Source organism: Haliotis cracherodii, unplaced genomic scaffold (assembly GCF_022045235.1).
Source record: "Haliotis cracherodii isolate W230 unplaced genomic scaffold, xgHalCrac1.p SCAF_6, whole genome shotgun sequence".
NCBI classification, from domain to species: Eukaryota; Metazoa; Mollusca; class Gastropoda; order Lepetellida; family Haliotidae; genus Haliotis; species Haliotis cracherodii.
The window spans coordinates 13,975,096-14,231,513 of record NW_027266319.1 but is presented as its reverse complement, the minus strand read 5'-3'; the positions used below and the strand labels follow the sequence as shown (position 1 = coordinate 14,231,513).

General features: G+C 39.8%; 3 protein-coding genes and 1 long non-coding RNA gene across 4 annotated transcripts; 2 read left to right on the top strand and 2 right to left on the bottom strand.

The window, feature by feature from the left end:
- The first annotated feature begins 12,362 nt into the window (after positions 1–12,362).
- LOC139445269 (store-operated calcium entry regulator STIMATE-like) lies at positions 12,363–31,994 on the top strand. The gene is made up of 7 exons (XM_071226406.1): positions 12,363–12,777; positions 18,643–18,691; positions 21,357–21,452; positions 22,645–22,766; positions 23,781–23,893; positions 24,583–24,666; positions 25,672–31,994. The coding sequence occupies exons 1-7, from the start codon at positions 12,519–12,521 to the stop codon at positions 25,909–25,911; spliced, it is 963 nt and encodes a 320-aa protein (XP_071082507.1). The 5' UTR covers positions 12,363–12,518; the 3' UTR covers positions 25,912–31,994.
- A 15,722-nt stretch (positions 31,995–47,716) lies between these two features.
- Positions 47,717–60,294, bottom strand: LOC139445376 (enolase-phosphatase E1-like). The gene is made up of 3 exons (XM_071226512.1): positions 60,203–60,294; positions 51,802–52,139; positions 47,717–51,096 (listed from the first exon to the last, which is right to left on the bottom strand). The coding sequence occupies exons 2-3, from the start codon at positions 52,096–52,098 to the stop codon at positions 49,975–49,977; spliced, it is 1,419 nt and encodes a 472-aa protein (XP_071082613.1). The 5' UTR covers positions 52,099–52,139; positions 60,203–60,294; the 3' UTR covers positions 47,717–49,974.
- Positions 60,295–102,712: 42,418 nt separating this feature from the next.
- Positions 102,713–229,657, top strand: LOC139445947 (uncharacterized). Its single transcript, XM_071227196.1, has 2 exons — positions 102,713–104,405; positions 229,147–229,657. Exons 1-2 carry the CDS (start codon positions 102,713–102,715, stop codon positions 229,221–229,223), a joined length of 1,770 nt encoding a protein of 589 aa, XP_071083297.1. The 3' UTR covers positions 229,224–229,657.
- On the bottom strand, positions 192,908–194,307 carry LOC139445853 (uncharacterized). The gene is made up of 3 exons (XR_011651887.1): positions 194,205–194,307; positions 193,610–193,700; positions 192,908–193,106 (listed from the first exon to the last, which is right to left on the bottom strand). It is a non-coding gene; the product is annotated as an uncharacterized lncRNA (long non-coding RNA).
- Positions 229,658–256,418: the final 26,761 nt, after the last annotated feature.

Here is a 256,418-nt window from a genome sequence, read left to right as displayed (position 1 = left end):
ATTTACCTCTTTCATTCACGAGGGACAGAAAATCCGAAATTCCGAGTTTCGAGTAGGTTTTTGTTTGTTTGTTTGTTTGTTGTTTAACGCCGCAGTCAGCAATATCCCAGCTATATGACGGCGGTCTGGGTCTGGGCCAGACAATCCAGTGATTGACATCATGAGCTTCGATCCACACAATTGGGTTGGTTGGTTGGTTTTTTAACGCCGCACTCAGCAATATTCCAGCTATATGACAGCGGTCTGTGAATAATCGAGTCAGGACCAGACAATCCAGTGATTAATATCATGAGCATCGATCCACGCATTTGGGATCGATGATATGCATCAACCATGCCGTCACAATTGTCTGCAAAGCATTGTGATGCAATTTCATTGCAGCGATATCTACAATGTAGTTATGCTTGATCTCACCCAAGCAATATCTCTCAGTCTTGTGTGCTAAAAACCAGGTAAGGTCCTTGTTTGGTCTGCTCCGTTTCCCATGACTTGCGTTAGACACAATACAAAGTGACACTTGTGTAAGCAGAGTAAACACTTATTAGATTAAGATAGATCGTAATAATTTAGTTGGCTGCTAAATTTCGTATTTGCCAGGACTATATAACTTTTGTTGGTACGTTTAGGACGGGGCGGGGGGTGGGGGTGGGGTGGGGGTGTCATGGTGTCCCTATGATCTGAGGCGTGTATTGTATCTGATAAATATTAGTATGGAGTTATAAGGAGAAATAATACACTGATTAATCGACGATGGCATGTGCGCGCCCCAGCCTAAAATTGACACTTTCTGTCACGGTGCTCACTTAGTTACCTTTATTTCAGAAAACGCACCTTGATGTCATTATTAATAATGCCCCAATGTCTCATAACTGTTCAGAATTAGCTGGTATACGACCCTGCAGTCGTGTCAGCGATGTTACAAACCTCTATTATGTGCTGATGCCCCTGGCTATCCCCCTTCAACCAGGAACTGTCCAATCCCCAGCCCATTGTCTACACTTGATCTTTGTCCACACAACCATAATCGAGTGTCGTATATCTTCATTGAGTTATTAAACACACTTGTAACTATTTTTTATGTACTACAACTAGCCGTGCAGAGTTGCGTCCCTTGGGCACGCCAGAAACAAGCTCCTTCCCAGCGCGTGACACTTTCGTTACACTCTCGGTAACATCGCTGCCACCAGTGTTGGCACGGCCATTACAAGAATCTTGAAATTTGCCCCTTAACCCCAAATGTAGTAACGTATGTGCTTTTATTTTTGTCTTTTGGAATACAGTTATTTTTGAAAAGGTTTACGACTGACCATATTTCCCAGATGAATTTAACTTTTTGTTTGTTTGATCAGATTGGTTCGAGACTGCAGACGAACGGGAAATCACCCAAATCCCTCCTTACATTCTTACTATACCAATTACATGATAGTTAAAATGAAATAGAAATTCAAATAGACGAAGAAAGAAAATGTTTCAGTTAGTGTATGAGTATTCGGCGTCACGGCTGTCATCGATTGTTTGTAAGCATAACGGTCCCTCTGTTGCGAGTTCAACTCCAAGCATGGCTATGACCACATATGACAGTGGGGAGTTTTGACTGGTGGCAGCGATAGTATAGAGAGCTCCGCGAATGAGCTATCGCTGTGAGGAGTTTTCGCCAGAAACCTACGATTGTGAGTGAGTGAGTGAGTTGGGTTTAACGCCGCTTTTAACATTATTCCAGTGATATCGCGGCGTGTCAGCTTAATGTTGGGGGAAAGCCCAAAGCGATGCAGGTCTCAGACGTTTGCCACTTCTGTGAAACCCACGAGCACGGGTATGGTGCTGACAAACCTAGAAACATAATCGGGGCGAACCGGGATCCGAACCCACAATCATAGGTTTCTGGCGTGCCCAAGGGACGCAACTCTGCACAGCGAATCGTGGCGCCTTAGACGACTGGGCCACCCGTGCCCCTCCTACGATTGTGGGGTTCGAATCCCGGTTCGCCCCGATTATGTCGGTCTAAATGAGCATTCAAGAACATTTTAATGTAGTGTTACCTTATCATCATATTTACATGGGGGCACGGGTGGCCCAGTCGATCGTCTCGCTGTGCAGAGTTATGTCCCTTGGGCAAGCCAGAAACCCGTGGTTGGTTCGAATCACGGTTCGTCCCGATTATGTTTCTAGGTTTGTCAGCACCATACCCATGCTCGTGGGTTTCACCGTAGTGGTAAACGTCTGAGACCTGCATCACTTCGGGCTTTCCTCCCACATTAAGCTGACACGCCGTGATATAACTGGAATAGTGTTAAAAGCGGCGTTAAACTCAACTCACTCACTCATGATACGATGTCACCGTTGTGCCTATTACTGCATTCACTTGTACGTTATTTCCTGTTCCGCATCAACTAATTTTACTCGTTTGCATGTTATATATACTCTCGTTTCATTATCCACTTATACTTCTATACGAATCAGTAACTAATAATCCTGATACAATATTTAGTTTGGTTTAGTGTGTGGTTTTGAAATGATTTTCAGATACTTCCACCACGGCGTGACAGTTTCCTGTGGGAGGAAATCCCGAATAGATGCAGGTCAGATAGTTTTATTTAAACTCACCAACACAGACATGGTGCTGACAAATCCAGAAACATGATCGGTGCGAATTCGGGATTCGAACCCATGGCCATAGGGGACTCTGCACAGCGAAATGCGGCGCCTTAGACGACTGGTCCACCCCGTAGCCCCCAAATTATAGAGACACAAATACTCTATGCAGTCTAATCTTGGACTAGAAATGAATTCTCACCAAGGCCCTTTTACACAAAGTATTGGAATTGTGAGACTGACGTAGACAAAGATATCTTTGTGTATGTGTGTTGCGTGCGCGTGTTTTTGTTGTTTAACGCCGCACTCAGCAATTTTCCAGCTATATGAGCATCTATCTACGCAGTTGGGATACGATGACATGCATCAACCAAGTCAGCGAGCCTTGACCACCGATCCCGTTAGTCGCCTCTTTCAAGCGTAGTCGCCTCTTACTGCAACATGGGTTGCTGAAGACCTATTCTAACCCGGATCTTAACGGGTCGGTCTGTGAATAATCGCGTCTGGACCAGACAATCATAAGCAATGATCCACACAACTGGGTTACGATGACATGCAATCAACCAAGCCTCTGAACCTCACCACCCGATCCACTAAGTCGCCTCTTATATACGACACGCATGCATATAGTTGCTCAGGACACATTTTCCAACCCGGAATTCCCACTTTGTGAAACGGACCAAACTCGTTGGGTAGACAGCTTTTGAAAAAACAAACAGTTGAAATTGGTTTGGACATGAACATAGTGAACTTGTAGAAGCAGGGCCAAAGCTATGATGGAAGCGTTGCTGTTTGTACGACTTTAGATTCACAATGAAGACAGAGGACAGATCAATAATTCCCGTCAGTCGTGAGAGTCGGGTCTTTTATCCCTTCATCCCAGCATTCGGCGCCATCATTTCTCTGCCTCTCCCTTTCTGAACCCTCACAACACAATACCGAGAAGAGAGGGAAAGGTTTGTGACTTACCAAATGAAAAAATCAAATATTTGTTTTGTGAAAAAGGGTTGGACCCAGTATCGGCATGAACGAAAGATAATAAATACATTAAATAAACAACAACAATACATCTATCATCCAAAACTGGCTCCCAGAGGAGATATCGCTTGGATTAGATCAAGCGATTTATTAATTACCCGTTTAATAAACATACAGCTGTATTACACATTGTGTAATACCAAAACGCGTGCTTATGTACTCTCGGAACACGTTTCACGAAAAATATTGAAAGCTCTCAACATCCCTTGGCTTATTCAACGACATTGCGTGTGGAGATGATAGATCACTGAGAGGAGCTTCAGCACACTCGATGACCCCAGCAACCTTGTTGCAGGGCTGACGTCACATGGCATTGTTTCGCCAATGGATCTTGCAACAAAATTCCACAAATTACGTCATCGGGTATTGTGACGTGATTGTAAACTGTGAGTTGCAAGGCCCCGTTCCACAAGGCGATCGTGCTGTAGAGCAACGACAGTCGTTGGTCTAAGTTAAAGTATGTGAGTTGCGATAACCTTAATGCTACGATAATTGTGTGGAACGGACGCCTGAATTCTAAAGGTAGACCGTTGTATGGTATTAAATTCATACGTTTCAACTTTTGACGTGTTCGAAGTATTATTCTGTTAAACTCAATTGTATTATGCCGTGGATCGTGTAGGTGTCAGCCTATTCACACTCGACAGTATAATTCTAAAAACGTTTTGATTGGCAAGTAATAAATAGAATACTAAACTCGCTACCGTGTAAAACCAATTTTATGAAACGAGTGAATAGTTGTGGTATCTGACGAGCTTTCAGATACCACAACTATTCACTCGTTTCATAAAATTGGTATTACACGGGAGCTCGTTTAGTATTCTATATATCTACACTGTAGATATCGCTGCAATGAAATTACATCACAATGCTTTGCAGATCAATGTGACGTCACTGGTTACCATGAGGTCACAATCAAATGTCATCACTAATGGCTCTGCTACTGAAGCTATTAGCAGTACTATTTACACTGAAGACACTGCTAATTATTGTCTACAAATTGAAAAAGTTGGAAGAATGATGTTGGATGATAAATACAATCTCACCCTCGTGTCTACTGATATCAAATATATCAACACTCGTTGATAAAAGTGGCAAAAATCTCCGGCAAGCCTCGGAATTTTTCCACTTTTATCAACTCGTGTTCATATATTTGATATCAAAAGACTCTCGAGTAAGATTCTCTATATTGTCCCTGATAATTCTTTTAAAAAAATAAGTAATGTGCCTGCCACAAAAAATACACTGCAAGGTGTTTTTTCTTTCTTAAATAATCAGACTCATAGTTTTAAATATAAAAAAAGTGGTTTTGTAGCTGCAGCTAAAAACCTATCTAATCTCGATACAGGTTGATTTGATGCAAATTTCATCGAGAAAGATATAACATCTCATGAATGAATGAATGAATGAATGAGCTGTCTTACAGTCCGCTTTGATCGGTAGTGAAGTTGGAACGCGGCGTGTCAGCTTGATGATGTAGGACATCCGAGGCAATGCAGATCATGGACGTGTACCTCTGGTGAAACCCACGGGCGTAGATAGAGTGTCCGATATTAGTCTGACATCTAACTTTCTACGTTTCCATGAGATACGTTACTGTCATATTACGTCTTTCGATGACGTGGTCTTTTAGAGCAGTGTGTCGTGGACTATATAAAGTCGATCAAGCCAGGGAACACAGGAACAACATTCATTCAGACCTTGCAATTTTTTTTTGCAATTTGGTAAATAACCAATCTTTGGCAAGTCTAGATTTCTTGAAAATATAATTATGCTCCACACTGTTAAAAATAAAAATAATTTATCAGTCACACAATTACATTGTTGCAAGGCGTTTATCTTTAAAAGAAATTCAAGCTAATAGTTTCGGGTTACACAGCATATCTGATCTCCATCGCACGCACGCACGCACGCACACACACACACACACCATCTCCCAGCCCCGGCCCCTTACATGTCATGTTTATATTTTAACGGACATAAACACATAAACCGAGAAAAAATACTTTTATTTTTTATTTAAATTTAATTCTTATTATTATGCCGCGTACACAAAACAACATAGTGAGTGAGCAAGGTTGGAAATGTTACCGTGAAGGAAGGAAATAAATAAATAAATAAATAAATAAATAAATAAATAAATAAATAAATAAATAAATAAATAAATAAATAAATAAATAAATAAATAAATAAATAAATAATACATTTTATAAAATAAAAAATTCTATCAGTCTTAATATAACCTGCCGGGCAAAACAAAGCATACACTTGAAAGTTGGATTGGACCTAAACAATTTTTACATGTTATCGAAAGGTTACTGGACTTAATACAGTCGACGAACAATCCAAACTGTCCAAAACACAATTATGATACCCCTATCAAATACATGACCGTCGGATAACCATTTCATTTTGGTTTATTGCCACCATCAAACATGGGAGTGTAGGTCTTTTGCTCGGCAGGTTATAGCTCTGTGAATGAAGAAGCACACTGTGTATGTTCCGACACAGATACATCAAATAAGGTTTGTGTACAACCATGTCAATAGTCTCCAAGGTCATCACTCATACAAGCTTGGTTTTCGTTTTTCAAAAATACTTTTTTTCCGATAACGATTTAAAACGTTACTGCCTGTATGTCGGAGTATATACTTGCATCGTAATTCCGCTTCGCCCAGATAGCACTTTTGTATAGAAGTTTTGGGTATAAATACTTTTTCTATAAATAAAGACAACAACTACTGAAGGAACATGGAAGAGCAAAACACTACAAAACGTCGCTGGTTTCCGACACCAGCCGGATTAGACACCGGGTCTATTTCCGTGTATTTTCGAGTATTTCCGAGTGACCGCGGGAACTAACAAACATTATAGCTAAAATGGATAGAATTATCATTAAACCGTCCGCATGTTATCAGAAATGAATGGGCCATATTTAACTTGATAATACCCTCATACTGCTTGACGACAGGCCATTATCACCGTAAAAGGCGACTAGGCTTGTCGTAAGAGGCGACTAACGGGATCGGGTGGCCAGGTTCGCTGACTTGCTTGATGCATGCCATCGATCCCAATTGCGTGGATCAATGATCATGATATTAATCACTGGATTGCCTGGTCCAGACTCGACGATATACAGACCGCCGTCATGTAGCTGGAATATTGCTGAGTGCGGCGTTAAACAACAAACCAACCAAACAGTCGTAGTGATGTGGTTGGCAGAATGACTCTAACTGGTGGGCTGAGTGATGACGGTTCCATTTTGATGAATATTTGCTATCACCCTGTAGTTTCTCCCTAGACTGTCCGCTATATTTTAAACTAGGGTCCTGTTTTTGTTTTCTTAAATTGCGGTTGACGCGGTCGTTGGTATCTTGTAGGCAGACCCTAGCGAAGTGTTCATTCATTCAACGTTTCACACAATGTTTCCCTCTTGCTTGACACATCTTCCATGCGTTCGGCCCTCGTCGGTCACCACACCAGTGGCATATATCCCAGGTTCCCTTTCATTTCAGTGTTTATCCAAGGCACTTGTTCCTCTATACCTCTTGTAGACTCGTTAGTTAGCTTGTTGCCTTTCTGTGCATATTGGAAGACTTTTGCTTTATTGACAACATCGGACAGTTTCTTCGTGTTGTCTGATTTCAAATGTGTCTTTAGAAATTTTTTGATAGGCATTTAGAAGTTGGAGTACTAAGTAAGGATAAGAATTTATGGATGAACAACTTCTTTATTACAATTAAGAGCGACGTTTCGGTGTAGGTTCTAACACCGCAAGTCGTCACTTAATTGTAATAAAGAAGTTGTTCATCCATAAATTCTTATCCTTACTTAGTGTCTTTAAAAGTTCAGTTCTAATTTAACTGTCATGGAGACCAAGAACACACTTGTCAGGGCACATCCCACCAGCTAATTCTGCATAATCACACAAACTGCCTGCTTTCCTGACCTTGACCTCCCAATCCTGCACTGTTTCCTGTGGTAGTTGATTTGTGCCCCCAAACCTTAATCTGTCAGTCATGAGTGAGCTCCCGATTGTCCCTGTATAGAAAACCCGAAGTTTGTCCATCCATATCCATGGTTTATTACCGTCTGCTTCAGATATCTTGGGTTCAAGTGTGTATCTGATTACCTGCAATGCTGCATCTGGCCACGGACTTGTATATAGGTCCGTGATCTGGCTCAGATGATCTGAGCGATGATATTTCAAGTTGTGGTTTCTTGTAATATTCTACCTTTTCGGTATCGGAGTTCTTCCCTTAATCTCTATAATCAGTTTGAATACAACAGTCGTTGAACCTGACTTCAAAATTCTTGACATTTTCCCCGAGAGCTTCGGAAGTCCCGCCGTGCGCTTTTCCTACTTACAGTCATGGATCTCTGGTCAAAGTATTGTCAGCCCGCTTTTCGGCATTCAGAATTCTTGTGAGGTTTATCCCAGTTCTGACCAAAGGTTTCCTTACCACCAGGAAAGGACAAATCTCATGTCGTCAAATAATGTTGACACCTTTATTCAATCCAGACGAACATGCGGGTTGCCATGATCAAGATCCCGTCGGCCCCCTCGATATCCGGTCTGTCATTCAGAATTGTTCGTGTTATGCAATCTGAGTGATTCGTGGCTGATATGACATTTGAAAAACTTGACGCTTCATTTAGGGAGTGCAAGGGAGAAACATTATCTTTCGAACGAAAGGTTAATATTTTAGAATTTTGTCTGTCTATACATGTACGGGTATATATCGAAAAAATCTACGCCTGATTATAACCTCTATGGATATATGATAGGGATATAACATGACTATAAACAGAACAAGATAACACAATTTCGTGGGTCTGTTGGTGTCTTAAATCGATTTTGGTTGGAGTGCATGTGACTGTGGCTGCGAAAGTGTCTATGAGAACGAGACACTTGGAATGACAAGACATTCCAGTGATTGATATTAAGAGCAAGGATCCATGCCTTCGGAGTACGATGACACTCATCAACCAAGTCACCAAGCGACAACCCTATCCATAATTCATTTTACCAGTATAGGAAGCTGGTACCAATTCTGTTACCCAGAATCCCCACGGGAGGGAATGTCACCGACTTTTCCGGTGTGTGTTTGTTGTTTAATGTCGCACTAAGCATTATTCCAGATATATGACGGCGGTCTGTAATTAATCGAGTCTTGAATTGGGATACGATGACATACATCCACCAAGTTGCGAGCCTGACCATCCTAGTCCGTAAGTCGCGTCTTACGACAAGCACGGGTTGCTAAAGGTCAATTCTAACCCGGATTTTAGGGGTCGATTTTCCCGTGAGTCACATTGGTAGTATTCCAGTATAATCATGTCATCTGAAAGTGGGTGTAAATGTCACCTTGATACAGGTCGTATATTTTTACACCTTTGGTGAAACCAACAAGCATGATAATGGTGCTGACCAAGAATCTGGGATTCGAACCAACGACCACAACATCCTGGCACGCCCATAAGGGCTACAATCCGGTACAGAGAAACACCACGCATCATGGACTGGATGCCCGCTAAAACAGAAGCTACGTAAATTTTAATGACCGCTTCCATTTATCAGCAGCAGTAGAAACTACCAGTTTATAGTCTAGTAGTCCTTATAATGATAACGTATAATAAAACCGATAAAAATGGTAAATTTCTGCTAATCCTTATGATACCTTAACTATTGGGCAATTTGGCTAGGACAGTCGAATTCGAATCACCAGAAATGACGTCATGATAAAACATGTACTGTCGTGAAATAAACCACTCTTCGTTCTGCATTGTTATTTGCGATATAGCTTTATCAATTGCCCGTGAAGAGATCACCCGTTTAATAAACATATAGTTGTATTAGGCATTGTGTAATACCAAAACGCGTGCTTATGTACTCTCGGAACACGTTCACGAACAAATATTGAAAGCTCTCAACATCCCTTGGCTTATTCAACGACATTGCGTGTGAAGTTGATAGATCACTGAGAGGAGCTTATGCACACTCGATGACCCCAGCAACCTTGTTGCTAGGCTGGCGTCACATGGCATTGTTTCGCCAATGGATCTTGCAACAAAATTCCACAAATTACGTCATCGAGTATCATTGCGACGTGATTGTAAACTGTGAGGTGCAAGGCCCCATTCCACAAGGCGATCGTATTGTAGAGCAACGACAGTCGTTAGTCTAAGTTAAAGTATGTGAGTTGCGATAACCTTAGCGCTATGATAATTTTGTGGAACGGGCGCCTGAATTCTAAAGGTGGACCGTTGTATGGTATTAAATTCATACGTTTCAACTTTTGACGTGTTCGAAGTATTATTCTGTTAAACTCAATGTGAATTATGCCGTGGATCATGTTGGTGTCAGCCTATTCACACTCAACAGTATAATTCTAAAAACGTTAGCAACGGCAAGTAATAAATAAAATACTAAACTCGCTCTCGCGTAAAACCAATTTTATGAAACTCGTGAATAGCTTTCGCTCGTCAGATACCACAGCTATTCACTCATTTAGTAATCTATATTTATTACATACTTCCGTTGAAAGACTGAGTTGAGAAAAGTGATATTGTCATTGCAGTGAACATAACACTTGATATTTCACTGCAGTGAACATAACACTTGATATTTCACTGCAGTGAACATAACACTTGATATTTCACTGCAGTGTGAACATAACACTTGATATTTCACTGCAGTGAACATATCACTTTGACGGAAGCATCATCATACAAGAGTTACCTCCCCCTACATTGTCTCCCTTTATCGTAAATGACAAGTCCGTTCACAAACTGTTAACTGTTACGTTAGTTCCACATTGACAAGGCAAAATAATGACAGATGGTCATTCATGGAGTTACATCACCTCTTATTCTCTCGAAAATGTCTCGTTATAAACTGTTAATTTCTCATTTAACTCGCCATTCTTGTTAACTGACCAGCGTGTATTCTTTCGCTGCCAACAGCGGTCTCCTAGTTTTCGAGAATATTTTTTGTAAAATTTAATTTTGAATATAAATCATTTAGAAATGTATGACAAATAATTTTCGTGACCCTAAATATTTTTTTATACCTTTGTTTACATTTTTCAAGATTTTGCAAACACGAAACTACATATTTAGTCGCAAATACAAAGGGTAGTAAGCCTAGGTCGGGAAAATTTAGGTTTAAATTTTTTGTTAATTTGTGAGAAAACAGCACAAAAAGTATGATGAATAGGATATTTCATGTGTACCTGTGTATATCTCCTCCCCGCCTGTATTTCATCGTTAGTACTTCATGGGCATTCGCAAGGTTCATTGCTGGTCGTAGTGCATACAGGATAGGATGGAAAGAATGATTGCATGCATGCACGCACGCACGCACGCACGCACGCACGCACGCACACACCTATTCTCTTACATATAGCCAGATTAGTTTCATATCGTATACGTATATTATCATTTGACACGATGTCGTATTTTTTGTATGGTTGCATTAATATATATATTAATATATGTTATATTCGCAAGCACTTTTTCCATCATTTTATTTTCCGATGGGATGAAGAGGAAAATTCCATCATAAAATTAATATAAAACAATGGGGTGAGACGGGGTAGGGGGATGTTGAATTAGTGAATCTTTACAATGATCTATTGCGTCAATCGCGGACATATTCTAGTACGGAGTGAGTGAGTTCAGTTTGAAACATTGTCTTGATGTGGGACGTAAGGTCCGAAATAATGCAGGGCTCAGTCGATTTCCGCCACAACCATATCCCATCAAGCCTTGAACCATAATTAGGCTGTATATGGGATTCGGTGTCGGGTTCACATAAGGGGCACAACTCTGCGCTTGATTCTACAATTCTGTTGTTGTGTATATATGGTTTAAGTTCATGGCGTTAGTTAAAAACACGATATTCCTATTTAAACCTGTGTATATCTTTTGATTACCCTGAGACCCCTGTATTGCCAGTACAAACTATTTAACCAGGATTAATTCTAATCACGGACCTATATAGAAATCAGTGTTCTAACCTGGGCTGTAAATATAACATGTTTGTTTGTTTGTTGTTTAACGCTGCACTCAGCAATATTCCAGCTATATGACGGCGGTCTGTAAATAATCGAGTCTGGTCCAGACAAACCAGTGATTGACAGCATGAACATCGATCCACACAATTGGGATCGATGACATGTATCAACCAAGTCATCGAGTCTGACCACCCGATCACGTTAGTCGCATTTTACGGCAAGTATGGGTTGCTGAAGACCTATTCTACCCCGGATCTTCACGGGTAAAGAAATATAACATGTACCATAGAGGTCGAAACTTAAAACAGGCCAAACTTCTGAAATTATTGTTAGACACTGACATTTAGCGCGTATGACATCAACGTCATTACATCATAACTGCCAAATGTCAGAATAGAAATGTGCCGTAACAGTAGCAAGTTTTGTGAATAAGGTTGCTATCACCAAGCAACAACGAGCAAGCGTGCATCACGATACGGGAACTACAGTCATGGTTCAAATACTTACAATACATTTTTTGCAATGGTTGTTAATGTACGATAACTTTAACTTATAAAATATGATAATTGTAAAATTCAGTCTTATACTAGTCGCTATGAAGCGATACTGATGAAAAGACAAGTACGCGCGGATGCCATTATCGACGTGTGATTTGTCGCAGGGAAATAGCATTATTGTCACCGGAAGTGTAAAACACATCCGGTTTGTCTGCTGTCAAGAATCTGTGAACGTGTTTTGTTAATGAAGATGTTATAGATCGTTGTTCAGTTGGACGAAAATGAGCCTACCTTAATAGTGTTATTACATTTATCACCCTAAAGGTTGTGTGTGTTTCCAAGAGGTGTTTTTACAGGAAATGGAGAAACTACGATGGGTTTGGTTGACAGTTTGACAGCCGTACAAATTGACATTAGAGCAAATGCTGAAAGCATGTCGCTGACGTCGCTAGATTCAGACCAGTCACCTCACAAACATGTATATGATGTGAACGTATCATCGGATCCAGAGTCTCAACCGAAATTCCCCAGCGAAAGTGGTATCCTGCATTGTACAAATGGGGATCTGCTTGGACCGCTAGGCCTCCTTGTTCAGGGACTATTGGCTCTTCTGGCGTTCTCGTGTTTGATAGGTACGTATGTAGTTACTAGGGCTTGGATGGTTAACTCTGGTCGGGTTGGTACTGAGAAGGTCCCGGGTACCCACACGACTACTCCAACCCGTGGTTAGTCTTTTGATATATTGTTTCATGACAAAAATGATCTAGAACAATATAATTACACTACGTTGTCTACAAGTCACGAATCGTCACATTTCTTTCTGACTATTCACCCAGTCCTTTTGACGTCTATAAATTTGAATAAAGATAAATCTTCATTCAACTTCAGTGTATGTATGACCAGATCGTTTAGTATGTGCATCTATATACATTTAGTCCAGGGCTACAGTCAAGCTATTCCAAATCGGACATTTTGTACCAATCTCTTGAGACCTACAGCGGATACCTGGGTAGGGTCAGGTATTAGCGGGGGGGGGGGGGGGGGGGGGGTACCTGGGTAGTAAATTTGCACTCGTCCCAGCCCTAGTAGTTATGTTCACAATGTATTGCAGCATGATACACTTGGTAACAATTATGGTAACATGTACCCCATGACCAGTGCACTGTGTTCACAAAAGCATATTTTAAGACATGTAGAGGTTTTTGTGTTTTTGGATGTTTTTGGATGTAAATATCATGTATTAGGAAAAAACTGTGTATTTGGCGAGTCTTGGAGAACTAAATACATAGAATTTATTCTTAATACAGGATATTTAACATCCCAAAACACACAAGCATGGTAAGGTCTTTTTCATATAATGTCGTTTAATTCTTTATAAAAAAATCTGTTCTCATCTGTCGCAAACATTAACCAAACATTGCAAGTTTCCATGGAATGCGCACATTAATATTTATAACGTTAGAAGATTAGTGATTTGTCATTTGGTCAGGGACAACAGTCAATATGGTTTCAACTGAAACCTGTTTCAGCAAAATAACTATTGCCTACACATACTAAATATACTTGCCTTTCGCAGCAATCAATCAGTCCGCTAAAGTAACCGCCTTTATCAAAGGGAAGTTACTCTAGTCCTAGTCTATGAGACGTTACGTTTGTTTTGAGTCTGCCTGCCCTGTCATTACGAAGTGCAGAGTCAAATGTAACAATGTAACTGTTTTAAATTCAGGAAGAGACTTCAAGAAGCAAGAGGTCAACAAGCATAGATATGGAAACTGATCCAAATAGGGTAGTGTCCTCGCTGAATTCTTTTGCAATTTATATCTCCAAAGATGACAAAACTTGTAAAATGTCTCAGATACGTTCCAGTTAGACTCTAATTATCAGTATCTTAGTACCAGTATATTGTTTGGATAATCCTACCAATTATTCCAATGTTTTCTGCAGATTAACGATGGTTCATTCTGATTCGATCGTCGATTGACAAGGGCAATGCCATGTTTGTCTGTAAACACTAAAAGTAGGACTGACGTGGCCTTTCATTTTTGCATCTTTATCCATATACGACAAACGGGATCGGATGGTCAGGCTCGCTGACTCGCTTGATGCATGTCATCGTATCCCAATTGCGTAGATCGTTGCCCGTGGTGTCAATCTCTTGATTGTCTGGTCCAGACTCGATTATTGACAGACCGCTGTCATATAGCTGTAATATTGCTGAATGCGGCCTTAAACAACAAACAAACAAAACTTTTTCCATACATGATCCAAATGGATACCATCTTTATCCCTTGGCTTTTATCATGTTTATCCTGCCAAGAAATATGGTAATCGCCTATATCACTATCAGGTCCAGAATATCCACAGATATGCATATATCCTCGTATTAAGGGTTAGGATCCTGAAACAATTGCATTTATCGCTAAACTCTGATGTGTGATGCAACTGTTATATCACAGATAAATGAGGGGCGGTCGGGTAGCCTAGTGGTTAAAGCGTTAATTCATCACGCCGAAGACTCGGGTTCGATTCCCGACATGGGTACAATGTGTGAAGCCCATTTCTAGTGACCCCCGCCGTGATATTGCTGGAATATTGCTAAAAGCGGCGTAAAAACATACTCACTCTCTCATTCACTCACAGATAAATGAGATTAGTTTGTTATGCATCGGTTGGGGTAGCAATTATGTAGCCTTATGATTATTGTTGATAGGGATTTCCTCGTTTGAACCAAACTCATGTAGAATAATCATGATACATGTATGAAAATGTGAAAGGGACAGTGCATGTGTGCCTTGATAGTAGTTGTTAAGAGAATATACATGTTCATACAGGCTGTCATGTTTGCCATCTGTTACTTGCAGTGCATAGGATTTACATCCATTCTCTTTACAGGATAAATTACTTTGTATAAAGTGCCTCAAGATAATGACATGGATCCCTTTACCGTATCATGTATTGTCTTTGACATATTGTCAATATCATTGCACTCTTTGTTCACACGGGGGCATGGGGGGCCCAGTTGTCTAAGGTGCCACGATTTGCTGTGCAGAGTTGCGTCCCTTTGGCATGCCAGAAACCTATGTTTGTGGGTTCAAATCCCGGACCGCCCCGATTATGTTTCTAGGTTTGTCAGCAACACACCCATGCTCGTGGGTTTCACCGAAGTGGTAAACGTCTGAGACCTGCATCACTTCGGGCTTTCCTGCCACATTAAGCTGACACGCCGTGATATAACTGGAATAATGTTAAAAGCGGCATTAAACCCAACTCACTCACTTACTCACTCTCATTGGTGACAGATTACCATGATTCTTTGAGCCTGTGCAGACATATTCTTTCCTCCCAAAACATATAAAATTGTTTCACACTGCAGTGGTGACTTCTTCCACAAATCATGTGTATATTAGGGCTCTGACGATACACAACTATACCTTGCTCATGATCCAACCCGTATCACGATACTTGCATATGCTCTTATCTTCATGATCTGTGGGGCGTAAGCCATCTTTTTCATAGACAGGATCGCCAAATACCTGGCACACAAACGATTTACAGTTCGCAGTGTCGAGTATGGCGCAGTGAATGAAAATATTGACCTTTTCACTTCTCATGATCACTAGTAATTAGTTTTTGGTGTAACATTTATTAAAGAATACATTTAAGATAAGAAATGATACTTTTTACCTGGTGTGCAATTGTTATTGATACTTGTATCAAGAAGTAAAAACACAACTCGGTGTATCATCCCGCTACTAGACTGTATATAGACCAGCTTCTTCATCATCATCAAATGTCAAGTATATATTTGAATTTCAAATGTCTGTGTGCCTATAAATGTATAATATAATAATATTTTTTTTCCACTTTCAATATCCAATTTATTGAGAATTGCTATAACTAACGTCAGCTGTCACGTGAAGTTGTTTTAATCATGGCTATTTCTATGCATATATTTAAATGTTTTACATGTAAAGAAAATCAAACATCAAACCAACTGGATTAAAAATTTTTTCTAGCTTTACCAAATTGTAACCATGGTAACTTAATGTGATAAATAATTGATTAGTTAAAAGGCCTGCTCATAAACTACTGTTTATCATTATATCAAATAATCATCAGTGATAGGTTTCTTAATTCTCGTTCTTACAAATAAAATTACTATGAGCCAAAATTCTGTAGAGCTTGGATGTGAGTGAGTGAGTGAGTATGGTTTAATGCCGCTTTTAGCAATTTTCCAGCAATATCATGGTGGGGGCCACCAGAAATGGGCTTCACACATTGTACCCATGTCGGGAATCAAACACGGGTCTTCGTCATGACGAGCGAAAGCTTTAACCACTAGGCTACCCGACCACCCCAGGGCTTGGATGCTGTATCATAAATGTTTTGATAATGAGGAGCAGCTTTCTCTTTAATTTAGTTTTACACTTGAAACTTTACTGTTTGAGACCATGTACTTGATGTACTTTCTACAATGCAATATGATAAGCCGTATTCGCCTCAATAAGTGTGCTGCTCTAATAAGCACCCACAGCGATATTTGCTAATATATTGGCTAGTGAATAATTCCAAATAGCACCCCTTCCGATTGATCAATGTACACAAGACTTATTTATTCGTTTATAATACACACTCATGTACTATACGCACCTTTAATTATTGGCAATTAAATCCTGGAAAAATATATATGTTGCATATAAACATTTCAGGCTGTCAGCATAAACCACAAAATTTATGATCTTTCAACTCTGTTTTTTTTCCACCAAAATAATATTCTAATAAGAGCCCCCTGTTTCTAATTTTGAGAGCCCCCTGGGCGCTTAGGTCGAATACGGTATATATACTTCCCTACAATGCAATATGATATATATATAAATAAGCTTAATGAGTTTATGCATATGCCATATATGCAGTGTATTTTGATAGAGGGAATGTTTGAGTGAGAAGTATGTTATCTTCTGCAAAAGATCTAAGATGTACTGATAATTTGTGAAATATTCTTTTCATGTCACAGGTTTTGCCCTGGGCGAAAGCCTGTTTTGTGAAACAGGTTCATGTTTTCATAAACAGTTATAACAAATAAAACAACCATGAGCCAGTTTCTAAGTCGGCCTGTTGAGGTCCTGAAGGTTGTTTACAACATTTTATATCTATCATCATGATCATCATATCAGGGCTTCAGATTATCAGCATGTCATCGATCCCAATTGCATGGAACAATGCTCATAATATTAATCACTGGATTGTCTGGTCCAGACCCGATTTTTTTACAGACCGCCGTCATATAGCTGGAATATTGCTGAGTGTGGCGTTAAACAACAAACAAACAAACAAACAATCAGATTATCAGGGGGCCCAGGTCATTGACCCCCTGTAACCAGGAAACATAAGCCTGGCAATATATTTCTGATAACTGGATCATTATTTTCTCATTAAACAGGTTTACTAGACAGCTGGATCCATATGGAGTTATGTTAAGTACCAGTATATATTGAAATCAATATGAAGCTCTGAAGTATGTCCATAAGGTTTAAAAAAAATAAAGAACTGGTTTCAGGCAATGATTTTTGAAAATATAGTGCAGGTGGGCAGGGTTCTTTTTTTGTTTTTGCTTGTTCAAACTAGTATATAACCAAATAAACAGTTGTGTATAATCAACCAGGGAATGGAACTCCCAACATAAACAAGCATACAAACTGCTATTGCCGCCATGACCATAACACGAGATGCACAGTAAAGCAGTGTGTCAAGCTCCTTCCCAGCACGTGACACCTTCGTTACACTCTCGGTAACATCGCTGCCACCAGTGTGGGCGCCGACATTTCAAGAATCTTGAAATTTGCCCTCCAACCCCATATGTGGTTACGTTTATACTTTTGTTTATGTCTTTGGGAATGCCATCATATTTCAATTTGAAAAGGTTTACGACTGAGCATGTTTTCCAGATGAATTTACTTTGTTGTTTTGATAATCAGATTGGTTCGAGATTGCAGACTAACGGAAAATCAACCAACTTCTCACTTTCATTCTTACTATATCAATAACACGATAGTTTTAATGAAACAGAAATTCAAATTGACAAACGAAGAAAGTAATTTATCAGCGGTAAGTGTATTCAGCGTCACGACAGTCATCACTTGTTTGCAAACATAACGGTCAATCGGTTGCGAGTTCAACTCCAAGCATGGTTGTGGCCACCTATTCACAGTGGGGAGTTTTGACTGGTGGCAGCGATAGTATAGAGAGCTCCGGGAACGTACTATCGCTGTGAGGAGCTTGGCAGTGTGTGTGTAAAGGGAAGTAACTGCATGCTTTAATGGATCACATTGTTTTTATTTTTCTTGAAAATGGAAATAAAAAACAAAACGAACGGATGTTATCATTGTTATGATGATGCTGGCAGTGTCTGAGAACCAAGACTGTCATTCTTTTAGCCTAAGCTGTTGACTTCACGCAACAATTTGACATGATAATTGATATTTGATGTTTGTTTTCAGCCAAGCGATACTGCGAACCCAAACATGCAAGGCGTCCGTGGAGAATATGGTACTGTCATTTTACTCTGACATTGTGTGATTAGTGTTGTAATAATTTATTTAATCAATTATTGTGATTTTGATAATTTATTCATGCCATCTAAGGATCTTGCGAAAGTGAAAGTTGTTTTTATCTCTGGACCGGCAAATAAAGTACCTTATAAATCTTTGTTGTTGAACAAAACATTGGCGATATTCATATAAGTATATATTCATATAAGTATATTTTCGAACGAAGTCAGGTTTTCTGTCCATCAGGGTTTCCCCTGTCTATTTTTAGTGCAAGGAAATAACATTCACTTTGCTTTGAAATTAAATTTTTATTTCTAGTGACTTAGACACAAAATATTAAAAAAAGAGATACAATTGTTACTGAACTTTGTGTGAATCACGTGTTGGTCTATCTGAGTTACTTCAGATATGATGTCATGGCATTAAACCTGATGTTGAAATAATTAAATCCAGGTAACTCTCAGACAATTTTTGATTTGTTGAAAGTTAGGACTGACAAAATTTCGGGGGGGACTGGTAATTTTCAGAGTTGCCATTCAACCAAGACTGGCAGTTTCAAAAGCCAGCGGGAACACTGGGCTGCTTTAGATGTTTTTAGGAAGCATCGTTCTATTATTTGAAAATGAGCAATTCTTTGACCCAAACTGATTTTCATAGGAAATGAAGACTGTACAAACATATGGTGCGACAATTATCTTGGTTCAAGGATCAAATTTAGATTTTCTCTTGAAGTTCTTTATACTAATTTGAGCCAATCTAATGAAGTTGACGTGAACTGCACCTGTTTCATAAATGAAATTATCAAGCCAGGAAATGAAACTTTATAGCTAATATTGCTACATGTACTGTGTCATAAGGTTAATTTCTAGGGCTGTGTATTGGCCACAAAATTATGTTGCTATAAATTGCCATACAGATTTGTTTGTTGTTTAAAGCCGCACTCAGCAATATTTCAGCTATATGACGGCGTAAGCTTTTGGTGTTGTGGGTATTTTACCCATGCATTTTAAAATCATTGGGTATCAGTAATTCTATCTGTGTATTCAAATTTCTGTTACCCACTAGTTTTTACACATGTGGGTATTTAAGTTAAATATTTAAACACACTTCATCTAGTCCCTGCAAACTGTTGTCGTGTGGGTTCAAGAGCTTTATAGGACTAAAAAATACCGTGATACTTCCACAAGAAAGTGTGATGGCAAATGATCATGATGTAACTGTCATCGTGGAGTTTGGCAAGGTTGACGGAATGCCCGTTTATAATTTCAAAATAAGTTTGATCTGCTAATGAAATACGCAGGGTTACTTCACAATAGTTTGATGATACTCACAAGTTTTATTTTTGTAGTGTATCTGTAATGTTTGTTGCGTATTTGATACGCTTGAATTTTATTTAACTGCGTATTTCTGCATTTCTGATGCGTATTTTACGCAGATACGCAGCTTATCTGGAGCTCTGAATTGGGATCAATGACATGCCTCAACCAAGTCAGCAAGCCTGACCACCCGATCATGTTAGTCGCCTCTTATGACAAGCATGGGTTGGCCATACTGGTATCTGTATTGCTATGTAGTGTGAGCACAGGTGTTTGGCAATGATTGACTCTGATTGTACATGCAGATCCTGTTTCCTACATACTAAAGTATATATTATGGTGTCAAAGTTGAAATGGTCAGTAACCATGAGAGAAAAAAACACCAACTCTTTGGCAATAAATTTTGAAGGAAAACATCACTTGTGACTGAATTTCTGTGTAGATTTTTGGTTAAACAATACAAATGATAACAAACATTGCAGCTTACTAATAATACATGAAGTCCTATCAATTTCTATCCTTGTAGTTTTATGTAGAAAGCCTGGGAATACCTGGGTTAGAATAGGTCTTCAGCAACCCAAGTTTGTCGGAAGAGTCGACTAACAGGATCGGATGGTCAGGCTCGCTTACTTGGTTGATGCATGTCATTGTATCTCAATTGCATAGATTGCTCAGTCACTGAATTGTTTGGTCATTTATTGACCACCATAACATAGCTGGAATATTGCTGATTGCGTGTTGAACAACAAACAACCAAATCTAAGGTAGAAGTGTAATGGACCAAGGATTGCCAAGGTGACACTTTTGTAAAGCAACAGAGGACTTGGTATAAATGCAAGATGCTAAGGCTGGGACGGGTAACTCGGGTACCCAAGTCAGGAGGGTACTGAGTAGGACCTGGGTACCCACAGGACTACCCGAACCCGTGGTTAATCACGTGATATATTGTTTCATGACCATAATTCACTATATAACTACATGATTATACGACAGTTTTAAGTCTGTAATGTTCGCATTTCTTTATGACTATGAACACGTTCCTTCTGACTTAAATATGTTTGAACAAAGCTAAAACTTCAATGAACTTCAGTGTATGCATGACCACATCGTTTTATACGGGTATCTAAAAACATTCTGCCAGGCTACTGTCAAACTATTCCCAATCAGACATTTTGTACCTATCTCTTGACACCAACAGCGAGTACCCGGGCAGTAAATTTGGACTCATCCCAGTCAGAGTCCTACAGGGTGCTTTTGTTGAATATCTGAAAATGGCAACATTTTGTGATGTTTGTTTGAGTTGGTTGTATTTTTCTTCTGTGTGACATTTGTTTTTTCCATCTGCAGGTTTTATGACACCTCCAAACAGGGATTTGGTGCAGCTGTCCTCCACTTTGCAAACGTCTTCCTAGCAGATATGTTCCAGGATGATCCATGTACATGGTATTGAACTTTATCAAGCAGATCAACCTGTTTTACATTGTTTAATCTGAATTCCCAGTACAAGTCCCAGTGAATGTTTCTGTTATAAGGTTACAGGGTTTGAAAATATAATAAGTCTGCTTGTCTGAGAATTGTTAAGTGATTGAGTATGGTTTTACCATGTTTACTCCACTTCGGGCAATATTCCAGCAATGGGCTTCACACATTGTACCCATGTGGGGAATTGAACCCATGTCTTCAGGGTGGTAAGCAAATGCTTTAACCACTAGGCTACCCCACCGCCCCGAGAATTGTTAAGTACCACTGACATTTCTTGTGGTCTACCACTTTAATCATTAGGTAGATGGACACTCTTTAGCATCAGGAGTTTTGTGGACTATTGAAAATATTAAATAATTTCGAACCTTTCGTTGTATATATGAAGATCCAGTGTTTTGTGGTCTGGTCCAACAGGGAGGATGGGATTTCCATCCTAGCTTTGCTTTTGCTATGCACAATTGTAGGTTACAAAATTTAAAGTTGCAGTTGCAGTTGCAATATTCAAAGAATGTGTGGCAATTCATTTTGCGCAGCTCGTCACGCCAAAGACCCAGGTTCAATTCCCGACATGGGTACAGTGTGTGAAGCCCATTTCTGGTGTCCCTCGCCGTAATATAGCTGGAATATTGCTAAAAGCGGCGTAAAACCACACTCACTTTCATTTCCTTTCATTTTGCGCAGAAAATTCGATAGAAATCTACAAAGAGAACATATTTCAAGTTTTGTGAACAACAACGAGCTTGATGTTTGGTGCTTTCCTATAACCCTGAAACGTTGTTACCAAGAATAAAGAAGTTGTTATCCATAATATGTTCCATGTCTTCTTGTATGTTGGGATGCTATTAACTTCATGTCTTGTTTACAATCAAAATACTGTAAAAGGCGACTTTGCTTGTCGTAAGAGGTGTCTAACAGGAACGGGTGGTCAGGCTAGCTGACTTGGTCGATGCATGTCATCGTATCCCAATTGCGTAGATCGATGCTCATGATGTCAATCACTGGATTGTCTGGTCCAGACTTGATTATTTACAGACCACAGTCATATAGATCATAGATAGAATATTGCTGAGTGCTGCGTTAAACAACAAACAAACAATTTCGGGGAATAACCACTGTTTTGTCCAAGTTGCAATAAAATTTTCTTTTTTTCCAGGTATTTTATCAGTTTCCTTCTGGATTCAACAATTGGGATTCTCATCATCTATTTAGGTTTGAAACTCACCCAGATAATTGTCAGGAGAAACGAGCTGGCCACGTTATACTTTGGGGAATATGGTAAGATTGCGGGGCTCCACCAGCTGCTCTTAGTAGCCTGTAGCTGCTTCTGGTTATTACATAGATAATCCATATTGATATCACATTCTTTATTGATGTACACGAGAGAAACACATGGCACAAGCAGCTGACAGATGACTAATGTGCCAGCAGAGTTGTGTCCCTTTGCAGCAAGGCTCTGGACCCACTTGCACAAAGCGATCTTAGCGCTAAGAGTATCTGAGTTAAGTTTGTCATAGCGCTAAGATCGCTTTGTGCAAGTTGACCCTTGTGTTGTTTGGAGTGCCAGGTCCTTGCTATGTTTTCAAGAACTGGTGAAAAAAATACCACCCAACTCTAAATGAACATCTAGACGTATATCTGTGTTTAAACATATATTGTTTGTTGATTCTTATTTTTTGTAAAAAAAAATTCATTTTTAAGTTGTTAAAAATAAAAAAATCAGGATCTTATTTCATTGTGCTGACCAGCTTGTCATTCAGAAACTCATAGTTCATAATAGCCTTGGGACGCATTGTTCCTACTTCCTGGTGACCCCCTCCGTGGTCTAGTGGTAGAACGTCCGCCCAGAGAGCGGAAGGTACGGGGTTCGATCCCCAGCCGCGTCATACCAAAATACGTTAAAAGATGGTACTTGTTGTTAACCTGTCTGGCGCTCGGCATTAAGGGGCTAAAACAAGGACTGGTCGGCTCGGAGTCAGTATACTGTGTCTGAGTGGGGTATTCATGTTAAACTGCGGCATGGTGTCTCAGTGGGCTAGCACTATAAATGTGCATCAGTCCGGACTAGTACAAGCAGAGACACACACACACACACACACACACACACACACACACACACACACACACGTGCATGCACGTCGCTATATAACTGCAATAATCTTGGATGCAACGTTAAACCCCATTTCACCTCACCTCACCTCACCTCACCTCACCTCACCTCACCTCACCTCACCTCACCTACTTCCTGGTAGGTTGTTGTTTATTCTGCACTACATAAATGTTATGTTGCAGGTGATCCTCCCCAGTGCAATGCGTGGGTGGGGCAGTGTGGCCTGTACATCCTGGTGATGGTCGTAGAAAAGATCCTCGTCACGCTGCTCGTGCTCTTCAAGTTCTGGACAAAAGTTTGTTGCTGCCACTACAATATCTGCTATCTCACTCGGGGATAAAATCTTTGAGAAATTACAAATTAAAGATACATTATGAAGGATTTTCTCTCTAATGTGTATTTGATTGGCATATTTGTCCAATTTACAATCCCATTGTATTTCCAATATATCATCACAACGTTAGAAATTGGCACTAGTCCTGTAGTCCTTGCCAAACTGCCCAATAGTTAAGGTATCATAAGGACTAGTAGAAATTTGGCATTTTTATGGGTTTTGCTATATATCATTATAAGGACTAGTGGACCAAAACTGTTAGCTTCTACCACTGCATCATAACGGATGCAGGTGCACTGGTGGTCCAGTGTCTAAGTCATCACATTTTGGACCTGTGAAGATCTGGGATAGAATAGGTCTTCAGCAACCCATTCTTGCTATAAAAGGTGACTATGCTTGTTGTAAGAGGCGACCCACATAGACCGGGTGGTCAGGCTTGCTGACTCGGTTGATGCATGTCATCGTATCCCAATTGTGTGTCCCAATTCATCACGCCAAAGACACGGGTTCGATTCCCGACGTGGGTACAATGTGTGAAGCCCATTTCTGGTGTCCCCCGCCATGATATTGCTGGAATATTGCTAAAAGCGGCGTAAAACCATACGCACTCACTCTCACTTCATTCTGCTTAATGCTACCCTTGCTTCCAGGTAAGGGCTTTCATAATGTCCCCAATTAAAGAGCCGAAGCTGGAGCTGGTGCTGGTGATGTTCCTGGTCCCCCTGGTAGTCAACGTAAGTGTCATCCTTTAAGGTCTCGGATCTAGACAAAAATCACTTCCTCATTTCCGACCTTTTGTCAATAAATTTCAAAGGGAAACATCATTTCATTCGTGACCAACTTGTGTTATTCCGGGACAAGCCAAATAGTGACTCTTGCCCCTCTCATGGCCATTTTTGCAAAAGGGGCATACCTAAAACAACTGTCAACTTGTTGCGTAATGGTTCACATATATATCCCCATATATTATATATATTTCAGTTGCAATTTAAAGCATTTCTGGACATGCGGAATTATACATCATGATTGAGCACATTTAACTGTGTCTTGGGTACATTTTTAGATGCAAGACATATGTAAAATAAAAAATTATTTCTGAGGGATTATTTGACAAAGAACTTGAAATCATATGCGCATTCTGATTGGTTTGTCGTATTTTCGTACATAACATTCATCGATAGGGGGACGAGTCTTCTTGCAGGTTACAGAAAGGGGCGAGTGGTAACAAATGACATCATTTGTGAAGGGATTTCTGTGTAGATTTTAGGTTAGACAAGACATACAATAACAAAACTTGTCATACTTTTTGTACCCAATATACCTGACCATGTGAAAAAGTATTTCAATACCTATCGTTTAAAAAGCTTATATCAATAATTCAATATACTGATAATACATGCAGTCCTATAAATTTCTATCCTTGTAGCCTTATGTAGAAAGCCTGGGAACATGCAGGTTAGAATCGGTCTTCAGCAACACATGCTTGAGGTGACTAACGGGATCGGTTGGTCAGGCTCGCTAATTTGGTTGATGCATGTTGTTGTATCCCTAATGTGTAGATTGATGCTCATGACGTCAATCACTAGATTTTCTGGTCTTGATTATATACAGATCACCATCATAAAGCCGAAATATTGCTGAGTGACTTTAAACAAACAAACTTGAAAGTGACATCAGTCATTTGATTGATGATTATGCTTTTTTTTATACAAATCTGTTTCACTGTATTTATTTTTCAGGCTTTCATTTTCTGGATAGTGGACAACTTTTTGAAGCAGAGCATTCAGAACACCAAGCATGTGTATGTGAATAGTGACGAAACATCGGTGAAATATTTCAAAGGATCAGAACGAGTCCGCTGCTACAATCGCATAGAAAAAGCTGAAGATTTTGAGTCGGACATGTTGTTATCCACAGACGAAGATGGGGATACGAGACAGAGATCTTTGGACAGCTCTATTAGCCTACTGCCAACATGAGTCTCCCTCGTGCTGAATATAATGGAGAAGGTGTAAATTGTTGGAACGTTGGAGCAAGAAATATATTTCACTAGATTTTCAAATGAAAGATTGTTAATTTTACCCGGACTCCATTTAACAAACCCATCTATTATTGTATGAAGTCCAGATTGCAGGGATATACAGTGAGATCTTGTGATGTATATAGACATATGAATGATGACATTTGAAAATGAAATGCTGATATACACCAGTGTGTTTGCTTTGTTAGTAATGTTATGTAAGATGTAACTATGTAACTATGTAACTATTAGTAATGTTATGTAAGATCTGACATCTATGTGACTATTTTCAAAGGTTAGTGTTGCAGTGAGGTAGGGCTGGGGCGGGTAACTCAGGTACTCGTGTTGGGTGGGTACTGGGTAGGACCCGGGTACCCACAGGACTACCCGGTCCCGTGGTTAGTCATGTGATATATTGTTTAATGACAAAAATTATTTAGGACTCTATCAGTCTATGTTTAAACAAATCACTAATTATTGCAGTTCTTTCTGACTACTACGCCCATTCCTACGGACCTTTTTATGTTTGAATAAAAATAAAACGTTGGTCAACTTCAGTGTATGCATGACCTGATCATTTTATACATGTATCTAAACACATTTTGCCAGGGCTACGGTCAAACTTTTCCCAATCGGACAGTTTGTACCTACCTCTTGAGAACTACAGCGGGTACCCGGGTAGGGTCGTGTAATAGGGGGTTGGGCACCCAGGTAAATTTGTACTCCACCCACCCCTACAGTGAAGCTATAGTAAATTTATTATGAGACTTTTATTGAGACCATCAACCTTTTGTTAATTATGATAACCATACAAAAACATTCCCTTGTTCGAGAATGAAATGGTTAATTTGAGAAAAAATAATAAGTGTTCTAACCCTATGAAAATATATAGTCTGATAGGCAGTCTGATAACTACTTTTATCACAGCCTCCATGAATGCCTCCTGATAATGGTCGCTGGATGTGAGTTTATTTGTGATTCAAACATATAACCACAAAATGTTTGAAAGTGTACCATTGTACTTTCAGTTATATATCTGTATCATATTTATATCAAAGCATGCAAACTTGGTAATTACAATTCTTGTTTGAGATTAGTTTGTCAGCAATTGTTATTTCCCTTTTTGTTGCCAAAATATGTACTGCTTAAACTGGTTTGTCTTGGAAAGAGTATTTTAGTTATATATATTTAAAGTTGCTAACATTCACTCTGCAAGATGGTTTCTGTACCGTATTCGACATATTAAGTGCCCTGTTTCAAAAAGCGCCCCAAACTTATTTCTGTAAGCGATCTTTAAAACGGCCTCCTGCTACAATGGACTAAGACCGAAAATTCACATCCATATTTTCCGGCGTATATTACTAGAAACTGAGAACAAGGGGTTATAACTGCCTCGTAACTATTATCAAAAAGGCTTGATTTTCATCAGTGTTTGAACTAAGATGGTTCACTTCAGCTCGATCTCTGAAAACAAATACCGTATTCAACGTAATAAGCGCCCAGGGCGCTCTCAAAATTGGAAACAGAGTTGAAAAATATATTTCGTGGTTTATGCTGACGGCCTGAAATGTTTATGTACGACAGATATATTTTTCCAGAATTTAATTGCCCATTATTAAGTGTGCATATAACACACAAGTGCATATTATCATGATTATACACGAAAAAAATAAGTCTTGTGTACATTGATCATTCGGAAGGGGTGCCAATTGGGATTGTTCATTAGCCAATATATTAGCAAATATCGCCGTGGGAGCTTATTACGTCGAATACGTCATGACTCGTTAATTGTTTTAATAAGTGTAAATTTGTCAATTTTGTAAGCACTCAGAGCACTTATTCTGCAAATATCATATCTGATTTTCATTTTGCAGTATATAACATAATCACAGGGTGCAGAAACACCATGTCTACTATGAGGCCACATCATGTATATTTGTATTGAGTGTACCTGGTATGTAAATTTGATTTATGATACATAATTTTTGCTTTGGATTTGGGGACGGGGAGTGTGTGATAAAAGGGGATCATGTGGTATTTTAATCAATTTAAATCAAAATGTGAATTATGCCATGTGATTCATGTTTCAACTTACTATTGTAATTCAACTGCTGTGAACAAGTCATCGAAGCTTTAATATCAAAAGTAGGAAACTCCTAAAGATTATGTTGGCAGTGTTCTACATGTTCTAGGGCTGGGACGGGTAACTCGGGTACCCGGGTTGGGTGGGTACTGAGTAGGACCTGGGTACCCACAGGACAACCCTGACCTGTGGTTAGTCACATGATATATTGTTAAATTACAAAAAAAAATCGAGAACTCTATAGTTACCCTACAAGTCACAAATGTTCGCATTTCTTTCTGACTATGCACCATTCCTTCTGACTTTTCATATCTTTGAATAAAGATATAACTTGTATCATCTTCAGTGTATGCATGACCAAATTGTTTAATACATGTATCTAAATACGTTTTGCCAGTGCTATGGGAAAAAAATGCCCAATCAGACATTTTGTCCCTATCTCTTGAGACCTACAGTGGGTTACCGGGTAAGGTCGTGTAATGGGGAGGGGGGGGGTGCTCGGGTAGTAAATTCGGACTCGTCCCAGCCCTACAGTCTTCAACACGTTTCCAATACAGAAAACTGTGAAATCCACAAATCAGTTTTGTCTTCCGTGATAAAATTGCCCTCAGGGAAACACAATTCAACTTACTATTACCAGTCTCCACAGAATGCAATAACATACGATCTTTGATAGCTTATTATTTTATGATTTAGCTAGAAATTCTGCAGTGACTACTGAACTGTGTAAAGTAAACGTGTGTTCCATAAAATTCCCAAAATGGACACAGCTCATAGATAAGGCTTAAAAAAATATAAGACTATTATATTTTAGCCTTACACTGATTTCTGATAAGTTGGTATGAGTTATTTGAAGAGGCGAGACCACTTTTGCATCCATGTTTGAGTATATTTATAGAAAAGTTACTGCTTCTAATAAACATGTACATTCTTTTATCTGCATTTGTATGCTGATTTCAAAACTCTAATTGTTAGGAAACGAAACAACTGGCCTTGTAACCAACTGGCATATTGGTTAAAAGATTTCCGTGAAATTGGTCTAGCCTTTGGTCTGTGATACTAATAACATGTTTACTGGTTTTGTTTAGGAAGAAGTTAGGTAGCAACGTGTTCCCGTGTTTTGGTTAAAGGGCAAGTTCACACGGAAATGAACCATTTTTTCTTGTACTTTTTCCACATTAAAAGTGTTAACATAGAAGTGTCATAGACAAAAATATAAAAACATCATATTTAATTAACATATTTTTGGCACTAAAACGATTCATATTTTTCACATTTACCAAGTGTTCTATTTCCATAACAAAAACACCATGGCTTATGCCCCTTGCAATATGACGTCATTGGTGCCAATTGATAAACATTATGACGTCATCATGCTTTGTTAGAGCCGCTTCACGTGGACTAGGTACAGTTTTGTGATTCTAGCATCTCAGATGCCAGCCAGAATTGTGTTATGCTGAGACACCACTGCGCCGGAGTGTGTCGTAGACCATGTTGTTTTACCGCAAACTGGTCCTTGATATCTTTTGCGTTGAGAATAGACAGGGACCCAGTTGAATTGGCACCAATTACGTCATAATCTAAGGGGGATTACTCAGGCCTATTTCGCTCGTAAAACGAAGGCCTCATAACGGCATATCACTTTCACACTATTGTGAGCTTCCTACTTTCACTGTGAAAAAAAATGAGTGTATATTTTCAAACACAGAAAATAACTAATTCTAAAATTGCGTTTTGTTTAGAAAAAGAAAGAAAGTGATTTTTGCGTGTACACTTCCCCTTTAAGGAGGGTCACACCGTGTGATATGTCTTTCCTGTGATGGTTGCACAACGTCATGCTCTTGTATAGTCCTGTCTGTCCCTGCTTTCTTTTAACTTCACGAAAGAATTCCATGTTCTGAAAACAATGTACAGTGTTTGGTGATATTTATGAGGAATGAGAGGTCCAGAGATGTACAATAAATTGTAAATAGTACACCATATTATTTTTGATGAATATACAAAATGTCCCTTATTAGTCATGTGTCCATGTTGTGACTGGTATTGTATTTCGTGGAAAAATTGTTTTTGCCAGTATGCTTTCTGGGGGCCCTTTCCTATAATGTCAAATGGACAGGGACACCTTGTTTGTAACCAAATTTTGTGACAATTTCAATCTTTATAAGATCTGAAATTTTACTCTGATACGATCTGTGTGACAATCTGACAACGCATCCATAGAAAGAGACATTTCCCCAAAATGCATAATGAAGGTTGTTTCATTATATTGCGGATATTATGTACCCTCTGTCATTTCTGAGCTCCACTGCTTCTACACCCAAAAGGGAGTACCTTTTATTGAAGTCAAAATGTCCTAATCAAGGTGGTTAAGAAATGAAGCCAAATCATTTTAGAAAGCTGACATCTGTTTGGCTGAAGAATCCAGACTTCCTTCATTTTGATTTGGTGGTCAAAGGTTGCTTAGGGTTAACATGACATAACTGTTACTAGATGTCTCTTCAGATCATCTGGGGCACGGGTGGCCCAGTCGTCTAAGGTGCTGTGATTCGCTGTGCAGAGTTGCATCCTTTGGGCTATGGTTGTGGGTTCGAATCCCGGTTCGCCCCGATTATGTTTCTAGGTTTGTCAGCACCATACCCGTGCTCGTGGGTTTCACCAAAGTGGTAAACGTCTGAGACCTATATCACTTCGGGCTTTCCTCCAACATTATGCTGACACGACGCGATATAACTTGAATGCTGTGAAAAGCGGCGTTAAACCCAACTCACTCATTCACTCACTCAGATCATCACACAAAGTAAGCGTCTTAGAGTAAATATTTCAGTGAGATTGGTGTTAATTTATATGTAAAAGTCCTTACTCTTAACATGTTTTATGTGTAAAGTCCCATATTTTGGGGTGTTTTGAGGGATCCCAGCCGTTTAAGGTGCCGCAATTTGCTGTGCGGCATAGAATCCTGTGGGTTTGAATCCTGGTTCACCCTGATGTTTCTAGGTTTGTCAGCACCATGTCACTGCTCGTGGGCTTCCACCGAGGTGGTAAAGTTGAGAGACCTGCATCACTGCAAGCTATCCTCCCACATCAAGCGAACATGCCATGACGAGACTGAAATATGGTTCAAAGCGGCGTTTATCTCCAAACTCACTCTTCTTTCTTCCAGGATCATGTTCTTGTTCTTGTTCCTATGTTATGTAGGATGAGTATGATGCATACTATTAACTGTTATAATTGGCATAATAATTTGAACTCTTTTGCCTCGTGACATATAATATATTTACAATGATATGTGTCACTTGGTTTTGCTCCTAGAAACGTGTATGTTAGGCCTCCTGTTTAAGTTGGTTTGTGGATACTGATTAAAGCATTAAGGGTTGGTTGAAATAAAAAATAATATTTTAAGAAGTCATGTCAAAAGGCCATCATCTTTTCAAATTTAACCCTTTTAGATTCAATTAAATTACTTATGCAGAAAGAAAAGGAGACTGCATACAAGTCCTTGCATAAAGTAAATAAAAATGAATAAATATGAAGAATAAAACTAAGGCTTAAAAAAAGGAAAGAGTTGGTTCTCAGGCAATGTCTTTTGAAAATAAAGTGCGGGCAGGCGGTGGTATTTTTTTGGGTGCTTGTTCAAACTGGTAGGTTACCGAATACACAGTTTTGTACCATCAACCTGGGAAAGGGCCTCCCTGCCTAAACAAGCATACAAACTCCTATTGCCGCGATGACCATAACACGAGACGTGCAGTAAAGCAGTGCGCATGTAAAGGGAAGTAACTGTGTGCTATTGGACCTCATTGTTTTCAAGATTAGGATTTATATATATGTTTTAAAAATGGGAAAAAAATGAAATATGTGGCAGACTTTATGATGATGGCGGTCGCGTAGCCTAGTGGGTAAAGCGTTCGCTCGTCACACCGAAGACCCGGGTTCGATTCCCGACATGGGTACAATGTGTGAAGCCCCGACGGGATGTTGCTGGAATATTGCTAAAAGCGGCGTAAAACCATACTCACTCACTCACTCACTATGATGATGTGGGCAGCCTGAGAACCAAGACTTATTTTATTTTTTTAGCCTAAAATTGATTGTTATCCAGAGCATTATTTTACTTCCAAAATTTGTGAAATTTTATATCGATTGATCTCTGAAGTTCTGAACCAAGTGTATCAAACAATACCTAGAGGAGCTACTGACATAGTCTAGATGGACGAGAGGTGTGGATATGAAGGTACCAGAGGTGCCTTGCTCTTCTCTAAAGAGGGGGCACGGGTGGCCCAGTCGTCTAAGGCGCCATTTTCGCACTGCAGAGTTGCGTCCCTTGGGCACGCCAGAAACCTATGATTGTGGGTTCGAATCCCGCTTCGCCCCGATTATGTTTCTAGGTTTGTCAGCACCATACCCGTGCTCGTGGGTTTCACCGAAGTGGTAAACGTCTGAGACCTGCATCACTTCGGGCTTTCCTCCCACATTAAGCCGACACGCCGCGATATAACTGGAATACTGTTCAAAGCGGCGTTAAACCTAACTCACTCACTCACTCTCTAAAGAGTTCTCTGAGTATTTCAGAAATAACTGATTTCAAGAGAATATTTATCTCATTGTCTCATTGTATGTATTTTGTGAAACATTAAGCATCAAGGCACTAACCACTGTATTTTAAGGGGCATTAGTTTAGTGACGTAATTCTTAATGGCTGTCATAGTTTATGTCAATCGTGGCTGATATCTGACTATTTATTTATTCAAAAGAGGACCAAAATGTTTTTTGCTATATTTTAGAGTGATTGGTCACTTTTATTCTGTTGGTAGACACAGTTTAGGCTTGCAGTGATTTTAAGGTCAAACTGTTCATATTTGGGCATTTGTTCTCTATTTGTATATATGTCCCAGGTATGCGTGAAAATGGTGAAGACATGGATAGAATCTTTTTCTCCAATTCTCGTCCCAAGTCATGATTATAACATTAACATAAACTCACTCATCCATCACAGATTGGCAGCATTGTGGGCATGTTGGTAGAATGTTTATGCTCGATGTATTGGTGTGGCTGCATTTGACATGGGTGTTTGGTGGGCCAAACTCATGGTAACGGGGGCACAGGTGGCCCAGTTGTTTATGGCGCTGCTATTTGCTGTGCAGAGTTGCGTCCCTTAGGCATGCCAGAAACCTATGATAACAGGTTTGAATCCCAGTGTGCTCGATTAAGTTTGTAGGTTTGTCAGCACCATACCCGTACTCGTTGGTTTCACCGAAGGGGTAAATATCTGGGACTTCATCACTTTGGTCTTTCCTCCCACATTAAGCTGAGATGCCGTGATATAACTGGAATACTGTACAAATCCCTCTCTCCCTCAAGGAAACCGTTTCACAGGAAATAATTTAATATAATGTTGGCAGGTCAGTTTTGATATCTGGGGCACATCAAGTCATGTCCAACAATTTCCATATGCAATTTTGTTTTTGAAAATAATTCTTGTACAAAAACATTTTGTAAACAATATATGTTCTTGTGTTCAGCTTTCAACCTTGCTCAAGAATCTTGTTAACTCAAACTTAATTTTACATTTACAATCAGTTTTTTGTTTAAAATGATGGTCCCACAGAAGTTTTTTTTTATCACCATTGTCTCAGACATCTAACCCCATGGGGTCCCCGGTTAGAAATTGTCCCTGCACTCGATATTTGTTGTAAGAGGTAACTAAATGTATCAAGTGGTCAGACTCGGTGACTTGTTGTTCATAATATCATTCACTGGTTTGTCTGGCCAAGACTTGATTTCCAGGCCATTGACATAGCCGGAATATTGCTGAGTGCAGCCTTAAGCAACAAACAAATCTTTAGTACCAAAACTAACAGTTTGTTTGCTTTTTGTTGTTTTATGCCACACTCAGCAATATTCCAGCTATATGATGGCGGTCTGTAAATAATCGAGTCTGGACCAGACAGTCCAGTGATTGATATCATGAGCATCGATCCACGCAATTGGGATTGGATGACATGCATCAACCAAGTCATCGAGCTGACCACACGATCCCGTTAGTCGCCTCCTTCGACAAGCATAGTTGCTTTTTACGGCAAGCATGGGTTGCTGAAGACCTATTCTACCCCGGATCTTAAAACTAACAGTACCTGGGTATGCTGGTTGAACTTGATACCCAATAGGAACCTAAAGTGTCCATGCTGGTACTTGTGACTGTGTTCTTGTTTTGCCATCCTACAAACTATTACAGGTCACACTATAACTAACCTTAGTTTTTTGTTGTTGTTTTTTTATTATGAACCCATACAGAGACAGCCTGGTGCTTTGTCATCGAGGCAGAGTACAGGACTAACTGGCTTTAAAGGCGTTGTTATTATGATGAGGGTTATGTCGCTAAATGTATACACACCGCCAAAAGAAACATAACTTTAGAAACATATAGAGAAGTATGTATGTTAAGAAGAGATGTTTCCAATGTGTACCAAGTAATGACAAAACTAACAGTCAAGTGTTACCACAGTGTATTTATTCTTATCACGCTAATCCTGCACAAGACAAATGGTGCAGTCATGGATCTATGACGTCACATGTGATGCGTTCAAGAGCCTCGGTCCACACAACATAACTGTATGATCGTATGTGCATCGAACCAATATCTCTTGAATATCAGTAATTATTCACCAGCATGTATGGTATTCTCGTTTCTTTTGTCAGTGAGTATATATCTGTGTTAGTGTAAATACGCTTGTGTGACAGAGTTATGTCTATAAGTGTGAAGAATTTTGTTGTAAAATCTGCTTCTTTTTAGGAGCATGTTGGCATGTTGATGTGGATTGTATGTGAGATTGTGACATTTGCGAGACGAATGGTAATTTGTGAGTGCTTCAAAGGTCACATCGAATTGGTTACTTGTTTGATCTTTTTTTAGATGAAGTAGAAACAGTAATGATTCTGATGAACAAGTAATTAATGTATTGTGCCCTTCCCTTCAACCTCTGTGAATCAAGTGTTTTCCTGCATGTTTTATTGTTACTGTTTATTCAAATGAGAAATGTAAACTGTCGAATTTACTTAAGGTGAAAATACTGATTTGCAGATTCTTGTGAAGAAATGTTGAATTAATTGTTTTTAAATAATTCAACAAGAGAGCATGTGTTACATGTTTAATACACAGCTGAAAACTCAATGTCATTCGGGGTCACGGGTGGCCCAGTCGTCTAAGGCGCTGCGATTCGTTGTGCAGAGTAGCAGAAACCTATGATTGTGGGTTCGAATCCCGCTTCGCCCCGATTATGTTTCTAGGTTTGTCAGCACCATACCCGTGCTCGTGGGTTTCACCGAAGTGGTAAACGTCTGACACCTGCATCACTCCAGGCTTTCCTCCCACATTAAGCTGACACGCCGTGATATAACTGGAATACTGTTAAAAACGGTGTTAAACCCAACTCACTCACTCACTCAATCTCATTCAGTATTGCCCCTTAACAAGTCTGATTTCATCCTCTATGCACACAGATTGTCTGAGTTGCACAAAGCTATAGTTCATCTCAAATGAGAGTGTCACTGGTTGTAATGCAGCCCTTATAAAGACTGGTTCCAATCTCTCTTTGCACTGCAACAGCTTTTTCCAGCACTCAAAGTTTGTACCCGTTCTCAAATGTTCAATTTTAATGTGAAACTTTCAAATCATGTTTTATGAAACTGATTCCTGGATTTATTCAGAAACTATATATGAAACATATCGGAAGAATTTGGTCGAGTTGTGTTATTGAAAGAAAAACTGTGACATCAGATTCTTGTAAAAATAAACTGATGACGACACTTCTGTTCTTGGTGAGTCAGAGAAATATTATGTTGTTAGAGACTGTTTTTTTCCAGTATGTTGAGCGTGTTTCAGCGAGATGAGCATGTTGCCATTAACATGATCAGTTATAGTGTGTTTCGAACCACGTTGATCCTTATGAATAGCAACTAAAAAATTTCTTTATTCTCTTTATTACCGTATTCGATGTAATAAGCGCCCGGGGCACTGTCAAAATTAGAAATAGGGGGCTCTTATTAGCATTTTATTTTGGTGAAAAAAAAACAGAGTTGAAAGATAAATTTCGTGGTTTATGCTGACAGCCTGAAATGTTTATGTACAATAGAATTTTTCCAGAATTTCATTGCCCAAAGTTCAGGGTGCATATAACGCATGAGTTGGATTATACGCAAATAAATAAGTCTTGTGTACATTGATCAATCGGAAGGGGGGCTAATTGGGAATGTTCACTAGCCAATATATTAACAAATATCGCCATGGGCACTTATTAGTACGGGGTGCTTATTACGTCGAATACAGTAATAAAAAATATTAAAATAAACTTTGCTTGGATTGTTGATGCAGAAAGTTAATTATTCATCATTGATCATCAGTTTATTAAACTTCGGAGTAATGCTCTATTGATTTCAGAAACTAACTGTATAGGGTTACTTATTAACATTATTATTAACTATATAAGATATCCAGTTTTCATCATACAGTCTTTATTGTCAGTTATTGAAATCTCTTCTGTGTATGTTTTTGGTCAATGGACTATACGGTACAAAGACAATATATTATTTCTCTCGAATCAAGTTTGTGTGTATGTCCTAAGTTAGCCATTTTGTTTTTTGTGTTTTCAACCATATTAAAATGTCATTTTCCAGTTACATCATTGCATAATGTTATTTTGTTATTTATTCTAAACTGTCTTCAAGTTATGTTGTTTTGTTTTTTGTCGCTGAAAGAAGTCAATTCTTTCTAGGTACTAGTTTTTGTGCAAAGGTGTTTATGTGCATTTGCAATTTTGAAGCTTGAATTTTCAACAGCTTAAATTATTTTCTGTATTGTTCATAGATATTTGTTTTGTTCATTTAAATGCCAGACCGAAGTATTTTCTTGTTTCACTTTTGTTCAAAGAGAGTTGAGGAAATTAACACAAGTCAGGCCTGACCATGTTTTTCCTGATTGTTTTTGGACTCGGCATCTTGGCATCTTGAACAAGAAAACCCATAACACAATAGAACTGGTCTGCTCCGCATGTATTTGCAGTCAGAAGTCTCCTGGGTGTGAGTTACAGAGTAAGGGTATCTTAAGAATTGGATAATGCTCATTGATAAAATGTGTTCATCAGATGTTTTGCGCATATCAGAGATCAGGATAGTTGTTTTTGGATTTTTCTGTTTCCCCATTGATTCCAAGTACTAATAAAACTTATATAGCCTTCAAAATTCATGCTTGTCTGCTGGCCTGAGACTACTAAATTGTGCTGAAGGCAAGATAAAAAGCCAATGATGGTGCTCCTCATTGGCCAGAATCATTTTAGGGCTATGATTCTTAACCAGTTCTCAATGTTTCAGTTTTGCTTCAAATTGTAACTTAATAAAACTGACAGTAAATGTAAAGATGGTAAATATTTGTATCTCATTCAGACAGGACCAGCTACAAACCCTGAGGACTAGTAATATAAGTTTACTCTAGTAGTCTGGACTAGTCTTAGAAAAATAGACAAAGTTCCGAGTCTTACATGTATTGGATGAAGAAAAAAGAAAATATAACAATTATTCAATTATGGAAAGTTTAAGGATGCTATCAACATAATTTTAATTTATTATTTAATTGTTTCCTCAGTAAGCTTAATTATGTTGTTTCTTGTGTAGAAATTCATTTTAATTATGATTATAAACCATTTTGAAGGTTAGAGACCAAAGATTTCTGGGGACAGTGGGATATATTTTCTGCACAATAGTTTGCATTTAGTCATCATAGATTCCTACAAGACAAACTCAGTTTGTGGAAATCTCTCAGCATATAGCATGTATAGTTAACTTTTTCCCCTTTTATTGTGTTGCCCTTTTTATTTCTATCGTTCATCCATAAGCTCTGAAATAGTTTTACATTAATACCACTCAACTTTTGTATGGGATAATCAAATATGTTATATATTAAAATATACACTTGACATGTTATAAGTATCAATTTTGAGTATCAAGGAAAGATAGATATATCAAAATATCAATATGGGAAGTAGTTTTTATCATTCTCCTCATCACTTCTTCTGTTTGCTGTCTTTGATAGGGGCACTGGTGGCCCAGTCATCTGAGGTGCCACGATTTGCTGTGCAGAGATGTGTCCCTTGGGCACGCCAGAAACCTATGTTTGTGGGTTCGAATTTCGGTTCGCCCCCATTATTTCTAGATTTGTCAGCACCATACCCGTGCTCGTGGGTTTCACCGAAGTGGTAAACGTCTGAGACCTGCATCAGTTCCGGCTCTCCTCCCACATTAAGCTGACACGCCGTGATGTAACTGGAATACTGTTAAAGAGGCGTTAAACCCAACTCACTCATTCACTATCTTTGACGCAACAGGTATTGAAAAGTGATAAACTTATTACAATACTCAGTGAAGTTCCATAAAATGTTTCTTTTTTAGACTATATGCAGAAAAACTACTTCAGACATAGCATGTAATATGGTTCACTTACCACGTTCGACTTCAATATGTTGTAAATTCGTGGGTTTTGGGATTCACATGTTGGTATAGAGAAATAAAAATCTGTTCCAGATCTGCATAGTTATGATTCTGTATTACAGTAAACAAAGTTCAAGTGCTTCAAGTTTCGGTTGCATGTTTGTGCTCACTTGTTCAGATTCATAGGTCAAGACACCTTTTTGCATGTATGTTTTGCATATGCTTTCTCTTATAGTGAGTGAATTCTACCTGCAACCATATTTATTTGATTTATTTTGGGGCTTTTCTCCCACATTGAGCTGACTCACCCTCATATACTTGAATACTGTTCAAAGTAGTGTCAAACCCAACTCTCCCACTCCAACTTATTTCAAGTTATTTAATTCAATTGAATTTTTAAATGATAGAGACAATGTATTGATGTTTAAATCTTTCACAAACAAAAACAAGAAATAATGTTATAATGGAGTATTGAGGCATGAGAATTTGATTTACGACAGACAGCAGTTACCGGTAGATTAGTCGGGTAGTGAAAACACTGGCACGATGTTGTCAAAGAATGGTTGACATCTGCTTCATCAATGACCACCCCATGTTTGGGAGGATGCAGTTAGAATTTACAAAGGTGAAGGTTTTCTGTCCTATTATCATCATGTATATCTCATTGATACAATTACTATATTGTCTTTCTGGATACGATGTACATGGCTATCTTCAAACTGAAAAATATGTTGACAACATGTTGGCGGTGCACATGCTTTGCAAATCCTGCAATCGACCGAAATTTCGTTGCACGAATTTGATGGGACTATGCATAGACTCGTTAGTCCAGCCAAAATGTAACTCCATAATACCAGCCTATTTCGGCAAGGGTGGAAACTGGACTTTCAAAGTCAGTTAACTCGCCTGCCTCGGGAAGATGTCCGATTGGTGTCACACTGACTATAGTTTTGCAATATCGAGTAATCTTTATGCACACATTCTACATATTATCACTGATAAGTTGGTCCATCACCATAGCCAGCCTTTAAGTATAGTGCAGATCAGGTACACTGAAAAGTCTGATATCTAAGAAGGTTAGAATATGTATATTTTATGGAATACAGCTTCTAGTTCTCAGCGATGTTTCGATTTAGATTCTTACACCGATATCAAGCTTGAATTATATCCATAAAGATGTACGTTTTCTAATTTACTCACCAACTTCTAGAATGCCAGTCAAACATACAGGAAAGTTTTACATATCAGTTCAGACAACATTTTGACCCCTGTTTCCCAGTGAATATTCAGCCCAGATGAAGCAGAGCATCTCCGACTACTACCCCAGTCCGTTTCACCTTACATGGACCAACTCAAAACACTAATACCGTATTCGACGTAATAAGCGCCCAGAGCGGACTCAAAATTAGAAATAGGGGCTCTTATTAGAATATAATTTTGGTGAAAGAGTCGAAAGATCGTAAAGTTTAAGGTTTCTGCTGACAGCTGGAATTGATACTAAAGAAAAGTCTGTGCGTATTATACACGACAGATATATTCTTTCCAGTATTTAATTGCCTGTAATTAAGAGTGCATATAACACATGAGTGCGTATTATACACGAATAAATGTAAACAAATTGTGTACATTGATCAGTCGGAAGGGTGCTAATTGGGATTGTTCACTAGCCAATATATTGGCAAATATCGCCATGGGTGCTTATTACATCGAATACGGTACATGTAAATTGAACCAGATGTGAACACCTCTGAAAAGCCTGAAATTGTTCTAGCCCTCAGGATAACTATAGTTTTAGACAAACTCTCTCAGGCTAGAGCCAAGTTGCATCTGGACCCTTGCAGTCTTATTTCACAAGCTTAACAGACGACCAGGTTACAGCTTAGTATCAGTTAAGCAAGTTTGAAGTCATTCAAGCCCTCTTGGTCAGTCTTCCTTTGTGATGTATATCAATCTAACAGTAAATGTTTACAGTACGCTGAGATAATGTTTCAGTTTCATATATGACACTTATTACTGTTTAAACCTGGCCTTGGGTGCCACCATCGAGGAATCCCCTCTTTACATACCAGTATAGATAAGTACCCTGTAAGCATGCCTAGTTATACCAGATGACGGGAGCTGTGGAAGTTTGTCGGAATGTGTAGACCATGTACATCTGTATGTCATGAATATTTCTGTTATTCTACCAGCTGTTGCCACATGTTGGAACAGTGTTTATTTCATAAAGAGCATGTGATCTGGTGATTGGCAGCCCTGACAGCTAGCTATATTGCATGTCATTGATGGGATAGTTCTCATGAAGAGTTATTACAGAAGGTTTATAGTATATCCTCTAATAAGCACCAGGGCTCTGTTCCTTTGTTGGGGGCACGGGTGGCCCAGTCGTCTAAAGCGCTGCGATTCGCTGTGCAGAGTTGCGTCCCTTGGGCACGCCAGAAACCTATGATTGTGGGTTCGAATCCCGGTTCGCCCCAATTATGTTCCTAGGTTTGTCAGCACCATACCCGTGCTCGTGGGTTTCACCGAAGTGGTAAACCTCTGAGACCTGCATCACTTCAGGCTTTCCTCCCATATTAAGCTGACACGCCGTGATATAACTGGAATACTGTTAAAAGCGGCGTCAAAACCCAACTCACTCACTCACTCACTCACTGTTCCTTTGTTTGTTTGTTGTTTAACGCCGCACTCAGCAATATTCCAGCAGTGTGACGGCTGTCTGCAAATAATCAAGTCTAGACCAGATTATCGAGTGATTGACATCATGAGCATCAATCCACGCAATTGGGATACAATGACATGCATCAACCAAAATAGCGATTCATCAGTTTGCAAATTTGTTAGAAAATTGTCCCAACCATACTGCTAGGGCCCACTTGCACAAAGCAATCTTAGCACTGCGGTCATTATTATATAATAACCACCACCCTCTGACATACCCTCTGATTTAAGATAGGTGTAGTGCTGAGATTGTTTTGTGAAAGTGGGCCCTGGCTTATGCCATAAGAAACCACACACATGAAATTATCGTTACTTAGAACAGGGCTGCTGTTGTTCTTCTGAGCCATACAATATGAAATAAACCATTCAAAAATATGTTAGAAAATATAAGTGGTCATTTAACTGATAGTTTGCACTTACCCGTTTTTAGGATTTGAAAGGTTTTTAGTTTCAGATGCGTCAAAATGCCTTGTCCTTTATCTGCTGCACAATCTGTATGGGAGTGTGTTACCAACACACTACTGCAGGGCTATCTCAGCCAGCCAGCCAGCCAGCCAGCCATGCTTTCCATTTCCTTGTGATTGTATCTCCACCTAGTTCTGCCTATCACTTCTGTATTTGATGAATGAGAGAAACGTGTTGAGGTTTCCTGTGACTGAAGGCTGTCATTGTATTGAAATGTATGTTAAGAAACCTCTCAAGATTTAATTTTCATGTAAAAGCAACTGCATGAATAAAGCATTTTGCTATTAAAGCGCCTTCTTGTTATACGCCTCAGTTATCAGATTTGAAATTGACCTTAATCCCGTGTTACACTCGTAATGGTGTGCATTACGGATTACGGAGAATTTTGGGGGGATCCTCAGAATTCCGTGGATTTTGTTACATCAAGTGTCACTTTTGTTGTGTATTTCTTTACAATATTTGCAGAAACCATATTGTTGGTTCGTTTGTTGTTTAACGCCACACTCAGCAATATTCCAGTTTTATAATGGCAGTCTGTAAATAATCAAGCCTGGACCAGACAATCCAGTGATTGTGATTGATATCATGATATCAATTGGGATGGATTATATACATGAACCAAGTCGGTGTGTCTGACCACCCGATGCCGTTAGTCACTTCTTACGACAACCTTAGCTGGCTTTTACAGCAAGCATGGGTTGCTGAAGACCTATTCTACCCCGGATCTTCACGGGTCAGAAACCATTTCATCGCCCAGACACCATATGGTCCCCCCAGAACCCTGTCTAACTTTCAGTAATTATTAACATATATATATATATATATATACAATGTACTTATATATTTAAATATGGTATTGTTGCCAAATGAAACCTTTACATAAGTGAATATTCCTTTTGGTTTTAAACATGACTGCCTCTTTTATTGCTCCTGTTTCTTGGTTCAGATCCCAGATTTGCCCTGATTATGTTTCTAAGTTTGTCAGCTTGTAACACCTAAAACACGAATACAAAACCTCAATTACATCATAACCAGTAATCCTGTATTTCAGCTGTTTACACCATAAAAATCTTCAGATTTTCGACAGCAGTCCTCTTCACTGTCAATAATCCATAAAAAAATGTGCAAGCAATAGTATCATGCTACCCACACCTCATTGCTGTAAAAGGCGACTAACTGGATCGTGTGGTAACGCTCGCTGACTAGGTTGATGCATGTCATTGTATCCCAATTGTGTGGATCGATGCTTGTGATGTCAATCACAGGATTGTTTGGTCCAGACTTGATTATTTACAGATCGAGGTCATATCGCTGGAATATTGCTGAGTGCGGCTTAAAACAACGAACAAACAAACAAAATCATTGTATTAACGACTTAAGCTGTGACACCAAAAACAAGATACTCATCAATAAATGAAACATTGTTGAAAAAGAAATTTCCAACCTTCATGGACTTTCTGACCGCCACCGTGGTCTAGTGGTAGAGTGTCTGCCCGGAGAGCGGAAGGTCCGGGGTTCGATCCCCAGCCGCGTCATTCCAAAAGACGTTAAAAGATGGTACTTGTTGTTACCCTGTCTGGCGCTCGGCATTAAGGGGCTAAAACAAGGACTGGTTGGCTCGGTGTCGGTATACTGTGTCTGATTGGGGTATTCATGTTAAACTGTGGCATGGTATCTCAGTGAGCTAGCACTATATATCGGCATCAGTCCGGACTAGTACAAGCAGCCCCACACACACACAATCGTACATGCACGTCACTATATAAGTGCAATAATCTTGGACGCGACGTTAAACCCCATTTCACCTCACCTCATGGACTTTCTTGTTATGATAAGCAACTGCTAGGTGTGAACCCTTCTCTTTACAATGAAACTACAGTAAACTATGGTGATAACAAACTCAAAGGGACCACTTATGTTAGTTTGTAATAATCGTAGTTCGTTATAAGCATATATATATACATCATATATACAACAAATGGCCAGGACTAAAAAATAAGTTTGTTATCGCGGTCAGTTGTTATAAGGTGTTCGTTATAAACGTAGTTTACTGTATGTGTTGCCGCAAGAATAGCAAACCCCATCTCCCCGAGGCAAGGGAGTTAACTGACTTTAAAAGTCCAGGACCCCGTTCCTCAAAAACGGTCTTAGCGCTAAGGTGATCGTAGGTCCCATACTTTAACATAGGCTTTCGATCATCGTAGCGCTAAGATCGCTCTGAGGGATGGGGCCCAGATCCAACCCTTGCCGAATGAATTTGATTGGAATTATGGAGTTCTATTTTGGGTGGACTAACGAGTCTATGCATTGTCCAATCAAAATCCTGTTAGGATATTGACATCCGGTTCATTAACACCATGGCAACTACCGTACCGAATTCCTTCAATTGCAGGATCTGCAGAGCATGTGTACTGTCAGCTGGGCGTAGACACTTATTTTCCAAATCTTTTCCTGTTTTTAATAGATGCTCAAGTGAAGTTAAACACATTTTACCATAATAAGGCCGCACACTATTTTTCTGTTCACGGGCCTGCTGCATCTAAAAAAAACTGCCGGTCCAAGAAATATATTAAACATAAAAGTATTTATTTTTGTTAGAAATATAGTCCCTTTTATACATTAAAAGATGTTATATATAGATCCCATGTCTACATCACTTATCAAATGCAGAATGACTTTCATATATATAAATTGATGATTGACATAGTTATTTATATTAATTTTTATTTCGACCAATGACACCATCTTGACTGGTCGCCGCCATTTTGTTTGAAGTAAATACAAGTGATATGAGAGGTGGAATCTGATTGGTCAATAGCTGGTACATGGAAGGGACGTCACTCCTAATAGCCATATGTAGCGCTACGATCAAGACCAGAAATTCCAGTTCGGCAGGGGTGGACTTACAGCTGGACTTAGTTAGTTAATTCCCTTGCTTCAGGAAGATGGGGGAACCTACAAGATCAGAAGCGAGGATGAATATCTGCAACAATGTTTTTCCATCTTATTTTGGGCTTTCTTCCCACATCAAGATGACACACACTGTTCAAAGCGGCGTCAAACAAAACTCTCTCACTACCTAAAGGTGCACAAGACGAGATAACTCCATGACATGCTTTGTTATTCCTCATACATCAAGCTGACATGCCGGTATATAATTAGAATACTGTTCAAAGCAGCGTTAATCCCAACTCACTCACTCCTATAACTGAATTACTTTTCTCAGAAAGTCATGACTTCAATAATGTGACCGTCATGATGTTGACGAAATCATTAATCCTACTCTGCCCTATGTTATTGGAAAAAATCCTAAAACATTTTAATTATTTCGCATTAATTCCCATCTTATCTTCCACAATCATGTTCAGTTCTGCATCACTGGACTCCATTGATCCACCTCGAAAACATCATCTTCACAAACAGTGACAGCTTTGTAATGAGGGACATATTTGCATTTAAATTACTTCTCATTGAAAGGTGTGAACATGTATTGATCAGGAATTTGTTGTTGTGGTGACAGGTAAACACTACCTTTGGCGCAGTTGACATGCTTGATTGCTCATCTGGGTCAGTATTGACAAACCTTTCTTCCATGAGACGTTTTCATTTGTCAGAGAAATTATGTCACACTTTCCACATCATTAACTTTAAAGTTGACAAATAAATTTGGTGGTGGATCTCCATTCTACGCTTACATCTCAACTATTTCAATAATTGATATGTGATCATTGCTGATGAAATTAATAAACCAAATTATACAAACAAGGCCCAGTGATATTGCTGACAGCTCAAAAGGCATCTATTATTAACTGTTTAAAAGTTTACCCTGTTTAGAAATATATTTAGACCACCTCCGTGGTCTAGTGGTAGAGCGTCCGCCCGAAGAGCGGATGGTCCAGGGTTCAATCCCCAGCCGTGTCATACGTTAAGACGTTAAAAGACGGTACTTGTTGTTACCCTGTCTGGCGCTCGGCATTAAGGGGCTAAAACAAGGACTGGTCGGCTCGGAGTCGGTATACTGTGTCTGAGTGGGGTATTCATGTTAAACCGCGGCATGGTATCTCAGTGAGCTAGCACTATAAATTGGCATCAGTCCAGACTAGTACAAGCAGCCACACAAACACACACACGTACATGCATGCCGCTATATAAGTACAATAATCTTGGAAGCGACGTTAAACCCAATTTCCTCTCACCTCACCTTGAAATATATTTATTGATGTCAAACACTGTATCATACACGCTATTATTATATCAAACTTCCCACAATTATTTACCTGTAGAGACTGACCGCTAGAAGGATATAATAAAAGAAAGATTTTGCTCTGTCTGTGATTCAACAATTATTGACGATGAATTTGATTATCTTTAATATGAAACACTTTTACTGAATCCAGGTTACTGTACAGACCCCTTATGCTTGCCGTAAAAGGCGACGATGCTTGCCGTAAAAGGCGACTATGCTTGCCGTAAAAGGCGACGATGCTTGCCGTAAAAGGTGACGATGCTTGCCGTAAAAGGCGACAATGCTTGCCGTAAAAGGCGACTAACGGGATCGGGTGGTCAGGCTCGCTGACTTGGTTGATGCATGTCATCGATCCCAGTTGCGTGGATCGATGCTCATGATATTAATCACTGGATTGTCTGGTCCAGACTCGATTATTTACAGACTGCCGTCATATAGCTGGAATATTGCTGAGTGCGGCGTTAAACAACAAACCAACCAACCAACTTTTCTACTGTAACTGGTGTAATCTAAAAACATTTAAGTATCATATGTGTTTGTACAATATATCCATAATAAAAAGTGTCTAATTTTTTTGCTATTATCAATAATACCAGTACTTTAACAAAGCACTGTAAACTTTTATAGTTATTATAACCATGCCATTTGTTGTCATATCTACGTGTAAATATATGCTCCTGTAACTGTGATTGGTAGTGTTTGGACTATAAAATGATGATTTAATTTGTGCAGAGCTTGCTTTTTTTGTTTGTTTTTTTAACACGGCACTCAGCAATATTCCAGCTATATGACGCAGTCTGTAGGAAGTCAAGTCCGGACCAGACAATCCAGTGATTGACATCATGAGCATCGATCCACACAATTGGGATCGATGACATGCATCAACCAAGTCAGCGAGCCTGACCATCCGATCCTGTTAGTCGCCTGTTACAACAAGCATATCCGCTTTTTACGGCAAGCATGGGTTGCTGAAGATCTATTCTATCCCAGATCTGAAATGAAGTGCAATCAAATATCTCTCTCTCTCTCTCTCTCTCTCTTTCTCTCTCTCTCTCTCTCATGTGAACGCAACATTAAACCCCATTTCACCTCACCTCACCTCACCACAACAAAACCTGGTATAGCTGTACATGTTTATTCAACAAGACGTTAACAGTAAGCAGGTAATACACCATAACCAATACAGGGTTATAACTGTGACAAGGTAAATAAATTATAAATGACTTCATATCACAATTTCACTTTTCAACAATCAACAAACAGATTTTGTTACAAAACTGTATTTACACAATAGACATGGTATTTCATGGGAACTTTCCCTGCAAAATCCAAAATGGATCATTCTAACCATATGTTATCACAGATAAATCTAATGCTAAAAAGTATAAACACACAAGAAAATATTGTCGATTTACAAATAAAAGGAGAAAGTCAGAGGCCAGTCTGTCCAAACAGTGAGTATTAAAGTGATATTGTTCAACATCTAGACACCGAAACCCTGTTACCGTATTCGACGTAATAAATGTCCTGCTCTAATAAGCGCCCACTGCGATATTTGCTAATATATCGGCAAGTGAACAATCCAAATTAGCATCCCTTCCGATTGATCAATGTACACAAGACTTATATATTCGTGCATAATACGTGTGTTATATGCATCCTTAATTATGGGAAATAAAATTCTAGAAAAATACATCAGTCGTGTATAAACATTTCAGACTGTCAGCATAAACCACGAAATGTATCTTTCACTTCTGTTTTTTCCACCAAAATAACATTCTAATAAGAGCCCCCTATTTCTAATTTTGAGCTTATTACATTGAATACAGTAATTGATTTGTGTCCAGAAAATAAGAGGTGATGAGGTAAACAGCATATACATACTTCTCAACTTTTGATAGGGATATTTCTTCTCACTCCATGATACACAAAGGGTTCCAGGTATATATTTAAATAGAATGACTATCCCTGTCACAAGTTGAGTAGAAGAGTATATATATTTCAATATGAGATATAAATCCTTGTTATATGATTTCAAGTCACATCATATATATAGCAACAGGTGTCAGGATGCTGTTCTGTTTCACCAATTGACGATAAACACATCTGCGACACCAGTAGCTTATTAATCACCAGGGGGGTACGGGTGGCCGAGTCATCTAAGGTGCCGCGATTTGCTGTGCAGAGTCGCGTCCCTTGGGCACGCCAGAAACCTATGATAGTGGGTTCGAATCCCGGTTCACCCCAATTATGTTTCTAGGTTTGTCAGCACCATACCCGTGCTTGTGGGTTTCACCGAAGTGGTAAACGTCTTAGACTTGCATCACTTCGGGCTTTCCTCCCACATTAAGCTGACACGCCGCGATATGACTGGAATACTGTTAAAAGTGGCGTTAAACCCAAACCACTCACTCACTCACTCACTATTAATCACCCTTGGAACACAAACATCACAGGACTGTACTCTGTAGTTTGAATGTGTTCGTACATCTATTGTAACCATATAATCACCTACTAATACGAGCAGAGATTCCAAAAACTAGCGACAATATGGAAAGAAATCTAATGATTAGATGACTTTGCTGAAAATCGAACTCTTCAGGTTAAGAACCTTTTGTTTCTCCAAAAGTTGCTTCATTTTGTTTTTTTGGCAAAAGAGTGAAATTATTTTTCCTAAAGTTGTTTTTCAATTACTGGTTTACTTAGAGGGAAATTTCGTCATCCTACGAAGATGGAAATCTTCACAAGAGTGAGTGAGTTATTATGGTTTAACGCCGCTTTTAGCAATATTCCAGCAATATCACGGCGGGGGACACCTTAAATTTGCTTCACACATTGTACCCATGTCGGGACTCGAACCTGGGTCTTCGGCATGACAAGCGAACGCTTTAACCACTAGACTACCCGACCACCCCACTTTCACGAGAACATCTCTTGGAAGCTAAACCAGTACATGAATGATTGACCCCAACTGTATAAGTGAATTGTGTGCAGTTAATAACATATTCATTTTGTATGTTATATTTAAACTATTCTGCTATTCAGTATTCAGTAAAGTCAAACATCAAATCACATTCTTCTAAGTCTGTTTAGTTTAGGATGAATACACACCAACCTCATCAAAATCAGATCTTAGTTATCGCTACCACTAATCAAAGATCTGAGGACATCCCATTACGGGTCCGTTAGACTGACCTTTCACAAACTTTGACTGACCAATGGAATGACTGACAAGAAGTCGATATTAGCCAATCAGAAGGCAGCTTTCTTGTGCTTTACGGCACTAATTACAAATTGGCGACTACAATTCAAAACATATTTTGACAAATTCTCGATTAAAAATTTGAAACCAGAACAAAAGAACATTCTGGAATGGCTAATAGATGATCTAGATTGTATGGATTCAGTCGTTAAGCTTGTAACTATCTTTTGGGATACCCTGTGTAAAAGTTTTTGATGTTTCATGATTAAAAATCACATTCCGACTGTCATTTCCATGATCTGGTAAGCAAGGCTCTGATTGGTTGGATGAAAGGTTGTTCTAACGTGGGATGTCCTCAGATCTTTGTCTAGTGGTAGGGAGAACTAAGATCTGACTTCAATGAGATTGAATACATACAAAAGTGTGAATTTCAGCCGTGACAGAAATCATAACAAATACTGAAACAATGAGTAGATGAAACAATACTGACTTTTACTTCTGTTCCTTACAATGGTACAACAGTGGTGAGATGTAACGAAGAACTCTTCACAATACTGTCAGTCACTTCTTGATGAATGTTCCAGTCAACAGACACATCACACATCACAGACCATGGACGGTATCACAGCAATGTTCTGCTTGGCCATGACAGACAACAGAAATAGTCAGTTCAACCTTCTTCAAGAACAGAACAGTCAAGAAAGAAAGGAAATATTTTTCGGTTCATAAATAATGGAATAAATATGATAGTTCCTCCTGGAGTGTAAGCTCTTACTCACAGGATGCCCTGAATCCTTAGTAGTATCAGAAACGTTTTCATCCTGTTGTAAGGTTACATAACAGCACAGGTCCTGGACTGGGGGGCCTTTCCTTCGTTACCTTTAGCATTAACTTGTTCCTCTGCTGCCTTCAGCTTTGAGTTGGTCAATGCAAGCTCCTTGTCCAGATAGACAATTTTCTTATCTTTTTCTTCATTATCGTTTGCAAACGTGACAAGTTTTTTCTGAGTTTCCTTCATTTTCTCGCCGTTATTTTCTCCCCATTCCTCAAACTCCTTCAGTGTTTCCACTTGAGACTTCAGCTGTTGCTTCTCTTCTTGTTCCTTCTGCAGCTGTGCCTTAAGCTTCTCAATCTCCATCTCCTTCTCATCCAAGGACTTTGTCAGAGTCCCCTGTGCCTCACTAGCAGAGCTAGCGTCATGTTTAAGTTCAGCATTCTTGTCCACAAGTTCCTGGAATGCTTCTTTCTCAGCATCTGGGTTTGTCAGTGACGACTCTGTGATCTGTTCCTGGTCTTCTTTACAGTCAGCCTCCCCTGATGTTTCTACTGCAGGGGCAGATGCAGCATCTGCTACTGTTTCGGTTACAGCTGCTTCTGCTGCATCTTCTGTTGGCTTCTCTGTTATTTCAGCAACTTCGGTTGATGCTTCAGTTGCTGTGGTTTCTTCAGCTGCCTTTTCTGTAGCTTCTCCTTGACTTTCAGCTGTTGTCTCCCCTGATGACTCTTTTGTCTCTTCAGCTGCTGGTGTTTCTTCAGTCGCCTCTGTTGCAGCTGTTGACTCTTCAGTAGCAGCAGGTGTCTCTTCTGTTGTTGCTGGTGTTTCCTCAGTTGATGCTGGTGTCTCTTCTGTTGTTGCTGGTGTCTCTTCTGTTGTTGCTGGTGTTTCTTCTGTTGCAGCTGGTGTTTCTTCTGTTGCAGCTGGTGTTTCTTCTGTAACAGCAGGTGCCTCTTCTGATTTTTCTTCTGTTGCAGCTGGTACTTCGTCGGTAGCAGCTGGTGTCTCTTCCGTAACAGCAGGTGTCTCCTCTGATTTTTCTTCTGTGGTAGCTGGTGTTTCTTCTGCTTTCTCACCATCAGTACAGTCAGTGGCAGGCTCTTCTTTTGTCTCCGTGGATTCTGCAGCTGGTGTACTGTCCCCTTGGCCTGAACTCTCCTCAGCTGGTGCAGGTGCTTCCTGAAAAGCAAACAGGTCATAGACATATGAGAAAAAAAAAATATATCATTTTCTTTTCAAAACAGACACATCATTCAATAATAGGACAATGAAAATGAATAGTAAAGCAACTAAATAATGGGAACAATTCAATATTCCTCACAGTAAACATCAAACACAATGTGATTAGAAGTGAGTGAGTGAGTTGGGTTAAATGCCGCTTTTAACAGTATTCCAGTTATATCGTGGCGTGTCAGCTTAATGTGGGAGGAAAGCCCAAAGTGATGCAGGTCTCAGATGTTTACCACTTTGGTTAAACCCACGAGTATGGGTATGCTGCTGACAAACCTAGAAACATAAGCAGGGCGAACCAGGTTTCGAACCCACGATCATAGGATTCTGGCATGCCCAAGGGACGCAACTCTGCACAGCGAATCACGGGTCCTTAGATGACTGGGCCACCCGTGCCCCCAATGTGATTAGAATCAATGTGATAGTCATGGTTTACAAGGGAGATAGTCTTATGGATGTACAACTTCTTTATTACAATGAATGCAACGTTTCAGTGTAGTAACTAACACCGTTATGAAGCATGTGATGATAACAGTGTTGGTATCTACACCGGAATGTTGTATTCATTGCAAGAAAGAAGTTGTATATTCATAGAACTCTCTCCCTTGATCATCATACCAACTTGTAATGCCACTTCAAGAAGTCATTGTTTACCTCTGCTTTTGTTTCTGTGGTTTCAGCTGGCTTCTCCACTTCGTCCCCGCCTGAATCAGCTGTTTTTTCCTCTGCTGCTGCTGCTGTCTCATCATTCTGAGCCTCAGCAGTTGTCTCCCCTGTAGCTGTGTCATCAGCAGTTGTCTCCCCTGCAGCTGTGTCATCAGCAGTTGTCTCCCCTGAGGCTGTGCCATCAGTAGTTTTCTCTTCAGTCACAGGGTCGGCTGTCTTGACGTCATCACCCTCTGGGACTGCAGCAACTTGCTCAACAACAGTTTCTTCACCTTCCTTGGTCATTCTGCTTGTCTTGTGGTTGTTTTAAAAGACAAATAGAACTTCTGAAGATAAAGAATACACAACAAGACATTAGGAAAAGCAACAAAATATAAATGAAACACACAAAAAATAAAAAGTAAAACATGGAGACAGGTAAAAAAGTGAAGTGGAATATGATCTTTTATTACCTCTTTTTCTACAAGTGTTTTCACCGCTATTTTGCCTTACGCCCAATGAAATCTTGTTTTGGAGATGATCGTGATGTTTATTCTCTGACTTTGACTTTTCCTACTTGCATCATTGTCAGTAACAAATGTAAACAAAACAAACTACCGTATTTGAAGTAATAATCGCCCATGGTGCTCTCAAAATTAGAAATAGGGGGCTCTTATTAGAATGTTATTTTGGTGAAAAAAACAGAGTTGAAAGATAAATTTCGTGGTTTATGCTGACAGCCTGAAATGTTTATGTACGACAGATATATTTTTCCAGAATAAAATGCGGTACCTTAAATTACCTTCCAGACTATAAGTGGCCACCTATTTTGTTTATTGCCTCACTCTTCTGACTTTGTTTGTTTGTTGTTTAACACCCAACTCAGCAATATTCCAGCTATATGACGGTGGTCTGTAAGTAATTGAGTCTGGACAAGACAATCCAGTGATTGACATTGTGAGCAACCATCAATGTTGTTGGGTATGATGAAATGCAATCAGCAAACTCACAGTACCTGACCACTCTATCCATTTGGGACCCGTGATGATCGGGGCAGAATAGATCTTCAGCACTCTATGCTTGTTGTAACAGGCGACTTACGGGAATGGGTGGTCAGACTCACTGACTTGGTTGATGCATGTCATCACATCCCAATTGCGTGGGTCAACGCACATGACATCAATCACTGGATTGTCTGGTGCAGACTTGATTATTTACAGACCGCCGTCATATTTTATGGAATACTGCTGAGTTTAAACAACAAACAAACAAACAAACAAACAATCCATTTGGTCTCTTCTTTCGACCAGCATAGGTTGTTCAGGGGCCTGCTCTAACCCAGAATCTCCATGGGAATACAACTTGCATAGGTTACTGCAGACCAATAATTACACGAAATTCCTACAGGGCCAATAACAACATGAGTAGCTATGGAAACATTGTAGACATATAATCTTAGAGGCACTAATCTCCTAACTAGTATGTGATCATTTGTACATCTGTATTACATAAGTAGGACACCAATTGTTAGCAAACACCTGGATTGATGACGAACTGCTTTGTTTGTTTCCACAGTCACTAATTAGCCTATTTACTCAACTTTTGACCCCACCCACAACAATGGTAACCATGGCAATATCATCACTTCTCCAGAATATACGTTATACGTGTTTGTGACACTGGTTACCTTTATCAAGGCGTACAGACTTTAGCTACATGTTACCTCACTACCTGTTATGAATAATTTCACCTGAGAAATTGAATTATCAGGCCACGATAAATTAGATTTTCGTCCAAATCTTATAAATATGTGAAACAGGAGGCATTTTATTTAAAAAAATGTTTATTTTTAAACAAAGTTCAATGGATGTCATTCAAATGAAGCATAAATGTTTGGTAGGACTAGGTATATCGTGTTTTACATCAAATGAGAATCAAGGAAACACATTTTTTCCTCAAGGGTAGGTACTGGGGGACAGTAAAGAGTTGGAAATATTTCTTTTTCATTTAACCGCCTCCATGGACTAATGGACTGCCCGGACAGCCCCGGACTGCCCTGGATGCCCAGGGAGGGGAAGGGTGTGTGTTCGATCCCTGGCTGCACTGTGCCAAAAGATGTTAAAAGATGGTACTTGTTGTTACCCTGCCTGGTGCTTGGTATTTAGAGGCTGAAACAAGGACTGGTTGGCTCGGAGTCAGAATACTGTGTCTGAGTCGGGTATTCACGTTAAAATGTGACATGGCATATCAGTGGGTTGGCACTATAAAATTGGAGTAGTCCGGACGAGTACAAGCAGCCACACACATACACAGGCATGCACAAGCAACAATGTAGAACATGACGTTAAACCCCATTTCACCTAACCGCTTTCATTATCAGAACAAATCCTATAGTAAATGTTTTTCCAAACTACAGGTTCCACCCTCAATACATCTGTGACAGCCTTACAATATAAAAAGATGTATATCTGTTTTGCTGTGCTTGCTCATCAAAGTGTATAGTTTCATTGTTTTTTCCTATTCTGCTCTACATGACAGTGTTCCCGTTAACAGGTAATTACCAGTTTTTTACCGTTGTTTGATCTAAATTCTTAAGGTTTGAGTACATGTAATATTTAACATTGTCTATGTTCTGTAAATTTTTTTAAAAACAACTGAATTTACACATCAATTTAATAATTTTAAAATTATAAAACGTATCAAACATTATCAGTTTGACAGAACGCATTAAAAATTGAACCTTATCTTGAATTAAACTTGTCATTAAAAACATACAATTCTTCCCAACGACAGCAAACATCCCTTGACCTGTTAGTGATATGGGTTTGTTTGTTTATTGATTTTATGTCCTTCAAACTGAGCAATTAACTTATCCTGGAGTGGCGTTCAGTCTACATTGCAAAAAACATGTTCACTTATCATTTTACACTTTGCAAACTAAAGATTTCATTTTAGTGATCATGCCAAAAATAGAAAATCAAAGAAACAAAATTCACAAGTATATTTTCGGAAACAAATTGAATATATTATTTCATAACACACTATAGTTTGCAAAATAGCATACATAATTTTTTACTATAATAAAAGTTTACATGAATCTCTTAGGACACCAGGGGGCCCAGTCGTCTAAGGCGCCGCAATTCGCTGTGCAGAGTTGCTTCCCTTGGGCACGCCAGAAACCTATGATTATGGGTTCGAATCCCGGTTCGCCCTGATTATGTTTCTAGGTTTGTCAGCACCATACCCGTGCTCGTGGGTTTCACCGAAGATTTAAATGTCTGAGACCTGCATCACTTCGGGCTTTCCTCCCACATTAAGCTGACAAGCCGCGATATAACTGGAATACTGTTAAAAGCGGCAACTCACTCACTCTAAAGACAAAAAACAAAAATAACCCAATAACAATATTTACCTCCATAAGGTAAATCAACAATTTCAAAAATAAATGCCACTTGAAGAAGATTTTTAAAATAATCAAGTGTAACCCAACTTATCCAAATAACAACTTTCACAACACCATCCTGCAATCAAAATGCCTGTAAAAACACAAATACAATACAATACCTTCAAGTATATTACACATCTGAAATACAAAACTTCACACAAGCCCAAAAACCTGTACCTAAACTGCCAGGCAAAAGGAAATATACACTTAGAAGTTGGATGTGAAAAAAACCAAACGCTATCACTGCAAAGCTTAAGGTCCAAAACCTAACTAACATACCTGTATCAAATACATCACCATGGAATAAACGTTACATGTTTAGCCACCAGCAAACAAGGTGTATACTTCCTTTGCCCACAGTTAAGTACGTTCCCATCAGTCACTAATGTAGCTATTCCTGCTAACATATCAGTCTCCAGGGACCCGCCCTGCCCTACCTACCTGGACAAATGACAGCCTTGAAATCAATGTTCCTATTACCCACTGCCTATATAGATTACAACACAGAATTACACACTAATCCCCAGAGGGCCATGGCTACAATCATAGCTAGCAAATGCTCACTGATATTTAATCTCTATGGTTACAAATCTGTTTAAGTGGATTATGACTTACTAATCCCTCTTGGCTACACATTGTTGTTGTTTTTTATGTAGGAATTAGAGGTATAACAGTCAGTAACGAGTTTATCATCCATGTAAAGTATTGCTTGGTGTACTAGACCTCCTCCATGTTGAAGGGATATAAGGGGAAATAATTGTCTTTATGTCAGTATGACATAGAAGTTGTTGACAGTTAGGAGTTTATTTTTAATCATATCAAAATATTTACAATTTTTTAAACTGTCTTTTTTCTTCCCTCTTCTGTTTTGACCACTTTCTAAATGGCATTTAAAAAGCAGTCTTATTGGACCGTTTTTTAAATGGCAGGGTGTTTTCATTTTTTCTTCCTGTTGTGTATGTTAACTTATAAAATCAAAGATTCACATAAATAAAATTAAAGTATCAATTATACATCATCGCTTTTCACTTTTTTCATTCTGCATCTTCATAAACAACATCGGCTACTCCGCTGAATGTAAACATATTTTAGGGAATATTTTAACCCTACAACACCAAGACTCAGGAAAACAATACCTTCTTTCCTCCAGAATAATCCAATAACGTTTACCATCAGGGTCATGGTTTGGCATTGGGAAAACAATCTTAATTCACAAGGGTTTATACAAATGGGATATTCCCAGTAACTTTACCTGTGTTACTGTTGGTGAATGTCCTTCGTTGCTTGGCTAAGACGAAATGTGTTACTGAATTGGTGGCACATACAATGGAGAATTGTTTAAGTGCGCATTTGGGCCCCGGTTTTTAGGAGTGTGTTGTGTTGATATTTATGGACTGAAAATTGCAATGACTTTAAACAGACTAAAGTTGTATTTTGTTGAAAACTTCAAACATATGCCCCAAAGAGAATGGGTATTTTGTTTTCTTTGATGTTTTTGTTTTTCCATATCGGAATAACTGTTTGTTTACTGACAGCCATTGGTTTAAATATTATTGAACATTCAAGCTGCTTTGATTGTAAGATATTTGTATAGAACGACCATCCATTTTTCACTGTTAACTTTATCACTGACCTTTTCAAAAATCATCTTCCCGAGGCAAGAGAGTCAGCTGACTGTAAAAGTCGTGTTTCCACCCTTGCCGAACTAGGCTGGTATTATGGAGTTACATTTTGGCTGGACTAATGAGTCTATGCATAGTCCAATGAAAATCTTGCAACGAAATTGAAATCCGGTTCGTAAACTGTCGTGCAGATTTCAGCAGATTGCAGGATTTGAAAAGCATGTGCACCGCCAACTCGTTGTCAACAGATATTTTCCAAATCTTTTAATGTTATTTATCAATGTGCTCACGTGATTTGATGCATTTAGCGATGAAAGACCCTTTTTATCACAATATAGATAGATCTTGATTATCGATCAGATCATCCTGACTTGGCGCCCCAATTTTGTTTGAAACAAATGCAAGTGATACGAGAGTTGGAATCTGTTGGTCCATAGGATAGCCTGAGAAGGGACATAACTCGTAATAGCCACTGGTGGTGCTACGATCAAGCCCAGGAATTCCAGCCTAGTTCGGCAAGGGTGGCAATTGGACTTTCATAGTCAGTTAACTCTCATGCCTAGGGAAGATGTTCAAAAATATGAAACGTCCAAAAGTTGCAGGGTAGCTCAAATATCACTGCTTGAGAATGATGGCATATTTTTTCCAAATATTCTACATGTCTTATGCCTATGATATGAAACATGTAGACTTTCAGGATCTTCATATGAAGTATTATTATACATATTCTTAAACCACAGCCATCTATGTCACAAAAATTATTGTTACATGGTTCTATATAGGGACCATTCATTCTGTTGCTTTGATGGTAGGGTGTAATTTTAAAAGAGATATTAAAATTTGACAAAAATAAAGTCTAATTATATCAATCAAATTGAATATCAATATAGAAATATTTTACAAATGTATTATTGTTGAAATGAATTAAAAAAGAAAATCTGCAAAAAGAAACTGTTGAATATCATGACTAAAGTGGATAATAATTTGGCTCGGATGACCCAAAAGTCAACTGGATGAGCAGGGGTGATTTTTTTAGGACACTCGCTGAAAAATATTCAATTGTAAATTTGAAATAGAGCGTTGTAACAGAAGAGAAATCCAACTACTAACTTATCCACTGGCTTTTACAAATCAAATCAGGCAGTTAGAATCATGTCAGTACTGAATTAATCACATAGCTTTCAGCCATGTTGAAAAGATTATTTGATAAATCCTCTTATTATCAAACTAATCTCCTTGGGGTGATAGTAACAAGTGTTTGAGAATGTCAAGCCCACTTTAGGATCGTGTAACACATTTAAGGCAGGAAAGACACCCAATTACTTGGTTAGTCTTAAGGGAAGTAGTAGTAATAGTATTTTACAATGGAAACTGATCTCCTTAAGACTACAAACAAGCCATGGGAACCTGAAGCCAACTTAGGAACAAGAAATACACTCAAACACATAATTAATTGTGTTTCAAGTTCTTATTAATGATATTAGATTTTTTAGAAGCACACAGCTCAAACCTCTTCTCTTTTCTTGAAATTTCAAATTTGAGCCTTGCAATTTCTGTGTTCTTTATACAAGTTGTGTTGACATGTCTGGTTATCAAATATCCATTCACAATTGAACTTGTGCTACAGTTTGAGAGGGAAGGAACTTTGAGGTGTGACGTCCTACAGGACCTCACTATGCTAATAAGATCAAAATAGCTTCCCTTCTTGAAAAGTGATATGTTGTGTTTATAAAGCCATATAGACAATATGCTTGTGTTTGAGTATATATTCAATATAAGATCAAACATTAACACCAAAGAATTATGAGTCTTGTTTATATGCCGAAACAGATTCCTTTTGGCATGAAAGGCAAAATAGTGGTGAAAATTATATGAATGGATCACCAGAAATGAAAAAAAGAGTAAGCAAGGCAGCAAAGACATCCATATATGATGGATGATAATTTAAAATGTTTTATCTGAAGGAAAGATCAGATACAAAGCAATCTAAAAGAGACACTGATTATTTGTTAGTTCTAAGGAAAGTAGTATTTTCTATACAAAGGCTTTCAGGGGCACACTGATGGAATACGCATTTCTAGTAGAAAAGTTAATTATGAGGATTATTTAAAATCATACATCCAGAAAAATATTTTATGAAAGTTAAGGTATTTTTAATGTTCAGCTTTATGATCACCTCTTGATCAACAATCATTAATTTTTATGTGTGCAAACATAAAGATCAATAACTGGAAAATGTCAAGGACATCGCTCGCAACCCATTCGATCCAGAACTGTCAAACCCAGAGAACCCACTAGGAATCTGTTCAATTGTATTGTTTATGATATACTGTTGTCTTGACAGCTAATTATGTTCTAATTAATGGAGGGATGTCTATTATCCAGATGGTCAAGCTGCAAATTCAGGAAACTAATTGGAAGAGAACCACATTGGTAATAATCTGGCTGATGGTAATCTAAGATGTTATTCTAAAATCAAAGAAAGAAATCTCACAACTTCTGCAACTTATTTCTCAACATATATCCATTTCAGGTTTTAATTTTCATGTCACACAAGCTTACTTCGAAATGACTTAAATATCATTGAATATTTGAGATTTTTGTTAAGATTAAATTTTTGAATTCTTCAAAGCAAATTGACGGATAATTTAAAAATTTCAATCCTTTGAATTTGTTTCCACTGAAGAATTCTTTGATTTGATGAATACATATTACATTATTAAGCTTTTACTACTGTGTTAAGAAACATGGTTTGCTGCCAAATATAAATGAAATCAACACCGGAGAATTCCAACGGGTGCGAAAGGCGAAAAGTGAAAAAAGGTCAATGAAACTTAGTGATGAAACCAGGTGGGCCATGTTATTTTGTAATATATTTCTGAAAAACCTAAAACATGTTTAAACATCCCTTTAAACAAGTAAGTGAGTATGGTTTAACACCACGTTAGCAATATTCCAGCAATATCACGAAAGGGGACACCAGAAATGGGCTCCACACATTGTACCCACGTCGGGAATCGAACCCGGGTTTTCGGCGTGATGAGCAAAAGCTTTTTACCACCAGGCTACCCGACCAACCACCCCCCCCCCCCCCTTTAAACAAGAAGAAAACCTATTTCTATGCAAAATGGAAAATAAAATTTAGAAACTAAATACAACAAATTTACATCTGACAAAACCTATCACCCAGTATTAAATACAAGAAATTGAAGTGAAAGAACACATCCCTAGAATAAACCTGTTTAAGTATTTCTGAAACAAACACACAAGAACACTACCGACAAAGCAACAAAAAATGATTTGATTTCCGAAAACATAAAGATTGGATAGTTAGGAACAGTACCTGTACTAGGGAAATTAATCCGTTCTGATTGAAACAAAACAACAGTAAATGCACCAACTGCCTTGAACTGGACACACACAACAGCTTGACAGTTTGACTTCTGTACTGAAAACGTGCATCTCGAACAACTTATATTCCCCCACACATCACCAACAACCAACCAATCAGATGTTGTTAGGGTTGCCGACACCAGGGGTGATGCCGTGTTGATGTTTTACGTCATGATGGAAACAAAATGTGACTACACATTATTACTTAATACACTACATTGACAACGGTAATGAACAGCAGAAAAGCTAGTAGCCTTGATGAAAGAAAATGCTAGTAATACAAAGCGGTTTATTGGGGCTTATGGGAATGGCTCTGTGTTTAGCTCTGCATGGGTAAATTACAACATAAGGTTGGACAGATTTATTTCGTGTTCTGCTAATGAGTCTGACGTCAATTTAGTAAAGGTACAAAAATGACACAGCTATGACCATGATATTATGTGACAAGATGCAAGTGTTGAAACCTCTCGTCGATTTTATGACATTATTTCCATCAAAGTTTTGCGAGCTGACAAAAAACCCATCCACGCACCTTCAAGCATGGGCAGAATGTAAGAGATTAATTTTGTCATCTGTTAGTTAATAAATATATTTTACCCTCCTACATGAATTTCTTTTTATAAATCTGGTGATGAAGAAAGAATTATTTTGCTAAATATCTAATATATTTCAGCATTGACGTGACATGTAATCTCTTGCATGCTAGATTTATTGAAAGTATTTGTAATATGTGTTTTAAGACCTTAACTACAATAAACATTGTGGAATGAACTAGAATAAATAATAAAACATTTTATTGAAATGTTTTATATACTACTAAAAAAGTTAAGAACACCAATATTTTCATATGACTGTAGTTAATCTGTCATGATATTTTAAAACAATTACCCTCTAATTGACTTTAACATTTTTTTAAATAATTTGCGGCATCAGAATTATACTGTTCTATCGTCAAAATTAGGTCAAGTTGAGTATTTGGTATCGTTGGAAAGTTCAGTTCTTATCTTTACGACTGTACAAAAATTATTCTCACTTGCTTGAGAAAGCCACAATTTACAGAATTATTTTGTTCAAGCATGAAAATGACACTAATATTTAATTAATCTTAAAGTGTTATGAATTTCTTGACCAATCAAATGTCTCATTTTATATCACTTGATCAGTTTTTCCTGTGATGTCATAGGAGAGCATATAGGGTCTCCTTTATTGACTTTAATCATATATGTATCAGGTCCAAAGCCAGACAATTTTAGGTTTTATGAAAGTGTATAGATTATGTGTGTAAAGTTAAGTCTCTACAGGATGACAAATTCTAAGACTAAAATCAAATTTAATTTTGTTTTGTTCTGTAACATTTAAACACATTATATAGCAACATGCATGTACGTATGTGTGTGTGTGGCTGATTGTACTAGTCCGGACTGATGCCGATTTATAGTGCTAGCTCACTGAGATACCATGCCGCAGTTTAACATGAATGCCCCACTCAGACACAGTATATTGACCAGTCCTTGTTTTAGCCCCTTAATGCCGAGCGCCAGACAGGGTAACAACAAGCACCATCTTTTAACGTCTTTTGGTATGACACGGCCGGGGATCGAACCCTGGACCCTCCGCTCTCCGGGCAGACGCTCTACCACTAGACCACGGAGGCGGTCCCAATTCCACAAACACTGATTCATTAGCATTAGCCTACGAAGAACTTGTTATGATCATTTTGTGGAAAATTTTCAGTTTCATAGTGCTTTCCTTTTTCTGGTCTGTTTCACTAAAATCGTGTACTGCAATAGACATCTTAAAATGCAAATTACCGTATTCGACGTAATAAGCACCCAGGGCGCTCTCAAAATTAGAAATAGGGGGCTCTTATTAGAAAAAACAGAGCTGAAAGATAAATTTCATGGTTTATGCTGACGGTCTGAAATGTTTATATACGACAGATATATTTTTCCAGAATTTAATTGCCCATAATTAAGGGTACATATAACACACGAGTGCGTATTATACATGAATATATACGTCTTGTGCACATTGATCAATCGGAAGAGGTGCTAATTGGGATTGTTCACTTGCCAATATCTTAGCAAATATCGCCGTGGGTGCTTATTAGAGCGGGGCGCTTATTACGTCAGATGAAGGAGTAACCATGAGAATTGATTATAAAAAGCAAACGAACTTCTCGGCGTCTTCATATAAGGGTAACGCTATTTTCAGGGCATTATCATCTGCAGAAGCCTGAGGTCTTCCCTTAACTGCCCTCCATCATCGGGCAGTAAGTTAAATGGAAGACCTCGGGTTTCTGCAAATGATAATGCCCTGAAAATAGCGTTACTGTTATTATAGCTAAAATGGATGGAATTTGTTATCAAATAAAAGGAAACAACAATATCGGTTTTGAAACATTTACTGCAATCAACAATGGCCCATCGTCAAGCAATATGAGGGCATTATCAAATTACAGTGGCCCGCTCATTTCTGATAACATGCTGGCGGTTTAATGATAATTCTATCCTACGTGTTTGCATAAGCCCATGAAGGATTTTTGAAATGGTTGAATTCACCCATGGAACGCATTATTTATAATGTATTCCCTTAGCAGTCTGGTTTGCAATGACTGTAAATCCTTTTATGTGTCCTTAGTGTTTTAAACGTCAAATGTTCTAAAATCGAAGACAAGAAATGAAAGTTTTCATTATGATGGGAATCGAACCTGCAACCTCTCAGTTGCTTAGTTTTGTAACCCACTGTGTTCCCACTGAGCCACCAGGGCAGGTGATGAAAAGGTGTTCAATTTTACATGTCATGAATCCAGGTGGTCCATGCTGCACATCGGTTTTTTTCTGGCGCACTTTGATCAAATGTGACACACTATATTGGGTCCCTATAAGGTATCTGGATGTCTTATTTTTTCTGGTATTTCTCGCATTTAGACGGTTCAAAAGTTGGATAAAACTTGTTGGGTTGGGTCGCTTTATAAGCTGGACAAACCACTTCTTCTCACCTTCGGAACATATCCGATTTCACATCTGTTGTGAAAGTGCAAGAATGTCAGGGGCCGAGTCAACCACATGAGCCAGGCTACAAGGAGATGTGTGTGTGTGTGATGTTGACACTAATTGCCTGTACCAATCACCTAGGTGAGATACACTGGTTTTCGCATGTTTACCTGCACGACTAAGGATGGCTAATTTCATGGTAATTTACAAGAGGTCATTGATAGAAGTGATTTGAATTCACTTACCCTTACAATGAAATCACATCTGTGTATGTACACTGGAGATAATGCCTTTTCGTCAAAGAATATTTTTCAATTTATGTTTATTCGTGTGTGAAAAGTATCAAATGCACTTAAATGTTAGACATGACGCTTGGAAAATGTTTTAATGATTAAGATTTGTTTGCTTGTTTACTTGTACAAACTTGTAGTGTTCATAATTACCGTAATCGATATAATAAGCGCCCATGGCGATATTTGCTAATATATTGGCTAGTGAACAATCCAAATTGGCACCCCTTCCGACTGATAAATTTACACAAGACTTATTTATTTGTGTATACTGGTAATACACACTCGTGTTTTATATGCACCCTTAATTATGGGCAATTAAATTCTGGAAAAATATATCTGTCGCATATAAACATTTCAAGCTGTCAGCATAAACCAGGAAATGTATCTTTTAACCCAAAATAATATTCTAATAAGCGCCCCCTATTTCTAATTTTGAGAGCGCCCTTGGCGCATATTATGTCAAATACGGTATATGCTTTCAAAAACATCTAAGGCTGGGAAGAATTAGTATTAATTACTTTGGTACAAAAAGGGTGCCGTGCCTGAAATTTAAAAAATGTGACAATGCTCTTTAAGACATTCCGGGTGCACATCTGCAAGGTACCATTAAAATTAGTACAGTGAAGACAACTGCCTGAAAATGTTTGGCGCCTAATCTCAACATTAACCGAAAGAGCCTCAAGATGATGCAAGGAGTGGAGCCATCAAGATACTGACCAGAAAGACACACTCAACCTCCTAGTTTCCGAATGGGGGCATCCAGATTAGAATTGGTCCCCGGCAACTGATGCTGGTTGTAAGAGTGAGTGAGTGAGTGAGTGAGTGAGTGAGTATGGTTTTATGCCGCTTTTAGCAATATTCCAGCAATATCACGGCATGAGGGACACCACAAATGGGCTTCACACATTGTACCCATTTTGGGAATTGACAAGCGAAGCGAGCCTGACCACCCAATCCCTTTTGTCACCTCTTACGACAAGCATGGGTTGCTGACGACCTATTCTAACTTGTATCTTCTCGGGAGGAGACAAGCATGGGTTGCTGACGACCTATTCTAACTTGTATCTTCTCGGGAGGAGACAAGCATGGTTTGCTGATGACCTATTCTAACCTGGATCTTCTCCGGAGGAGACAAGCATGGGTTGCTGACGACCTATTCTAACTTGTATCTTCTCGGGAGGAGACAAGCATGCGTTGCTGAAGACCTATTCTAACCTGGATCTTCTCGGGAGGAGACAAGCATGGGTTGCTGAAGACCTATTCTAACCTGGATCTTCATAGGAGGAGACAAGCATGGGTTGCTGAAGACCAGTTCTAACCTGGATCTTCACGGGAGGATACAAGCACGGGTTGCTGATGACCTATTCTAACTTGTATCTTCTCGGGAGGAGACAAGCATGGGTTGCTGACGACCTATTCTAACTTGTATCTTCTCGGGAGGAGCACAGACTGCCTCGCCAATGTTATTTAATGCTCAATTCACTGGACCATTCTGGTCGCACCACATGGGCTACTCACATTAAGAATATTTTGTTTAAATTAGGTTTTGGATATGTATGGTTAACACAAGATGTTGGCAATGTGAAGGTATTTATTCATCTTTTTAAGCAAAGATTATTTGATAACCTTCAACAATCATGGTGTAGTTCTATCAATAGTATATCTGATACCTTTTATTACAAACATTTTAAATCCCTGTTGAATGTAGAAAAATATCTTACACTCCCCATACCAGTACATCTGAGAATATGTATGACTCGTTTCAGATGTAGCAAGTTTAAACTTGCAATTGACTTGGGGAGATACACAAATGTCCCATACACTGAACGATTATGTAAATATTGTATAGAAAATGGTATATCTTTTATTGAAGATGAATTTCATGATTTACTTGTATGTGAGCGTTATTCAGCCCTAAGAAATATGTATCTTAAACAGTATATCAAGTTTCAAACTGTAACATCTTTTACTGAAATTATTTCATCAGAAAACTTTGATGTTGTATATAACACATGTTTATATCTATATAAAGTCCAACAGCTAAGAGAAACTTAAACCGACTACTTCCTTCGCATGCGTAGTTCATGCAATCGACCATTGTCTGTATTATGGGCCTATGGCCTTCTTACTGAATAAACTGTCTGTCTGTCTGTCTGTCTGTCTGTCTGTCTATTCTAACTTGTATCTTCTCGGGAGGATACAAGCACAGGTTGCTGACGACTTATTCTAACTTGTATCTTCTCGGGAGGAGACAAGCATGGGTTGCTGAAGATCTATTCTAACCTGGATCTTCATAGGAGGATACAAGCATGGTTTGTTGAAGACCTAATCTAACCTGGATCTTCACGAATCAGGGATCTTCTCGGGAGGAGACAAGCATGGGTTGCTGAAGACCAGTTCTAACTCGGATCTTCACGGGAGGAGACAAGCATGGGTTGCTGAAGACCTATTCTAATCTGGATCTTCATAGGAGGATACAAGCATGGTTTGTTGAAGACCTAATCTAACCTGGATCTTCACGAATCAGGGATCTTCTCGGGAGGAGACAAGCATGGGTTGCTGCAGACCAGTTCTAACTCGGATCTTCACGGGAGGAGACAAGCATGGGTTGCTGAAGACCTATTCTAATCTGGATCTTCATAGGAGGATACAAGCATGGTTTGTTGAAGACCTAATCTAACCTGGATCTTCACGAATCAGGGATCTTCTCGGGAGGAGACAAGCATGGGTTGCTGAAGACCAGTTCTAACTCGGATCTTCTTGGGAGGAGACAAGCATGGGTTGCTGAAGACCTAATCTAACCTGGATCTTCTCGGGAGGAGACAAGCATGGGTTGCTGAAAACCAGTTCTAACCTGGATCTTCTGGGGAGGAGACAAGCATGGGTTGCTGAAGACCTATTCTAATCTGGATCTTCACGGGAGGAGACAAGCATGGGTTGCTGAAGACCTATTCTAACCCGGATCTTCACGGGAGGAGACAAGCATGGGTTGCTGAAGACCAGTTCTAACCTGGATCTTCACGGGAGGAGACAATCATGGGTTGTTGAAGACCAGTTCTAACCCGGATCTTATCAGGAGGAGACAAGCATGGGATGCTGAAGACCAGTTCTAACTCGGATCTTCACGGGAGGAGACAAGCATGGGTTGCTGAAGACCAGTTCTAACCTGGATCTTCACGGGAGGAGACAAGCATGGGTTGCTGAAGACCAGTTCTAACCTGGATCTTCACGGGAGGAGACAAGCATGGGTTGCTGAAGACCAGTTCTAACTCGGATCTTCACGGGAGGAGACAAACATGGGATGCTGAAGACCTATTCTAATCTGGATCTTCTCGGGAGGAGACAAGCATGGGTTGCTGAAGACCAGTTCTAACCCGGATCTTCTCGGGAGGAGACAAGCATGGGTTGCTGAAGACCAGTTCTAACCCCGATCTTCACGGGAGGAGACAAGCATGGGTTGCTGAAGACCAGTTCTAACCTGGATCTTCTCGGGAGGAGACAAGCATGGGTTGCTGAAGACCAGTTCTAACCTGGATCTTCACAAGTCAGGATGAATGTAGACATCTAGGATGAAATAATCAATTTAAAAATATCCCTGGCGTACTTTCCAAAATCAAGTTGGAACCTGCGTCTTCTCATTTATCTACATCACAACTAATAAAGATTCAAATTAAACAGGGATTCAGAAATTGAATAACAATTAAAGGTATAAAGTAAATAACTTAATGCATTATTATATGTCATCAAGACTTTCAAAGTTATCGTTTTGCAAAAACACAATTGCTTTTAGAAATTACTTGTCAATGGTTGAGAGCATCTGCGCAAGTGGGAGTCATAGCCCTTCATCCACGTCATACATCATATTTTCTTGATTGTCAAATCCAGACAGATCTAGTCAACACTGGTTTTGACTCACTTGTAGATAAAGAGAAAAAGGAAATTTGCAGTTTGTGATTTTGCAGATGATGATGATGATGATGATGATGATGATGATGATTATTATTATCATTATTATTTTAAAATGAAAAAGATATTATTATTAACAGATTAAATATAAAATGCAGCAAAGAGGGTTTGGGTAATCCTGGCACAGTTAGGTTTGTTAGGCTGATCATCAGCTCAGGGCCCTTGTCCCCTCTACACGCAGACCAAACAGCGAATCGGACTTCTCCCAGGAAGCGCTGCCTTGTCGAACTCATCCAGAACTTTTTTGAGAATGTGAAGAATCCCCAACACTGCAGCCTTCTGCATTACCCAGATTGTCAGAAGGGCTGTATTCCTGGTAGCAAACCCGGGTACTCTCCCAATGTCAGTCAACAGATCGGGAGGTACCAAACCTAAGGCACCGAGAACAATGTGGAGTCAAACAACTTGGTACTTGGGATGCAAGCCTGACATTTCTAAAGTGAGGTTTATATTCGTCATGTTTTCCTCAATCTTGTCAATCATATTAGTGTCAAAAGGGACAGAAAATTCAATGATATAAATATTTTCATTGGATTTATCAAAAAGGACAAGATCTGTTTGTTTTTTGTTGGCCTGGATACGTCTGAGGCTAGACAGGCCTATTCCAAAGAATTTTGTATTTATCATTTTCCATGACGCACTCTACATATTTTGGGTCATACCATGGATGGACCTCTATGTCAAAACCACAAGCATGGCGAAGATGGTAATAAAGTTATTGAGCCACTCCATCCTGTCACTTAAGATACTGTGTTTGTGCCGAAGCTGAGCATCCACTGACAATGTGTTGGACAGTCTCACTGAATTCATTACATAATCTACATTTCATATTTACATTTTGATGCAAAATCACACGGTTTCGAGTGGGAAGTGACTGGTCCTTCTGTATCACTTTTCAGGCCAGCCGACTTCATCCAAGTGAAGGACTCTGCAAGGTTGCTGTCCCTCTGAACACACTGCACATAAACTCGATGCAGTGGTCGTTCAGATAGCCTCTCCTTGAAAAACTGAGACTGGGCCGATTTGATATGGCACTTCGCTTGACTGACACTCTTTTCTGTACCGACCAGCAGTACAGAACACATCAACAAAATCAACACCGACACTGAGATTATGTTCCTTCGTTGTTAGTATCATTATTATTAGTAGTAGTATTATTACAAATATTCACTAATTTAGATATATCTGTAATCTCAGGGGTCATCTTTCTAAAACAATTCGGCTTGATTACTTTACTACTAGAAGTATTCTGGTGATTCAGAAATTTCACGTTGAGAAAAAGGAAAACTCACACAGAACACAAATATTCCTTCAATCGTGCTTCTGTCTGGTGAGGACGCCATGGTGCATAACATATCAAGAACAGTGTAACCAATATAATGGCATAAACGTTAGCCTGATAATGGCACTGACTTTGTATTGTGTCCACAATGCTGTAGAGTGTGATTGATCAAATCTTGAGCCATATTGATAACAAAGTGCAATGTGTCCCAGAGCTCTTTATATCATGGGGGGCACGGGTGGCCCAGTTGTCTAAGGCGCCGTGATTCGCACTGCAGAGTAGCGTCCCTTGGACACGCCAGAAACCTATGATTGTGGGTTCGAATCCCGGTTCGCCCCGATTATGTTTCTAGGTTTGTCAGCACCATACCTGTGCTCGTGGGTTTCACCGAAGTGGTAAACGTCTGAGACCTGCATCACTTCGGGCTTTCCTCCCACATTAAGCTGACATGCTGTGATATAACTGGAATACTGTTAAAAGCGGCGTTAAACCCAACTCACTCACTCACTCACTCACCCTTTGCGTCATGAACGCATCGATCCACGCAATTAGGATGCAATGACATGCATCAACCAAGTCAGCGAGTCTGACCACCCGTCCTGTTAGTCGCCTCTTACAACAAGCATAGTCGCCTTTTACGGCAAGCAAGGGTTGCTGAAGGCCTATTCTACTGCAGATCTTCCGTCACGGTCTTAGGTGCAACTGATGGTTGCATCATTATAAGATGCACTCATCTCCACCAGTTCAGCCAGTGCGAGTGTAGAACTGCACTTTTACAGGATCCCTGCACTGGAGATTACACTCAGACATGTCCACACACATCTGGTTGCTGGCTTCCCAAACAGTAAATGTACGTAGGCGGTATTTACAGGTTTACCTGCTAGGTGTGGTTTGTTTGTTGTCTTTTAAAACTTTAATAAAAATTTAGAACTTTTAAATTGAGCTTGTGATTGTTTATATTAGAGACAACATGTTATTGAGTGTTTGTGTTTATTTACTTGGTTTACAGATCTGTTGACACAAACTTTACAATTTTAGAATAAAATAACATTTGTGCGAATGGCATTTTTACCCACTGAGTCTCTTAATTAATTTCAGTATTAAAAAAATTCAAGTAAGGTGAACACTTATGAATTTTGTTTCACCTTGACCAACAACTCCTTGAAGAAGTCACATTTAAAAACGTTTTTAAAAATATTTCGCCAACTGATCTTAAGGATATGGAAAAAGTCTTTACACCAAGGGACTCTTACACAATGAGTCCGAAAGGAAAGCCCGAAGTGACGAAGGTCTCAGATATTTACACTTTTGTGAAACCCATGAACACAGGTATGGTGCTGACAAAACTAGAAACATAAGAGGGGCGAACCGGGATTCAAACCAAAGATCATAGCTTCCTTGCATGCCAAAGGGACACAACTCTACACAGTAAATTGAGGCGACTCAGACGAAGGACCAGCATTGCCTCCAGTTAGGTAACGTAGGGTTGAGCAGGATTGAAGGTCTTGTCTGGACAACTTTAGGACTGCCACATATTTTTTATAATTATTTGTGAAAGTGAGTGAGTTTGGTTTAACACTGCTTTAACACTGGATGTGACATCCTTTGGTCCAGTTGTTTGATCTTCACGCAGTGAGATGTCATATCGGAGTAAAGGATCTGATTTCTTATAAGCTTGTACAGCGTTTCAGCTGACTGTCTGACTAAGAAAAGTGACACAGGTCTTAGAACCCACAAGCATTGTATGATGCTCACAAAGAAACAACAATGGCAAATCTGGGATCAGAGCCAATGATCATAGGTTTCTGGCACACCTAAGGGACACAACTCTGCACAGGGAATAACAGCGCCTTTGACAACTTGGCCAACCAAAAAATTTAAATAATAATAATAAGAAGAAGAAGAAGAAGAAGAAGTGCATTTATAATGCACCAGATTCTATTCACCAAGTTGATGTTCACAGCTATACACTATTATAACCCTGGGCAATGTGACAGTGTGCACTCGATTTTCATTCTCAGCTCCCTGGGGAGTATACAACAGAAGCTGCCCGTGAGGCACTAGAAGGCTAAGAGCCACATTACCATCTCATCCTACCAGGTACCCACTCACTGCAGGGTGAACAGAGGCACGTGGGGCAGGACAGAAGCCCTAGAAAACTCTCAGGAGCCAAGCTGCTGAATGTGGTCACCCATGTCCACTAACCTATATCACAGCCTAGTTTCTACCCTGGACACATCAAGCCATCTTCCCGAGGCAAGCATGTCCACTAACCTATATCACAGCCTAGTTTCTACCCTTGACAAATCAAGCCACCTTCCCAAGGCAAGCATGTCCACGAATCTATATCACAGCCTAGTTTCTACCCTGGACACATCAAGCCATCTTCCCAAGGCAAGCATGTCCACTAACCTATATCACAGCCTAGTTTCTACCCTTGACACATCAAGCCATCTTCCCGAGGCAAGCATGTCCACTAACCTATATCACAGCCTAGTTTCTACCCTTGACACATCAATCCATCTTCCCAAGGCAAGCATGTCCACTAACCTATATCACAGCCTAGTTTCTACCCTTGACACATCAAGCCATCTTCCCAAGGCAAGCATGTCCACTAACCTATATCACAGCCTAGTTTCTACCCTTGACACATCAATCCATCTTCCCAAGGCAAGCATGTTTGTTTGTTTGTTTGTTTGTTTGTTGTTTAACGCCGCACTCAGCAATATTCCAGCTATATGACGGCGGTCTGTAAAATAATCGAGTCTGGACCAGACAATCCAGTGATTGATATCATGAGCATCAATCCACGCAATTGGGATCGATGGTATGTATCAACCAAGTCAGCGAGCCTGACCACCCGATCCCATTGGTCACCTTTTACGACAAGCATAGTCACCTTTTACGGCAAGTATGGTTTGCTGAAGACCTATTCTACCCCGGAATCTTCACGGGTAGGCAAGCATGTCCACTAACCTATATCACAGCCTAGTTTCTACCCTCTTCACATCAAGGCCACTTTTCTTGGCTCGACCCTGGTACCACCATGATAAATGTGATAGTCCAATTATATTTAGCACAGGAAAGTGGGCTTGATGTCAGAAAGGTAGAAACAAGACTTTGATAATAAGGCTAGTGGACGCTCTTGCCTCTTGCATAGGGAATATGCAAACTCTGCAAATATATTGTTAACAGGTGTTAACAGTTGTTAACATAATGGTTCATCAGATATCCAGTTGGGTTAATGATAAATATATGTTGACAAAATCAGCCCAACCATAGGGAAAACATAATATATTTACATAGCCTTGTGTGAAAGACAACATATAAATAAATCCAACTCGCACAACTGCATCTTCCTGAGTCAAGGGTGTCAACTGACTTTAAAGTACAGTTTCCACCCTTGCTGAACTAGGTGTCAATTATGGAGTTATATGTTGGCTGGACTAATGAGTCTATGCATACTCCAATCAAAATCCCGTAGTGAAATCGACATTCGGTTCAGAATCTACGGGTACATGTCAACTGCGTGCCGAATTCGTCGATTGCAGGATTTGCAGAGCATGTGTACCGTCAACTGGACGTTGACAGACATTTTCCAAATCTTTCCAATTTTAATCAAGGTATTCAAGTGATTTGATGAACTTCAGGAGATAAAACCAGTTTTATTACACTAAAGATCTTTATTATTGAGGAAATCATCTTGACTGGCCGCCGCCATTTTGTTTGAAGCAAGTGCAAGAAATATGAGAGGTGGAATCTGATTGGTCAGTAGGGAGGACATAGAAGGGACATAACTTGTATCATCCACTGGTGGTGCCACAATCAAGCCCAGGAATCCCCGCCTAGTTTGGCAAGGGAGAAAACTGGACTTTTAAAGTCAGTTAACTCCCTTGACTCAGGTAGATGGCAAAACTGATATTATCTTGAATTAAAATATACACACTAGCGTCATGACAACTAATTCAGTACCAATGTATTCAAAACAGATAGTACAAAGAAGTTGTATTTAATGGCAACTATAATTACTTGACTTAATCAGCTTGTACTTGCTAACCTGGAGTTTTGCAATACTATGCATACTATTAGAATGTTTATCAATAAGATAAAACCAAGTAAATCTAAACAGGCTTTGATAACTCATGCATGGACATATATCGTGTCTCATGCTGTGATATTGCTGGAATACTGCTAAAAGCTGCATAAAACCTAACTGTTTGGTAGTTGATTTGGACTCATCGCAGCCCTACTGTCAACCAGTACACTACCAGGTCCATACAGTATCCTGTAGGGCTGGGACGGGTAACTCGGGTACTCGGGTCGGGTGGGTACTGAGTAGGACCCGGGTACCCACAGGAGTGAGTGAGTGAGTGAGTTGGGTTTAACGCCGCTTTTAACAGTATTCCAGTTATATCGCGGCGTGTCAGCTTAATGTGGGAGGAAAGCCCAAAGTGATGCAGGTCTCAGATGTTTACCACTTCGGTGAAACCCACAAGCACGGGTATGGTGCTGATAAACCTAGAAACATAATCGGGGCGAACCGGGATTCGAACCCACAATCATAGGTTTCTGGCGTGCCCAAGGGACGCAACTCTGCACAGCGAATTGCGGCGCCTTAGACAACTGGGCCACCCATGACCCCGTACCCACAGGACTACCCGGACATGATATATTATATTGTGATATATTGTTAATGACAAAAATTATCTAGGCCTATGTTTAAACAAATCACTTATTATCACAGTTCTTTCTGACTACTACGCCCATTCCTTCGGACCTTTTTACGTTTGAATAAAAATAAAACATCAGTCAACTTCAGTGTATGCATGACGAGATCATTTTATACGTGTATCTAAACACATTTTGCCAGGGCTACGGTCACACTTTTCCAAATCGGACAGTTTGTACCTACCTCTTGAGAACTACAGCGGGTACCCGGGTAGGGTCGGGTAATAGGGGGTTGGGCACCCAGGTAAATTTGTACTCTTCCCAGCCAACTATTAAGTGTTGCAGTGAGGTAGGGCTGGGACAGGTAACTCAGGTACTCGGGTAGGTTGGGTACTGAGTAGGACCCGGGCACTCACAGGACTACCCGGACCCGTGGTTAGTCATGTGATATATTGTTTAGTGATTAAAAATATCTAGAACTCTATGGTTACAGTACAAGTCACTAATGTTCGCATTTCTTTCTGACTAAGCACCATTGCTTCTGACCGTTATATTTCAGTAAAAATAACACTTTAGTCAACTTCAGTCAACTTCAGTGTATGCATGACCAGATTGTTTCATACATATATTTAAATACATTTTACAAGGGCTGCGCTCAAACTGTTTCCAATCGGACATTTTGTACCACATTCTTGAAACCTGTTGCAGGTACCCGAGTAAGGTCGGGTAATCGGGGTGTGGGTACCCAGGTCGTAAATTCGGACCCGTCCCAGCCCTAGAATCCTGATACAAGCGTAGCTTGCAGGAAACTTGCAAAGGAAGAGAACACAAAAAGAACATTTACGTGATATTTGTTTGTTGTTTAATGCTGCACTCAGCAATATTCCAGCTATATGATAGCGGTCCGTAAATAATCCAGTCTAGACCAGGCAATCCGGTGATTGACGTCATGAGCAATGAGCAATTGGGATACGATGACATTCATCAACCAAGTCAGCGAGCCCGTGACAGCAAGGAACAAATCCTGGTGAAATCTCAACCTCTGGACCACCAGGTAAAACGTTTGATGTCAAATATAAAACTTAATTCCTTATTTTTTAGACATACATCCTCATAAACATAATTGAAAGATAAATTTTGTGGTTTATGCTGACAGCCTGAAATGTTTATGTACGACAGATATATTTTTCTAGAATTTAATTGCCCATACTTAAGGGTGCATATAACAAACGAGTGCGTATTGTACGCGAATAAATAAGTCTGGTGAACATTGATCAATCGAATGGGGTGCTAATTGGGATTGTTCACTAGCCAATATATCAGCAAATACCGCCGTGGGCACTTATTAGAGCGGGGCGCTTATTACGTCGAATACGGTAGTTGAAAATCAAATCTGCCATTCTATATTATGCACTGCACCAGTGAGTCGTACCACTTGTGACAACATAAGTTGATTATAAATACCTCAATAAATACTGGATCTATTTAATGACAAATCCTTACAGTATATGAATAAACATGGGATCTGTGAAACTGGTTCAGAGTTTTTTCCTTAGTTACTTAGGTAAATTGATTTTTTTCTGAATGAAAACTTGCAGGGCCACTCCTCTCCACCCTTAAACTTAGGGAATTAAGATATTTATTACTTTTGAACTGGTCCCTAATCTAAACAAGACTACTTGTTCAGACTCAAGCAGGTTTAGTTATAACAGACTCCACTGTAGGTTCAAATCATGAACAAAACATAATATAAGCTGTCATATGTGGAAAAATTCAGTTGAATATCATTATCTTTTTAATATATCAAAGCAGTTTCAGACAAAACATTTTATCACACCTCTATGTCAGAATGATGTGATCTGATTGGTCCACATGATCTTGATAAATTGAACAGGAGTTTTCTATCAATTTTGAATTTGTTTGAATTCTTTTACAATGTCATATTAAAACACGTCGTAAGATAAATTCGTTCGAGCAGGATCTCGAGGGGGTTTTATGCGTCCCTTGTTAGGTTTTATACGACTTATAGATTTATATCTCAATCAAGAGGTAAATCCTTCAATCACTAACAAGTTGAAGTTTTGGTTGAATATGGAAATAGTCATGCAATCACTAATGTCTAAATATCAAACCATTGTGATTTGATTGTTTGTTTGTTTGTTGCCGCACTCAGCAATATTCCAGCTATATGATGGCGGTCTGTAAATAATCGAGTCTGAACCAGACAATCCAGTGATTGACATCATGAGCATCGTTGGTTGGTTGGTTGGTTTGTTAAACGCCGCACTCAGCAATATTACAGCTATATAACGGCGGTCTGTAAATAATCGAGTCTGGACCAGACAGTCCAGTGATTGACATCATGAGCATCGATCAACGTAATTGGGATCGATCAACCAAGTCAGCGAGCCTGACCATCCGATCCTGTTAGTAGCCTTTTACGACAAGCATAGTCGCTTTTTACAGCAAGTATGGGTTGCTGAAGACCTATTCTACCCCGGAATCTTCACGTGTCATCATGAGCATCGATCCACACAATTGGGATACAATGAAATGCATCAAGCAAGTCAGCGAGCCAGGTTTGACCACCCGATCCCATTAGTCGCTTCTTACGACAAGCATAGTCGCCTTTTATGGCAAGCATAGTCGCCTTTAACGACAAGCATAGTCGCCTTTTACAGCAAGCATAGTCGCCTTTTACGACAAGCATAGTCACCTTTTACAGCAAGCATAGTTGCCTTTTACAGCAAGCATAGTCGCCTTATACGACAAGCATGGTCGCCTTTTACGGCAAGCATTGGTGGCCCACATACCCCGCATCTTCACAGGTCTAAACCATGAATTATGATGTCACAATATTGTTGTTGTTGTAGATTCTGAGTCAGTAGTTAACCGGCCATTCTGAACATGCATTAAAACAAATAAGACTAACATAACTATCGGTCATCATGTGAAATATATTGGGGAATTATATATCAACTATAACATGGTTTAAGTCAGAGAAATCCCCTGAATCTGTTGATTCTTGATGTAGAATAATTCTACCACTTCAGTCTCATTGATAATAATTCAGGAATCAACAGATTCATGACCTCTCCACAGAAAAGTGTCCTGACCTCGAGATTGTACCCAATCCCATTCACATCTTATTTTCTTTTCATTCTTTCTTTTTGAAAAAAATGTGTTTAAAGCATTTCTCCATTATGTCTCCATTATGTAATTCTTCAGCAACCCATACTTGCCATAAAAGGCAAGCATGCTTGTCGTAAAAGGCGACTATGCTTGTCATAAGAGGCGACTAACGGGACCTTGCTGACCTTTTGCAATTTATCGCATTTGTGTGGACCTATGCTCATGGTGTCAATCACTTGATTGTCTGGTCCAGACTTGATTATTTACAGACCGCCGTCATATAGATGTAATATTGCTTAGTGCAGCGTTTATCAACAATCAAACAATCAAACAAACAAACTTAATTCACTGTACAGCGAGATGAAGTGATGTGTTTTAACCAGTAAGTCATCTAGCAGCCGCATCAATGCCATGTATAAATACCTACTGCCTCATACGTATGATGTGTCATGTTGTCGTGAATCTATTCTTAACATGTTGACATTTCTACATTGATGATTGCACAACATCTTCAAACATCATTGTAATGTTCAGTATATTTGCAGACACAGTCCTTATTCAGTCCAGCTCATATTTCTTTGTGGCTTAACATTTAGCTTCATACTGTGCGGTATTCAAATTTAAACCATTATGACGTCATGCTATTGTTGCACAAGTTGATTCTGAGCCAGGAATTCACTTGCCAACAACATTTGTTTGTTTGTTTGTTGTTTAATTCTGCACTCAGCAATATTCCAGCTATATGACATCAGTTTGTAAATAATTGAGTCTGGACCAGGCAATGATTGACATCATGAGCATCAAACCATGCAATTGGGATACAATGACATACATCTACCAAGTCAGCGAGCCTGACCACCTGATCCCGTTAGTCGCCTCTTACGACAACCATGGCAAGCATGGGTTGCTGAAGACCTATTCTACTCGGATCTTCACAGGTCTGGATGGTCATGTAAAGTTATGTTTTAGTTTGTGGAGCTTATTAAGATTACTTACAGACTGGTCAGTTGGTAAGGGGGTGTTCCACTTTCCACCCTTGCCGAACTAGAATGGAATTCCTGGGTTCGCCTGTAGCGCAGCCAGTGGCTATTACGAGTTATGTCCCTTCTATGTCCCTCCTATGTCCGCCTATGGCCCTCCTATTGACCAATCAGATTCCAATTCTGATATCACTTGCATCTGTTTCAAACAAAATGGTGGCACCCAGTAAAGACGATCTAATCAATAATCAAGATTTATATTGTAATAAATCGAGGCTAACCTCTAGAAGTACATCAAATCATGTGAGAACCTTGATTAAAAACATGAAATGATTTGGAATTTATCTGTTGAAGCAAAGTTGATTGTAAACGTCAATTGCAATTCCTGCAATCGACCGAAATCTGCGTGGCAGTTTACGAACCAGATGTTGATTTCATTAAGTGATCTTGATTGGACTATGCTTAGGTTTGTTAGTCCAGCCAAAATATAACTCCATATGAAACTGGACTTTTATAGTCAGTTAACTCTCTTGCCTCAAGCAGATGAAATCAGACTGCATTAAGCACCAGAGCAACTAGTTTATGTTTAAGTAGGTTGACCATCAACCATGCAGGGCCAAGTCCCTCAAAACAATCTTAGCGCTTCATCAATCGTAAGCCTATGTTGACCTACGTGAGTTACGATCATCTTAGCGCTAAGATCACTTTGTAGAACCGGCTGAGGACAAGAGGATCTAGTCTATGTTTAAGTATGATTTCCTGAAACCATCAGCGTCTCGTTCCACAAATAGACTATGGCTATAAGCTATGACAATTATGAGCCAATATTAAAGTATAGGAGTCATGATCATCTTAGCGCTATGACGATCTTAGCACGTTGTTGAAGAGGGCCTAGTCAAGCACTGTTACTTCCAGGGTCGGTTCCACAATGCAATCTTAGGGCTACGACTGTCTTAAGTCAATGTCAGAGAAAAGGAAGTGGGATCGTTTTAACCGCTTAGGTCACTTTGTGGAACATGGCCTTGACCTTCATTGGTTGGCTCTTACGACAAGCATGGGGTACTTGGGACCTAGTTTGACACGCAATGCCCATGGGGGAGTGTTGTGCATGCTAGGTATGTTTACATTGTAAGTGCGCCAATGCACACGTGCAGTGACGTCACTTTAGGTGTGACGTCATTATGTTGTTGTAACCTGGGCAGCTGTGTGAGGCAGTGCCAGTTCTCCATTAAACAGTGATTGAGCCAACTGCGATTTTGTTATGTACTGAAGATGTGATGTTCCTCCAATGTGCGGGTCGGACAAATAACATAATACATACACAATAGTGGCGACGAGGATAAAACTTTCTATACGTGATTACATTCAGTGCTTTTCCATAATGGCAGGCGTCATTGGAGATGTTGGACAGTTCGATGAAAGTTTAGAAGATTGGATGTCATATTCTGAAAGAGTGAGTTTATATTTCGATGCCTAATGACACTCCAAATGAACGAAGAGTTTCCGGGTTTCTTTCCATGATTGGTGCAAAAACTTACAATGTTCTCAAATCGTTGGTTTCTCCTGATTTGCCTCGTACACGTACTTTGCAACAATTATTCACTGTTTTACGTGATCATTATATGCCTAGACCAAGTGTTATTGCTGAAAGATACAGATTTCACAAGAGAATGCAGACCAAAAACGAAACTGTTTCACAATATGTTGTTGTTTTGAAAGGACTGGCTAGATTTTGTGACTTTGGCGCTACACTGAATGAACGTTTAAGAGATCAATTAGTTCTTGGACTGAAAAGTGTAAATGTACAAAGGAAATTGCTTGCAGAATTAGAATTGACACTAGAACGTGCAGTTTCAATTGCAAATTCAATGGAATTAGCTGCGAAAGATTCAGAAGAATTGTGCCGCAACGGATTACCGAAGGATTAATCACAGTCAGAGGTGTTTTCTTTCAACAACAGAAGATCTAATGCAAGGTATGAACGTTATTGTTATAGATGTGGAAAGCCTTCGCATTTAGCTGATACTTGTAATTTCAAAGATACAGTTTGCTCATTCTGTCAAAAGAAAGGCCATATTCAGGAGGTATGCAAAGCGAAGAAATGGAGTCAAACGTCAGATCAAAGTTCAACATCCGGGTTTTGTCAAACAGGAAGTGCTAGCTCCAGCAATGTAAACAGAAACGGTAGGCGTCAAACTTTTTGTGTAAATGCTATCAATGAAGAATTTTGTTCAACCCATGAATATGAAGATGACATTCTAGATGATTTAGGTGACTGTCTAAATCATTTGCTCGCTATTCACGGTGCTGCAGATGTCATATGGGTGACAGTGAATGTAAATGGACAGATCTAAAGATGGAGTTAGATACTGGCTCAAGAAGTTCTATCATTAATGAAGGCGTTTACAGACAGAACTTTTCAGAATGCAGCTTACAAGAATCGCCAATCCCAATGAGAACATACACAGGTGAGCTTGTCACAAATCTTGGTATCATACATGTTGACGTTCGTGATGGTGAAAGAGTAAACCAGTTACCACTACATGTCGTGCATGGAAAAGGTCCTCCGTTACTGGGGAGGGCGTGGTTACCATACGTAAATATTGACTGGAAATCATTAGGAAATAATGTCAACATGTGTCACAAAATGTCAAGTGAAGATCAACTCAGTGAAATGTTTGTGAAATACTGTGATGTATTTTCTGATGGACTGGGTACAATTAATGGAATCAAAGCCCATTTAGAAGTGAAAGATGGCATGTCTCCTAAATACATGAAAGCTAGGCCTGTTCCTTATGCACTTCAAGAATGGAGAAAAATGGCGTGATTATCAAAGTAGAACATTCTGAGTTGGCTACACCAATAGTTCCAGTGGTCAAACCTGACAAATCTGTCAGAATATGCGGCGATTTCAAATCTACTGTAAACCCAGCTTTAAATGTGAACCAGTATCCACAAAACAAGATTGAAGACATGTTCGCTCAACTTGCCGGAGGTCAGAAATTCTCAAAGATTGATCTTGCTCATGCTTATCAACAAATGGAGGTGGATGAAGACTCACAGAAACTACTCACCATCAATACTCCAAAAGGACTCTACAGGTACACAAGACTTGCTTTCGGCATTGCTTCAGCTCCTGCAATTTTTCAAGCTACAATGGACCAAATTCTTCAAGGTTTGCAGAAAGTATTATGTCATCAAGATGATATTCTAGTGACCGGTTCAAATGATGAAGAACACTTACAGAACTTAGATGCAGTTTTGTCAAGATTAAAACAATTTGGCTTGAGAGTAAAACAAATTGAGTGTAAATTCTTGGTAGACTCAGTCAAGTATCTCGGTCATGTTATTGACAAAGAAGGACTTCATACTTCAGAAGATAAGGTGAAAGCTATCATCAGTGCTCCAAGACCTGAAAATGTGACACAACTACGTTCCTTTCTCGGTGGAGTCAACTACTATGGCAGATTCATCCAGAACCTTTCTACAATCGTTCACCCGTTAAACGAACTGTTGCAGAAAGACAAGAAATGGCTATGGTCAATTGAATGTGAGAAATCTTTCAAAATGTCTAAAGCAAAAATTGCAAGTTCCGATGTGTTGTGTCATTATGATCCATTGTTGCCAATAACATTGGCATGTGATGCATCCTCCTATGGCGTGGGTGCTGTGTTGTCTCATGTGATGAGTGATGGTACTGAACGACCGATTGCATTTGCTTCAAGAACACTGAACAAGGCTGAAAGGGGATATTCACAAATTGACAGAGTAGCCCTAGCGATTATATTTGGTGTGAAAAGATTTCATCAGCATGTGTATGGTAGGCATTTCACTCTCATGACAGATCATCGACCTCTCACTGCCCTGTTTGGTGAGGGACGGTCAGTACCATCATTAGTTGCTGGTCGTCTACAGAGATGGGCATTGATTCTCAGTGCATATGATTACAAAATTCAGTACAAATCTTCCTCTGCCAATGCAAATGCTGATGTGTTGTCTCGTTTACCTCTACCTGATACTACGAAATGTGTGAGTGATGATGTAGATTTGTTCTATGCAAGTCAGTTTGAACATCTGCCTATTACAGCAGGTGATGTGAGAAATGAGACAACGCGAGATCCTGTTCTTTCACAAGTGTACATGGCAGTGATGAACGGTTGGGATAAAGATCACAGTGAGAACAAAATAATGAAACCATTTCTCTCAAGAAGATATGAGCTTTCCATTCAATTAGGATGCATTGTATGGGGAATGAGAGTAGTGATTCCTTCTAAACTCAGAAACAGTGTTCTAAATGAGTTACATGGTGGTCATTTTGGAATGGTGAAAATGAAATCAGTTGCTAGAAGTTATGTGTGGTGGCCTGGAGTAGATGCTGATATTGAAATTACTGCAAGAATGTGTATTACATGCCAGAATCTTCAAAATGATCCAACAAAAGCTCCTGTTCATCATTGGTCATGGCCATCAAAACCATGGTGTCGCATTCATTTGGACTTTGCTGGTCCTTTCATGGGTCACATGTACCTCATTGTTGTAGATTCTCATTCCAAATGGTTAGAGGTGATTGTTATGAATTCAACTACTGCTGATGCGACAGTGAAAGTGATGAGAGGTTTGTTCGCGAAATATGGATTACCACTGCAAGTTGTTACAGATAATGGTCCACAATTTGTGTCAAATGAGTTTGAAACATTCTTGAGAAGTAATGGTGTAAAACACATCTTATCTGCTCCATATCATCCTGCTACAAACGGACTTGCTGAGAGAGCTGTTCAATCCTTCAAACAAGCTATGAAATCAACTAGAGGGGATGATGCAACATTACAGAAGAAGATTGATAGGTTTCTGCTAGCCTATCGTTCTAGTCCCCATTGCACAACTCAAGAAACTCCAGCAAAACTTTTTCTTGGAAGAGAACTAAGATGTAGACTTGACTTAATCAAGCCTAATCATGCTGATGTTGTTGCTACAAAACAGTCTTCTTCATTGTGTCAACCTGGCGACACAAGACAGCTAAATGACAATGATAAGGTGTGGGTGCGTGAGTACAACAAAGAAGACAAATGGACTGCTGGCAAGGTGATGACAAAATGTGGTGAAAGACATTATGATGTTGACATTGGCAATAGAACTGTCAAGCGTCATATTGATCAATTAAGGTGTAGAGATGCAACTAGTAACCATGGTAACGAGAACATGATTGTTCAAAGTGACTGTAGTGCAGGGACTGTAGAAAGTCTCAGGGTCAACAAAGGCGACCCTATCGTAATACCTAGTGCATCACAGCAATGTGATGAACACCAGTGTGAAGACAGTGAGGTGACAATTGCAAATGTACCAGCAAAACAAACCGTGAGACGTTCAGAAAGAGTGAGAAAACCTCCCGATAGACTAACCTTGTGAGAACACAATGTAGAAACTGACAGTTTTTGACAATTAAGTCATTGAATAAAGTATTCAGCAATGTGTAGCAGATATCATATATATATATGAGTTTATCATTTGTGGTTGAAAGTTGTGGTTGAAAGTTGTAACACTGTTAAATTATAACTTTAGAAAATAGCTCATAGTACTGTGTTCTGAATATTGTAAATGTATTGGTTAGAGAAGTAGAAAGTAATTTCTTTTAAGGGGGAGAAATGTTGTGCATGCTAGGTATGTTTAAATTGTAAGTGCGCCAATGCGCACGTGCAGTGACGTCACTTTAGGTGTGACGTCATTATGTTGTTGTAACCTAGGCAGCTGAGTAAGGCAGTGCCAGTTCTCCAGTAAACAGTGATTGAGCCAACTGCGATTTTGTTATGTACTGAAGATGTGATGTTCCTCCAATGTGCGGGTCAGACAAATAACATAATACATACACAACAGTGAGTACCCTTGCGGTACAGACATTACAACTCTCTGAAGCATGAGGTATACGGAAACCATGAACACTGGTGTGAGATCTGTATCACCTGATACCAGTGTTTGCAATGTCAGGTGGCAGAGATAGTATCTCACCGCAGTGAGCGCAGGCATGAGGCTATTAAGTGGTTGATAGTATCGGTACCTATTGTCTGGAACAATACAACAATTATGTCATTAAGATTAACAATTGTTGGAGCATGTAGCAAGCAGGGGCCACTGATAACATGCCTGATGATATGTACTTGGAGAAATATTTCATACAAAAGGCATTTGTTTATATTTGAAGGGCGACTTTGTTAAAGGATTCAAAGCACGGTTTCAACATTGTATCCTCTGTCGAGAAGACCACTGACATCAGCTGTATGACTGATCTCATGTTGAAGATGGCTAAATAATGATAATAATAATTACAATAATAATAATAATAATGAAAAAATCTCTCCCTTTTAACACAAATGTGATTGACAAGATTCAGGAAAAACATGGCAAATATGCAGACCTTGCTTTCGAAATGTCACGCATGCATCCCACGTACCAAGTTGTCTGACTCCCCATTGTTCTCGGTGCCTTAGGTTTGGTACCTCCCAATCTGTTGACTGACATCGGGAGAGTACCCGGGTTTGCTACCAGGAATACAGCCCTTCTGACAATCTGGGTAACGCAGAAGGCTGCAGTGTTGGGGAGTCTTCACACTCTCCGAAAAGTTCTGGGTGGGTTTTGGGGCGGTTGGGTAGCCTGGTGGTTAAAGCGTTCACTCATCACGCCGAAGACCCGGGCTCTATTCCTGACATGGGTAAAATGTGTGCAGCCCATTTCTGGTGTCACCTGCCTTGATATTGCAAAAAGCGGCGTAAAACCATACTCACTCACTCACTCTGTGTGGGTTTGACTAGGCAGCGCTTCCAGGGAAACGTCCCATTCGCTGTCTGGGCTGCGTGTAGAGGGGACAAGGGTCCTGAGCTGATGATGAGCCTAACTAGCCTGACTGTGCCAGGATCACCTAAACGTTCTTTGCTGAATTTTTTATTTTAATCTACACATAATAATAAATAATAACAATAATAATGCTTTCCCAGATTGTAGAGATGTGTGTAGGGGCAAGAAGGAGAGGTGAGGTGTAGAGATACATTGTAAATTTTTCTTAGAATTCCACTAACCTTGAGCTGATTTTGGACAAAAGACCAAGTAAAGTTTGGATGGGTTGATGGTTGGTTGGTTTGTTGTTTAACGCCACACTCAGCAATATTCCAGCTATATGACAGCGGTCTGTAAATAATCGAGTTTGGACCAGACAATCCAGTGATTGACATCATGATCATCGATCCACACAATTGGGTCAGTGAGTCTGACCACCCGATTCCGTTAGTTGCCTCTTACGGCAAGCATGGATTGCTGAAGGCCAATTCTACCCCAGATCTTCAGGGGTCGGATGGGTTGATGAGTTGACAGTAATATATGATTATCAATGCTTGTGTTGCAAACATTTTAAAATATATATGAAGACAATTCTTTCCAATCGAGATGTAAGATATGACAAACACGTAAAGTGAATTTGACTAAAACGATTGAAACTAACCCTCAATTCAGCCAGTCAAGGCAGATAACTCAACAAGGGAGATAACTCAAAAGAACTGTTAATGGAAGTGAGGTTATACTTTAAAAAGGATGTCTCAACATTCATCACCCCACATCCAATACATTCAGTAATTTTATCAAATATTAATCTAGTACATCAGTTATGTATTGTTTACCACATACTAACAGTGTGTTAAAATTCTTTCCTAACACAGCATTCTGATTTCAGCAACTTAAGGAGAAAAATTGTCTTTTCCCACTCCAACACACATATACAAACTACTACAACGCTGTATTCCATCAGTTATTTTAAGTACCGTAAACAGACTTGTCCTCGACAACACGCACATGTACCTAGAACAACGTAATGCATCAAAGTTATTATTAGTAAACAGACGACTCCTAACAACACGCAGCACTTTAACGCTAGGCCACAGCATTGCGCGTCTCCAGTTGATTGAAGAGCCATCTAGAATCACAGCTACACATTGTGTCGGTGTGTATCAATAATGTATGGGAATCGGTAACAAATGCGCAAATATACTCACTTTTTTCCGCCGTTCGACAAGTTGAGCCTGCTGCCTCTAGTCGACCGGCGCTACAATCAACAGGTAGATTAGCCTGAGTGACATATGTCTTGAATTACCTTGAATTGCATTGCATGCCTGACGATGCCATGACACGCTAACGTTCTCCGCAATACTAACTTTCATTTATGGGTAACTGTGACATGGACGTCAGGTGTATAACTTTCAGGTCGACATTAATGTGTAAATAGATTTTAGTTGAATTTTAAACTAATAGTCGGATAAAAAAAATATTTGGATGGTTTGGGGTGATAAATCATAACACTGACTGAGAATGTGTTTTTTATATATTGACTAAACGGGGGTTGTTTGATTCTCATATGGATTATTAATTCATGAACGAGGTGGGGTGAAGTTTAATGGGGTTTTACGTCGCGTTCAAGGTTATTGCACTTATAAAGGGGCGGTCGGGTAGCCTAGTGGTTAAAGCGTTCGCTCGTGACGCCGAAGACCTGGGTTCGATTCCCGACATGGGTACAATGTGTGAAGCCCATTTCTAGTGTCCCCCGTCGTGATAGAGCTGGAATATTGCTAAAAGCGGCGTAAACCCATACTCACTCACTCACTATTGCACTTATGTAGCGACGTGCATGTGCGCACTCGTTTTGGTTGTGTACACAAGTCCGTTTCTATAGTACTAGCCCACTGAGATACTACGCCGCAGTTTAACATGGATGCCCAACTCAGACACAGTATACTGACGAGCCGACCAGTCCTTGTTTTAGCCCCTTAATGCCGAGCGCCAGACAGGGTAACAACAAGAACCACCTTTCAACGTCTTTTAGTATGACGCGGCCAGGGATCGAACCACCGACCTTCCGATCTCTGGGGCAGACGCTCTTTCCACTAGACCACAGATGCGGTCAATTCATGAACGAAAATCTGTTGTGTTATTGTTTAACAATAAATTCATATACAAAATATTTGAGTACATTTGATACTTGCGTTAAAAAACATAATTTCACATTTTACTTGTTAAATGGTCATTAAAAAGATAATTGCGAAACTTCAAGACTATTAGAAAGCCTGCTTAAAACTTTAATCTTTTTCTGTAATCAAAGAAACAGTGTCTGCCATACTTTTGTTTTTCAAGAAAATCAACGAACGTTTATTATTATTCCAGGCAAATAAAACACTATGAACCTTAAAATATTTGACATTTTCCCTCAATGATATGTCTAAATGTATAGGGTACTACATATAGAATAACTAAATGCTTAATTAAAAAGCGGTACATAAGACGAAGCTGTATAAATAAAAGTAAAGCAAATTGAAAGAACGATCTGAGGATAATTTAGAATCAGTAAAGAAAACGTTGATATAAGGGAAAATTTCACGGCTATATCAATCAGATTAATACACGTAGTAAATAATTTGCTGAGGAATACACAACTTCAATTATTAAGAAAACCTCTCTAGGGTACATATATGTTCAATTTTTCTAAGAATCCTGACAATACAAATGTTTTCACAATTCCAAATTGCTCGCAGTTTTAAACGTACCGGGCGTTTTCATGCCACTCGGTATATTTTACGAGCGTTTCCGCGAATAATGCTCCCCAATACAATTAAAGAGATGTCTCGACTTTTTATCATGTCAAATCATGCCATGAAGATCGATATGTTTTGAAATAAGGTTTGACGACTTACAGTGTATGTTCCATAAACATGCATACAACCAATATTTATCTGACATTAAGATAAGATTCAGACCATCATTTGGTGCGCCTCATCTCACAGAGAAATTTACGACCCACTGCCTCAATCTCTAAAGCAGGGCCGGATTCCTTTGAACGCAACACATGTGTCTGCTTGTGAGTTTATTCCGAAAGTTGTGACGGAGACATGCACTTTGTATATATAGTACTCTTCCTCCTCATTTCTTCGGATTAACTTCAATATTGATTTGCCACAGCAAACCTAATATTATACAATGAAACGCTCTTATTCTTTACTCGGAATACGCCCACACATGTCTACATCATACTGTATGTTTTATTATAGCTAAAATCGATAGAATTATCAGTAAACCGCCCGCATGTTATCATCAGCGGGCCACTGTAACTTGATAATGCCCTCATATGGCTTGACGACGGGCCATTATCACTCCCGTTGTTAGGTGACGTCATAGGGTAGGCATAGGTGACGTCAATAGTGACGTCATCTGGTTTGTTCTATGACGTTTCCATATTTGTAAAAGTGGGTCAGTGACATTCTTGTTGATTGCAGTAAATGTTTCAAAACCGATATTGTTGTTTCTTTTTATTTGATACAAAATTCCATCCATTTTAGCTATAATGACGGTAACGCTATTTTTCAGGGCATTATCATTTGCAGAAGCCCTCGGTCTTTTCAACTGCCCTCCTTCGTCGGGCAGTTAATGGAAGACCTCGGGCTTCTGCAAATGATAATGCCCTGAAAAATAGCGTTACCCTTATATTGTTAACCGCCCCGATCAATGATCATGGAGTAAAGCCTTATACTTCGTGTACGTTTACACTGCTTACATAAGAAGCACCTGATATCATAGCATCAGTTTGTGCATGACAGTTCATGACTAACTCCTTGCTTGCCTTGACTGTCCAATTGAATTTGTGTTTCAAAGATATGTCTTTCGTCTTTACGAGAGATTTGGCCTGAACGGTGTGTCAGAATGTTTAAATCCGGCCTTTGAAACAATGCTGATTATTCAGTCTAGACAAATTTAAAGACATTTGAGACTCGTTCCACAAAGTATTACAAGAACGTTGACTGGCGAAAGTCTAAGATAAAGTGTGGGTGATGGCATTCGTCTGGCACGAAGGTCGTTTTGATGAACGAGGCGTGAGGTTATGAATACTTACGCATCACGAAGGAACGCTTTTTCAAGTTATCAGTGAATTTATGTAATCTGAAGAACATTAGTTGAATTGCTATCCACGGCAACACGAGAAATAGACAAACAATATGACCAGCAGCAACGGTAACACCAGGGCCCACTTGCACAAAGCGATCTTAGCGCCACAACTATTGTAAGCCTATGTTAAAGTATGGGAGTATCTTAGCGCTAAGATCGCTTTGTGCAAGTGCGCCCTGGAGTGTCAGTGCTTGTTCGAAGTGTAGTAGCCGAAGGGACAACGGCTCTAGTGGAGGTAACTGCAGCAATGGTAGTGGTGATAGAGTATCAGTGTTTGTACGAAGTGTAGTAGCAGAAGGGACAACGGCAGTAGTGGAGGTAGCTGAAGCAATGGTAGTGGCGATAGAGTATCAGTGTTTGTACGAAGTGTAGTAGCCGAAGGGACAGCGGCAGTAGTGGAGGTAGCTGAAGCAATGGTAGTGGCGATAGAGTATCAGTGTTTGTACGAAGTGTAGTAGCAGAAGGGACAACGGCAGTAGTGGAGGCAGCTGAAGCAATGGTAGTGACGATAGAGTATCAGTGCTTGTACGAAGTGTAGTAGCCGAAGGGACAACGGCTCTAGTGGAGGTAACTGCAGCAATGGTAGTGGCGATAGAGTATCAGTGTTTGTACGAAGTGTAGTAGCAGAAGGGACAACGGCAGTAGTGGAGGCAGCTGAAGCAATGGTAGTGGCGATAGAGTATCAGTGTTTGTACGAAGTGTAGTAGCAGAAGGGACAACGGCAGTAGTGGAGGCAGCTGAAGCAATGGTAGTGGCGATAGAGTATCAGTGCTTGTACGAAGTGTAGTAGCAGAAGGGACAACGGCAGTAGTGGAGGCAGCTGAAGCAATGGTAGTGGCGATAGAGTATCAGTGTTTGTACGAAGTGTAGTAGCAGAAGGGACAACGGCAGTAGTGGAGGCAGCTGAAGCAATGGTAGTGGCGATAGAGTATCAGTGTTTGTACGAAGTGTAGTAGCAGAAGGGACAACGGCAGTAGTGGAGGCAGCTGCAGCAATGGTAGTGGCGATAGAGTGTCAGTGCTTGTACGAAGTGTAGTAGCAGAAGGGACAACGGCAGTAGTGGATGTAGCTGTAGCAATGGTAGTGGCGATAGAGTGTCAGTGCTTGTACGAAATGTAGTAGCAGAAGGGACAACGGCTCTAGTGGAGGTAACTGAGCCAATGGTAGCGGCGATAGAGTATCAGTGTTTGTACGAAGTGTAGTAGCAGAAGGGACAACGGCAGTAGTGGAGGCAGCTGAAGCAATGGTAGTGGCGATAGAGTGTCAGTGCTTGTACGAAGTGTAGTAGCAGAAGGGACAACGGCAGTAGTGGAGGCAGCTGTAGCAATGGTAGCGGCGATAGAGTGTAAGTGCTTGTACGAAGTGTAGTAGCAGAAGGGTCAACGGCAGTAGTGGAGGCAGCTGAAGCAATGGTAGCGGCGATAGAGTGTCAGTGTTTGTACGAAGTGTAGTAGCAGAAGGGACAGCGGCAGTAGTGGAGGCAGCTGAAGCAATGGTAGTGGCGATAGAGTGTAAGTGCTTGTACGAAGTGTAGTAGCAGAAGGGACAACGGCAGTAGTGGAGGCAGCTGAAGCAATGGTAGTGGCGATAGAGTATCAGTGTTTGTACGAAGTGTAGTAGCCGAAGGGACAACGGCAGTAGTGGAGGCAGCTGAAGCAATGGTAGCGGCGATAGAGTGTAAGTGCTTGTACGAAGTGTAGTAGCAGAAGGGACAACGGCAGTAGTGGAGGCAGCTGAAGCAATGGTAGTGGCGATAGAGTATCAGTGTTTGTACGAAGTGTAGTAGCAGAAGGGACAGCGGCAGTAGTGGAGGCAGCTGAAGCAATGGTAGCGGCGATAGAGTGTCAGTGCTTGTACGAAGTGTAGTAGCAGAAGGGACAATGGCAGTAGTGGAGGCAGCTTAAGCAATGGTAGCGGCGATAGAGTATCAGTGTTTGTACGAAGTGTAGTAGCAGAAGGGACAGCGGCAGTAGTGGAGGCAGCTGAAGCAATGGTAATGGCGATAGAGTATCAGTGTTTGTACGAAGTGTAGTAGCAGAAGGGACAACGGCAGTAGTGGAGGCAGCTGCAGCAATGGCAGTGGCGATAGAGTATCAGTGTTTGTACGAAGTGTAGTAGCCGAAGGGACAACGGCAGTAGTGGAGGCAGCTGAAGCAATGGTAGCGGCGATAGAGTGTAAGTGCTTGTACGAAGTGTAGCAGCAGAAGGGACAACGGCAGTAGTGGAGGCAGCTGAAGCAATGGTAGTGGCGATAGAGTGTCAGTGCTTGTCCGAAGTGTAGTAGCAGAAGGGACAGCGGCAGTAGTGGAGGTAGCTGTAGCAATGGTAGTGGCGATAGAGTGACAGTGCTTGTACGAAGTGTAGTAGCAGAAGGGACAGCGGCAGTAGTGGAGGCAGCTGAAGCAATGGTAGTGGCGATAGAGTGTCAGTGCTTGTACGAAGTGTAGTAGCAGAAGGGACAACGGCAGTAGTGGAGGTAGCTGAAGCAATGGTAGTGGCGATAGAGTATCAGTGTTTGTACGAAGTGTAGTAGCCGAAGGGACAGCGGCAGTAGTGGAGGTAGCTGAAGCAATGGTAGTGGCGATAGAGTATCAGTGTTTGTACGAAGTGTAGTAGCCGAAGGGACAGCGGCAGTAGTGGAGGTAGCTGAAGCAATGGTAGTGGCGATAGAGTATCAGTGTTTGTACGAAGTGTAGTAGCAGAAGGGACAACGGCAGTAGTGGAGGCAGCTGAAGCAATGGTAGTGACGATAGAGTATCAGTGCTTGTACGAAGTGTAGTAGCCGAAGGGACAACGGCTCTAGTGGAGGTAACTGCAGCAATGGTAGTGGCGATAGAGTATCAGTGTTTGTACGAAGTGTAGTAGCAGAAGGGACAACGGCAGTAGTGGAGGCAGCTGAAGCAATGGTAGTGGCGATAGAGTATCAGTGTTTGTACGAAGTGTAGTAGCAGAAGGGACAACGGCAGTAGTGGAGGCAGCTGAAGCAATGGTAGTGGCGATAGAGTATCAGTGCTTGTACGAAGTGTAGTAGCAGAAGGGACAACGGCAGTAGTGGAGGCAGCTGAAGCAATGGTAGTGGCGATAGAGTATCAGTGTTTGTACGAAGTGTAGTAGCAGAAGGGACAACGGCAGTAGTGGAGGCAGCTGAAGCAATGGTAGTGGCGATAGAGTATCAGTGTTTGTACGAAGTGTAGTAGCAGAAGGGACAACGGCAGTAGTGGAGGCAGCTGCAGCAATGGTAGTGGCGATAGAGTGTCAGTGCTTGTACGAAGTGTAGTAGCAGAAGGGACAACGGCAGTAGTGGATGTAGCTGTAGCAATGGTAGTGGCGATAGAGTGTCAGTGCTTGTACGAAATGTAGTAGCAGAAGGGACAACGGCTCTAGTGGAGGTAACTGAGCCAATGGTAGCGGCGATAGAGTATCAGTGTTTGTACGAAGTGTAGTAGCAGAAGGGACAACGGCAGTAGTGGAGGCAGCTGAAGCAATGGTAGTGGCGATAGAGTGTCAGTGCTTGTACGAAGTGTAGTAGCAGAAGGGACAACGGCAGTAGTGGAGGCAGCTGTAGCAATGGTAGCGGCGATAGAGTGTAAGTGCTTGTACGAAGTGTAGTAGCAGAAGGGTCAACGGCAGTAGTGGAGGCAGCTGAAGCAATGGTAGCGGCGATAGAGTGTCAGTGTTTGTACGAAGTGTAGTAGCAGAAGGGACAGCGGCAGTAGTGGAGGCAGCTGAAGCAATGGTAGTGGCGATAGAGTGTAAGTGCTTGTACGAAGTGTAGTAGCAGAAGGGACAACGGCAGTAGTGGAGGCAGCTGAAGCAATGGTAGTGGCGATAGAGTATCAGTGTTTGTACGAAGTGTAGTAGCCGAAGGGACAACGGCAGTAGTGGAGGCAGCTGAAGCAATGGTAGCGGCGATAGAGTGTAAGTGCTTGTACGAAGTGTAGTAGCAGAAGGGACAACGGCAGTAGTGGAGGCAGCTGAAGCAATGGTAGTGGCGATAGAGTATCAGTGTTTGTACGAAGTGTAGTAGCAGAAGGGACAGCGGCAGTAGTGGAGGCAGCTGAAGCAATGGTAGCGGCGATAGAGTGTCAGTGCTTGTACGAAGTGTAGTAGCAGAAGGGACAATGGCAGTAGTGGAGGCAGCTTAAGCAATGGTAGCGGCGATAGAGTATCAGTGTTTGTACGAAGTGTAGTAGCAGAAGGGACAGCGGCAGTAGTGGAGGCAGCTGAAGCAATGGTAATGGCGATAGAGTATCAGTGTTTGTACGAAGTGTAGTAGCAGAAGGGACAACGGCAGTAGTGGAGGCAGCTGCAGCAATGGCAGTGGCGATAGAGTATCAGTGTTTGTACGAAGTGTAGTAGCCGAAGGGACAACGGCAGTAGTGGAGGCAGCTGAAGCAATGGTAGCGGCGATAGAGTGTAAGTGCTTGTACGAAGTGTAGCAGCAGAAGGGACAACGGCAGTAGTGGAGGCAGCTGAAGCAATGGTAGTGGCGATAGAGTGTCAGTGCTTGTCCGAAGTGTAGTAGCAGAAGGGACAGCGGCAGTAGTGGAGGTAGCTGTAGCAATGGTAGTGGCGATAGAGTGACAGTGCTTGTACGAAGTGTAGTAGCAGAAGGGACAGCGGCAGTAGTGGAGGCAGCTGAAGCAATGGTAGTGGCGATAGAGTGTCAGTGCTTGTCCGAAGTGTAGTAGCAGAAGGGACAGCGGCAGTAGTGGAGGCAGCTGAAGCAATGGTAGTGGCGATAGAGTGTCAGTGCTTGTACGAAGTGTAGTAGCAGAAGGGACAACGGCAGTAGTGGAGGCAGCTGCAGCAATGGTAGTGGCGATAATACGCATAGCTGCAGCAACCATTGTGGTAGTAGCAGACGGCAGTGATGCTTCGACGAGGAGAGCTATATCAGGAGGCAGGGAGACTCAAGTTTACAAAAGAAACAGTGGAATATCAACGAACGTTCTGGTAGCATCCAGTTAAGTAGCAAGGCTTACAACAAACATGATGGTGGCATTTAACGGAGTAGCCACTTTGACAACAAACACGATGGCGGCACTCAATGGAGTAGCCACTTTGACAATAGGCATGATGGCGGCACTCAATGGAGTAGCCACTTTGACAACAGACATGATTGCGGCACTCAATGGAGTAGCCACTTTGACAACAAACATGATTGCGGCACTCAATGGAGTAGCCACTTTGACAACAAACACGATGGCGGCACTCAATGGAGAAGCCACTTTGACAACAAATACGATGGCGGCACTCAGTGGAGTAGCCACTTTGACAACAAACATCACAGACATTCAGTGGACTAGCCACTTTTAAAACAAACATAATAGCGACATTCAATGGAGTAGCCACTTTAATATACAAACCTTTCAGGAGTTGCCAAACTTGTAGCAGCTACTTTGACAACGGAAAAGTGCAGTAGGCGACATTGGAGTAGCTTCTTTTACAACGAAAACCGGAGACCATTTCGGTGAAGCCCATGTAACAACGAATCTGTAGCATCCCTTTTAGTGGAAGGCTACATAACAACGCTCACCAGCAACACATTTTGGTGTAGACAGAGTAACAACGCAAACTAGCTGCCCTTTTGGGGTAGCCAAATAACAACGATAACTGTATACAGACGTTTTGGGGTAGCCAAAGAAGCAACGCTAGCTGTATACAGACGTTTTGGGGTAGCCAAATAACAACGCTAGCTGTATACAGACCTTTTGGGGTAGCCAAATAACAACGATAACTGTATACAGACCTTTTGGTGTAGCCAAATAACAACGCTAGCTGTATACAGACCTTTTGGGGTAGCCAAATAACAACGATAACTGTATACAGACCTTTTGGGGTAGCCAAATAACAACGCTAGCTGTATACAGACCTTTTGGGGTAGCCAAATAACAACGCTAACTGTATACAGACGTTTTGGGGTAGCCAGAGTAACAACGCAGCCCTTTTGGGGTAGCCAAAGAAGCAACGCTAGCTGTATACAGACCTCTTGGGGTAGCCAAAGAAGCAACGCTAGCTGTATACAGACCTTTCGGGGTAGCCAAAGAAGCAACGCTAGCTGTATACAGACCTTTCGGGGTAGCCAAAGAAGCAACGCTAGCTGTATACAGACCTTTCGGGGTAGCCAGAGTAGCAACGCTAGCTGTATACAGACCTTTCGGGGTAGCCAAATTAGCAACGCTAGCTGTATACAGACATTTTGAGGTACCCAAAGTACTAACGCTAACTGAAGCAGCCCTGCACTGTGCTTGTGTACGTAGACCCAAGTGCACAATCAATTCCTGCAGTGACCTTACTTGTGAGATTGTCCCTCTGAGGATAGAACATTAATAAAACCTTGAAATGAATCACAAATGCCACATTAATTGTGCGAACAAGTAGACTGGTTGTCGAGCGATTCGCCCCTTGTCTACATAAAACGATATGTCTTGTCCTTGAGAGTGATCTCAAAAGTAACTGTAGAGATGGTGGTACGCCAAACTGACCGTGTGTCTACCATGTGTGCTTCAGCATCACCGACAACATCGGTAGCAGCTGTAGTAACAATAGCTGCAGCAGTAGTAGTAGTTGTTGGGTTGGGTTGGTTTTAACGCCGCTTTTAACAGTATTCCAGTTATAACAGAGCGTGTCAGCATAATGTGGGAGGAAAGCCCGAAGTGATGCAGGTCTCAAGCGTTTACCACTTCGGTGACACCCACGTGCACGGGTATGGTGCTGACAAACCTAGAAACATAATCGGGGCGAACCGGGATTCAAACCCACAATCATAGGTTTCTGGCGTGCCCAAGGGACGCAACTCTGCACAGCGAATCGCGGCGCCTTAGACGACTGGGCCACCCGTGCCCCCGGTAGTAGTAGTAGTAGTAGTAGTAGTAGTGGTAGTAGTAGTAGTAGTAGTAGTAGTAGCAGCAGTCGTAGTAGTAACACCAGCAACGACTGCAGTTACAGTGCGGGCAGCTGTAATATTTTTTTGTTTATTTGTTGTTTAACGCCGCACTCAGCAATATTCTTGTTACATGACGCCGGTCTGTAAACAATCAAATCTGAACCAGGCAATCCAGTGATTAACATCATGCTCATCGATCCACGCAATTGGAATACGATGACATGCATCAACCAAGTCAGCGAGCCTGACCACCCGATCCCGTTACTCGCCTCTAACGACAAACATTGTCGCCTTTTAAGGCAAGCATGGGTTGCTGAAGACCTATTCTACCCCGGATCTTCACAGGTCGGCAGCTGCAATGGCAGCAGTGATAGAAGAATCATTACCAGTGGTAATGAAAGCAACATCACAAACGTGTTGACAATAATAGAACTAGTTGCAGTACGACAACATGAAAAAAAACATTAGTCGAGCCAGCTGCAGCAACAGGAAATAGAAGCAACATCACTTGTAGCGATAGCAACATCACTTTTTTCGTCGCACTAACAAACAGTTGCAGTTGCAGCAGTCGCTACAGTAGTAGCAACATCACTTGCAGCGGTAACAACGTCAACTTAGTGGTTTTTGTAGCAACATTTCTCGTAGCGTTAGCAACATTAACAGCATCGCCTGTATCGTTAGTAGCATCACTTAAGCGAAAGCAATGACACAAACAGTTGTGGCAGCCCTTGGGGCGTCTGCAGTCATAAGTCAAACAAGCAGCAACAAAACCAGAAACAATGTTTATAGTAAAATACACCACTTTCTTTAACAGCCTTTACCAAGACAATGCTGCCTTTTTTTTACTCTAGTAGAAGTACAAAAAACAATAGCGGTGGCAGCAGCAACAACAGCAGTGGTCGCAGCAGCAAGAACAAGAACAGCAGTTGTAACCATAGCAACAACAGCAGCAGTATCAATGCACTGGTTTAGTTATATCAGTAAGGAAGCTTTGGCTATAAATTGCTTGTTCAGTGTAAAAGAAAACGGAAAAAAATGGATGAAACAGATTTTATTTCAGTTTTTGTGATGACGGTTCAACACCCACTCACACTGTGTCGACCGTGAAGGTGGCTTTACTGGCGTCGCAACGGAGATTAGCTTGGTCACGTTGTGAAGAAGATGCAGAACTTGAGAAGAATATAAGAAAAGAACAAGAAGACAAGATGGCTTATAGCTGCAGAAATTCTGTACCAACTTTCTGATGTTACATTTTTATGATTAATCAGCACAATTTAAACTGGATAACTGGATAGTAACTGGATACACGTTCTCTTGATGCCACTGAGCAGAAATAAGGCGCCAACAAATTGATTATTTCTTAATTTTTCAGATGATTGAGGATACAGAGCACCAAATGTTTGTTTCGTAGATGGTCGATGAGTTGGGTTTTAACACTACTTTGGACAGTATTTCAGTAGTATCACATGGCATCAGATAGATTTGGGACTAAAGCCCAAAGCAATGTAGGTTGCGGACGTTTCACCTTGGGGAAACCAACGAGCAGGTGATGACAAACCGAAAATCATAACGGGGCGAATCTTGGATTCGAAACCCCGGTGTAAGGATTCTGACAGGCGTAAGGGAGGCAACTCGACAAAGCTAATTGCTGCGCCTTTGTCCATCCATGCCACCACATCAACAGATGAAATGTTAAGGAATTATTTTTATATTTTTGCCCCAAGCCTCGGCAGATACGTTAGCATTATTCCCACGCACCAGTTTGCCCGTTTTTTAAAAGGCGAGATTCATGATAAAATTATGATTAAATATTGTATCATGTAGAAGAAAACCAGTAAAGAATAAAAACTCCGAAAATTATAATATGTTATTATATTTTCCCTGTGTGGTACATATTGAAGACAATTAAGTTTTTTATGCTTTTTTTTTTTTTAACTCTTCAGCAGGACTACCATTACACTTGTAAGTCTGCACAAATCAGGTTAGTCGTTAGGAAAATAGAACCGGGTTTTTTGTGCAAGACAGGAGAACGAAATTGCCCATTTGGCAACCCAAGCTTCCACAGAGACCCCGTTCTTCAAAGCGTTACAACTGTCGTATGCTTTACCATAGATTGTTGTAGCGCCGTTAAAGGCGCTTTGTGAAAGATGTCCCAGATCCCTAGCTGAGCTCCAGGGTTAAAGTAACACGGGCAGACTATTTTAGTTTTGGTTTAAAAAACTATGTTCTAAAAAAAATACAGGGAAAGAAAAACATGTTCACTGGACATGTTGGACGTTCTGAAAAGAAATTTGACATACCTAACAAATTATCCAGCTCCTCCTTTCACAGAAAGTATATTGTCTTAAGTTTGTTTGTTTGTTGTTTAACGTCGCGCTCGGCAATGTTCCAGCTATATGACGGCGGTCTGTAAATGATTGAGTCTAAAACAGACAATCCAGTGATTGATATCATGAGCATCGATCAGCGCAATTGGGATACGGTGACATGCATTACCCGTTCTCGTTAGTCGCCTCTTACGACAAGCATAGTCGCCTTTTACGGCAAGCATGGGTTGCAAAGGACCTATTCTAACGAGGATCTTCACGGGTTTATATATTGTCTTAAAGGTGAGATGAGGCGGAATGGGGTTAAACGTCGTGTTCAAGATTATTGCACTTATATAGCGACGTACATGCACGCGCGCGCGGGTGTGTGTGTGTGTGTGTGTGTGTGTGTGTGTGGCGTGCGTGCGTGCGTGTGCTTCTCATCCGGATTAATGTCGATTTTTTAGTACTAGCCCACTGAGATACCATGCCGCAGTTTAACATGAATATTCCACTCAGACACATTGTTATCCCTTTAATGCCGAGCGCCAGGCAGGGTAATAACAAGAACCATCTTTTAACGGTATGACGCGGCCGGTGATCGAACCCCCGACCTTCCGCTCCACCACCAGACCCCTGAGGTGGTCACGTGTGTCGTAAATCTCTGACTGGGAAAACAATATGTCTTAAACAATAACAATAATAACAATAAGATTGAGGAAAATCATGGCAATTATGCGGACCTCGCTTTCGAAATGTCACCCTTGCATTCAAAGTACCAAGTTTGATTATAATAATAATGTACATGACAAAAAAAGTCACCATTGTTGTGTTTCATTACACCCGATTGCCGGGAAAGGGTAATACCGAATTCGAAATATAATACAGCGCAGGGCCTGATGGTATTCGAAGCCGGTTTTGGAAACTGTTCCCATGTGTCCAAACACCATTGCTTCACTGTTTAAATTCTCTTGTGGATATAGGCCTTGGTTGTGCAAAGGTCGAACAATACTTTTCCCAAATAAGGGTGATTTGACTGACCCTAAAAACGTCCGCCCTATTACTTGTCTGAATACACAGAACAAAATATTCACAGGGTGTCATACAGATCTTGCGTCATCATACTGGGAGTGCGCTTCCAATGACAGTATCTACATGGAGCAGAAAGGAGCCAGAAAGGAGCCAGAAAGGGATCCTAGGGTTGTAAGGATCAATTGCTCGTTCGGAGAATGTTCCTTGAGGAGGCTAAAACTTACCACCGTAACCTCTCAATGTGTTGGAAAGACTACAGAACAGCTTGTGATTCTGTACCTCACGAATGGATTTTGAAGTCACTGGAATGTATTGACCACCTCGAGCGGTTACTTGTTTTACTGAAGTCTTTAATGAATTGCTGGTCAACTCAACTTGAGATGTTCTTGCAGGGGCAGGTGCTGACTTCGGAACTATTTTTATTTGAAGAGGAATATTTCAGGGCGATTCTTTTAGTCCTTTGCTTTTCTGTGAGTCACTAAACCGTTTAAGCTTTTTGCTCAGCAAAGAGGAAGGTTATCATCCTGGGCCTCCTCGGCACAGACCCCTAACCCTTACCCACCTCCTTTACATGGATGACCTTGAACGTATTGCCAGTGGAGATTCCACGCTAAAAAACAGATGCTCATTGTCGAGTCCTTTTCTAATGATATTGGCATGTCCTTTGGGCTGGTCAAATGCAACATTCTTGATCTGAAACGAGGCATCTAGAATGAGGAGGATCGGTCAGTTCACATGGGGGCGGAGTTAGTGACCATCTCGTGGAAGGTCAGGCCTATACGAAATTAGGGAAGCAGGTTAGGGACAAGCTCCAGAATGCCCATATTAAGGGAAACGTTCGGGCAGAGTACAAATGTAGACTAAGGAAAATCTGGAGTTCAGAGATGAATGCTCGCAATAAAGTTAAAGCCACAAATACGTATTCTGTACCCGTCATTTCGTATTCTTTTGGTGTTGTTGATTGGACGAAACAAGAAATTGAGGGTCTTGCTACCTTAATACGAAAAATCATGTCAGACAATAGATCCCACCCCCCTCGCTCTTCCCTTAATAGATAATACTTATCATGGTTGGTTTGGTTGGTTTGTTGTTTAACGCCGCACTCAGCAATATTCGAGCTATATGACATCGGTCTGTAAAATAATCGAGTCTGGACCAGACAATCCAGTGATTAATATCATGAGCATCGATCCACGCACATGGGATCGGTGACATGCATCAACCAAGTCAGCGAGTCTGACCACCCGATCCCGTTAGTCGCCTCTGACGACAAGCATAGTCGCCTTTTACGGCAAGCATGGGTTGCTGAAGACCTATTTTACCCCGGAATCTTCAAACATAATGGGAGGGCGTGGTTTGATTAACGTGGAGGCTCTTCATGAAAAATTGTTTTGTGCACTTTTGCTCACATCTATTTGTCTGATGATCCTCCTGTGGAGCATGTCAAGACTCATGATGAAGACAAGGCATTTCATAGTTTTCTAAAACAAGCCAAGGATGTGGGACATAATCTCAATGTCAATGTTGATTTTGTTGATGGTTCTGTACTGCTGGACGGTACAGAAATGAGTGTCAACCAAGCGAAGTGCAATATCAAATCGGCCCAGGCTCAGTTATTTTCAAGGAGTGGCCATCTGAACAACCACTGCATCGAGTTTATGTGCAGTGTGTTGAGAGGGTCAACATATGGTATTTTTTATATGATAAATGCAAAATTCTTTGGAATATGCCCGTATACAGCCTCAGGCCTATCCAGGCCAACAAACCTGATCTTGTCCTTTTTGATACGTCCAATGAAATACTTTACATCAACTAGTTTTCTGTCACTTTTGACACTATTATATAAATGTGATTGACAAGATTCGGGAAAAAACATGGCAACTATGCGGACCTCACTTTCGAAATTCCACCTTGCATCCAAAGTACCAAGTCGTCCGATTCACCATTGTTCTTGGTTCATTTGTTGACGGACATTGGGAGAGTACCGGGGTTTGCTACCAGGAATACAGCCCTTCTGACAATCTGGGTAATGCAGATGGCTGCAGTGTTGGGGAGTCTTCACATTCTCAGAAAAGTTCTGGGTTGGTTCGACTCTACAGCGCTTCCTCGGAGACGTCACATTTACTGTCTGGGCTGCGTGTAGAGGGGGTAAGGGCCCTGAGCTGATGATGAACCTAATAAGCCTGACTGCCAGGATCACCCAAACCTTCTTAACATTTATTCATTTTAATCTGTCCTAAAATATGCTCAAAAGCGCTACAATGGAAGTAAACACAACACATGATATTTTCCGGTGCTGGTGATCGTGGTTCGCCGTGAACTCACTTATCACCAGACTGCATTCATATATACAGACTACGAACATGTCTAGATAAGGTAATTGAAAGAAAAGAGGTCAGCTTTCCGTTTTTCTTTTTCTGTAAACTCAAATGTTATTGAAGTATGTCATCCAACGGTTAATTATTATAAAAGAATAATGCAGAACCAATGTCTCAGTGTCTAGGCAGGGCAGACCTTGCAGTGTAGAGCGCCTTTAAGGCATTCGTGTAAACGTTATATATACATAATATAGACCCGTGGGATTTCGGGGTTGAATATATTGTTTGGTACCCGTCTACCTAGGCTGGTCGTAAGAGGCGACTAAATACACCGAGTGGTCAGGCTTTGTGACTTGGTTGATTGCGTTTTGCCGCATCCCAATAGTGTTGATGATCGATGTCCACGTCTGTCCCTTGATTGTAGTTTCCAGCTTATTTACCGACCGCCGTCATATGGCTGGAATGTTGCTGAGTGCGGCGTTCCCCAACAAACGAACAGACACAACATAATCAACCGATCATAACTTTCAATAACATGTAAACCTGTCGAGAAGCCCACAAATGTATTAAAGATTATTCTGGAATGTTTAAGACTGAATGATGCGTGTGTATAAACACGAACCATTTTCATCCGTTAAACATTTTATGGCACCGTCGGTCAAGAGTCTTAAGGGGGCACGGGTGGCCCAGTCGTCTAAGGCGCCGCGATTCGCTGTGCAGAGTTGCGTCCCTTGGACATGCCAGAAACTTATGATTGTGGGTTCGAATCCCGGTTCGCCTCAATTATGTTTCTAGGTTTGTCAGCACCATACCCGGGCTCGTGGGTTTCACCGAAGTGGTAAACGTCTAAAACCTGCATCACTTCGGGCTTTCTTCCCACATTAAGCTGACACGCTGCGATATGACTGGAATAATGTTAAAAGCGGCGTTAAACCCAACTCACTCACTCAAATGTCTAAAGCCGCTGCGTGGATCATGTTTTTTAAATGCAAAAAGTCAAATGTAGACACGTCTATTGCACCCAGACGGGAAAGGGCGGTTAAGGATAAATGCCTAAACTTTTTTGCAATGTTATCTTTAACCTGTTGGTCTGGTTGTGTTGAGAAAACGTACTTCTGAACCCGCCAGTTTCTCAATACTACTTCATAACACTGCACTAAAAAGGGATAGGTCGTATCCGTCATATCCACTTATAGTTTTCGCAAGTCTGAATCAGTGTCATACACCATTTACCATAGACATTCCGTTCTTTACATAACGAGTGAAATAAGCTTCCCCGAACTCCCCTTAACACAAAATCCATAGGCTGCATAGAAACAGCTGTCTCTCTGCATTAGGTTGAGACCCAACGTCGTCGTTTCCCTTTGTTGAAATCGAATCTTCCATAATTATTATTAAGAAGAAGTAGCAGATTTAAAAGAGTGGTCTACGGCGTTTGAGTCTTGAAATTCTAAATCAGAGATGCAGAGTTGAGAATCAATCCTCAGCATTCAGTTGGTCGTCATTCGTGGTTAGGAAAGTAGTGCGCTTGTCAACGAATCGATATGTCTGTATCTACCGATGGCTAAGCGTCGGCTGCTAGCCGCGGTGTATCAAACCTTCCCCATCCTGCCTTGGTTGGGGTTGTGGAATGGGATGCCGCCCGAGCAAGCATGCCTCAAGTAAAATCCGAGCGGCAGAGGCAATGGGAGGTGGATTTGGAGCCCATTTCGGTTCGGGGAAGTTTACCAGAAGAGTGCGACCAGGCGGGTTTCCAACCCAGGTGAAAAATTCTACATCACTGGCTGCCTGTCATCCGTCAACGGAGTTCAGTGACTTTTCTACAACAACTGCGACTTATAATTCCCCCGGGTACAAGACATCTAAAATAACTGTGAGGCTGTCAAGCGATGGATCAACTTTGGAAATTGAAAAGTGTGAAATCGAGCCCGAGGTTGTCATACAGCGTTCGGAAAGTGCGCCAATTTTACCATCCGCGGATGCTTCTCAAGAGCTGACAACGACAAGCTTCCAACAGATTGTATGCGCCGATGTGGCGCCAGTACCTTATCAGTTTAGATCGGAGAAAAATGAATATAATGACAATCATTCCTTACTGTGCTCAGAATTTCACACCAGAATTATTTCTTCAGAACTGCGTGACAATCGAACGACACCTATACGTGCACCAAAAGCCACCATAGACGAACTGGATGATTTTTCGATTACACTTCCGAAAGCAACTTTAGCTGTCCAAGAGGAGACCTATTTATTATCATCAACCACTTCGTATGAAAAAGGGAGTACCGAAAGCCATTCTTCTCCAGGCTCTTGTCGCCATGGCAAAATAGATAAGTCTTCATCTGAGAAACAAGATGTCCAGTTAAGGAATACCGTTGATAATACTGAATTATTGGGCAAAGTGGGTGAAAATCAGTCTGATTGTATTGGCCATCATTTAAATTGCATTGCAAGGACAGAAAGTGATGAAGTGCTATGTATAGGAGTGGGCTGCAAATCTACTTCATGTTCATGTAATAAAGTTCACTTGAAAGATTCGGTGTCACCGTCTGCAGGAGCAAGTGGAATTTCAGGCAGATCTCATATTGAAAGTGTTCAGCGAAAGCTTGCCTTTTGTTCCTATTCTCACACGACAGATGAGTCGTGGGACCGAGGCATCTTTGGATTGGGAAACTTTACCGAAACTCATGTACATACCAAAGAACATTCAAGAGATGGGAGCGAGATTGACATTTATGGAGACGATTTATCATCCCCCATTGACAAGACAGGCGAGCTACCGCAAATCAGGCATCAAACATACGCCGTCCGTGCCAGCAGTCTTGCGATAGTTGAACCTGGAGATATCATCAAAGCCAAGCATAATCACACTGTCAGTGATAAAACCAGAAACCCGACACAGTCCTGTTCCTCTTGTCAGACTCAAAGATGGGTTCCTGATATCACTGGTGCCAATTTTTACCCACATAAGAGATCTGGGGAAGGAAGAAACTTGATTAAATCTGTGACAAACGAGATTACCCTTTCAGTTCCATGTATAAGTCACTGCCCACATGGTTATAAAGAAAATGTAAATATGGTGACTACGGAGAATTCTGTAGTGGAGGAATGTACTACTGATGGTTTTGATGAAACTGGAAACTGTGTTTGTACGTTGGAAGTGCCCCACACACCTAGAGTGACCACAAGTGATTGTTCTTTGACATGCAAGGAAGGCATTCCTGTTGTCATGGAAACTGAATTGAAAGCTGAAGAAGTTGAGGAGACAGATGATGTTGTTTCAGATTGCGACATTGCGTACGTGCACAGGGATTTTATCAATGGTAAGAATTGTCTCTGAAACTGTTAAGACTCTCATAAAAATTAGTTCCTTGCGTCCTTTGATGATATTCAAAGGACAGTCATTAGCATCGTCTGGGACACAATTGTTATAGCAATAGGAGACGGACAGAAACAGTTGGCTGCCCTGTGAACAGGCAATTCTGATCACAGTTCTCTAGAAAACATTAGTAATGCTTCACATACCATGCATTTCCCCAAAGAGTGATTACTTCCCGTACGAATATAAAGCTTCCCTGGTGAATATTTTTTGTAGTTCTGTGCTGATGAATGTCTCCAGACAGACCTACAGCACTGATATTTGTGTACAATTAGGGACTTTCAACAAAATATAACTGGTAACTCATGTATAGCTGAATAAGAGACTCTCTTGACGGAGGGTACTTACAGTCTATAGTCTGCCCGGTGTAAGTGGATGGGTTGGAGGTGTAAGTCTTGTTCACTTTCAGTCAGTTATTTGGGTTGGAAGCGTGAATCTACCTAATTTTCCATTTTCTATACAGCCTTGAAGTGGAAGTTGGTTAATTTTCTGTTGGCAGTGTTGGTAGGAAGTGACAGTCTAGTGAATATTTTGTCAACTTTGTATTGGAAATGAGAGTCTGTTAACATTCTGTTGGCTGTTGGTTGGAAGTGTGAGTTGGTTAATTTTCCATTTACAATTTGAATTGGAAGGTAATCCTTATTAATTTCTGTTGTCTCTAAATTGAAAGCGTTAGTCTGGCGAATTTTCTATTTAATATATTGTTTGAAAGCATGACTATGACTTTCTGAGGATTATGTTTCCAATAAGGATTAATGGGGTGGTGCACGTGCAGATCCGGGGTAGAATAGGTCTTCAGCAACCCATGCTTGCCATTTAAGGCGACTATGCCTGTCCTAAGAGGCAACTAACGGGATTGGATGGTCAGGCTCGCTGACTTGGTTGATGCATGCCCTCGATCCTTATTGCATGGATCGATGCTCATGTTGTTGATCATTGGATTGTCTTGTATAGACTTGATTACTTTCAGACTGCCGTCATAAAGCTGGAATATTGCTGAGTGTGGCGTTAAACAACAAACAAACAAAAAATGGGATGGTAGGGTAGACTACTTGTTAAAGCATTATTTCATCATGAATAAGGCTCAGGTTTGATTCTCCAGATTGGTAAAATGTGTGATTCCCATTTCTGATGTACGCCATTGTAATATTGCTAAAAAGGGGGTAAAAACCTAACATCCTCACTGACTGTTCAACGATCCGAGTTTTAATTGTGAGTCTGTTTAACTTTCTGTTGACAAAGTGATAAGGTAGGAAGCTTGGTTCTGGTTAATTTTCTCTTGGGCATTTGTGCTCTGCATGGCATGTCCACTTGTCTGGTGAGTGGAAGATAATTAAAGTCTACATAGTTTTTTCTATGTGTCAGACCACCTCTGTGGTATAGTGGTAGAATGTCTGCCTGGAGAGCACCAGGTTTGGGGTTTGATCCCTGGCCGTGTCATACCAAAAGATGTTAAAAGATGATATGGATGCTCGTCACTATATAAGTGCAATAATCTTGGACGAAACGTTAAACCCCATTTCAACTTACCTCACCTATGAAGACAATATTGTTCTGGCACAGAATTCACAAGACAAGATAGATGAGATTTCTGGTAGTTTGGAGACTGACATACATCTTATCAGTATTAATAAGCAGAGATTCAAACATGTCAAATTTCATTGCAGGCAACTGAATTGAAAGTCACCATATTGTGTGAAGTAGTATTATAGGTTTATGAAAACTGTTTCAGTTTTATTATATAAAAATCTGATTAATTGTTTTTTTTATCTTCATTTCCAACAGTTTAGTATGATATTGTGTAAAGATACTGTTTTATGCCTGAATCAAATCAAAGAATATTTTTATAATGGGTAATCAGGCAAGACAATAACAAAGATATTTCAGAAGTTTTTGTGAAAAAACCCCACAAATCTGAATAATTTTCCAAATGTGCAATATTAGGTTTGCCATTCAGTGTTTCAGCTGACTTTTTAGGGGGTCCTGATTTTAAGTAGACACCATAAATACAACTTTTCAGTTTAAATTGTCCATATTTGATGTTTGAGGTCAACACCTACATGATCTGTTAAAATTCAAACATTTTGAATATTACCTGTCATGAAATGTATGATGTGAGTCAATATTAATCTGTTGACCAAAAACTATTTTATTCCACAAAGGTCTGGAATTTTTTGTTTCGATATTTTTAGTTGACGCTACAGAAATACATAGCAACTGTATGGATGTAAATAGCACCAACACCAGCAGTCCAATCATATTTAAATGTCTTTGTGAAAAAAACAGTTTTGATATAATGCTCTCAGTGACTGTTTTATAACAAACTCTTTGTTAAGGTGGATCAATATCGATGAAACTTATGATTAAAATTTTCAATTCAGAAATGGAAAACGTCAGATATATGATTCATTTTGTATTGGTAATAATGTCTCCATATACAACCGTCCCACAGCATGCCGATATGGTTGCGTTTTGATGAGATTGAAAGTACTTATTTTTGTGTGTGAGTTGTGCTATATTTAAGTCCTTTGATGTCAGCAAAAGCTGCAATTAGAATGCTAGCTTTTCAGTGATTTAGTAAAAAATGTACGATGGTTAAAAGGTTTGGTGTCAATGCATTTTGTGGAAATAACAGGTTGTCAATCAAGATGACCGTTGACAGAATTTCAGGATAAGTGACCATTTAATGACTGTCAGAATTTTATGGAACTTACATAAGTCGACATTACACGTTGGAAAAAAAATGTTATAAATATGTGATGTCTTTCTGATTATGTAGTGTTTGTTTGCTTTTAACTTTTATAAGATGTGCAGCTCAATGAAATATAATGAAATAAATGTTTGTTAATTGTGATCTCAGTTTTTGAAAGTTGTCAGTTTTTAATCTATAAGCGTGGTAAGGGCATACACTTTGTATTCAAATGTGGCATAGGGCACTCATGAAGCGTATTAGGTATGCCTTTTGGAACAAAATGTGCCAACTAGATGAATCAGATGACCCATCTTCAAACTCAGTGAATGTATTTCACGAAGGCTAAATAATTAGCAGTTTGCCTCTGTCGATCCTTTTCACTGAGATTGATAATACTTTCATGTTCTGACTCAAGGGGGGTGGGGGGGCACGGGTGGCCCAGTCGTCTAAGGCGCCGTGATTAGCTGTGCAGAGTTGCGTCCCTCGGGCACGCCAGAAGCCTATTATTGGTGTTTGAATCCCGGTTCGCCACGATTATGTTTCTAGGTTTGTCAGCACCATACCCATGCTCGTGGGTTTCACCGAAGTGGTAAACATCTGAGACCTGCATTACTTCGGGCTTTCCTCCCACATTAAGCTGACACACCGCGATTTTAACTGGAATGCTGTTAAAAGCGGCGATAAACCCAACTCACTCACTCACTCAGACTAAAGGGGGTAGCTTAGCCAGGTAGAACAAGAGACGACAAGTATTCACGTGAACATCATATGTATAAGTAGCTAACAAGTAAATACGACAATGGTGATTATACATAGACTTCCCAGGGAAAGAGTACGTTCCTAGGAAGACTAGAGCAAGTCTGTGAACACTTCTTTTGGAATACCAATGGTTTGGGCAAGTTCACCAATCTACGCAAGGATAGCTTGTGTGAACCAACCATATGGTATTAACATTTGTATAACGGTAATGTGAGGTTTCAAACTATTTGGAACCTTAAGCTTTGCAAATTGGATGAGAATCAACTATACGTTGATTCTGACTAGCAATTGATATCTATTGTTTTAGACAAATAGCCCTGAATAATTAGGGGTCTGCCTAGGCTTACTTAATACAGAGGTAATAAAGTGGTGTAGACAATGTAATATTAGCCTGTTTTTATAGTTATTTATGATTAAGGGTTGTTTACTTTGGGCCCGTAAGACCCTGATTACAGTAGAGATAATTATTTGAAATGGGTTTTTTTCTGTAACAAAGTATATAAGGTTGGTAATTTGGAAGATTGCAATGATATTCTATTGTTAATTATTTTTTATTTAGTATTTTTTATAAGTTACCACCATTAAAGAATTCCCCACATGGTATTTGGTATTGGTGAGCATAAGTGCAAAATGTAGGTTCATTTTCCTTGCCCATTATAATAACTTTTTTTATTTCTACATTTCATAAAAACACTCACTCACTCACTCACTTAAAAAAAAGACTTTTGAAGACTTTTGAAGACTTTTGCGGTCTTTTAACACCTAGACGTTGCTAATCTCTAGGGTCAATACCTTCCTGGAGAGAACAACTGTTTTCTCACTGGGTGCCAGCGTCTCCTGCTCTGTCATTGATCGTTATCGATCATTAACAATTAAATGTTAGGCTTTCAATAACTTGTCTGTCTTCTGTTCACAAATTTCAACGCAACATAATCCTTACATGAACTAATTGTAAAGTGTAATTAGTCCAGTTTTCATCTGTAGACATTTTTGCTGTTGCTCTGATGGCTTAGTTTGAATTGCATTCACAAGTTATATAATGATTGCTCAGTGTATGACATGGTTGAAATCATTCGTAGCTTTTGTGTTGTCTGCTAGAAATCATTAGCCACGTTGAATAGCCATGTTTGTTTGCACCAGTGGGATACTTTTCGGTCATTGGCTGTTTTGGGGTTTTGTTATTTTTTATTTGTCTTTTTATTGTTGTGACTCCTATTGAACTAGATCTGTAGGACATTTCAAATACTGTTTTACAGAATGATTTTACAATGAATGACAGACAGCTGTTGAAGTTGTCTTTGCACGGAGTTAGGACCTGTTGCTTGACAGGAGTCGGTCGGGTTTATGGAACGTGTGAGTGATGGGTTTATTGTCATGGTAACGGTATCTTCATCCTATCCAGGTGTGTGTGATGCTGTCAGGTGTTTGAGGGATCTTGAATGTGATTTACTACTTCTGTGAAACTTCTGGGATGCTGGGTTGCAGGTTGGTTCATTTTGTAGGACAGTGATTGTCGTCCAAAATGTCCAAGAGGTACTTTTCAAATGTGGCAATGATATAGAAGAATATCCTTTCAAGAATGTTGATAAAATCCTGATGATGTCAGGATGTCGTTTGTCTCAAACATAATCACTGGGTATACTGATCAACAAACCAAAGATCATAAATAGTTAGGTGAGTGAGTATGGTTTTACGTTTCTTTTAGCAATATTCATGCAATATCACGGCGGGGGACACCAGAAATGGGCTTCACACTTTGTACCCAAGTCGGGAATCAAACCTTGGTCTTCGGCATAAATGGTTAGGTGTTTCGAAAACAAGATGGTGGCCCCAAAGACATTTCTGCCCTTTTTTTTTTCTGAAATCCGTATTCAATGTTACTCTGAAAAGAAGTATACATATTTCAGAGGCTAGGGATGAGGGATGATATACGGAAAAATCTTCAGAGATGTAGAAATGCGTTCTAAACCAAATAGTAAACTTTGACCTCCAGAACTTACATATTAGATGGCTGATAAGAGATGGAACGATGAGCAGGTGTTGTAACCTCTGCTAGTTTGGGAGCAAGCTGGAAATGATTGTACTTTGTATTCAGTAAGTAAATAGATTATCTTTTGTAAAGGACACAATTTTCACATCTCATCTCATTCACCTTTGAAGATCCGGGTTAGAAAAGGTCTTCAGAAACCCATGCTTGCCGTAAAAGGCGACTATGCTTGTCGTAAGAGGCGACGAACGGGATCGGGTGGTCAGGCTCACTGACATGGTTGATGCATGTCATCGATCCCAATTGCGTGGATCGGTGCTCATGATGTCAATCACTGGATTGTCCGGTCCAGACTCGATTATTTATAGACCCCTGTCATGTAGTTGGAATAATGCTGAGTGCAGCGTTAAACAACAAACAAAAAAGAACATTCACCATTTGGCTGAAATAACTCTGATGCGACTTAAATTTTAACTCACACACTGGCCTTTTATGAATGAATACTACAATGATGTCAGTGTACTTTTAATATGTTCCATTTTGTGTTCATTTATATGAAACATTGTTGTAAATGGTTAACACATACAGTTGTTATGGTTATTAATACTATACCAATATGTAACAGTGTGCAACAATTTCATTTGCTATTAGTTTAACTGCCTAATTTTCAAAACCTACATGTACTTTGAGAGGTGCACACCCCTGCACCCCCCTCTGTATCCGCCCATGCATGTCATAGTATCCCAATTAAGTAGATCGATGCTCATGATGTCAATCAATGGATCAGTCAGGTCCAGACTCGATTATTTACAGATCGCTGTCATATAGCTGGAATATTGAGTGGGGCGTTAAACAAACAAACAAACAAACAAACAAAGCAGGACTTGCACCATCCCTTGAGCATTGTTTGCATGCTATTCCAAAAATTAGAAAAAAACAAATATTATTTGATTAAGACTGTAGGAGATTCTTTGAAAGAAATGGTTTTACGATACCCTTGCAGGGGGCTATAATTAAAGAATTGCTGATAGTTTCTTGCCAATCCTTCCACCAATGGTACTATATATCACTGCTCCACGCTTCGAATCACATTCCATGTTTTCAAGTCAAAATTTTGAATCAGCTCCAGGTGCACATGAAGGAAGATTGTGTTTCCATTCAAAAAGATCGGATGTTTTTTGGTTTTTTTTGCAAGTATTACAAAAGGAAATAATATTCTGTTCAAACAGATTTAAAAAATGTAGAAGGAATCTTTCAAATTGAAATTTCCATTACCAGACCCAGCATGTCGCTACCATTTGCAGTGCATGTTTTATTGCATGTTGCCTAAGTGAAGACTACTTCCTCCATAAGAAGAAGATGTTAGTTCTGTCAACGTGGTCCATTCTGTGCTTTTACCTCCTCATTACAAATTGTCAAAGGGGACTGATCAAAGGTTACATAATCAATACTTGTAATTGAAGGCCGCCTAAACACCAGACTTGCTCCAACAGTGGTTACAGTAGCATGGTTTGGTGTGGTGATGCTTCCACAGGCTCACATGGCGAGGTTTCAAAGGGAAGAAACTGGGACTCGAGTGACAACAATAGCTAATGCTTCCTAGAACACTTCAAAGCTGCTTTGAGAAAGTCAATGCTGTCCGACCTCTTGATGTAGATACTCTCTGTCTGTGATTTGAAAAAGATGAGCTAACTCCTTGTCTGTTAGTTATTTTCAGATTTCCAAGCCCTAAATGGTGGAAGACTCTTTTTTTTTTCAAAATAGAGTCCGTCACATTCATGCCTTTAGATTCAAGGGGCTGCCTCCGTAGTCTAGTGGAGAGGAAGGCTGGTGGTTTGATCAACCGGGCCATGTATACCAAAGACGTTAAAAGATGGTACTTGTTGTTTACTCTGCCTGGGGCTCGGCATTAAGGGGCTAAAACAACGACTGGATGGCTTGGCCTCTGTATACTGTGTCTGAGTAGGTTTTCCATGTTAAACTGTGGCATGGAATCTCAGCGGGCTAGCACTCCGAAACCAGCATTAGTCTAGTACAAACAGCCTCACACACATGTGCAAGCACGTCCCTTTATGAGTGTGATAATATTGAACCCATCGTTAAATGCCATGTTACAATTTAGTCAGACTATGTGAGTGTATGTCTGCTGGAGTCGTGTTGCACGAACATAGTTATTCAGCTTTGTTGTGTTGGGAATATTCAATATACCTTTTAGTTCAATTTTCCTGTTTACTTTTGAAAGGATCTTTGGTTTGAGCAAAATCAATGGATTTTTAATTAAAGTTGATGTATATGTTGTGTTCATTATATTGTCAATGAAATGCCTGCATGTATGGCTAACATAGACATGCTGTTACATATTGCTATTTTAGGGTTCTGAGTGAGTGAGGTGGGTCGAAAGCCGATTTTGGTTGGTTCACACAAGCTATCCTTGCGTAGATTAGTGAACTTGCCCAAACCATTGGTATTCCAAAAGAAGTGTTCACAGACTTGCTTTAGTCTTCCTAGGAACTAGCTCTTTCCCTGGGCAGTCTATGTATAATCACCATTGTCGTATTTACTTGTTAGCTATTTATACATATGATGTTCACGTGAATACTTGTCGTCTCTTGTTCTACCTGGCTAAGCTACCCCCTTTAGTCTGAGTGAGTGAGTGAGTTGGGTTTAACGCCGCTTTTAACAGTATTCCAGTCATATTGCGGTGTGTCAGCTTAATGTGGGAGGAAACCCTTAAGTGATGCAGGTCTCAGACATTTACCACTTCGGTGAAACCCACGTCTGAGTGAATGAGTTGGGTTTAACACTGCTTTTAACAGTATTCTAGTTATATCATGACGTGTCAGCTTAATGGGGGAGGAAAGCCCAAAGTGTTGCAGGCCTCAGACGTTTACCACTTAGGTGAAAACCCACGAGCACGGGTATGGTGCTGACAAACCTAGAAACATAATTGGAGCGAACCGGGATTCGAACCCACAATCATAGGTTTCTGGCGTGCCCAAGGGACGCAACTTTGCACAGCAAATCGCGGCACCTTAGACGACTGGGCCACCTTTGTCCCTTTAGGGTTGTGAATGCTGTGTCAACATTAGCCAAACAATCTCAACATAAACAGATGATGATTCTGTTTTCTTGAACACTTATGGACATAAAAGATGAATGAGATTTGTTTGTTGTTTGACGCCACAGTCAGCAATACTCGAGCTACATGATGACAGTCTGTAAATAATCGATTCTGGACCAGACAATCCTGTGACTGACACTATGAGCGTCTTTTTAAGCAATTGGGATATTATGACATGCATCAACCAAATCCGCGAACCTGACCATCTGACCCTTAAGTCGCCTCTTACAACCATACCTGACTCTTACGGCCAACATGGGTTGCTGAAGACCTATTCCACCCTTGATTTTCACAGGAGAGGCGAACAAGAGAAAAGCAGTTCCTTGAAATCCACATTCTTGTAAACGAACATATTTTGTTCATAAACATTCAAAGAAATTGTCTCACTCTGCAGTATTCCAGCTATAGGATAGTGGTCGGTAAATAATTGAACCTGGACCAGACAATCCAGTGCTTGACATCGTGAGAATCGATCCTCTCATATAACAATGCCTTCAATGTTGTTAGGCTCACTTCCAGGAATATGGTTAGTCAGATAATTGGAGCTCAACATTATTTTTACGCTTGACTCTCCAAACCGAAAAGCAATGATTATACAATCTGTCATGTGACAGAGATCAAGGATGCTCAGCCAATCACCCGCCGGGAATCTTATTTTCTGTGGACGTTTTCCCTTGTGTAATCACCAAATTGATTCTGCATCTTGACTACCCAGTCAGTAGGAACAAATTGTCCTCCCCTTAAACTAGAAGAGCAAGACACGACCATGGCTCCAGTCGTATAGACTCCGATGGTAAAGGGTTATCGCTTCCTGGATAATGTGCCCGTTTTAGAGAAATTGCTCTGAAAAGTGCTCTAATGTTTTCTTATGATAATGGTATATGCAGATGCACTTCAGATTGTATCAATGATGGGATATAAAATACTACGAGAGACAAACGGCGTGAAACAGTGAACTGATCGAGGTAGTGATGCCCCTTTTTATGCATTGCATTCTTAGAGGTTTCCACCAAATTGAAATTAAGTAGGGTTTGTGTTTGGTTGACATGGAGATGGTTTGTGACATCAGTAGGTTCAGTGGTCAGTTTTGGGTTGCCATGGAGACTGCCTATAACAGTAGTTCAGTGATGAGTGTTAATAGATTAATTACTCTTTCTTTCATAATTGACCCAAGCAGCAATGTCACCAGTAATTGCTTTGACTTTTGTGTGCCATCTCAGATACAACTGGAACATATTGTTGCATAAGGATTTCCCTGCCCCTATCTTATTACAGGCAGATGTTAGTGTGGATGTCTCTTAGTACAGGCAGATCTTAGTGTGGATTTCTCTGCCCCTATCTTAGTACAGGCAGATCTTAGTGTAGATTTCTCTTAGTACGGGCAGATCTTAGTGTGGATTTCTCTGTCACTATCTTCGTAAAGGAAGATCTTAGTGTGGATTTCTCTGCCCCTATCTTAGTATGGGCTGATCTTGTGTGGATTTCTCTTAGTACGGGCAGATATTAGTGTGGATTTCTCTTAGTACGGGCAGATCTTAGCGTGGATTTCTCTGTCCCTATCTTAGTGTGGATTTCTCTGTCCCTATCTTAGGACAGGCAGATCTTAGTGTGGATTTCTCTGTGCCTATCTTCATACAGGAAGAACTTAGTGTGGATTTCTCTTAGTACAGGCAGATCTTAGTGTGGATTTCTCTGTCCCTATCTTCATACAGGCAGATCTTAGTGTAGATTTCTCTGTCCCTATCTTAGTATGGGCTGACCTTATGTGGATTTCTCTTAGTACAGGCAGATCTTAGTGTGGATTTCTCTGTCCCTATCTTACTACGGGCAGATCTTAGTGTGGATTTCTCTGTCCCTATCTTACTACGGGCAGATCTTAGTGTGGATTTCTCTGTCCCTATCTTAGTACAGGCAGATCTTAGTGTGGATTTCTCTGCCCCTATCTTAGTACAGGCAGATATTAGTGTGGATTTCTCTTAGTACGGGCAGATCTTAGTGTGGATTTCTCTGTCCCTATCTTAGTACAGGCAGATATTAGTGTGGATTTCTCTGTGCCTATCTTAGTATGGGCAGATCTTAGTGTGGATTTCTCTGTCCCTTTCTTCATACAGGAAGATCTTAGTGTGGATTTCTCTGCGCCTATCTTAGTATGGGCAGATATAATGTGGATTTCTCTGTCCCTATCTTAGTGTGGATTTCTCTGCTCTTATCTTAGTACAGGAAGATGTTAGTGTGGATTTCTCTGCCCTTATCTTAGTACAGGAGGATCTTAGTGTTGATTTTTCTGCACCTATATTGGTAAGGGCAGATCTTAGCAAGTTGTGTTGTTTGCCATTTTAACAATATCATGACAGGGAACACCAGAAAATAGGCTTCACACGATTTACCCATGTCTGGAATCAAACCTGGGCCTTTGGTTTCACGAGCGAACACTTCAAACACAAGGCTGACCAATGCCTTTCTTAACAATAAGCAATAGCAGCATGTAAAACAATAAGCCCTCTACTTTCACTCACATTAGAAATCCTATTATAAACATCGTAGATCTACAAATACCAATCATCTGATAACAGCAATTTAAATGACCACATTCTGTCATTAGAAGAAAATATCAATGGCGACAGTATTTATCTGTGTTAATCAAGAGATCAATAAGTGTCATACTATTACTGTTTATCATTCTCTGAACCCTTAATGTTTTACTGGGTCAACAACTCGATGACCCTTGAGTTGTATTCTGTATGCTTGCGTAGCCTTAATACACAATATTAATGTATAGTTTCTTTAGCTTATTGACATCATGACCCAGAATAAAGTCCCATGCTACATCATGCAAGTTAACACTTTTTTGATAACAAAAAGGGGAAAAAATGTAAAAACAGACCAAACTGAATTTCTACACAGAGTTAAGGGAATTGAATTGCCGCGGAGGCAAGAGTGAGTGAGTGAGTGAGTCTGGTTTAACGCCACTTTTAACAGTATTCCAATTATATCACGGGGTGTCAGCTTAATGTGGGAGGAAAGGCCGAAGTAATGCAGGTCTCAGACGTTTACCACTTCGGTGAAACCCACGAGCACGGGTATGGTGCTGACGAACCTAGAAACATAATCGGGGCGAACTGGGATTCGAACCCACAATCATAGGTTTCAGGCGTGCCTAAGGGACGCGACTCTGCACAGCGAATCGCGGCGCCTTAGACGACTGGGCCACCCGTGCCCCCACGTAGGCAAGAGGCCACTCTGACTGTACATAATGAGGATTCCTTGAAAGTGTTAAAAAATTATTACCATATATACAACTGACGTATGATTCCACAGGCTGAAATGCATTTTGTTAAAAATAGATATGTTAGCACCAGATCATGAAGCATTCCACTGTGTATTGTACATTTTCTATGATTTACATCATGACTAAAAATACTAAAAATCAGTATTTAAGTCCGTTACTCTATAGCCACTAGCCTGAAGCCTGTGTCTAGTAATATCTTGTTCAGTCTAGTCAACTAAGCTAATAATCGTCCATGTACTAGCGCCAAAATATCCTGAAAGTGGTGTTAAGAGCTATCTTTGGGCCAGTAGACTCAAAAAGTTTTTGGCAAAGACTGGTATAGAAAACAAAGTTAAAGACATTTTTTTTTTGAGTGGAATTTGTTTCAGTACAATCTAATATTTCAGTGAACTTTTAATATATTTTTTTGGTAATTTTCTGGTTGATGGAATTTGAAACATATGCAATTTTCCAGTGCGGTATTTACCCATAGGGACACGGGTTAGATTGTATACTGTCAAAATAAATGGTAAAAATCAATTCTTCATTTCCACATCAGGGCTTGTTTGCAGTCAGTTAGGTTTCTCTCCACAGGATGTCAAATTGATTTGCAAAGTTTTGCCAAGAAAATAACCAAGAAGTCGATGGTGGATAATAGTTTTCAAATACACATGTCACTTCCCATTATTCAGGGCTAAGTTTGTAAAGAAAATCATATTCATGATTTGTAATTGACTAAGAGTATTTTCGTCAAGTTGACATTTCAGTGTGAGTGTAAAACTGGAAAAAGAAAGAAGTTTTTATGTACTTTCAACTTTTTAAAGAAATATTTGCACGTATGTGTTTTTTTTTGGCTGTTGCATCTTTACAGAGGTTCCTGAATGAAGTATTGGATTTGCAACAAAGTCACCTCACACGGAAAGGTTCATCAGTTTTATGCATTTATCAATGGGAGGCTGACCTACGAAAAATTGGATCCATTTCAGAAATCACAATTTTATACGTGTGATTTTTTTTTAGGATGAAATAAATATTGATTGTTTTCGGGCCCATTTCTTCGTCATTGGAATGTTGAAATAAAGTAATCATTTATGCAATCTCAAAATTGAATTCACTTAACCTAAGAAAAGTTACTGAATAAATCAGGAGTTACTTCCCTTTGAAATGTTAATAACTGGTAAAATATCCCGTGATACATATATATAACTGAAACTGATATGGATCAAACAATATATTGATGAATATTTTGCGTCATGTTCCAGCATAAATTTTGAGTGTTTCAAATGAAATTGTGCGATGTAGGTGGGTGGTAACATAAGGATTGATATACAGTGCATAAATTAGGAAAAAGCATTCAGTGTTTTCTATGTAATGTTGGGTTTTCTGTTGATTTAACCACACAAATTTGATTGTTAAATTTATTATGGTTTAATTTACCACCCCAAAATTTATTGTTACACATAGTTTGAATACTGTTGTGCATTTTGTAGGCTAATTCTAAAAAGTGTACATACTGTTGTTTGAAAATGTCTACTGACAATGATTGAAATGAAAATACTTTTCCAGCAAAGTTAGATTCCGAAGTGATGTCAGAAAATCATTTGTTTCTATGTGAGAAGACCCGTGACGATCCGGGGTAGAATAGGTCTTCAGCTTAAAATGCAACTATGCTTGTCTTAAGAGGTGACTAACGGAATCGGGTGGTCAGGCCTGCTGACTTGGTTGTAGCATCCCAGTTACGTTGGTCGATGCTCATGATATCAATCACTGGATTGACTGGTCCAGACTCGATTATTTACAGACCGCCATCATATAGCTGGAATATTGCTGAGTGCGGCGTTAAATACCAAACCAAACCAAACCAATGTGAGGTTGTTGTTTTGATTTGAAGTCTTTGATTGACCAGTCAGAATCAAACATTTTCGACATTCATGGTAGCACGAATGAATTTTTTCACTATTCATTAAACCATGAACCTTGCAAACTATTTGTATTTGACCTGGCTTGAAACCCGATTGATCTGACAGCTGTGACCTTAGTATGTGATATTCCATCCATAATTATCCATGGTGTATCATATCTCTATTATGCTGACGCCTCGAGTGTTGAAACACCCCATCGGTCCACCTCAAGAGTGATATGGACTTTCAACTTGAAAGTCTGTATCACTCTTGGGGTAGGCCGCTTACCAACTAAAAACCGAGATTCGCTCCACTCATATCTCAATCGAATCGTCCAACCTCTGCAAGTTCTGCACGCCAGGGTTGTTACGAAGAATAACGACCAGCCTAAACAATGTACAATGTGGTGTAAATTATAATAAACACCCTGGGGCCATTTCCATCAATACCTTTGTTTTGTTTGTTTTGATGTTGTTCAATGCCACATTTAGCAATATTCCAGCTACATGATGGCAGTCTGTAAATAATCGATTTGACAAAACAATCCAGTGATTGATGTCATATGAGCATCAATCCATGCATTTGGGATACGATGACATGCATCAACCAAGTCTGACCACCCATTCCCGTAATCGCCTTTTACGACAAGCACTGTTGCTAAAGGCCTATTCTAACCCTGATCTTCACGGGGTATGATCTGAATGATATGATGCTAAAAATAACCAACCAATGAAATAGTTCTCATGAGTGAGAGAAGTTTTTTGTCAAGTTACTGACGGCAGGGATGAAGATAACATTCTTCCGAAAAAAAGTTTTGGTGGCAAATGGGTCCAGGGTTTTTATCATTAAAAAATGGAGATGTAATACCCTTGATAATAGAGGATATCTCATCTTCTGCATCATTCACATGGTGTATTCAGACATATCAGATTATGGTATGGGGGCCTGCATTTGCATGTAATAGTCACTCAAACCTGTTTGACGGTGATAGGTCTTGTAGAATTGAAGACCATGTGTGTGAGAGCGAGTTGGATATTATGTCACTATGAACAGCAGCATTCCAATTATTTCCCAGCATTTCAGCTTGATGTGGGAGGAAAGTGGAATGCTGTAGATCTTTGACTTTTACTACTTTGCAGAAACAATCAAGCATGGCGTCGTATGATCATGACAAATCTTAATTGCAGCAAACCTGGGATTTGAGTGAGTGAGTTTGGTTTTACGCCGCTTTTAGCAATATTCCAGCAATATCATGGCGGGGGACACCAGAAATGGGCTTCACACATTGTACCCATGTCGGGAATTGAACCCGGGTCTTTGGCGTGACGAGCGAACGCTTTAACCACTAGGCTACCCGACCGCCCCACCTGGGATTTGAACCAAAGATCATAGGATTCTGGCATGCCTAAGGGCCACAACTCCGCACAGTAAAATCAGCACCTTAGATGGATGGGCCATTGTCCTGCCTTAAAACAGATGGAACTGAGTTCATTGCCCTGTAGTGCTGCCCTGTACAGAGTGCTGGTGACACAATACTAGGGCCACAGTACTAGTATAGTACAGCCACACCCTGCACCGAGACTGGACCTGCCGCTTGGTCATTATTATAATAAGTAGTAATAACTCAAATAACCCTAACCAAGCAATTTCAAAATAAATTTGAAACATTGTTTCATAAAACTGCTAACAACATGTGTTTTTTGTGTTTGTTTTTTTCATTTATGATATTCCAGGGAATATTAAAAAGATCTTGTATTGTTACAATATTTTTTACATAGCCATCGAAACAGGGACTTACTCCAGTATACCTTGCCAGTGACCGAGCTATTGTTTAAACCTGATTTTTTATGGTGCCTGGTTTCTTCTCTCATGAAAGACAAGGAAAGATGCCATTATCATGATTTTCTGTTTCAAACCAATGTCGTAAAACATGGCTGTTTCTTCAATCTAAAAAAATTCCTGAAGAACAGCATGAAGATGTACAAGATGAAAGGAAGTGATCAAGGTCAATCAAGTCCCCTGTGTCAAAGGGGAGGTCGGGTAGCCTAGTGGTTTCAAGAATTTGCTTGTCATGCCAAAGACCCGGGTTTGATTCTCGACATGGGTGTCACGTATTGAATCAACCACAAACATAAATGAAGTTGTAATTAAGATTTATTCCCTCCCTTAAGTTAATTTTAAAACCCAATAACAATATTTAAATACAAACTAATTCCAAATTAACTAACACAACTAACTAAACTAGCTGGTGTAATTGTTACACCAATTAACTCCCCAGCTATCACCTGTACCCAGTCACGCTTCCATGACCCTAACCTGTTCCCATAGTATTACCTGACAATATCTAAAAACAACCCGTTAAGCTTAATATACTAATGTAACCATACCATAAAACATCTATCTGAAGTACTGACATATAATTAATATATACAAGATTATCTGTGATCTTGACAATGGGTACAAAGTGTGAAGCCCATATCTGGTGTCCCCCACCGTGATATTGCTGGAATATTGCTAAGAGCGGTGTAAAACCACACTCACTCACTCACTCACTCACTCACTCACCCACCCACCCACCCACCCACTCACCCACCCACCCTTATGTCAAAAGTATTATTTCACAATATGGAAATCATGCTTCATGGTATTGCAGTATGAAAGTAACTTCATGCCTGGCAGATTCAGCAAAATAAAACCGGTGTCAAATACATTGACCGTGCCTTCGTTGCCGATAAAGTTCACTAAAACAGTTATTTTGGGGGATAAATTCTTGCAGGAGTTCACGAAGGAAAAACATTCAAACCCTTACCTTTCATGTTTATGCCAACAGGTTTTATTGATTTCTACTTGAGAAAATAATAATTTCCATATTTGTCGATAAATTTCTCAAGCATGTTGGATTTCAGCAAGATTCATTATATTTATTAAGTAAGTCTATTATCTGAAATGTGTAAGAACAAAATCGAAAATGACCTCCTACGCCCAGAGAGATTATAAGGTGAAAGGTTAATCTCTGGTTATTAAAAAAAGCGTCATATCGTTGGATATGAAAAACAATATTCTGTGTTATTGACTATTTCTTGTCTCAGGCTTGTAATTTCTTAAGAGATGTAGAATGATGAAATTGATCCTCTCGTCAATCATAATGATTGATCCTGTCAATTCCAACATTGAAACTGAAATGTTTTGGTTGGAAGATATGCAGGAGAGTGGTGCAGGTTTCATGGAGGAATTTGGAATCAATTTTGAAAGGATTTTAAATTGGCTGTTCTGAAATGATGTATGGCGAGTTAAAAAGAGGGAGAGTACTATCAAAACTAGATGATGGCTTTCACCTCATAGAGGCCTCTTGTCTTTTAATAATTTTTTAGTCCATTGAATTATCTAGTGAGGGTTTGAGTGACAGTTTGATGTTGTTTATCTGTATTAGCATTTAGACGGTTTTCTTATAAAAGTAGGATGCTGGTTAGTTAACCTTGAGGTTAAATTGTTTTATCATCCCAAACTGGCCTCGACAGGAGCTATCGCTTGGGTGAGTGAAGTCAAGTGATCTATTTTTGGAGATATCGCTGCAGTGAAATTGCATCACAATGCTTTAAAGAACATTGTGATGTCATTGGTTACCATGATGACACAATCAAATGACATCACTTTGATTGATGAAACTGATGAAGCTGGAACTGATGTTGGTTAGCTGTACTTTTCCAGGCACTGCTTATAACTGTTTAAAAACTGAAAAAAATTGGAAGAATGATGTTCAATGATAAATAGAATGTCACCCTTTGGTCTTTGGATCTCAAATATATCAACATTCCTTGATGTAACATTGTGTCAGTATATCTGATATTAATAGACACTCGGGTGAGATTCTTTAATACCTGTTATGCTGAAACATATAGGTGTTGATTTCCCTTATTGTGACACTTCTGCTGTATTGAAAGTTTATTTGTTGGTTGGTTGGTTGGTTGTTTAAATGTCGCACTCAGCAATATTCCAGTTATATGACGGCGGTCTGTAAATAATCGAGTCTGGACCAGACGATCCAGTGATTGATATCATGAGCATCAATCCACGGATTTGGGATACGATGACATGCATCAACCAGGTCAACAAGCCTGACCACCCGATCGCGTTAGTCGCCTTTTACGACAAACATAGTCGGCTTTTTACTGCAAGAATGGGTTGCTAAAGACCTATTCTATCCCAGATCTTCACAGGTGTGTATTGAAAGCCTTGCTCATTCACTAAATACTCATTTATTTTCTAAGAGATCTGTGTTTTCTTCATTCTGCTGTAGTGTTGTTTGATGCCAGACTATCAGTATTCCAGCTATATGACAGACCAGTAAATAACTAAGTCTGGACAAGACAAACCAGTGATTGATATTAGGAGCAACTTTCCACACCATTAGAGGATGATGAAATACAACCAAGTCACAGAGTCTGACGACCTGATAAATCTCTTACAACCAACATAAGTTGTCAGGAACCATCAATCCCTCGAATCACAATGAGGTTTTGGCTTTCTCAGAACTATATTCAGGGTTTATTTTACATTTACTAAATGTCAGTGTTTAGTAATATCTGTGCTTAGTAACTATATATGCACAAGGCTTGAAAACGCCTTTATTTTAAATGCTATTATTCCGTGTTGAAAGTTTATATAATTCTTTCAATACTCAAAGAAATTTGTGTAGCAACTATATAATTATCATATATATTGAATGGTAGCAAAATGTCAGACATTTATATTTTATCAATAGCATGTAATCACATTACGACCATACATAAACACATCTCAGCTCCTGGCAACTTCATTCGATCAGTTTCATCGAAATTCCAACTCGTTTTGTAAAGCTTGTGTTTATTTTATGTTCTGACAATGTGGAATCACTCGAAGCCTGTGCGTAACAACACACATTCTCTTTGCCAGTATTGACACCAATTACCTATACATGCCACACAACTGGGAGATAAGGATTGTTTGGACTTATTGAATTTACATCTTCACTGACAGGTCTCAGGTAATGCCAATGTGTTTTATACAGCCCTTGAGTAAAAACAAACATGTAAAACACCTTATTAACCCACAATTAACACCTTGTGTAAATAGATACAGTGGAGGCTGCCTAAGTAAAGACTGCCTCCATGGTCGATTGGATAGATAAGCCACACATGTGTGCCATGTTGTGCATGCATGTTGCTATAGAGGTGCAATAATCTTGAACTTGGAGTTAAATCTCACCTCACCTCACAGCACAGCACAGCACAGCACCTCAGGTGGTCGGGTAGCTTAGTGGTTAAAGCGTTCGCTCATTACGCTGAAGACCCAAGTTCGATTCCAGACATGGGTACAATGTGTGATGTCTCAGATATTGCTGGAATATTGCTTAAAGTGGCGTAAAAACATACTGTCTCACCTCACCTGGGAGCACGGGTAATTCAGTCATGTAAGGCACCTCAATTTGTAGTGTAGAGTTGCATCCCTTGCCAGAAACGGATTATCGTAGAATTCCATTTCGACCTGATTATATTTCTAGGATTATCAGCACCATATCAGTGTTCGATTTTACCAAGTTGTTAACGTCTTTGGGCCTTTCTCTCACATCATGCTGACATGCTGTGATATAACTGGAATACTGTTCAAAGCAGTGTTAAACCAAAATCAATCACCTTACCTCACCTCACCTCACCCATTGCCTCACCTCACCTCACCCACAACCTCACCTATCACCCCACCTCGCACCTCAAACCTCACCCATTGCCTCACACCTCACCTCACCCATCGCCCAACCTCACCCATAACCTCACTCATCACCTCACACCTCACCTCACCCCTCACCCCTCACCCATAACCTCACTCATCATCTCACACCTCACCTCACCCATCACCACCCTCACCCATAACCTCACTCATCATCTCACACCTCACCTCACCCATCACCACCCTCACCCATAACCTCACTCATCATCTCACACCTCACCTCACCCATCACCCCACCTCACCCATAACCTCACACATCACCTCACACCTCACCTCACCCCTCACCCATCACCCAACCCCAAACCTCACTCATTACCTCACCTCACCCATCACCCTATCACCCCCTCACCCGTCACCCAACCTCAGACCTCACCCATTACCTCACCTCACTCATCACCCCACCTCACCCATAACCTCACTCATCACCTCCCCTGTCACCTCACACTTATCCATCACTTTACCCAATGCCTCACACCTCACCCATCACCCCCCTCACCCGTCACCCAACCTCAGACCTCACCTCACACCTCACCTCACCCATCACCCCACCTCACCCATAACCTCACTCATCATCTCACACCTCACCCATCACCCCCATCGCCCGTCACCCAACCTCAGACCTCACCTCACACCTCACCTCACCCATCACCCCCCTCACCCGTCACCCAATGCCTCACACCTCACCCCTCACCTCACCCATCACATCACCTCAACTCACAGAATGTATGCATGACTAAACTTATTATGAGTTATAACTAAAGGTCTTTCTTTGGTGACGGTGAAATTCTTGATAATCTATCATTACGTATGTTCAGGTAAGTAAAATTGCTTAAGTAAAAATATTTGAACAAGTAATGGTTTTTTTCTTGGTCCTATAGTACCTTTCAGCTGAGAGACCCACTAAGCAAAAATTAATTGCTACAAAAATCATATGTTAGAAAAGTTGATGCTTGCCTACAATCATTTAGGCGACATTTAAAAAAAAAATTGTTGTATCGATGTACCACTCTTTCAAAGTCTGAAAGTTAAAAAATGAAATACAAATTACTCCTTTTTTTATTACCGCCAATCTTTACTTTAAAAAATGCCTAAAGTTAAAAAAAATAATGATATTTTGTTTCTTCGAGTGTAAAGTAAAGGAAAGTCACTCTGATATTTCTTGCTGAGATTTTTCTCTAATACCATCAAAGCTTTTAGTTCAAAGTGGTTTCCACAGTATAATCAGTACCCTTTTTTACAGGAAAAAATGCTCTGTCCGTATAAAAAAAGATCTATATTGCAGCACCAACCCATCATTGTGGGGTTCACCGAAATTGGTGAATGTGTAAGATTCGTGTCACATTGATAGAACTGAAATATTGTTCAATGAGTGTTGAGCCAACTTGCTCATTCCTTCACTCCACGAGTGATTGGCACAGCTTGATGTTAGATTCTGCCTCTGTCACGTATCCATATGTAGTGTGATGTAATCTGCAGTTAAATTGTCAACCATTGTATCTTGTATCTGAAAAGTGATACCATTTTGGACATTTTGTCTGTAAAGAGATACTTTCTATTGCATAAAGTTGAATTTTTGCTGATCTTTAATTCATGGTTATCAATTAGCTGTCGTGTATGGAGAGTGAAAGCAACATATTTCATGACAGTGTGCTGCTGATAAACAGTGAGGTGAGTTGGGGTTTAATGTTGCATCCAAGATTATTTCACTTGTATAGTGATATGCGTGCGTGTGTGCGTGCGTGATGCCGATTTATAGTGCAAGCTCACTGAGATCTTTAATGATTTTAAGACCATTTTAATGGCCTTAGAGAGCATGTATTCTGAAAAATATATTTGTCAAAAATTACAAGAAAAGATAAAACACATACCTTGTTACTGTATTCAGTTCAAAGTAATCCATGTCCATCATATATAACAAAACATTGAACAAGATTTGTTGCCAAATAGTCACTTCCAAAGAGACTCAATTAATAAGTGATTCACAGTTTTGATTCACATAACCATGCTAACGCTTTCACTCTATTTAAAGCACATTTATCAAGACATTGCAATCGCGATAAATCGAAAGAGAAAAGCGTTTCTAAATATTTTTATCTACATTTTATATGAATTCGTGAGAATTTCCCAACCTTGCTTGTGAGCGTGACATAGGTGCATGAGAGTTGACAGGTATGGAAATGAAGCCCTGGGTGGTATGAAGTCAATGTTAAAGTCTGGTAGTAACTGTCATCTTAGCGCAAAGATGGCTTGTGAAATGAAGCCCTTGGTGCTATGAAGTCAATGTTAAAGTATGATAGTTCCTGTCATCTTAGCGCAAAGATGGCTTGTGAAATGAAGCCGTGGGTGCTATGAAGTCAATGTTAAAGTCTGGTAGTTACTGTCATCTTAGCGCAAAGATGGCTTGTGAAATGAAGACCTGGGTGCTATGAAGTCAATGTTCAAGTCTGGTAGTTACTGTCATCTTAGCGCAAAGATGGCTTGTGAAATGAAGCCCTGGGTGCTATGAAGTCAATGTTAAAGTATGATAGTTACTGTCATCTTAGCGCAAAGATGGCTTGTGAAATGAAGCACAGGGTGCAATGAAGTCAATGTTAAAGTATGATAGTTCCTGTCATCTTAGCGCTAAGATGGCTTTGTGGAGCAGGCCCCTGGTCACTTTATGTTCCAAAGCAGTTCAAAAGTTTGGAATCGGAAAAATCTAAATTCATAAAGTTTGGGTGTGTGGGGTTAGCAAGTTCCCCATCCTACAAAATCCATTTTCCAGGGGCTTTACAGTTTAATACAATAAGTCATACTCTACCAGTCATATTTTCACTCTGAAAATGAACAGCAGCACTGTCGTTGGTGAAGCAAGACGACAAACAAGCTCGGTCGTGCCAGATCAATAATCTTTGTGTGTGTTCGTGTTGCTACACAATTTGTTGTACTGTATGGTGATAACACATGTTGTACTGTATGGTGATAACACATGTTGTACTGTATGGTGATAACACGTGTTGTACTGTATGGTGATAACACGTGTTGTACTGTATGGTGATAACACGTGTTGTACTGTATGGTGATAACACGTGTTGTACTGTATGGTGATAACACTTGTTGTACTGTATGGTGATAACACGTGTTGTACTGTATGGTGATAACACGTGTTGTACTATATGGTGATAACACGTGTTGTACTGTATGGTTATAACACGTGTTGTACTGTATGGTGATAACACGTGTTGTACTATATGGTGATAACACGTGTTGTACTGTATGGTTATAACACGTGTTGTACTGTATGGAGATAACACTGAAGTAATGGTACTATGATTGCATATATGCTTTCTGAAAATGTTCACAATTAGGTTTGAAGCAGGGGTCCGGAAACCGTCATATGCGCCGGACATGTCCGATTGGGAATCTCAAATGTCCGTTTTAAAATATTGCTTACCGGACATTTTAAAAAGTATTGTCCGGACATTCTTAAATTTTGACCGGACATGATCAACAGTTAGGACTGAGCAGTTTCTGTCTGCAGTTGCAACACAATGAAGATTAACTACACAGACAAGCTTTGTTTGTTTTGATTGCTGTAAATACATCGTACCTACATGATAGTCCAATCGGTCAATCACTGTAATAGGCAATAAACTGAGTTGACACTGATTAATCGAGGATTAATTACTGAGAACATCTTGTTAATTTGAGTGAAAGGTGTTTACTACTGTACATTAATACCTTGCATCATCGATGTACCTCATTATCCTCACAATGCTGCGATACGAAACCTCAGACAAGAAGCGAAAGCGTGACAACAGCCAGTCGACCGATGCAGATCAGTCGAGCGAACTGCCAAACCCTCAAAGTCTGGACGATCATTTTGTAAGTCGTGGCTAACGACTTTCACTTGGTTGACATACAATGAGGATTTGCAGATTTTATTGTTTTCAGTAGCTAGTCGTATATTGAATCTTGATTGACCGCCATTTTGCTTTCTCGGACGATCGATATCCAATTTTTTTATGGTCAATAATTAAGTACAGATGAAAAAAGTATTCAAATAACTATTGCTATCAACGATATTTTAGTATTTGTGATTAAATTATCTGTCTTGTTTTTAAAAAAATCTTTAGTTTAAAAAAAAACTTTTCCCGTGAGGTCACGTGATAACCAAATATGGGATAATAGTCTCGATCCAAATGTTACAACGCGTACACTTGAGCAGACTCATGAATATAACTCATGAATATTAATTAGACCGTTCACTACGTTAACAGATCGTTATTATAACAGAAACAAACGTATGTTTTCCATGTAAATCTAAAATGATATTATTTGTTATTAATTTTCCGGTGAATTAAACAATTGGTTAAATTGAAACAATTCATAATTCATCATATTATGAATACGTAAACTTGTAATGTGTGTGAAAAGTCGTACTGAAATACGCTATTTGAAGGGGGCGTGGCCTAAATGCAAATGTCCGATTGGGATTTTAAATTTTCCGGACCCCTGGTTTGAAGTGTAGGTTTTGTCTTAAAAATTGTGAATGAAATGTTTCGTTTGAAATTGATCTATTGAACAGTTCTCCAGTCTAATTAGAAATTGTGGAAAATATGTCAAAAATTTTGTTTAAAGGGTTATCAAAATGAAGTAAACATATCGTACAATGTTGAAAACTATCAATGCTACTCTTATATATATATATGCATTTAGATTTGTTGTAAATAAAGTGCACAGTATACAGTTATACACATTACCGTATTTGACCCAATAAGCGCCCAGGACACTTAAGATAAAAACAGAAGGGGTGGGCGCTTATTGGGACCAATTCAGAGTCAAATTGGCGTAAATTCATCAGTAAGCCTTAAGTCACAAATATCTAAAATAAACAGAGTAGTCATGCCCCGCTTATACGGACTTCAAATATCCGGAAACCTCGTTTCCCGGACGATTTTAAATTAAAACAAAATAATTACTATATAAATTTCTGGAACCGGGGGCGGGGGGCGCTTATTGGGTCGAATAAGGTAACCCAGATGTACCTATTTTTCACAAAGTGTGATTTACATATTAGGATTTGAAAACAAAGTAGACACAATTTATGGGCTGTAAAGGCGATGTTTCGGAATGGATCCTTATACTGTTGTCAAGCAAAACAGGATCTATACCAAAACGTCGCCTTTGCAGTAATTAAAGAAGTTGTTATAAATAAATTGTGTCTACTTTGTCATCCGTCAACTTCTGAGTAATGCCTGTCAAACAATAGAATTTTATAATTCCCTAGTTTTAAAGAAATACATTACATTCAGACCCCATACATCCTTCAAGCGGAGAGTTGAATTATTCATAGAAGTCTGTACTTGTAATGTATGAATTTTCCCTGAAGTCACAGATGGGGTGAATTCATTTTGACAGGAATGAAAAAATATGACATGACGTGGGCAATATAGATTAAGTATTTCCATAATGTGCAACTTTGTACCAAACAGTGCCAAACTAGTTTTCAAGAATTGGCATTGACAGATAATGGCTCGATCTGAACCTGAATTTAAGGCCAGGCGCTTTATATTTTTCGGATTACGGACTGCCGACTCAAATTTTTGAGAGAAAAAAAAAATCAGATTTCAGTTATTTTTTCCCCTGCCGATAGCCGCTTAGTCAGTTATTTATACTGTTGTAAACTAGTAAAGAGATACATAATTGATCTTTGTTGATCTCGAAGCCGAACATGAATAGCCTCCCTTGACAATTGCCTCTGTTGTAAGTGGTAGAATTTTTATTGTTACAAGGGGCTTTATTGTCACAAATGGCAGCTTTTTGAGCACAGAATATGTTCATAAAGCATGCCAGAGGAATTCTGCATTAAAAAAAATGCATCTGGCTTATTTTCTTTTTGCTTTTCCTTCCACCAACCCTGGACTTTGGGCCGAAAAATCCATAATCCTAAAAAAAGCCTAAAAGCCAGGCCTAAACAGCCAGAATGCATTCCTGTACATGGTTTTCTATTTCCAAATGAAGCGTCCAATGCCGCCACCAATTACCATTATGGTCAATGATCTGCTGGGTCATACGATGGTAACTAATTTGTCATATTGACCGTCTTAAAAGAGAATTAAGATGCAGCACAATAGTGTTATTCTTTCCAAGAATTCCCTTGACCCACAGTGCTAATCCTCCTCTGTGCTTCTCTGAGTCAATGTTTGCTATCACAAGTAAAAGCTTTGTCCAAACAAGAATTTACCAATTTGCCTCCTCTGTGTTTGGCTGAGATGTGGAGTCAATAACTAGAAGGATGAGACTGTAGCTAAGATGTAGTGATGTAGTGATGCTGAGACTTCCTGGAGTATTTAATCCTTGCTGCCTTAGCCTAATAGGGTTCAGATTTAGCAAGTCAGGAGAGACATGCAGTTAATGAAAGTATCAGTGACTCAAGACGTACGTCTCATGCTTTCACAAGGTGGTCGGTATTTTCAATAACATTAACCCAGAACTGACTTTTCCTGAGCTTGGCTCTGAAAGGGGCAGGTCATCTTGACTTGATCTTAATCAGACATGCTGTGAGTTAAATGTACAAAATACAAACAAAAAACGAGTGTACTTGCACAAAAGAGAAGTAAAAATATTTTTAAATGGACACCACTTTTCTTTGATTATTTGTTTATGAATAATTAGTACCAGTAATAATATTTGTAATCAGACTGATTATATAAAGACCCAATTATTTTAGACAGCTATGCGATTTGTGTCTATACCAAAATGGATGTGAAAATAAGAACTTTAAACATGGGTTTTTGTGTATATATAAATATGTGATGACATACCATTTTTTAATGTAATGAGGTGACATAAGTAATTTATTTTAAATTTCATGTCATGTTGCATAAGGTAGCTTTCACATTCTGGCAATAGTCTAACTTTTGACAACATTGTAAGTACCATATTCGACGTAATAAGCGCCCCGCTCTAATAAGCGCCCACAGCGGTATTTGCTAATATATTGGCTAGTGAACAATCCCAATTAGCACCCCTTCCGATTGATCAATGTTCACAAGACTTATTTATTCGCGTACAATACGCACTTGTGTGTTATATGCACCCTTAATTATGGGGAATTTAATTCTAGAAAAATATATCTGCCGTAAATAAACATATCAGGCTGTCAGCATAAACCACGAAATTTATCTTTCAACTCTGTTTTTTTTTCACCAAAATAATATTCTAATAAGAGCCCCCTATTTCTACTTTTGAGAGCGCCCTGGGCGCTTATTACATCCAATACGGTATATGTTTCAGGGCAAAATAAAATGAAATCCTATGGGATGAAGGATGTGTTTTTGTTTGGTTCATTGCATGTGACACAGCTTCAAATACTGATTAATGCTGCTTAGGGCGTGCCCAGTCACCAAGTGTTGCGCTGGACTGTCTATACACTGTATTGCCTTTGGTAGATGCTGACCACCTCTGCGGTCTAGTGGATAGAGTGTCTGCCCCGAGAGTGGAAGGTAGTTGGTTGATCCCTGGCTGCGTCATACCAAAATATATTAAAATATGGCACTTTTTGTTGCCCTGCCTGGTGCTCTGCACAAGGGATAAAACAAGGACTGTTTAGGTTGGAGTTGGCATACTGTGTCTGGGTGGGGAATCCATGTTAAACTGCAACATCCTATCTCAATGGGCTAGGACTATAAAACAGGCATTAGTACCATTAGAACCAGACTGGTAGAAACACATGCACGCGCACGCACGCACGCACGCACGCACGCACGCACACGCACGTACACATGCTGTTTGCTATATAAGTGCAATAATCTTGAATGTGACCGCAAGCTAAACCATATTTCACCTCACCTCACCTCACCTCACCTCACCTCACCTCACCTCACCTCACCTCACCTCACCTCACCTCACCTGTTAGATGCAGGACCTCCAACAGACCAGACTGAACGTCTCTAGTACATGGTGGATGTACTGCATCTGTGAATTAATTCTCCCCATTTACAAACCATATAATTAATGGTCCCTGACTTACAGTGAAGAAATAGAGGCTGGGTTGATCTCTACTACAGGTCGGGTCACTTATATACACCAGTAAATAAATTATCCCCAAACATAAGATAGCTTTGCAATAAATGAGATGTGGTTTATTTCACGATAAAACATTGTTCTAGCATGACATCATTGCTGGAGATTTGAACAAATGCTCTCAGCTTTATGATGTCATAAATTGGGCGACATTATTTTCGAGAGGAAAGTCTCTAGTGAGTTGTTCCCAATAGATGTGACTGGGCAACAAAGATAAACATGTTATGGCTGAACGATCATATCCAAATTTGGAGAGATATGACAATCGGTATTGGGAGAAAAGGTACAGATAATCGGCATGAGAATTGTGAGAAAGAGATGGAAATACCAAAATTAAAATCCTTGTTTTATAAAGTGAACTTGTCTGACATTGCCGAGGTCAGATTGTATTCAGGGAGTCATCATTAAGATACAGCGTTAGAAATTGGCACTAGTCCTGTAGTCCTTGCCAAACATCCCAATAGTTAAGGTATCATAAGGACCGGTAGAAATTTGCCATTTTCAAGGGTTTTGCTATATGTTATCATCATAAGGACTAGTGGACTAAAACTGTTAATTTCTACCGCTGTTATATATTTTTAAATCCTGTCCATTTTTTTAACATCCTAACAGAGACTGTACATAATATTGATATCTCATATGAGAAATAAACAACTTGTGTTCGTTGTTTATCATACAATAAAACACTGCAGGGAATTAAAATGTGATTTCTTAGTGTAACTCCTAGCACCAGGAATATATTTTAGCCGTGTCCATCGGCACTAAAATTCATCAGATTACCTCTGATATTGCAATGGTTTAATTAGGCAACAAAGAAACAGTTACTTTTTTATGCAAAATGTGTAAGTGGCGGGAGCAGGATGTGCTTACTCTTTTTGTGAACACTTGGTGTCATTACCGATGTTCAGCGATCCATTCATATAATTTTCATCACAAATTCGCCTTTTACACCCATAGGAATCTGTTTCGGCAGATAATTGAGACTGATTATATCTGCCGTCAACATTTTATATTTCGTGTAAGAGCGAAACGATCAACGCAAGAAGTCTTGAAAAATCATGTCTGGCAAAACTTCAGCCATAAATAACGTCATCTAGTATTGCGTGACGATTATATTCTCTCATCCTGTATCTAAATGATCATTTACAGAAGATCAGCATGATATAGGATTCCATGATATTACAGAAATAATATGCACAGAGGGGAAAGGGTTCATTTGGATTTCACTTCACTCGTGAGATGCATCATTTGTCAACTGATGTTGCCTGCGTGGGAAACTGATTGTGTTTGCTGTGGGGATTGACACTCACATGGATTGATTCCGTTGTTGTGTAACAAATTATGGCTTGTAATCTGTCAGGATCCATCACTACTATCCGAGTCTGTAACCTCATCACCAGAGAGGTAGAACCTTAAAGCTTCCAATGCCCTCATGATTTTGTCATTATAAATCCGTTTCGGAACTGTGCTGCATAACTGACTATTGCTAATGAGAAAATGGCTTTCAAACTGTTCTTATAGGCGAATGAGGCTAAATCAATCTGTCTGGACTGTCGAAATGTTGACAAAAATTAGGAAAGAAATTGTGAAAAGATCATCTAACTCACAAGTATGTTCTACAGTAATTGCATGGTTGAATGCTTTTGTGGAATCTCGGAAAACATCACAACAACCAAATCTAATATTTATTTATCAGATAAGCATCCAATATCCCATCAAAGCTCTGCTGATATCATATTATGTTTGAAGTTTAGTTAAAAGGCGTAAAGCGTTTTCTTTGTGTCATCAAATGTATGTTTTGTAGGATAAATGCTTTCCATAATCATTGATATGTATATATTTGCTGAAATTACTGATGCAGGTGCATGATGCTAACATTTTATGCTATGACGAGAATCTGTAGGTTCAAGAAGTCTTAATGGTTGATGAAGAACCAATGCAGGCGGAAATGCATAAATTTAAATGTTGTAAACATTTCATCGATCAGTGTACATGCAATTTGAAAGTAGATTTAGAACGTTCTATATTTTACCAAACAGTTTTAATTTGATAGTTTAGCAAGAGATGGTATCTGTTTTGTCAGATTTTACTAATGTGTGAGATTGGTTTTATGTGCATCTATAGCTGATGATTAATGTCGCAAATTTTTATCCAGCTGAACCAAGATGTCTTTGTGTCTACTTACAATCAAATAGATGAAAGCCACTAGTCTCCACTCATCCCTTCAGTAGGACCAGATGCAGGACCTGTATGTTTGATGAAAGCCATAAGTCTCCACTGATCCCTTCAGTAGGACAAGATGTAGGACCTGTATGTTTGATGAAAGCCATAAGTCTCCACTGATCCCTTCAGTAGGACAAGATGTAGGACTTGTATGTTTGATGAAAGCCACTAGTCTCCACTGATCCCTTCAGTAGGACAAGATGTAGGACTTGTATGTTTGATAAAAGCCACTAGTCTCCACTGATCCCTTCAGTAGGACAAGATGCAGGACTTGTATGTTTGATAAAAGCCATAAGTCTCCACTCATCCCTTCAGTAGGACAAGATGTAGGACTTGTATGTTTGATAAAAGCCGCTAGTCTCCACTGATCCCTTCAGTAGGACAAGATGTAGGACCTGTATGTTTGATAAAAGCCATAAGTCTCCACTCATCCCTTCAGTAGGACAAGATGTAGGACTTGTATGTTTGATGAAAGCCATAAGTCTCCACTGATCCCTTCAGTAGGACAAGATGTAGGACTTGTATGTTTGATAAAAGCCATAAGTCTCCACTGATCCCTTCAGTAGGACAAGATGCAGGACTTGTATGTTTGATGAAAGCCACTAGTCTCCACTGATCCCTTCAGTAGGACAAGATGTAGGACTTGTATGTTTGATAAAAGCCACTAGTCTCCACTGATCCCTTCAGTAGGACAAGATGTAGGACTTGTATGTTTGATGAAAGCCACTAGTCTCCACTGATCCCTTCAGTAGGACAAGATGTAGGACTTGTATGTTTGATGAAAGCCATAAGTCTCCACTCATCCCTTCAGTAGGACAAGATGTAGGACTTGTATGTTTGATAAAAGCCGCTAGTCTCCACTGATCCCTTCAGTAGGACAAGATGTAGGACTTGTATGTTTGATAAAAGCCATAAGTCTCCACTCATCCCTTCAGTAGGACAAGATGTAGGACTTGTATGTTTGATAAAAGCCATAAGTCTCCACTCATCCCTTCAGTAGGACAAGATGCAGGACTTGTATGTTTGATGAAAGCCACTAGTCTCCACTGATCCCTTCAGTAGGACAAGATGTAGGACCTGTATGTTTGATAAAAGCCATAAGTCTCCACTCATCCCTTCAGTAGGACAAGATGTAGGACTTGTATGTTTGATGAAAGCCATAAGTCTCCACTGATCCCTTCAGTAGGACAAGATGTAGGACTTGTATGTTTGATAAAAGCCATAAGTCTCCACTGATCCCTTCAGTAGGACAAGATGTAGGACTTGTATGTTTGATGAAAGCCACTAGTCTCCACTGATCCCTTCAGTAGGACAAGATGTAGGACTTGTATGATTGATGAAAGCCACTAGTCTCCACTGATCCCTTCAGTAGGACAAGATGTAGGACTTGTATGTTTGATGAAAGCCACTAGTCTCCACTGATCCCTTCAGTAGGACAAGATGTAGGACTTGTATGTTTGATAAAAGCCACTAGTCTCCACTGATCACTTCAGTAGGACAAGATGCAGGACTTGTATGTTTGATGAAAGCCACTAGTCTCCACTGATCCCTTCAGTAGGACAAGCTGCAGGACTTGTATGTTTGATGAAAGCATTTCAACCTGATGTCACAATAAGATTTGAATGACATTCCAATAGTGCATAATAACAGGCATATTTTTTAATGTACCTGAAAATGTGTCTGTCACCAGTTGTGATTGTGTGCAGTGAGTAACTTTTACCCTTTACACGTATGTTAAGAATATACATGTGGGATTTACCATATTCGTCGCAAAATGCGCCCTGGGCCCTCTCAAAATTAGAAATAGGGGCTCTTATTAGAATATTATTTTGGTGCAAAAGAAAACAGAGTTGAAAGATCGTAAATTTTGTGGTTTATGCTGACAGTCGGAAATGTTTATATATACGAAAGATATATTTTTCCAGAATTTCATTGCCCATAATTAAGGGTGCATTATACACACGAGTATGTATTATACACGAATAAATAAGTCTTGTGTTCAGTCGGAAGGGGTGCTAATTGGGATTGTTCATAAGCCAATATATTAGCAATTATCGCCGTGGGCGCTTATTAGAGCGGGGCACTTATTACGTCAAATACGATAAATAACATATTTTAAGATGACCATATATCTATAGTGATGTAGTAATGATCGTGTCTTATGTCCAGACAAATATCGCAGCAAAGGTATCAGACATTTCAACATATTAGTAGCAATTTGAAGATGATACTGCTACTCTTATTATGAGGATGGGACTGTGGTACCCCACAAAAAGTATTTTTCAGGACGTTTATCCCTGCTAATTTTAACCAAAGAAGTGGGATTCAAACCATATCTGTTGTATACTGGCACAGCTAGGGGGTATAACTCTGCACCGTGAATTGTTACACTTCAGAGTGACGTACCCCCTACAATGTATTAGTGAGTGAGTATGGTTTTACGATGCTGTCAGCACTATTCCAGCAATATAACGGCGGGTGACTCCGGAAATGTGCTTCAAAGTTCCAGCAGTACCACTGCGGGCGACTCCATAAATATGCTTCAAAATTCCAGCAATATCCCGGCAGGGAACTCCAGGAATGAGCTTCACTCGTTGTACACTCTGTGTTACAGTTGACCACTTTATCCACTAGGCTACCTCACTGTCCATACCAGGTATAAACCCAGCCTGTAAATGGGCACTGTTGATCATTCTCCCTTAATTTAGGCCATCTCCGTGGTCTAATGGTAGAGCGTCCGCCCGGAGAGCGGAAGGTCCGGGGTTCGATCCCCGACCGCGTCATACCAAAAGACGTTAAAAGATGGTACTTGTTGTTACCCTGTCTGGCGCTTGGCATTAAGGGGCTAAAACAAGGACTGGTCGGCTCAGAGTCAGTATACTGTGTCTTAGTGGGGTATTCATGTTAAACTGCAGCATGATATCTCAGTGTGCTAGCACTATAAATCGGCATCAGTCCGGACTAGTACACAGCCACACACACACATACACGTGCATACAAGTCGCTATATAAGTGCAATAGTCTTGGACGCGACGTTAAACCCCATTTCACCTCACCTCACACCCTTACTTTAATGCGTCATTTACAGTCTTAAACATACAAGATCAAAGTTTGGGCGACCAAAATGTGTCTCCCTGCTGTGTAAATCACATACCTGCTTCTTCAAATATAATAACTTCTGACATGGTTCTCCATTACCTCCCTACAAAACAGATAATGGTGACTTATGATCTTAAAATTGCGGTGTTTTCATGAAAGCGCTGTCGCTACTTTGATGTGGATTTGACCTGCAAGGATACCAGAGACAGCTCAGCGAGTGGGTATTACAGTCATATCATGTAGTTCCGTCTATATTAGCAGTCCATTTTCAAGGTATTAGCAGATCAAGATCCATTATCCCCTGGCGCCATATGTTCCCTGGGGTCATACAGATGGTCAGGATTGACAGCTCGCATTGCACTGTCAATAAATATGAAGAGAGAATGTAACCTTGTTTGATCCCTAGGAAACCTATCGCTCATCACTGTGTATTTAATATTCTAATGTTAACCTTCAGAGTGTGGATTTAGTGTTGCATAGTGCTTGATATTTATAACAATTTCTGTGTCAGGGGATTTAATGTAATATTATTTTGCTATGTACCTCCATTGGGTCAAGCTGTTCTTTGCGGCACTTTTATCATGTATATTTTGAGTTTATGATATGAATACATTTGATTCAAATTTCATCTTAACAGCAGTTAGGTGTGTTGGCATATCTGATCCTTAGTTTTTACTTTGTAGTTCAGCCCATTGATTCCTGGTCAGAATAGGTCATAATACTTCAGAACAGTCAGATCACCATGACAGTTCTGACATTGCGCATGTTGAACCAATCAGATCTTCATCACAGTTCTGACATAGCGCATGTTGAACCAATCAGATCTTCATCACAGTTCTGACATTGTGCATGTTGAACCAATCAGATCTTCATCACAGTTCTGACATCGCACATATTGAACCAATCAGATCTCTATGACAGTTCTGACATTGTGCATGTTGAACCAATCAGATCTCTATGACAGTTCTGACATTGTGCATGTTGAACCAATCAGATCTCCATGACAGTTCTGACATTGTGCATGTTAAACCAATCAGATCCCCATGACAGTTCTGACATTGTGCATCTTGAAGCAGTCGGATCTCCATGACAGTTCTGATATTGAATACATGACTTTTCTTTATTGACAGCAACTTGTTTTATTCTTTGTACGATGTTTCAGAGCTTCTTCTTGCTCCTTCATCAGATGAATGCTTAGTAAGTACTGACTAACTGATATAGGAGATTTAACGTGCGCTTTACGACTGTAGCGTATTTCGCACACAGGCCTGGCCGGACCATTTAGTGTATTCCGAAAAGGGTGAAAGTGGTGTGTGCAATCCAAGAGGGGGCTTTTAGGGGTTGCTTATATTGAATTTTTGGAATTAGTAAGTGCATAGAGTACTACTGTAAACAGGGAATTTTTTGAGACCGTTTTATTATTGCGAGTTTTGCGAACGAGACTCAATCGCAAAAATTAAAAACGCAAAAATAAGTATAAATAATACATACATATTTTATTCATTGCAACACGTCATCAAATGTTGAAATCATCAACCAGAACCACAAGTTACTCAATAAGTTAAAAACACAAATGAATGCAGAATGGTTACACAATACGTAACGAATGACAGTGTAAACAGACCAATTAGTGTCACTGTTACCTCACAGTAATCCTGCCTTCTTTCCGGCCAACTCAGATTAACTAGCTTCGGAGAGAAGCTGTCTATTGTTTGGTAATCGAGGGGTCATCTCAACACGGCAACTCGCAAAAATATCTCGTCGCAGTATTGTCTTTTGTGTGGTATTCGCAATATTTTAACGGCGCAGAAATAAAGCTGTTTACAGTATATATATATATGTTAATAAATCATGATGTTTGCACAACACAAGGTGGGATGATTGTACAAAGATAACAATATAATGATGAAGCTGATGGGATAGAATTAAGATAACAATATTATGATGAAGCCAACAAGATCGACAGGAGAGGATTAATTAAGTACACTGGAGGTGTTGTGTTGACAAGGACCTGGCTATTGTCAAACAAGTGGTAAGGTATCTCCCTACCCAGTGTGTACTCCACTGTGCTATAATCACATCATCTACCACAATAGACATCTTGATTACCTTATTGCTTGTGTCACAATAGATAGATCGTAGGTTTTGACCTCCAATAGTACAAAACAACATATTTTCCACCATCTAGATGAAATACTAAACCCTCAAAATAAACTAGAAAACTTCAAGGCCCTAGGCATATTCCTAATCAAAACAGACCTGATTAAGCGCATCTAAAAACTAATTAATCTACCAATCCAAAATCCAATAAACATACAAACACCCACCTCACCCGGCTCCCTTAGTTCCCTCCTCCACCCACCTCGGCATTTATTCCAAATTTAAAAATTCCAAAAATTCAATATAATTAAGCAACCCCTAAAAGCCCCCTCTTGGGTTGCACGCACCACTTTCACCCTTTTCGGAATACACTAAATGGTCTGGCCAGGCCCGTGTGCGAAATACGCCACAGTTGGAAAGCGCACGTTAAATCTTCTATATCAGTCAGTCAGTCAGACCAAAATGAGCCCCAAAATGGGGTATGCTTATCATATTCGAGAGATAATTTTAGAAAATATTGTACAAGGTATCATGTGACTCGTCCAACTGTTCCAGTGAGATCTAAGAAAAGACAATTTGAGTCATTATCGTTATTACAGAAAAATGACTCAACATCAGAGACTCTACTAACACATGCATATGCATAGTTCCTATATGCAGGAGTTCAGTGTACAGATTGTGGCCAACAGAGATACAACTAGTCTGGTCTCATGCAGTTTTTGTTTATTCAAGTAGCTGTGGACCGCCTCCATGGTCTAATGGTAAAGCGTCTGCCTGGAGAGTGGAAGGTCTGGGTTCGATCCCTGGCCGCGTCATACCAAAAGACGTTGAAAGATGGTACTTGTTGTTACCCTGTCTGGTGCTCGGCATTAAAGGGCTAAAACAAGGACTGGTCGGCTTGGAGTCAGTATACTGTGTCTGAGTGGGGTACTCATGTTAAACTGCGGCATGGTATCTCAGTGAGCTAGCACTATAAATCGGCATCAGTCCGGACTAGTACAAGCAGCCACACAAAAACAAACACATACATGCACGTCGCTGTATAAGTGCAAAAATCTAGGACGCAACATTAAACCCAAATTCACCTCACCTCACCTCACCTCAAGTAGCTGTGTACAAATAGAACCATGTGACAGGACAGCATAAATGGGTAGAGGTGCCATATGCACCTAATCCCTGGAGAGCGAGGATGAGGGTGATACTGCCTTCACCTTGCAGATGATCAAAGTGAGATTTTATAAGTGCTTCCAGTGGAGCTGATTTTGCACTTGGTATCCTTCACCTGTAGATCAAAGCTTATACAAACATAGCAAGTTTTAATTAAATATGATATGGCTTGTTATATTGTAGGGTATTGCTCAGAGTGGTGATCATTAACCATGTTAACAAACAAACATATGGAGTTGGAAGGTTGAAGGACGTTGATGACTTTGTGTTCTTGGTGAAGAATTCAGAGTTGTAAAATCCAACGTTCTTAAATAGTGATCTATGAAAGAAATTTGCAATTGTAAGTATTCGTCCCCCTTTGTGAACACCTGGTGTTGTCGCTGATTTTCAATGATCTATCCATATAGCTTTAACCGCTACCTTTACGTCCAATGGAATCTGTTTTGGCAGATAATTGAGACGGGTTATTCTTTAGCGTTGAAGTTTTATATTTGAATGACTGTGCTAGTTTGGAACTAATTATGGATGAAAACATTCTTTATTAAATATTGTATTCAAATTGTCAACACCAGAGAATAATCAGTCCTGAAATATCAGATTCCATAATGTGGAAAGGGGAATAGTGTTGAAAATTGTATGACTGGATCACTGAAAATGACCCAGTGTTCGCAAAAAGGGTGAGCATGTTCCGCTGTGCCAGTAGTAATACCACTCACAAAACGTTCATGCAGAAAGTAAGTGCCAGTGAAAAATGAGGTATGAAATATCCATGTGTTAAAAGGTCATTGCATGTGATGTCATTTTTGATCAACATATCCACAGTCCACTTTATACAAAATGAAAGGACTTGTCATGATTTATATCTCACACATATAGTACATCTCAAGCCAGCACCACTCATCATGGGAGTGATCCTCGTGTAGCATGACACAGTCCTGTGTTTCACCGTTTTGGGGGGCATTGTTTGGTTCACCATCTTTCCAAAAATAGTTTTCCTCTCTATGTGGAGTACCATCAACCCAAACATTCTTGTTTTCTTCGGCAGTGTCGGACAATTCAATCCAGATCTTAGCTTTGTAAGCGTCTGCAAGATAGCCACTCCTTATGCCAGCATTATTAAACATGTGGGGTTAATTCTAATTCTTTTTGGAGCTAGACAATGAATATTTTCGAATTTGTCAATGACTTTATCAGTATTTTTGGGTTTAAACATGAAACATTGACTTAAATAGTGCTTTAGATAGAGTTTTTTCAGTGTAACAAGTGTACAGGTGTATCATCTATGAATCCGGCACATAACACAGATCTTAAACATGTGTTTGGTGCATATGTAGTTCCATGAGAAGTTTCTTTGTCTTTTGTTTAACGCCGCACTCAGCAATATTCCAGCAATATGACGGCGGTCTGTAAATAATCGAGTCTGGACCACACAATCCAGTGATCAATATTTTGAGCATCGATCCACGTAATTGGGATCGATGACATTCATCAACCAAGTCAGCGAGCCTGACCACCCGATCCCGTTAGTCCCCTTTTACGACAAGCATAGTCGCCTTTTATGGGAAGTATGGGTTGCTGAAGACCTATTCTATCCCGGAATCTTCAGGGGTCGACAAAATCAGTAAAATGTTTATGACTTTGTATATGTCAATACAACCTTGTTGTTGAGTTAAGAAATTATTTTTGTGTTCTTAAAAATCTTCAACATATTTAATCACCGAAGTCCTGTCTACCAACAACAACTGGTGACAAAGAAAAGTACAGGAAGCCATTGACATCAGGAGACTGGCAGCCATGAACTGTGACCAGGGCATATAATCTGCCTGGGATTGGGACTTATTGCTTCGATCTTCCTCGGTGCTAGTTATCCAGCTGGCTACCATTTGCCAACTGCTTTTTCTATTCTTTTACCCATCAGTGCTAATTACCCCCAGCCTCCTGTTTGTCCATTGTCCATTGCCAATTACCAATCAGTGATAATTTAGTCCTGCCTTCCAGTTGTCCATAACTATCAGCGCTAATTGCTGTTAAGTGTTGGCTTCCATTGTCTATTGCTAATCACCTATCAGCGCCAATTATCTGTAGGCTTCCCTTGTTAGGTTTCCACCTTTTGTTATCCTAATACTTTTGTTGTCCTTATATGTACATATATATGCTCTCGATCTGCCTCATGGCAATACTAAACCCACAAAATAAACTAGAAAACTTCAAGGCCTTAGGCGTATTCTTAATCAAAACGGAACTAATAAAACGCATCTAAAAACACTATAACCTACCAAATCAAAATCACATAAACAAACAAACATCCACCATACCCAGCTCCCTTAGTTCTACTCCCCAACCCCATCGGCATCTATTCCAAATCTCAAAATTCCAAAATTCTATATAAGCAACCCCTGAAGCCCCCTCTTGGGTTGCACACACCACTTTTGCCCCTTTCGGAAACACATTAAATGGCCTGGCCGGGCCCGTGTGTGAAATACGCATCAGTCGGAAAGCGCACGTTAAATCTCCAAAGTCAGTAAGTAAGTAAGTATGGACGCTCAATTTCATGTTCGTAAGTAAGGAATTCATTCACCTGATGAAGGAGCAGGCATAGATTCTGAAATGTCGTGTTCTTCATGATAAAGAAGTTGACATTCATGAATTCTCTTCCCTATGAGTACCACTTCTAAATGCCTCTCAAAGACTTGATATTTCATGTGTCAGAATGTCATAAGCAGATTGTTTACTCAAATGCAGTACCTCTCTGAATGAAGATGTGACAATTATACCTGCAATAGGTGTCTGTGTTAGCTAAAATCTGAGCAAACTTTTACCCCCAGTCTGAATTAAGGATGCATGGTTTCTTGAGCCAATCAGATGCCAAGCTTTCTTAAATGATTTGGTTTCATTTCTTTACCAACATTATCAGAAATTAACTATCCTTAATATACCGTATTTGATGTACAAAGCGCCCCGCTCTAATAAGCTCCCACAGTGATATCTGTCAATATAATGGCTAGTGAACAATCCCAATTAGCACCCTTTCCGATTGATCAATGTACACAAGACTTTTTTATTTGTGTATAAAATGCACTCATGTGTTATATGCACCCTTAATTATAGGCAATTAAATTCTGGAAAATATATCTGTCGTGTGTAATACGCACAGTCGTTTCTTTTGCATTATTTCAGGCTTTCAGCATTAACCACAAAATTTACAATCTTTCAACTCTGTTTTTTTTTCTCACCAAAATTAAAATCTAATAAGAACCCCCTATTTCCAATTTTGAGAGCACCTTGGGCGCTTATAACGTCGAATACAGTAACACACAAAATGTAAATACTCCCAATTGGGTGTAGATGGCATAGTGTTCAGAAATGACAGGGTGTATAGAAATATACACAACATATCTTGCACAACTTTAATTATTTTCCATTTGGAACAGCCTATTTATGTTCATTTTGAGGTATCAGATATGCATTCTGGGTCGCCTGATGTTTGGTGCTGATGTAGAAGCTATAAAATTGTCATGTAATGTGATTTGAACCACAGAACTTCTGATTCAAGGTCAGATGCCTCGTCCACATGACCGAACAGGTTAACCCTGTCATCAAGCTAATAGCGAAAGGATGTCATCTGTGGGATAACTTCATGTCCTGCTACACTAACATTCCATAATTTCAGTAAAGTATAGGTTACGTGGCAGATGAAAACTGTTAGGATTTACAGAGATGGAACTGACAAATCATTGGATTATAGCAAATTATCAATCAGAGCTGTGTTTTCAGTCAGTAGCTTATAAGTGGAATGGTGATGGTGAAATGGGGTTTAATGTCGTGTCCAAGATTATTGCACTTATATAGCGACGTGCATGTACGTTTGTGTGTTTATGTGGCTGCTTGTACTAGTCCGGACTGATGCCGATTTATAGTGCTCGCCCACTGAGATACCATGCCGCAGTTTAACATGAATACCCCACTCAGACACAGTATTCTGACTCCGAGCCGACCAGTCCTTGTTTTAAGCCCCTTTATGCCGAGCGCCAGACAGGGTAACAACAAGTATCATCTTTCAACGTCTTTTGGTATGATGCGGCCGGGGATCGAACCCCGGACCTTCCGCTCTCCGGGCAGACGCTCTACACAGATGCAGCACAATTTCCATAGAATGTCATGGCCAGTAATGAGCCCGGACCTTTCTGAGACATGATTGAGAGACGTGTGTGTCCATGTCAACCTGGCCAGGGCACAGCAAGAGGGGGGGGCCACGGGTGGCCCAATCGTCTAAAGCGCTGCGATTCGCTGTGCAGAGTTGTGTCCCTTGGGCACGCCAGAAACCTATGATTGCGGCTTTGAATCCCGGTTTGCCATGATTATGTTTCTAGGTTTGTCAGCACCATACCTGTGCTCCAGTTTCACCAAACTGGTAAACGTCTAAGACGTGCATCACTTAGGGCTTTCCTCCCACATTAAGCTAACACGCCGCGATATAACTGTAATAACTGTTAAAAGCGGCGTTAAACCCAATTCACTCACTCACTCACAGCAAGAGGAGTGGGACAGACTCTCTCAAAACGCCATTGGGAAACACATATGCAGTATGCCTTGTCGAGTGAATGAATGTTTGACAAATCGTGGCAGTATTACACACTACTGATCCAAAAATATCAACTTTGAAATTCCTCATCTCACCCCTATTGTGCGTCAAGATCTTTGGCAGTAACAACATCTACTGTCTTGCTTCACTAACAGTTGTAATGTGTGCCCATTTGGTTCATTATTATCATACAGCTTTTACTAGGGACAAATATCTCTTACAATTTCAGAAATTATAAGTTATTTCAGAGTGTCATCTACTTTGTTTGAGTGTATACTTTAGTCAACATTTAAATAAATGTTACTTACCTGAGACTATCCCATAGAATAGTGATCCTGATTTGTTTTGACTGTTCAGATCCGTAGGATAGAATCTCTTAAACAAACGACAGTCCCCAGATTCCTTGTGGTAGTTAATGAAGGCACAGTGGGGGGTCTGGAGGCATCGCAGGAAACATGACAGAAGGCTTCCTTTGTCCTGGAATTCCGGGAATGCTTTCATCGACGTTGTCGAAATCAGAGCATTTCTGAAATGTGATATTTATGCTGCTTCTAGAAAACCAGTGGTAGCTATGTAGTCTACTACTCTTTTTTATAATTTACAACCTAGATTATGCCACCCAAAAAAATTAAAAAGAAGAAGTGAAAAAACACCCCAAAAACTTGTGGATACTGTGAGCAATGATAAGTGCGGTCTGAGAACAATTGTTTCTTACCGCAAAATTAGATCTGGTTTTCAGCAACCCATGCTGATAAGATAGGATTAACAGGACTAGTTGGTCAGGCTTGCTGACTAGGTTGATACTTATCTTCATATACAAATTGCATAGATCAATGTTCATGGTGTTAATCACTTGACTGTCTGTGGTCCAGATTTGATTATTTACAGACTGGCGTCATATAGCTGGAATATTGCTGAGTGCGGCATTAAACAACGAACAAACAATCAAATCTTCTATCTGCCTCTGAGTAATTTTAAGTAAATTAAGATTGCTGAAATTAACACTGAAAACTGAGTGTTTTTTCCTGAGATCATTATTGTGAATATTGATTGTGCAAACTGAAAATTGATTTCGTCAGACTGCAAACATAAAAAAAACAGTGTGGAAGATGAAGTCAGTTTTTGAAAACTGACTACAGTTATGTCATGTGATATCTGAGCTGTATAATTATTCAAGTCTTAAAAGATACGGTTAATGTCACTTGAATTAATAAAACATGACAAGCAGGTTCAGCTGGAATGAAGAAGTGAAAAAACAGAGAAACTATCAGGATCCATATTGTTTCAAGCCCAGGAGAGTCTATTAATTTTGGGGGGGTCCATTCTGTTTGATTGTGGAATGAAAGTTGGTGCATGTGTATTTTTTCGACTGTAATGGCGTTGCCTCCCCTCCCCTACAAAGTGTGGATATGCATAGACAACCTATGTGTGGAGGAGTCTCGTTGCAAGTTTTGCACTCTCCAAGACGGCTTTCTTTAAGCAAGATGCTGCCGTCACAAAGGCTAAGTGTAAGGAGGCTGCTAAGAAGAATGTCAAAACCATCATGTCCTTGCCTGACGCATCGACCCCCCCAAAACCACGGCACCTACTACCCCAACAACTCCTCAGCCAGACCCAGCTTCTGGCTTTTTAATCAGCACACGGGACAAACTATTTGCACAGCAGGTGTCGAAGCAGGTCTTACTTACCTCCCATCTATCAGCATTTTTGTCAGCGGTTGACCAGATACCACAGGCATTACAGGCTCAGAAGAATCCCCTGGCCAAGAGCCCACATATGGGAATGTTTCCAGTTGAACCTCGACCATCTTTATCTGCCAGCACCTCGGTCACACGACCTCCAGACAAACAGCTGGGTAGTGGCTTTTTTGCAGTAAACGATAGTGCCATGGCTCTACACACGGATCATGGCTCGCCTTATCAGCCTTGCCCATCTTCAAATTGTGAGTCTGCTCGGGTACTTGGACGACGTCCTAGCACTCGATCAGGATGTTTCCCAAGAACAGAACGTGATCTTCCTCACCCAATTCCTGACTTATTTCAGATTCATCATCCATCCATCGAAATCAGAAGTCCCTCTGGTGCAGGACATTGTTTATATCGGGGTAAGATTACTACATGCAGGGTATCTCTGCCTTCCGGAGGATCAGTTTACCAAGGCTGTCATAATGATCAACACAGTACTGGATCCAACAACTCACTCGATCAGATGGTGGATGTCTCTCTTGGGCACCTGTCCTCTCTGCAAGATATGATTTACCGGCTGGTTACAGTAATGCCCTCTGCAGAACTGGATCAACTTCCTTTGACTGCTGGATCTTGACTCTAAGGAGAGACCATATCGGTATATGGTCTCTGGTCTCTGCTCTCAGGTACTCATGCCTCTCCACCTCTGTCACGATCAGTTCTATTCGACTCGAGGCGATCATGTCAGGTTGGGGATTTCTCTCACACTACCACCTCCTGATCACCATCTCTTTACAGCCTCGGAGTAAGGTTAGGGAGGCCATATGGACGACTAAAGATACAGGGCTTATGGATCAAGCATAAGCAACTGCGGAGAGATGAAACCAATTTTCTACACTCTCAAGAATCTGTTCTTATAGCCACTGACAATACCACTGTAGATGCTAATGTCCAGAAACAGGGATTAACCAAGTGCTGTTCTCTGAGGACGGATACTACTTGTTTTTTTGCCTTGGCAGACTCCTTCAACTGCTGGACAAAGAGCGAGACACATTCCCGGCAATTTGAACATACTGGGAGACTGGTTTCCCAGGCTGTTGTCTCACCATCCACTTCGCAGAGATCTGCTCCAGCCTAAGTTGGACCTGTTCTACGCCTCTCTTCCCAGCCTCTATCTCACCGCCTGGAAAGTATCTCTCACAAAAGATGCAGGCCTCTTGATTCTCTGAATCTGCCTCTTCAGTTGTGGGAAGATCATGAAGACCTTCCTCCTCTCATTTATGACATCCATTGGGACAAATTCATCCAGTGAAGAAACGGACATGGCCTAGACGATGGCACTGTCACTGTCCCAATGATTGCCTATTTTATGCCCCGTCTTCGACAGCAAAACATATTCTGCCATGGCACGATTGAAGGTTACAGATCTGCCCTCCATTCTGTCCAACAACAGAGTGGATTGTCAATCGGGAATCAACAGTTGGAATAGTGATGGTGAGTTCCCCTGAAGCTGAGGGCTGTCGGGTAGCCTAGTGGTTAAAGCGTTCGCTCGCCACGCCGAAGACCCGGGTTCGATTCCCGACATGGGTACAATGTGTGAAGCCCATTTCTGGTGTCCCCCGCCGTGATATTGCTGGAATAATGCTAAAAACGGCGTAAAACCATACTCACTCACTCACTCACTCACTCACTCACTCACTCCCCTGAAGCTGCATGCACGCTTGGCCTCTGTGTACATGTGCAGCATGTGCTGTTCGTGCATGACGTGAAATTGCGTTGTAATTAGATGTTGCGTTCAGATGCAATGCCACATTATTGTAAATGGACACCTCAACAATAGCTACACTCAAATGATTAGTTACCTTATTTTTGGTCGGTGGTATACTGTTCATAGCTTCCCTGAAATCCAAGCAGTGCATGTATGGCGTTGTGAATGCTATAACTTTTATATTCCTGTCACATTTCACAAAAAGACAATACCGTCTTTGTTTGTCAAGTGAAAACAAAGATGCCTTATTTTGTTTTGATCTGCCGACAAATGTGAAATACATTTTAGATTATGAGAACATTTGGGACCAATTTCAACTAAATAAATGACGTAAAAGAAAAGTATGAAGAATGTCGCAGGCATACAGATATGTTGGCTTACACATTGACATGCAGGGTAAAACAAGTGCCACAGAACATTTCCCCCAGTTGGAGCGAGCGAGTTTGGTTTTAGCAATATTCCAGCAATATCATGCCGGGGGACACCAGAAATGGGCTTCACACATTGTACCCATGACGGGATTCGAACCCGGGTCTTCGGCGTGATAAGCGAATGCTTTAACCACTAGGCTACCCGACCGCCCTCACCTAGTTGGAAGTGAATGTGGTATACCTGGTCTATAACTGCATAGTCTCCCTTAACTCTGCTTTCCTGTATTTACATTTTGTATATAATTTTTGAGTCTGACAAGACAGTGTGTGAATCCAATGGCAAACATGACTTTGTTGAGATTTTTCTTTTTTATATGGAGATTATCAATATTTGAATATATGGAGCTTATCAATATTTAAAACAGGTTATGTACTTACCCAATCAAGGTGGTTCCTAAGACTCGTCACGATATGGCTGAAATATTGCTGATGTGACGTAAAGCATTAACTCACCCAGCTGGTTCCTAAGATTGAAGGTATCATCACAACAACAAAAGTATGCTGGTTTACCATGGTGCAAGTTCAACCATTTCATGGAAAATGAAACGATCTCGTACTCAGCTATAAAATTGCAAATAAGATGTGTCATATTTTATTAATATCAATCAATATTGAAGTTGTTGCGCATGCGTGATCGTATTTGTAAAGTTGGGAGAATGTTATTCAAATAAAAAATGATCAAAATAATACCATACGGGTTTATCAAAGACATCAACGTTGCGAGAAATACAAGAATGCATACTTAGTAGTGTGATGGGCGATCCATGTTAGAGTTATAGATCCACTTTAGAATTGATCTCGCCAGTCACACTACTAAGTATACATACCATTATGCAAATTGGTTGACGTTATACTCTGTACCTTTTCTCCCAATACCGATTGTCACCTTTGTATCAGTAATTACCATTGATAGGAAATAACAATGTCTCTTTGATGATATAATTGGCATATTATGTAATCCATTTGACCTTGCATGTTCTCGTGACCCCCAAACGGTAGAGACCGCCTCCGTGGTCTGGTGGTAGAGCGTCCGCCCGGAGAGCGGAAGGTCCGGGGTTTGATCTCCGGCCTCGTCATACCAAAAGACGTTAAAAGATGGTATTTGTTGTTACCCTGTCTGGCGCTCGGCATTAAGGGGCTAAAACAAGGACTGGTAGGCTCTGAGTCAGTATACTGTGTCTGAGTGGGGTATTCATGTTAACTGCAGCATGGTATCTCAGTGAGCTAGCACTAAATCAGCATCAGTCCGGACTAGTACAAGCAGCAACACATAAACACACACATACGTACATGCACGTCGCTATATAAGTGCAATAATCTTGGATGAGACGTTAAACCCCATTTCACCTCACCAAAATGGTAGACAATGAATCAACATTCCACATGCAAGTTTCTCGGTATCTTTTATTTGAACTTTTGTTTTTATTTAAGGATCACCTTTTGATGTTACGTTGTTAAATGGATATGATTCATGTTTCTGCGATGTACACTCTGATAATTTTGTTTTCACTATGATAATTGTGAGCTACGCAATTCGTCTACTGATATTGTCGATTGGCAATGATCACCCCTCTACAGCAGGTGCGCGAAAATGGGCGTGACAAATCGTGTTTCAAAATAACACTCATGCATTGCTGAATATGAAAGGTTATACACATGTGCATGATATATATATCAATAAATTTTTAATGTGTAGTTTACAATATATACAGCTTTTCCATTGGACAAGTGGTCGGTCACATGACTGAAGTTCATAAGTGTATGAACAACACATTTTGACGTTCATACGTTTTTCACAAGACTTTATTCTTGACATTAGGTAAACACTGAAGGACTACTTCCACATTCCTGGGGAAACCCCTGGAAATTCCCTAGCATGAATGAATACTGAAGTTTTGTTTCTTATCATTTAGGACATTTAATCTTAGCGTTTTCGCATACATTTGGATAAGTCAGAGAGTTTGATTGCGTGCTCGTTCAAAGATATCCTCGCTACAACCCATCCTAGAGAACAAAACTAATAAAAGCACATCCAAGGTATCGTACCATTGACAGACAATTAGGGCTGGGATGGGTAATTCGGGTATTCGGGTCGGGTGGGAACTGAGTAGGACCCGGGTACCCACAGGTCTACCCGGACCCGTGGTTAGTCACATGATTTTATTGTTTAATGGCAAAAATTATCTAGAACTCTATGGTTACACTATAAGTGACAAATGTTCACCTTACTTTCAGACTATACACACATTCCTTCTGACTTTATTATGATGTTTGCAGAATGATATAACTTTAGTCAACTTCAGTGTATGCATGACCAGATCGGTTTATACGAGTATCTAATTTTATTTTGACAAATGTTTCCCAAACGGACAATTTGTACCTATCTCTTGAAACCTACAGCTGGTACCTGGGTAGGATCAGGCAATTGGGGGGTGGGTACCTGGGTAGTGAATTTGAACTCGTCCCAGCCCTAACAGCAATCTATGAAACTACCTGAGTATCTATTGGACACATCTTTACAATCACCTTTCAATGACTGGCCAATTGATCAGTGATGAGTAACTCTTGTTCATAGCCACAGGTTCATTAACAACTTCTGAAATATCTCCCATCACGTTTATCATGTCGTCCATTTTGACGTTTTGTCCTTGATGTAAATGTATTACGACACGCTGTCATTGTGACTGACTTACTGAGGTAGTTCTTAACAGATCTTCCTCATTCAATGATGATATTATTTGAATAATTTTGTTGTGAAGAAACTACAAAAGTTGTTCCAGGAGAGCACATTAAGCAAACATACGTCCATGTCACCTCTTGTTTTGAGGAACTATTTTATTCTGCGATACAGCGGGTTGTTGTATGGTTGTCAGTGTAAACATGAAGTCACACGTACTGAATATGATTGTGTTTGGATTTTGGTCTATATCATTTGATGTCAAAATAGTGATATAAAAAATTATAAGAATTGACTTTCACTTTGTGCGAGTTCACTAGAGTATGAACCTTAATTTCATAGAGTGAGGGCCAAACTGTATGAACAACGGAGCTTGCAACAAAGGGAAAGTCAATTCTTAAATAAAATACTACGTACATATTTTCAGTGTTAGTTTCACATTAAATTTGGGATGGTTTCCCTTTAGTAATACATTTGTAGATTCTAGCTTGATTTTTTAACAATTTCACAAAGCATTTTTAATTTATTCCATAAATATGAAAACCACCATGAATGCGTATAGATGATAGATTTGTTAATGTTTAATTATTTACAGCTGTTCATATCTTTTAGATTTATTAAATTAATATCTTTCACCTGAACATCAATTATGTGAATAAATAACTATTTGCTTGACAACGGTATAAGGATCTATGCTGAAACGTCACTTTTTACAGTATTAAAGAAGTTGTCATCCATAAAATTGTGTCTACAATTTGATGTCATTTTTTAATTTTAGTATTCCATATATGATAAATAAATAGATCCTTAACATATACATACCAAACTCCTGAAACATTCTAAAGTAAATATTCAGAGTGGTCAGAGGAGATCACAATGTGAGATAAATCATTTCAGCGTTTCAGCTGTTTTTGTCACGAGAAACATTTGTGTAGAATTTTTGTGTACAATTTATGTTATATGATACAAATAATATTCAATACAACAATGACTATTATGTATGCGATACGCCAGAGTTCAGAATTCTCATACAGCCGACCTGTGAAGATCCAGGTTAGGATAGGTCTTCAGCAACCCATGCTTGCCATAGTAGGTGACTATGCTTGTCGTAAGAGGCAACAAACGGGAACGGGTGGTCAGGCTCGCTGACTTGGTTGATGCATGTCATGGTATTCTAATTGCGTGGATCGATGCTCATGATGTAAATCACTGGATTGTCTGGTCCTGACTCGATTATTTACAGACCGTGGTTATATAACTGGAATATTTCTGAGTGTGGCGTTAAACAACAAAGAAACAAATGATACTGACCCAATACTTGCTGCAGAAAACACCTTAGAACCCACATCAAGGGACTGCCATATGCCTGGGCCATTGTATCAGTTTTTATCAGGGGCAGAACTCGATGTTTTGTGCATCAAGCCTTCAGAATGAAGCATGAAAGAATAGAAGCACACTAACAATTCAACTGGAATGCTTCTTTCGAAATTACTGATCTTTGAATGGTTTCAATTCCATGCAATGACTTACAAAGGCATCTTGCTATGGCTTGGTGTCATTTCTAGTTTTTATAGGACACTTTCAAGGAACTGCTCAAATCATCCTAATTGAGATACGACCATGAGCCCAGATCGAGCCTTGGAACCCCTCGCCACGATATCGCTGTTGCTTACTTTCAGATTTGATGAAAATCAATCGTGAAACTTTTCAAGAAAAAACATGGAATGTCTCAAAATTACTGGTCCATTTAGAAGACATGTAGTAGAGGGGATGAGGCAATTCTTTCACTTGGATGCCAAAACCAGGTCACCCTAAATCACCAAAGTGAAAGATTGATATTTCGATTTTTTTACACTGAAGGGATTTGATATGGCATAGAGTGACTACTAATTTTGCCAATTTGACCGGAATAGTGCAGCACATGATTTATGGGATGCTTTTGGCTGGCTGGCAGCGATGCTGATCTCTTGACTCGTGGCGTCACCGACAGACATGCTTCTTAATAGAAATGTACTTGTGACCCAAGGATTCAGTCTGTGTTTGGGCGATTGATGTGTCAGGTTCTCTGAGCAGAAATAAAGCTGTGTTTCCTTGCTATGTGTCATCTACTTCCTGATGGCTTAACACAAAAAGATATTGCTTTTAAAGGTGAAAGGAATTGGTGTGGGTGTCCATGTGACTTGAATGATAGAATGCTTCTGGGTGTCGGAATTTATAGCTTAAAAGATAGACCTCAAAGTTGCGACTAAAATGGTCGCCAGTGCGATCTAAATTTCAATTTGTCTACTGTCTAAAATTCAGAGGTAGACAAATGACTACCCTGAAACATATCTTGTGGTGACTTAATTCTATTGCTACACTTATGTAGACACAAATATAAACATGTCTGCTGCTAATTGTACTCGCAAATAATTCCTCCTCATTCAGTATTTTATTTTAGTTGATACTTTATTGGATAAGCAAGGATATACCTATATAATCTAGTAACATAAATTGCATCATTGTTCAAGTTAGAAATAACAAAACTCAAGTACAGTTTCCACTAATATAGAATTCCAAGACTAGTGCTATGACTTGTACATATGATAGTTATTTGATAAAAGATAATTTCAAATGCTTTTGGCTGCCTACAATATTGGCTTGACTTCTTGATTTTGCCACTGGCTACCTGGAAAAAATATTTGTAGCCATATGGCTACTTGGTGAAAATTTAGACTTTGAGGCCTGACTGAAAGTGATTCTTTCGTTTAAGCGGATTTTGTTGTTGCTGGCCAACACTACTGTCTTGTGATTAAGGCAGTAAGTACCCTGGAAGCAAGATCGTGTGGTCAGACTCGCTGTAAAGAATGAAACTACTTGAACTACATCCTATAAATCATGAAATTACTTGAACTACATCCTGTAAATCATGAAACTACTTGAACTACATCCTGTAAATCATGAAATTACTTGAACTACATCCTGTAAATCATGAAACTACTTGAACTACATCCTGTAAATCATGAAGTTACTTGAACTACATCCTGTAATTCATGAAACTACTGAACTACGTCCTGTAATTCATGAAACTAGTTGAACTACATCCTGTAAATCATGAAGTTACTTGAACTACATCCTGTAATTCATGAAATTACTTGAACTACATCCTGTAAATCATGAAGTTACTTGAACTACATCCTGTAATTCATGAAATTACTTGAACTACATCCTGTAAATCATGAAGTTACTTGAACTACATCCTGTAATTCATGAAATTACTTGAACTACATCCTGTAAATCATGAAGTTACTTGAACTACATCCTGTAAATCATGAAATTACTTGAACTACATCCTGTAAATCATGAAACTACTTGAACTACATCCTGTAAATCATGAAATTACTTGAACTACATCCTGTTAATCATGAAATTACTTGAACTACATCCTTTAATTCACGAAACTAGTTGAACTACATCCTGTAAATCATGAAATTACTTGAACTACATCCTGTAAATCATGAAATTACTTGAACTACATCCTGTAAATCATGAAATTACTTGAACTACATCCTGTAAATCACGAAATTACTTGAACTACATCCTGTTAATCATGAAATTACTTGAACTACATCCTGTAAATCATGAAGTTACTTGAACTACATCCTGTAAATCATGAAGTTACTTGAACTACATCCTGTAATTCATGAAACTACTTGAATTACATCCTGTAAATCATGAAACTACTTGAATTACATCCTGTAAATCATAAAACTAGTTGAACTACATCCTGTAAATCATGAAATCACTTGAACTACATCCTGTAAATCATGAAACTAGTTGAACTACATCCTGTAAATCATGAAATTACTTGAACTACATCCTGTAAATCACGAAACTACTTGAACTACATCCTGTAAATCACGAAATTACTTGAACTACACCCTGTTAATCATGAAATTACTTGAACTACATCCTGTATTTCATGAAACTAGTTGAACTACATCCTTTAAAGCATAAAATTAATGCGAGCGGGAAAATAGTGTGAAATATGCAAGTTTCCCTTGCTTGCATTGATAAAGTGATGCATGTTTATCTGGACATATTGGAGAATTTTGTCATGTCAGGCTGACTGTCCATTGGCAGAAACAATGACATGTGTGACAAAAATCACAATAAACAATACAGTTGAGTGCTGGATTTAGACCGAGTTCCTCACTGTGTCAAGTGTGGTCATTTTTTTATATATAGGTTGATGAAACTTTTATGACAGTCACCAGCTGCGTAATTGTTCTTGAAACCTGTCAGATAATCTTATAATTACAAGCGAAACACTGCCCACACACATGTCTTAAAGCAAGATCAAGAATACATAACACTGTTCACTCACATTCAAGGGTTTGCATTAACTTATGTTAACAACCTGGAACATGTACAATCGCTGTCGGAGACCCAACCAGTCTCATTTAAATATGTGGTATTTGGATGTTCTACTTTTGATTCCATGTAAAGCTGTTAAAGTTTGGCTAAGTTTGTGAAGATGGCAAATGAAATTATTCGATTGAACTACTGTCATACCATACCTTGTCAAGTTGCTTGCTGATTAGTTTTTATAGATCAAAGCCAGGGCTAATGCATTAATTTCATGATGCATTTTAGTCGCACTCACAGTAATTTGATGATGCAGATACTTTATGACTTACAGCATGTATGGCACATTATGGAGATAATAAACTCGGATATACCATGCCATTCTACACTTGACTACGCCAGACCAGATCATTCCACACTATACTTGCAGTACCATACTATACTGTACTAGGGTGGTCAGGTTAAGGCGTTCGCTCGTCAGGCTGAAACTGCGTTTGATTCCCAACATGGGTATAATGTGTGAAGCCCATTTTGGATATAGCTCGAATATTGCTAAAAGTGGCATTAAACCATACTCGCTCGCTCGCACGCACGCACACACCATACCATACCAACAACTATGTATATAATAATTTATATTACGCATTGGGGTTGGCTAGTTTGTTCGAAATGTCTTCTATATTTTTCTATGTTTTCTACAAAAAGAGGCAATGGGTAATACAATAAATAACCTACTTGCACCTCAGAATTAACAATTATTTGTTCCTTGTGTGACAGATAATCTGTAATTTCTATTATCTCACAGGTAATTCTCAAAATATCTGCAGAAAGGGCCTTGATTTATGTGTAGGAGAAACCATGTCTCCGTGGGATTACTAGAGATTGTAAACCCCTTGGGACGTTCCCTCATGTGAGGGTTTACAATCTCTAGTAATCTCGAGGAGACATGGTTTGTCCAACTTATAAACCGACTCATCGCATAGACAACAATTTTAATTAAATAACTGTAATAAAAACTCTCAAATGTATAACCTGTATCGGAGATGAAATATCGCCTGCAGTCGTCAACTCGGTTCAATGAAACCGGTGACCTCTGCACTTGGGTTTCTCAGCGGTGCGAAATCTGCATGTGCGTCTCGCAATGGCACGAAATCTGCATGTGCGTCTCGTAGGTTGTTCGTAGTTTTTGTTCTATCAAGGGTTTACAATGATTGTAAGCCTTCCTGCGAGGTGTTACCACAATTTCAAAAACTCCATATCGAGTTAAATAAACAGCCAGTAGATTTTTAGCACAAGTTGATCATCTGAATACATACATTACTTTAGCATGGCCTTTGTAATGGAACCAGTCCCCCATGACACACTGTTAAGTTGCCATATTGTTGAGTAGAATGATCAGACACATTTACACCAGACTTCACCAAGCCAACCAGTGATTGATACCATGTAATAGGGCTGGAACGAGTCCAGTTTTCCTACCCGGGTACCCACACCCCTATTACCCGACCCTACCCGGGTACCTGCTGTTGGTGTCGAGAGATAGGTACAAAATGTCCGATTGGGAATAGTTTGACAACAGCCCTGGCAGAATGTATTTAGATACACTTATAAAACGATGTGGTCATGCATACACTGAAGTTGACCGACGCTTTAGCTTTGTTCAAACATATATGTCAGAAGGAACGTGTTCATAATCATGAAGAAATGCAAACTTTAGAGACTTAAAACTGTCGTGTAACGATGTAGTTATATTGTGAATTTTTGTCATGAAACAATACATCACGTGACTAACCACGGGTTCGGGTAGTCCTGTGGGTACCCAGGTCCTATTCAGTACCTACCCGACCCGAATACCCGTGTTACCCATCCCAATCCTAGCATATAACCATTGGTGATGATAATGATCATGTGGGCACACTGGCAGACCCTATGAATTATCATATTCGACATAATAAGCGCCCTGGGCGCACTCAAAATTAGAAATAGGGGGCTCTTATAAGAATATTATTTTGGTGAGAAAAAACAAACAAACAGAGTTGAAAGATCGTAAATTTTGTGGTTTATGCTGACAGCCTGAAATGTTTATATACGACAGATAAATTTTTCAAGAATTTTATTTCCCATTATTAAGGATGCATATAACACACATATTATACACGAATAATAAGTCTTGTGTACATTGATCAATCAAAAATGGTGCCAATTGGGATTGTTCACAAGCCAGTATATTAGCAAATATCGCTGTGGGTGCTTATTAGAGCGGGCACTTATTACGTCGAATACGGTAAGCATGTTAAAGCTGAGAGCACAGTTAAGAAGAAGTCTTTCCTATTGTGAAGCAACTGTTTACCAGTACATAAAGATGCCTCTTAATGCCAGAACGTAATATTCAGGTCTTGTCAATGGGTCCCAAGAGAATCTTGGTAGAACCAGCAAATACAAATACAAACTCAGAATCTATTTTCAATATGCTTCAGCCTCCCTATAGCTATACATTGTTTTGTATGTCTGCGTAATACACGAGGCATGAACACTTCATTTCCATACATGTGCATTCCTTTCATGTATTGTAAAGCTTCTTTTTTTTCAATGAAATACTACTTCCCTGATGACAGAAGATGATCACTACAAAATAATAACATTAATAACTTTATGAATAATCACTTGGGGCAATAACTATATTGCCCCAGTTAGCCCTGCTCCCTGTGGTATTATTACATGTTGTTGTCTCTGAACAATTCTATACATTTGTGATGTGAATTGGAAAATTAGCGGTATATCCCCAAACAGTTGTATTGTTCCATGCTTCATGAATGCTCAATACCACATGAATATTGCATGTGGTTTGAGGCACTCTAACAGTCTTAGGCTGCTGTTGTGGGATAAGTTCAGACTACATGGCTTGTGTTCTGTCAAGCATGGCAGCTTGGTACAGTTCATAGTTGTAATATGTTGTAAATATTTCTCACTTCTTCAGATATTCATGGGAAATTGAGAACAAACACTCGAACATACATAGAGTTGGTCTTGGGGTTGAACCAGCGTTTGACTGGAATCAGAATGTCATTTCATTATATGCATGAAAATTGGAAGTTGATGTAGAGTGAGTGAGTGAGTTGGGTTTATTGCCACTTTGAACAGTATTCCCCTTATATCACGGCATGTCAGCTTGATGTGGGAGGAAAGTCCGAAGTGATGCAGGTCTCAGAGGTTTACCACTTCGTTGAAATCCATGAGCACGGGTATGGTGCTGACAAACCTAGGAACATAATCAGGGCAAACAGGGATTCAAACCTACGATCTTAGGTTTCTGGTGTGCCCAAGGGACACAACTCTGCACAGCGAATCGTGGCGCCTCAGACGACTGGGCCACCCGTGCCCCCTCAAGTGACTAAAAGCCAGGAAATGCTGTCTAATGTTGCTGACAATATTTCAGGCAGGTCACTCCGTGTCAGGCTTTCAAGTTGCTTGGCATAAAGTATTGATAAGAGACCGCACAGTTAATCAGTACATACATGTGTAGATGCTTCTTCGTACTCAGTATGAATGGTTGAATGGGCTGGGACGGGCAACACGGGTTCTCAGGTTGGGTGAGTCATGAGTAGGACCCGGGCACCCACAGGACTACCCGGACCCGTGGTTAATCATGTGAGTTATTGTTTAAAGTCAAAAACTCACTAAAGCTCAGTGGTTACACTACATGTCGCTAATGTTTGCATTTCTTTCTGACGATATATCCATTCCTATTGGGGGGCACAGGTGGCCCAGTCGTCTAAGGCGCCGCGATTCGCTGTACAGAGTTTCATCCCTTGAACATGCCAGAAACCTATGATCGTGGGTTCGAATCCTGGTTCGCCCCTATTATGTTTCTAGGTTTGTTAAAAGCGGCGTAAAACCCAACTCACTCACTGACTTACCCATACCTTTTGACTTGTTTATGTTTGAGTAAAGATAACATTTCAGTCAACTTCCTTGAACGCATGATCTGGTCGTTTGATACATGTATCTAAATAGTTACTGCCTGGGCTGCTGTCAAACAATTCCCAATCAGACATCTTGTTCCCAACTCTTGAGACCTACAGCGGGTACCCGGGTAGGGTCGGGTAATAGGGGGTCGGATACTCAGGTAGTAGATTTGGACTCGTCCCAGCCCCAGTTGAATGACAATGCATTGAAGCCTTTGAAAGGCATTAAGAAGTGATACACATAAGGAAGAGAATTTATGGATGTCAACTTCTCTATTATGATGAACACAACGTTTCAGTGTGCATGCTTGTTAAGTTTCCTCTCTTTGTTATCTAATTACTTTTGGTGTTCTTACGACCTGTGAAGGTCCGGGGTAGAATAGGTCTTCAGCAACCCATGCTTGCCGTAAAAGGCGACTATGCTTGTCGTAAAAGGCGACTAACGGGATCAGGTGGTCAGGCTCGCTGACTTGGTTGTCATCGTATCCCCATTGCGTGGTTCGGTGTTCATGATGTCAATCACTGGATTGTCTGATCCAGATTCGATTATATACGGATCGCCATCATATAGCTGGAAAATTGCTGAGTGCGGCGTAAAGCAACAAACCAACCAACCAACCAAATCTTACATGTACATATAGTCAAGTCCCGTTAATCCGACATGGCTGGTCGCTGATAATTATGTCAGATTAAGTTGTATCAGCGTTCATGATCGACTACACGACTCTCGGACTACACGAGAGATAACGCTACAAACCTGTTGTTGCAAAACAGTGAAAAATGAAATATTCACATTGTTACAGGAATATGTTTTCTAATTATGCAACCTCTAAAGCTTAACATAAAACAACTGTTACCGCCTGTATGACTTCCATTGCTTTTTCTCTTCTTTTACCTATCTGTGCTAATTATCCCCACCTCCCTTTGAAGAGTTGACATTACGGTTTAGGTGGTCAGGTTCAGGGTCTTGGTTGATGATTTATGTGTCAACATACTCTGAAGGCGTTGATTGTTGCTCATAATATCACTGAATTGTTACACACAGGCACACACGCACGCACGCACGCGCGCCGCGCGCACGCACGCACGCGCACACTCACACACACTTGCCTTTTGCAATTCTAGTTCATCACTGTGATGCTGTGTTGGCATGACAACAGTTGGAGATTTCCAACGCCAGCTGCTGTCCTGACCAGTCTGTGGTCTTATATTGTGTACAGGTTGGTTTGGTCCAATACTGGTTCATACACCATGCACTTAATCTATGTTTGTTTGTTTGTTGTTTAATGCTGCACTCAGACATATTCCAGCTATATGACGGCGGTCTGTAAATAATCGAGTCTGGACCAGACAATCCTGTGATTGATATCATAAGCATCTATCCATGCAATCGGGATGCGATGACATGCATCAATCTTGTCAGCAAGTCTGACCACCCGATCCAGTTAGTCGCCTCTTACGACAAGCATAGTCTCCTTTTACAGCTGGCGTAAGGTTGGACTAACAGGATCGGATGGTCAGGCTCGCTGAATTGGTTGATGCTGGTCATATTATCATAGTTACGTTGATCAATGCGCATGACTTCAATCACTGGATTGTCTGGCCCAGGTTATTTACAGACCACGGTCATAAACGGACATATAGCCAAGTGCAGCTTTAAACAACAAACAATCAAATTGTGGATTCACCTCTGAGTAATTTTGGTAAGTTAAGATTGCCAAAAAACAACACTAATAATAGAATATTTTTGCTTGAGATCGTTATTGCGCACAATGATTGGGCAAACTGAAAATTGATTTTGCCAGACTGCAAACATTTTAACAGAATCAGTGTGGAAGATAAAGTCAGCTTTTGAAAACTGATTTCAATTATCATACAAATTATGTCATGTGATATCTGAGCTGTTAGGCAATCAGTATAAATGGTCGGATCTTTTTATAAAACTTGACATCTTAAATCTGTGATGCAATGAATTGTGCTGCAAATCTTGTGTTTTCCACGTAAATATTGAATACACTTTTTGCACAAGAATGAGCAGACATAAAGTCTTTGAAGTCTTCTGATAACAAAAGAAAAGAGCTTGGTCAGGTTTCTCTCTGTGATTTCTTCGCTCAATTTCCAGGTCAATTGTCTCAATCATTATCCAAAGATTCTCCTCAAAATCCTTTATAAAAACTTTCGATTTTGAAACCAAATAAAAAACACTCTCCAGTGCATCTTAAGGCTGTAGATACCACTCCCGAAGAAACAGATCAAACAGCTTGGATAATTCACCATTCCCAAGATGATCGTTTAAAAGAAGCCAAAATTCTCAACGCCGATGGTGACAATGGAACATCTCAAAATTTCCCCAATACTCGTCCCTTTTTCTCAAAGACTCCACGGTGAGGAGCAATGAATATGGAGACTGCATTGTCTTCGTCCGTAAGATTCTGTTTAATGAAGGTGACGTTCATGGAGAAACATCTCCATTAGAAACCATTGCTGGAGTCCTTGCCCATTGGGAACTGATGAAAACTCGTAACATTGCCACATTCTTCTACCGGTTCAACATTTGATTAAGGTGGTATTTCTTGAGGAAATTTGCTGGAATAAATTGTCGTCCGTGATGTATAAGTACTTTTATGACCAACTGTTATTGCAGGGCACATGTTGGTAGACAAACAATAAAGAGGCCTCCCCGGGCTATTACAATTGTCTGAACGATTGTGGTCAGCTTGGCGAACGGGGGAGGAATATTTATGACCAGCTTGACCCCCAGATGGCCAATAAAATGGCCTTGTGGTGAATATGTCCTGCGAAGATGGTCTGTCGGGTGAAGTGATGTGATGATGACTGGATTCATCAATATACAGAAATTGGTCCATGTACTATCAGACTAACAACTGTTGTATATTGGGAAAATGGTTGTGCAGTGATTTGTATATGTACTTGGCTGAAGGGGTGCATCATCTTGTCACGTGAAAATGGATTGTAATTTGTCTGACTCTTGTGTTGTGTGGATGTGGAGAAGTAGAGCATCATGGAGAAAGTGCCAGATGGGATTTTTGTGTTTTTCTGACCTACACTAGGAAGAAATATTGTCAGGACAGACAATCATTTAAGGATTTTTTTCAAGTACACAATTTGTTATTTAAATTACTAATACACTGGTTCATTAATTGACTTGATGACATCAATATTTAAAGATTGGCCCCATCTCCATGTAACATATCTTGTTCCCTACCAAAAGCTTATTGCAATGTCAAAGAACGCCTTAAACAGACTGGTTATTGGCAGAAGTGTCACCATCATGATTTGTAGAAGAAATGATCCATTCAATCAATTGTGGAATTTTCCCCAGGCATCAAACTTTCCGCAAGGTGTCACATGATACTTTAGAGCTGGAAGCGTGTGACAGTGCTTGATGATGACCTTTAAATTGTGTCATTATACTGAACCTGCATGCACTATGAGAATAAAAAAGGATAAAAAGACATGATAACTCCACTGTAATTATGTCGTTGGAATGAAAGCAGAATTCTATTACATGCCATTGGGTTTGACCAAAGTAATAGAATTTAAGACCTCGAACACTTTGAGCTTTTCTCGCACAGCAAGCTGACATCCTCTCATATTACCAAACTCACTCACTCACTCCATACATTTAAGTTAATTTTTTCCATGTTCTAAATGCTAACTGGTATCAATCTTTCATTATTCTTAATACTGAAAAGGCCATATGGTCACCTGGAGTGTTAAAAGTCGATATATTTTTTAGTTTGGTAAAAAGATGTAGCAACTCCACTAAACCATGTCACTGGAATAAAAAAAAGCTGAAACCAGGAAGGATCAAATTCTTGTTCAACTTATGTATTATCTCGGTCACTGAAAGTTGGCATCAGGCAAATATTCTTGGTAGTCATTAGCCCTGTTTGACAATACTTTGTGTGATGGATGTGTAATTGTTGATATGCCTGTGCTGTCTGGACAAGATGAAACATGTTTGCTCAACTTGCCTGACCTACATATGCAGGAATTTTTTAACAATGAAAGAAAGGGTCTAGTCAGAAGAATGTGTGTAGGATTTAATCACACATCTAAAACATTTTTAATCAAGCTTTCTGGAATTAATGGGTATTGTAATTTCTTCATGATGGAGGAGCTAATAAAAGACATTAATAACAGTTGAATGAAAGCAAATTTCCAAGATACAAGTTCATTTTGACAATTTGTTTCAGGAAAACAGCAGAGTCAGCAATATTTTATCATTAAATACCAAGCCTGGAACTTTCATTAAACACACAGCGACGTTACTTTAGTGGTTTGTCACCGAGATGAATTCATTATCTCATCTTGAAGACTTTCATACAATTTCTCTCCTGGATATTGGATAGTGCTTGATAAATAAATGTCTTTCGGAATATGAGGAAATCCTTGGAGGTTCGTGCAGAATCAATATAACCTTTTTTCTTGATTCTAATTTGTATATGCAAGTGGAATGAAACGGTGATAAATTTCAACTGTGGATGTGTGTTAATGTATTGCAAAGACATGCATGGCGATTTTAATCTTTCCCCTACACATCATTGGTCATTAATGTCACACATCCTGTTTACCTCGGCATTGTGATAAATGCCCCATTGATTCTATATTCCGTCTCAGACAGCGAGATTAGTGGCCGACAATGTGTGTTTGAATTTCCTTGCGGAGAATTCTAATTTTGAAACTGACTACAGGACACAGCTGGTAGAGGATGATGGGAGAGAATATATTTGTCAGCCTCTCAACTTTGGCAGGTGATGTCTAGAGGATTTGCTCCTGTAGGCCAAACACCTATGTTACATCCTGACTGGGGAATGTGTTTGTCTGATCAACTGCCTGATAGGCGTACATGGGAGACGTTCGTCTTTGCAAAGGAACAAAATGGATGCTGGTCATAAAAAAGAAAGGGTGATTCCTTTGAAATGGAAAGAATTTCCTCTAAAGCGTCTGAGGACAATTGGTTTACGGGGTCTGTAATTTGGAGGAAATAAATTTGGGTTGGACTAGATGTTGTGATGGGTTCTAAATGTTACATTTAACATGGAGAGGTTTCTTAAGACATATGAACCCTGATACCAAGAGGGATTAAATGTCTGACCTTCAAGGTCATTTCATTTCTTCCAGAATTTGATTTGAATTGATAAAGTGAATTCAGTTGTTGAATACCACCATATGGATGTGTTTGCTACGAAAGGCTGGGGATAAATTGATTCGGTTGATTAGCATCTGTCGGAGATGTTCATTGTGTGGGGATATGAAGGATAATATCTTCTTAACGCAGGGTTCAAATGAGTTGATCAATCGGGGTGTAATTTATAGCCCTGTTTTGAGGCAACCAGAGGGAAAACAATTAATCCATCGTTCTTACAAGACAAAAACTGTTGATGAATGATGCCAATCATGCAGTGCTCTGCAAGGGGCAAGGGGGGCCCTGTCATCTAAGGGGATGCTATTTGCTGTGCAGCATTGTATTTCTTAAGCGTGCCAGGAAATAGGTTCGAATCCCAGATTCCCCTGATTTTGGTTCTAGGTTTGTCAACACCATACCAAGCTTGTGGGTTTCAGTTTCACCGAAGTGGTAAACATCTGAGACACTCACTCGCTCACTCATTCGCTCACTCACTCCAGATTTAAACAGGTAGATAGAAAAAGCCCAATATTCACATGCAGGTAGATAGGTAAAGCAAGACAAGGTGATATGGAACAGGCTATTTAACAAGTGAATTACTGTGTGTTCACACAGAAAAGATACATTGTGTTACAGAACTCTCTGAACTTCCGTGTGTGTGTGTGTGTGTGTATGTGTGTGTGTGTGTGTGTGTGTGTGTGTGTGTTATAGCTTACTGCTGGTTATATAGCGGTAGACCACTAATATGCCGCAGTTTAACATGAATACCCCACTCAGACACAGTATACTGACTCCGAGCTGACCAGTCCTTGTTTTATTCCCTAAATTCTGAACTCCAGGCAGGGTAACAACAAATACCACCTTTTAACATCTTCTGGTATGACGCATCAGGGTATCAAACCATCGACCTTCCACTCTCACGTAACATATTTATGCTAAAAAAAGAATATTTATTAATTACTGATAAATTGGTCATTTAAAGAAAACATAATATCAAATCTTTTCAGATTACTCCTTAATTCAACCTGCTTAGACCACCCAGGGAAGGACGTTTACGAAATTCTATCTATTTTCTTCATTATTTGATCATATTCCATCATTATGCAAGAAATAAGATCTGCTGTAATTTTTGTGGATTAATAGAAGGAATCATGACAAATTTAGATACCACAAGCAATTCCCTAAGCTATTACAGCCCTTGCTTTCCGAAACTGATATCTCTAGTATATTTAATACCAAACACTTCAGTGCAAATTGATTGTCAAGGATGCGATTTCATCAGAATTAAATTGCACTGACTATATATATGCACATATACTGTAAATATGGAAATTATTGCGTCTCCAAATTAATACGACTGCTGACCCCTAGCCTAAAATGTGACTCAACATCAATGCGACTCCCCCCCTCCCATCCCAAACCCAGTGGAATGATACATATCCGTACCTTAATCCAATCAAACAGCAAATAGCACCACTTATTAACATTGAGTAAGCACTTCCGTAATAACAATAAACAGCCTTAAACATCACACAGTTGATATGTTTTTTCTGCTGACTGGCATTAAGGAAGTTCAAAGGCAATAAAATAATTGAACCAACAACAGTTCACTGATTGATATGCAGAGAAGGTGTCAACAAGCTTGACATGAGTGGGTAGAACTCTTGACCCCAGCAGCGATAACTCACCAGATACCCATTGTGTAATTCCTATTCTTTAAATGACATTGTTATATACTCGTTACAATTGCTGTTCAACAAACCAAGTTTGTGTTTATATTCAAGTTGGTATTTCCGTTATCCAAAGTGTGCAGTGAAGCCGTCTTATTGTCAATTGGAGACATTAATGCGAAGGTAATTAATGCGAGCAAAGACCATTCGCATTTTTCGCATTTAATTCACGCTCACCTTGATTTCAAGATTTACAGTATATGATTCGAGCCCAGTGTCAGCGTACGGGACAGCTGTCTTGTCTGGGACACCTTAACTCAACCAAGATAACCTGGCTTTAGGTCATCCATCATGAGAGATGAAGATGAGGATAGGGATTGCAGCCTCAGGGATGCTCTCACTTGATCTCAGCTCTTGCCCTGGCGAGTATTATCTGGATCTACATCTTATCAATATCGTGTGTCATTCTACTTACTGAAACGTCAAAATGTACCTGGTCATGTCAGTTTGGCGATGATTTATTTAGCGAATGAGAACTTGGATCCCATTCATTATCATGTCTCTAAATTCAGAGCCAAGGAATTGTGACAGCTTTCCAATGAGTTTTAGATTTCCGTCTAATTTAGCCTTAATATATTCGCCAAAATTGAGAACAGAATGGGTTTCATATTGCTTTAGAATTGATCTTATTGGAAATAAAATGGGTTCAAAATAATTACCTTGATATCCATACATTATCATGTATGTTTATTAGCTCATTTGGCCCACAGGCCTTGCAAGCCATCAGGCCTGGCTATAAACTTCATCTTTTGCTGATGATGTAGCTGTAACAACATTTTTGGCTTTTTCTTCCGAACCATAGGGGCAGTGACGTTGAAACTACTGACAAGTTTCTTCAAATTGTCTTATTCCAAAATTGAGTTTGGTTTCCCTGACAACCATATTGACAACAAAGTTACGCTGATAATTTGATGAATTTTAGCCTGTGGCTTGACAGCAGAGGACCGAAGATTACTTCCTTATTTCGTTGTACATGTACTTTAATTTGACCCGACACCCAAACTTTTGACATGCTCTCGACGGTGTGAATTATGTATTTATGATCATGTGTACATAACTGCGAAAGTAAAGTTTTGTATAATTCTGCAAGCTTTAGGTTTCAAGTTTGTATGAATCATCTCTAGCACGAGCATCTCAGTTTCTTAGTTACAGCAGCTGCCATATGACTCACTGAATTTGAAATACCGTATTCGACATAATAAGCGCCCAGGGCGCTCTCAAAATTAGAAATAGGGGGCTCTTATTAGAATATTATTTTGGTGAAAAAAAACAGAGTTGAAAGATAAATTTCGTGGTTTGAAATGTTTATGTACAACAGATATATTTTTCCAGAATTTAATTGCTCATAATTAAGGGTGCATATAAAACACGAATGGGTATTATACGCGAATAAATAAGTCTTGTATAAATTGATCAATCGGAAGGGGTGCTAATTGGGATTGTTCACTAGCCAATATGTTAGCAATTATCGCCATGGGCGCTTATTAGAGCGGGGCGCTTATTTCGTCGAATACGACAACTCTGTTTATCCAATTTTGTATTTGGGTTTATTATTACAACATATACCGTATATTGCTGTCAATAAATCGACCCCATCTATAATATGATCCCCTGTAGATACCTTCAAAACCAATGCTAATTTATGTACCCTGTTAATTGTTTGATTGGCATTGTAAAAGTTGGTGAGTAAGTTAGAAAACTTACATCTTCATGGTTAACAACTTCTGTGCTGGGTGCATGACTAATGATGTATACGTTGAGCCCTTCAACATGCATTTATCATTTACAAGGCAGAACAAACCGATTTAACTTACACATTTTACAAATTGCAGCAGCATCTGGCATTCTTTATTGTCAACGTTGTCAGAGTTGCGTCCCTTAGGCATGCCAGAGACCTATGATTGTGGGTTCGAATCCCGGTTCGCGCCGATTATGTTTCTAGGTTTGTCAGCACCATACCGGTGCTCGTGGGTTTCTGAGAGAGGTAGGATTCATCAGAGTATGAAGTCTTGCAAGGAAATTTCTGTTCAGTTATAACTCAGTGAAAGAGAGAGGTAGGATGGGAGCCCTTATTGACCCAATGGAAATGTTAAGTTTTTAGGTTGTGGAAGACTTTGAAGTATTGGTATGAAAATTATCACACATTTTCATATTGCTGAAAACTAGCCTATTTTCTAAAATCTCTTTCATTGTAAGTTTTACTTCGAATGTGGCTAAGTATAAAAATTTGGCTAAAATTAGTGAAATAGGCAGATATCTAAGTAAGAGCAAATGTGAAACCATGAATAAATTTTATTACCATATGATTGTACTGTATTTCTGTACATCTAAAAATCAGCTTGAGTCAAAGACTTGCTCATGTTCCGATGTTACAATAATGTTTCATGACGTCCATTTGACACATATTTTCCTTACCTATGTGATTGTGGAAATGATGTGAACAATTTCTTAAAGTTTTCCTCTGTTCTTAAATTATGCCGATTCGGGAGGCCAAAAATGTCCCTTAACCTATGTTTTTCCCCTCTGTTTTTCCTCTCGTTCATTATAGTTTTCTTGTCCATTTGAAAAGTCTTGACTTGCCCTCGGACCTACTGATGTTGTCCGGAGGATGCTTAATTAAGGGTAAACCAGCTCTCTGTCTAAACCAATACACACACTCACACACAGACACACACTCACACACACAGACACACGCACACACCCCATCCCCCCCCCACACAGACACACACACATACACACCACCCACCCACCCACCCACCCACACACACACACACACACACAGACACACACAGAGAGAAGCACACTCACTCACTCACTCACTCACTCACTCACTCACTCTCACAGACACACACTCACACACAGACACATAGACACACACCCTCACTCACTCACCACACACATACAAACACACACACACACAGACAGAGAAGCACACACGCACACACACACACACACACACACACACACACACACACACACACACACACACACACACACACAGAAGCACACTCACTCACTCACTCACTCACTCTCACAGACACACACTCACACACAGACACATAGACACACACCCTCACTCACTCACCACACACATACAAACACACACACACACAGACAGAGAAGCACACACACACACACACACACACGCACGCACACACACACACACACACACACACACCTCATTGTACCCCAATGGCATGGATTGTTGCTTATGCCATCATTCACTTGTTTTCCTCAGATTGTGGTTATTAGAGATGGGATAGTTTCTTCACTGATTACGTTATTTGAAGTTCAATATATAAAACTTGTAGATATGCAGAAAATGAATAAAAAATGTGGTTGTGTTAACAGAGGTGACCTTAATTTAATCTGTGTTAGTAGATGCCCAACCATTACAGACATGCAATAAAAGTTCAACATCTTCCCGGGCTCAAGATGTGATATGTTGAATCTATGAAAGCAGAAACGTGGGAGATACAAATAAAATACTTCAACTATCCCCAAGATTTAATCAAAATGGTTTCCACCATCATATCTTGAGATATTTTTTGGTCCAAAATTGCCAGAAGAAGCTCAGTCTACGGGCTAGTAATCAGCCGGCTCTTGTCCCAAGAGACGTCTTCGGTTAGATTTAACCAAACCGCTCCATTTGTGTGATTGGTACAAGGTTTTCCCCATGAAAGAAACAGTAGCCGGCCAAAACGTAACAGTGCTGCGGAGCCTGGTGCTAGTCATCATGTCATCTTGCACATCAGTAGGAGTTGCAAAGTGCAAATATTGATTCAAAATCAACTTGACTTTGAAAATTGTCTTTGAAATCAACATTAAGATACCAAAGTCCATGTCATTGTACAGTTGAGTCCTATGAGAGAAGAATGAGACATGCTCGGATCGGACATGTTGGTTACTGGACCAATTAGTGCCTTGAATGTTCACACTTAAACTATCTTAACTTCCTTTGATTGATCGAGGACAGGAAAAATATTCTTGAAGAAGGTATAAGATGGTAGTTAAGCGTAAGTGGTTGTCTTGATGTAATCCAGTTTACAGACTTCAATTTCTACCTGGTTCCTACTTTCTTAATGATTAGGGAGCACGGGTTGCCCAGTAGTCTAAGGCATAGCGATTCTCTGTGCAGAGTTGCATCCCTTGGGCGCACCAGAAACCTGTGATTGTGGGGTCATATCCCGGTTTGCCCTGATTATGTTTCTAGGTTTGTCAGCACCATACTCATGCTCGTGGATTTCACCGAAGTGGTAAACGTCTGAGGCCTGCATCACTTCGTGCTTTCCTACCACATTAAGCTGACACGCTGTGATATAACTGGAATACTTTTAAAAGCGTCGTTAAATGCAACTCAATCACTCAATCACTCTTAATAATTACTTATCTTGATGAATGCCTCACTGGTTTATTGCAGTCATGGTGATTTGGAACGGATGTCAGAATTGTCATTGTTTTGAGTGAGTGGGTTAAACAGTATTCCAGTTATATCACAGCATGTCAGCTTGATGTGGGAGGAAACCCCCCCCCCCCCCCCCCCCCAAAGTGATGCAGGTCTCAGATGTTTACCAGGATATGGTGCTGACAAACTTAGAAACGTAATCAGGGCAAACAGGATTCAAACCCATGGTCATATGTTTCGTGCATGCCAAAGGAATGAAACTCGACATATTGAAGCAACTTGGACAACTGGGACACCTGGGACACGCTAAGTTGTTCTTTTGATGAGTTCAGCTTATCAGCAGCCAATGCTGCTCACGTCAGTAATACTGAGGTACATCACGTATGGTTCCTTCTGTTAGACAAGCACTTTCTTTAACAAAACAGACTGCCCCCATGGTCTAGTGGTTAAGCATCCACCCAGAGAGCGGAAGGTCTGGGGTTCGATCCCTGAGCTCGTCATACCAAAAGACGTTAAAAGATGGTACTTGTTGTTACCCTGTCTGGCACTTGGCATGAAGGGGCTAAAACAAGGACTGGTCGGCTCGGAGTCAGTATACTTCGTCTGAGTGGGATATTCATGTTAAACTGCAGCATGGTATCTCAGTAGGCTGGTCTGGTCTGGTCCAAACTCGATTATTTACAGACTACCACCATATAGCTGGAATATTGCTGAGTGAGGCGTTAAACAACAAACCAACCAACCATCAACCCGTCCAAACTTGAATTTTTCTTTTGTCCATCATCAGCTCAAGGTTATAGGAATTATAAGAAATATTTACAATGTATCTCTACACCTCACTTCCTTGCAAACAAACAAACATTAACATTTCAAGGGATGTGGTAACTTCAGGTATCCCTGCCGTAATTTGCTACGGTTATCCTTAGACCAACTCTTTTCCTGTTTGTTTGTTTGTTTGTTTGACACTGTAGCACAAGGAGACTAAATGGATTGCGTGGTCAGGCTCAGTTTGCTTGTTTATATCAGCAGTATTCCAGCTATTTGATGGCAACCTGTAAATAATTTGGTCTGGACCTGACAATCCAATGGTCGATATTGTGAGGAACAATCCACCTGGTCCACTGGTCACTTCTCGTACCCAGCATTGGTTGCTTGGGACTAATTCTAACCCGGTATGTTTGTTCGTTTGTTGTTTTACGCCGCACTAAGCAATATTCCACCTGTATGATGGCGGTCTGTAAATAATCGAGTCTGCACCAGACAATCCAGTGATTGACATCATGAGCATCGATCCACGCAATTGGGATCAATGACATGCTTCAACCAAGTCAGCGAACCTGACCACCCGATCCCGTTAGTCGCCTCTTACGACAAGCATAGTCGCCTTTTACGGCAGGCATGGGTTGTGGAAGATCTATTCTACCCCGGAATCTTAACGGGTCCTGTGGTCTAGTAAAAATTAATTTGACAACTCGAAGTGAATAATTATTTTGAAGGTATGGACAATATGGCTTTACAGATTGGGCATCAATTAGTCTGTAAATAAATTGAGTCTGGACCAGACAATCCAGTGATTGACATCATGAGCATCGATCCACGCAATTGGGATCGATTACATGCTTCAACCAAGTCAGTGAACCTGACCGAATCGACACAGGCACCAACTATGATGAATAGTTTTTAAATAAGACATTGTTTTATCACAATAATGTGACACAACATTATCTGGAACAAAGTTTAATCTTGATGGTGTCAAATTGTCTGACCACGACGTACATGCTGCATGTTTCGAAGGAGAATTACGGTCATTTCATCAACGACGGCTAATGAAGCCCCTCACCCTGGCCAGCCATTGCTTCCATCAAATTGAGTGGACATCAGTCCCTGCTGATGACCGATGGCCATGACAATGCTTGATTGAATGAATTTTGTACAGTCCTACCTAAGTGAGATGAACTTACTGTCAAATTAATAGATGAAACATGTATGATTCTGATGATGTCACACTATTGTTCTTGTTGATTCTGAGCCAGGAATTCATTGGCCATTCTGAATGTGCATTTTGACAAGTGAAACTTGCTGCTGTAGGTCACTGTGTGATTGGAATCCTTAAGTTGGTGATCAAGTAAGAAAACGTACAACTTGATAACAATGTAAGAATCAACGAAACGTCAACCCGTGAAGATCAGTGTTAGAATAGGTCTTCAGCAACCCATACTTGCCGTAAGAGTTGACTATGTTTGTCGTAAGAGGCGACTGATCGGGTGGTCAGACTGGCTGAAGCATGTCACTGTATCCCAATTACTTAGATCTATGCTCATGATGTCCAACACTGGATTGTCTGGTCCAGACTCAATTATTTTACCGACCGCCGTCATATAGCTGAAAGATTGCTGAGTGCAGCGTTAAACATCAAACAAACATTGAAACGTCGCTATATGCAATAAACCAGAAGTTGTTATCCATGAAGTTGTATGTTTTCTAACTTAAGGTCATTATGCAAAATTAAGGAGAAATTATGGTTAAAGCCAGAGAAATCAGTCTGTTGATTCCCCAGTAGAATCAACAGATTCGAGTGATTTCTTCATCACACAACATTGACGAGAAGTGTGTTTTTTTTCTGCTTACTGTATAACGCTGCCCTAAATCAGTTTTTTTACTGTATCATTTCTACTGTGTTTTTAGAATTTCACAATTATACCATGTTGAAAAAAACTTTCAACAACATGTCATAACAAAAACAGAATTATTTTAAAGTAAGTAATTCAGTTCCAAGTTACTAAGATTGTACTATTAGAAAGCTATGGTTGGGATCTGGGGTTAGAATATGTCTGCAGGACCCATTGTTTGTCGCAAGACCCGACCAAAATAATTGGTTGATTTCAGTGTATGGCCTGCCTAAATGTGCATATTGTATCCAACAGAGTTATCTGTTCATGGTATCAACCACTGGTCCGCCCAGAGAGTGGAAGGTGGATAGCTTGTCTGCATACCCCGATGCTCAGAATATTAATGAATGTCAGTTCCAAACTCAATTATTTACAGTCTGCTCTCTTATAGCTGGAATACTGCTGAATGCCTTGTAAACAACAAACATCTGGAATACTGAGGATTGCAATATGATACAAAACAATCACTCACTCACTCACTCACTCACTCACTCACTCAGACCTGTGAAGATCCGGGGTAGAATAGGTCTTCAGCAACCAATGCTTCCCGTAAAAAGCGCAAGGGATTGGGTCGATTCGGTCAGGCTCGCTGACTTGGTTGAATCATGTCATCGATCCCAATAGCATGGATCGATGCTTATGTTGTCAATCACTGGATTGTCTGGTCTAGACTCTATTATTTACAGACCACTGGAATATAGCTGGAATATTAAACAAAAAACAAACAAAACAAACACTCGCTCACCTACAAAGAAGAGGATGAAAACATCTGTATGACATCCAAGTACCCCAAGGAATGTCATACCACCTTTTGTTCTGACAAATCCAGGATGAACATCACCAGATCTGTCCATCTGTGGTATTAATATCAGCACTGGGCAAGGCCCACCTGGTCTGGTAGGGCTATACACGGACATGCAGCTATAAGCCATCTAAGGCAGTGTTCCTGTGACAATTAGCTGTTCCACTACATTAGAATGTCCACTCTAATCTTCTCAGGGCCAAGTATGATTAATCATATTGAAAATGGTCCAGAATGAAGCCTAATTATGGTGGGATCATGGTCTGCCTCAGGAAGACCAAGAACGTCCATGGGGCAAGCATGGTTTCAGGACAAATCTGAACAGACTGGATTTTTGTGTGTTTAGACAGGACATGCCTTGCAATACATTGATTATAGAAAATGGGAATATGATTGAACGTTTGTGTTGGCTTTTATGCCCTTTAATGATTTTTGACATATGTTCCATCTCCACTGTCAAGAACTGTGTTGGGAATCTGTGGCAGAATCGGTTCACAGTAACACGTTTGTCGTAAGGGTTTGTGATGAGGCAGAGGTGGTGGTGACTTGGGTGATTGTGTCATTGTTCCCTGATAGGTTGTTAATTCTAACTATCTAGACTATTTTCCGTCATATTGTAATAACGGTGGAGGGGGGTGCATGGGTGGCCTAGTTGTCTAAGGCGCCGCGATTCGATGTGCAGAGTTGCATCCTTTGGGCATGCCAGAAACCTATGATTGTGGGTTCGAATCCTGGTTTGCCCCTATGATGTTATAGGTTTGTCAGCACCATACCCATGCTCGTGGATTTTACCGAAGTGGTAAACGTACGTCTGAGACCTGCATCACTTCAGGCTTTCCTCCAACATTAAGGTGACACGCCGTGATATAACTGGAATACTGTTAAAAGCGTTGTTAAACCCAACTCACTCACTCACTCACTCACTCACTCACTCACTCACTCACTCACTCACTCACTCACTCACTCACCCTCACTCACCCTCACTCACTCACTTAGAACCCTGGGAAGTCATATTCTGGGAAGAATATTCACAAAATATGTACAAAATGAATTTGGTATTTAATTGCAAACAATTAGGAACACTTAAAAAATTATCCACATTTTGTAAAATTATAATGCTGCTATTTAACCCTATCAATATCTCGTAACTGAACCCTGTCCTGTATCTTTATGTACTGAAGCCACTGCTCGGTAAATCTGTTATATTGTGTATATTTGTATATAGTGATGTATATATAGATGTATCAGTGCTGTACTAATGATAGCGGGTGGTCTGGTAGCCTAGTGGTTAAAGCGTTCGCTCGTCACGCCGAAGACCCAGCTTCGAATCCCGACATGGGTACAATGTGTGAAGCCCATTTCTGGTGTCCCCCGCCGTGATATTGCTGGAATATTGCTGAAAGCGGCGTAAAACCAAGCTCGCTCACTCACTCACTCACTCACTCACTCACTCTAATAATAGCAGCCTGAGTGTAATATAATTCAGTTCAGTTCAGGGATAAGATCTGGTTGCCAGAATCCGTGATTTGCTTGATTTCGTGTCATCAGATCCCAATTGCATGGATTGATGGTCAAGACTTGAATATTTACAGACTGTCCTCATTTAGGAGGAATGTTGCTGAGTGTTGCATTAAACAGCAAACAAACTGACAAACCAACCAAAAGTCTCGATTGACAGTCAAGAAATTGTCGAGTTGGGAACATGTTTATTAATCCAGGGATGCTATTCTCAGGACTGATGCATCACAGACTTATAGCTTGAAGGCTTCCATTGTGGTGAGGAACTGGAAGATGACTATACTCTTCTGTACCATGAGATGGCAAACTGGATTACAGTTTTCATTGTCCCGATGAACACGTCATTGTCACAGTTGTGAGTGAGTTGGGAATTATGCCTCTTTCAACAATATTCCAGCTATCTCAAAACAGGAGACACCGGAAATGGGCTTCACACGTTGTCACCATGTGAGGAATTGAACCTGGGTCTTTGGGTCTGGTGAGCAAATGCTTTAACCACTAGGCTACCCCCCTGCCCCTGTTTTTAGAGAGCATTGTAATCTACTAATTATGTTAGCTTTCTGGGAGACAGTATTTCTGGAGGGTTCCAGTGTATACAGGTGAGGTGAAATTGGGTTTAATGTCATGTTCAAGATTCTTGCGTTTATATCACTGTCTGTCTGTAAAATTTCCTTAGTTTTTTGTTTGTTAGATAAGTAGGTCAATAAGTTTAGTCAGCACTATTTCCTGTGGTTTTTTCCGGTGTTAAACTTCCATAAAAAGTCAAGGAATTTGTCAAGAAAAATCAATACAAAGACAAAAGAAATTCACAAAAACCTTGTGCACAGTCCTCCCTTTCGTTCAGCGGAAAATATGGCATTATAGCCAGGGTAGCATTATAACGAGGGAGGTGAAAACTAGACCTTACTAACAGGATACTTGATCAAATGATAAGCAAGACATATCTATTCAATGCAAGCTATTTTATTATAGACCTGCATCATATGCTAACACTGGGGTCAAATGTGGCCGATTTGATTTTTTAAGTCTTTGACGTAAGTCTGCCAAAGCCAGCTGATAATTGTGTTAGTGTGTCAATCAGGTATGAACGCTCCTCCAAAGCCCTCGTTTGTGGATTGGCTTGAGCCATCACCTCCATGATGTAGTGTTAGCACAGAGACGTTGATGGAAGGTGAAATGAGGTGAAATTGGGTTTAACGTTGTGTCTAAGATTATTGCACTTATATAGCGACGTGTGTGTGTGTCTGTGTGTGTGTGTGTCTGTGTCTGTCTGCTTGTACTAGTCCGAACTAATGATAATTTATAGTCCTAGCCCACTGAGATAGCATGCCACAGTTTAACATGAATACCCCACTAAGACACAGTATACTGACTCCGAGCCGACCAGTCCTTGTTTTAGCCCCTTCATGCCGAGCGCCAGACAGGGTAAAAACAGGTACCATCTTTTAACATCTTTTGGTATGACGCGGCCGGGGATTGAACCCTGGACCTTCAGCTCTCCGGGTGGATGCTCTACCTCTAGACCACGGTCCATTGATGGAGGGGCCAGAGTTATTACATCGACTTCTTTGGATGCACTTTATTGTCAATACAGTCTAAGAGAGGATTCAGCTGGAGTCTAAGGTACTGGGACTTGTATTATTGGGTTATACAAGCATCAAGGGATGCAAGGTTTCTTGATGTAGGGCCAGGAAATGAATCTTAACATGTGACAACTGCTCAGGGATTAGACTCCCTGTGTGAGGAGTATCTTTGAGAAACAACTCAGATCAGTGCAATTAGTTTGTTGATTTAGAAGAGGGAATTATCTTCAAAAGATTAACTACGTTGCCATTTTTTAGGGTAAAAACTTATTTTTCAAAATGGCATTATAACCAGAGAATTGGATCGTTTGGTCAGAGAAACATTGGCATTATAACCAGAGAATTGGAACGTTTGGTCAGAGAAACAATGGCATTTTAACCAGAGAATTTGAACGTTTGGTCTGAGAAACATTGGCGTTGGCATTCTAAACAGAGAATTGGAACGTATGATCTGAAAGACATTGGCATTATAACCAGAGAATTGGAACGTTTGGTCAGAGAAACATTGGCATTATAACCAGGGAATTGGAACGTTTGGTCAGAGAAACAATGGCATTATAACCAGAGAATTGGAACATTTGGTCTGAGAAACATTGGCATTATAACCAGAGAATTTGAACGTTTGGTCAGAGAAACAATGGCATTATTACCAGAGAATTGGAACATTTGGTCAGAGAAACATTGGCATTGGCATTATTAACAGAGAAATAGAACATTTGGTCTGAGAAACATTGGCATTGGCATTATAAACAGAGAATTGGAACGTATGATCTGAAAAACATTGGCATTGGCATCATAAACAGAGAATTGGAACGTTAGGTCTGAGAAACATTGGCAATGGCATTATTACCAGAGAATTGGAACATTTGGTCTGAGAAACATTGGCATTGGCATTATAAACAGAGAATTGGAACATTTGGTCAAAGAAACATTGGCATTATATCCATAGAATTTGAATGTTTGGTCTGAGAAACATTGGCATTGGCGTTATAACCAGGGTGTAGGGCTTGGACAAGTCCAAATTTACTACCCAGGTACCCAACCCACTATTACCCTACCATACCCGGGTACCTGCTGTAGGTCTTAAGAGATAGGTACAAAATGTCCGATTGGGACTAGTTTGACCGTAGTCGTGGAAACACATATAGAACGAGCTGGTCATACATACACTAAATTCGGCTGAAGCTTTAACTTTAATCAAACATAGTCAGAAGGAATATACGTGCATTGTCAGAAAGAAATGAGAACATTAGTGACTTGTAGTGAAGCCATGAAGTTCTAGATAACTTTTGTCATTAAACAATATCACGTGACTAACCATGGGTCCGGGTAGTCCTGTGGTTACATGGGTCCTCCTCAGTACCCGTCCGACCCGAGTACCTGAGTTACCCGTCCCAGCCCTACCAGGGTGGACTGTATAATTAGGAAATTTTGCTCTGCTGAAATCCGTTCTGAGAAAATGGCATAATAACAAGGACAGTACTGTAACAATATTGTTAAAGGCGAAATAAGGAGTGATGCAGGAGAATTGCCTCCTGGTGGGGAAATATGGAGGTTAAGAGAAGTTGAGGTCCATTTAGATGCTAAACACCTGATGCAGCTCTTAAGCTTGCTGTTCTATGAGACCAGCATCAAATTGACCTATTTTGACTCTGAGGCAATGCTTTTATACCACGTCAGGATGTGAATGATGTCACGAATAAAGAAACTGTTTCTTAAGTGTGTAATTTGGGTTGTGTTAGAACCTGTTTATGAGCCTTATAAGAGTAGGTTGTGGGCTGTTTGGGGTGGGATGACGTTTGATGTAGCTTGTGTCAAACAGTCTTTAATGTTGTCTTACAAGCTTCAAACATCCATGTCGTTTTTGTCCATTCAGAAAATGTAAAATGCGAAAAAGTATTTTTTGCCCTCTTCGAAATAGATACTGCTGGAAGTAGCTGTGTGATGCTATTAGAACCTCAGTGGCTACAGAGCAGCTTCTGTGTCAGGTAGTACTTTTGTCAGCTTAGGGATTGTTCAAGACTCTCATCCTGTCTGTCAAGGAAGATGGTATGATCTTGTATCACATTGTTCAGCACCATGTTTGTGATCTGCCCTGAATTAGTACTTGCATTTTCACAATCACTATTGGAATAAGGGACAGATCTTCTGGTGTGTGTGTGTGTGTGCGTGCGTACGTGCGTGCGTGTGTGTGTGTTGTCGGTAGTGATAGAGCTGCTATACACATCAAGTAGTTGAATGATGCAGCATGGATGGAGGTTCATGATGTCGACCACTTGTTTGTTTGGTCTAGTGCCTACATTGAGAATATGTAGTGACAGAGCTGCTATACACATCAAGCAGTTGGTTGATTACGAGTTCTGTATCCTGACCTTGACCTCCCAAAGGATGTTAATGGTATTCATGACTTATTCATCCAGAATACAAACACCTCCAGCTTTACAGTAGAATCTTGATAATGGCCCTTCCATTTAGTTAGGGCTCGATCTTTGACTGTCACAGAAATCTATGAATATGAATGCCTCTGAGGCATTGACTGTCTCAATAATCCCCACATTATCCACAACTAATCCATCAGGTCCAGGCTCTGTCATGATGTTACGGTGAGGAGAGGTGAAATGGGGTTTAACGTTGCGTCCAAGATTATTGCACTTATATAGTGACGTGCATGTACATGTGTGTGTTTGTGTGTCTGCTTGTACTAGTCAGGACTGATGCCGATTTATAGTGCTAGCTCACTGAGATACCATGCCGCAGTTAAACATGAATACCTCACTCAGACACAGTATACTGACTCCGAGCCGACCAGTCCTTGTTTTAGCCCCTTTATGCCGAGCGCCAGACAGGGTAACAACAAGTACCATCTTTTAACGTCTTTTGGTATGCCGAGGTCGGGGATCGAACCCTGGACCTTCCGCTTTCCGGGCGGACGCTCTACCACTAGACCACGGAGGCTGTCTCATGATGTTACGTCCATCACAGGGCAGTGTTAGTGACAGCAAGGTCTGCTTCACATAGGGTTTTGCAGACACAAGTTGGCAGAGTCCTAAACGTTTGCCAAGTTGTGTTTTCACATGAGTGACTGAGTATGGTTTCATGCCGCTGTTAGCAATATTCCAGCAATATCACTGCAAGGGACACCAGCTTCACACATTGTGCCCATGTGGGGAATCGAACCTGGGTCTTCAGCGTGACGTTTTCACATGTCAAATATCTGCTGTTGTTACATGGTCCCTTTTCACTTCTCTCAAAAGTTGACGCCATTTTGTAGACGTAAGTAAATATCATGTGATATCTACGCAGAAACTGATTGGTTGTAATGAACCAATGTTTGAGTTTGAAACATGTTGTGTTGGGCAAAATATTAGCGATAAGAGACCCATATTTTTAAATTGTTTGATAGGCATGCATTATTCAGAAGTTGAGGGATGACAAAGAACTGACCTTTGTTGTCCATAAATTGTCTATACTTTGTCACCAGTATTATTTCTCACCAATGCAATCAAGTCCCGTAAATCTGACATGGTTGGTTGCATATGATTATATCAGATTAACGAGTGAATGTTGGATAAATGAAGTTAAGTAGTATCAACGTTCGTGATCGAAAATAAGACAACTACACGATAGATGACGATACAAACGCATTGTAATAAAAATGAAAAACGAAAAATGAAATATTCATGTGTTCTTATCATGCAACCTCTAAAACTCAACATAAAACTATGGTTGCGGTCTGTATGACTGATTCAAAATACTTTAAAAAGAATGGTCTTTAAAGGTAGTCACCAGTTTGAAACTAGTGCCGCAAATCTCAAGAAAACTGCTCTGTTAGTGGCTAATGTTGACTTCCTGTTTGTAATTTCATTGGTCGGTCAAACTTCTCGAAAGGTAATTAATTCTAATGGGATGTCCTCAGCAGGAGCAAGAGCTGAGGTAATCTGAGCATGTGATTATTCCTATTTCGTTTATTTAAATCATTAATTGTATACTGCTAAGCAAGTTTATCTCTGATCTGTTGTAATATGCAGCTACCAGCTGACCCGTCTCGCATCACGGGGAGGTGTGCTCGCGGGCAGATGACCACGGAGTACGCTGATCACTGTCAGATTAGAGAGACTTAATTAATGAGTGATTTCAGTAATTTGTTGCAAATTAGATGTGTTGGAGTGCGAGACTGTTGGATTACAGGTCTAAATAGCATTGATTTAATTGGTTCCCCTCATTAGTGTCGGATAAAGCGGATTATTGGATTAACGAGTGTCGGAGTAATGAGACTTTGACTTTAGTTTGTCAAACTTCACTTCACAAACTAGTTTGCAAACAATTACATACCCCTGGCGTACCATCAACTCATCAAAGACCCCATTCCTTTTGTTTATATTAGTGGCTTCTTTCTTTGTTTATGTCACTGACTTCACCGATGATTGTCGTTACTACCCTTGTGTGTACATAACAGGCTTCTCCACTCCAGTAAAACTACATCTGATATCTACTCTACTGTATAAACATTGCCTCCTACCTGTATATATACTTGTCAACCATACTCTGTACCTCACTTGCTTGATAACGGTGTTTTATTTCTTGCCCGTGAAGAGATTACCCGTTTAATAAACATACAGTTGTATTACACATTGTGCAATACCCAAACTCATGCTTATGTACTCTCGGAACACGTTTCACGAACAAATATTGAAAGCTCTCAACATCCCTTGGCTTATTCAACGACATTGCATCTGCAGTTCATAGATCACTGAAAGGAGCTTATGCACACTCGATGACCCCAGCAACCTTGTTGCTAGGCTGACGTCACATGGCATTGTTTCGCAGACGGATCTTGCAACAAAATTCCACAAATTACGTCATCGGGTATTGTGACGTTATTGTAAACTTTGAGGTGCAAGACCTGTTCCACAAGGCAATCGTATTGAGCGCAACAACAGTCGTTGGTCAAAGTTAAAGTATGCTAGTTGCGATAGTCTTAGCCCTACGATAATTTTGTGAATTCTAAAGGTGGACCGTTGTATGGTATTAAATTCATATGTTTCAACTTTTGACGTGTTTGAAGTATTATTCTGTTATACTCAATTGGACTATGCCGTGGATCATGTAGGTATCAGCCTATTCACACTCAACAGTATTATTCTAAAAACGTTTTAAATGGCAAGTAATAAATAAAATACTAAACTCGCTCCTGTGTAAAACTAATTTTATGAAACTCGTGAATAGCTTTCGCTTGTTAGATACCACAACTATTCACTCGTTTCATAAAATTGGTATTACATGGGAGCTTGTTTAGTATTCTATATATAACCTACACTGAAACGCTCTTAATTGTGATAAAGAAGTTTTTCATCCATAAATTCTTATCCTTACTTAGTACTCCAACTTCTAAATGCCTATCAAAGAAGTTAAGTTTGCAAACTGTTTTCGCAATATTCAGAGACACATTCATATGTTTATCAGCATAGACTGGCAAGCCTTTTCTTTTGTCCTGTGAATTAAGCCACATTAAAACCCTTGTCACTGACTCTTGCAGGTTGACAGTAACCATGTGTGTTTTTATTGTAGCCCACTGGGACATCATTTTTGCATTATTGAATCATGGATCTGCCATCCTTTAATATATTCAGCAATAATGGAAATAAATGGGTGAAAAATAGCTCCTATATATTCCTGCAGCCATGTCAAACTCACATAATTATCATGAGAATACACGGTAGTTTCAAAACAGTTGTCAGTAACACACATACCATGATCAATTGGACGTCTGTGTTTTGCCAAGACGACAATGCTTATTCTGTGCAGTAATGATAAAGAGTTCTGTCCCTGTCATTGATACATGGACTTAGCCCAAATAACTCCCTTCGTCTCCAGAGAAAAGATGACATGTCTGGACCAGGGGTCCGGAAACCGTCATATGCGCCGGACATGTCCGATTGGGAATCTCAAATGACCGGTTTAAAATATTGCTTACCGGACATTTTAAAAAGTATTGTCCGAACATTCTTAAATTTTGACCGGACATGATCAACAGTTAGGACTGAGCAGTTTCTGTCTGCAGTTGCAACACAATGAAGATTATCTACACTGACAAGCTTTGTTTGTTTTGATTGCTGTAAATACATCGTACCTACATGATAGTCCAATCGGTCAATCATTGTAATAGGCAATAAACTGAGTTGACACTGATTAATCAAGGATTAATTACTGAGAACATCTTTTTAATTTGCGTGAAAGGTGTTTACAACTGTACATAAATACCTTGCATCATCGATGTACCTCATTATCCTCACAATGCTACAATACGTAACCTCAGACAAAAAGCGAAAGCGTGAAAACAGCCAGTCGACCGATGCAGATCAGTCAAGCGGATCTGCCAAACCCTCAAAGTCTAGACGATCATTTTGTAAGTCGTGGCTAACGACTTTCACTTGGTTGACATACAATGAAGATTTGCAGATTTTATTGTTTTCAGTAGCTAGTCGTATATTGAATCTTGATTGACCGCCATTTTGCTTTCTCGGACGATTGATATCAATTTTTTTATGGTCTATAATTAAGTACAGATGAAAAAAGTATTCAAATAACTATTGCTTTCAACGATATTTTAGTATTTGTGATTAAATTATCTGTCTTGTTTTAAAAAAATCTTTAGTTTAAAAAAAAACTTTTCCAATGCGGTCACGTGATAACCAAATATGGGATAATAGTCTCGATCCAAATGTTACAACGCGTACACTTGAGCAGACTTATGAATATAACTCATGAATATTAATTAGACCGTTTACTACGTTCACAGATCGTAATTATAACAGAAACAAACGTATGTTTTCCAAGTATATCTAAATTGATATTATTTGTTATTAATTGTCCGGTGAATTAAACAATTTAAATTGAAACAATTCATAATTCATCATATTATGAATACGTAAACTTGTAATGTGTGTCAAAAGTCGTACTAAAATACGCTATTTGAAGGGGGCGTGGCCTAAATGCAAATGTCCGATTGGGATTTTAAATTTTCCGGACCCCTGGTCTGGACCAGACTAGATTATACAGACTTCCTTCATATAGCTGGAATATTGCTGAGTGCGGTGTGGAACAACAAACAAAGAAACAAAATTATTTTGGTTGTCTCATTTTTGGTTACAAATAATGATGTATTGGGGAAAGACTAAATTTATTTGTAATACGGCATTAAAAGTAATTTCAAACTAGACAGACGAACAGAACTTCTGCAGTCACAGAGGTATACAATGTCGCGTCGTGTAGACAGTGTCACTGATACATGCAGAAATCAATAAGGAGATGAAAGAAATTCATAAAGCCTTGGGTCAGACATTTGCTGTGATAAATATTACAAAGATGTCTTCACCGGAACATACAGAAATTCTGTGCACTCTCTATATCCACAGTGCTATGCAATGTCACACAGTCCGTGACAGGCACGTACAGAAATTCTGCAGACCTGTTACATCCACATTGATATACAATGTCAAGGCAGTGTCACCGGAACATACAGAAATTCTGCAGACCCCCATCAAATATAGTGGTATGCAATGGCACATGTTCAAGACAGCATCAGGGGGGCAGGCACGAGTGGTCCAGTCGTCTAAGGTGCCGCAAGTCGCTGTGCAGAGTTGCGTCCCTTGGGCACATCAGAAACCCATAATTGTAGGTTCGAATCCCAGTTCACCTCGATTATGTCTCTAGGTTTGTCTGCACCATACCATGCTCGTGATTTCACTGAAGTGGCAAACGTCTCAGACCTGCATCACTTCGGGCTTTCCTCCCTCATTAAGCTGACACGCCGTGATGTAACTGGAATAATGTTAAAAGTGGCATTAAACCCAACTCACTCACTCACTCAATCAGGGTCACCGCAACATACAGAAATTCTGTGCACCCCCTACATCTACACTGGTATGCGATGTTGCATCGTCAAGACCGTCAGTTTCGCCGACAGACAGATCGTGTTAGAGGTTTGGTTATATCTCGCATTGAACCAATATGTTCAAGGACATGTACCGCAACTTTCATCTTTATCAGAAATCAGATGTCTGGGATGAGTTAGAAATATGAAAAATAAATATGTACTCTGGAGAAATCATCAGGAACCATCCATATCCCCTGAAGAAGTCTGTGATGATTTCAGTTTGTCCCTCCCATTCTCAGCGCCAACAAGCATATTCTTTCCATATAAACCCATATGGTACAGTCTAATGACCAGGAACTCCACAGCTCAGTACACAAGGGGTCTTAGACTAGGGGTTGGTTTGTTGGCTCTCCATATAGGAAGAGAGTTGTGGTAAGTGGAGTGTGATGGCGGATGCCGTGTCTCCTTCGCTAAATTGATTGGGCAGAGTGATGGGCAATTTCCCTTTGGCTACCAAGGAGAGATATGTTCAGCCTCGTTTGACACACTGTCAAAAACAAGCATGGCAGAACGTATTTCCTGGGGGTGAAAGTATAAATGTGTAGCTATTCATCACGGAGAAGTAGTTTCTATTGCCATGTTCCATGAAGCGGTCTTTGAAATTAATATGTAAGTTGTTACATGCTTGTCTGTGACTCTTTGATTTTTTTAACTGGCTTCCACAGGAGATGCTTTGGCAGGATCAAGCAAGCTCTCTTTGGGGATATCCTAATTTATAGCTAAAATGGATAGAATTATCATTAATCCGCCCGCAAGTTAACAGAAATGAGCTGGCCACTGTAACTTGATAATGCCCTTATATTGCTTGACGACGGGCCATTATCAAGCCCGCTGTTAGGTAACGTCATAGGGTAGAGAAAATGACGTCACGTATTAAAGTGATGTCATCTGGTTTGTTCTATGACGTTTCCACATTTGTAAAATGTGGTCAGTGACATTCGTGTTGATTGCAGTAAATGTTTCAAAACCGATGTTGTTGTTTCTTCTTATTTGATTACAAATTCCATCCATTTTAGCTATAATTACGGTAACACTCTTTTTCAGGGCATTATCATTTGCAGAAGCCCTCGGTCATTTCAACTGCCCTCCTTCGTCGGGCAGTTAATGGAAGACCTCAGGCTTCTGCAAATGATAACGCCCTGAAAAATAGCGTTACCTTTATAGTAGTTGCATCACAATTTTTGGACCATTGTGAGATCATCGGTTATATGACATCACAATCAAACGACATCACTAATCTTTCTGCTATCATAGCTGGTCGTTTCTACTTTTTACTCTCAAGACACTGGCTATTACTGTATAGAACAGTGCTCCCACTGGCTTTTGACCAGGACTGGCAACTCTAAAAATTACCAGTCCCCACTAATATCTGTCAGTCACAACTTTCAACAAATAAAAAAATGTATGGAAATAAACTGGTTTTAATTCTTTCAACCTCATGTTCAATGCAATGACGTCATCGCTGAAGTAACTTAGTTAGATCTACACATCATTCACACAGTTCAGTCACAATTTTTTCTTCTGATTTTTAATATTTTGAGACTAAGTCGCTACAAGTATATATTTAACCTCAAAGCAAAATGTTAATTCCTTGCACTAAAAATAGACAAGTGGAAATCCTGAAGGAAACTACAAGCTGACTACATTTGAAAATTATATGAACATCGCTGATGTTTTGTTCATCAACAACGATTTATAAGGTACTTTATTTGCCGGTCCACAGGGACTGGCAGTCACATGAATTACCGGTCCAAGCCTAATTTAGCAGGTAAAAAACTGGTAATTACCGGTACAAACCAGAAAAGTTGGAAAGATGATTTTGGATGATAAATAGAATCTTTCCAGGTAATATTAGCACTCAGTAATAAATTTTAAAAAACTCCTTCGTAAGCCCGAGGTTTTTAACCATTTATCAACTAATGTTCATATATTTGATATCAAAAGACACTCGGGCGATATTCTCTATTTATCATTTGTCATTTACATGGTTGATAAATACAAAAACCTTTTTTCACCTGATCTCCATGAAAAGTGATGGCAGTGCTAGTTTTCATGTTTTTTTAATTTGACATTGAGTATTTTGTTCATGATCATATAATCTGTCTAGCCTTGATTTTATATAACAACTCTTGTTTTGCTTCATGTAAATATGATCTGACTGTTGACATATTTTTTACCTTGTGCTGAAAAGCAACACAGACTATTTGTTTGCTTTGAAGTGTTTTGTTGTTGTTGCTGTTGTTGTGGTATTCAAACAGTGAGTGAGTGAGTGAGTTTGGTTTAACGCCGCTTTTAACAGTATTCCAGTTATATCGCGGCGTGTCAGCTTAATGTGGGAGGAAAGCCCGAAGATGCAGGTCTCAGACGTTTTCCACTTCGGTGAAACCCACGAGCACGGGTATGGTGCTGACAAACCAAGAAACATAATTGGGGCGAACTGGGATTCGAACCTACAATCATAGGTTTCTGATGTGCCCAAGGGACGGAACTCTGCACAGCGACTTGCGGCACCTTAGACAACTGGACCACTCGTGCAGGCCCCCCTGATGCTGTCTTGAACATGTCTCTGGGGTAGAATAGGTCTTCAAAACCCATACTTGCCGTAAAAGGTGACTATGCTTGTCGTAAGAGGCGACTAACGGAATTGGGTGGTCGGGCTCTCTGACTTGGTTGATGCATGTCATCTATCCCAATTGCGTGGATCGATGCTCATGATGTCAATCATTGGATTGTCCGGTCCAAACTCGATGATTTGCAGACAGCCGTCATATTGCTGGAATATTGCTGAGTGCAGCGTTAAACAACAAACAAACAAAGTATCACACAGAGGGGGTTGCTGAATATGTTTGAGTACGCTCTATACCTAGGAAAATATTAAAAATTTACATGCTATGTTTGACCATATTCTCATGGATAAAAGTCATGTGGTGCAAGCTGATTTATACTGACAGGTTGTGTTTGGGTGACAGAATAATTCAGCAATTTGTTTTTAGAAAAAACATTTAACTCACTGTAGTTGTAAGGTGTGCATAGTGTTTTGTGTTCTGTCAAAAGGGGGCGAGTTTGAACAGTATTTCGTTCATGTCATGGTGTGTCAGCTTAATGTGGGCAGAAAGTGTGCAGGTCTTAAACATATACCTCCTTGTGCTTAATGAAAATATCTTTACCAGGGTGGATTTGGGATTTGATATGATTAGATGGGTAATCTAATGTAGACATTTGGTAGCACTCACTCACTCACTCACTCACTCACTCACTCACTCACTCAGACCAGTGAAGATCGGGGTTAGAATAGGTCTTCAGCAACCAATGCTTGCTGTAAAAAGAAACTAAAGGGATTTGGTGGTCAGGCTGACTGACTTGGTTGATGGGTGTCATCGTATCCCAATCGCGTGGATCAATGCTTATGTTGTCAATCATGGGATTGTCTGGTCCAGACTCTATTATTTACAGACTGCTGTCACTCACTCACTCACTCTCTCACTCTCTCACTCACTCACTCACCCACCCACCCAATAATCTTGCACTCACTCACTCACTCACTCACTCACTCACCCAGTAATCTTGCACTCACTCACTCTTGCACTCACTCACTCACTCACTCACTCACCCACCCACCCACCCAGTAATCTTGCACTCACTCACTCACTCTCACTCACTCACCCAGTAATCTTGCACTCACTCACTCTTGCACTCACTCACTCACTCACTCACCCACCCAGTAATCTTGCACTCACTCACTCACTCTCTCACTCACTCACCCACCCAGTAATCTTGCACTCACTCACGCACTCACTCACTCACTCACTCACTCACTCACTCACTCACTCACCCACCCACTCATCCACCCACCACCTACCCAGTAATCTTGCTTATATCCTGTATGAACACCTTTCATCCCCATTCTCCACCAGGTAGTCAGTATAAATGACATGTTCACCACACTGCTAAACACCCTATCAGATACCCATAATGACCTTCACTCAGGCCAGCATCATTTACCAACCCTCCCAGGGACGCAGAGTGGGCTGGAACCGTTTAATCCCCTCATGGGAGGCTTGCAACATTTCATGAAGCCACCATTACAGGAGGAAATGACCAATTTGGTTGCCGTGACCGGGAAGACGTCATTTAGTAACGGAAGATGAAGTCATTTTTCTTTATTATTTCCTTGATGACCTATTGTTGGTCAGTGTTGCTTGTCTACTGAGTCAGATGAATTAGATTGTCTAACTGATTGGGAGTATATGTTTAGATGTATTCAGAACCCTGTTAATTTAGGCATGTGGGTAGGCTAGTGGTTAATACATTGGTTTCATTCCCAGAATGAGTACATGTGGACCCAATTCTTGCCATCCAACATCAAGATGTGGTCGTCTTCCATAGGCAAAGGAGTTAAGGGACTATGAAAGTCCAGTTTCCACCCTTGCCGACTAGGCTGGAATTTCCAGGCTCGATCGTAGCACCACCAGTGCCTCTTACGAGTTATGTCCCTTCTATGTCCCTTTTATTGACCAATCAGATTCCATCTCTCATATCACTTGCATTTGCTTCAAACAAAATGGTACATCCACTGATCCAGTCAAGACGATCTATCACTAATCAAGATCTGTAATGTAATCAAATCATTTCAGTACTTTGATTAAAAATTTGAAAAGATTTGCAAAATATCTGTTGAGGCCCATTTGGTGGTACGCATGCTTTGCAAATCTGCAGTTGATCTAAATAAACACGTTGAAATCCATGAATTGGATATCTAGTTCATTACACAATTTTGATTTGACTATGCATAGACTCGTTAGTCCAGCCAAAGTGTAACTCCATAATTCCAGCCTAGTTCACCAAGGGTGGAAACTGGACTTTTTAGTCAGTTAACGCCCTTGCCTGGGGAAGATGAGATGTAGTTGGAATATTGCTAAGTGATGAAAACTGACTAACACACATTTTAGGTGTTAAAACTACAGTCCAAATGGATTGAGGTTTAAATATTCAGATTTCATCTTGACCAGAAAGACTTAAGAATTAAGAATTTGAATATGAATTAAGAATATGTTCCTAATAAGCAGATCCGGGGTAGAATAGGTCTTCAGCAACCCATGCTTGTTGTAAAAGGCGACTATGCTTGTCATTAGAGGCGACTAACGGGATCGGGTGGTCAGGCTCGCTGACTTGGTTGATGCATGTCATCGTATCCCAATTGCGTGGATCAATGCTCATGATGTCAATCACTGGATTGTCTGGTCCAGACACGATTATTTACAGATCGCGATCATATAACGGGAATATTGTTGAGTATGACGTTAAACAACAAACAGACAAACAAAATTCCTAATAAGTTGTATTTGTCAAGAACAGGTAGTCAGACACAAGGACTTGCTCATGCTTTGTCAGTGTTTTTTTTAGATCTGGGTTCAATTATTTACAGGCCATCATGATATGCCTCTCTAAGACTTTGCCTCTAAACTCTAAAACCACCAACCTGACTGACTAGAACTGATAATTAATTTGTCTGTGACCCTTTAACATCTGGTTAACTGATGGCCAGTGCCTGACCTTGGGTGAAGGAACAGACAGGGTCACCCATCTTGTTACAAACCGGCCATTATTTCCCCCATGACCAAGGTTGAAGCCACCATACACACCAAATAATGGTAGTGCTGTAAGGCATCGGTAATTGGTGCTGTATAAGCAGTCTTGCAGGAGAATTGTTGCCCCACCATTATGAATACCACAGCATGTTGGTGATACTCGTTTAACGTATCACCTCTCCCATCTCATTGACTCACCATCAAGTTGTACAGTTCACCAACATCATCCAACTGCCCAGTTACCCTTACAAAAAAAAAAGGCCAGAAAAGATGCATCCGAGACCGCCTTAATCATTCCCCGCAAGGCACATTTTTACCTTCTCCACAGGGTCTTAAGGAAGTCTCTAGATATTCCCAGCAAATGTCTCCACACCATCTCGGCAAACTACTCCAACTTGCAGCTTGCTGAGAAGTATCCAAGACTTCCTCACAGTACCTACTGAAGTAGTCTCCGATACTTCCTCAGAATTAACCTTATATGGCTAATTAAATATGCTTTGAACCATCTCGGCAAACCCACTTAGGAAGTCCCTGATTATTCTCCACAAACGTGTGTGACATAATCAAAGATGTTTCTAATGCATCCCCACAACACTTGCAAGGAAGTCTCCGAAGCATCTTCGCAAACCTATCAGGGGTAATTAAATATGCTTTGAACCATCCCGGGAAACCTTCTAAGAAAGTCCCCGAATAGTCTCCACAAACTATTATTAGGTAATCAAAGATGTTTCTGAAGCATCCCAGCAAAACTTGCAAGGAAGTCTCCGAAGCATCTTCGCAAACCTATCAGGGGTAATTAAATATGCTTTGAACCATCCCGGGAAACCTTCTTAGGAAGTCCCCGAATAGTCTCCACAAACTATTATTAGGTAATCAAAGATGTTTCTGAAGCATCCCAGCAAAACTTGCAAGGAAGTCTCCGAAGCATCTTTGCAAACCTATCAGGGGTAATTAAATATGCTTTGAACCATCCCGGGAAACCTTCTTAGGAAGTCCCCGAATAGTCTCCACAAACTATTATTAGGTAATCAAAGATGTTTCCGAAGCATCCCAGCAAAACTTGCAAGGAAGTCTCCGAAGCATCTTCGCTAACCTATCAGGGGTAATTAAATATGCTTTGAACCATCCCGGGAAACCTTCTGAGGAAGTCCCTGGTAAGTCCCCACAAACTTGTGTTATGCAATCAAAGATGCTTCTGAAGCATCCCCATAACACTTGCAAGGAAGTCTCTGAAGTGTCTTCACAAACCTGTCATGGGTAATTTAACATGCTTTAAACCATCCCGGCAAAGTTCTAAGGAAGTCTCCATAACAAAGATGTTTCAGAGACATTTTACCTTTCCATCATTTTCAGTAATACAAAAGATGTGCTTACATCATAATCTAGTCTTTCAACAGCATCCCAGAAGTGTCTGTGAAACATCCTTGCCAAACCTGTACTGTCAAAAATGAGATAACGAAGTTGTATAGTATTCTCTTTATTTGGAGTAATAACAGCAATAACAAGTAGCCAGAGGTGGACATCATCAACAGAAGATATCATTATATGGTAGCCATCATATGAAAGTGGAAGTCATCATATGAAAGTGGAAGTCATCATATGAAAGTGGAAGTCATCCTCGTCCTGGCAGGGGTCGTCATGGAAGCTGTCCTTCAAGAGGCTGAAATGGGATCAAATGTTATTGTATATCAGTGACATAAATGAGTGAGTGAGTATGGTTTTACGCCGCTTTTGCGCAATGTTCCAGCAATATCACGGCGGGGGACACCAGAAATGGGCTTCACACAATGTACCCATGTCGGGAATTGAACCCGGGTCTTTGGCGTGACGAACCATCTTTAACCACTAGGCTACCAGACAGCCCCAATCAGTGCCATAAACAAATTACTTTATGTCAGACGTCATGGAGTGAGTGAGTGAGTATGGTTTTACGCAGCTTTTAGCAATATTCCAGCAATATCATGGCGGGGGACACCAGATATGAGCTTCACACATTGTACCCATGTCGGGAATCGAACCCGGGTCTTCGGCGTGACGAGCGAACGCTTTAACCACTAAGCTACCCGACCGCCCCCAGACGTCAAGGAGACTCATTAAAAACTATTACAAAAATTACTTTTTGGGGGCTACAAAATTACTGATGTTATGGTCAAAGAAACAAACCATGGCTCATTCACTTGAAGGCATTCCTAAGCGTGCAGATCTTCTTGCTCACCACAAAGTTCCAGTTGTTTTTTCTTTGCCGGTTTCAGAACTGATGAAAAAAATAACATGTTACACTGGATGATAAATCAAAGCTTCATAATTCATGATACAGTAAAAATAAATTGCAAACAAGATAAGAGCATTAAAATTGCACTCAGGTGAAATGGTTCCAGTCCAAATGTATGATGACTTGAAAGTTACAAAACTTACCACTTGTACCAAAACTAGATTTTAAATGATGTCAATTAGTTAACATCTTGTGATTAGATATTAACTTAATATTGATATGTCCATGTAAGTTGACCAAAGCATTACACATTCAAATGTCAGTGTGTTCTAGAAAAATGTAAAAAATGGTTTTGACATTTACAAGTACTCATATTGGCTCAAAAGTTAAACACAGGAAGGATATTTAGATTGTAAAACCTATTGATTCCTTACTATGATTCTGATATTAAATTATAAAAATTAAACCTTTAGTTTCATAACTTTTTTAGTTACAGTTCCATTAACCTGAAATGAAATTTACCTGACACTTAACAAAGATACTGACCTTCGAGTACCACATCGGTGTCGGTAGCATCGTAAAAACACCAAGTTGCTGGCCACCAGGCAGCAACTGGCTTCTTTTCCTTGATCCCTTCTCATGAAACAGGCACATCCGCAGGAGTTCACGTCTTCCTATGAAGTATCGTTCCTTTTTTGTCTTCAAAAATCACCACAAGGAAGGGGGCTGAAAAATCAAGTTGCATTCATTAATAACCTAAAACTAAAAGGCGGGTATTGCTGGTCACAAAACAAAGTTCACACAGGCAACTTTGCCAAAATTTCAACAACCTGGTGCCAGTCCAAAACGTAATTCAGGATCTATACCACGATGGCGATGGAGCATGTCGACGGGGAAAACGATAAGTCCACAACATTTACTGGGAACATATATCTATTTCAAACAAACGTTACAAAACATGAGTTTCCCTTACTTACGAGTTCTTAAAAAAATATCAACCAACATCCTCGTTATAAAACAGCAGGTTACAAAATGGCGGCGATTTCCGTACTAATTACCATACAACAATGGACATTTGTTTGTAAAAAAAACTAAGTTTTAATTTCAAATACAACTTAAGATAAATAGAGTTTAACATAATACAAATATATAATTTGTTATCTATTAATTCAATAATTTTATGAACTTATAACTACAGTCTGCGATCATATTTCACATTTCAGTGACCAGATACATAATTTGTTTTGAAGAAATACTTTTTTATCTCAGTCCCACATCGGTGCTCTCCGTAAATTTAACGGAGAACCACGATGTGATCGAAACATAAAATCTGAAAGGCCTGCGCAATATTACCAAATTACATCTGCGCCTATTATTTTTCATAAATAGTCCCAAATTAGATCAGTTTGAGGTTCCAAATTAGAACATAAATTTACGATTTATAAATTGAGCTTGAAAAAAGATTTCTCTTTCAGCGAATGCTAAAACTAAGTTCAATATCTAAGTGAGAATTGGTTTGGATCGGGGGTAGTTTCGGTGGATTATTTAGCATAATTGTTATGGAGACAATATAGAGGGCTATATTTTAAAAATATATTTATGTAACACAAACAGATCTAAAGTGTACCTACCGTTTGTTCAGGAACATACGTTGTCATCCTTGCTGAACTCAGAGTCGGCGTAGATTCTATCTCGATGAAGGTTTGGTGACTTTCTTTTTCAGTTTTTGCTTCTCTTTCAAATTATTATTTTTTATCGATAGATTAAAATATTATTCACTAGATCTATTTCCCGCAATGTTATTGAAAATTGAATTCTCCGACACACACTTTGACAATGGGTCCACATCGAACAAGTCAAAGAGCAAAATGAAAACGTGTCAATCAAATCTTTAGATTATATTTTACAAAGTAATAAATGAAATCAACAAAATTATTTATCTGTCTAAAAGTTGTCAAACTTAGATATAAGTTATCATTTCCATCTTTTCGTGCGATCGCGTGTGATGCGAGTCAAATGGCATCGCGGCTTTTAATAGTTTTATCGCCTCGATTTCTCCACAATGTTTAATGCCAAATATATGCAAGAAAAATCTTTGTCTCAGCTCGTAACCTGGCACGATACATCCACGAAGTTTCATATTTTTAATATAGATCGCGATTTCCTGCTTAAAACGTTCAGAACAACACGATTTAACTAAAACCTTTCGTCGAAGTCTGATATACACGAGTGCCGTTGCTGTAATTGGTTGTATAAGGTCACGTGCTCAATTTGACCAATCACGAATCTTATAGCAGATTTCGGCAAAAAAGCGTCACCAGAAACCAATAAAATAGCATGTTATAGTAATGTAAATACTCAAGGCGAGTTGACTATCGTGTAGATGACAAAATAAACGTTGAAGATAATGGTGTGTCACATGGTACGTGTTATTCATGCTACAGATCGGACAGCCACTGTCATCGGGAAAATGATGACAGATATTAATAATTCTTTTGAAAATAATTTTCCGATTAGAGTCTATATCTACGTATACAATAAATATGAAAAACAACAACAACAATAAATAGGTAGATCCACGGACGTATATATACGTCTTTGGTAGATCTAAGTTCTGAAAATCGTCAAATTTTTGTTTCCTCTGTCCTTATTCTGGACGTTATGAATGTGTTAGCTTGGATTATTTTTATTTACAACACACTTAATTTAGTTGTAAATGCATCATTTAAATAATGTGATAAACATAACTTTCATTGGTGGGGGGTGGTGGGGTGAAGAGGGACCACACCCAATGGACACAGAACAGCTACAATTAAAATATACCAGTTGTGAACAGAAGCTCATAAATCCTGAGACTATTATAACTGGTATTGCAGTACTTACTAAGGTGCAAAGACAATGAGTAACTTGAGTGATGTGTTTGAATTTTCTGATTGATCATTCATTCTAAGTATAATTTAACTTGAATAAACACTTTGACAGTCACTTGACTTGTATTTGAATTATGATTATAACCATTAAAACAGCCAATCATGTATTTCCTGGCACCCTTAAAAATGTAATGGCACTCTTAATTTGGCATAATTGTGCCCATTGGCAAACTTGAAATAAATTTAATTTCGATCCCTGTTATGTATATCTTGAGCCACAAATCAGCCACTATGTCTACAAGTAATATTACTTTATGTTGCCTTTTCTTATATACCTTTTTCTGAGGAGACTGTTATATGGAACACGGACACTGTTACGTTCTGATTGGAATTTATGAATATATTGTACATTTCTTTCTTTTTTTCTGATTATTGCATACTAATAATTCCTGCATTTGTTTTAACTGTATTTAATAGAAATATACCTCGGAGCATTAATTGTGTTGGGTATTTAATTATTAATGTCCTTGCTGACATATATAGGATTTCTAATTCATTGCATGTGAATGTTTTAGATAAAGAGCTTTAGTATTATCCTTAAAGAAAAATCAAAATAAATAATAATGATCATGTCATCTCTTCCAAGCAAGGGGCCTAGTTTTCCGAGATCTTGACTAAAGCTCAATGTATTGATCTGTATCAATTGAAAGGAAGTCTTTGAAAGATATATACTTACAATATAGTTTTGGCTAGTGAGGATGTATTCACATCATCATTGCAAACCGGTTATCAAGTTGCCTTGTGAGGAAGTCTCTGAATAGTCTTTGCAAAGTTCTTTCGAAGATTTCCACAAGCAAAGAAGACTCCACAGTATCTTTTCAATTTTGTTTATTTGTAAAGAAGTCTCCAAAAAGTCTTCGTTAGTGAGAATGCACTCAATACATCCTTGCAAACAGTCAGCTATTTTATTGCCTTATGAGGAAGTCTCCGAATAGTCCTCACAAAGTCTTTGTGGGGTCTTCGCTAGCGAGGATGCACTGATACATCTTTGCAAACCTTCAGCTACTTTATGGCCCTTCTGAGGAAGTCTCCGAATAGTCTTTGCAAAGTTGTTTTGAAGGTCTTCGCTAGCGAAGACGTATCGGAGACATCTTAAGAGATCTCCTAAGACATCCCCTGCTAGTGGAGATGCACTAGAAACGTCATCAGTAGGTTAATGCCTTTGTGGGGAAGTACTTGATTATTCCCCGGAATAGTCTTCGATGGGTCTCCGCAAAGTCTCGGCTAGCCGAGACCATAAAAATTGGCTAAAATCCCACAAAAGATGCATCGGGACGGTCTCGGGGCGGTCTCGGGTACATCTTTTCTGGGTTTTTTTTTTGTAAGGGTAGTTTATTGATACTTGAAACTGTATGTACATGGCTTTATACACTGACAGCTTCTTCTTCTTGAAGGTATAATTCAATTTAATTATGACTCTTCAACTTGTGAAATATGTTTGGGGAAAACCAAACAATCACTACAAAGGAAATGAAACAGAACGCCAATTACTAGAAAAAAGGAATTGTCAAAAAAATGAAATGTGAAAAATGAAAAAAATGAAAAGCAGTGTTTTTTATTCTGCCTACCCGAATTATGTATAAAAAACTCTTCCTCTACTGTTGTTTTTTTGCCTTCATATGTTAGAAGTTAAAACAGAGAATCTATAAAACTAATTTTATTTCTTCAGTATGTCAAGATTAAGACAAAATTTGAATGTTGTCAGGTTTGATTTGTGATATTGCTGAAGAACCTCTTTGTGTTTTGACTGATGGATGGGAATTGCTCATGTTGAGACGCCCAACGCTTACACCATATTCGTGCGTGCTTGATTCCCGCGCAACCTTTCGAGTTAAGTTGATTGGTTCAACTGTGTCATATGGCCGTGTGACGCAGGGGTAGCATTATGCAGTTGGCTGTTTCAATGAATGCTCGTTCCACCCATGACGAACAGGTCTGGTTGTTGATGAAATATAGTGATAGCTAAATAGGCAGATTTTTTATTCATGCACCGATTGGATTTAAATGTAATATCCAGTTATGTATGGCTGTTAAATAATCTCATACCAACTTTGACTGGAGTAGGTCCAATAGTTTTTCAGATATTGTAGTAAACGTCGGTACCTTAAATTACCTTCCAGACTATAACAAGAAGACTTCTGCCCAAAGTCCAGTTGTTGGTCACTCTTTCCTACCAGTCAATACTAAAGAAAATGACCAATTTGGAAATAGGGCCCAGGAGTGAACATCTTGTTAAACGGGGATCAACTAATTTTCTACATCTCTGATCCACTCTTCATATAATAGATTCTGCCATGGAAACAAAATGTTCTCTCTTTTGTATACTTTAGACTGGTTAGTTTTGACGGAAATAGCCAATTCCTAGTGGTGGTCTTGCAGACACTGACATGAGTTTGGGGGTGTTATTATATAGATAGCAATCATACAGGATCTATATATACCTGAGTTCGACAGACTGGGTCTTAGAATGTAAATCAGGCAGACAAGATAGCAAGGGAATATTAGGCTGAATCATCTCTATTATAAAATATTAATAACGTCTCAAATTACCGTAAACAAGCAAACGAACTAACTGCAAAAACAAAATGAAAGTGAATTTAAAAAATGTTTTCCCAAAATGTTTATTAAAAAACCCGGATGTTTTTATACATTTGGAACACACCAGGAAAGAGGAAAAAATAGTTATAGCAAATTTGTATTTTTATTAGCTCACCTGACTAAACCTCAATCACCTGATGAAGGGGCAAGAAGTTGCCCTGATCATCATAACAAACTGATTGCTGAGTGCGGCTGTAAACAATAAACAAACAAACAATAAAGAAATTGTTATTCATCAAAGTGGGGCACGGGTGGCCCAGTCGTCTAAGGCGCCGCGATTCATTGTGCAGAGTGGCGTCCCTTGGGCACGCCAGAAACCTATGATTGTGGGTTCGAATCCCGGTTCGCCTGGATTATATTTCTAGGTTTGTCAGCACCATACCCGTGCTCGTGGGTTTCACCTAAGTGGTAAACGTCTAAGACCTGCATCACTTCGGGCTTTCCTCCCACATTAAGCTGACACGCCGCGATATAACTGGAATACTGTTAAAAGCGACGTTACACCCAACTCACTCACTCACTATTCATCAAAGTTTTATGTCTTCACATAATTAGTATTGTTCAGAAAATTAATTTCGAACATACAATATAAATACCTTGTCCCTTAATATGTGTGCCATCTAAAATGCAATTTGGAAGCGTATAGTAATACCTTGTCCATTGAGTTCCTGCACATATTCAATTTACAGCGATCCCCTACATCTGCCGTGATTGTAGACACTGGAGCCATGTGATCAGTGTCCATATAATTGCCTGTCATTTGATCCCAGGGATGCCGGGCGATGACAGCCTAGGATATGACCAATTTCTCCACCATGGTCTTACCTCCACAGGACTAATGTTTTGGACTTAATGTTATTACCGAGCACAGGGTTCCAATTTGTTATTGATACTGATGGGGTTTTTAATAGCCAAAGCCTGTCTCACACTGGCTGAATTAATCTCGGGTCAGTTCGTTAGCTCAACTGGCCATAAGGAACAAAAATACAGAATAGAATAAGCCTATCTCAGACTGTCTGAATTAACTTGTGGTCCGTTTGTTAGCTCACCTGGCCTAAAAGAACAAAACTAAAGAATAGAATGAGCCTATCTCAGACTGTCTGAATTAACTTGTGGTCAGTTTGTTAGCTCACCTGGCCTAAAGGAACAAAACTAAAGAATAGAATGATAATGTCCATTTGGTTTTAAACTACCTTAGTATGCCTTATGCCTTAGGAGATCTTGGTAGGGCCAGGCTTTTTTTTATTTTTAGGATTATGGATTTTTCAGCCTGAAGTCCACGGTTCGAGGAGGAGGAAAAAAAGCAAAAAAGCCAGATTCTTTTTTTTAATGAAGAATGCCTCTGGCATACTTTATGAACATATTCTGTGCTCAAAAGACTGCCATTTGTGACGATAAAGCCCCTTGCAATGTACTCCCAATATGTCAAGATAAACATGCATCACTTATTAATCAATTTTTGGCATTATTTCAACCTCACATTAATTTCATGATTTACTATAATAAGTGAGTGAGTGAGTGAGTATGGTTTTACCGGGTATGAGGCGTGAGGAGCAAACGCTTTAACCACTAGGCTACCCCACCGTCCCGATTTATGGTATACAGTGCAAGTTAAACGATTTGACAATATTTGAAATACAAATCATCAATACCAGACATTAACAGTCTCAGTTATCCGCCCGAACAGATTCCATTGCAAATGAAAGGCAAAATAGCTGTGAAAATTATATGAATGGATCACTGAAAATCAGGATGACACCAGGTGTTCGCAAAAAGGTAAGCATGTCCTGCCCTACCTGTAGCACCCGCCACTCACACAATCTGCACCAAAAAGCAAACGTTGTTACCTGATGCCACACAGCAGTACCTCAGATCCATGGCTGATCACCGTGCTTAGAACCTATAATCTTTGCTTTGCACTAATGACACACACCTCATGGACTGATGCTGATTAAGCTTGTCCCGAAGGCTGAAAGGGCATGCCTTGCCTCTGATTACATGCATTTCACAGTCAGGGTTAGTGCACTAGCTAATTTTCAAAATTCTGCATTGAAGTTGTTTTTGCAATGTATTGTGAAAAATGTCAATAAAACTGTTACCTTCGACAGCTAAACACAGAACAATCCACAACCATGGTCTTGTTTCACAATGTATCTTAGCGGTAATACTGTTGCAAGTCTATGTAAGACATGCATGTTGTGATCATCTTAGCGATGGGTTTGATTTGTACTATATTGTAGAATGAGGCAGTATAATAAGTAACTCTTTCTTCCAAAGATAATCTTTAAGCTCTATGTGTTTAGCAGATGACCTGTGAAGATCCGGGTAGCATAGGTCTTCAGCAACCCATGCTTATCGTAAAAAGCGACTATGCTTGTGGTAAGAAGCAACTAACGGGATCAGATGGTCAGGCCTGCTGACTTGGTTGATGCATGTCATCAAATTGCAATTATGTAGAACGATGCAATGAGATGCAAATATCAAAGGTCAAGTAGGGACTACTTTCACTGTTCATAAACAATCATGGCGTCGCCCTCGTCATTCGGCGATCGAGTCAGATTTAATCATCAGGTATCTGGATAAACTACAGGGATAATTGCTATAATTATGAAAAGCACAGTCTAGTATACTGGAAATCACTGTCTAACTGTGACGTAGATAAGGCATTTTATAAGTTTTGGCAACTTTGGAGATATAAATTTCTAAACAATTTTGCGCGGGCACGAGGCCTAGCCAAGCGGGATCAGTAGCCATATCTGAGCTTGTAGATATCTGTGGCTTGAAACCTCCACAAATTAAAATGGCCGTGATGTCTCATAGACTAGGGTTAGAGTAGCTTTCCTTTGACAAAGGGGAGTTACTCTAGCGGACAGACCGATTGATTGCCGAGAAAGGCAGTTAAAAACAATTGTTGTTTTGCGTTTATGTTGCTTCGCCACTGCATAAGAAATAGATTTCAGTTGGAACTATATTGGCTACTGTCACTGTCCGACTGACACATCACTTACCCTCTGACGTAATAAAAATATTAATGCGCGCATTCCAGGAAAACTCGCAATGTTTCGGTTATGTTTGTGTGAGAAGGAAAGCGATTTTGAAGTACAGAATTAAAGAATGACATTATATGATAAAGAGGTTATCACGCTTGTGTGTTTGGGGATGGTAAATATCCTGTATTAGGAATAAACACTATGTATTTAGCTCGCCAAGGCTCGCTAAATACAATGTTTATTCCTAATGCAGGATATTTACCATCCCCAAACACACTCGCGTGATAACCTGTATATATTTGTCAGTATTAAACAGTGCAGTAATCTATATTGAAACCATCTTAGTTTGGTGTATTTAAATGCTTTGACCAAGTCAAAATAACTTTTATTTGAGAAGGCACATTTTTCATATGACTACAGTTGATCAGTCATGGTATTACAGACTATCTATAGTTATATGAAAAACACTAATAAATCTTTAATATCTTTTGAGTAGTCTATAAATCTGGACATTGTGACAAGAGTGTACTGAGAGTTCTGTTATTGTTGGTTGGTTGGTTTATTGTTTAACGCAGCACTCAGCAATATTCCACCTGTATGACAGCGGTCTGTAAATAATCGAGTCTGGACCAGACAATCCAGTGATTAATATCATGAGCATCGATCCACGCAATTGGGATCGATGACATGCATCAACCAAGTCAGTGAGCCTGACCACCCAATCCCGTTAGTCGCCTTTTGCGACAAGCATAGTCACCCTTTACGGCAAGCATGGGTTGCTGAAGACCTATTCTACCCCAGAAGTTCTGTTATGAGTGAAATACAGGACACCTCTACAAAGCAATCACATTTGCTATAACAATATTCACATGAATTGTGAAATTTGTAATGTCAATTTTGGAATTTTTAAGTCCTGTAGACTTGGGGCGCAATATTGGCCTCTTAGCATGTCCAGAAAGTCCCTAGTATATTATATATATTAGGGCTGTTACGATTCACCTGCGTATTTGGTGAATTGATCCGTATCCATTCATGAATTGAATTCGTTGTCACTAGAATCAAATATTTATGAATATACAGTTATGTGAATTTACATATCCTGACCCTTAAAATATCCATAAAAACATATTATATGCATAGATTTCTTCAAAGACAACACTCGTTTATATTTATTTTGACAGTATTGTAGTCACTGGTCATTGTCACATTTGAGAAGATACTAGTACCTGGATAAGTGCAGTATATAAATATATGATAAATTAATTATTAACAAACCATGTCAAATAATTTATTTTGCTATTGTTTCACTGAATATTGTAATTGATAAATCATCTGCTGACTTATTGTATTCGTGAATAAATGTTCGTATTTGTTACGCTATATTCATGATACGAATCATAATCGCCTCATTGCGTAGTCGTTGCAGCCCTAATGTATATATTTGTGAATACAGTAAAGTATGGTTATAACGAACTCAAAGGGACTACTAATTTTAGTTCGTTATAACTGTAGTTCGTTATAAGCATATATACAGCATAACTACAGCAAATAGTCGGGACCAAATAAGTAAGTTTGTTATATCCGTCAGTGCATTATAAGCGTGTTGGTTATAACCGTAGTTTACTGTAGTTGAATACTACGTGAGCTTTATCTTATACACGCCATTCTTTGCAGTTTCACCTTGATCAGTAGTGCCTGCATGGATATTCTGAATACGAAATGGTGGCATTTCTGAATACCAAATGAGTTAAAATCTAATCAACGTGAGCATTTTTACGGCTTGGAATACTACTGAGACACATGTGCAGGCTAATGCAGATGTGAATAGCGGTAAAACTTCCATTGCAGGTGGTGAGGTGAAATGGGGTTTAATGTCACATTCAAGGTTTTTCACTTACATTATTTATTGATGTACATGCAGATGTGTTTGTGTGTGTCTGGCTGCTTGTACTAGTCCGGACTGATGCTGATTTATAGTTCTAGCACGCTGAGATACCATGCCGCAGTGTAAGATGAATACCCCACTCAGACACAGTATTCTGACTCCGAGCCAACCAGTCCTTGTTTTAGCCCCTTAATGCTGAGCGCAAGACAGGGTAACAACAAGTACCATCTTTTAACATCTTTTGGTATGATTTTCAGCACTATTTTACCATTTAAGCTCAGTTGAGCATTTTGGGCACATTATTGACGGTGGTTATTGTATTAAGTCAACCATTATGACATTTGAGTTGATAGACACCGGTTCTGCCCTGAAATAGCCAAGGTCATTGTCAAGGTCATGGAGTATAGGATACTATAGGAGAGAACCACACTAGCTACAAGATGACTGGACCAACCATGCCTTGTCAGAGTGTATAGGATACTATAGGAGAGAACCACACTAACTACAAGATGACTGGACCAACCATGCCTTGACAGAGTGTATAGGATACTATAGGAGAGAACCACACTAGCTACAAGATGACTGGACCAACCATGCCTTGACAGAGTGTATAGGATACTATAGGAGAGAACCACACTAGCTACAAGATGACTGGATCAACCATGTCTTGACAGAGTGTATAGGATACTATAGGAGAGAACCACACTAGCTTCAAGATGACTGGACCAACCATGCCTTGACAGAGTGTATAGGATACTATAGGAGAGAACCACACTAGCTACAAGATGACTGGACCAACCATGCCTTGTCAGAGTGTATAGGATACTATAGGAGAGAACCACACTAGCTACAAGATGACTGGACCAACCATGCCTTGACAGAGTGTATAGGATACTATAGGAGAGAACCACACTAGCTACAAGATGACTGGACCAACCATGTCTTGACAGAGTGTATAGGATACTATAGGAGAGAACCACACTAGCTACAAGATGACTGGACTAACCATGCCTTGACAGAGTGTATAGGATACTATAGGAGAGAACCACACTAGCTACAAGATGACTGGACCAACCATGTCTTGACAGAGTGTATAGGATACTATAGGAGAGAACCACACTAGCTACAAGATGACTGGACCAACCATGTCTTGACAGAGTGTATAGGATACTATAGGCGAGAACCACACTAGCTACAAGATGACTAGACCAACCATGCCTTGACAGAGTGTATAGGATACTATAGGAGAGAACCACACTAGCTACAAGATGACTGGACCAACCATGCCTTGACAGAGTGTATAGGATACTATAGGAGCGAACCACACTAGCTACAAGATGACTAGACCAACCATGCCTTGACAGAGTGTATAGGATACTATAGGAGAGAACCACACTAGCTACAAGATGACTGGACCAACCATGTCTTGACAGAGTGTATAGGATACTATAGGAGAGAACCACACTAGCTACAAGATGACTAGACCAACCATGCCTTGACAGAGTGTATAGGATACTATAGGAGAGAACCAAACTAGCTACAAGATGACTGGACCAACCACGCCTTGAGAGAGTGTATAGGATACTATAGGAGAGAACCAAACTAGCTACAAGATGACTGGACCAACCACGCCTTGAGAGAGTGTATAGGATACTATAGGCGAGAACCACACTAGCTACAAGATGACTGGACAAACCATGTCTTAACAGAGTGTATAGGATACTATAGGAGAGAACCACACTAGCTACAAGATGACTGGACCAACCATGCCTTGACAGGGTGTATAGGATACTATAGGAGAGAACCACACCAGCTACAAGATGACTGGACCAACCATGTCTTGACAGAGTGTATAGGATACTATAGGAGAGAACCAAACTAGCTACAAGATGACTGGACCAACCACGCCTTGAGAGAGTGTATAGGATACTATAGGAGAGAACCAAACTAGCTACAAGATGACTGGACCAACCACGCCTTGAGAGAGTGTATAGGATACTATAGGCGAGAACCACACTAGCTACAAGATGACTGGACCAACCATGTCTTAACAGAGTGTATAGGATACTATAGGAGAGAACCACACTAGCTACAAGGTGACTGGACCAACCATGCCTTGACAGAGTGTATAGGATACTATAGGAGAGAACCACACAAACTACAAGATGACTGGACCAACCATGTCTTGACAGAGTGTATAGGGATACTATAGGCGAGAACCACACTAGCTACAAGATGACTAGACCAACCATGCCTTGACAGAGTGTATAGGATACTATAGGAGAGAACCACACTAGCTACAAGATGACTGGACCAACCATGCCTTGACAGAGTGTATAGGATACTATAGGAGAGAACCACACTAGCTACAAGATGACTAGACCAACCATGCCTTGACAGAGTGTATAGGATACTATAGGAGAGAACCACACTAGCTACAAGATGACTGGACCAACCATGTCTTGACAGAGTGTATAGGATACTATAGGAGAGAACCACACTAGCTACAAGATGACTAGACCAACCATGCCTTGACAGAGTGTATAGGATACTATAGGAGAGAACCAAACTAGCTACAAGATGACTGGACCAACCACGCCTTGAGAGAGTGTATAGGATACTATAGGAGAGAACCAAACTAGCTACAAGATGACTGGACCAACCACGCCTTGAGAGAGTGTATAGGATACTATAGGCGAGAACCACACTAGCTACAAGATGACTGGACCAACCATGTCTTAACAGAGTGTATAGGATACTATAGGAGAGAACCACACTAGCTACAAGATGACTGGACCAACCATGCCTTGACAGGGTGTATAGGATACTATAGGAGAGAACCACACCAGCTACAAGATGACTGGACCAACCATGCCTTGACAGGGTGTATAGGATACTATAGGAGAGAACCACACTAGCTACAAGATGACTGGACCAACCATGCCTTGACAGGGTGTATAGGATACTATAGGAGAGAACCACACTAGCTACAAGATGACTGGACCAACCATGCCTTGACAGGGTGTATAGGATACTATAGGAGAGAACCACACTAGCTACAAGATGACTGGACCAACCACGCCTTGAGAGAGTGTATAGGATACTATAGGAGAGAACCATACTAGCTACAAGATGACTGGACCAACCATGCCTTGACAGAGTGTATAGGATACTATAGGAGAGAACCACACTAGCTACAAGATGACTGGACCAACCATGTCTTGTCAGAGTGTTCTATGATAGTATAGGAGCGAACCACACTAGCTACAAGATGACTGAACCAACCATGTCTTGTCAGAGTGTTCTATGATAGTATAGGAGCGAACCACACTAGCTACAAGATGACTGGACCAACCATGTCTTGTCAGAGTGTTCTATGATAGTATAGGAGCGAACCACACTAGCTACAAGATGACTGAACCAACCATGTCTTGTCAGAGTGTTCTATGATAGTATAGGAGAGAACCACACTAGCTACAAGATGACTGGACCAACCATGTCTTGACAGAGTGTATAGGGATACTATAGGAGAGAACCACACTAGCTACAAGATGACTGGACTAACCATGTCTTGACAGAGTGTATAGGATACTATAGGAGAGAACCACACTAGCTACAAGATGACTGGACCAACCATGTCTTGACAGAGTGTATAGGGATACTATAGGAGAGAACCACACTAGCTACAAGATGACTGGACCAACCATGTCTTAACAGAGTGTATAGGATACTATAGGAGAGAACCACACTAGCTACAAGATGACCGGACTAACCATGCCTTGACAGAGTGTATAGGGTACTATAGGAGAGAACCACACTAGCTACAAGATGACTGGACCAACCATGCCTTGACATGGTGTATAGGATACTATAGGAGAGAACCACACTAGCTACAAGATGACTGGACCAACCATGCCTTGACAGAGTGTATAGGATACTATAGGAGAGAACCACACTAGCTACAAGATGACTGGACCAACCATGCCTTGACAGGGTGTATAGGGATACTATAGGCGAGAACCACACTAGCTACAAGATGACTGGACCAACCATGCCTTGACAGAGTGTATAGGATACTATAGGAGAGAACCACACTAGCTACAAGATGACTGGACCAACCATGTCTTGACAGAGTGTATAGGATACTATAGGAGAGAACCACACTAGCTACAAGATGACTGGACCAACCTTGTCTTGTCAGAGTGTTCTATGATAGTATAGGAGCGAACCACACTAGCTACAAGATGACTGAACCAACCATGTCTTGTCAGAGTGTTCTATGATAGTATAGGAGCGAACCACACTAGCTACAAGATGACTGAACCAACCATGTCTTGTCAGAGTGTTCTATGATAGTATAGGAGCGAACCACACTAGCTACAAGATGACTGGACCAACCATGTCTTGTCAGAGTGTTCTATGATAGTATAGGAGCGAACCACACTAGCTACAAGATGACTGGACTAACCATGTCTTGACAGAGTGTATAGGATACTATAGGAGAGAACCACACTAGCTACAAGATGACTGGACCAACCATGTCTTGACAGAGTGTATAGGGATACTATAGGAGAGAACCACACTAGCTACAAGATGACTGGACCAACCATGTCTTAACAGAGTGTATAGGATACTATAGGAGAGAACCACACTAGCTACAAGATGACTGGACTAACCATGCCTTGACAGAGTGTATAGGGTACTATAGGAGAGAACCACACTAGCTACAAGATGACTGGACCAACCATGCCTTGTCAGAGTGTATAGGATACTATAGGAGAGAACCACACTAGCTACAAGATGACTGGACCAACCATGCCTTGACAGAGTGTATAGGATACTATAGGAGAGAACCACACTAGCTACAAGATGACTGGACCAACCATGCCTTGACAGGGTGTATAGGGATACTATAGGCGAGAACCACACTAGCTACAAGATGACTGGACCAACCATGCCTTGACAGAGTGTATAGGATACTATAGGAGAGAACCACACTAGCTACAAGATGACTGGACCAACCATGCCTTGTCAGAGTGTATAGGATACTATAGGCGAGAACCACACTAGCTACAAGATGACTGGACCAACCACGCCTTGACAGAGTGTATAGGGATACTATAGGAGAGAACCACACTAGCTACAAGATGACTGGACCAACCACGCCTTGACAGAGTGTATAGGGATACTATAGGAGAGAACCACACTAGCTACAAGATGACTGGACCAACCATGTCTTAACAGAGTGTATAGGATACTATAGGAGAGAACCACACTAGCTACAAGATGACTGGACCAACCATGCCTTGACAGAGTGTATAGGATACTACAGGCGAGAACCACACTAGCTACAAGATGACTGGACCAACCATGCCTTGACAGAGTGTATAGGATACTATAGGAGAGAACCACACTAGCTACAAGATGACTGGTCCAACCACGCCTTGACAGAGTGTATAGGATACTATAGGAGAGAACCACACTAGCTACAAGATGACTGGACCAACCATGCCTTGTCAGAGTGTATAGGATACTATAGGAGAGAACCACACTAGCTACAAGATGACTGGACCAACCATGCCTTGACAGAGTGTATAGGATACTATAGGAGAGAACCACACTAGCTACAAGATGACTGGACCAACCATGCCTTGTCAGAGTGTATAGGATACTATAGGAGAGAACCACACTAGCTACAAGATGACTGGACCAACCATGCCTTGACAGAGTGTATAGGATACTATAGGAGAGAACCACACTAGCTACAAGATGACTGGACCAACCATGTCTTGTCAGAGTGTATAGGATACTATAGGAGAGAACCACACTAGCTACAAGATGACTGGACTAACCATGCCTTGACAGAGTGTATAGGGTACTATAGGAGAGAACCACACTAGCTACAAGATGACTGGACCAACCATGCCTTGACATGGTGTATAGGATACTATAGGAGAGAACCACACTAGCTACAAGATGACTGGACCAACCATGCCTTGACAGAGTGTATAGGATACTATAGGAGAGAACCACACTAGCTACAAGATGACTGGACCAACCATGCCTTGTCAGAGTGTATAGGATACTATAGGAGAGAACCACACTAGCTACAAGATGACTGGACCAACCATGCCTTGACAGAGTGTATAGGATACTATAGGAGAGAACCACACTAGCTACAAGATGACTGGACCAACCATGTCTTGTCAGAGTGTATAGGATACTATAGGAGAGAACCACACTAGCTACAAGATGACTGGACTAACCATGCCTTGACAGAGTGTATAGGGTACTATAGGAGAGAACCACACTAGCTACAAGATGACTGGACCAACCATGCCTTGACATGGTGTATAGGATACTATAGGAGAGAACCACACTAGCTACAAGATGACTGGACCAACCATGCCTTGACAGAGTGTATAGGATACTATAGGAGAGAACCACACTAGCTACAAGATGACTGGACCAACCATGCCTTGACAGGGTGTATAGGGATACTATAGGCGAGAACCACACTAGCTACAAGATGACTGGACCAACCATGCCTTGACAGAGTGTATAGGATACTATAGGAGAGAACCACACTAGCTACAAGATGACTGGACCAACCATGCCTTGTCAGAGTGTATAGGATACTATAGGCGAGAACCACACTAGCTACAAGATGACTGGACCAACCACGCCTTGACAGAGTGTATAGGGATACTATAGGAGAGAACCACACTAGCTACAAGATGACTGGACCAACCATGCCTTGACAGAGTGTATAGGATACTATAGGCGAGAACCACACTAGCTACAAGATGACTGGACCAACCATGCCTTGACAGAGTGTATAGGATACTATAGGAGAGAACCACACTAGCTACAAGATGACTGGACCAACCATGCCTTGTCAGAGTGTATAGGATACTATAGGCGAGAACCACACTAGCTACAAGAAGACTGGACCAACCACGCCTTGACAGAGTGTATAGGGATACTATAGGAGAGAACCACACTAGCTACAAGATGACTGGACCAACCATGCCTTGACAGAGTGTATAGGATACTATAGGAGAGAACCACACTAGCTACAAGATGACTGGACCAACCACGTCTTGAGAGAGTGTATAGGGATACTATAGGCGAGAACCACACTAGCTACAAGATGACTGGACCAACCACGTCTTGACAGAGTGTATAGGATACTATAGGAGAGAACCACACTAGCTACAAGATGACTGGACCAACCATGCCTTGACAGAGTGTATAGGATACTATAGGCGAGAACCACACTAGCTACAAGATGACTGGACCAACCATGCCTTGTCAGAGTGTATAGGATACTATAGGAGAGAACCACACTAGCTACAAGATGACTGGACTAACCATGCCTTGACAGAGTGTATAGGGTACTATAGGAGAGAACCACACTAGCTACAAGATGACTGGACCAACCATGCCTTGACATGGTGTATAGGATACTATAGGAGAGAACCACACTAGCTACAAGATGACTGGACCAACCATGCCTTGACAGAGTGTATAGGATACTATAGGAGAGAACCACACTAGCTACAAGATGACTGGACCAACCATGCCTTGACAGGGTGTATAGGGATACTATAGGCGAGAACCACACTAGCTACAAGATGACTGGACCAACCATGCCTTGACAGAGTGTATAGGATACTATAGGAGAGAACCACACTAGCTACAAGATGACTGGACCAACCATGCCTTGACAGAGTGTATAGGATACTATAGGAGAGAACCACACTAGCTACAAGATGACTGGACCAACCATGCCTTGACAGAGTGTATAGGATACTATAGGAGAGAACCACACTAGCTACAAGATGACTGGACCAACCATGCCTTGTCAGAGTGTATAGGATACTATAGGCGAGAACCACACTAGCTACAAGAAGACTGGACCAACCACGCCTTGACAGAGTGTATAGGGATACTATAGGAGAGAACCACACTAGCTACAAGATGACTGGACCAACCATGCCTTGACAGAGTGTATAGGATACTATAGGAGAGAACCACACTAGCTACAAGATGACTGGACCAACCACGTCTTGAGAGAGTGTATAGGGATACTATAGGCGAGAACCACACTAGCTACAAGATGACTGGACCAACCACGTCTTGACAGAGTGTATAGGATACTATAGGAGAGAACCACACTAGCTACAAGATGACTGGACCAACCATGCCTTGACAGAGTGTATAGGATACTATAGGCGAGAACCACACTAGCTACAAGATGACTGGACCAACCATGCCTTGTCAGAGTGTATAGGATACTATAGGAGAGAACCACACTAGCTACAAGATGACTGGACCAACCACGCCTTGACAGAGTGTATAGGATACTATAGGAGAGAACCACACTAGCTACAAGATGACTGGACCAACCATGCCTTGACAGAGTGTATAGGATACTATAGGAGAGAACCACACTAGCTACAAGATGACTGGACCAACCATGCCTTGACAGAGTGTATAGGATACTATAGGAGAGAACCACACTAGCTACAAGATGACTGGACCAACCACGCCTTGACAGAGTGTATAGGATACTATAGGAGAGAACCACACTAGCTACAAGATGACTGGACCAACCACGCCTTGACAGAGTGTATAGGATACTATAGGAGAGAACCACACTAGCTACAAGATGACTGGACCAACCATGCCTTGACAGGGTGTATAGGATACTATAGGAGAGAACCACACTAACTACAAGATGACTGGACCAACCATGCCTTGACAGAGTGTATAGGATACTATAGGCGAGAACCACACTAGCTACAAGATGACTGGACCAACCATGTCTTGACAGAGTGTATAGGATACTATAGGCGAGAACCACACTAGCTACAAGATGACTGGACCAACCACGCCTTGACAGAGTGTATAGGATACTATAGGAGAGAACCACACTAGCTACAAGATGACTGGACCAACCATGCCTTGTCAGAGTGTATAGGGTACTATAGGAGAGAACCACACTAGCTACAAGATGACTGGACCAACCACGCCTTGACAGAGTGTATAGGATACTATAGGCGAGAACCACACTAGCTACAAGATGACTGGACCAACCACGCCTTGACAGAGTGTATAGGATACTATAGGAGAGAACCACACTAGCTACAAGATGACTGGACCAACCATGCCTTGTCAGAGTGTATAGGGTACTATAGGAGAGAACCACACTAGCTACAAGATGACTGGACCAACCATGCCTTGACAGAGTGTATAGGATACTATAGGAGAGAACCACACTAGCTACAAGATGACTGGACCAACCATGCCTTGACAGAGTGTATAGGATACTATAGGAGAGAACCACACTAGCTACAAGATGACTGGACCAACCATGTCTTGACAGAGTGTATAGGATACTATAGGAGAGAACCACACTAGCTACAAGATGACTGGACCAACCATGCCTTGACAGGGTGTATAGGATACTATAGGAGAGAACCACACTAGCTACAAGATGACTGGACCAACCATGCCTTGACAGAGTGTATAGGATACTATAGGAGAGAACCACACTAGCTACAAGATGACTGGACCAACCATGTCTTGACAGAGTGTATAGGATACTATAGGAGAGAACCACACTAGCTACAAGATGACTGGACCAACCATGTCTTGACAGAGTGTATAGGATACTATAGGAGAGAACCACACTAGCTACAAGATGACTGGACCAACCATGTCTTGACAGAGTGTATAGGATACTATAGGAGAGAACCATACTAGCTACAAGATGACTGGACCAACCATGCCTTGACAGAGTGTATAGGATACTATAGGAGAGAACCACACTAGCTACAAGATGACTGGACCAACCACGTCTTGACAGAGTGTATAGGATACTATTGGAGAGAACCATACTAGCTACAAGATTTGGGCGTTCAATACAGCGCATCTATTCTCAAGACCACATCCTAGTTGCCGCTGTGAGAACACATTGTGAAACACACTTAATGTGAAATCATTATGACTGCATACAAATCTGTTCAGGAAGCCATGGCACCGTGACATTTGGAAATGCACTGAAATGCAATAAATTCAGCAATTCAATATTTCTCATCATTCTAAGAAATGGTTTACAGTATATTGGGTAAGATAATATATATCAGTCTTTTGCCTTAAAGTTTTAGTAATGACTTTTACATTTTTCATAAAAACATCTTGGGTTGCTGTGACCTTATGGGATATTGTCTCCAGTTTCTAATGCTGCACATTAAAATCCAATATGGCAAATTAAATTTCCAGCTGCTTTGATTTCAAACAGTGGAAAGTAATTGATGCATGTAGCAGCCTATTAAAATTGTATTATATATTGCAGAAAGTTGAATGATGAAGACTGTTATATCCCATAAAATATTAGTTATTATAGCTAAAATGGATAGAATTATCATTAAACCGCCCGCAAGTTATCAGAAATGAGCGGGCCACTGTAACTTGATAATGCCCTTATATTGCTTGACGACGGGCTATTATCACGCCCGTTGTTAGGTGACGTCATAGGATAGGGATAGGTGACGTCATGTTGAATAGTGATGTCATCTGGTTTGTTCTTTGACGTTTCCATATTTGTAAAAGTGGGTCAGTGGCATTCGTGTTGATTGCAGTAAATTTTTCAAAACCGATATTGTTTCTTTTTATTTCATAACAAATTCCATCCATTTTAGCTATAATAACGGTAACGCTATTTTTCAAGGCATTATCATTTGCAGAAGCCCTCCTCGGGCCGTTAAAAGAAGACCTCGGGCTTCTGCAAATGATAATGCCCTGAAAAATAGCGTTACCCTTATATCATCACTAGGGCTGCAATGAATACACTATGAGGCAAGTATCATGAATATAGTGCATGAATGCGAACATAAATTCACGAATACAATAACAAGTCAGCAGTTGATGTATTATTTGTTATATTCACTGAAACAATAACAACATAAATTAATAAACACGGTTTGTTAATTATTAATATATTATACATTTATATACTTCACCTATCCAGGTACTAGTATCTGCTCAAATGCTGCAATGACCAGTGACCACAATACTTACTGTAAAATTAAATATCATAAGTGTCGTCTTTGAAGAAATCTATGCATATCATATGTTCTTATGGATATTTTTAGGTACAGGGTATGTAAACGCCCATGTTTGCATATTCATAAATATTTGATTCTAGTGGCCACAAACAAAAATTCAATTCATGAATGGATACGGTTCGATTCACCGAATACGCGAGTGAATTGAAACAGCCCTCATTAACACTATGAGGTAGGGCTGGGGCGGGTAACTCGGGTACTCAGGGTCGGGTGGGTACTGAGTAGGACCTGGGTACCCACAGGACTACCCGGACCCATGGTTAGTCACGGTATATATCGTTTAATGACAAAACTTATCTAAAACTCAGTGGTCACACTACAAGTCACTAATGTTCCCATTTCTTTCTGACTATGCACCCATTCCTTCTGACTTTTATATGTTAAAAAAAAAAGAGGATAAAACTTCATGCAGTAAACTACAGTGTATGCATGACCAGTTCGTTTTATACGTGTATCTAAATAGCCAGGGCTACAGTCAAACTTTCCCCAATCGGACAGTTTGTACCTATCTCTTGAGACCTACAGCGGGTACCCGGGTAGGGTCGGGTAATAACGGGGTGTGTACCCGGGTAGTAAATTTTGACTCGTCCCAGCCCTACTATGAGTTCTCAACATGTACAATTAACATATCTAAGATGGGACTCAATCCCACTGTGGTCTTTGAACTCCCATGTTGGTAATTTAGATAATAATTTTTTATTTTTGTTTGTTTGTTGTTTAACCGCCTCACTCAGCAATATTCCAGCTATATGATAGCCGTCTGTAAATAATCGAGTCTGGACCAGATGATCCGGTGATTGACATCATGAGCATCGATCTACACATGACATGAGATAGTAAATGAAAGAAATGAGTTTAGACAGTGTAGATTTATTATGGGTTGTCCGTGAATATTTGAGCAGGTTTTGGAGATTGTGGATGAATAGCATTTGTATTGTGCTGCCAGACCAGAGAACACAATCATTTTGAACCCAGGACCAGCAGATCCTTACACATCTAAGGGACTTAACTCTGCAGACCAAGAGAGAAATATATGCAACTACAATACCACTGATGAATAATGCTTCAACAGTTATAGCACCAGGTGAAATGTTGGTGAAGTGATTTTTTTTTATTACCAGGTGTCAGTGAGTTTGTGTTGGCGTGTGCGCGTCTGTGTGTTAGCGTGCATGCATGCGTGTACATGCATGTTCTGGTATTACCAACGGGGTCACATGTAAATATTGGATCATGCAAAATTTTACAGCCAGGTCTATCATTAAATATTTTTCCAGCATCTGTTGTGTATAGATCAAATACTGCATGGCATCTCCCCAACACAAAACAGTACATAATAACATCATATTGGCATTACTCTAGCCATATCATAGAGCGGGGACACTGAAAAGTGGATTCACACTTTGCACCATTTCAACCACCACTACCCCAGATCTTTCAGGGTCATATAGTCATGACAGTAGTGCTCACTTCTCAATGCGACCCGTGAAGAATAGGTCTTCAGCAACCCATACTTGCCATGAAAAAGGCGACTATGCTTGTCGTTAAAGGCGATTGGGATCGGGTGGTCAGGCTCGCTGACCTGGTTGTTACATGTCATCGATCCCAATTGCGTGGATCGATGCTCATGATGTCAATCACTGGATTGTCTGGTCCAGACTCGATTATTTTACAGATCGCCGTCATATAGCTGGAATATTGCTGAGTGCTGCGTTAAACAACAAACAAACAAACACTTCTCAGTGCAGTGACCGCCTCTGTGGTCAAGTGGAGAGAGCATCTGTCCAATTAGCGGGAGGTCAGTAGTTCAATCCCTGGCCATATCATACCAGAGACATTATAAGATGGTACTTGTTGTTAACATCTTCTTGTTGTTAGACCTGTGAAGATCCGGGGTAGAATAGATCTTCAGCAACCCATGCTTGCCGTAAAACGTGACAAGGCAACTAACAGGATCGGGTGGTCAGACTCGCTGACTTGGTTAATGCATGTCATCGATCCCACATTGCGAGGATCGATGCGCATGATATCAATCACTGGATTGTCTGGTCCAGACACGATTTTTTACAGGCTGGAATATTGCTGAGTGCGGTGTTAAACAACAAACCAACCAACATGTTGTTACCCTGCTTGGAACTAGGCATTATGGACCTAAAACTAGGACTGGTCGGCTCGGAGTCATAATGTGGGACTAATACAGGCAGCCATACGCTCAAGTGCATACATGTCGCTTCGGAAGTGAAATAACCCTGAAAAGCATCACTCATTCGTTATTGAGAGTAGTTCTACCCCAATTTTAGCAATCACAAATATCCTGGCAGGGGACACCTGAAACTGTTTCACACATTGTATCCATGTGGGGTATTGAACCCAAGTCCTCAGCATCACAAACCACTGCTTCATCCACTGGACCACCCAACCCCTCAATTTCTTACGTGAGATATTTATAGTTTCTCTAGATTGTATCATGATACACATCGTTCCACATTCATCTTTTTTGTATCTCCATCCTTGCTGATAAAATCAGAACTGCCATCCTCAGAATGCTCCAAAATATTCTTCTTTAAAAAGAAACACCACAGTTACTCTTACACTGACAAGATGAACAAAATCATTAACCAAAATGTTGCAGACTACCGTTGTAAAAATAACCGGATTTATTCCTGAGAAGAAATATGCCAATAAACCCATGACAAGGAAATTGCTTCACTGCCAGCTGAAGTATTCAACTGACCGAGAAAGCCTTTCCCTGTCACCTGCCTATCAGTCGGACACATAGTCTTTGCTCAGCTTCAGATGTTCTTTGAAAGTCCAATGATTCTGTCATCTTACTGGTAATGCTTTAAAACGTAACAATTCATTTGTACTTAATTGGTCACAAGAAGGGTTACATTGCCTTCATTTGCTTCGATGCTGGCATCAACTGCTTCATTGATTCGTGCTGGGAAAGAAATATGTACGATTTTTAGTTTGTAAAAATGGCTTTATTAAATCTTGTCGTCAGAGAAATTGAACATTCTGTGTTTTATCAAGAGTCTGATTTCACCAAAATCAATATATGGTTTATAACCATGAGCAGAAATTCAATTTTAGAGTGGAATTTGATACAGAACTTCAATCCTAGAATGAATGAAAATTATATGAATCTGGATTTTCCCTTTATAGAATATAATTCGACTTGTAGGACTTTATGTTATCGAATATGGCACACACAGCAGACAGCGTCAACTAAAATGACTTATTTTCACACAAAATGGTATTTATTTTGGGGAATTCACCAAGCGGACCGCTCGATGTGGATGTTTTTAACCAAATGGGCCAAGTTTGTGTGACTGCAGTCTGTATATTGAGTTATTCATGGTCTGCCTCTGTCTGTGAAGATGATTTGATGGCTAGTATTATGCCAGGAATCAATTGTCTCAACAAGCCCCGTTACACAAGACGATGTTATGACATAGTTCTATGACCGTAATATCTCCCTTCCTTTTAACATAGACTTAAGGTGATAGGCGATATGAACCCCGTTACACAAGACGATGTTATGACATAGATCTATGACAGTAATATCTCCCTTCTTTTTAACATAGACTTAAGGTGATAGGCGATATGAACCCCGTTACACAAGACGATGTTATGACATAGTTCTTTGACAGTAATATCTCCCTTCCTTTTAAAATAGACTTAAGGTGATAGGCGATATGAACCCCGTTAAACAAGACGATGTTATGACATAGGTGTATGACAGTAATATCTTCCATCCTTTAAACATAGACTTACGGTGATAGGCGATACGTTTATTAAAAGTATTACTGCTCTTTGGACCCTAAAAAAATAAAAAGTGGAATAAAATCAAATCCAAAGAGCACATTTTCTTTTTTAATGCCTACTGGTAATGAATGACATGACAAAACAATTTATCTAATAAGACTTAAGACCAGCTTCATAAACACTGTACAATCATAATCTAATGATGAGGGAGTGAGTATGTTTTATGCTGCTTTTAGCAATATTTCATAAAATATCAAGGTCGGGACACCAAAAATCGGCTTCACATATTGTTCCAATGTGAGGAATTAAAGCCTGATCTTCGGCAAGATGAGCAAGTTCTTTATCTACTAAGCTATTCCACGACCTTCGTAATTGAATAAGTTCTTGAAGAACAAGAATAAAATCTTAATTGTTTCAATTTTTTTTATATTTCCTACCAGGCATTTTAACCAAATTATCCAAGAAACAAAAATTGAATAAAACTGTCTTCAGCTAGTTTTGTAGAGCTGGTGTCAAAAAGCACATTGTTTGGTGAAATTGATTTTAAAAATCAATTACCTAAGAAACAAATTATGAACCAAGGTTTTTCAAGTTGCTGATAATGAATTATCTATAGACAAACTAAAAACTATATATATATACTGGCCTCAAAGTTTAATTTTTTACCAAGTAGCCATATGGCTACAAGTATATTTTTCCAGGTAGCCAGTGGCAAAATAAAAAAGTCAAGCCAATATTGTAGGTAGCCTTTGAAATTATCTTTTTTCAAATAACTATTTTAACATGTACAAGTCATAGCACAAGTCTTGGAATTGTATATTAGTTCAAACTGAACTTGATTTTTGTTACTTGTGACTCGAACAATGATGCAATTATGTTACAAGATTATATGGGTATATCCTTGCTAATCCAATGAGCATTGTCAACTGAAATAAAATACCAATGACATTAATATTTCTGTATTTGGGTCCATTGTCGTCTCTGCTTTAGGAGGAATTATTTGCAAGTACAATTAATAACAGGGTCTTCCAACATCAACTGTAATTTACTTTTCTGTCTACATATGTGTGGCAATAGAATTTAGTTGCCACAAGATGTTTTTTCAAGGTAGTCATTTGGCTACTTCTGAATTTTAGACGGTAGACAAATTAAAACTTTGAGGCCTGATATATATGTAAATTATAGGGCTGAGACGGGTCCAAATTTACTACCCTTATTACCCGACCCTACCAGGGTACCCACTGTGGGTCTTAAGAGATAGGTACAAAATGTCTGATTGGAAATTTCTTTACCATAGCCGTGGCAAAATGTATTTACAAATATATTACGATACAAATATTAAACGATCTGGTCATGCATACACTGAAGTTGACTGAAGTATTATCTTTATTCAACCATATGAAAAGTCAGAAGGAATGGGTTCTTAGTCAGAAAGAAAAGCGACAATTTGTGACTTGTAGTGTAACCATAGAGTTCCAGATATTTTTTGTCATTAAACAATATATCACATGACTAACCACAGGTCTGGGTAGTCCTGTGGGTACCCGGGTCCTACTCAGTACCCACCCGACCCGGGTACCTGAGTTACCTGTCCCAGCCCTAATGGATAGTTACACCAGAAGACACTTTCTAGCATATCTTTCAACAGATATATGTGATAGAAAATATGATAACAAAAGTTTTCTGGTAGTACTCATCTTGGGTCTTGTTGAAAGGTTGTGTTTGTTACGGAGACATCGGGTCCAATGGCATTAGTTAGATTCAGATTGTAACATGTGGGATTCTGGGTAAGAATATTTTGTTATTTTGTTTGTTTGTTGTTTAACGCAGCATTCAGCAATATCCCAGCTAGACCAGACAATCCAGTGACTGACATCATGAACATCGATCCACACAATTGGGATCGATGACATGCATCAACCAAGTCAGCGAGCCTGAACACCCGATCCCTTTAGTTGCCTCTTACGACAAGCAGAGTCGCTTTTGACGAAAAGCATGGGTTGCTGAAGACCTATGCTACCCGTATCTTCACAGGTCGGATAAGAATATAGTTCTCCAGGAACCTATGCTTGTCATAATAGGCATCAAAATGGATCAGGTTCGGTGATCTTGTGATCTGGTTGTTTGGGGTCATCGTATCCCAATACCTTGATCCATGGTCATGATATCAATCTCTGGATTGTCTGGTCCAGACTCAATTATTTACAGAATGGAATATTGCTGTGTTGCTTTAAAAACATAAGATTCATTTTGACATTTTGTCAGTTAGTTACATTTCACCATTGTTGCAAACAAAATGACCACATTATGATGTATATGTGTCCACTTGATGCTTGATTACCCAACACATAGCTGATTGGTTGGTATTTTTGAAACTGGGTAATTTGTTGTATATTGATGAGGCCTTCGGTCGACAAGAGCGTTTAGCTCTTGAAATCCCATGCATGCTAATAAGTCATGTTGTACCTCATATTGACTCCTGAGAGTTTCTGGGGCTTCGGTCCTGTCCCACACTGAAGCACATGTGGTGTCTCCTTGGACGAGTGCCGTCTCCGTGGTCTAGTGGTTGAGCGTCCGCCCTGAGAGCTGAGGGTCCGGGGTTCGATCACCGACCGCGTCATACCAAAAGACATTAAAAGATGGTACTTGTTGTTACCCTGTCTGAAATGGGATTAAGGGGCTAAAACAAGGACTGGTCGGCTTGGTGTCAGTATACTGTGTCTGAGTGGGGTATTCATGTTAAACTGTGGCATAGTATCTCAGTGTGTGCTAGCACTAAAGATCGACATTAGTCTGGACTTATACAAGCAGACACACACACACACACACACACACACACACACACACACACACACACACACACACACACACACTCAATCACTCACACGGGCATGCATTTAATGGGAAATAATTTTGAACGCTATGATAAACCCCATTTCACCTCACCTCACCTCACCTCACCTTAGGCAAGTGACTTTGTTCGAAATATTCCTCTGTTCACCCAGCGCTGAACAGGTACTTGGTTGGATGAGATGGTAATGTGACTGTTAACCCACTAGTTCTTCACAGGCCGCTTGGGTTGTATACTCCCCAGGAAGCTGAGAATGAAAATCGAGTGCACACTGATCCATTGACCTGGGTAATAATAATGCAAGGAACCTGTGAGGAGGCTAGCTGGAACTAGGCACCATGTAAATTAATTATTGTTGTTGTTGTTTTGAATGGATATTGCAGTTGCTATACAAATGACCATAAACAGAATATTGAGGTTACTTTGTTCAAGTAATTTCAGACCTAAAAATTTTTTTAAACAGTGACAATACTCAAGTTTAAATTGGTAAAGATTGTAATATTGTAGATTGAATTAAACATATTTACATTAGGTTATTAACCCAATTTTTAACAAGAATTTGCTTTTTTCTTGCATAAAATTACAGCATGATGACATCATCCTACCTGATTCCTTATTGTTGGAATATTTTAAGAAGCTTAAGTGACAGTGAGACTTTGTAATCACAGTAATGAGTGAGTGAGGTGGGTTTAACGGTGCCCTAAACAGTATTCCAGTTATATTGGGGCGTGTCAGCTTAATGTGGGAGGAAAGCCCGAAGTGTAGCAGGTCTTTGACGTTTACCCCTTTGGTGAAACCCACGAGCACGGGTATGGTGCTGACAAACTTAGAACCATAATAAGGGTGGACTGGGATTTGAATCCACAATGATAGGTTTCTTGCATGGTTAAGGGACTCAGCTCTGCACAGTGAATTGCGGTGCCTTAAACGACTGGGCCACCTGTGCCCCGTCATAACAGTAAAGAGTGATTGTGTATGCTTCACACGCAAAAGGAAGTTTAGATACTTCGCTGCCCACTCAATCTCATTGTCAGCTTTTAATTAGCGGATATATACGTCTAGTGAAGCTACACTGGATCACCTTGTAATTGACCAGCACCTGCGTCCATCTTGAGGATGTGTGGTCATTCTGGTGCTAATCTTCGGGTCAATAGACCATAGCTTGCTAGGCTGGGACAGACTGAAACGAGTCAGCTATCTTAGCGCTAATGCTGAGAGGAAATGATTTAAGAGTTATTGTAAAAATTAATTGAGGTTTATGGTGTTAGAGAAGGAAATGAGGTTATATCGAGAGGTGTTGGGTTATGTTTTAGATGCTTAGAGGATAAATTCGGACGTAGTGTACATTGTTAGCGGAGGTCAGAGATTATATAATTAGGTAGGTTTTGTAACTTATGAAACAGACTATGGGGAGGAAGATTTCAATCTCATTAAAATCAGATCTTAGTTCTTGCTACCGCCAAACAAAGATCTGAGGACATCCCATTAGGGGTCATGTCAGAATGACCTTTCATCCGACCAATCAGAGCGACACTTACCAGATCATGAAAGTGACAGTCAGAATGTGAATTCTAAAAATGCAACCACGAAAACTTTAACACGGGTATTCCAAACGATAGTTACGGGTTTAACGACTGAATCCATACAATGTAGACCATCTATTAGCCATTCCAGAATGTTCTTTTGTTCAGGTTTCAAATTTGTAATTGAGAATTTATCAAAATATGTTTTGAAGTGTAGTGGCCAAATTGAAATTAGTGCCGTAAAGCCCTAGAAAGCTGCCATCTGATTGGCTAATGTTGACTTCTTGTCAGTCCTTGTCTTCAGTCAAAGTTCGCGCAAGGTCGGTCTGACGTGACCCGTAATGGGATGTCCTCAGATCTTTGTCTAGCGGTAGCGAGAACTAAGATCGGATTTTAATGAGATTGAGGAGGAATGTAGTTTCTCGTTACTTTGTGATGCATGTGGCAACCTTTGACAAAATTATATTCCAGAATAGTTTCATGCCCATCCCACTTTACTAAATCGTTAATTAGAAATACAGCATTCAGTGTTTGTACGTTATTCAATAAATCGCTGTTTGACCTACTATCTTCTGTATTCCACCACATGAGGTCACAGATCATGGCATCACACAATATGGGATCACACCGTATGGGTTCCAAATAAGCGCCTGTCTGTAGGCCTGTGGCAGGGGTATCTCGTGTCATGCCCTTTTCAAATTTGTATGGGTCTTTATGGCCTGCAGTAAATTCATTTGTCAACATAAGCTGCAGTATTTTAAATGAGGGTCTGAAGGGTTTAGTCAGGGCCAGCAGCTTCTATAGTTTGTGGGTCTTGATGGCAGCCTGGCAATTTATTTCATTTCAGACACTGTATGGGATCAGAATACATGTATAAAGGATCACACTATATAGGATCACACTATATAGGATCACACTATAGGATCACACTATATAGGATCACACAATGTGGGATCACACTATATAGGATCACACACTATAGGATCACACTATACAGGATCACACTATATAGGATCACACAATAGGATCACACTATATAGGATCACACTATAGGATCACACTATATGGGATCACACTATACAGGATCACTCTATAGGATCACACTATAGGATCACACTATATAGGATCACACTATATAAGATCACACTATATAGGATCACACTATATAGGATCACACTATATAGGATCTCACAATATGGGATCACATTATGTAGGATCACACTATAGGATCACACTATATAGGATCACACTATAGGATCACACTATACAGGATCACACTATAGGATCACACTATACAGGATCACACTATATGGGATCACACTATATAGGATCACACAATATGGGATTACACTATACAGGATCACTCTTATATAAGATCACACTATATAGGATTACACTATAGGATCATACTATATAGGATCACACTATATAGGATCACACTATACAGGATCACACTATACAGGATCACACTATAGGATCACACAATATCAGGTCACACAATATTGGATCACACAATATTGGATCACAATACGAGGTTAAACAAAATGAGATCTGAAGAATATGGTATATTATCACACACAATGCTATCTCATTGTCCTATGAATGAAGGCAGTTACCGTACCCCGTTCCACAAAGAGATCTTAGCGCTAAGATAATCGTAACTTTGATACTTTAACATACACTTTCGACAGTCATAGTGCTAAGATCGCTTTGTGAAACTAGACCCAGTCCCTTGTCCGATCACAGTGCTGGGAATCTTATTGATAAATATAACCATGCGGAGGAGAGTATTAGAATCAGATTTGATTAACAAGAGATTTATTTAGTCCATCAGTTGGCAGGCAAAAGTATTAGCTTCCTCTGATAGTCCTGCTACAATCTGGAAGAATTTTTGCTTTCAGTTTCTGTGGCAAGTTGCTGAAGGATTAAAATAATTCAACCAGTTATTTGTGGTAGAATTTGCAAAAAAACTGAATTATTTTTTTTCAATCAAGATAAGATGTGCTGTGGGACTTGTGTAATTAAGTTGTTTTTTGTGTTCTTTAATTTTGCAGCTGCGTTTCACTGATTAATGAAAATTGATTTCTAGTTTTTGTAAATCTTTATTAGCATAAGATTTCCTGAATGCCATTCAGCTTTGCAAAGGATATTGGATGAAAAAGAGAGAATTTAGAGTAAGATGCGTTGATTTCATAAAAGGGCCATGATCGTCGAGGTTCTTGCTGAGGAGAATCTCCTGACTTTAATTGCTGAAGTTTTGAATGTAGTGCAGAATTACAGGATGGAGGTTGAGGCCGAGCGGTCCAAGTTGTGCCTGGAGACTGTCAAAATGGGTTCGAATCCCAGAATTGGTTTGGTGTTGATTCTTGGTTTGTCAGCACTGTACAGTGGGAATGGGTGTCACCAAAGTTGTAAACATCCAGGGCCCACGTGCACAAAGTAATCTTAGCACAACGACTATTGTAAGCCTATGTTAAAGTATGGGAGTTATGATCATCTTAGCGCTAAGATTGCTTTGTACAAGTGGGCCCTGAACCTGGTTCACTTTGTTCTTCCCTTCCACATCAAGCTAGGGGGCACGGGTGGCCCAGTCGTCTAAGGCGCCGCGATTCGTTGTGCAGAGTTGCGTCCCTTGGGCACGCCAGAAACCTAGGATTGTGAGTTCGAATTCCCGTTCGCCCCGATTATGTTTCTAGGTTTGTCAGCACCATACCCGTGCTTGTGGGTTTCACCAAAGTGGTAAACGTCGGAGACCTGCATCACAGGCTTTCCTCCCACATTAAGTTGACACGCCGCGATATAACTGGAATACTGTTAAAAGCGGCGTCAAACCCAACTCACTCACTCACTCACACCAGATCAAGCTAACATGTGCTGATGGAACTGAAATACTGTCCACAGAGATGTTAAACCCACTCACTCACTCACTCACTCACTCACTCACTCACTCACTCCACATAATTCTTCACTCGACTTCCTCTCAGAGGACAAGAGGGTAGTCCAGTGGGCCCAGGGTTTGATCATTTACATAAAAGTCATTGGTTTGATTCCCTACATGGGTATGTTGTGCCCTAGGCTGTAGCATAGCTACAAAAGAGGTGTAAACCTAGCATTCACCAAGTTTTCACCAAGAAATAAATTGCAAGTGTTTCCCTGGCATTTTATTGGCTAACCTAGTAGGGCTGGGACAGGTAACTCGGGTACCTGGGTCGGGTGGGTACTGAGTGGGACCCAGGTACCCACAGGTTTACCCAGACCTGTGGTAAGTCACATGATATATTATTTAATGACAAAAATTATCTGGAACTCTATGGTTACACTACAAGTCACTAATGTTCTGACTATGCACCCATTCCTTCAGATTTTTCATATGGTTTAATAAAGATAATACTTCAGTCAACTTCAGTGTATGCAAGATGAGATCGTTTAATACATGTATCTAAACACATTTTGCAAATGCTGTGGTAAAAAAATTCCCAATTGAACATTTTGTATCTCTTGAGACCTGCAGTGGGTAGGGTCGGGTAATAGGGGGGTGGGTACCCGGGTAGGGTCGGGTAATAGGGGGGTAGGGTCGGGTAGTAGGGGGGTGGGTACCCGGGTAGGGTCGGGTAATAGGAGGGTGGGTACCTGGGTAGGGTCGGGTAATAGTGGGGTGGGTACCCTGGTAGGGTCGGGTAATAGGGGGGTGGGTACCCGGGTAGGGTCGGGTAATAGGGGGGTGGGTACCCGGGTAGGGTCGGGTAATAAGGGGGGGGGGGAACAGGGGGCCGGGTACTTACGTAGTAAATTTGGACTCGTCCCAGCCCTATAACCTAGCAATTTTTCTTTGCTTTTATGTTTCCATACCACTGTTTCCTGATTAGTGGTTGTCTAACCGTCCGATCCCGTTAGTCACCTCTTGCAACTAGCATAGTTGCCTTTTACTTTTACATTTTTCTAAATGTCCTTAATCTCGTCACAATTGGTACTTATGAAAAATTTGATAAAACATTGATAAAATCATTAACCTTTCTAGAATAACCTAATGCCATTTTTATCTAGCAGTTAGAAACATTAATATGTACATGATTACTGTAAATCTGGAAATTAATGCGTCTCCAAATTAATACGACTGCTGACACCATAACTAAAAATGTGACTCAATATCAATGTGACCCCCCCACCCCTTATTCTAATCCAATCAAACAGCCAGTAGAACCGCTTAACAAACTTGACACAAGTGGGTAGAACTCTTGACCCCAGCAGTGATAACTCACCGGATGCATAGTGTGTAATTCCTATTGTTTGAATGACATTGTTATATACTTGTTACAACTGCTGCTCAAGAAACCATGTTTGTGTTTAAAATCAAGTTGGTATTTCCGCTATCCAAAGTGTGCAATCTTATTGTTAATACTCATTTGGAGACATAAATGTGAAGTTAATTAATGTGAGCAAAGACCACTCGCATTTTTTACATTTAATTTACGCTTGCTAATTTCAAGATTTGCAGTACTTAGTCATTTAGTTTTGTTCGCTTTTTCTCTCTCTCTCTCTTTTAATAAAATACACAATCTCATGCAAATAAGATCTTAGTTCTTGCTACCACTAAACAAACATCTGAGAACATCCCAGTACAGGTCATATCAGAATGACCATTCATGAACTTTGACCAAATAAATGACTAACAAGAAGTCGACATTGGCCAATCAGAAACAGCTTTCTGGGGCAACACAGCACTGGCGACATCCATTTCAGAATACACTTTGAAAAATATTTTGAGAAAGCTCTCTATTTAAAATTTGAAACCGGACAAATCAACATGCTGGAATGACTATCAGATGGCTGAGGTTGTATTGCAGTACATGCTGTGCAAAGTCCTTCTGTGTCACCCATTTACCTGAGAGAGATAGGCAATGACTTTGATGGATTCCGTCATACAAACCATACCCCGGTAATTGTCGTTCGGAATACCCCGTGTTAACCTTTTTGAGGTTGATTAGAAAACACATTCCTGCTGTCACTTTGATTGGTTGGATGAGAGGTCGTTCTGACATGACCCATAATGGGATGTCCTGAAATATCTTTGTTTAGTGGTAGGAGAACTACGATCTGATTTTATTGAGATTGTGAAATACTGAGACAACATATTTTTGAAACAAGTATTAAAACAAACAACAACTTTGTTATCCGGATATGCAGGATGTCATGAAAACAATATGTTGTGTAAAACCAAGAAAATGTTTCTTGAATGCCTTGAGACAGTGACCAAAAAAGACAGTTTGTCTAAAAAAAGGGTCTCAGCCCCTAAGGCCTGTGTGCTACACTGTTAGATTCTTGTAAGCATGTTTGTATATGCAATGAATTAAATGTACATTTGAGGGTCAGAAAAACAATTCCCTATCAATAATATACTGATCAGTACATCTAGATAAGACTAGTGTAGATCCGGGGTAGGATAGGTCTTCAACAACCCATGCCGTAAAAAGCGACTATGCTTGTCATAAAAGGCGACTAACGGGATCGGGTGGTCAGGCTCGCTGACTTGGTTGATGCATGTCATCGAATCCCAATTGCCTGGATCGATGCTCATGATGTCAATCACAGGATTGTCTGGTCCAGACTCGATTATTTACAGACAGCCATCATATAGCTGGAATATTGCTGAGTGAGGCGTTAAACAACAAACCAACCAACCAACCACTCTTAAATAAAGCTGTCCTCACTTTTCTGAACAGGATGTCATGTTTTTTGAAGATTCATCATGTATTATACTCATTGCTCATCAGATACGCTATTCAGTTTCTTATTTCACTCAGTGTTTTTCAGATTTTGAAGATATCTTCGATGATGATTGTGCTGACGCCCACCCACCTGAAGTAGCATTCTCCAGCCCAGACAAGTGATGAGCCCTACAAGACAAGACAGTTCCCTGGAACAAGCTAGAGTGTGCGCTTGACAAAGTACTTGGCATGTGAAGAGGTGCAAGATGGCTCCTTAGGGGTGTTCACAGGACGAGGTGGAGGGGAGCTTCCAGTGTTCGTTGAGACAGAGTGTTTGTTGTGGAAGCGTAACCTGATGGTGTCAAGTTGAGATGGATATTCATCAGTGAAGTGCAGAAGTGGAGGAGAAACTGTTGTGTTTGGAATAAAATTGTGACTGACTTGGCCATGTTTAGAAGATTGGTTAAGGTGTAAAAAGTGGTTTAGGAAGATGTGACTGAGATCATGTTTAGTCTGAAAGGAACAGAAGAACCAGCAGGTGTTGATTGAAGAAGAATCAGTAGGTGTTGGTTGAAGACGAATCTGTTGATGTTGGTTGAAGAAGAATCAGTTGGTGTTGGTTGGAGAAGAATCTGTTGATGCTGGTTGAAGAAGAATCAGTTGGTGTTGGTTGAAGAAGAACCAGCAGGTGTTGGTTGAAGAAGAACCCACAGGTGTTGGTTGGAGAAGTACCAGCAGGTGTTGGTTGAAGAAGAACCATCAGGTGTTGGTTGAAGAAGAATCAGTAGGTGTTGGTTGAAAAAGAATCAGTAGGTGTTGGTTGGAGAAGAATCGGTAGGTGTTGGTTGAAGAAGAATCAGTAGGTGTTGGTTGGAGAAGAACCAGCAGGTGTTGGTTGAAGAAGAATCAGTAGGTGTTGGTTGGAGAAGAACCAGTAGGTGTTGGTTGGAGAAGAATCGGTAGGTGTTGGTTGAAGAAGAATCAGTAGGTGTTGGTTGAAGAAGAGCCAGTAGGTGTTGGTTGAAGATGAAACTGTTGATGTTGGTTGAAGAATCTGCAGATGTTGGTTACAGAAGAGTCAGCCAAAGTTGGTTACAAAAGAATCATCTGATTTTGGTTACTGATGAATACCTGATGTTGGTTACAGAAGCATCACCTGATGTTGTTTACAGAAGAATCACCTTATATTAGTTCCAGAAGCATCACCTGATGTTGGTTACAGAAGAATCACCTTATATTAGTTACAGAAGCATCACCTGATGTTGGTTACAGAAGAATCACCTGATATTGGTTACAGAAGCATCACCTGATATTGGTTTTAGAAGAATCACCTGATGTTGGTTACAGAAGCATCACCTGATATTGGTTACAGAAGCATCACCTGATATTGGTTTTAGAAGAATCACCTGATGTTGGTTACAGAAGCATCACCTGATGTTGGTTACAGAAGCATCACCTGATATTGGTTACAGAAGCATCACCACATGTTGGTTACAGAAGCATCACCTAATATTGGTTACAGAAGCATCACCTGATATTGGTTACAGAAGAGTTGGCTGATGTTGGTTACAGAAGCATCACCTGATGTTGGTTACAGAAGCATGACTTGATGTTGGTTACAGAAGAATCACCTGATATTGGTTACAGAAGAGGAAGATTTACCCTTCAAGTGATTCAGTAGACAACAGATTGAAGTGTCTTCAAGTAAAACAGCAGTCTTTATCACTTGAACCCGTGTCTTTGATCCTTTACATGGATGGAATATGGAAGTAAAAGACCTACTGCATTAAAAACTTTCTTAATCAAAGGTAATAATTCAGCTACACTGGCAGTCATATCCTCAGTAGAAAAACTTGTACAGAATGGAAGATTGAGCAAAGATTCGAGAATAATGCTTCAGTAACTGAAGAACTATTGGATGATATGCAACACTGAACTGGGCCCCATTCCATGAAGCCATCTTAGCGCTAAGGTGATTGTAACTCTCACACTTGCTTACGATAGTCATAGCACTAAGATCGCTTTGAGGAACAGTGGCCTGGACCCTCTGTTGAACTGTTGATGGTGTTGTGTTCAGGGCCCCGTTCCATAAAGTAATCTTAGCGCTACGATTGTCGTAAATCTATGTTAAGGTATGGAAGTTATGATCACCTTAGCGCTAAGATTGTGCACTGGTGGGCCACCTGGTGAGAGGTTGTGTTAGAACCAGAATATAGATCTGAAATGAGCTGAAGATGTAAGAAACACATTGGCAAGCTTTGGTCTTTTACTTGGGGGCGGTCGGGTAGCCAAGTGGTTAAGGCGTCCGCTCGTCACGCCAAAGACCTGGGTTCGATTCCCGACATGGGTACAATGTGTGAAGCCCATTTCTGGTGTCCCCCACTGTGATATTGCTGGAATATTGCTAAAAGCGGCGTAAAACCGTACTCACTCATTCACTTTTTTACTTGGATGTATGGGATGAATGAGAAGCTTAGGACGACCTATTATTGTTGTCTCTATATATGGTGACATATATCCTCTGCAATGGATGTTACAAACTGACTTTGCCTGTTGGCTTTTTGCATGTTGAGATGAAAACAGAAATAAATAGATTAGTGATTGTGCTGACAACAAAAACCTTGTATGCGTACAAATAAAATGGGAAGATTTCAGAATAGGAGCACTTAATAGGATTATCATGATAAATATTTAATCTCCTTATCATAAATGATAGAGAGAGGTGTTTTGTTGTTTTAAGCCACATCCATTCATTCGAATTTTGTTTTTGTTTACTGAGTAAGTTACAAAGGCAAAAAAACATGATGGTGTTAATATAGACATATGGTTTTGATGGTATGGCAAATTTCAACTACCCTTTGTTCACAGTATTTGACAGATGCGATCAGAAGTAAGTGTTTCTCAAGTCATTGACTGTGTTCAGTGTGTAAATGGCAGCCTTTCTCACACACTACAGGAATAAATGCTGGCGTGGCAAAATCTGTTCTTGGATAGTTGAAGGACAAATGTCACTGGTAGTCCTCCACACACTACAGGAATAAATGCTGGCATGGCAAAATCTGTTCTTGGATAGTTGAAGAACAAATGTCACTGGTAGTCCTCCACACACTACAGGAATAAATGCTGGCGTGGCAAAATCTGTTCTTAGATAGTTGAAGGACAGATGTCACTGGTAGTCCTCCACACACTACAGGAATAAATGCTGGCGCGGAAAAATCTGTTCTTGGATAGTTGAAGGACAAATGTCACTGGTAGTCCTCCACACACTACAGGAATAAATGCTGGCGTGGCAAAATCTGTTCTTGGATAGTTGAAGAACAAATGTCACTGGTAGTCCTCCACACAATACAGGAATAAATGCTGGCGTGGCCAAATCTGTTCTTGGATAGTTGAAGAACAAATGTCACTGGTAGTCCTCCACACACAACAGGAATAAATGCTGGCGTGGCATCTGTTCTTGGATAGTTGAAGAACAAATGTCACTGGTAGTCCTCCACACACTACAGGAATAAATGCTGGCGTGGCAAAATCTGTTCTTGGATAGTTGAAGGACAAATGTCACTGGTAGTCCTCCACACACTACAGGAATAAATGCTGGCATGGCAAAATCTGTTCTTGGATAGTTGAACAAATGTCACTGGTAGTCCTCCACACACTACAGGAATAAATGCTGGCGTGGCAAAATCTGTTCTTGGATAGTTGAAGAACAAATGTCACTGGAAGTCCTCCACACACTACAGGAATAAATGCTGGCATGGCAAAATCTGTTCTTGGATAGTTGAAGGACAAATGTCACTGGTAGTCCTCCACACACTACAGGAATAAATGCTGGCATGGCAAAATCTGTTCTTGGATAGTTGAAGGACAAATGTCACTGGTAGTCCTCCACACACTACAGGAATAAATGCTGGCGTGGCAAAATCTGTTCTTGGATAGTTGAAGGACAAATGTCACTGGTAGTCCTCCACACACTACAGGAATAAATGCTGGCATGGCAAAATCTGTTCTTGGATAGTTGAAGAACAAATGTCACTGGTAGTCCTCCACACACTACAGGAATAAATGCTGGCGTTGCAAAATCTGTTGGATAGTTGAAGGACAAATGTCACTGGTAGTCCTCCACACACTACAGGAATAAATGCTGGCATGGCAAAATCTGTTCTTGGATAGTTGAAGGACAAATGTCACTGGTAGTCCTCCACACACTACAGGAATAAATGCTGGCATGGCAAAATCTGTTGGATAGTTGAAGAACAAATGTCACTGGTAGTCCTCCACACACTACAGGAATAAATGCTGGCGTGGCATAATCTGTTCTTGGATAGTCGAAGGACAGATGTCACTGGTAGTCCTCCACACACTACAGGAATAAATGCTGGCGTGGCAAAATCTGTTCATGGATAGTTGAAGGACAAATGCTGAACAGGTGCCGTCATGCACTGATTTGCTGTTTTCTCTGAAAGACTGCTGTGAAACCAAGGTACAGACTTATCTTGTTCATAGTATCATATGCCCATGATAGGATACTGCCTCCACCCTCTGAGATTGAAGGGCATGACCGTATTGCCTTATTCCTACCAATTGTTAGCATCTCCCTATGTGTTGTCTCTCAGTGTCTCTGACACTGGACATACCTTGATTTCCATGCGATATCTGTTCCGTTTGGGAAAGATCGATCACCATTGACTGTAAATTGTCTTTAGGTTTGGTTTTATAATGCAATTCTTTTTTTAGACTAAACTGTTTCCATTGATTTAGAGATTTAGAATTTTAAGTGTCTGATTAAAATAATTGCATTTCCATTTTGTTTATTTCAATAGCCTATTTATGTGTTCTATGTATCAAGTGATTTATGACACTCAACTTGGTTGTGAATTGCTGTACTTTGATTATTTTCTCAACATGCAACCTGCAATTTGTTTTATTCTTAAACAAAGTTCTTTCATTGGTCTTTTTATATTATTTGACAACTTTTTGACACTGGAAACCAATTTGTTTCTTTCAGAACTATGTTGCTATTTTGAGATGAATTAAATGTTTTTAACACAAATGTTCAAAGATGTAAGTGAAGTTATGTCATCGCCTCTTTATCCATCGCCTGATGTGCATCATAATTCTCATCTTACAATTCTGGACCAATGAACGTCAGTGAACATCAATGAATATCAATGAACGTCAATGAACATGGTATGCATGTCCAAGTATAGATGACTCTTTTAAAAATATTATATTAAAATTGATCAATTAATATAATATTTCAATACTTCTGTTGATAGGAAACAGAAAAAAAAAGAAAGAAAAAAAAGGCTAATAATGTCTTGAAGTTTTTGGCTTCCAACTTTGGCCATTTTAGATCATTTTTATTTATTTTATTTTTTTGTCATCTCAAGATCTGTGTATATATGTCCACACTTTACACGAATGTTAGTTACTAAACACAGTTTGAAATAACTTTGAATATTTTAAGTCCTCCAATTTTTTATACAAATTGAAACAAACATCCTTTTTTAGACAGATATATTTTTCTGAATCTTTGAAAGTGCAAGGGACAGGAATAAGACACTCTTGTGGATGACAAGTGTTATGACATCCTGTATTAATGCAGATAGATGACTCTTTTAAAATTGTTATATTAAAATTGATCAATTAATATAGTATTTCAATACTTCTGTTGATAGAAAACACAAAAAAACAAGTCTGATAATGTCTTGAAATTGTTGGCTTCCAACTTTGGCCATTTTAGATATAAAAAAATCAATTTTTTTTGTCATCTCAAGATCGGTGCATATATGTCCACACTTTACACAAATGTTAATTACTAAACACAGTTTGAAATAACTTTGAATATTTTAAGACCTCCAGTCTGAAAAATATAATTTTTGATGCAAATCGAAACAAACATCCTTTTTTAGACAGATATATTTTTCTGAATCTTTGAAAGTGCAAGGGACAGGAATAAGACACTCTTGTGGATGACAAGTGTGATGCCATCCTGAATTAATGCAGATTAAAAAGATTGCTGGAAATGAGATGCCACACATAGGTGTGTGTAGGCTGTTTACATTTATGGGTATGTGCAGAAAGATGAGAATTGTCTACCCTGGTCCAGTAGGCCACAAGAGCTAATATTTCTGCAGTATTTTGAATTTTGTCCTTGATTGATCTTTTCATATCAGGCCATATTAAATTATTTATCAGATGATATTTATCAATAGTTAACACACACACATGCATTTAACAGCATGGTTAAAAAGGAAACGTGTACAAACAGTAAAATCCCTCAGCTTTATATTACATTTCTAATTTGGTTGAAAGCCTATTTACCCATTTATTGTTGCGTATGGAGATTGGATATATTTTTAATGTCTGCTACTAATAAGTTTAAAGTTATGAATTAATGAGGACTAGTTTATTCAGTTTGGAAATATTCGACATGCTGTTAAGCATGTCTTTCTATGGATAACAGTGTATGCTTCATGATACGCAGAAAGGGCGGTCGGGTAGCCTAGTGGTTAAAGCTTTCGCTCGTCAAACCAAAGACCCGGGTTCAATTCCCGACATGGGTACAATGTGTGAAGCCCATTTCTGGTGTCCCCCACTGTGATATTGCTGGAATATTGCTAAAAGCGGCGTAAAACCATACTCACTCATAATACGCTGAAAATTTAAAAAATATCCTTGTTAATGGTGATAGAAATGACTGACGTGCAGGATTAAAAAGAAACATTTCCTTTTTTTTAGGCTAATAATATGTAATCATATGAGCTCCAGAACTAGGGCACTGCTTTCGTAATTGTCCTGGGCCTGATTATTTTTGTTACAAAAAAACCCCACCCCCTCCACTACCCCACGACATATGACCTTTTCAATATCTTATGCACTCAACACACCCAAAAAATATTTTTAAACATTAATTTTATTCATTTGACAAATCATAATCATAACAGAATGATGATAGCATCTATATATTTGTTATCTACAAACAAAAGGCAGGCCGCAATCATAGTACATTATCAGTATCCTTCTACATAGTGCCTGCCATGTAGACATGAAAGTCTAGAGTTGTCTGAGATGTCTTGTTCATCCTGACATAGTCTGGAGTAGGAATTTTGTATGGATAATCATAAAAATTCCTAAATCCTAACTGATAGGATAGATATTTCAACGATGTATTCTTTATGTACACTGCATATGTCTATCTAATAAATTATTGTACTAATTAACTGACCAAAAATTTGCTCAAGGATTTGTGTTGTAAGTAGAGAAGACATACCGTATTCAACGTAATAAGCGCCCAGGGCGCTCTCAAAATTAGAAATAGGGGGCGCTTATTAGAATATTATTTTTAGTTGAAAGATCGTAAATTTTGTGGTTTAAGCTAACAGCCTGAAATGTTTACATACGACAGATATATTTTTCAAGAATTTAATTGCCCATAATTAAGGGTGATATAACACACGAGTGCGTATTATACACGAATAAATAAGTCTTGTGTACATTGATCAATCGGAAGGGGTGCTGATTGGGCTTGTTCACTAGCCAATATATTAGCAAATATCGCCATGGGCGCTTATTAGAGCGGGGTGCTTATTACGTCGAATACGGTATGCTGAACTTAATCAGTTCGGGATGATGAATATTTTGATGGATATTTTTATGAAATTGTGAAATCTCCCAAAATGTCCAATGTATCAAATGTATCCATGATCCCTAAATGATTTTTTTCAGTATGTGATATTTAGAAGTAGAAGTGGCTGATGCAACTTTGTGATACGGAGTTCGGCAGTGTATTGAAGACTATATATTTTCAATAATTTGATGAGGGTACAGGTGGCCAAGTCGTCTAAGGCACTGCAATTTGCTGTGCAGAGTTGCGTCCCTTGGGCACACCTATGATGATGGGTTCCATTCCCGGTTCGCCCCGATTATGTTTCTAGGTTTGTCAGCATAATTCCCGCGATGTGGGTTTCACGAAAGTGGTAAACGTCTAAGACCTGCATCACTTCGGGCTTTCCTCCAACATTAAGCTGACATGCTGTGATGTGATAGGAATGGAGTACTGTTCGAAGTGGTGTTACACCCAACTCACTCACTCACTCAATAACTGGTAACTGGTAGACACATGTAGCTGTGTTGAAGATTCACAGATACATTTGTAACCCTTGGGGGCCATGCATACAAGAGACCCTTGAAAATCTTCAACAACCCATGCTTGCCGTAAAAGGCGACTATGCTTGTCGTAAAAGGCGACTATGCTTGTCGTAAGAGGGGACACTTACATGAATAATACCTATTTAATATGTATTGTTGAATTACTCAGTACTTGATAGCACAAGTCATTCAGCAACCCGTGAAGGTCCGGGGTAGAATAGGTCTTCGGCCACCCATGCTTGCCGTAAATGACGACTATGCTTGTCGTAAGAGGCGACTAACAGGATCGGGTGGTCAGGCTCACTGAGTTGGTTGATGCATGCCATCGATCCCAATGGCGTGGATTGATGGTCATGATGTCAATCACTGGATTGTCTGGTCCAGACTGGATTTACAGACCACCGTCATATAGCTGGAATATTGCTGAGTGCAGCGTTAAACAAACAAACAAACCAAAGCATACAAGATGATCCCAATATTTATACCAAGGTGTTTATCCTTGCCCCACCAGGCAGCCACATCACCCAGAGGGAACAGTTGACACCGTCACACAAGGACTTACTGGGGACCGCCTCCGTGGTCTAGTGGTTGAGCGTCCGGGGTTCGATCCCCAGCCACGTCATATCAAAAGACGTTAAAAGATGGTACTTGTTGTTACCCTGTCTGGTGCTCGGCATAAACGGGCTAAAACAAGGACTGGTCTGCTGGGAGTCAGTTAAACTGTGACATGGTATCTCAGTGGGCTAGCACTATAAACCTGTGTTAGTCCTGACTAGTGCAAGCAGACACAAACACATGCACTCACGTCTGTTTTCTGTCTACCAGTAGGGTTCGTTCATATAATTTAGGACAATGTACTTATTTATCTATTTTTACCTTGCAGTTGAAGGATGAAAAATGTAAAAAAATGGGATTAAAAATCAATTGTTACCAAAGTAGCATGCAGTTACCAAATAATAATGTTGTATTTAATACACAAAATGCACACAAACTCAAACTGTATTTTTTTAAACACATATTCTTTCCAACATTTTTTGTTTCGAATATATAATTACAGTACAATATCTGGATAGAAGAACTGTTTGTTTTGTCAGCAAATAAAAAATAAACCTGTTAAACTCTCTCACATTACTGACAACTACTAGCAGGCTGGTCCACCGCATATCTTGCTATCAATGTCATTAAAATCGGATCTTAGGTTGTGGCCTTTGAATCATTTTCTCCAGCTTGGTGAAGTTTATGAATGAACCAAGTCAGGAGGTCAAAACTCTCCCATTCCCATGCAGGATACAACTGGGCCTCACGCTTTGATTTTAGTGTTTTCAGATAATTATATAACCAAAAAATAGTTTATAGATCTAGTACAAATATATATATGCATGTATTTTTTATGTAGTTGGGATAGAGGCTAAATATAAATGCTAATTCTAAATGTAAGATTTTTAATTGTATTTTACCTACATAAACATGAATTTACTTTAGTTAGGCAAGGCTTTGTTGTCAATACAAAGCCTAGTGTCGTGGTCCAAGAATATATACAGAACAATTGATTAATCATTACCTCAATTAACAATCAACTTTTGTGACTTTCTAATCGTAGTTTCCATCATTTTATTTTTATAATCGATCAAATTTGAGAAGAAGAATTTGAAACTATTTTTCAACTATTTTCTGATTGTGGATCATACCTTCTGTAAACCAGAAACTTAGAATGTGTGGCATTGACTTCACTTTATAACCATTACAGTCTTCTTCAGTGTTTCGGTTCCGGCCCACCCGTGAAGATCCGGGGTAGAATAGGTCTTCAGCAACCCATGCTTGCCTTAAGAGGCAACTATGCTTGTCATAAGAGGCGACTAACGGGATCGGGTGGTCAGGCTTGCTGACTTGGTTGATGCACATGTTATCGTATCCTAATTGTGTTGATTGATGCTCATGAATGCTCTCTGACTTGGTTGATACATGTATCAATTGCTTGGATCGATGTTCATGATGTCAATCATTGAACTGTCTTGTGTAGACTCAATTATTTACAGACTGCTGTCACTTAGCTGAAATATTGCTGAATGAGCAAACAAACAAAACAGTTTCAGCGCCAGAGTGCCATGTGTTTGCATCATCAACATGGTTAAATAGTTAAGACATCCTTCAAGATGTTTACTTTCGTTGATTCTTTAGGTTCAGCCTTCAAACCGTAAAGAGATTCTTCAACATGTTTTTTTTTTCCATTTCTTTAAACTATTTTTGCTTGTTTCTTAGTTTCAGCCTTCAAATGCGTCCTATAGAATAAAGGCCAGCTAAAGACATTAGCGCCTGATTATTGGTTTTGCTCTTGTCAAGATGTCAGACGACAAGTGAAAGTTGTAAAAAGGTGTGTCAGTTGAAGGCCAAATACTTGATGACTTTTGTGTACATGTGTGTTTTGTAAGAGAACTTGTAAAATGTCCTCATTAAGAACAAATGCCTTGTAAATACCAATCCAGTTGTCATTAAATATTCATGTAACCTTCACAGTCTTTGTATTTTTTTCTTCACAGTGAATTTTAGACATTTCTAAAACAAATTAACATGTTTTTATCGGATTAGTTTTGTTTCATTTATCTTATTGTGTTTCCCAGTGATGATTTAGAAGGAGAATGGGTTCCCAGCAACCAGCTGGGTATAAGATTGGTTTGGTTGGTTGGTTTGTTGTTTAATGCCGCACTCAGCAATATTCCAGCTACATGACGGCGGTCTGGACAAGACAATCCTCTGATTGACATCATGAGCATCGATCCACGCAATTGGGATTTGATGACATGCATCAACCAAGCCTGACCACCCAATCCCGTAAGTCACCTTTTACAACAAGCATAGTCGCTGTTTATGGCAAGCTTGGGTTGCTGAAGATATAGGATATATGTACTTTCATGTGTTTCAGTTTTGTTAAAGGGATGCTCCAATTGCAAGTATATGTACTACACTTCCAGTGTTTCAATTTGATTGGTCAAATAATGTTAGCTTGTCTGCTTAGCAGGAAAGTTTATGCAGTCATGCAGTCTGCTGATCTATCTCTCCTGTATTAGATCCTGTTTCTAGTTCAATCAACCTATCTCCTTGCACTTTCGCCATCTTCTGTTGGCCAGTCTATCATTTACGAGGGTCCTGATGAGTATACGAGTAAACTGTTTAGAATAAAAAATTTAAAAACCCATAAATGTAAGATGAGTCAAATTAATACTACAAAAGATTAACGTAAAATGCCCTTAAACAAGACTTCTTAGCGTAAATTTAGACTTTACTGTTTATCGCAATTGTCCTGAAATATCATAAAAGTTGTATATATAATTAAAAATAAATCTAAGAAAACAATAAAACCAGTGAGTGTTTGGTATTTGCAAAACATGAATAACAGTATTGAAACAAAAGCAAAAAGACATTGCAACTTTAAAGTCATTGGAGATTTGACACATTTATAAATATATTTGCAAATATCTACAAGAACGCAGAAGGTGAGCTACTGATCCTTATGGTACATGTAGTTGATTTTATAGAACAACATGATTAAAGATGTGTGTGCTGAGACTTCACATCCACATTGGGTGGTCAGGCTTGCTGACTTGGTTGATGCATGTCATCGATCCCAATTGTGTGGATCAATGCTCATGATGTCAATCACTGGATAGTCTGGTCCAGACTGGATTATTTATAGACCGTTGTCACATAGCTGGGATATTGCTGAGTGCAGCTTTAAACAACAAACCAAACCCCAAAAACATCCTCTAGTACCATTAGGATCACTTCACATAATTGTGTTGCCACAAAATACATATGAAAATATATATACCTACACACTGACAAAATAAGTTCAGTGATTGGCAACCGTCAAGGTTCTACTTGAAAAAAAACAGTTTCTGGGTGACATGTTGAACACAGATTGCAGGTGGTGTCAGTTTAGGCAGGATACTTTGTTCAAAACAGGCCTCTGTTCACCCAGCAGGATGAATGATAATGTGACTCACCTCATGAGGAAGTTTGGGTTGTATACTCCCAGGGGAGCTGAGAGAACAATGGTGACACAGTTATCCAATTAGCAGGGTAATAACAATGTAGAACCATAAGCATTCACCTCTTAGTGGACCTGGCCAAGCGGTTCCTCAGATGTCGTTTGTTCTCTGTTTAGGTGAACAACTGACTTGCAGTTGCATGTGTGTGTGATGTGCCACCAATGGGTCAGGATACACTCTGTTCTCTGTTCAGGCGAACAACATACTTGCCTTTGCATGTATTTGTGATGTGCCACCAATTTGGCAGGATACACTCTGTTCTCTGTTCAGGCGAACAACATACTTGCCTTTGCATGTATTTGTGATGTGCCACCAATTTGGCAGGATACACTCTCTGTTCAGGTGAACAGCTGACTTGCCTTTGCATGTGTTTGTGATGTGATTGCAATGGGGCAGGATACACTCTCTGTTCTCTGCTCAGGTGAACAACCTACTTGCCTTTGCAATTGTTTGTGATGTACCATCAATTTGGCAGGATACACTCTCTGTTCAGGTGAACAGCTGACTTGCCTTTGCATGTGTTTGTGATGTGATTGCAATGGGGCAGGATACACTCTCTGTTCTCTGCTCAGGTGAACAACCTACTTGCCTTTGCAATTGTTTGTGATGTACCATCAATTTGGCAGGATACACTCTCTGTTCAGGGTCACAGCTGACTTGCCTTTGTATGTGTTTGTGACGTGATTGCAATGGGACAGGATACACTCACCTTTTCACGATCACCTGGTATCATCACTTTGATAGTGATTCATAAACACATGCTCATGATCTTATCGGAACAAAATGGACTCATGATTATTTTTTATGATTTCTTATGATTACTATTAAGGACTTTGTTGCTTCTTTTATTATTAGGCTGTTATTTAGATAATACCCATTTCTTGCTGGATGATTGCTGAAAGCAATGAAACACCGATCTCACTCATTTAATCCAAATCAGTACGTTTCATACCAGATGAAGATCAAACTTGGCGACCTTACAGGAAACTGTAACACAGTCAATAGGTACACACAATCCCCTCAAAGTGAAGCCCTCCAGACTTGCAGTGTGTGCAGTGCACGGGAGACCAAGGAAGAACAGACTACAGTCTCTTCCACTCACAACACACACAGATACAGTCTCAAGAACCTACAAGGAAAGGAAGCCCAAAGGCAATCTTATTCACACGAACAGACGGGTCTTTGTTGTAATTACTAGGTCAAAACCCGGCTAGCACAAAACAACATGAGAAAGAGGCTTCAGATGGAGACATCTTCGTCAATACACACATCAGAAGGTCAAGGCTGTTCCGGGATGGCCTTTATGGCTTTAGGATGTCTACTGGTCTTTGTTGAAAGTAATTACGAGTTTGGAATTTTTCAAATCTAAAGAACTCTGTATAATGTCAACATATAAAACAGGGGTCGGAGACTATGCCTACTACATACCAAATGCACGCTTACTTTTGAAGTATATAGGGTAATGACTCAGTGTGGCATCATTGATAGTGATATGAACCATTCTAGTCTCATATGACAAAAACATACTTTCAAAGTTTGTGTACAAATATTTCAGAATATATTAATGGATACGAATGTTTGTATTTGTGTGAACATTTCCGTCAATTTCTATCATACAAACATTCCAAATAATAAGGAACTGTCTAAAAGGGAATTAAATTACCTTTTATTTAATTTACGTAACGGTTGAATCAAAATGTCTTCAGAATACTTCCATAAAAGTGAGTTTGGGTTAACGCAATTTTGAACAGTATTCCAGTTAAATCACGGTGTGTCAGCTTGATGTGGGAAGTGATGCAGGTCTTGGACAGTTACCACTTTGGTGAAAGCAACGAGTACTCTACTGACAAACCTAGAAACAATCAGGGCGAACCAGGATTTGAATCCACGATCATAGGTTTCTGGCATGCCCAAGATAGGCAACTCTGCACAGCAAATTGCGGCACATTAGACTTTTAGGCGACCCCCACTTCCATAAAATAAAGCGACAAAACCCTTTCCCTATCCAATAGAAATCTCTGCACAAAGCAGGTTGTACGACTCCGACTATTACATGAGCATGTGTTTACGAATCACTATCAAGAAGTGATGATTCTGGGTGTAAGAGACAGTTCTAGTTGCTCAGTGATTACAAACTCATTCCAGCAATGTGTCGGACAGAGTGTCAGCCTTAAGGTACAGGTTTGATTCCTATCAAGGGAAGTGTTGGTAACCCTTGCTGTGATAAGAGCTTTGGAATTGTTACAACAGTTTACTATTGTGTCAGTATTCTTTGTTTGTTTTTAACACCACCCTTAACAATATTTCAGCTATGTTACCATGAAGTCGGAACCAAATAAACCAGTGATTAATATTATGAGCAATGACAGACAAACAAATTATCGCTTTTGACCACCCAATCCATTTTGTTGCCTCTTTGACCAGCGTTAGTTGCTTGGGATCAAATTAACCCAGAATCCCCCAAGTAGTTGGTTTGTTTGTTTGTTTGTTGTTTAATGCCGCACTCAGAACTTTTCCAGTATATGACGGCGGTCTGTAAATACTCGCGTCTAGACCAGACAATCCAGTGATTGACATCACGAGCATCGGTCCACGCAATTGGGATACGGTGACATTCATCAACCAAGTCAGCGAGCCTGACCACCCGATCCCATAAATCGCTTCGTAAAACAAGCATAGTCGCATTTTACGGCCAGTATGGGTTGCTGAAGATCTATTCTGACCCGAATCTTCACGGGTCAGGTAGTTGTTTAACATTATGGTGCAATACATCATCAGTGAGTTCAGTTTCAACGATAATGGAAAAGTCAAAACTTGACACATTCAGGCAACATTTACCCATGAGTTTCTACAGACATGGAGACGTAGAGTCTTCGGAGAAACAAGGAAAACATTTTATGTCTCTTAAGAGACCGACCATGTAATATTCTGGAGGCATGTTTGTTTTTGTTAGACATGATGGTGTTAATGGGACGAGTGAAGGGGTATCCATAAGGTCACCCACAGAATAGCATAAGTGTTTCAAAATGTACAATTGTTTTTAACACTTGGTGTCATCACTGATTTTCAGTGAACCATTCATATAATTTTCATCGATATTTTTCCTCTTACGCCAAATGGAATCTGTTTTGGGTGATGATCGAGTTGTTCTCTGGATTTGACTTTATATATTTCTCTGAAAGGGGAAGCTAACAATTCTTTGGGGATCCACAATTATTATTTTTCAGAACATACATCATGTCTTATGACCAAGGTTGTTTATCTCGCAAAAACCATGCATAATTTTTTCTGCATTTTCGGAAATAGAATTTGTTTTTCAAAGCCAGCCCTTCCCTGACCATAAAATGGTCGGTTAGCACTACATTTCAACTCCTATGCCTCAAATTACATTTACAGTAATCTGAACACAAATACTACTTTGTGAGGGTTTTAATGTGTCAGGGAAAACATAAACTTGAAATTAAACGATGTGTACAACGAGACACACAAAGAAAGTCCATCTGGAAATAGATTGAGGTGGGTCCTATACAGTAAGGAATGCATCACTATTTTGCTGTGCATACTTACATCGCTATTTGAAATAAGACCTCCTTACCATTGGTAGTACATGTAGAAATCCATTTGCTAGAACATGGTATCCTATGCTTCTCAATGTAACAGTGAATGAGTGAATTGGGTTTTACAGCATTTTTAGCATTATTATTGCAATATCGGGGATTTAGAAGTATGTGACCAAGGCCCACTTGCACAAAGCGATCTTAGCGCTAGGCTGATCTAACTCCTATACTTTAACATAGGCTTACAATAGTTTAGCGCTAAGATCGTTTTGTGCAAGTGGGCCCAGGTCGCTCGATGACCTCCATATGGCCAAGTTGGTTGACAAGACAGTGGACATTAGCGGACTAGAGCCATCTAGAGGCTGGCCAAACCACATTTTCATAACGTTGTCTGCCGTTGAACACAAGGCATTACAGGCAACAAATGGTTTATGATTCGCCGGAAGAATTTGAAAAAAAATCAACTTAAAGTAGCAATTTGTTTTTTATTCTGCTGACTTCAGACTTATGTTTTCAGACATACACCACAGTGAACTAAAACACGCTTGATGACCATGGCATTCATGCTCACATACAGATAACCTTTCCAGTTCAGAAAAATCATAAATATAATTGCATTTTATATTTTTCTAAGCTAACAGTAATTTCAAAAACGGTCTGATATGAGTTACATGATAGTTAACCTTAACTCTCTTCTCATTAAAGAGGGATATCTTGGAGATGTCAATTTGAAAATGAGAAAGAATTAGTTTCTGATGTATTCAGGTGTAATCAGTTGCTTCATCTCAGGTCCGTCTCTGCACAATTCAAGATCTTTGACATATTTCTCCGTAATCTCGATCAAGAACTTTGTCATTCTCCTTGTTACATAAACTTCTTTGTCCATGACATTGAGATAATTGCAAGTCGAGAGGTACATTTTATGGTTTTATCCATTCCTGATTGGCATTTGAACGTAACACAAAGGGCGTATGTTTGAAATAATAACTTATAGTTAGTCTGATAAAATTATCTTACATCATAATAAAGGAATGGCTAAGCATAAAGTTATAATGACACAGCCATGAAAGATCACCATCAAACAAATTGCGATAATTATTATCTACTCATTCTAATCATATACTCTATTTTACAACACAGTGAAAACATGAGAACAGAGGATCAGAAATGCCAGTTTATGAGATTCGTATACGAGTCTTATTTGATGTTGTAATACATCTCAAACTGACATTTTGTGTCATTATACAGCATTGATTAAAGTTATCAGACATCAAACAAACGGGAACTGGCCCGGGGATTTGTTTCAAAATTTCTTCTTCTTTTTTAATTTAGTTAGGTTCAGAAGAAGATTTCGTTTAGAAGGCTGTTGCAGCTCAAAGAGAACCTTGTTTGTGGGGTTCTGTGTAGAGCATAAATATTAAAATGATTATCCTTATTATGTAACACATACCCCTTTAAACAAATAGGTAATGAATCTATTTATTGGGAATGCCTTTCTGTTAAATGGTTTCATCTTTTCAGTGTGTATGGTAAAAAAAGCGACACACCCCTTTCCATAATGATAAGACATATCTACTACAACTATAATAGTCCATTGTACGATTCATCGTTCGTCACGCCGAAGACCCGGGTTCGATTCCCGACATGGGTACAATGTGTGAAGCCCATTTCTGGTGTCCCTCGCCGTGATATTGCTGGAATATTGCTAAAAGCGGCGTAAAACCATACTCACTCACTCACTCCCATTGTACGATTCCAACTAAATCCCAAACATTTGTTTATGAATCGACATAAAAGGTCGTAATATCAGGTGTTCGGGAAAACGTAAGTGTTTGTTCCATCGGTGGCACTCATCAAGAAATGTTATACCTTGGAATTGTTTTTCCATAACATGTTTTTAATTAGCAACACTCATCTAGGTGCACAATATATAAGTAAAACAAATGAAAGGGGAGACAATGTATCAGTTTAAGGACAGCATAAACGTTAACGTTGTCACCTTGCAAGAGTTCTGATGTCATGTGCGCCACCCAAACAACCTTTATCTGGTAGAACATCTCTTCATGCAACATCCTAAATGGTTTCATCCAGAACTCTTATATACAGAGGGTAGTCTGTCTTACAGACCCTGATACAAATATAAATCAAATACAGCCCATGCAAATCTAATGTTTGGCAAGTCTAGATTACTGCAGTATCAGGAAATGAAGAGAATCACTGGGCTCCCTTTTTATAATATTTTTATTTAGATAACTGAACAACTGTTTTTTCTGTACGATATGTTCATTTCAGAGACTAGATGTTAGTCTAATACAGAGGGCTACAATGTTACATACATAAAGGCACAAAATAATATACCTTCATGCTCTCCATCATTAGCTGAATGGTCGTTTTTTCCCTTTCATGATAGTGACACTTCTTAAGATAGTAATCAATATTTCTTATAATCATTGGGTCTCTATTTTTCTGACATGTTATCATATTTCACGGTTCCGGTTTCAACATGGCTGGTAAAGACATATGGCTCCAGACTAATATTTTGTTCACAATTTATTTAGTGACACACATCTTTAATGATGGGTTTCATTGACACTTACATGAATAATACCTGTTTAATATGTCTTGTTGAATTACTCAGTACTTGATGGCACAAGTCATTCAGCAACCCGTGAAGATCCGGGGTAGAATAGGTCTTCAGCCACCCATGCTTGCTGTAAATGACGACTATGCTTGTCGTAAGAAGCGCATAACGGAATCGGGTGGTCAGGCTCGCTGACTTGGTTGATGCATGCCATCGATCCCAATTGCGTGGTTCAATGCTAATGATATTAATCACTGGATTGTGTGGTCCAGATTCGATTATTTACAGACCGCCATCATATAACGGGAATATTGCTGAGTGTGGCTTTAAACAACAAACAAACAAACAAGTCATTCAAACTGACTAACACCACACCACATTGTTATTAGAAACTAACAAAAACATTAAATGGATGGTTCAAATACATCTTTAATGACATATAATTAATATTGAGCACAATCACACTACCACCAGCTGAGGCTTCCCAGTGCATATGTGCAAGACATTGTAATGCAATCTTTACAAACGTTCATTTACATTCAATACCTGAATTATAATGAACTTTCCAGTCAAACCTCAAAACAATCTCATTATCTTCACAGAATTTAAAGCAGGCATTTCAGGATTTTCAATTTCCCCCCGACAACAAATGTCGTCTGCTCGACATCCTGTAGGTTTCTCCCAGCTTCAACTATTCATTAAAGCTGGTCCACTGTTTCCTGAATACAATCGCTGCATTACTGCCAGACAAAACGCTGAGTTGTCCTCCGCTGGTGCTTCCTACGAATAAAAAACAATTCTTATGCAATGACGTGTCCACCATAGAGGAAACCTTTCCTCAGACGGTCAAAAGCCGTTCTTACTGATAGCCTTATACACGTCATCAGGAATCAAATATCATATTTACAATACTTTGATTTTGATTTTTGATAATTCTCCTCCACACAATAAAATAATATCATAAGATTAATACGAATCTGACTATATCAGCTGTCGAGGTGATTGCTTCGGGTTTCTAGGAATATATATAGAAGCGTCCAAACTGTTTCCATAATCATAAGAAATCTTTGCTAAAAGCAGAATACGTTGTAAGATTCCGACTATATATCATAAGCATGGGTTAATAAATAATTATTAAATAGTGATCATACCACGTGTTCGCGAAACGTTGAGTGTATCCTGCTCATCGGTGGCATCCATTACACACGCGTGCAAAGGCAAGTCAATTGATCACCATCACCTTACTTCCACCAGGAACTCTAAACATCTTCATCCACGACACAATCCCGGTAGAGGTGATACCTTGCCCCACTTATTTTGCCATCAACAACTGACATTTGTTAATCTCATCCCCCAAATCAAACATCTCTGTTTGTGAAAGCTCTTCTTAGTCCCATTCAGTGAGTCAGTGGGGTTGGCTACCTAAAGAACAACAGTGTTTTTTTGTAATTTTATGATATACATATTCTTGAATAATAAAAATACAAAGAAGTTTGTTAAGCTCAATAGTTTTATAAATGGTTTCAGTAATTGGGTTTAGTGGTAAATACGTGGTAAATACGTGGTTATACTGTTGAATGCTGTTTACTTAAACATACTACTAATACAGAGATAGAATCATCATATTCGAGTCATTTCTCAAACTGAAACCATGTTATAGTTGATAAAAAAATTAAAGTTTTGCATAATGATCTATATTTGCGTCAGTTTTACTTGCTAAAATCTACGCACAGAATTGCAATGAATTCCTGGTTCGGAATCAACGGCAGTAACTATATCATGATATCATCATAATGGTTTAATATTGGAACCTGGCGCAGTCGTTGTCAGCAAACGAACACACAACCTACAGTCCCATAAGCAAACGTGCACCCTGCTGTTGGTATCGACTGCAGAGGGGGCACGGGTGGCCCAGTTGTCTAAGGAGCCGCGATACGCTGTGCAGAGTTGCGTCCCTTAGGCACGCCAGAAACCTATGATTGTGGGTTCAAATCCTGGTTCGCCCCGATTATGTTTCTAGGTTTGTCAGCACCATACCCGTGCTCGTGGGTTTCACCGAGGAGGTAAACGTCTGAGACCTGCATCACTTGGGTTTTTCCTCCCACATGAAGCTGAGATGCCGCGTTATGACTGAAATATTGTGAAAAGCGGCGTTAAACCCAACTCACTCACTCACTCACTATCGACTGCAGTAATTATGTATATACACGAGTTCAGTTGTCAAATCGTGATTTTTCTGAAGATTGTTTAGCAGTAGACACCACGAGGGCACAGTGTCACCACCCAAGATTACCTCATGAATATCCGGGGTAGAATATGTCTTCAGCAACCCATTCCCTCCGTAAAAGGTGGCTATGCTTGTCTTTAGAGGCGACTAACGGGATCTGGTGGTCAGGCTCGCTGACTTGGCTGATGCATGTCATCGTATCCCAATTGCGTGGATCGATGCTCATGATATCAATCACTGGATTGTGTGGTCCAGACTCGATCACTTACAGACCGCCGTCATATAGCTGGAATATTGTTGAGTGCGACGTAAAACGACAAACAATCAATCATGAAAATGCAGTGAATACTCTTATTTACTCACTGTTAATACATTAGAACATGTATTCTGATACGGTCTTTGAAAGCAACAACTTCAGGACCAAATTTATAAACATGATTCTAATGATGTTGAAGCCTTTGATGACAGATTTGTTTTGTATATGTCATCTGTCTGTTATCAACATTTTAAACTTTCAACGAATTCTGCAAAACCAATCAGCATGATTGGATACACATTGATGTGTGCCACCATAAACTATTTCACAGAAATCCACATGAAGCCAAAAAAGTCAAACAAAAGCCAGACAGAAGAGCTAAAAGGTTGCATGACTAATAAAAAAACTTATCAAAATCAGGTTTGATGCAAGTTCGTTTAAGCTCGGCATCATCATAAGTATTCATCTTCAGTCAATGAACATGATTTGTTGCAAAACTGGTCGTGTTTTATACTTCTCAAAATCTGATTTTTTCAAATGACTTAGCTTTTTACACAGCGCTTGGTCATCACCATAAGAAGCCAACCTTTGCACTTGCAAACGGCATCAAGTTTTACATTTTGGGGTTCTGAAACGGACAAAAAATAAGATTAACACAGCTTTTAAGTCCTTGGTGAAACCAGAAGGTTTCGAAGGCTGAATATTTATGAAATATGTATTACCATAGGAATCATCTAGTTTCATATAAATGTCGAAAATATCAGTAAACATTTGCTATTTTCGAACATTATTGAGCCACGTACACAAAGAATTGGCATAGATGATTAAAATAGAAAAATATTCAAAATAAAACACGACTCTTCATCATTAAAAACAATTTTAAGTAGAGCATTGTGGAATGACTAGGATTATTAGTAGGTCTTGGAAAGAGTATTGAACTAACAAGTCCACTAAACATTATTATCTCAACTTATGGAAACACTCAGGGGAGATACCATACCCTAATTTGTTCTGCAGATTTCACTTTACATACACCATAAACACAGCTAAATACTATCTAAAGCAAGGCAAATGACTAAATTGTCATTTTGTAGAAGATCTGTAAAGATATTGTGTCTCGTTACTCCGTCTAAGCAGCTGTCATAACTGAGAATATTATGATAATTCCAATGCTATACAAACTGGCTCAGATGATTGTAGGAAGTCTGTATGTCAATCCAAGGAAAATTAATAAACCCTATATCTTGAGTAAAATATATCTTTTGAACGACAATGTAATATGAGTGCCTTTGTTGCATGAATAAATAACACAACCTATAGCCCCAGAGACTATATGAATCTTTTCACTGCAAAGTCTTGAGATTTGTTGAAGTCTTTAACTGTATGTTGGGACTTATGATTGATAGCTCGTAGCCTATTTGGCACCAGTAAGATAATCTCATCTGTTAAGAAAGGACTTCGTGAACACACAACCTGACGATGCCGACTGCTGAGACAAGGCGACCTTTATGGGGATGGGAGAAGATGACAAGTGATGATGTAGCAGGGTGTAGATGGAGAAAAGGAAGGATTGATGAGACTTTGTCAGAGGCCTGATTGTGATTTCCATCATCACACGTGATATTAAAAAGAAACGTCTGTAGAAACATAAAGTAGTGAAATGTATGAAAAATATAAATGAAGGATTGCCTTGAAGGTCAAGCTTGTAGAACCATAAGTGATGGCCACGTCTTGTCAGTCTTGTCAGTCTTGTCAACTGTCATTCCACAGAAATATATTTGCAATGTGTAAAGATACTAGGTGCTTAAAATCAGCATTGCCTCCTTTGGCCAATTTCTAAGAATAGATTTACTAGGGATATCTAAACATACAACGAAACCGAATTCACCTGGACAGTATGGTTCTAGTGACCCTGTCCGGAAAACCATTTTTTCACATTAACAAGTTATTGTTCTTTTCAAAATGTTTCTTTTATATATGTAAACAGTACTTGTCCAGGGTGTCGAGACCATCAGGTTTCACTGTAAAACAAACAAACAAGATGTTGCACACGTCAGTAATTAACAATAATTAATTAAACATATTTGACTCACACAAAATGAGACAAATTATTTCCTTCCATGACATACTGGATATACATCTCTACTCCAGTTCCCAAGAAGATACAAACCATATTGAATCATATAGCTTAGTATCCAATATTGGGAGTGAGTGAGTGAGTTAAATTTTACATAGCATCGGCAATATTTCAGCCATATAGCGATGGGAACTGGATCTTAGATTTAAAATATCTGTCGACAAAGGACAGTAAAATAGTAAGGTATATCACAGTTGTTAATAAACCAAACCAGATTATATTTTTTAAAAAACCATATAGCTATAATAGATTAAGTCCTATCAATTATAACAGGACTATAGACCCCTAATAACCGAAGTTAGACCACCTTACTGGAGATCATGGGCAGGAGTTATGCCATCACTTTGGCTACCAGTGGCTGTGCCGTATGCTAGCCAATATTAAAAAAGACAATACAATCTAAGTTCTAAAACACAAGTCAATATTACTTACCTTGATCGAGAATGGATTTATGTGGCACTAGCAGGAGGACAATATTTTTACGCTACTTTAACCACCCGAGTGGCACCACCATCAATAATCTCAGTTGATGATAATATGTAACTTATTTAAAAAGCATATCATCTATTCAAAATTTATGTATTAGGTCTATTTCTCTTACAAAACCAAGAATTAAAGGAGCACTGACATTATTAAAAATATCCTTTAAAGAAGATGAATGAAAATATTTATCCTTTGTGAGAGAAAAATCTACACAGTCAAGCAAAACATGCTTGACTGTGATTTTCTCATCACAAGGGATGCTGAATGGAGGATCTTCAGCTTTTAACAAATATTCGTGTGTATAACGAGAATGGTTAAAACGACATCGTCGCATTATGACCTCTATTGGGGCCAGCAACATTATAGTTGCAATTTTGAGTGGTGGTCAAGTATTCATGTATAATAATATTTGTGATTGATGTCATTAATACTGAAACGTGATATACTCAAAACAGTGTCTTGTGTTAAGGTACCCAAATGTCTTCTGGATCACTCAACACATAGCATGAAAGTTGGCTGGTTGGTTGGTTTGTTGTTTAACGCCGCACTCAGCAATATTCCAGCTATATGACGGCGGTCTGTAAATAATCGAGCCTGGACCAGACAATCCAGTGATCGATGACATGCATCAACCAAGTCAGCGAGCCTGACCACCCGATCCCGTTAGTCGCCTTTTACGACAAGCATAGTCACCTTTTACGGCAAGCATAGGTTGCTGAAGACCTATTCGACCCCGGAATCTTCACGGGTCTAGCATGAAAGTATCTTAGTACCCCATATATGCCTACTTATTAACAAAATGAAATTAAAATTGCCAAGATAGGTGAATAAGTGATGTTTTGTTTTCTGTGTCAACTTGCCATTCATTTTGCATTAAACTTTTGATTTTATTGATTTTATTTCTGAAATAATATTGAATTAAATGGATGTGAGAGTTACCAGAAGTATACCACGAAGAAAACTTCAGCTGAAACATACGTTTTACACAGTCTTTAGCACCCTCGACTTCAATGCATGGTATCTCCATTCTATTGTGATACGTACTTGGATTGTGATGGACGTCCTTTTGCTATCAGGCTTCCTCGTGTGTATTTTAGATGGCATGCATAAAAGCTAGTCGAAGTCTGGTGATCTTGTAGATTGTTTCAGTCACTAAAAGAGCAGGGCAATTTAATTTGGCAGCTATTTTAGCACAGTGTCATTCAAACTGGATTCAATTGAAGCTTTGGTGTCGAACGTTTCCGGGCCCCTTTCAAATAAGCGATTATTCCCTCCCATTCTTTTACATAGACTTACAACAGTTGTAGCGCTAAGACTGCCGTGAGTCCCATACTTTAACATTGACTTACAACAGTTGTAGCGTTAAGACTGGCGTAACTCCCATACTTTAACATTGACTTACAACAGTTGTAGCGTTAAGGCTGTCGTAACTCCCATACTTTAACATAGACTTACAACAGTTGTAGCGTTAAGATTGTCGTAACTCCCATACTTTAACATTGACTTACAACAGTTGTAGCGTTAAGATTGTCGTAACTCCCATACTTTAACATTGACTTACAACAGTTGTAGCGTTAAGACTGCCGTGAGTCCCATACTTTAACATTGACTTACAACAGTTGTAGCGTTAAGATTGTCGTAACTCCCATACTTTAACATAAACTTACAACAGTTGTAGCGTTAAGATTGTCGTAACTCCCATACTTTAACATTGACTTACAACAGTTGTAGCGTTAAGATTGTCGTAACTCCCATACTTTAACATTGACTTACAACAGTTGTAGCGTTAAGACTGCCGTGAGTCCCATACTTTAACATTGACTTACAACAGTTGTAGCGTTAAGATTGTCGTAACTCCCATGCTTTAACATAGACTTTCAACAGTTGTAGCGTTAAGATTGTCGTAACTCCCATACTTTAACATAAACTTTCAACAGTTGTAGCGTTAAGACTGGCGTAACTCCCATACTTTAACATAGACTTAAAACAGTAGTAGCTTTAAGAGTGTCGTAACTCCCATACTTTAACATAGACTTACAGCAGTTGTAGAGCTAAGACTGCCGTAACTCCTTTACTTTAACATAGACTTACAACAGTTGTAGCGTTAAGATTGTCGTAACTCCCATACTTTAACATTGACTTACAACAGTTGTAGCGTTAAGGCTGTCGTAACTCCCATACTTTAACATAGACTTACAACAGTTGTAGCGTTAAGATTGTCGTAACTCCCATACTTTAACATTGACTTACAACAGTTGTAGCGTTAAGGCTGTCGTAACTCCCATACTTTAACATAGACTTAAAACAGTAGTAGCTTTAAGAGTGTCGTAACTCCCATACTTTAACATAGACTTACAACAGTTGTAGAGCTAAGACTGCCGTAACTCCTTTACTTTAACATAGTCTTACAACAGTTGTAGCGTTAAGATTGTCGTAACACCCATACTTTAACATTGACTTACAACAGTTGTAGCGTTAAGGCTGTCGTAACTCCCATACTTTAACATAGACTTACAACAGTTGTAGCGTTAAGATTGTCGTAACTCCCATACTTTAACATTGACTTACAACAGTTGTAGCGTTAAGATTGTCGTAACTCCCATACTTTAACATTGACTTACAACAGTTGTAGCGTTAAGACTGCCGTGAGTCCCATACTTTAACATTGACTTACAACAGTTGTAGCGTTAAGATTGTCGTAACTCCCATACTTTAACATTGACTTACAACAGTTGTAGCGTTAAGATTGTCGTAACTCCCATACTTTAACATTGACTTACAACAGTTGTAGCGTTAAGACTGCCGTGAGTCCCATACTTTAACATTGACTTACAACAGTTGTAGCGTTAAGATTGTCGTAACTCCCATACTTTAACATAGACTTTCAACAGTTGTAGCGTTAAGATTGTCGTAACTCCCATACTTTAACATAAACTTTCAACAGTTGTAGCGTTAAGACTGGCGTAACTCCCATACTTTAACATAGACTTAAAACAGTAGTAGCTTTAAGACTGGCGTAACTCCCATACTTTAACATAGACTTACAACAGTTGTAGAGCTAAGACTGCCGTAACTCCTTTACTTTAACATAGACTTACAACAGTTGTAGCGTTAAGACTGTCGTAACTCCCATACTTTAACATAGACTTACAACAGTTGTAGCGTTAAGAGTGTCGTAACTCCCATACTTTAACATAGACTTACAACAGTTGTAGCGTTAATACTGGCGTAACTCCCATACTTTAACATAGACTTTCAACAGTTGTAGCGTTAAGGCTGTCGTAACTCCCATACTTTAACATAGACTTACAACAGTTGTAGCGTTAAGAGTGTCGTAACTCCCATACTTTAACATAGACTTACAACAGTTGTAGCGTTAAGACTGGCGTAACTCCCATACTTTAACATAGACTTACAACAGTTGTAGCGTTAAGATTGTCGTAACTCCCATACTTTAACATTGACTTACAACAGTTGTAGCGTTAAGATTGTCGTAACTCCCATACTTTAACATTGACTTACAACAGTTGTAGCGTTAAGACTGCCGTGAGTCCCATACTTTAACATTGACTTACAACAGTTGTAGCGTTAAGATTGTCGTAACTCCCATACTTTAACATAAACTTACAACAGTTGTAGCGTTAAGATTGTCGTAACTCCCATACTTTAACATTGACTTACAACAGTTGTAGCGTTAAGATTGTCGTAACTCCCATACTTTAACATTGACTTACAACAGTTGTAGCGTTAAGACTGCCGTGAGTCCCATACTTTAACATTGACTTACAACAGTTGTAGCGTTAAGATTGTCGTAACTCCCATACTTTAACATAGACTTTCAACAGTTGTAGCGTTAAGATTGTCGTAACTCCCATACTTTAACATAAACTTTCAACAGTTGTAGCGTTAAGACTGGCGTAACTCCCATACTTTAACATAG

Coding starts and splice junctions, on each gene's coding strand:
- LOC139445269 (XM_071226406.1), top strand. CDS start 12,519: ATGGGTTTGGTTGACAGTTTGACAGCCGTACAAATTGACATTAGAGCA. Junction 12,778..18,642: donor GGCGTTCTCGTGTTTGATAG/GTACGTATGTAG, acceptor GTTTGTTTTCAG/CCAAGCGATACTGCGAACCC. Junction 24,667..25,671: donor TGGTCCCCCTGGTAGTCAAC/GTAAGTGTCATC, acceptor TTTATTTTTCAG/GCTTTCATTTTCTGGATAGT.
- LOC139445376 (XM_071226512.1), bottom strand. CDS start 52,098: ATGACCAAGGAAGGTGAAGAAACTGTTGTTGAGCAAGTTGCTGCAGTC. Junction 51,097..51,801: donor CCACAGAAACAAAAGCAGAG/GTAAACAATGAC, acceptor TTTGCTTTTCAG/GAAGCACCTGCACCAGCTGA.
- LOC139445947 (XM_071227196.1), top strand. CDS start 102,713: ATGGGATGCCGCCCGAGCAAGCATGCCTCAAGTAAAATCCGAGCGGCA. Junction 104,406..229,146: donor GCACAGGGATTTTATCAATG/GTAAGAATTGTC, acceptor AGTGTTTTTCAG/ATTTTGAAGATATCTTCGAT.